This window comes from Sorex fumeus, unplaced genomic scaffold (genome assembly GCF_029834395.1).
Source record: "Sorex fumeus unplaced genomic scaffold, SorFum_2.1 ptg000169l, whole genome shotgun sequence".
NCBI lineage: Eukaryota > Metazoa > Chordata > Mammalia > Eulipotyphla > Soricidae > Sorex > Sorex fumeus.
This window is the reverse complement of record NW_026606226.1, coordinates 11,289,453-11,577,810: the sequence shown is the minus strand read 5'-3', so window position 1 is coordinate 11,577,810 and position 288,358 is coordinate 11,289,453.

Sequence of the window (288,358 nt, the reverse complement as noted above, 5' to 3'; positions counted from 1 at the left end):
GAGCATCGCCCGGTATGACCCAAAAAGCAAAAAAAAAAAAAACCCAAAGCAGGGGCTGGGGAAATGGTACAGCAGGTACTTGCTTTGCTCACAGCTGACCTGGGTTCATGTGGTCCCCTGAGCCTCACCAGAAGTGATTCCTGAGTACAGAGCAGGATTAAGTCCTGAGCACTGGTAGGTGTGGTCCAAAACCAAAATAAGACAAAAAATATGAAAAACCAGAAATATACCCACAAATCCACAATTAAGTGTGTGGAGGCGCTCATCACGTACGTTTGGTGGCCATGAACTATTTTCCCATCCTGGCTGCAGCCGCTGCCACCAACATGCATAAAAGAAGGCTGCCAAGCTGATTGGTGATCAGTTGCCGTTTATTCCAATCTCTGGCCCGTCGTTTATTCCATTCTCCCCACCTTTTCCAATATCACTGAGTGACCCATTCCAGCCTCACACTGTACCTCATTCCACAAACAATCACCTTAAATTTACTTCTTAATCTTTCTAGTGATTTTGTATGAACACAGTAAGAGATATCTTAAGCAAATAGGGTGGATCTCTTGGGGACATCTCACTATAGATCCCAGTCTACAGTCCTTAGGCCAGATTAGTCCTTCCTAATCTCTGCAGGGTCCTTGTCCAGTCACTTCTCTTTGTATTTGTCCTTACAAAAGTTAGGTGCTCTTAACTTATTGCAAGTTTTATGATGCTGGGCCTGTTTCAATGCTAGGGTACCTTACAGCCTGCCCTAGGTCCATCCAAGTCCCTTTGTCAGGACCCTGATTTTGGAGTGCTAGGAACTAAGGGCAATGGAGTAAGAAATGCCAAGTAAATATGACAGATGCCCAGGAGTAAATATTCGGAGTCAATTAACTCACAAGTTATAAAAGCATAGTATTAACTATCTTCCTGTGTCTACTCAAAAAGGGATTTGCTCTAAAGTAAACTATGTAAAGGACATAAGAGAAAGAGAAAAGCAATATTTCATTTACAACTACAAAATCCAGATCTCAAAAGAACCTGACTTTACAAGACACAGGTTCTGATTAGGGGATATGAATGATTAACGGATGGGGGAAATAGAGCACAAAGGAAAAGTTAAAGATGAATGCTGGGGACATGGGAGTGCTTTGCGAGCATTGTGGTGGGTGTTACTCAGTAAACCTAAGCTCCTTGCCTTGGAGGAGAAAAGGGTGGAGGAGAAAGGTCAAACCAATGTTGTCCTACAGAGAAATATTTCTTAACACAGAAATTACAATTTCTAAAAAAAAACTACAATCAACACTAGATTTTAGAATGATTTTAAGAAGCTTCTTCCTTGAGATCAGAATAATGGTGTCTGGTATCCCACTTCAATTCACCATGGCAATGGTCACTATAGTTTGTATAATGAAAAAAAAAGTGAATTAAAATTAAGTATCAGAAGAGAAAACCAAATTGGTCATGGTAGGTGAAAAACATGTATTAGGCACTTTATTTTTTGGTTTTTGGACCACATTGGTAATGTAGTGCTCAGGGCCTACACATGGCTCTGTGCTCAGGGATCACTCCCAGGGGTGCTTGGGGACCATATGTGGTGGTACGGATGGAGCAGAGTCAGCTCTGAGGAAGGCAAAAACCTTCACCCCTCTTCTTCCTCTCTGGCCTTGCACTGGACACTTTAAAATCATCTTTGAATTAGAATTAAGAGGATCTTGGTGACTGAGGCATCTTCTCTGCAAGCCTGAGACTGTGTGTCTGATGCCCATTGCCACCACATGTGTGGGCATGGCCCCGCAATTCTGCTGCTATTGTGCCTGGCGGCCCTGCTCTCTTGAAATCTCTGGCACTGCAGGTGATCTCTGGACACTCCGGAAGCAAGTGTGCACAATGGTCCCCATCCAACAGTACATCCCCTGTGAGCACCACAACTCTAAAGATACGTAACTGCTCAGGAAACAGCCATCTGAGTGCCACAATAAAGCGCGTGACTCCCCCCATCTCCCTGGTCTTCAGGGTGCCTGGCAGTCATGCCCATGAACTCTCTCTTGGCGCCATATATGTTCACTAATGACCATGACCCAGAGAGACTCACAAATAAATCTCAGAAGAGAACCTCAAGCTGCATAGGTGCCTCCTAACCCCCAAATCACTATCCAGTTAAAATTTTAACTCCAGCTCTATCACCCTATTAAAAATGTTAGAATTCCTGGAGCAATATCTCATCCCTACACCACTGATGTACCAAGAGTAGCACATCACATTTGATAGAGTGTAAAGTAGAAGGCAACCGATTTCATCCCAATAAAAACAAACAAACAAACAAACAAACAAACAAAACATTAGCACACAAAAGCTCAACCTGAAGCAACAGGTTAGTAATTTCTTATACAAGGGTGTAATGGCTCTAGCGTGAGATACAATGTTCTTTACACACTTTCCTCCAAGGAAAATTTCTTGGATCATTTTTAGCGCATTATTCATAATAAGAAATACAAAATAAATTACTTAGGGCCTGCTATTGGGGCAGGCTTAGATGGTCGTTGGAAAATTCAAAAGAGTGGTCATGGGAAGATGTAATGGTGGTGGGATTGGTGTTCAAACATTGAGTGTAATAAATTATTGTGAATGACTTTAAAATATAAAATAAATAAAAAATTAAGTTTGCGACTTCCAGTGAGCACAATGCTGTGTGCTAGACACACAGGGAACCACTCTTTTGGGCACCAAGGTCAAATGTGCAAGTTGCAATTTGAATGTGCAATCCTTCCAACGCAAACATGGGTAGTACCCTCATAGCAACAACCTCAACAGAAAGAATGGATGGAATTGAAATGAAACAAAATGCACAAAGATATGAGGTTCACATGAAAAATACCCCTTGATTTTCCCTGCATCAGCAAAAATCAGTTAGAACATAAAATAGAAGCCCTACTATTTACAAGGGCACGAAAGAAGCATCAAAAAGTAATAAATGTAATAAAAGGTATCGAAGGCCTCTATTCATAAAACTCAGCATGATAGAGGGAAATTAAAGATGACCAAAATGAATGCAAGAATAAAGTGTTTATGGATTGGAAGAGACAATCTTGTAAAGATGTCAATTCATCCCAAACCGATCTATATTTCCAAAGACACTTCAATTAAAATATCAGCAGTGTTTCTCTCTTTATTTTAATGAAGATGTTTTTATTTTTTAAAAATGTACAGCTAATACATGGAATTTATATGGAAATACTTAAAGACCAGAGATAAAGTTGAAATACTTTGTACCAAGAGATATTGTTGGTATTTTTTTAAAAAACTAAAGAGGCAGTATTGGCACTATTGAAACAATATGTCCAAGGGAAGAGAAAAGGTTAGACCCAGGGGCTGGAGAGATCATATAGTTGATAAGGTGCTTGCCTGAAGGTGTGCTGGGGACAAAGCCAGTGCCTCACACATGCAAGGTATGGGTACTTGTCCTGCACCCTGGACAATCAGGTGAAGATATATACAATGTGTATGCTGTGTGTGTGTATTCTAAGCAGAAATAAGTGTAACACTCTCAAATATCAATAAGTAAAATACAAAATAAATCCAATAAATTGAGCAAATTATCAACCAAGGCCCTCCCGTTGATCATCGATTTGCTTGAGCGGACCCAGTAATGTCTCCATTGGAGACTTTGTTGTTACTGTGTCTGGCATATCGAATACTCTCGGTAGCTTGCCGGGCTCTCCGAGAGGGGCGGAGGAATCGAACTCGGGTCGGCCATGTTGGCTGCGTGCAAGGCAAATGCCCTACCCGCTGTGCTATTGCTCCAAGCTACCGAGAGTATTCGATATGCCAGACACAGTAACAACAAAGTCTCCAATGGAGATGTTACTGGGCCCGCTCAAGCAAATCGACAATCAACGGTAGGGCCTTTACCTTTTACCTTATCAACCAAAGTTCATAAACTAAATAGCCACATTGGAGATAGAGTAATAGTACAGTGGCTAAGGTAAACGCCTTGCATGTGGCTAACCTAGGTTCCATCCCTGGCATTTCATATAGTCTCCGGAGCCCATTAGAAGTGATCCCTGAGCACAGAGCCAGGAGTAAGCCCTGAGTATTATGCATGTGCGTCCCCATTCCATTCCCCCCACCAAAAAAAAGAAAGAAAAGAAATAGCCATATGACCTACAGAGCATTAGAAAAGCTGCTTCTTAGAAGGCTGGAGAGATAGTACAGGACTTAAGGCATTTGCCTTACATCCTGCCAACCCTGATTTGAATTCTTGATACAGCATATTGTCCCCCGAGTCCTGCCAGGGGTCACCCCTGAGAATAGTCAGGAACAGTCTTTGAACACTGCTGGCATGTATTCCCAAACTAAAACAAACAAAACCTCACAAATTGTCAAAGACTGCCACATTTCATTAGTTATTAAATGAATAGGGCCGGAGTGATAGCACAGCGGGTAGGGCATTTGCCTTGCACGGGGCCGACCCGGTCAGCCAAGGTTCGATTCCTCCCCCCCTCTTGGAGAGCCCAGCAAGCTACCAAGAGTATCTCGCCCGCATGGCACAGCCTGGCAAGCTACCCATGACATATCCGATATGCCAAACACAGTAACAACAAGTCTCATGATGGAGATGTTACTCGGTCCGCTCCAGCAAATCAATGAACAACAGGAAGACAGTGCAGTGGACAATGATTAAGTAAAAACAAACTAAGGCTCCAATCAGGTAAACATAGACACACCCCAGAAAATGGCTAATACTAAAAGCAAAGAGACACCTAGATAACAACCAGTGGGTGAGCCTAATGGAGTCTGACCACTCAGGCAAATGTAAACCAGCTCAGTCAATTTGCAAATGTTTGGCAGTCTTTACCAAATTAAGTTTATATTATAAACTTACTCTCTTACCCAGCCATTCCACATGCAAATTTATTCATTCCTCCAAAATGTATCCAAGGCCAAAGACTCACACTGAAGCCCTTTTCATAGAAACAACCTTCTCCATAAATAAACTAATACTTACTTGTGACATACACATAAAATAGAATATGATACCAAAGTGCAAATAAATAGACTGCAGCTCCATAGGTAATGATATAGATGCATCATATTGACATAATATTGAATGGAAGAAGCCAATTTAAAAAGCTTTAATTATATTCATGCAAAGGTCAAGAGCATGAAAACAATCTATGTTGAGGTGCATCAGAATAAGGTCACCTTTGTACCTGGAAAATACTGGTTCTCCTACGAGAAAATGTCTTAGTTATTTGTGATAGTTCCTAACTTGATGCATGTGGCCTTTACACAGAGACGCCCACAGAGGAAGCACCCACTACTTTGCACACTTAATATCTCTGCCCTTATATTTGTCATAATTCATCAACAGCATTAGCAAAGTTTAACATTGATGGCAATGGAAGACAGTCTTCAAAGGATTGAAGACAATAATGTCTGGTCTTCAGTTCTTCATGCAGCCAAACTAAAGATTGAGATTGAGGGCAGAATGAAAGCATTTTCAGACATAAAAGTCTCATTCAGATGCCATCTCTGTGTGCCAGTAAATCCAGGGAAAAGATAGGTAGCCAGAATTCACCCTAAGAAAATTTTAGGGGAAATATCAGGAAATTGCATAGATACACACGAAGTGGAAAAAGTCAACTTCAGACCTTCCTTATACCCATCCAGGAAGCCACTATGAATGGTTTCAGGGAGACATTCAAGGGAAGAAAGAAAGGATCAGTGAACTAGCAGGACTGGCAGGGAAATTTGGATAAACTGACATTCCATGAAGCGCTTATTTGAGATCTGAAAATGTTTGGAAAAAATATTCAAGGAAATGTAAGGGTGTGGGTGGACAAGTGTTAATGTCTTTGAAGCTATGACTTGTTTTACAAGAAAAGGGCTGTAGTGACAGTGTCTGCTAAGATGCCACAGCAAATGTCATTTTCACAGCCATAAAAACTAGTATAATGGACCTCCAAAGGAATTAATATTGAAATGGTATTGTTTTCCAAATGGAGGGAGTGGAAGGGAAATTTACTAGAATCACAACACTATGTAGTTTGTTGACAATGTCTAATATGATGAATAAGAAGACTGTAGCATAAACATAATAGATACATATTAATATGAAAAACAAGAGAAAAATCTTAGAGAGTTAAAATGAGTTTTCTTTAGGACATAGGAAATTGATGAGGCATGATAAAGATAGAGAACTGCAGGTTTTGTTGTTGCTATCATGGCAATCTTTAAGAACCTTTAGATCTTTTTAAAAATAGGTCCATGAGTTTGCTTAAATACATAATTAACAGTAAAGATAAAACAAAAATAATATTAATATACTGCATGGTTGACTTGCGTATGTGAAGAGATCACAGAGCACATATATGTCATGATAAGGGACAGGTGGGATAAACGTGTTTTTAAAAATTTAATTTATTTATTTTTTGCTTTTTGGGTCATACCCGGCGATACACAGGGGTTACTACTGGATTTGCATTCAGGAATCACTTCTAGTGGTGCTCAGGGGACCATATGGGATGCTGGGAATTGAACCCAGGTCGACTGTGTGCAAGGCAAACACCCTACCCACTGTACTATTGATCCAGCCCGCATAAACTTTTATTTCTTCACACTTGCACAGGATCCAGGTGAATCTGGTTACCTCTGGCCAATCTAACTAATTATAGCAACACTTCATAACTGGAGGTGTTATGGTCCTCTTAGGCCTCCAAGATAGTCCAAGGAGACCTCCAGTGAAAAACATGTACATACTATACATATTACTATATGAGATGAGGGGCCAAGTGGTACAACAGGGAGCAAGGGGAAGAAAGCAAGGTTAGAAAGGGGCCTCCAGGAGGAGAGCGGCTGAGAAACCCTGATCCAGAATAGCTTCAATGGTCATGTGGAAACCACATTTGTTCCTTTAAAATTGGAGAAACTGTCAGGTTATATGTAAGTATTGATAATTATTTGTACGTCTGAGATTTTATTTACCTAATTGCTTTCAAAAATTACCCTTCACATTCCTGCATACTAAGAGTAAATAGGACTCTTTTTTGAAGATAATAACATACATAAAATTATAATGATCATAGGCACTTCTTTGCCTAACAGCAACAAATTTTTGATAGAATCTAGTAATTATGGCTAAAACCTATATTTAATCAAGGAAATTCCATTTTATTCTTAAGAACGAGATAACAGGACTCATTAAGTGGTGCATCAGGGAAGAATATGATCTCTAATTGTGTTGATGATTAAATTATCAGTTAATAAATAAAATGTGGTAATAGCCTATTAAAAGGCTTAAAAATAGCTAGAGTATGTTATTTCAAGTATAATAGAATATATTTGTACACATAAATATTTTTATGTGTCAAATATCTCTATTGAATGAAGGGGAATCTTTGGGGTTCAAACCATTAATCATTAATTTGGACCTGAGAAATGCTAAAACATCTGAAGGAGAGACAGCAAAATGACTGATTAATGCAAACTTCAAGAGGCAACAGTCTCTCAACCTGAGCTTTTAACACTCATGAAGACCAGACTTTCATGCCATTATTTTTGATACCACGTGAATGCTGAGTAGAGAGCCTCTGTCTCCATATGCAGCCAGTGAGGAGGAGGTACTGCCCCTTCTCTTCTAAATTGCTGAGTCTCACTATTATCTAGGTCATGCTTTTCCTGGAGATAAGTTGCTGTTGATTTGGAGACCTGGGATGTTTGTAGAAGAATAAATCAACTAAAGTGCTTATCATCTGGGCATGAGTTTCTTTCTCTGTATTACGCATTGTACATGAACAACTTAAAAAAACCATAATGACCCTGAGTATCATGTCAAGTAGCACCAAATGGCATTGTGACAAATATATTCCAGCCAACATCTTCATCTTTCTAATTTTATCATCAAATGTATGAATCCGGTATATGTTCACATACATGCTTAAGGAGAATGAAAAAGATGGGGAAACTTGACCTTGGGTTCCGATTCTACCATTTATTGTCCATTTGACCATAGACAAGTCAGTAAAATCTTTAAGAAGCTGTAAAAAACACTAGCTAACCCACTAGCGTACAAGCATTGAAAAGTTTCCAAAGAAAGACTGTATCTCAAAACTGTTATAAAGAACAATCACTGCTTGATATTAGTTTATCTTCAATCTTCCACTAGGTCGTTCGTTTTTAGCTTTGATTTACCTTCTCCCTTCACATCAGACGTACACAGCGTTTAGAGCTGTCCCCCAAGGCTCATTACCATTGGAGGCCAAGTCAATATCGCTCCAGCCATGGGAGTCCAACCCCTATTTTCTATTCCCCATGTGTCTCTTCACACAATTTCTCTCACAATTATATTTTCTCATATACTTTCTTTTTCTTCTGATGGACTTATTTTCATCTACTTGTCTCTCATTCACTGCTAAAAATACTCCCTACTCCACCTAGGACTTTAATGCCTTTATCTCATTTCCCCTCTTACGTTTCCCAGCAGTACCATGAACAGACACACAAAAACCAAACTTGTGAAAGATTGGCTTGTGTTCAGTGAAAGCTTTACAGTGTGGTGCTTACAAAGAGCTCTGCATCTTTCTCAGGGACCCTCAAATGTCGAACCTGCTCCACTCATTTATCACTGGCCCGGCACTCACTGGTGGAGGTCACACAGGCCTATTTTATGTTCTAAACATACTCCAAACTCCGCGCCAGGCTGTTTTCACTCGGGGCGCCCCAGACTGGGGTGAGTGAGAGCCCTCCCCACCCCAAGGGACCCAGCCCCAACCGCCGCCACACTCCAGGTTGCTTTCCAGAGGCCCAGGCAGAGCCTCACACATGAATGAAGTCCCACGAAACCCAGGTAATGTGGAACTTTGTGACCTTTAGACTGGACTCTGGGCTCAACGGGATCTGGGAAAGAGATCCTCCCTCTGTCTGCTTCCCCCAGACTCTGGAAACCAAGGGGTTACCCCCATAAGACACTTCCTACCAATTTTCCATAATTACCACATCATATTTGATGGGGTTCAGACATTAGGCAACAAATTATATATATATATATATATATATATATATATATATATATATATATATGGCTGGAGCGATAGCACAGCGGGTAGGGCGTTTGCCTTACATGCGGCCAACATGGCTGACCTGAGTTCGATTCCTCCGCCCCTCTCGGAGAGCCTGGCAAGCTACCGAGAGTATTCGATATGCCAGACACAGTAACAACAAAGTCTCCAATGGAGATGTTACTGGGCCCACTCGAGCAAACCGACGATCAACGGGAGGGCCTTTACCTTTACCTTTACCATATATATATATATATATATACATATATATATACATATATATATATATATATATATATATATATATATCGGAGAGCCTGGCAAGCTACTGAGAGTATACCACCCACTCAGGCATAGCCTGGCAAGCTCCCCGTGGTGTATTCGACATGCCCAAAACAGTAATGATAACAAGTCTCATTGCCCTGACCCTGAAAGAGCCTCCAATCATTGGGAAAGACGATAAGATGATTAAGGAGTGGTTGCTAAAATCTCAGGGCTGGGAGGAATAGAGACGTTACTGGTGCCCACTCAAGTAATTCGACCATTAAAGGGATGACAGTGATACAGTGAAACATACTTTCATTCTAAATCTTCTCTCTCTTTCTCTCTCTCTCTCTCTCTCTCTCTCTCTCTCACACACACACACACACACACCATGCACACACATACACCACATGCACAAATCTCTTGATTTAGTTTCTCAGTTCCAGTCAAAGGAAAAAAGGTCACTATTTAGGTTTAAACTTCATTGCTAATGCTTTTGGAAGTCTCCTCTTTTAGCTCTTTCTGCTTGCCAGTCAAATTCATGGACTACCAAAGTATCTCTGGCATACTGGAATACAAGTTCTGCCAGTGCGTACCCTGTTCTCACACACATACGTGTGTGCATCATGTGTAGAAAAGTTTATGTTAAATGGACAAGACGGTATCAAATTTAACAAGCTACTTGCCTAAAAGTACTAGGACTCCTTTCTAGCCCCTAACTCACACTGCAAACTTGTGAGGTCAGTGAAAACTCATCTGTGCCTAACGGTCTCCTAGAGAGATCCCACAGCCATCTTCATAATCCATTCCAATGTTTAACAACTTTCGTCCCTCAAAAAATTATTTTTAAGACAAAAAAGGCAACCTACAGAGGGTGTGAATAATTCATCTGCTTCTGCATTTACATGCTTCACTATTTGGATGGATTCTCTGATTGTTAACTTTTCATCTTTTGTTGTTTTTAATTAATGCAGAAATTAATACAGGTGGTGTTGTCTGAGAAAAAAGTAGAGAATACTTATTTCAAAAGGCGGGTTCCCAGAGACACAGCAACAAGTCCCAGAAGACACCACAGAGCTGGAGATCTCTCCAGGCCCCATACTGAGACAACTTCACCAGGCCACCCCAGATGAAGCAGCTGCAGTCTCCCTGCCTACTCCAGATGGAATCTCAGCGACCAAGAGCATCCACAAGCAAGTCCCAGGTATGCGGGTTCCAGAACTAAATTTCCATGCCACAATGATGGTAGAGGTTCTGGGCTGTCTCTCCCTGGCTCCCCACCTGCTCCTCGGATGCCACACCCACAATGTGCCTCCAGGCGCCATCTTAGCACACCAACAGCCCTGGTCCAGAGATGCCCAAATGAGTCCAAAAATAGATTAGTGCCCTATAGAAATGTCTCTGGAACCCAAACATTTACAATCTAGGATTCCAGAAGCATGTGGCTGTGATACCCAAGATATTCAAAATGAACAATGGACACTAAATAATCTAGCATCTGCCCCTGCAGACAGGCTTGTAGAGTGGTGGGAAAATTTGAGCAAAACACAATGCCCCAAAGTAAAGAGGAATTATTGGGGAAATTTCCTGCTGCAAGGGATGGGGGGGAGATATTCTGGGGACACTGATGGTAGAAAAATGTGCACAGGTGGAGGGATGGGTGATCAATCATTGTATGGCTGAATCTCAAACATGAAAGCTTTGTAACTGTATCTCATGGTGATTCAATTTTAAAAAATGTAGAGTTCATGTCCATTTCAAAAGGCTTAATCAATGACTGAATAAATATAATTACTCCTACATTTAAAAAAAAAGAAAGGGAGTTCCAATATTAGACTTAACACCAGAGATGCTTCTTCCATTTTGAACATAAACTCTTCTTTGACTCCAACTCCTAGCTTAGCACTCAATTAACTAGAAGTGACACAGAAACACTCACATACCATGTTATTTTAAAACACATTTCACATTTTCTCAGTGTTTTGGGGGATGCTATGCCATGTGCGATACTATTTCCTTGCAGCAGGAAATATGTCAAGAACAAGTAGCAAAGGAAAACCAGGCTTCCTCATTCTACTTTAATTTTCCCTTCTGATTTGGATTGGGCATGAATAAGTCAAGTCAACTGCCATGGGATGGTAGGACTCAGTTAGTCTGCTATGATAATAGAAAAACACTGTTGTAAGAGTACCCATCTTGGGGAAAGAAACAAACATTATTAATACTAATTCTTCAAGACATTCAACCTCCAACATCTCCCAAGTGAATGTAAGTAAAAGGTTCCATCAATCCTGCTTTTTTAAATGCAATTATGGAGGACTCCTGAACGAAAAGAGTCCTAATGTGTGTTCTCACTAATTATACTCTTATAAAACCAGCAGACTCTCCCTTCCAAGGAAAATGGCTGTGTAAAACTTAGTATTAAGCTTGCCCATGTAAGACCCACTATGCTGTGAGCCAATACACCATCTATTTCTCATCTTACTCTTCTGGCTCTCTTACTAAAAAGATTCCAAGGCTGTCCAAACTAGGGCATTCTGAGCACTCAGTTCTTGGTACCTTGAAAAGGGGTGTTCTTGTTACCTTGGAAGGAGAGCTGCCCCCTTTCTCATTCAAGATTGTAACACTGTAGCGCTGTCCTCCAGTTGTTCATCTATTTGCTCCAGCAGGCACCAGTAACATCTCCTTTGTGAGACTTGTTGTTACTGTTTTGGGCATATCAAATACACCACAGGGAGCTTGCTAGGCTCTGCTGTGGGGGCGGGATACTCTAGGTAGCTTGCCCAGCTCTCTAAGAGAGACAGAGGAACCGAGCCCGAGTTGGTCACGGGCAAGGCAAATGCCCTACTACTAGTTGTGCTATCATTCCAGCCCATTCAAGATTAAAAAACAAAAGTAAAAGTAAAAGTAAAGGCCCTCCTGTTGATCATCGATTTGCTCGAGCGGGCCCAGTAACGTCTCCATTGGAGACTTTGTTGTTACTGTGTCTGGCATATCGAATACCTCATGGGGAACTTGCCAGGCTCTGCCGTGTGGGCGAGATACTCTTGGTAGCTTGCCGGGCTCTCCGAGAGAGGCTGAGGAATCGAACTCGGGTCAGCCATGTTGGCTGCATGCAAGGCAAATGCCCTACCGCTGTATCTTCCCAGCCTCAGCCTATTCAAGAAGCCAATAACACAAGGGGAACTTTAGGAAACATGATAGAACATAGCAAGGGGTCTCTGACTTTCTTTCCAAGGATGATGGAACTGAGTTAAGTCATGAATTCAGATTCCACAAAAAAGCACAAGAATCGGCTCTCCATGTGAAAATCAACTGAGCCAGACCAGTTTATGATTATATTGAGGTAGCTCTGCTATACTCTTGGTTATCTATCATGAAATTTTAATACCGAAATACTTTTCTTCTGATCCCCAAACAGCATGTGTTTGTTGAAACACAAACTTATCTGAACATTAGACTAAATAAACCACATAAAAAGGGTTTTTAAAAATGAGAATGCTATTGTTTTGCTTGGAAGCCAACTATAAATGACTCAGGAGTCACTTTGCACCCTTTCTGCTAGGACAGATCGTTAACTATCAACATCAATTAGGGAAAAGTTGCAATGGTAATTCTTTGTCACAGAACTAGAACTGGCTATGGTACAAATTCCTTTGGATGAAAATATCTGACAATCACTAAACTTGCTTGAGTCTGGCGCCTTAGACCACTCGGCCATCCTGACACTCTGGAGCGATAGCACAGCGGGTAGGGCGTTCGCCTTACAAGCGGCCAACATGGCCGACCCGAGTTCGATTCCTCCGCCCCTCTCGGAGAGCCCGGCAAGCTACCGAGAGTATTCGATATGCCAGACACAGTAACAACAAAGTCTCCAATGGAGACGTTACTGGGCCCGCTCGAGCAAATCGACGATCAACGGGAGGGCCTTTACCTTTACCTTTTACCACTAAACTTGCAAGATACTTCTGATGGTTCCAATGAAAGAACCTTCATGGCAAAGAGGAAAAGGCAGCAAGGAAAACCAAGGCTCTGATGTCCATTGCACACAGTCCATTCCTTTGATCATATTTTATGGTATTACCACTTACGTGACTTAGAAGTTCAGCCACTAATTAATGGTACAATCATAGCCATTGTATCATTATTGGGTAGAGCTACCGAGGCATCTCTAGGTATGTATGTTTGTACAAGTATGTGTATTATATCTTCACTTATATTTGAAAAGTGAATTGGGAGGTTGACTGATTTCTAATTGTAGACCAGGGTCTTACTGTTTTCTGTCCATATCGAAATATTAAGATTTTTATCTCTGGTATCAAATTATAAGTTGTATGACATTACATTTTAGAAAACAAATTAGATGTCCTTTTACTTCTAAAATTCCTAGCTTTAGAAGGATTTGTCATTGCCAAGGGCCAGTAACTGCTGTGTCTTGCATTCCTTTCTTTTTTAAAAGAGAATTTTCATCTCATCATATTAATAATTCTCCATACCTTATGTTAGGAGATTTTTATGGGACAGAAATGTACCTTGTTGACAGGCTGCTAGACTAAAAAGCATTCCTTAACCTGGGAGCGATATCCGACACTTGAAATAGGATGCAGATATTGGTCTTGTTTGGGGTTTGACCTTCTCTGGAGGATATATTTTCCATATATTGGGGGGGGGTCATGGATTCACATGTGCATTTGGAAGCTGTGGCAGAGACAAATGGCTGTCAACACATATTCATGCCTTGCTACTATTGTTGTTTCTTGCTTGAATTCTGGGAAGTGACTGTCATTCCAGAGAATATATTTTCCAGTCTGTTTTGCATTCTGTTGCGCCATGGAACTAGTTCATGCTGATGGGATATGAGCGCAGTGAAGGACGCCAATGTCAGTTTGAGGTGACCAGGTAAGCAAGCCATCTGTGCTCCCTCCTATTCCTTATCTCGATAGGTCAGTAAAAGATTCCAAGGCCTAGGAGAGTTAAGATTAAAAAAATCAAACCAACCTGAAAGGTTGTGGCGGGAAGGGTTGGGGGAACGGAAACATGAATAATTGTCATGAGGAGAGCTTTCACCAAGGAGCCACAACTGCTTTTAGTATCAACGTTCTTCCATCTTAATTCAAATCTGGAGGATGTGTTGGTAACAGCTGCTAACTCATACACTTTAACGCATATACTATACAACTTAGTCTGCAAGAGTCATTTTGATTATCCCCTGCCATGTCTCCTCATGTCTCCTACACTATGTCAAACTCTAAAAAATATCATAAATCTCATTCAATTAACAAACATTTTCTGCCAAATAGATGTGAAGTTTACTAATATGCCGACCCCTCCCCCTACCTTAAAAAAATAGGTTTTAACGATCTGGTCGAATTACAATTCTCATAATACCCTAACCCACTGAGGAATGAAGAGAAATTAAATTTCTTCCTCCTTCCCACCCATTCACAACAGGAATGACATTCTTGCGCCTCCCTCTATCAGAACAAAAAAATGCCATTTGATGAAACAGGGAGGCAATGACATCTGTTCCTCGATACTTACCATTTCTAATCTGCACAAATCCTGCTAAATCCTTTCAATGTCAACGGGATGGGGTTGATCCTCCATGTGGTTTTTCATTATTAGCAAATTAAGATGCCCTTTGGGATCTGATTCCATCATATAAGTCATTTAAATACTGTATGGAGAGCAGGTTTAACCTCAAGACTAATCTCTTTGTGTCTGTGTTAGAAATCACCAACGTGTGCTCTCAATCTCCTGAAATTCTCTGCAGGCCTGGCTTCCAAATGGGAAAATATATGTTTCTTGATCAGAGTCACATTGAAATCCAATTAGATAAAGTCTCACAGCCTCATGAGGGTAATGTCTTGCACTTTCAGATAAAAACTCAAGACGAGTTCGGAAACAGAAAATAAAAACATTTTTTAAGTCCATTCCCAGTTTGGGTAATTACTGCCAGCGCCGCTGTTCCTCTAAGTGTCTTCTTCTCCTCTGCTGGCTAGAGAAGTAATTCCTAAAGTTTCTAAGGCACCAATTTGAAATGAACTGAACTGTTGCTAATTCTCTTGATCTTAAGCAAGCTGAAATTAAGACTCGGCCCCCCTCATATTTTATTGCCATAATGCTATTACCCAGAGTTTGCAATTTCCATATCTCGGTTCAAAACATGTCTCCCACCGGATCGTAAAATAACTAATAATTCAATTTTGTCAACTCCCTGCCAGGTGAAGAGAACAGCTCTCTTCAGAACATTCACTCTCAAAGAAGTGAATAAAAGACATAGCGTCAAGGGAAACTCTCACTCACACCCCTGCTCACTCACACCGGGCTGTATTCTCATTGCTCCAGGTCAGCTGTACCAGAGTACATTTCAGGGGTTCTGGTCCAGTAGAATTGCAAAATAGATTTTGCCCTGAGCACTTTTTTCCATACATATGAAAAGAAATTGCAGGCACACATTTCTGACTCATTTACGCTGACATCATCAACATTCGGATTCTTGTTAAGCTTTCGGAAGTCCACCTAGACTAAGTTACCTTTTAATCAGCCTTTAAAGTACATTTTCCTTTTTTTTAAAAAAAAAAAAAAGAAACCCAAAAACCAGGAAGTCCTAGAGTGCTTACCACCTCATTTATTGTGCAAAGTAAGCATATTTGGAAAGCATAAGAATAATTTTGTATCAAATTCAGTGTCTAGGTTTTTTCCATAAAATGTATTTTCTCAAATGGATGAAGCCTGTGTCCTTATGGCTTCCATTTATCTTCCCATTCCTTTGGGCATTTCTAAAATACAGGAAATTCACCCTGGAGGTTCAAGACAGGTATTTCAATACACCAGATGCACAACACTGCAGCTCCTTCAAGCCCAATGTTTATATTTGGGTAGTTTGTCTAGTCCTATGCTGCTCTCCGCTCCCTTTGTGTTTGTGATGACCAGGGCTGCACATCTGATTTACTGCACACTCTAGGCCTCTGTGATGCCCAGGAGTCACCCAAGGGCCTTTTTCCTTTTTCTTTTAGCTTGACTCTTTGGGTGGTATTCAACATCACTTCCTTTTATCCACTCTCTCAGTCAAGGCACCACTTCTGGCTTCTGCCAAGAGGATGGTTCTAATAGTACCATTGTCTCCAGTGTTGGTGAGGCAGTAAGCTATGGCAGAAACAAGAAGAGATAAAATGAAAAAGTAAAATGACCCGTCACCGTGAGCATTTAGAGCTCCTGATCAATGAGCACTCCATTCCTGGTTATCAGAAGTAAGTTGTTTTCCTCCATCTTCATAGCACTGTAGCACAGTCCTCCCATTGTTCATCGATTTGCTTGAGCGGGCCCAGTAACATTGTGATACTTGTTGTCACTGTAGGGCTGGAGCGATAGCACAGCCCGTAGGGCGTTTGCCTTGCACGCAGCCAACATGGCCGACCCGAGTTCGATTCCTCCGCCCCTCTCCGAGAGCCCGGCAAGCTACCGAGAGTATCTCGCCCGCACGGCAGAGCCTGGCAAGTTACCCGTAAGGTATTCAATATGCCAAACACAGTAACAAGAAGTCTCACGAAGGAGACGTTTACTGGGCCCGATCGAGCAAATCGATGAACAACGGGAGGACCATGACCGTTGTTACTGTGTTTGGCATATCTTCATAGAAATACTTTTTTATCGTGAAGAAATATGTATTTTTAAAAATCTACATTGAAGTGCATCTGAACTAGGAATTATAAGACCTTGATTCCAGCCTAATTCCTTTCATTATTTTCTTAGTGGGATTGATTAGTAATAGGACATTAAATGAGTCTCCACTGCTCACTGGCACTGGGTAAATTCTCTTAAAATGTTGTGAAGTAAATCGTAGCATTACTCCCACTTTATAGATGTAAAAGCTAATGTTCAGAGAAATTATAGAAATGGTAAAGTTATGACTTAAATCTCAGCATTATGAGAGTGATTAATACTAACCTTTATTACCTGGAGAGATGGAATCTGAAATACAAAGCATTCAGTGCCTTGAACACAACTGACCTGTGTTCAATCCCTGGCACTACATGTACCTTCTGAGCCCAGATCCAGGAATAATCCCTGAACACTGCTGGGTGTGGCACCCCACAAAAATAATAAAAAGCTAAGTGCACTAACTTCTAATATTCTTACTCATGTTAGATGAGATGAAGGCATTACGCTAGTTACATTCCTTCCTGCACTCACTAAAGATCATATAACTACTGTGTTCAGTTCCAAAACAAAGGTGGGGATAATAAAAGACAAACAATACAGGTCTTTCTGATTATAATGCTTGCATTTAGATTATCATGGAAGATAATATGAAGGCTTATTTGATGACTCTAAATATTTGTCCTTCCATGTACAACTGGTTTTCTTTATGAAAACTTCTGACTATACTCATTCTTGCTGATTTCTTAATCTTAAACAATTATCATCTGGTTTTTTTATCCTACTTTCATTTACCAGCTGTATTTAAATCAGGCCACCTTAATAACTCTTAAAGTTTGTCATAGAATGAACATTGCAGGGCACATTAGAATGCCATGTGTACAAGTTACCAGAAATACTGTTTTGGAGTCATTTGCTGATGGGAATTTCTAGGACATTTAACATTGTTCTTTGTTCTCTTTTTCGTAGACTCTCTCTCTGTTATATTTTTATTTCAAATTTCATGTGATTGACCTTGCCCAATGACACCGTGACAAAATTCTATGTGGTCTACAAATGCTTAAATTCATTTATCCAATAAAAAATCCTTAGCAATTTTCTTTCAAGAGGTATTATGTCAGGTGATATAAAGACACCTTCCCCCTGCCCCCCCATACACACAATATCTGCAAAGTTTTAGGAAATATGAGATTAGTCAGAATAGATATATATGCAAATAAAGCTTTTAAAAAATGAGCTGCAGTGTAACACAGCCTAGACCACGGAAGACAAATAAATTTCTAAGTCAGAGCCTCATACCAACTGGAAAGAGTAGAATGGCCTTACTAAAGCGGTAGGGCATTTGCCTTACACGCAGCCAACATGGCCGACCCGAGTTCGATTCCTCCACCCCTCTCGGAGAGCCCGGCAAGCTACTGAGAGTATCTCGCCCGCACGGCAGAGCCTGGCAAGCTACCCGTGATGTACTCGATATGCCAAACACAGTAACAAGAAAGTCTCCGATGGAGACGTTACTGGGCCCGCTCGAGCAAATTGATGAACAACGGGAGGACAGTGACAGTGACAGTGACAGTACTAAAGAGTTACCATTTAAGTTGTGTGCTGAAGGATAAATAGACATTTTCTTGGTGGAAAAACAAGGACAAGAGAATTTTAGGTAGTGAGAACAGACTGTGAATAAGACTGATGTGGCAAGGAAACTGTTTGGCAGGGACATAACATTTATGGGTGTCTGGAGATGAGACTAAAATTATATGTTGGGGCACAGCTAATAGACTTCATGAAATAAATTGAATGCAGTAAGCAGTGGGAAGCTAAGAGAGGCTATTAAACAAAAAAAGTGCCACTGAAAAGGGCACCAGAATTTTCTAGTTTGGAGCATTATGTAAATAGTAGTGTTGCTACTTATCTAAATGAGTAGCTGCCATGAACCCCAGCAAGGCATCCTATTTTGCACCTCGATGTCCTCGATGTCCTAAAAACTTCAGACTTCTTCGTCAAGATCATGAACGATCGGTTTGAGGCCCTTCATTTTCCCAGAGCGAACAGATGCCATTGGGCTACACTAGCACGCGACAGGGACAAATGGAGACGTTACTGGCGCCCGCTCGAGCAAATCAACGACTAACGGGAAGTTAAGTGATTAAGTGATTAAGTGATGTCCTAAAAACCTGCCCTAAAATCTCCAGTAGTGGAGAACTGTACCATAAAGGGGGTAGAAGACAGGAGCAGAAGGATTTATACTGCCCACGGATTAAGAAAGATGTCACTGTCACTGTCCTCCCGTTGTTCATCGATTTGCTTGAGCAGGCCCAGTAACGTCTCCATCATGAGACTTTTTGTTACTGCGTTTTGGCATATCGAATACATCATGGGTAGCTTGCCAGGCTCTGCTGTGCGGGCGAGATACTCTCCATAACTTCCCGGGCTCTCCGAGAGGGGCAGAGGAATCGAACTCGGGTTGGCCATGTTGGCTGCTTCTAAGGCAAACGCCCTACCTCTGTGCTATGGCTCCAGCCTTGCAAAAAAGATAACATTGGAAAATATTCCCATACCTTCTAACCAGATTATTTACCCACAAATCTCAGGGAACCTCAGGAGGGTAGCACAAAACAGTAGAAGAGAGGATTTTAGAGAGCCTAGCCTCTTACTCAGCTAAACAATAGGGAAGCTCAAATGATCAGAATCCAGACTCTAAATTATAGATGCACAGAACAGAGACAGGTGTGGCAAGTATTCCTGTTTTCTAATCATAGCTTTTTGTGATTTCTGAGCAAATATTTGAGGCAATCTTTGGTCTACAGAGTCAGTCTTTGTGTTGGGATCAGGCCCACGTCCACCTTTCATATCTATATTATCTCTATATTTTTCAGAGCTTTACTCTGACTTCCTCCTTCATGTCTCCTTTTGGAAGCCTAATTTAAATATACCTATTTGTTCAAGTTTACTGGTTCAAGCTTAGACATATAAATCAATGACGGAGAAAGAATGCCTCTCTTTGGGTTTATTTAACTTTGTGAGATGAGTGTGCACTGAATTTGGTCTTTCTGTGAATCAGAGCTCCAGATATCGATCAAATGTTAATGTCTGACAGAGGGAAGTGAGACAGACCAAGCAAGGTTTTGTCTAATTATCATAGGAAACATGATTCTGCATTTAGTAGGACGGTTGGGAAGACTAAAATCATTGGCTTGAGTTGAGCGAAAGAAGTCTCAGCCAATGAATCAATATTTTGTCTAATATTTGTCATTTGTTTGGGGGCCACACCCATCAGTGCTCAGAAATAACCACTCACTCTGTGCTCAGGGCTCACCTCTGAAATTCTTTGGACATCATTAAAGGGTGCAAGGGATCGAACCCAAGTCTGCTACATGCAAGGAAAATGCCCTACGGTCTTGTACTATGACTCTGGTCCCTCATTATGTCACTTCTTAATACAATTTTTCATGTGGTTTACGTGGGTTCCATATTAATTAAATTTGAACTGCTGATGTTGTTGTAGTAACTGAACTAGAAGTAGTTCATGCTAACTAAAGGATTTGTTATCTCACATAATTATAAAACTGGAGACCATCAGGCATGGATGGGCCTAGAAGCGCAAACAATATCAATATGTTCATTGTTTTTTCTTTTCCACGGGCTGTGCTTCACTCTATATGTTGGATTTATTTTTAGGCTGGCTTTCTCCATACGGTTGGGAATATGGCTGCAAGACTATACCCGTCTTCCTTGGAATCCATAGGAAAGGGTCTGCTGCCTTCATGTGTCCAAATGAACCTCCTTGAAGAAGCGCAGTGATGAGAGGACATTGACTGTCTCTCAAGTCTGCACAATTCTCTGCCTAGGGTTCAATGCATTTGCCACAGCACTCAGGTTATGGGAGTGAGGACTATGGCAATGGTAAGAGCCTGGGCTGCCGTGCAATGGAAGTCTGGGAGTGGGAGTGATTAAAGGGGGCCTTTACCCTAGGAACAGCACACTATAGAAATACCATCTGTCTGGAACCTAAGCACACCTTCACTGGCAATATCTTACCTGGAGCTGCCAGTTTCTATATTTATGAGCGCCCTTCTGCTTATTATTTTTCAACACATTAGAAGAGGTGATTTCCGAGTTTTGAAATTTATTATCCTACTTGACCACTTCTGGTCTCAGGACTGTCCAGACTTCAGGACAGTTGGTGCCTTGAATATGCGGGCAGCCCTGTGGATGCTCCCGTTCTCTCCCCCTCAACCCCCTCTTCTCTGCCTGTTGGAGTCATTCTCGGCCAGGCTCCTTTTCCTGTGGCACACAGGACGTTTCCTGGCAGCCCCGCGTCTCTTTGCTATCCAAAAGGAAGAGAGACCATCTGTCTTCCAGAGCCATGGAACAGATTCTTCCAAGTCTCCGTGCTGGTAAAACGGTTGGGGTCACGTGTGTCCACCTGCACTCCTTGTTGCTGGCCATGGGCAGGATTGTGTCTGATTACACCACCATGCTTGTGGGGCACACATTCTTGGATAAAGAGCAGCGGGGCATCTTGACAGACACAGCAATATCCCAAAGAGGTGGAAGTTAGTTTCAAATGATGCAGGCACTAGGACAATTCAGTCTTCTCCACATGAGGAGAAATGAAGAGTTGCTTGGCCACGGCTGGATTCTGCGCCTCAGTGTCCCCTCAAAAAGTTTTCACCACCATTACTGAAGCCCCTCCGTGCCACTCTGCTCTTCTCTAACACTCCATAGCAGATTTATGTTATGTGGGAAGATGCATTTGCCCAGTAACTGAAAACAATCATATGGATGTATCTTAAAGAGTTTTTCAGATGAATGCTGCTTTCCAAGTGTGAAATGTTGTTATAAGAAAAACCCTGCAACTTGAAGCTAATTTATGCAGAGGGTAGGTGGGGGTGAAAAGAAGCACTACACAGCCATTTCTCAAACTGTCTTTTTCACAGCTTACATTAAAAGACCTTCCATAACTTCTCCATAAGGGAAAAAAAAATCCACCATAGAAGGAAACTCACGACTATTTTCTTTCCCAACAATATCGCTTTCCATCTTTCTGATTCTTCCAATGAACAGATCATGTGAAAGCATTAATGATTACACAATGCACGGGGTTAGTAAGGTAAGTGGAGCTCATAATTACCTCATTTACATTCTTTTATTCACTGAAACAGAATTCTTAATGACTTTTATGTGAAATGCAGGGTAATCAGCACAAATGAAGCTCTCTGGTGCAGGGGAGAGAAGTGAGCTGAGTTGCCAGATCTCAGCAGAAAATGCCTGATGAGCAGTCACACAAAAGAAGTCCAGGGAGACAAGTTTTGAAAGCCCAGACTACCAGGACCAGCTGAGATGGAAGGAAAGGGCTCAGATGCAGAAGGAGCCAGAAATCTCTACCTACCTCCCTGACTTTCCCTAGGAGAAATCACTCGGTCTTGGCTTCTGTATCCATGGAGAAAGAGAACTGGCCAGTGAATTATGGGAGATCTGAGTTTGAGTCCTGACTTCTGTGCTGAAATGTCTGATAAATGAAGTTTCACCCCCATCCCCATACCACAGACTGTCCACTTAGAAAACAAAAGGAACATATAGTAGAAGCACCTGTGAGAATTTCCTTAAAACTGCTTCACTGGGGGTGCTGCAGAGGTAGTTCAGCAGGTAAGGGTTTTGCCCAGCGTGTGGTTGACACTGGTTTAACCCATGCTCATCCCTAAGCAGAGAGTCTGGGAGAGTCCCAGAACACCGCCTCGTTTGGCTCCATCCCACTCTTCTCCCTTCCCAAAGAAAAACTTGGGCAACCAGAGCGTGCACTCAGTTGTTCTTGGGAAAGGGTTGCTGTACTTTGAACAAAACCTCTACATTGCCTTGGATGTGGTGCAATGGCAGGGCTCAGCACTGTGTACACTCCCAGAAATGATTAAAACAAACAATCAAAAACAAAAGATTTCAAAAAGAAAGAAAAACCCCACAAAATGCCCCAGAGAGCCTTAAGCAAACAATTAGCATGAAAAAAAAATGACACATGGGACCGGAGTGTCAGCACAGAGGGTAGGGCATTTGCCTTGCACGCGGCCAACCGGGGTTCGTTTCCCAGCATCCCATATGGTCCCCCGAGTACTTCCAGGAGTAATTCCTGAGTGCAGAGCCAGGAGTAACCCCTGAGCATCGCCGGGTGTGACCCAAAAATAATTAAAAAACCCACGAAAAAAATGACACATGTATAAGAACTGCCCTGTAGATTTTTAGACAATATTTGTGACTGTTCTGAGGAAATTCCAAAATGTGGACAGGATTGGGGGGGGGGGAGAGAGAATGAGAGATTACCAGATCTGAACTCCACAGAGATCCTAATTCACCAAAAATTTAAGGTACACGGGCTTTTTTGCCTGAACACTCCAGGCCCTCTTAAGATCAGGATGTCTCCAGCTCCCTGTACTTCCAGAAGCCTAGACAGCCACACCCATGTCCCACTGCTGCCACTGCCATGTAAGCTCATCTACCTGCCTTGTTCTCATAAATAAATGCTCATAAGTAGATTCTCATAAATAAATCTCAAAAGAGATCAACTAGCCACAAAAATTTCTCAGATACCCACTCCTGCCTGAGACCTCCAGGATGATGTTGGGAGGGAAGGACATGCCAGCACCCACCCTAACAAAGTCATGGCAGCCGCCCAGATGCCCTCAAAGCCACCACGATGCCTCCGAATGGACAGCCTAGTTAAATACTCTGGATTTTCTGGAGTGACACTTTCAAACTCTACAATACTAGCGTCCAAGTAGGAACACATAGATTGGGTGGGAAGGTATAGAGAAGTCAACTAATCAATAACAAAAACATTAACACAGAAGGCTTCACTTGCAACAACAGCTTTGCAAACCCTCAGACAAGGACCTAATGTCCCCTTGGTGAGAAACAATTTTAGCAAATTCTCTTCTACAGAAATATTTCTTGATCATCCCGTAGCCATTTATTGATAATAACCAATATAAAAGATATTATTGTGGGCCTGCTCTAGGGGCAGGTTTGAGGATCATTGGGAACATGGGAGACAATGGTAGAGAGAAGGCGACGGTGGTGGTGGGAGTGATGTTGGAACATTGAACACCTGTAACAAATCATCATGAACAACTTTGTAAACCACGATGCTTAATTAAAGTGGGCCGGGTGTAGCGGGAGGGGTGGGGAGGGGAGACGATTAAATAGTGCCTCTCTAACTGAAAGACAAAGGACAAATTGAGAGCTCTCAAGTGTGTGCCCATCCCAGTGGTTTCTGGTGGCAGTCTGAGCTGGCCAGTATGGAAGACAGGTTGGCAGTGAGGACCGCTGAGGATGTGTTATGGGGTGGGACAGATGGATCACCTTGAGTATGCACACCATGGCCTGTTTCTGTATTTCTCTTAAGGCGTTTGAAGCAGAGATCTTGTAATCCAGATTTTAATGTCACTGATGGCTTGGAGCTCAACCTATCCACCTCCTGCCAATGTTTATTGGAGTGTAAAAATGAATTTGTGATTTCCTGATCTTTTTTTTTCTTTTGTGGCATTTCATTACCATGTTAGAAGAGAGTGCCGTGTTGACAGGTAACTCCATATATGGGGGAGATACCACAGACTTCATGAACACAATGTTGATTTTTAAACAGTGGGTAATAACTTAAAATTATTCTAAGACACCTAAATTTGGGGCACTCTGAAGGTTGTGATTCAAACAAATTTTATTGAACACTTTGCTTTAGTTTACACTAACTTTATGCATTAATAAAACCTATCCTGACTTAATAAATAACCTCTGACAGTGTCTTTTGTTTGCTTTCCTCGAGGAGCTTTGAGAAGCAGCGTGAAGTGCCTTTTCTTCAAACTCCCAACCTCCCAGGTTTTCTATGAACGATGCGTGGGCTAGAATACGAGCATGCACTGTCACTGTGGCAAATGGCAACATTTGGATCCAGAGGATTAAATGCTAAGTTTTCCTCTCACCAGGTAAGTATCGGTGTCCCAGATTTCCAGCAAAGTTAGGCTCACATTTAGTGCAAGGTGAAATGGTGCTGGCCCCTTCCCATGACACTGTCACAGAGTTTCTATTTCATTATCAAAGTTTGCGTGAGTCACTGTTGTAGTTCTATCTTTCTCCTCTGATCATTATTTCCCTCCTACTTAAAACACCCTATTATACCTGCAGGGGTACATAATTTAACTAGAGAGTGTCCCCTGCTACTCCCTAACTTCCTCTTTCTATCAGGACTACAATCTAATAGCTTTGGTGCCCTGAAGCGGACAGAGATGAGACTTGGAAGTTGGGCTTGAAAGAGGTTAGGCTGTGGTCAGGGGCCACGCAGGCTCTGCCGCCGGCAATGGAATACCAATCAAGCAGAGACAATTCAGCCTTGCAGTACGCTGAGTCGCTGACCCACAGAGTTCGGCTGCTGCCTGCAAATTGGTTATAGCGAGAAATTCTTTTTCCCTCTTTAATGGCTACAAAACTTGCCTCGGAGGCAGACTTTCCTGCAGCTTCCTTTCTGCAGGAAATGCTAGTTCCTGTGAGACAGACACATGGGACAAACACCCCGAGGGCCTTCCTTGGAAGCAGGCATCCTAGAGCCACTGCAGCAACCTCTGGGTGCAGAACCAGGCACCCCAATTGTTACGGTTGAAGGTACAGTCTGTTACCTCCACTGTCATTGAGCCCAAACTCTCTGACCTTGGCCCACTGGATCAGCTAATTCTTTCATGTTCATTTCCATCCTATGGTGTCTATATCATTTTGCCATTTATTGTGTCTAGTGTGGATAACCCTTAGCAGTGTTTGGGGTTTCCTAGGATCTTCTGTCACAATTAGCCACTCCCGTGTCTATTCATGAACCCATCACCAGTCATGGATATTCGAGGCAGGCATGACCACTGCTATCAGTGACTCCCACTCTCTCTGAAGCTCCTTATCTCTACACAACACTCACCCCATCCCTAAAACACTACAGCTTCCTGGAACCTCCAGGCCACCAACAATGCAGGTTGAACTTGCCACCCAAGTGGGAGAATGTTCTGACCCATTTGGGGGTCACTCACTTCAAAAGATTCTGAACAATCTTCGCCCTTCATTGAACTTTGGAAGTCAGTGAAAGAGATCTTTATTATTTAAAAATCTCTCCCTATAGGACTGGAGAGATAGTACAGAGGTTATGGTGCTTGCCTTGCATGCAGCCAACCCCAGTTTGATCCCTGGCACCACATATGAACCTCTGAGTACCACCAGGATTGATTCCTGGACACAGAGCTAGGAGTAAGCCCTGAACATCACAAGGTGTGGCCCTACAGTCCCAAAATGATGTCCCATGCCCCAAATAATTGTTCCCTCAAGAACTCAGATACATACATAGCTTAATAAGCTGTTGGTGGGTGGTGGGTGGCCACAATGGTTACTGTTGGAATTCCCACTTCTCAGCCTACACTAAGATTCTGGTGCTTATTACCATAGGTATATTTTCTTAAAGAATTACTTCTTAGTATCCATACAAATGGATAATCCCCATGTCTTTTATACTCGCCCTTACAGCTAAATATATATAGGTACTTTCTAAACTCATCCTCCAGAATAACATAAAGTTTCGGGAACGAGAAGCATCTAGCAAAGCCAATACTAGAGGTAATGTACAGGGACGAACAGAGAAGGATTTGTCTTAAGTCATGTTGGGAAAGAGATCGACTCGGAGAGGTCATTCATTTCCTGAGCTGCCAGTAACTATCCTTCCCCTTGGGTGAAGATAAGAGGTTTATCCTCAGGAGAAACTGAAATAAGAAGGTTCAGTAACAGCAGGAAGGAGAAGCAGAGAAGTCTCCTTACCAGAATGAAAAGAGGAAGGATCTATAGCAAAGCCAAGGGAATCTTTCTCAACCTGCCACTGCTTGTCCCGTTCCTTTCTAATCCCAGGAAAAATAACAGCCAAGCCCAAATCTTTCTCAGGACTTGTAGAAAATTTTCCAATGAACTTTTTAATGACTCTCTTTTACTAAAATAGATTCTGTTAGGGGCTGGAGAAATAGTACAGTGGGTAGTGCGTTTGTCTTACACACAGCCAACCTGGGTTCAGTTCCCAGCATCCCATATGGTCCCCTGAGCACCCCCAGGAGTAGTAATTCCTGAGTACAAAGCCAGAAGTAACCCCTGTGCATTGTCGGGTGTGAGCCAAAAATAAAAATAAAATAAAATAGATTTTGTTTTCATTCATTCATTCATCATCCTGTTATTCGTCGATTGCCTCGAGCAGGCCCCAGTAACGTCTCTTTCATCCTAGCCCTGAGATTATATTCAAGGCTCTTTAGGAGAATGAGACCCATCATTGTTACTGGTATTTGGCATATTTGGTATGCCACGGGGAGTTTGCCAGACTCTGCCCTGTGGGCAGGCTACATTCGATAGCCTGCAAGTTTGTCCAAAGTAGGAATGAGATAATAAGATGTCATAAAAAGATGTCCTGATAAGATGTTGTGCAGCCGGATTTTGTTATTTCCAAATATTTAAGGAAAACCCTACCAGGAAAATCAGAAATCACAATAACAGAGAAAATAAATTTGAAAGATGCTGATTGTAGATGATAGGGGTAAAAAATGAAATAAATTATTATTATTATTTTGGAACAATAAGAATGCATGATAGCTACCATGAAAGAAGAGGATACCTGTGGGGGAAATCAAGAAGATATAGCAAGAACCAAATATTGAGTACTAGGGTTGGACAATAAAGGACACATCAAGAGGCAGCAAAAAGACAAAATTAATGAGAAAAGATATGAAATCTGGGATCAATGGAGCAGGTCAGACATACTATTGAAAGGGGCTTCAAAAAAAGAGCATACAGAAAGAACCATGATAAAAATATAAAATGGTAATAACTTACGATCAAAGGAATTGGAGATCAGAATTCTAGACTGAAATGATCCCCGAATCTTTTGACCTAGTGCTCTGTATTTACAAAAAATTCTGCTCAAAGTAACAACATCCAGAAATTTCAAGGAAAAATGGTGGAGTGGGGGGATGGAGGTAGCAGAACATTTTAGAGAGTAATCAAAAATGAAAAAAAAAAACAGCATTGGACTGCTCCCCAGCAAATAAAAAAAGTTAAAGATCAATGCAGAGACACCTCAGATTTCAAGGGAAAATATTGCTCTACCAAAACTATCCTGATTTTTTTAGGGCCATGTCTGTTTAGACATGTAAAATCATTTAAAAATTATATTCCAAACAACATTTATCAAAAAATATTTGGAGAACTGGAGTGTGTGTGTGTGTGTGTGTGTGTGTGTGTGTGTGTGTGTGTGTGTGTTGTGATTTCAGGACTGAACTGGATGTGCACACCTGATTCAGGGCTGCCCCAGGTAAGGACCAGATTATACCACAGGGAAAGAAGATAGTAAACCCGCACTATTCTGGGAGACAGCTAGAAAAGCCACAGATTTTCTGTCATTTTCAAAGTCTCTAATTACTGTCAACATCAAACATCTCATGAAAATCAACTTTAAAAAATACAGAATTCTGGAGGTCAGAGAGCTTGTACAGAGGTATTGGTGCCTGCCTTACATGCAGCGGATTCAGATTCCATCCCCAGCCTCCACAGTCTTCCAAGCATCACCGGATGCAGCCCTGGGGGACTCTGAGCACTGCAGAGTGGGCTGAGCAGCGTCCAGCATCCAGGGCAGGAGCAGCAGCACATCCTTGGGCCCAGACATGGAACTGTCAGGTCTGGTAGGCTAAGAATATCTGAGATGGTACCCTGAGCCCCATGAGGCCTATTTTGAGAGATATCTCCCTGCCAATATAGAAATCCTCAGAAAATATAAAGAGCAACAGTTGTACTAGTAGAAAAAAATTAAAACTCAAAAAATGAGGAAAAAATTAACAACTCTTTCTGTTGGGGGTCATTGAAGGGTGGTGGTATCATCAATGGTGCCAATGGTCCTTATCACACAGTCTAATTCTGGGCTTAGGGATCATTCATGGCCTTGCTCAAGGGACCCTATGGGGTCCTAAGGATCAAACCAGGGATAAAATTTCCACCTTTCCACCCTGTACTATCTCTCCAGCCACTAAATAACTATCTCAATTTTAAACATAGAATTCTTAAATAAGTGCAAGATGAGACACCATGGCAAATACCAGTTGAAAATTATAAAATAGCAACATGTCTAATAAATTTGCAGAATCTATATGATTAGCACTTTAAAACGCTACTGAAGGTAATAAACCAAGGCTTGTATAAACAGGAGTATATATCCTCTTACTGATTAAACAGAATTAACATTCAGAAGATTTCAATTCTTTCTACATTTACATAATTTTACTGGAATTCATTAAAAGTACTGATTGGTTATATATTTGTAAAACTAGTCAAGCTGATTAAAATTTAAATATAAAAAAGTAGTCAGAAAAGCTCAGGAATTTCTCTAAAACAGGAATTAAGATGTACCTGCCTAACAGACACAAAATCAACTTTTTTTGTGTGTGTTATCAAGACACAAATTGACCAATGAACAGAACAGACACCAATATGAATACATAGGAGATTTAGAGAATTTAAAAGGCCATATTTAAAGCAATGGAGGAAAGATGGAATATTGCTTTAGTCAGAGAAAATGAAAGTTTTCATGCACCCCACCACCATTTTCACAGTTATCATCTTACATTTGTATGGTACATTTATCACGATTAATGAACCAACATCACTGTTATTATTAAAGTCCGCACTCTCTTCTGATTTCTGATTTAGTTTTTACCTAATATCTTTTCTGCTCTAGGATTCTCCCAATACGCAATTACTCATCCCGACTCCATGGACTCTGCCTGGTAATGTCCGTTTTTCATCCTATCTTTACTTTTTTTTCAAAGTATCTTGACTGTGTTGAGTAGTCAGGTGGCTTGTGGACTGGACCTCAAGCTGAAGTTTTCTCTAGATTTCTTATTGGATTTGGGACTACGGGTTGGGGGAGGAAGATGACAGAAGGAAAGAGCCACTCTCACCACAGCAAATCAGATCCATCCCATCAGTATGACTGACAGTGACCTCCTGGAGAGAGGGGGTGGGTGCTTGGTAGGGTCCTCACCGCAAGGAAGCCCTGCCCCACACTCCTCTCTTGCTTCTTCACTCTGAAAATCACTCTCTGGGCCTGGATTAGAGAGTGGGGAGTTATGCTTCCCCATTGTGAAGGTGGAGAGTTCACAGAAATTAGAACTCTTCCACAGGGAGAATTTATGTCTTCTCCCATGTATTTTTTCAAGTTTAATTGGTTTTGAATTCGTTTTTAATGGTGTATATAAGATACACAACATGTTGATCTGATACATTTCCAGGCTACTCTTGGTAGCTTGCCAGGCTCTCCTAGAGGGACCGAGGAATTGAACCTGGGTTGGCCGCATGCAAGGCAAATGCCCTACTCACTATGCTATTGCTCCAATATCACAAGTGTCACATTTATGCTATTTATTAACATCTTTTCAATCACCTCCACCTTTGGAATGGGGCTAGAATTTATTGGTGCTGCTAATATTATTCAACACTTTCTTCACCTTTGTATGGGTATACCTGGATCTCTCTTTCTTCCTTCCTCCTGTGGAGTGATTTAGTCATAATGTCTTCAATGGCTCTTGTAACTTACAAAGCTGCTTACTGGAATTTTCTACTTTTATCTTCCAGATACTCTCGGCAAGCTACCGAGAGTATCCCGCCCGCACGACAGAGCCTGGCAAGCTCCCTGTGGCGTGTCTGATATGCCAAAAATAGTAACAACAAGTCTCACAATGGAGACATTAGTGGTGCCCGCTCTAGCAAATAGATGAACAATGGGAGGACAGTGCGACAGTGCTATCTTCCAGAAGGTACACTAAAAGTCAATGACCATTGCCCATTGACCCTGGACTTTTTGCTAAGTGCCCTTTCGTCTATCAGTCACTGACACACTCAGGAGCATGCAGAAACTTAGCTAAGAGTAAAACCAGGTATGTGTTTAGCACTCCAGATGGTGGGGTGACCCAGAATCCAGTCAGATTGCAGTGATACTATACTTTCAGAGCTCCACAAGTGACCTGACTAATGAGTGCAGTCCCAATGAACTGTGTCTCTTCGTTTCCTTCTGTTTGCCTTTTCCCATCTTCTATAGCCTCTTAGGAAACGGGGTGCCCCTCAGTACTCTGTGCTCTATGGAGAAACAGGAATACTGAGTTCTTCAGCTACCACATAATCATTTTTGTTCCTGAACCTGTGTCTCCTAAAACGGAAAACAAGAAGGAAAAATAGCTTCTTTGAGATGCTAATATCACTCTTTCCTTGTGCAGTTTTATTCAATCAGAATTTGAGAACAAAAAAGAACTCATGGATAATTTTTTCATGCTTGAGTCATCATCACTTGTGTGACAGGTGTTTGGGTTGTTGTTTACCTTGTTCCTGCTTGGCCACTGAGTTCACTTAGCTCCAGGTCAAAACCTATCTTGAGATATTGCTGCATATTCCCCAAATGTTATTGTTGTTTTCTTATTTGTTCTAATCTAAGCACTGGCTGGTAAAGTAATACACACAAGATTAATCCTGTATATATATATATATTCTTCTCAGTTTTAGAATCAATCATTTCTCCAAAAGTCCTATTTCTATTATTTGAAAATTATATTAGATAACAAGATTAACAATACCTCCTTCAGTTCAAGAGTTTCATATCTTTGGAATATAAAGTCTGCTTTCCTTCCTGGGATTCTTGAATCATCTGGGAGTGATATTTAAAATCTTGCATACATTTAAGTTCACACTTTGTAGCATAAAGTCAATAGAGTTGAACAAACACAATATTATGCACAATTATTATACAGAATACGTTCAATACCCTACAAAAATGTGTTTTATCTACTCAACCTTTCCTTTATTCCTTACTTAAGACTCTTGGAATCCACTACTTTCCTTAACTTTTCAATATTTTTGCCAATTCCAAATTACCAAATAAATTATATCTTGCAGTATGTAGACTTTGAACTAATATTTCACATCAATATAAATTCAAAGTCCATTCGTGTCTTTATATTCTTTAGCTTTCTTGATAATTCGTTTTATCAGTGAATGGTATTACTCTGGAAAATACATCACAGTTTATTCATACACTTTTTTTTTTGCTTTTTGGGTCACACCGGCGATGCTCAGGGGTTACTCCTGGCTCATGCACTCAGGAATTGCTCCTGGCGGTGCTCAAGGGACCATATGGGATGCTGGGAATCGAACCTGGGTCGGCCATGTTGGCTGCGTGCAAGGCAAACGCCCTACCCGCTGTGCCATCGCTCCAGCCCCTTATAGACCTTTTCAAGACTATCTTGGTTGTTTCTGATTTGGGGAAATTAAGAATGAAAATTCCGTTAACATTAATATGCAAATATTTGTTATAAATATTAAAATCAGCTGGGTAACCCAGAAAAGCAATTGATAGAGTGTGCAGTGATTATGTTTAGTTTTGTTTAAAAACTCCAGATTTCCATAGTGCTGTCATTTTTCAATTTCCTTCCCAAATGACAGTTCTATAGCTTTAACAGCTATCGGTATTGTCAGAATTTCTGTGTGTGTGTGTGTGTGTGTGTGTGTGTGTGTGTGTGCATATGTGTGTGTATGTAGTGGTATACCATTGTGGTTTTAATTTGCACTTCCTCAGTGACAAATGACACTGTCCATCTTTACATATACTTTTCACCATCAGCACATCTACTTTGATGAATTTTCTGTTCAGATCTTCTGCCCATTTTTTAATTGGCTTGTTTGAATTCTTATTGATTGTTAAGACTTCTTTGCCTTGCAAACTTTTTTCATCCAGACTGTGTCTTGTTCTTTTATTCTTTCAGCAATGTCTTTGCGGACAAAAATATTTAAATGTTAATCATAATCATCTTCTCAATATTTTAAAATGTGAGCCCTTTGGATTGACATCTAAAAACTAATCACACCTGAAACCAAATTGATATACTTTACCATTTTCATAGCTTTGCACTTAGTTTTATGATCAGTTTTTCTTTTAATTTCTGTGTAAGCTGTAAGTTCCATCACAGTTTTCTTTTTCTTTTTTGGCATTTGAACATGAAAATTTTATTTTTAATGCACTCTTGAAATACCTTATGGTTATGTTGAGATCATGCACATCTAAAGTTATATGTGATATAATTTTATTTATCTCTACCATGTTAAATGTTTCCTACTTTTTATATTAGTTTTTTATTTATTTCCCACTCTCGGTTCTTAACCTTTATGTTTTGGATGAGAATTTTTATGGGAGTCTCTTTTATATCCTCTCTGAACCTACCAAGTAACTACTTAAGAAATAAAGAGTTGTTTTAAGAGTTTCCGATATATAATTTTCATCTAAATTAACTTGTAAATAATATGATGCCTCTTATGTGTAGTATAATTGGAATATCCCTAATTTCTTCCTCCCATGTCTTGTGCGATGTCTACATTTATTCATTCAATAAGTCATTACTGATTTTACTTTATGCAGTCATATTTGTTTAATGTGGCAAATACACAAATAAAATTTACCATTTTGGAGTTTAGAGTTTAGTGAGATAATAATTTCATTCACATTATTGTGGAATAATCACCATCATAACACTCTTCCTCTTACAAAATCAAATTTTGATACCATTAAACAATCTCTCCCTTATTCTTCTCTTCACCACTGTACCTAGCAACCGCTATTATATTTTCTGTCTTTATGAATTTGACTACTGAACCCCAGGTAAGTGAATTCTGGCAATATGTGTCTTTTGTAATGGGCTTAACTTAGCATAATATTCTCAAAGTTTACTGATGCTCTAGAATGCTACAGAATTTCTGCCCTTTATAGACAGAATAACATTCCACTGCATGTATATACCACATTCTGTTATTCTTTTTTTTTCCTTAATGGATACTTGGATTGTTTCCACATTCTTGCTAGTGTGAATAATAGTGTGAATAAATTAATGTATGTATACAACTATTTCATTAAGAATTAAGAATTTGTTTTCAGTTCTTTTGGGTATATATGAGAAGCAGAAATCCTCAATCATGCGGTATTTTAATTTTGTTTTTAGAAATCACCATACTGTTTTTCACAGCAGCTGTACCATTTCCATTTCCATTAACAGTTTATAAGGCTTCCAATTTAATTGCATCCTTATCAACACTATATATATATATAAAGCATATATATATATATATGGCAGCATTCAGACGCTTGTTGATTTAATATATCTTCTTCAGTGATAGTTCTGTGGGGCAGGGCATTTGCACACAGCAAACCCTAGTTTGATCCCAGCACCACATATAGTCCCCTGAGCACCATCCAGAGTTGTATCCCTAAGCATACAACCAGGAGTAAACCCTGAACATAGCTGGATGTGGCCTAAAAACAAACTACACAGACACACAGACAGACAGACACATTCACACACACACACACACACACACACACACATCCTGCATTGATATGATGCCTTTTACATAGTCCCTGACTTTTTAATTTTAATCAGATTATTTGTGAGAGTTTGTACATTATTTAGTTTTAGATATATATATATATATATTCTGTATATTATTAGATGCTTGGTCTTCAAATATATTCTCCCATTCTATAAGTTTCCTCTGTACTGGGAGCAATGTTTCTTATTAAAAAAAGCTTTCCAAATTTTTTATTTGCCAATTTACATTCTTTAAAAACTCTATGCCTTTGGTATAGTATTTATGAAATTACTGGCTGATTTAATATCATTAAATTCTCATTTTCACTTAAGAGTTTTGATTTTTTAGGTCTTATTTTTAGGCTATATAATTTTACTTCGGACTGGAGCAATAGCACAGTGGGTAAGGCGTTTGCCTTGCACGCGGCCAACCTGGTCAGCCCAGGTTCGATTCCTCTGCCCCTCTCGGAGGGCCCAGCAAGCTATCGAGAGTATCTCACCCATACAACAAAGCCTGGCAAGCTACCTGTGATGTATTCAATATGCCAAACACAGTAACAAGTCTCACAATGGAGACGTTACTGGGCTCAAACAAATTGATAAACAACGGGAGGACAGTGCTACAGTACTATAATTTTACTTCATTTGTGCATCTGGTATGAGATATGAGGTTCAACTGCATTTCCGCATGAACATATCTGGTTTTCAAGGGTCAGTGTTGAGTACTTGGATCTTTCTGCATTGAATGGTTTAGCTACCCTAATGAAAAACCATTTGATAATGAAGATAATTTTTTCTTAGATTTTCTATCCTATTGCACTGGTCTATATCTTTGCCACTATTTTTCGTTATGCCAATATCATACCACCATGATTAAGGTAGCACTACAGGACAATTAAATGTAAGTCACCCAGGTTTTTTCTTCTTCCTTTTTTCAAGATTGTTCTAGACACATAAAATCTCTTGAGGTTTTGGATGAATATCAGGATAGTTTTTCCTATTTCTGCAAAAATATCATTGAGATTTTTACAGAATATACTGAATTCTTACATTGCTTTATATATCAAGTCCACTTAACAAAATTTATCTTTTTCAAATGTAGGCTATCTTTTAACTCATTTCTATCTTTAACTTCTTTTATTAATGTCATGGATTTTATTATATAAAATTATATAATAATTACTTGACCAAGATAATTTACTGCTATTCTATTTAATTATACTATGTAAACATAATTTTTGTGATTTCCTTTTCATATCATGAAATTTATGGTTTTTTATTTTTCAATTCTGATTACTTAGAAAAAGATATTATTACTAGTATTATGTAAAATGATGAATGAATGAGGCCCATTATTTTAAATTGCACTAACATATGCCTCAGAGACCTGGTCCCTATGAAAACAGGACAAGAATGCTATTCAGGTATCCCAAAGACGAATCAAAAGAGCTATGGTTTGGAATATCACATTTCACTCAAGTGAGAGAAGGAATCCGAGTTCCAACCTCCATCGATGATCAAGAATCAGGGATGCTGCCTAGTTTGCCAAGGTGTTGAAAATCAGATGGGCTGGACACTTAATGGAATTTAGAGATGGCCACTGGACTAGAGCTGTTACCTACTGGATTCCACAGGACATCAATAGGAGGTGTGACCGCCCACTTACTAGATGGTCAGATTTCTTCCTCAAAACCCTGAACAAGTGGTTTGAGGATCTTCATGTTCCTGGAGCGAGCAGATGACATTGGGCTACACTAGCACTCAACAGGGATGTTCTGTTACTGGCCTCTGCTCGAGCAAATCGAAGATTAACAGGATGACAAGTGATACAAATGATTATGTTAAATAGAAGTTGTGAGAGAAGACATCCTGAAGTTTCCTTAGAGGAAAAGATTTGTCTTTAACCATTAAGTACAAAGTTTGCTGTGAGTTTGTAGCATATGGTTTTATTATATGGAGGTAGACTTCCTTCCAATGCTTTTTTTTGAGAACTTTCATCATAAAAAGGTTCTGAATTTTCCCAATTGCTACTTCAATATCAATTAAGCCGAGCAGGAGATTACCCCCTTTGTTTTACTGAAGTCGTGCATTACATTGATCAATAGTCACTATTTCAGGAATAAATTCTGCTTGATCATGATAAAGAGCTTTCTTGACTTAAGATTACATCTCAATATTCCACTATAAGTTAGAAATAACAAGCGAAAATACATTTGTTACATCTTACCTTGTAAGTATTATAGTTGAGTCTATGCCAATTTAAGTGTGGTTAGAGAATTACAATAGAGCCAACAATAATAAAAACTTGATATAACACAAATTGTATGTTATAATAAAGTGTAAACTATGTTGTGCAATGTGTTGAACACTACAATGTGGACTATTAGACATAATAAGTTGTAGAGTGGTTAACTGTGAATTGTGCTTACTGCTACTACAGTAGTAACTTCTGCAGAGTGTCATGAGAGTATCACATCCTTTGAAAAAGACTTGATCACTTGATATCCCGTTACTCATCGATTTGCTTGAGCAGGCGCCAGTAACGTCTCCATTCGTCCCTGTCGCGTGCTAGTGTAGCCCAATGGCATCTGCTCGTTCTAGGAACATGAAGAGCCTCAAACCAATCATTCAGGGTCTTGACGAAGAAGTCTGACCATCTCATAGGTGGGCGGCCACACGATCTTTTGACGTCCTGTGGAATCCAGTCAGTAATGGCTCTAGTCCAGCGGTTGTCTCCAAATCTCATTACGTGTCCAGCCCATCTGATTTTTGACACCTTGACAAGCGAGACAGCATCCCTGATTCTTGAGCATTGACAGAGGTCGGAACTCCAGATTCTTTCTCTCATTTGAGTGAAGTTCCAAGCATAGCTCTTTCGATTCCTCTTTGGGAGACCTGAAGAGCGTTCTCATCCTGTTTTCGTAGGGCCCTGGTCTCTGGGGCATATGTTAATGCAGGAAGAATAGTGGAATCAAAGAGATGTGCCCTAAGCTGGAGCTTCTTCCCCCTCTTAGCTATTTGTTTGACACTCTTGAAGGCGTTCCAAGCCGCTCTCTTCCTCCTGCACAACTGAGGTGCCAGGTCATTTGTCATGTTGACTTCTCAACCTAGGTACACATAACTGTTGCATTCAGAGATGGTTGTTCCATTGAGAGCGAATGGGTCTCATTGAAAAAGACCAATATTCAAAATTCAAAGCACAATTTACCGAATGCTTGTTACCCTTGGGTTTTCGTAAAATTCAAAAACCTTAAGTTGGAACCCACTGTAAACCAGAAACTATTTATATTTATACAGACTCTTTCAATGCGTCAATGAGTTGTCTCTTATTAGTATTTTGTTGAGAAATTTTTACATCTTACATTGATGCCCGTATATTTGATGTAATTTGCATATTGTGGTGATTTGTACATTTTTACATAACTTTTGTATGTATGCATATAATTTTGCATATATATTTGCATTTTGTTTCTTAAAGTGATTTTGGTATTCAGGTAATGGTGGAAGATCCTTAAAACTAAGACAACGGTAGGGTTCTAGAAGCTTCTAGATCAGTGAACACCCAAAGAGACAGCAAGATAAGTAATCATTTCAGAGAAACTGGAAGCTCTCTACAGAGCTTCCCATGGCCCTGGCCTCAAACATTACTTCTGCCAGATGTTCATGTATTCTTTATAAATATACATATGTACATATATGTATATATTATTTTGTGAGCCTGGAGTGATAGCACAGCGGGTAGGGCATTTGCCTTGCACGCAGCCAACATGGCCGACCCAAGTTCGATTCCTCCACCCCTCTCGGAGAGCCCGGCAAGCTACCAAGAGTATCTCGCCCGCACGGCAGAGCCTGGGAAGCTACCCGTGATGTATTCGATATGCCAAACACAGTAACAAGTCTCACAATGTTACTGGGCCCGCTCGAGCAAATCGATGAACAATGGGAGGACAGTGACAGTGACATTGCTTTGTGTCATACCCAGCTGTGCTCAGGGGTGTCTCATAACTGTTCCGGTGATACTGGGGGTGGACTATATGTGGTATTAACATTGGACCTCATACAAGGGTCTTCACCTCAGTCCTCTATCTCCAGCTCTGTTTTTATTTTATCCTTTTGAAATAAACTGGTAAACATTAGCTGTTTTCCTGGGATTTGGAAGAGGTTCGATCATTTAATCAAACCCAAAGAGGAAGGTGCTGGAACTTCTGACCTCTAGCCGGTGACTGAGAAGCACAAAGAACAAACTGAACTTGTGAATATCACTGGCCAAGGGTCATCTTATAGGACTGAGCCCTCCTGCATTGGAGTCGGCTGCAATCTCCATAGACAGTGTCAGTACCATCTTTGAGTTCATGGATGGTATGCAGAAAACAGACATGCAGACACTCGCGTGCGCGCGCACACACACACACACACACACACACACACACACACACAGGAGTCTATTCAGGACTTCATCTTGGTAAATTTTGTACTCCTAAGAATTTGTCCATTTCATCTTGTTTACCAATTTTTTCTTGCTTACTTTTTACTCTCACAATCTTTTTTAGTTCTCTGTCAAGTCAGTAATAATACTCATGTTTTCTTTCCAGATTTTAGCATTTTGAGTTTTCTCTTTCTTCTTAATCTAAAAATTTATTAATTTTGTTGACATTCTGAAGAAGTAATTTTCAGTTCAAGTCATATTTTCGATCAATTATGATTAAGGAAAACATAATGTTCCATTTTGTCTTCACTTATTTCTATATGGCACTCTATTTATATCCATGTTTCTGATCTAAATTATTTTCCTCCTTCTTAAAGAACTTATTTTATCATATTGAAGGAAATGCTTCCTGGTGATTGGTTTTCATCAATTTTTTAGACAAAATATTTCACTGACACTTGAAATGAATTTTATTATATATTTAAATACAGGTTGCGTCTAGTAATTTCAAATTTCAAATACTTCAATACTCTTTATTTTTTTTTCTTATACAGTCCTTCACCACCTTTATCCCCCAAAAGTGAGACTTTTTGCTTTCACTCTGGTGACTTTTAAGATTTTTCTCTTTGTATCTGATTTTCTGTAACTTATATATATTATGTTCAGGTAATGGTGTGTGTGTGTGTGTTTCTGTACACGTGTGTTCATCCAGTTTAGTCTTCGCTGAGTTTAATGGATCTGTAATTTTGTATCATTAATTTTGAATTTCTCTGCCATTATACTAAATGCACATACATATATAATCTCTATATGTTCACTCTCTATTCTTCTATTTATTCTCTTTAGTGTGTGTGTGTGTGTGTGTGTGTGTCTGTGTGTGTGGAGGGGGGTAAGAGTCATTTTCCAAGCAGTGCTCAGAAGGCCCTGGGGTCTGAGTATGTGATTCTTTGTGATTCTCCATGTGATTCTTTGCCAATCAGGCCAGGTGGTTTAATGCAAGGATTCGAGGATGTAGAGCTACTCAGGCCATGCAGTGCCAGGTGGTCAGCAGCCTCCATGATGCTTGGGGGACCATATGATGTGGAGAATTGGAGTCAGCTACATGCAAGATATGCACATTAACTCCGACACTATCTCTGGCTCTTTAATCTACTTCTGGAATTCTAAGTGTTAATCTATCACACTTCTGACACTGTCACACAGTTTTCAGGTGCTTTGTTCCATTTATAGCTTGTGTTATTGTTTTCCATTCTTTTTCCTTATAATTTAGAAAGTTTCTGTGGATTTATAGTCTAGGTTATTAATTATTTTCTTATATGTGACTTATCAAACCTGCTGATGAATCTGCCATCGCTCACTCCTCCTGGAGTGTTTCTGATTACTCAAATCTCTTTTTGGCTCTTTTTAAATTTTCTGTCCCTTTGTTTTGACTGCCCACCTGCTCTTGCACATCATCTATTCATCTATCGTTTCCTGTAGCATACTGAACTTATTAACTGTACTATGACAAATAATTCCCATTGTGGCATCAGAGCTTAGTGTGGTTCTGATCATTTTCTCTTCCCAATGTGTGTGTGTGTTTCTGATATTTGGCATCGTATATCCGTTTATGCTGAAATAGAAACATATTTCAGGTTTCAGCAAATGAGGTAAACAGTATGGCGATTTATGTTTATCAGACAAAGAGTTGGGTTGTGTTTATAGTTTGCTGTAAAATTAAATACGAGGGGCTTCAATTTTCCTCTTTGGTGTTCTGGTTTTTGTCTTCTGTCTTGGTTTGGGGAGTTGACCAAGTCACTCTTCCTTGGGGAGTGTGTCTTGCAGCAAATGCATCTGTAGTCCACCATCACTGCCTCACAAACACATGAGTGAGTCAGTCAGGTGTGGGAGAGGAAATAGCTTTCCATGATGTGCTATTAAGCTTCAGTCTTGGGATGAGTCGTGACTTTCACAACCACTGGTCACTCTGCTCATCCTTGTCTGTCCTCTTCCTAGTATCTTTCTATAAAACCTTTGGATAAAGGTTTAGTATGTGGTCCCCTTCAGGAGAGAGGAAGGTTGGCAAGAATGATGGGATAAAGAATTATTCTTGGGGTTAGTATAGCAGGGAGAGCTTTGACCTTGTACGTGGCCAACCCAGGTTTAGTCCCCTGAATCCTGCACCACATACGGTTCCCCCCGAAGCCTCGCCAGGAGTGATCCCTGAGCACAAAGCCAGGACTAAGCCTAAGCAAAGTAAAGCAACCCTCAGCAACAGCAAAGAAATAGTCCCCCCGTCCCCACGGATAAATTCCTCTCCTCCACAGAGGCCTCTGTCAGGAAAGTGTCAGTGTGTTTCTCAAATATACACTTCCACACCTCCAGCTATATATGCTGGTTATTACTCAGGTCTTCACTATGAAAACTTGAAGAAAAATTTTAAGATACAGCTCATAAATAAAAAGGGCTCCCTGTAAAACTCTGGTCCCTAGAATGTCCATCCTAATGCTAGTCTACCCGCAATCTCAAGCAATTCATCACATTTTCCACTGCAATACTCCTGCTAATTATTGGGTCCAGTGACTTATTCTGCAGGTAAGTAGGTTTATGTATGTCTCTGGAGTCTCCTGCCTCCCCAGTTCTGGGATGGCAATTTGACCTTTTATCTAATAGGTCCAAGAAAAGTCATGGCTTGTCCAGCTTTTTCATGCAGTGAAGATGGGAATGATGACTTCCAAGATTTCTAAACGTTGAAATTGATGCTGGAAGTCTGATTGCACTTTTAACTTTTGCTCTTTGTCCAAGATCAGGAAATATTTTTTTGTTTCCTTCATTCTTTGGTTCTGATGGATTTGCTTTCCAATTTTGATTACTGCCTTAACAGTAACGAGTTCTGTTCTGCTCCGACTTTGCTAACAATGGCCAAACAGGATTGCAACCCTCTGCTGGAAAAATCACTAAAATAAAAAGCCATTTTTCCTCCTTCACCCATGCAGAGCAAAATAAGAGAAAGTCACGTCTACTTTCATTCCCCAAATATTGTGCTTGTGATTTTCTGCATCTTGAAATTTCCAATCAAATACACTGAATAAGTGAAGTTTTTCCTCTGAAAATAGGAATGGTTAATAATAAATAACCAAAGAGGCATAATTACCTGTCTATCAGTTGTTTATATGTCCCCTCTGATACCTACACTTAAAATCACTATTCCATTCATTGCAACTGTGTATAAAATTTTGTTAAAAATGATTTCAAGGAAAATTGCCAAGGATAATATTCATTGATTATGTATTTCTACATCAGTAATGTGGTGTGTATATATTTTGTCCTCATTGCTGACGTTAACAAGAAAATAAGCTCTGTGAGAACTATCTTACAATACTCTTGGCAGTGGCCAAGACCTAGGGGGGAGTAAAGTTCATGTTACCTCATGGATTCACAAAGAAATCAATAAACGAATGAAAGAAAGGATCAGCAGTCATAGATCTTCAAGGCCTTGGGTGCTATAATTTGCTTATTTGAGATAGTTTCCGAAGCTTCACACTGCACATGTGGTGTTGTTATAAGTATGTAATTTATTTAGTGTTGCAGCATGCCCTTTGTTATAAAGGTAAAGGCCCTCCCGTTGATCGTTGATTTGCTCGAGCGGGCCCAGTAACGTCTCCATTGGAGATTTTGTTGTTACTGTGTCTGGCATATCAAATACTCTCGGTAGCTTGCCGGGCTTTCCGAGAGGGGCAGAGGAATCGAACTCGGGTTGGCCATGTTGGCCGCTTGTAAGGCGAACGCCCTACCGCTGTGCTATCGCTCTATACTCTGGTTTCTCTTCAGATCGGATAAACCTTTCGCCCTTTGTTATAACTAAAGTAAATTAGCAAAAATTGCAATTTAAACAAACAAACCCATCTGAACTACAGATGAATAAAAGAGAACAAAATAATCTTGAAGTGCTGCTGGAGACAGCCTCAGGAGTCAAAGAGACAGCAAAACAGGAAAGGTATTTATCTTGCACACAAGGTCCACTGACCTAGGTTCACTCACCAGCACCCTAGATGATCCCTTGAACCCTTCCAGGGACGATCACTGAGCACAGAGCCAGGAATAAGCATTGAGCATCATCAGCTGTGACCTTCCCAAAACAAAAATAATATAAATTCAACACTATTGTAAGCAATGATACTTCAATAAAATATTTTCTAAAAAGAGACCAAAAAATGAAACATTAAAATGTTTTTTTAAAAACATAGGGCCAGAGAGAGTATACCTGGGTTAAAGTGCATGCTGTCTACCTTGATTTGATCCCAGACACCACATGGGCTCCCAAACATCACATCGCTATATGCAGCACTTCCCTGAACAGTGCTGGGGTGTTCCTGTAACTGCAACCCTGCACTGAAGCTCTGGTTGGCTGGCTGAGGACAGCCACGAGGGGGCCCTAGCCCCCTCAGTTCTGCTTGGGAACTCCCTCTAAAATCACTGTCAGTGTCACTGTCCTCCCGTTGTTCATCCATTTGCTCAAGCGGGCCCAGTAACATTGTGAGACTTGTTCCTGTGTTTGGCATATTGAATACATCATGGGTAGCTTGCCAGGCTTTGCCATGTGGGTGAGATACTCTCTCTCCCTCTAAAATAAAAGTTTAAATATGCAAGGTTATGGATGTATATGTACTCTGCTCCCAGATTTGTTAAATGCTAATATCCTTTTTTTCCCCCAGCAGTGCTCTGGCGCTACTCTTGATGCATTCTTGAAAGTCACCAGGCAGGGGTACGCAAGGGACCCTGTGACCACATGGTGCCAGGATCAAATCCAGTGCTCCAGCATGCACAGCACACAGTGCCTACCTGGGAGCCACCTCTCCAGCCCCTCAGCTCTCATCTGGGGACATTTTCATGTTGAAATAGTTTTCTACCCTTTTTAAAGTTAAAGCACCGTGATTTACAAAGTTATTCATAGTTCGGTTTTAAGCATATAATATTGTAGCACCAATTACACCACCAGGCTCAACCTCCCTCCACCAAAGTTCCCAGGTTCCCTTCCATGTTCCCCCCAACTCCCACCTCCAGCCAATGTTGACATTTTGGTAACATTTTGTATATTTAATCCATATGCCCATTCACATTTTCTAGACTTTTATATCTATTCCTCGGAGAAAACTAATCATTTACGAGTTCATATGAATAATTCTTATGCACAGATTATGTAACATTTTTGTTCCTAACATGTATAAGTTTTGCAAACACCCTTTCTTCTGACCTTTTTTGATATTCACATTTACAAATATGTGTATATTTAGTCACTACATTACTTGCTACTTAACAGACCTTCAATCAAACATACCACATTTATTCACTCTCCTATTGCTGGATATGGAGGTTATTTCCAATTATATCCTTTTTGGTATACATCCCTTTATGCAAATATACAAGTGTCTGATGCATATATACATTAGTGAGAATTTCTGGTTTTTAGGATATGTGTGGCTTCAGTTTGACTAGATATTGCCCAGTTTCTTTCAAAATACTCCATTAATTGAGCCAGAGTAACAATGCAGTAGGTAGGACACTTGCTTTGCAAGTGACCCACCTGGATTCGATCCCTGGTACCACATATGGTGCCCCGAATCTTACCAAGAGTAATCCCTGAGCACAGAGCCAAGAGTAAATCCTGAGAACTTCTGGTTATGGCCCAGAACAAGAATAAAAAAGTTAAAATACTTCATTAATTTATGCTTTTCTGTCATTAACCATATTTTTAAAAATTTCAAGTCTTTCACTGTTGAAGAATAAAATAGCATGACAAAGAGAGACAAGCGATACTAAATAAGTAAACTTATTAAAAAGAAAAATAATGTGGCAGCAATTGCAGGTTAATATTATTGAAATACTCACTACAGAAATGAAAACTATGTACAAAGGACAAGATAAAAATTGTGTAACTGAAAAAGACAACTGAAATAAAATTAACTAGATGGGCTCATTAGCAAAATGACTGGGACAATTAATAAAGATGAAGGTGGTGTAACAGATGTTTTTCTATATAATTCACAGAGATAAAAATATGCAAAATAGTTTGCCTACATTTGAATGAAAACCAACACTTTAGAATCATTACTGAGAATATTTTTTACCTGGTTCTGAACAAGTACCAGATTATGACATTGTTTTCCTTCTTATAATACCAGGATAATCAAAGTTACTGAATAAATGTTCCTTACTAGGTCATAGAACTAGGTGATATTGGAGATTGCCGATGAGGTATATACAAAGTTGTGAAAGAAAAGAGCTTTGGTGGGGGTGGGAGGTAAATTAAGCTCTCACAAGAGGTAGGTTGCTTGATTTGCATGCCACCAACCCAACTTTCATCCATGGCACCTCATATGGTCCCTTGTGCACCATCAGGAGTATGCCCTGGGCACAGTGCCAGGAGTATATTTTAAGCACAGCCAGGTGTGGCCCAACCCACACCCTGCCCCCTTAAATGTTTAATGTTTTGTTGAAATGTTTAATCTATCACTTATCTTACTGCTGGAAGAAGAATAGGATGATTAAAACACAATCAGCAAGAAGTAGTCTGATTCTGTTTCAACAGTACTCATCTGTTTTGAGCCAGGGCTGACGCGTTCCTGAGGCTTTCCTGCACTGGGGAGAGTCTGGCCTTCCAGAGGGAAATCCAAGTCATGTCTGAGTGCTTCCCAGACTTTAAAATGTCTCCCATTTTTGATGAAAAAGCAGTTCATGGGATTGGGGGAGCACTGTCCTGGTACTGGAGAAGACAATCTTCATTGTACACAGCGGCACAGAACAGACAAAGGGCTGCCTAAGAGAGAAATCATCAACAGGAAATATTACATGGGCACCAATTTTGTCAACTTTGGTCAGAACATTCAAAACTCTCTTGCAATTGGTTGAAAATACACAGGGAGGTAAAAAAAATGAAGAGCAATGCTAACATCTATAAAGATTAGTGTAATGTACAGCTTGAAGAACAGAGAGAGCGAATGCATTTCATTGTCAGATGAATGCCAAACGCTGACTTTTTTCTTGTTGTAGAACTAAAAGACGGCAGTCTCTGTCGTGTCATGATGAACTGTCATAGTTCTGAGTGTCACATCTTATTCTGATATTATTGAAACTTAATAAAACTGGGGCCGGAGCAATAGCACAGTGGGTAGGACACTTGCCTTGCATGTGGCTGACACAATTGATGTTCAATCTCTAGCACCCCATATGGTCCCCTGAGCCTACCAGCAGTAATCCCTGAGTGCAGAGTCAGGAGTAAGCCCCGAGCAGTTCCAGATGTGCCCCCCCCCCAAAATAACCAAAACATTAATAAAAATTTGAGCATTTCATCCTTTCCACTTTGATTATCATGGAAGTACCGAGGTCTCAGAGTGGATCTTTCGTTGTGAAGGAGTTTTGATTTTGATTCTTTTATTATTTTGTTTTGATCTTTTTGGGTCACACCCAGTGATGCTCAGGGGTTACTCTTGGCTCTGCACTGAGCAGTTACTCCTGGTGGTGCTTGGGGGACCATATGGGATGCTGGGAATCGAACCCAGGATGGCCGCACGCAACGTTGTACTAATGTTACAGCCCTCTGTGAAAGGGTTTTGTTGGATTCATTCCCATCAACTCATCTGCACCCTTTTCCTAATCACCAGGATTCCCATGAAAAAGTGTCACCCTCACTAAGTTCTTCTAGATCCAGTCTGCATCTATAATGCAGAGCCAGAGGCAGTGTCCCCAATGACCAGCTAATAGTCCCTGTAGCTCTCCACTTATATGTGACTTCCAATTTCACTTACACCACAATTTTTTTTCATTGTGCCACCTTATGCTTATTAGGCAATTTTCTCTTTATTGATTTTTGAAGAGGGCAGTTTGGGGGCCACAGCAGGCAGTGCTCAAGGGGCAACTCCCCAATCAGTGCTCAGGGAACCAGGTGGTGCTGAGGACCAAACCTGACAATCCTGCAAGAAAAAAGTACAAGAGAGTGTGGGAGAGGTAATACAGCGGGTATGGTGCTTGTCGTACATGTGGTCAACCTGGGCTTGATCCCCAAACCTCATATGATTCCCTGACCCTGCCACAATTGATGCATGAGCACAGAGCCAGGAGTACTTCCAAGTGAGGTCACTCAAACCAAAACAAAAGTATACTCCAGCGATTTGAGCTATTTCCCTGGTTTTCAACAATTAATTTTTGTATGATTACAAAAATTAATTACAAGGTGCTGTTTCTAGGAGACAAAGAAATAGGTGTTTCTTCCAGAAGACAAAAACAATGCAACCGAACACCCTAGGGGCTATGTGTAAACAAAATAACAGGATGGCAATGACCAATGTCTCAAAGGCTGAAGAAAGAGATATAGTGGTCACCAGTTATGTTATCTGTACAGTAATTTGTCCTAGTCATGTGATCTACTATCTGTGTAATCACTTCTAGTTCATAAGAAACTTAAACCATTTGGTGTGGACACATGCTCTCTGCTAACTTTTAGCTAAATGGATACAAGTATCCATAATGCATTATATAGAATGCATTATATCATAATGGTGTACAGTTCTGATATATTACAAAAAACGGTGTAAGGTACACACTATATAGGTGTTGCCTTGGCAAATCACCTCCTGTAAAAATGGCTTTTTTCAAACTTCGGTAATTTTTTTCCCATTGTTTAGGTGTATTTTTGTTGGTATATTTGTAATTTTAGTTTCATTTAGATTTTAATATATTCAAGATATTTACACTGATCATTAATATGTGAAGTCTTTTTTTCTAGTTGTCACTGTCTGTCACTGTCCTCCCGTTGTTCATCAATTTGTTCGAGTGAGCACCAGTAACGTCTCCATTGTGAGACTTTTTGTTACTGTTTTTGGCATATCGAATATATCACGGGTAGCTTGCCAGGCTTTGCTGTGAGGGCGGGATACTCTTGGTAGCTAGACGGGCTCTCTGAGAGGGACAGAGGAATCGAATCCAGGTTGGGAATCGAATCCACATGCAATGCAAATGCCCTACCCACTGTGCTATTGCTCCGGCCCATTTCTAGTTGTACTTAATGTGGTCATCATTCTCTCTAGTCTGTTATTTTCTGTCTTTCCCAACGATGATTTCATACCCTGGTTATTTTAATTTTGCTTTTCACATTTTGGTCTTTAATGAATATAAATTGTGTGTGTGAGGTAAAGATAGAATTTTGCATTGTGTTATTAAAAAAATGTTTAAATTGTTTTTGTTTGGGGCGAAGGTATCATTCCTGGTAGTGCTCAGGTAACTGTAGGGAGCACGAGGGATCAAATGCAGTCAGCCACCTGTAAGGCAAGTGCTTTTTCCACTATATTATCTCTCTAGCCCGAAGTTTTGATTTTTAAACAGGGTATTTTATCTGACTTGGCAAAATTTTGAATAATCCCTTTTCTCTTATTAATCTGTTTAATCGCCTCTTTCTTACACAAATTCCAATATATATAGAAACTGATCCTCATCTTTTCATTCTGTTCTCTTGATCTAAATGAATATTTATGAACCCAAATCACCATATTTTAGCTATTTATAGCTTCATCTTAAGATTGGAAGAGTGAATTCCATCTCCTTTTCTACTTCAAAATTGTCTTGGTAATTTCCAATTCTTTTAATTCATATGTAGTTTAGAAACAACCACGCCAAAATTATGGCTGGAATTATTTTAAATTGTGGTTTAATCTTATGTACCTTATCTGTTTATAACTATGGTTTATAGCTACTTTTGCTATTTTAATAAACATTACCAGAATTCTGTCATGGCTTCCCTTTGATAATTTTCAAAACATCTTTTAGCTTAGTGATATTGTGAATGATTGTCAAGTCTTAAAATTATATTTTCTAACTTTTTGTCTTCAATGTATAGGGATATCCTTAGTTTCAAATTTTATATAGCAATCTTATTAGATTATCTTAGTAATTGAAATATGCTATAAATTATCCTAGTTTATGAAAGTTAGAGTATAGTTAACTTAAAATGATAAATTTACCTTTCCTTTTTAAACAGCTTTCATGTCTTATTACATTGTAGATGATTTCCGATATGATGTAGGAAAGAGGTGTAATGTTTATACCTTATAACATTTTTTTCTGGTTTCCATGGGAATGCTTCTAATTTTTGAACATTAAATACATTGTTTGTGGTAAGTATTCATGTATTAATTTTATAAAATAAGCACGTTTTCTTTTCCCAATTTTAAAAAACATCCATTATGAACATTTATCATATTATTTTTCTGTTTCATGTAATCATGATTTTTTTTCTTCTCCAACCTCTAACGTGACCTACCACATTAGAATGCATTGTGGTAGGAGAAAAGGCAATGACTACAGATGAGAATCAACAGCTTTCTGTTTTCAAGTAGCCATATCTGAAGCTCCTCTAGCTGACATCATTATGTTTCACCTCTAACAAAATCATCAGGGGAAGCCCAGAGCTAAGGAAACAGTCCAAAGGAGACAGACCTGAGCCCTGTAAAATTCTGCCTGACTTGGTAATAAGCTTCTTGAAATTCAAAAGAAAAGCATATTCTGCCCCCCTCCCCCACAATTCCCAAGACTAATTCATAACTCGTAACTCCTAGCCCAAAATACCACTACCACCCCATACCCAGTAATTGAACTCAGGGTTTCACACTTACCAAAAAATTGTGTGTATATATATATATATATATATATATATATATATTTGGAGAGCCCGGCAAGCTACCGAGAGTATTCGATATGCCAGACACAGTAACAACAAAGTCTCCAATGGAGACGTTACTGGGCCCGCTTAAGCAAATCGACGATCAACGGGAGGGCCTTTACCTTTACCTTATATATATACATACATATATGTATGTATATATGTATGTGTGTATATATGTGTATATATATATATATATATATATATATATATAGTGGGATACTCTTGGTAGCTTGCTGGGCTCTCCAAGAGGGATAGAGGAATCAAACCCGGGTCAGCCATGTGCAAGACAAAAGCCATACCCACTGTGCTATCACTCCAGCCATATATATATATATATATATATGGGTTCTACAACTCTATTCCCCCATTGCTGACTTACCTTTATTTTTTTCATTTTGGGACACATATGGCAGCTTTGGGGGAACTATGCAATGCTGGGTGCTGGGGGTTGAATAGGGAAGCACAGGGCTTCACACATGCAAGGAATGTGCCCTGTCACTGAGTTAAGTCCCCATCCTCTCCCCTTCTATTTTTTGCACTTTGCCTTGAAGTCTGAAACCTTGAAGTGAGGAATAATTCTGTTAAGTCATGGGATCAAACAAAAGCGACTTGGAGCGAGCTACATTCGAGACACCATCCATACTGGTCCATTAAAATTTTAAAGAGAATGGATTGCTATTGAAGGGAGTTATTCAGTAAATGTCTTGAGACTCCTCATTCATTCACTTACAACAAGCTCTGTATGCCCGACCTGCTGTTTTCTGTATGCCCGACCTGCTGGGCATAATCGCAGACATGCTTCATGGGGCCCCCTCTGGACCACCTCTGTTTTTGCCTGGATCTATGCTTAGGAAGCATTCTCTGAGATTGAAGGCTGAACCAGTGAGGAGTGAGCAGACACCACAGGGTCATAAGAGGGCTGAGCCACCCCCACCCGCTAGCGTGCACAGAAATTTCTTCCCTGGGCAGAGAGAGACCCCTGGCTCTTAGCAGGCACCACCAGACCATCACAACAAAAATGAACCCAACAAAGGGATTGGGATGATGAGCAATTCAAGAACGAGGCTCCCCTGCGACCTGCAGAGGACAATCCAGCTGCTTTGTATTTGGTTTTTCACTGTGCCTAGTAACAGCACCAGCAAGAAGACTCAGCCTGCCAAAGAGCCATGTGACCTTTTTGAAGGGCCTTATCAAGAGAGAGCACAATTGCTGGGGCCATTCAGATCAGCCCAGGAGAGAGAAAGAAGAGGCCTAATCCTTGTCAGCTCAGACGCACTCCCCCACACTGCCACCCCTACCCCACCAGCATGTGTCCTAGACCCCCCATGTCCCCAATGTCACCTAGGCTCTAGGTGAACATGACAGAATCCAACGTTTCCGAGTCGCTGCAAAAATGTTCCCTCCTCCTACCTCATCTGTTCCTTTCCCTCCAGGGAAGATAATTACAGTCTTATTTATTTTTGCTGTTTTTTAATCTTGCTTTATAGGCTGTCAACTCAATATCAGTTCAATGTCAGTGGGAATTTTCAGTTCCTGTTTTGGTGCTGCTCTTCCCAGAGAGCCTAGAATTGGGTCTGACAGGTACTCGGTTAACATGTGCTGAAAGGACAGTGAATGGGAGAGCGTTTCTTGCACAGCAGAGGGCTTCGGGGACATAGAGATACTCGCTGACTTATGTAAATAAGAACATAGTCGTGACATCCTAAGCATCCTTGCCTATGTCTGGGCTAGAGAGTCAAATCAGAGAGCTTGGCTGCTGGTGTCGCTGTATATTTGCAACACTGAAGTGGAGCAAATCATCTTTGGGGAGGTGTGAAGGACAGAGCATAGAATTTCTTGTGATTTCCATTTCTCCTTACTTCTTTGGCGTGGCTAATTCCAGAAATATTCCTAAATCCAGAATGATGGGAACAGAGGAGTCTGGTCTGGAGACCTGAGTCGTCCCTGGGGCCAGGGTGAGAAGACGTGAGCACCTAACTAGACCTTATCTCTCACAAAGAGAAATTTTTAGGAACATCTTTGTCTATACCGTAATGTGGTATAGGCGAGGAGGCTACTAGGGAGCTCCCCTGACTCTCTCTCTCTCTCTCTCTCTCTCTCTCTCTCTCTCTCTCTCTCTCTCTCTCTCTCTCTCCCTCTGCCTGCGTTCAGTGGTCTCCGGGGCCCACCCAGGATGGCCAATCACATGGGATGGACAAAGGAGGAATTAAGGACCAAGCTGTTGATGATCAGTTCCCACTTATTCCATTCTCCCAATGGGCCTGTTCCAGTCTCACTGAGCCCCTCATTCTAGTCTCACACTGCCCCTTATTCCTATCCCCTCCTGTCTGTCCCGCTCATCTCTCCGTGCTCCACCTCACAGTCTGATCTCTCTCCCATCTCTCACCAACTCCCCAGCAAGGGAGGCAGCACAATCAACATATCAAAAGCCCTTCCTGATCACTGATCAGGCTCAAGGGAGGAAATTCCACCGAGGGGTATTTCTCCTCTGTCTAGTAACGTAATTAACATATTAACATCTTAATTCTACTTCTTAATATTAGTAATTTTGCATGAACACAGAAGAGATACGTTGACCTTGTAGGGTGGCTCTCCTGGGGACGTCTTGCTATAGATCTCAGACTACAGTGCTCAGGCCAGATTAATCTTTCCTAACCCTAGTAGGCTGGAGCAATAGCACAGCGGGTAGGGCGTTCGCCTTACAAGCGGCCAACACGGCCGACCCGAGTTCGATTCCTCCGCCCCTCTCGGAGAGCCCGGCAAGCGACCGAGAGTATTGGATATGCCAGACACAGTAACAACAAAGTCTCCAATGGAGACGTTACTGGGCCCGCTCGAGCAAATCGACGATCAACGGGAGGGCCTTTACCTTTACCTTTTTAACCCTAGTAGGGTCCTAATTTAGATGTTACTTTTTGGATCATGACCTAATTTGTCCATGAACGTGCTCTTAACTTACAGTTAAGTATTATGGCACTTTGGCCTGGTCCATTTCGATGCCAGGGTAGCTCACATCTTGACCTAGGTCCATCCAGTCCCTTGTTGGGGCCCTGATTTGGGGGGGTGCAAGGAAATAAGGGCAACTGAGGCCAAGTTGAGGGAACAAATGCCCACGAGTGAATATCATTTGGAGTCAATTAACTCCCATGTTACAAAAGCATAGCATTAACTGTCTTCCTGTGTCTATACAAAAAGGACATTGCTCTGAAGTAGCTACGCGGAGGACACTAGAAGAAGAGAAAAGCAATATTTCACTTACGAATACAAGTCCAGTGTGCTTAGAAGGATCTGACCTTACAAGTTAACAGAGTCTGATTAGGAGATAAATGTGATTGACTAGTTGGGGAAGTAGATCACAAAGAAAGAGGTTACAAATAAACAGAGGAATGGGAGCACTGTGATGGGAGTAACCCAATAAACCTACACTCCCTGTGGCAAGGCAGAAAGGACATACCAACATTATCCTATACCATAACTCACTTCTTAGGGCATTATAACTTTCTGAAGAGTTCAGATTGGTTTTGATTCTGTTTGAGGGCCACACCCAGCAGTGCTCAAGGGTAAAGTCTGGCTCTTTGCTCAGGGATCTCTCCCAGTAAGGCTCAGGGAGATCAAACCCAAGTCTGCCCTCTACAAGGCAAGTTGCACTAACCACTGTATTATGGCTCCAGCCCCAAGTTAGGATCGTTAAAGGACAACAGGCACAAGAGTCAACACTTTGTGAAGGGAGGAAAGGAAATTATAGAAAAGGAAAGAAAAGGCCCTCCCGTTGATCGTCGATTTGCTCGAGCGGGCCCAGTAACGTCTCCATTGGAGACTTTGTTGTTACTGTGTCTGGCATATCCAATACTCTCAGTAGCTTGCCGGGCTCTCCGAGAGGGGCGGAGGAATCGAACTCGGGTCGGCCATGTTGGCTGCATGCAAGGCAAACGCCCTACCCGCTGTGCTATCGCTCCAGCCCTTAAGTTATTATCATGTCCACCTACAGGAAGGCAAATGATACACAGTAGTAAGCGTTATCAATAACCATCCCCCCAGAATTTGAAGAAACGATTTTGTTTCCATGTTAAGTGTGTGTGTCTGTGCAATGATTATATAACACAGGTTCTGTACGCACAGCATGGGAATGTGTTCAAATATTCACTTATTTATTCATTCAACATTAACTGCCTTATTATCTGCTCGACAGCTTAACAGGGTAGAGATGGAGCAGTGCTACTTGTTCACTTACTTTGATATTATTGCCATCATAATGAATTGTAATTACTCTTCTTTTCTTCTAAATATCTTCAAGGAGGCAAGAAAGCACCTTTCTTGACTCTGATCAAAATGCTGAAGATAAAATTATAGGAAAGCACTTAGAAAATAATTGAAGGTTCTAAGCAGAAGCTACGTTCTGAGGTCATGCTGTTTCTCTAGGAAAAAAATGGGAAATAAGCAACATCAACTAGGACCCATGGGGAAAAGATTCACTTCCCAAAGTGCAGCAACTTAGAGCCTTTAGCTCAATGGTGAGATATCTTCTCCCAGAGTTTCTGTTAAGTGTATCACTGCCTGTGGTAAGCACATACGATTGGAAAGAGGAATATTTCTGTTGCCATCTTCAGGTAATTTGCTTCTTAAAATATTTCCCCAAATATTGCTTGATTATTTAAATGGGTTGAGAGTTTTACCAGAAGAGAAAGGTGTTTCAGGGGCACTGCAGCCCATTGAGAAATAGTGAGTAAAAAAGCTGAGTACAGCGGGATACTGAAGAAAAGGAAGAGCAGGGGAACAGACCAAGGGGTATGTGAGAGCTTGTTTTGCTGCAAAACAAGGGTGCTGAGTGAGAGGAGAACACAGTTCTTTTTTTTTGACATAGACCGGGATCAGCATGGTAAACATGACAATTAAATCATGTGCCTTTGTAATTATCATATTACACTAACAGAATAAGAAGGCGCCATACGTTAAGCCCCACACAAAGAAATGCAATCATACTTTAAACCCTCCTGTTGAAGTGACTACAGATTGCTAGGTGAGAATTTATACACTCGAAGCGTTTTCAGATTAGTGGCTATGTAGGAGAGACAAGTGCTTATTGTATATCCAAAGAAAGGGACTCTGGGGAAGAGAACTGAGCTAATTGGAGTTTAAATTTGATTTTAAAATCAGAATGCCTGACTGTTGACTTAGTTGGAACATGTCAAGGTAAATGGAACGAACGTTGCACCTCTGTGGAGCCAGTGTGCCTGCTTTCTGGAAGCCAGAAAGGAGATGCAAAATTTTCTGGGGAGAAGGCCCCTTCGTTTTTGAAATGCTGGAGCACTACTGCCAACCACAAATTTTTCCAGGCCCCAACCACTGACCTGAGCCCATCTCTCTACCTAAACCCGCAGCCAATATAACTGCTTTACATTCTCATGAAACTTATAGAGTTACTATGACATCATTGTGGAAAGAAATTAGCACAATCATAGAGTTCAAAGTCTCTTTAAGTGGCTTTGGTCATTGCTTTGATAATTCAAATAGATGATGAGGTCAACAGACAACCTCATGTGCCCATCAGACTGACAAGGTCCTTCCTGTATCCTCCCCCCACTCACGGTGTTTGAATAGAAATATAAAGGGTTTTAATGAGTTCATAAATAGTGGACGTCTACCTTTATGGTCTAGCACTCCTCTGAGTCATGCATTTAGGTTTGTATTTGGCATTGGAGGTAAAAGAACTGCAGAATGCTGATAGCAGCCACCATGAAGAATGAGATTTTGCTTAGCTAAGATGTGCCCAAAAGCACAAATCTGAGGGTCCACCAGCTGTATTCAAGCATCTGCTCCTAGCTCCCTGCTTCCACAAAATGCATCTTGTCATTGCTTTGATTTGGTTGGAACAAAGGAAACATTTCGGTGTTCAAATTTTAAGAGATTTCAGAAACTCATCTGAATGAATTGTGTTCATATCTACAAGGCATAGTGATCGAAAGCTTGCCGGGAATTAGTGTTCAAGTCTTTTATGAACGACACTTCCCCCCATAACGTCTTTGTACGTGGCAGTCTATGATCTGATTGGCGAGAACGGCATTTGAGCAATGGGAAACTGATTGTCAAGACAAAAATCTCATGCTGTTCTAAAAGTCACTGCAAGAGAAACAGATCCTCCTTCCAAAGGAGGGGTTTTGTTGTGACCTTTGTAATCAACAAATAATCATTCTCCCTCTTTGAGTCAGAACCTACTGCACAATAATGCTATATGGGAAAGCACCCCATGACTCACTGGATTGGAACAATGAACATTTATTGAGTTTCAGAGTCTTTGCTTTAGCAATGGAGCCAAGCCCAGCTGGGTGAATCCAACATTAGCAAAGTTCCCTTCAGACCCGCTGTGGGCTGTCATTGAGTGAGGTGACAAAGATGACCGAGCCCCGTGTCTCTTCCAGCAGGACAGATGGAGCATGCCCCATACTGTGGTGAGAGCAAGAGAAGTGGGCCCCAGCTACACACTCTCCTCAAATTCTGCATAGAGCCTATTTGCTGAGTTCATTGGCCAAAGCAAGCCAATATTGAAACTCAGAGAAATACGGGAGAGCACTAAAAGAGACAAATGACAGAGGAAAACATGGAGAGCTGAGGCAGATCCTGCAAGCCATAGACCTCACTCTAAGGAGGACTCTGTGGGACATCTGTCCTCATCATCACTCAGGTTCCTTCTTCTGGAGCACTGCTGTCCTGCCCGTGCCAATTCTCTGTCTCTGTCTCTGTCTCTGTCTCTCTCTGTCTCTCTCTCTCTATCTCCTCTTCTCCTCTGTCTCTCCCCTATCTCTCCTCTGTCTCTCCCCTATCTCTCCTCTCTCTCTGCCCCTCTCTGTGTGTCTCTCTCTGTCTCTCTCTGTCTCCTCTCTCTCTCTCTTCCCTAGAAATGACTTCTAAAAAACTTTTATTGATTGAGGTACTGTGATTTACACTACTATAATTGATGGTTCCTTGTGTTAGAAAATTCCAACACCAGAATCATCACTAGTGAAGTCACCTCTTTTTTAATAAAAAAAGATATTTTTCTGATTAATAAACAAGGTGAAATTCATTTGCCTTGCATGGTGAGGTCCCGGGTTCAATTCCTGGCATCACGTATGCAGGCACATGCGCGCGCACGCACACACACATAATATTTTGATGATTTTTTAAAAATTGTAAAAATTTATAACAAATCACTATCTAGAAGTCATGACCTCTTTTAATATGAACCTTTTCTGATTATTATGTATGCCATTTTTTAAATTATGGTCTATATATTCTTTCTTTGAAAACTGGAAAATGCAGTGCAGTACTCTCAAGGAAATGATCATTATCTATAATTCCAACCAAAAAAATAAGTGGTAGGGTGTTTGCCTTGCACGCAGCCAACATGGCCGACCCGAGTTCGATTCCTCCGCCCTTCTCAGAGAGCCCGACAAGCTACCGAGAGTATCTCGCCCGCACGGCAGAGCCTGGCAAGCTCCCCGTGACGTATTCGATATGCCAAACACGGTAACAAGTCTCACTATGAAGACATTACTAGGCCCGCTCGAGCAAATCGATGAACAATGGGAGGACCATAACCATGAACACTGGACACATTTCTGCCTTGTACTTTTCTCTTAAATATGTATTTATAATGCATATAATATGTATTTTATAAGATATTATATAAATTTATATGCAATATATCGTAACAGTTGTCCAGTTAATAATCTTTTTTAAAAAAAATGAAATATATCTTAGGTTATGATCTATCATTAGTTTAAATATTTAATCTATTTTATTTTTGTTTGGGGGTAAAACATGACAGTGTTCAGGGCTTACTCCTGGCTCTTTGCTCAATGATCACTCCTGGTGGGGCTTGGGGGACCATATAAGATGTCAAGGAGCGAACCTGGGTCGACCATATGCAAGGCAAATATTCTACCCACTGTATTATCTCTCAAGCCCCTGAATGGGTTATCTGAGACCCCCTACCTAACACAAGGCCCAGTGATTCAAACAAAAATGAAATAAAGATTTGAACAGAGACTATCTGTTGGTCTTTAAGACACTAGAAATTATCCTGATTTAAAACAATGCAGCTTTAAAAAATAGGCTGCGCTCAAGACTTAATATGTCTGTCTCAGTCCACATTCTTATTTCTTCAAAGACCAATTCCTGAAAGTAACATTATTAAGGATAAAAGGCATGAGTAGTTTTACTATTCTTTATCATACTCACTTGCATTCTTAAAGGGCTGTATCCACTTACGTATATGTTCAGGAATAAGCGTTGCTCTCACAGGAACTATGAGGGAGCACTAGGTCCTCACAAATAGTACTTCTTATAATCACACTCCCCCTGGGATCGTGCTCTGCCTCGGAATCTTAAAAGTTGTTCTCAGGCATTCTGTGTTTGATGTTGAACCAGGTCCAGTTATAGACAGAAGAGAAAAAGAGAGCAGCAGGCCCCCAGAGATCCCTCCTGGAGCTTACCCCTGGTCCCAGCACTCCCCTGGCCCAAAAGAAGGCCAGCAACAGGCCCACTGAGAAGATTCCTGAAGCTAACCGGTTTCCTCCCTCCTGCTGACCCACTTCCCACAATTTTCTGCTGCCCAGTCCTCTATGAACCACCAACCCCAGCCTGTCAGCCATTGGTTGTGAGGATAAGTCCACTATCTTCTCAAGACGCCAGGATATGAGTAAACCTATTACTTTTCACGCACCAACTTCTCATCTCTTGGATTTGAGCGTCAAGACATGAGCAGCTGAACTTGCGTTCGTATTAGAACTTGACATGCATGGTCACTTGATCACTTGACTTTCCGTTAGTCATCGATTTGCTCGAACAGGCACCAGTAACATCTCCATTTTTCCCTGTCACGTGCTAGTGTAGCCCAATGCATTCTGTTCGTTCTAGGAACACGAAGAGCCTCAAACCGATCGTTCAGGGTGACATGCATGGTATACATAATATTTACAGTAATTTCTTAATTTTATTTCTTACTTTAATTAGTAGCCTAGCAAAATGTTCACATATTTATGTTCTTCCTTTATTCTCTCTTCCTTGCTGTTCTAATGACTTCCTCATTGATTGATACGGGGTTTTCATCTATTTAGTGTACTAAGCCTTTTCTTCCATACATGTTGCAAATGTTTTCTCCCTTCATTATTTATAGTTTTGACATGAAGTAGTTTAAATTTTTTTATCTAGTCAAGTATATTGATTGCTTCCTTTGAAATATCTCTCATTAGTTTTAAGCAGAGACATTTTGCCTTGTCAAAGATGGGACAATTATTCATTTATATTCTCTTCCAATTTATTTCTTTTTAATAAGAGTCTTTAATATATCTAGATTTTATTTTGATGTTTCATTTCATGGGAAGATCTAAATTGATTTCCTTTTCCTCATAAACCTAGCCTATTTTCCTAGCACCATTTATTGACTAATTGGCCCCTCCAATTTTGATTTGTGTTGTTGCTTCTCTCTCATGCTGACCAGAAACATATATCCAAGGGTCTGCTGGGGGGAGCTCTGCCTATGGCTAGGTCTTAGTATTTGTCATATTCTGAGGCAGGGCTGATATATATATATATATATATATATATATATATATATACATACATACATACATACATATATAGTTTAACTTGAGAGAAAAAGGTAACATGATTTTTGTGATATAAAATCATTGGTCTCAGGATTCAGCAACTTTTTCTGACATGTAAAGGGCCCTGGGTTTGAATGGATTCTGGGCTCCACTTGGTCCTCCAAGCACCACCGGGGGGATTTCTGAACCATCTTCCCTGAGTGGCAGAATATTTTCCCCCAGGTCAATATATATAAATATATATATATATATATATATATATATATATATATATATATGTGGGGGGGTCAAATTCTAACTGCACAACACACTAAGCAGATTAGGCCTTTCCACTTTCCTGGGTGTTCAGCTCCTCATCTAGAATATTCTCTTGATATGCTATTGGGTCACGCAAGTGAGGTCAAACATGTGGTTTTTGCAGCACATAAAGAAGATTACCAATGTTAATTTTGACAAACAGCCTGGATCAAGTCTGGACTCAGATTTCAACACGAAGTCTGATGATTATGATTTTGAGCTCACAGGGCTTCAGAGAGAAGTGAAAATAACAAAAGGAAATGATCAGCTGGAACGCAGTTCAACCATTCTCTCAAGATGTGTCCTGGGTCCTCTTTGAAGAGAGTTTCCCATTTTTGGTCTATGTAACTGGAAATCAATGTTGTAAATACTGACAGGATGGGGATTAATTAATGAGGTCCTATGTAAATGTCATTAGATATGAGAGACAGTAAAACAATTAATGGGAACACTCTAGGAAGTGGTTTCAATAGGAGCACAGAAAGACTGTAAATATGCAGGCCTAGCCCTGAGAAAATATAATGCAGTAAAGACAGGAGTTGGCAAAGTGACTTCCTGTTCAAACCTGACAACTCAGCATTAACAGACATACAAGTATACACAGCAAAATGCAGCTTCTCAACCAACACAATTATCCAGAAACTTAAACTGGAGTTAATGAGTTTGGAGACTCAAAAAAAAAAAAAAACAAGGTTCATTTACGCTTCCCTGCAGATTTGACTTGAGAAAGAAGGAGTATTTCTTTTTCACAGTCTATAATGCTCTCTGAGGTCCAACCTTATTTTTTTTTCTTTTTTTATTAGTGAAAAACCATGAGGTACAGTTATAGGCTTACAAATTTTGTGCTTGGGTTTCAGTTATACAATGATCAAGTGCCCATCCCTCCACCAGTGCCCGTCATCCATCCCCACGGGTCCCAGCCTCCCTCCCCCACCCCTCATCCCTCCCCCGCCCATCCCATCCTGCCTCTGTGGCAGGGTATTCCCCCTTGTTCTCTCTCTCTCTTCTTTTGGGTACTGTGTTTTGCAAGAGAGGCTTTGAGTGGCAATCATGTTTGGTCTATCGACTACTTTTAGCATGCTTCTCCCACCCTGGGAGGGCCCTCACAACACCCTTCATTTGGTACTCTCTTCTCTATCTGAGCTTCCTTTTCACCTAGAGCGTGTGGCTGGCCCTCCATTCATGGAGCAAAATTCCTGGTACTAATCTCAGCCATTCCTGGGTGTTAATCTCCCTTTTTGTTGCTTTATGTTCCCCAGATGAATGCAATCTTTCTGTGTCTATCCCGCTCTTTCTGACTCATTTCGCTTAACATGATACTTTCCATGTAGTACCACTTGTATGTAAATTTCATAACTTCATCTTTTCTAACAGCTACATAGTACTCCATTGTGTAAATGTACCAAAGTTTCTTTAACCAGTCATCTGTTCTTGGGCACTCAGGTTTTTTTCCAGATTCTGGCTATTGTAAAGAGTGCTGCAATGAACAAACAATTGCAGATGTCACTTCAACTATACCTTTTTGCCTCTCTGGGATATATTCCCAGGAGTGCTATAGCTGGGTCAAATGGCTGATCAAATTCTAATTTTTTGAGAGTCGTCCATACTGTTTTCCAAAAGGGTTGGTGAGGTTCAACCTTAAAGAGGGGGAAAAAAGAACCACGTGTTTGATGGAGAGATGAATGCTTCCACAATTTCCCAGAGTTTCCCAGAATTAGCCCATGGCTAAAGTATAAAGGAGCAATTCCATCCTAGAGCTCAAGGATGAATTTGTGATCAATATAAAACTAATACTGACTCCTTGAGCTTTCCATAAATATTCAACCCATGAGTATTGAATTAAATAATCCATGAAGCCTCAAGATTTATTTGTGTGACCACTTATGGAGACCTGACACAATGCTATGACTCTTTTAGGATGATGAATATAGAGAGATCAATCAGACTTCATCTATGCCTCAAGGATCTAAAACTCAGTAAAGGAGGTGATGTGTGTCTAAAATGATGAGGTATGTGTGCAATGGTAACTATATTTATATGTAAAAAGTATATGATGTGAAATTATAACGTAAAAGTTATGGATGGCACTTGCATGATGTAGACAGGAAATGAACAGGCATGGGAAAGAGAGCCTGTGCTGAGGAACACTGGCGATGGGAAGCTGGGGAAAGTAGAATGCTCACAGGGACTAAAGTGAAGGCAAAGTAAAGGGAATCCAGGAAAGAAAAAAAAAACAAAGAAAACCAAACTTATTACTGACAGCTCAGTCAGTACTGTGCGACAGCTCAGTGAGTATTGTGAACCTCAGGAAATGGAATAGAGTTGGGAGCTAGAATCGCAGTTGAGAACTGCCTGGCCTCAGGACAGTGGACATTCTGCTTCTTCTTGCCCCTAGAGCATAAAAGCTAAGTGGCCCTACTGTGTTTCAAGTAAGTTCTAGTGCCTAGCACGGTGCTTGGAGAAGTGGGGTGGCTCAGTTAGTGCCCATTGCACTGAATTGGAGGCAAGAGAGCAATGACTGACAGTGCACTGTGCAGCGGAGCAAGGCAGAGAGCAGAGAGGAGGAGAAAAGGCTCTGGGTGGAGGTCCACCAGCTGCCATGATCTAACCGAGTCTAAATGTGGTCCATCACTTTCTTCCTCGGATCTACTGATGGGAAGCTGAAACTATTCCCTGTGATTTAGGAGATCAGCCCTTATCACCTCAGAACCTTATGGATTCTATTACATGAACAAACTTACTTCAGAGGGAGGTATAAAACATCTCAAGAACAACCAGAAGAGAGACTGGAGAAGAAAGCTAAGTTTCCCTCTAGGAGGAATGGTTAGAGAAAATGCAATATGGATCATATCATATTATTCAGCCACAAAGAAGGGAAAACTGCCATGTGCAACAATGTGGGTGGGCCATTTTTCTAAGCAAAACAAATCAGACAAAACCAAACTCTACATGATTTCACTGCTCGGTATGAAGTAGAGAAACACAAGTCCTAGAAGCCAGGACTGCACTGGCAGTTGCAGGTGGAGAGAGGGAGGGACGGGAACTGGGTCAAGGACAGACAGCACACACTTCCAGTTTGAAGTCTTGGGGATGCAGTAGGCAACAGACTGGGTAGAGTTAAACATGCTGCACTGAATATACGAAAGTTCCTTCAATTATTTCCATCAAAGACAGACGTTTCTACCTAGGCTACCATACATACTTTTCCCTGTCCTAAGTTAGACCCACATCTTTAGACTTCATTTTATAAGAAAAGTCAAGGGCTATTTTGATTTGGGATCAAACATCTCCCTGGCTTTCAGCTGAAAAACGCTCTAAGTATAGGCAGTTTTCTTACCAGCATAACAATATCCTTTTTGTCCTTTCTCTTCCTTCAGGCCAGCTTTTGACACGCTCTCTGTTGAGTGTACCTTTGTTCCAAAGCCTTTGAACATCCAATCAGTGGGCAATGGTCTCCTGGCCGCATCTGGTGCTTGCTCCAGTACACCCACCTCAATTTCCCACCAGTTCCTCTGTTCTTTCTTACTTAACTACCTCGTCAACTGTTCCCTGAGCTGGACCATTATTTATTATAAATACAGCCTAAAGCATCATTCAAGACACATAAAACACCAGTAATTATAATGAACACATGTTAAGCATATGCCACAAGGCTGCATTTTCTAAACTGTTACAGTAGCTAATAATTATTTAGCTAACACTCTTTGAGAGCTTACTATGCATCAGGTCCTGGGATGGCGGGCTTTGGTTTATTATTAGCAACCACTTTGACAATTAGGGATTTTCAGCTCCCTTAGATGGATAATAAATTTAAAACAAAGGCAACTCACAGAATTCATGCAATAGTACAAAACACCGCATGATAAAGCTGGAATTTGAACTTCCAGCTGATCCCAAAGCTGAAACCTTCTCAATTACAACATGCTCTGTCAGACGAATATTACGTAGCTTTGAAAAGAAACCTTGAGTTCCCACCCCCGATATATCTGCTGGGCCAGTGATCCTGACACTTGTGATTAGTTTTGAAGGGCAATTACTCTACCACTTGAGGCCTATGGAAATCAGATTGGAAGTGGTCAATGCTTAACCCCTCCCCCACACCCACCAGCCCTCTGGTAAGGGGAGAGTGGCTTAGAAACTCAGAACAAAGCATTTGAATAGGGTAGGGAGTCCAGTCCCACTAGGTTTATCCATGGGACTCTCAGCAGCCCAGCTCTAGCCTCCAAGTTCTACAATTCCTCTGAAAATGAATCTTTCCCACAGCTAGTAGCTCCTGAGCATTGCTCAGGCATGGGCCAATTGTGGCTTCAAGGGACCAGGACTGATTAAGACTGATGGGTGGGGGGACACCTATTTCCCTATACCAAACAGGGATCCATGGAGATAGAAGTGTTTCAACCTTGGGTTCACAGGTAAAAAAGAGTTGAAAACAACTGGTCTACCAGTGGTTACTAACTTTTGCTTGATAAGCTAGTGCCTGGATTGGTGCCAGAGCTCAAATGTAAAAAGGCAGAAAATCCCAATCTAGACCATATACTCAGTAGATGCTACTCCCTGAATGGTCCATGTTCACAAAGAACTCAGATCAGATTAGTATTTCTCAGTCAGGGGCCCTCTGGCTCACTGAGCTTCCAAGGAGGCCACAGATGAAAATCACATAATTGTATGTGTGTGTGTGTGTGTGTGTGTGTGTGTGTGGTGGGGAGGGAGGTGTGGTCCTGGCAGAAGACTAGGGGCTAGGACAAATAGATGTGGATAGGAGAGGGGTTCTTAAGATGGGTGGGATGGGCAGGGAACAACATCAGAAAGTAGTTGAGAAATACTGGATTAGCCTGGAGTTCTCAGAGTCTTGTCATATCTTGTGATTTAGGGGTGATGGGAGATAACTGGGTGGCCACTCACCATTTCATCTGCTCATCCTTACCAGTGCTCCCTCAAGTCCACGTGTTCAGCTGTCCAGGTGCAGCGGCCTGCATGGTTGAAGGCAAACATGAGGAGGAAGGTTAGCACAAGCAGCCAGGCAGATGCCATATGCAAGAAAGAATGGCTCGACAGCAGGTTCACTCTGTCAACAAGGGCAAGGGCAGACCTCTGCGCATCTGAGTTCCCCAAGGAACCCATCGTGACGGAGACACTGGAGCAGCTGTGAGGAGCCACCTCCCTGCCGCCAGACAGCTCTATCCGGCTGCTTCTCTGTAGAGAAATGAAAGCAGCCCAGGCAACAGGGGGAGTTTGAGACCAGATCATCTGGTGGGCCAAGGTCAACGAGGTCAGAGAGACATACCAAAGTGGTGGGCACAGGATGTTGATCCCTCTCATCTGGCACAAGAACATTGCCACCGAGTAATGTGGCAAACTTCACAGGAAATGAGGGAGCCTGCCTTTTGCTCCCACCAAATACAATTGTTTTGTTTATTTTGGTTTTGGGACCACACCCAACAGAGCTGAGGACTCAGGATCACTCCTGAAGGGGCTCAGGAGACAGTCTGGGGTGCAAGGGATCAAACCTATGTTGGCCACATGCAAGGCAAGCAGTCTACCCACTGTACTGCTGCTCTGACCCTCCCACCAAATATATTTATTTTCTATTAGAATCTACTTGAACAGGGGCCTTTGCTTCCAAAATTTTTATGGACCTCTAATGTCTTTTTAGAGGTGTAAAACAGAACTAGAGATTTCTTATCAAATTCTTAAAATTTAGAAGTGACCATATGCTAATATGTTTGACCAATAACTAAAAGGTGCACTTAGTTACAAAGTGAATCAGACTTGTGTGGAAAGAAAAAGAAAATGTGTCTCTAGTCAGGGAGTTGAGGAGAGAACAGAGTCCAAATGTCTTATTTTATTTAATAACAATGTAGTGGAACAATTTGAAAACTCAACCACTTATCTGACACCATAGACAAAAAAAATAATGAAAACTGAATCAAACACTTGGCTGTGAGACCTGAAATCATAAAATACATAAAAGCAAACATCAATGATCTCCTTGATATTGGCCTTTGAGACTTGTTTGGGGACTCTGACAGCAAGGAAAGTAAAACACACACAAGTGGGATTCCATCAAACCTAAGAGCTTCTGCACAGTGAGAGAAAATTGCCTCGGAGCAAAAAGACTCCTCAGACTGGGAAAAGATATTTGCACCTCATACCCCCAACAAGGGGTTAATAGCCCGACTACAACTAAGAGCTCAGCCACAGAAACAACCCCAATGGAATAGCTCAGCTTCTAGGAAATACCCGGATTTTCCATTTCTCAAGATCCTAGGACCAATATTCAGATTTTGATCTGTTCCCAAAAGAAAAATGAGAAAAGTAGTCCTTGGGTTTCTGCAGCTTTGTCCTCTGCCTGTGTGTTCTGGAATTGTCTGAGAATAAGGTTGGGGTGTGATGATATATATTTCTTACCACGCTTATGAAATATGGATTTTATAAATGGCAGAACCCAAGTGACACAGGCACTAGGAAACACCACACGGTATGTGGAAGTCAGGCAGCTGTTGAAGCATCAACATTCAAAGGATGGAATCAGGAGATTCTCGGGACTGGGTGTCTCTGATGTTGTTGGACTCTTCGTGGGTAAAAACAAAATGAGTCTTTCTCAGTCATTCTTCCTAAATTCTATGCAGATAACATAGTGCCCCATTCCATTCTGCTCTTTATTCTTTTTCCTCATGTGGCAGGGTTCCACGAGAGATGCGAAGATGCTGACTACAGGGTCAGCCCCATAAAATAGACGAAGGGGGGGGTGTGTGAGAGTCCAAGAATAGCGCAAGTCGCCTCTCACCCTCCTTTCTGTGGCACCACGGCCGAAGACATGAGACAGTTATTTATCACTAACCCGTTTCCTCATCTAAAATTGGGAGTGGGACTTTTTAACCCTGTAGCCAGGGGTTAAAGGATGCCGCACACATGCAGGGCATCAGCCACAACTCAGCACGCATGAGGCCTTGATGAATTTTAGCTCCTTTCCCTTCCTCCCCTGAGCGTCTACAAGTCATCGTTCTTACTGTGTAAGGCCAATTATAAATAAATCACAGCCCTTCAAAGTGTTAGAACTGGAAGGAACCCTAGAAGCCATCTATAGAGTCTGATCCCTTCTCTGAACAAAGGAACCAGAAGTGGCAATGTCAGGGGCAGACACGTGGAAGGAGCCTAGATTCAGGAAAGAAACCCAGGAGGTTCCTTCAGAGCATTCCTGTAGGTGAGCATTCTGACCCACAGGACCACACTTTTTCCTAAAAAAAAAATAAATAAAAAACCCGAGTGCCAGAGACACTGGGGCTTGGGTATCTGAAAAAAACTGGTGGGATCCCTCTTTTTTTTTTTTTTAATTTTTATTAGTGAAACACCATGAAGTACAGTTGTAGACTTACAAGTTTTTGTGCTTGGGTTTCAGTTATACAATGACCGAGTACCAATCCCTCCACCAGTACCCATTCTCCACCACCAATGATCCCAGTATCCTTCCCACCCACACCCTTCCTCCCATCCCACCCTGCCTCTGTGGCAGGGCATTCTCTTTTGTTCTCTCTCTCCTTTTGGGTGTTGTGGTTTGCAAAAGAGGCATTGAGTGGCAATCATGTTTGGTCTATAGTCTACTTTCAGCATGCATCTCCCATCCTGGGAGGGTCCTCCCAACACCCTTTACCTGGTGCTCCCTTCTCTATATGAGCTGCCTTTTCTCCTAGCATGTGCGGCTGGCCTTCAAGCCATGGACTGAACCTCCTGGTACTTATCTCGACTATCCTTGGATGTTAGTCTCCTATTTTGTTCCGCAGATGAATGCAATCTTTCTATGTCTGTCCCTCTCTTTCTGACTCATTTCACTTAGCATGCTACTTTCCATGTAGTACCACTTGTATGTAAATTTCATGATTTTATATTTTCTAACATCTGCATAGTACTCCATTGTGTAGATGTACCAAAGTTTCTTTAACCAGTCATCTGTTCTCGAGCACTCGGTTTTTTTCCAGATTTGAGCTATTGTGCACAGTGCAGCAATGAACATACAAGTGCAGATGTCATTTTGACTATTTTTTTTGCCTCTCCCGGATATTTACCGAGCGGGCCCAGTAACGTCTCCATTGGAGACTTTGTTGTTACTGTGTCTGGCATATCGAATACTCTCGGTAGCTTGCCGGGCTCTCCGAGAGAGGCGGAGGAATCGAACTCCGGTCGGCCATGTTGCCGCGTGCAAGGCAAACGCCCTACCCGCTGTGCTATCGCTCCAGCCCGGATATATTCCCAGGAGTGGTATTTCTGGGTCAAGTGGGAGCTCAATTTCTAATTTTTTGAGAATCGTCCATACTGTTTTCCAAAAGGGCTGAACCAGTCAGCATTCCCACCAGCAGTGAAGAAGAGTCCCTTTCTCGCCACTTCTGTGCCAACATCAGTTCTTTTGTTCTTTTGGATGTGGGGCGGGGGCTCCCTCTTTTCATTTCCTTTCCCATCCACCAATTAGACAAAGGTGGATGTAAAGTTTCCTGATGTCTGGTTACCAATGCCAATGGTGGGCTCAAACCTCAGTGTTTCCCCTCTGCTAATGAGCTGTTTGTGATACCCAGACTTCTTTCTCCTCTGAACTATATCCCAAGAGGAAAAGAAACTCCAGCTTGGCAGAAAAGAGAAAAAAAATAATGGAAAGTTTGGGTTCTATGTACCCCTTGAGCTGACGGGGAAATTAGTTCTCCCTGCCCTGATGCCAAGCCGACCTCTTGCCAGGAATCTTTTGAAGTTTCTGCATTCAGCTGACTACAGACAATTTCAAAACGATTTTTTTCAAGGTCAAGACAATGACAATGGCAGCTGAAAACAGGGAGAGAAAGAAGCCTGCCCACAAAGACCTGAGCTGTGCAGGGGGAAGTCTGTGCTTCCTGGCCCAGGGGATGGACCTGGCATGGCCACTTTCCCTGACCCAGGAGGCACTCATTGGGAAATGTCCAGAGCCACTTAGAGAACCACCTTCATTCACTATGTTTTCTTTAGCCCAAGAACGGAGTCCCTCAGACAATTGGCCATTCACATCATTGCTCCCCACCCAGGTAGGGTCCCCCCAGCTGCCTTGGTTGCGTCTAGTCATGCATATGGTTTTCAGCCTGGCCTCTCCCAAGACACCTTATAGACAACAGCACTTGGCAACTCGGTTGTTCGCTTCCCTCCTGGGGTTACATTACTTTTTCCTTCATGCCTCCACTTCTTCCTAAATGGTACCACTGGAGATTGGCAGAGGGCTGGAATGATTTGTTGGCTTTCCTTAGGCAGTAAATGCCTCTTCTGACTACTGCAGAGTGATGCCAGAGTCAGTGCTTTCCCAAATTGCATTTTTGTGCCGCGTGAAACATAATCTTGAGAGGAAACAACAACGACAAAACCGACGGAATTCAAAGTAGCGCGCAAACCACAACGGGTAAGATGTACATGCATGGAGACAGAGACCAGGGAGCTCAAATCACAGACAAGCACGCTTGTCTTCTTGGGAAAAGGATGGGATTCAGGCTACTTTTTCTTCTCGCCTGTGTTACTGTTTATAAATGTTCTTATTTTTAAAACTGCAGGAGCCAGAGAGTTAATACAAGGGATATGGCACTTGCCCTGCATGTGGCAGATATGATTCAATCCCCAGGACCACATATGATTCCCTGACCCCTACCAGGTGAGATCCCCTGAGAAGAAAGCCCTGAACACTACTGGGTGTGGCCCGAAACCAAAAGATAAAAATAAGGACAGGAAAGATAGTACGAGTGGGTAGGGTGCTTCCCCAGGTTCTATTCCCACTGTCCCATATGGTCCCCTAACCTGCCAGGAGTAATTCCTGAGTGCAAAGTCAGGAGAAACCTCTGAGCATCATTGGGTATGGCCTCTAAACAAACAGGTAATTTTTAAAAAAAAATAAGAAAAGTAAAAGTCCAAAGCATTCTGGGATTTGTTGTTAGTAAGTAACACAACCTGGGATATCTATCTAGTAGCTTGGCCTTAGTGCAAAATGGTTCACCCAGACATAGAATAGACTCTTTGCTTTCCTGATGAAGCAAATTCTGATCCAAATTCCACAAAAAAAAGGAACAAAGAGGGAGCTAATTATTAAATGACAGAACTCCAAGAGCAATTAGGCCAATATTGATGAGTCATCAAGGAGTTTTCCAAAGCTCCTTTAAACTCTGGCAGACCCCATTGTTTACCACTGGCTACCCTGGATGGAGGCTGAAGAACCAATTCCACTTAGAAGCTTATTCAGTCCTGAAGAATGTGGTACCCGGACCACTGACCCTTTGCCTCAAAGGATGAGCAGAAATAGGAGGCCTGACGGCACAATGGCTCTAGCAAAACAAAACAAAAACAACCACCAGAAATAACTTCCTTTGATTCTCTCTTGCTTCCTTCTTTCTCTGCATCGGCTTCTTTTTGATGAACAGGTCTGAGGGCTCAGAGGCTCACTTGTTCTGCTGCAGAAAAACTAAATTGGCCCTGCTCATTCTACTTGATCCTCCTTGAGCTAGGCTTTGCTTTAGACTGCCCCTTAACCCGAGGGAACAGGCCACGTTCCAAGGAACATCCTTAAACCGGCTAGTCAATGACTAAAAGCTGTGCTCTCACCCCAATTTCCACTCTTGCCACTTTTAAACTGAACAGTTAGACCCCTTAGCGACTGAAGTGACATATGGAGGCATCCATCAGTGCTGCCTTCAGAGCCGGGGTGGCATGGACAAGAGACTTCATTTATAAAAGAAGCAAGACGACCTGTTTCTATATTAGTTGCACCAGCTATGTCTTCTCCGCCCAAACTTAAACTCTCGAGTGGACAGTTTCCCCAAACTCCAAATTTCTGTAAATTCCTTCCTAGTGATGAAGCTACAGGATGGAGTGCTGGTCCTTTGCGGAGCTTGAGACAAGAGATATAACCAAAAAACTGTCTTTTCTTCCTTTAACTTTTCATCTCGCTTGTCTCAAAGCATTTAGAAATACCAGTTTAAAAGCTGTCTGCCACCCGAGGCTGGAGTGATAACACAGCCGGTAGGGCGTTTGCCTTGCACACGGCCAACCCGGATTTGATTCCCAGCATCCCATATGGTCCCCCAAGCACTGCCAGGAGTAATTCCTGAGTGCATGAGCCAGGGGTAAGCCCCGTGCATCGCTGGGTGTGACCCCTCCAAAAAAATCTATCTGTCTCCCTATCTTCACTGCAGTACTGTTTGCCAGATCTGGTAGGTGGAAACGAGTTCAAGGCACAATGATGGTTGAGTGGATAGGGAAGATGTGGGATACATCCACAATGAAATACAGCACCACACACACACACACACACACACATACACACACAGACACGCACACACATAAAGATGAGAAATTACTATCTGCAATGTGGATGGACTTTGAGGTGATAATGCTGTTGTTATTATGGTTTATGCTTAGTGAAACAAAAACTATATGACTTCACAACTGCATCAAATGTATAAAGAAATAAATCAAATGAACAAACAAAACAGCACAACAAATGTTGGAGTCTGACAACAGAACAGTGATTAATTATCATGGGGGAAAGGGAAGGGGTGGATCAAATGGGTAAAGAGAAGTTAACGGCATGATGGTGGATGAAAACTAGGCATTTGATAATAATCACAATGTAGCATCAATATGTATCAAAATAGCAGGCTTCAGCCTAAACGCTAGGAAAAATTATAAACCAATGCTAACTTAAAACAGAGTAAATGATGATGATGATGATGATGAGGATGATGATGATATTACTAACAATAATAACAATCTGGTCAAAATTCTAAGGCACTTAAAGTACAAACATGTTGACTTATGTGCATCAACAATGTGAAAAGGATTTCATTATCTATCTATCCATCCACTCCTGTATTCCCCTTTCATTTGGAGAGAGAAGAGAACATTCAAGATCTATTCTTTTAGCAAATTCGTCTCAAAATAGGTGTTACATACATAGTTGCCAAGTTACATACCACACTTATATGAACACAACAGAAAGTGTATACTCTTTCAGTAACTTATTTATCTCTACCCCCAATTAAATCACCACATGCGTGCGTGCACACGCGCATACACACACACACACACACACACACATTTCACATGGAAGGGAGAGTTACCAAGTTTTACCTTGGCTTATTTCAGTTGGCACAGTACCCTCCAAAATCACCCAAATAAATGGTATGAAAGAAATTCTTTCTTTTCCAAAAAGGTGGAGGTATATCCATTGTATACACTACACTTTCTTCATCCACTTGCCCATCTGACAAACACCACAGATGTTTACCTCTCTTGTCTATTGTCAATAATGCTGCGATGTATACAATAGTGAGGATCTCTCTTTAAGGTCATGATGACTATTTTCCTTTAGACAGACATTCTGAAATGGAACTCCTGGATCAGCGGTTATTCCATTTCATATTTTTAAAGAAATCTCCATACTATTGTCCAGAGCGTCTCTATCAGTTTGCCGAGTAACCTTTATACACAGTATACACAGCTGGAGACTGTCTATTTGATATGTGATAACTCTGAAAACAGTAAGAGCAATCAAATAGACATCCCAGATGGACAGTAAGGGAGTTATTTCCTGGAGCCTTAGGGATAGCACAGAAGTTTAGGTACTTGCCTTGCATGCAGCTGATCAGTTCTGATCACCAGCTCCGTCTGGCCCCCAAGCACCATGAGAACCAAACCCTGAGCACAGAGATAGGAGCATGATACTAGTTGCCAGTAATGCTGGCCGTGCTCCCCCAGTACAAAGGGAATGGTTTCCCAAAGAAATTAAGAGCTACCGGTGGATAGTGAGGATGGAGACAGTCCTTCCAATGGACGGAACAGGAAGTGTAGGTGAACAGGAAGTGTGGTTGAACAGGAAGTATGGAGAGCACCAAGTGCCTCTGTCACTGCTCAAGTGTACCCAGTAACATCTCCATTTTTGAGACTTGTTGTTACTGTGTTTGGCATATTGAATACGTCAGGGGAGCTTGCCAGGCTTTGCCATGTGGGCAAGATACTCTCAGTAGCTTGCCATGCTCTCCGAGAAGGGCAGAGGAATCGAACCCGGCTCAGCCAGGCTGGCTGCTCACAAGGCAAATCCTCTACCGCTGTGCTATCGCTCCAGCCCAAGTGCCTCAGTGACTGCTAAATATCCGTAGTCATTGTGGTGCAGGGCTATTTCTGTTCTTCGAATTTACTCTAAGGGTAAGGCAAGGAAAGAGACTGACTGCAAAAGAACAAGGGTTTAAGAAACATTTTCATACTGGGATGTGTTCATCTAGCGGAGGTTTGCTTTTTGGAAAGCTCCCCACAGCCCAGGGACAGAGAATGCACACAACTGAAAGGACAACAGAGTCAGGCAGGCCCACTAAAGACTAGGAGAATAATTCTGGTGGAAGGTATCACAGTCTGAAAGAGGGGGCATGTAGACCAGGACTTAGGGAAGCCTGACACTATGCCAGCATCTTTGTGAAGCTAGTGCTACCAAGTTATGTGGACAAATGATGATGCATTTCACTTCAAAGAAGAGATCAGTGGTACCCACATGAGCTCTGTTTGATGGGAGTGGACAGATACAGTCAAGGGAAACTCCAAACATACCTTCTACTTATTTTGATGCTAATAGCTATCAACTTTGGTCCAGTACCATATCACATTTGGCTTCAATATGAAAACTTCATTTTGAGGGAAAAAATATGTTTTGGGATCCATGGATTTTCCTTTTTTGACCAAAACATGATAAAAAAAAACTGAACTTGAGGAGCTTTCCAGAAAAGGGAAATTTTCCATTGAAAGGGTTCCCTAGGTCCTGTGATTCCCTGGTTTCAGTACCACAAACCATTTTATTCTCAATCGCACAATGGCTGAAATTTGAATTCACTATGTTCCCAAAGAAAGACACTTAGACTTCAAAATTCAGAGTGCCAACATTCTCCCTGCAATGCACCGAGATTAGAGGTAAATTGTTTTTAAAACTGCACACTTCCAATATTGAGCCCTGTGCCTATTATTCACAGATCTGCACTACAGATCTAGTCTCTTTTTTCTTGTTGTTACAAGATCACAGCCAGGGATGGTGTAACATAGCTACAGGCTTCTGATGTTGTGCTACATTAAGTGGACTGTAGGGACATGAGCTGATACACTTACTGCTCCAGTAAAGCGTAAAGATGAATCAAAAACTTCAATAAGAAAAAGCCCAGATCTACCTTCCCTATTTGCCTTTCAGTCTATAAAGGATTTAAGTCCAGGAAAAGAACATATTTTGCAGGGATCTTTTCCTTTTTCTTTAAAGGAATGAAAACAAATGTCAAGGCTTTCGGTAAGAGTTTCAAAAGGACCCCTTCTTCTTTTATCTCTTTTTTTTGGTGGGGTTGGGAATTGGGGAGGTTCTCAAGGGGTTACACGCTTGGATTCACACCCAGCAATAAGTAAGCATTTGATGGATGGTTGAGTGCTATGGCCTCCAGGGCCATAACCAGCAGTGGTCAGGGGGCCATATGGTACTGGGGATCTAACTCAGTGCAAAGTATGCACTCTAGCCCTTTGAGTCATCTCCCCATGTATCTCCTTTAGCAAGATGACTTCACTTACGGGGAAGAACCTATTGTAGGGCAGAGATGTGAACAGAGCATCTGGGCCCAGAATCACTGTGTAAATAATAACAGGAACATCTGGTACTAAGGCAATTGCTTTTTCTCCAGGTGGAACTTTGATCTGGTTCCAAGGAAGGAAGTAACACCTATATGAGTACCGCTCCTGTTTCTGAACAAATTACCAATACTATACTAAGGCACAGCGCACAGGTATGTGAACTCAACATGGCTAGTAGCCCAACTCTCAGGGCCCCATTTGCAAGCTCAGCTTTCCCTTTCAATAAAAACAGCTCATTCCTATTTCCCTAGGTCATCCTGTACATTCCTGGAGTTTTGATTTGTCTATTATTATAATGTTCCGAGCATAAGTGCAGAGTGAAAGATTTGAGGTCAAGTGGAGATTTTATATTTGTCCCCATGCCCAATGCCCTAGGATTTAAATTTAAAATTTATTTAAAGCTGGCCCAGAGAGATATGGAAGCCACAGTGGTCATAAGCCAAACAGAAGGAGAGAAAGCAGCCCCGTTTGCTCGGTTCAACTTGCATGGATACAGAGAACATGAGGTTAAAGATGGCAAAAGTCTCTAGCTCAACGGAATTCAACAAGTGTGACTGACATTGGCAGATGGTTGGGACTGAGCCAGTGACAAGTAGAACAATTAACAGCATCTGAATATAAAACGCAAGTGTGCTGCCGGAAAAGTACACAAATCCAAAATTGGTGAATATTTGCTAGACAATCACCGGTTTATTATTCTAAACTTTGCCTAGGAAGTGTTAGCATGCATGAGTGATACTGATTTTCTCCTCCAGTGAATACAAACCCCCCATGGAACCCCTACTCTATTACTTCTGTTCACTGCTCTAACAGTGGTAACCAGATGCAAGCCTGGCGCGTAGTAGGCCATCACCCTGACTGTGTGCATGGATAACTCTGACAATGAGAAGAAGGACCTACAATTTCATTGGTACAATCGTTTATCACAATGCCAATTTAAAAAGCAATTTTCTAACAAGCTTAAAGTAATCCACTCAACTCTCAAATAATTTTCTTTTCACTTCCTTGGCCTACCAACCTTTTAGTGAAAAACTTGAAACACCCTAGAATGAATGCCCTTAATCACGTAGTTCACTCATATGCCTGATCTTGCCCCTCTGTTTTCTTTGCAAAGTGGTCTCTTGTTTTTCAAGCCCAGAAGAGTAGGCCCATGCTAATTAACCCAGTCAATATTCATATCCAAACATTTTGCTTCAGCACACACACTCCTGCACAAACAGGGAAGAAACTGCATTAGGTTTTGCATCTCCGACTCATTTTTGCTTGCAAGGCCACTGTAGAGGCAAGCTTCACATACAACTCTAGACATGCCCACTGATTTCTTCCCAGTTGACAGTGGAGGACATCTCCCTCCCTGACCTCCACCCCCACACATGTAAGAGGGCAAAGTAAAGTGTCCAAAGAGATACATTATCAGGGCAATGAAACGCCACCATGAGCTCTCCTTTCACCAAAAGATTTTAGAACACCGGCAAAGCACAAAGGGACTGTTGCAAGAATGGGCACCGAAAATAGTGAAGACCCTTCCCTAGATAAAGTCTCAATATGTAATCACTATAATCTTACATGAATTAGGAGGAGTGGAAAGTAAGAGAGGACATAATCTATGAGAGTCCTTCTCAATTCTTATTATTCTTGGCATGAATAGCAGCCCTTCACAGGTGAAGGTAGCACTGGGCAAAGCCAGAAGAGAATTTCTTTGCAGAGATTTCCATTTTCCCCTACCACTAAGGTTGAAAGGTAGTCAAAGAGCAGGTTCAGTTGAATTTTGCAACACTCTCTCCTGCAGGAAAGTGCAAGGAGAGATTGGGGGCGGGGGCGGGGGAAGAAAAGGAGAAGCAAGACAAAGAAATCATTCCTTAATGAAATTCTACAGTGAACATCAATAACGCAAACTGTCCCTTTCTTCACCTACTCATTTCAGTAAGGTATTAACTTCACACCTACAGAGGTCATCTAAATGGGAATGTGATTAAGTAGTTGAAATCATTTTAGTTTAATAGCTATTAAACCCTGGAAGTTTATTTTAAAACAGATCTGCATTGGGAAATTAAAACACACATTATTTAGCAAATGTGAAAAGGTCTAGATAATATTCAGGGTTATAAATAAGTCCATTAAACTCACAGGGCTTTGAATCTTAAATTTTGCATGTTTTGACACAAGTACACTGTGATTTGTAACTCATCTTAACAATGGGGGAGGTTTTCTACTTGAGAGGTACAAAGACAAACACAAACTGATAAAACATAGGACGGTATATCATTACCAAAGGTCTAAGAGAACAGCAAATGCTTCACTTTGTCAATATGATAAATACAAGGGACCGTTGTTTGTGAAATACTTGTGTGTATATAATCATATCAATTATGTTAATTAAATTACAACTGAGGTTAGCCCAAGATAATGTTAATATGAGCCACAAAGCTTCAAATTCAGCATTTTAGTACATATATATGTATATTACATATGATCACCCATTTCTTTCTTAGGTTATTAATCATTTTCCATTTCCAATACAAAATGACCTCAAGCTGTTTGGTTGAGGAAATGTAATTGCTATTATTCTGATTGTTATTGATAATAAATAAGACTAATCATGAAACTTCTCTGCTGGGAGTTAGGATTCTTGGTTTTAGAAACAGCTTTGCCATCAGCTAGAATTGGTACCTGGCAGGAGTAATGTCACCTCCCTGCACTTCTTCATTTGCACAACAAAGGAGTCCACTTAGCCAGACTCAAAGGTCCCTGCCAGCCTGAAGGGTTCATATGTCTGTGATCTATGCCTCTCACCAGTTAGGCTAATTTAAAAAGGCAATGCCAATTTTTGATCTGTTTTCTTCTTTACCATTATAATTATTATTGATCTTCCAGAAATACTCTGTTCAAAGCCTCCGGGGGCATTTGTAAAATGGAGACACTAGTGCTATGAGAAAAGAAAATGGACAGAAGTTTCTGTCCTGATAAATATTTCATTCCATTCTCTAGTCAAAAGCACGGTGATGCATTTCAGGAGTCTAGGAGCCTACCCACAGACTGGGGGTGCTCAAACCCCAGAAGATTCAGGGATTAGTTTGACACTAGCTTTCTGAATCCCAGGGGCGGCTTTGATTCTCACTGGGAGGAATCTTCTCTGTGAAGGAATCGACTGGGAAGAAGGCCATTTCAATGCAACCGGGTGTGAGCTGAACCTTGAACTAGCCTAGTTTCCTGGCCCAAAGGGCCTCCCTGCTCCCACTGCCCACGGAGCAGGGAGAGTGTGGCGTGGAAAGATTTTGGCTCTTTCTACTGCACAGTTCTTCACAGCTTGACTGGCAAAGCTCTGGATAGCAACACCACCCACCACTTTCTCTTGCTGCCTCCTGTTCCCATCAACCCTTGCTTCCTTTCCCCTGCTGAGATGGAGAGAGGCAAATTTGGACTCCAAGGCCAGCAGTGCAGAAAGCGAGGGTGAGCCAAAGCTGCAGGGAGAGTTTAATTACGTCAGTCTCCAAAGATCCTAGGCCACCACGCTGAACAGGGAAAGGCCCTCTCCAGCCGCACCTCCACGGGGATCACCCACAGATCCGAGGCCTCTAATTATTCTGAATGTTTATGTGAAGGACCCATGAGGAGATGCAGCTGATTGCTCAACTGATCATTACAGAGTGATTAAGTTTGACATTTCTGCAGAATGAGGTGAGAACCTGCTGGCTCTGGTAGGCCCAAAAGATGATGCATCTCTATGAAGTTCAACACCCCAACACTCACCTGGGAAGCAAAATTAAGGCATATTAGAAAATATTCCCCAATTTTATTTTTAAAAAATATTTTTAAAATAATTTTATGAAAAGAAATTCACTTTTTAAAAGTGAAACATTAAGGAAACATTGACCCTTGGTCATAGAAATGAGAAAGAAATTTGCTGGTAATTGTGAATATATGGAAAATGTGAAGTGAGAGAAAGGGTGATACAAATTCAACAGAGAATGTGCACTTCTCCAGAGGGGAAAAAGGCCGATATCCCCAAATTTTAAAGAGACATTTTATGCTAATGGGCTATTAAACATTTAATGCTCTGTTAACAAATGGTTATTTCTCCACTAAGCACCATCATGACCTGTGCACACTTGATAAACATTCCTGCCGTCCTTGAGATGAACCACGTACTGGAAGGGCTAAAAATAGGTGCCATGTGGGGAAGAGAGGGTGACTCGCATCTAGAATTCAGTTGACATTATTCAGCTCAGACACTGATCCCTGAAATCAGACACAGAGAATGGCTCCAATAACCTTTCAGCAAGCCAGAACATTCTGGAAGTGACTCAGTCCCATTCTAGTGAGGGAGCAGATGTGGAAAGATGTTGCTTCACTTCCCACAGGGAAAAACACAGAACCAACATGTCTTTGAGACTTCCAACAAGTTCTGTCTCCCTTTCCTGCTTTCCCTCCAACAAGAACCTGCTTCCCCTGAGACAAGTACGAAGATCAGCCATCCTCGAATGCCACTTGAATAGGTGTCTAACTGGCCTTCTGTTAAAAACAACACAGAAACAATGCTCAGAAAGATTAAGTTGGGGCTGGAGCGATAGCACAGCGGGTAGGGCGTTTGCCTTGCACGCAGCCAACATGGCCGACCTAGGTTCAATCCCCAGCATCCCATATGGTCCCCGAGCACCACCAGGAGTCATTCCTGAGTGCATGAGCCAGGAGTAACCTCTGAGCATTGCTGGCTGTGACCCAAAAAAGCAAAAAAAAAAAAAAAAAGAAAAGAAAGATTGAGTGTCATCTGATACAGATCCACACATTGAACAATGTGACTGGAGCCAGGTCTGAATCCCAAGGAACTGCCCTTGCCTGCTTCCCTTTTCACCTCCTCCCCAAGCTCTTTCCATCTCTTCAACTCTATAAGCAGTCCCTCCTCCTTGAAGTTGGCCTTGAAGTTCCAGTAACAAACCTCACACCTTTCTCCCTTTTCATAGTGGCTCCTGGACCCTCCTGATTACAGGCTAGACACCTGTACACCTGATTTGCTTGAGTTTAAACAGTCACTCACTCACTCACTTCAAATGATGGAGGTAGAGCTGGCGTCATCACTGTTTCGTTAAAACTGTTCATGTGTTTTGTTGTCCCTTGTCATCAGTTAAGTCAGTTACCAGGGGTCCTTTTCCAGGGTGCAGTTGTCATGCTGAGGCATTGGTGCAGGAAGTCAGACAAAAGTCATTTCTAAACCCTTGATGTTTCTTTTCCTGTCCTCCCCTCCTACCCTCTCTCCCCAGATCAAGGCAGGGAACCCAACAGAGGATTCTAAAGTATTAGCTATCCAACTTATATTAAAGGGCAAGAGTCAAACTGAGACTCTATTCCCTTATAGCTGGACTCACCATCCACCGACCAAAATTTATGAGTCCAGTGTAGACATGCCACTTCGAGAAGCTCATCTCATCACCTCTGTGCTCAGTCCTGGTTTCTTCCAGTCTATTGTCCTGACTTGGAGAAATAAAGTGACTTCTCACAAGCCCATTTCTTATGTCACAGAGCAAGGATGCTCCAGCTATGCAAATGTTTCCATGAACTGCAGGCCAGATAGTTGAGGAAAATGAGAGAAGAAAATAAAAAAGTGCAGGACAGTTAGGCTGAATGTTGTTATGGTAAAATGGCTAGATGCAACTTTGAGAAACAAGAAAAAAAAAAAAACAAGAGAAAACCATTTATCTTAGCTGTGGCCTTATCCACAACTTCCTCTCATATTTTTCTTGTATTCTCCCCAGATATATTCTAATGGCTTCAAGATTTCATCAAAATTCTTTTGTAGTGTAAAGCATGCCCTATTAATGTGGCTTATTTATTTATTTTGGCACCTATTGCCTTTTTCTGGCATTTCCACCTTAGGTTTGATCTTCTGGTACACCTACTCACTATGCTGTTTGGGATCTCGTAATCATTTTTCATCCCATTCCCTTGGTCTCATCATGCCGCCATCTTTCTTTGACAGCTTAGGGTCAACACTTTCACAGCTTCTTATCCAGCAGACTCATAGAGGAATCTTGTCTCTCTGGTTCTTTCCTTGAACTTCCAGGTTGAGCCAGCTGAGAATGCTTTCCAACTGCTCCTGGGCCATCTTCCTCTTTGGCCACAAGGGCTGTGTCTCTGTCATCTCATGGCATGACCCTGGATACGCTGGTTATGGGATGACGGTCGCTGACACAGAATGCATGAAGAATAGGCATTTCTCTCGGAAGATAAAATCAGAAAGACTCCATGTGTTTTGAACTTTGTACAAAACAGAGGTCAAGAAACTTAAAAGATGCAGATATTTCCCCTGCTTAACATTTAGCGTCAGTAATCTTGAGTGTAAGAAAAGCTTCAGAAACCATCACTGGAGAGGAATCATTACGATGGAGAGAAATCGTTATGATAGAGGCTGTATTAAGGGAGAATATCCTGGGCAAATGAAATATACTATTTGTCAACCGTATACATAACCAGGTCAGTGGACATGATGGTATAATATTTATCTTATATGCTGATGTTTAAATTACTCACAATTCATTCATTCATTCATTCATCATCCTGTTAATCGTCGATTGCCTCGAGCAGGCCCCAGTAACGTCTCTTTCATCCTAGCCCTGAGATTATATTCAAGGCTTTTTAGGAGAATGAGACCCATCATTGGTACTGGTATTTGGCATATTTGGTGCGCCACGGGGAGTTTGCCAGACTCTGCCCTGTGGGCAGGCTATATTCAATAGCCTGCAAGTTTGTCCACATATACTAAAATTACTCACAATAGATCAATTTATTTCTCCACTTTTTTTTGACCATGATGCTAGCTCCCTTCCAACCTCATTTCCTTTCTTTGGTCCCACTGTCCAGACTAGCTGGCTCTCAAGTCTTGTGTCAATGGCCCCCAACTGACACAATTTTCACTTGTGGCCCCATTAGAATATTCTTGGAGTCCAAAGGGGGCAATACACACGACCCACTTGAGAAACACTGTATCAGCTGAGGGACAATATTTCTCTTTATAATTTCCACCCAATACTCGCAGGCTACTGAGTTTTTCTAATAATACAAATCCTTGGGCTTTATATACTGAAGGCTGTTACACAATTTGTAACGTATTTATTCATTACTATTTTGTATGTTTGGTCCCCCAAATCAAAGTATGATTTTGACATATTTGATAAATCAAGTTATTTTAACTTTGATAATCAAATACCTGACATCTCGTGATACAGTAAATAAAATTGATTTTCTTTAGAAGCCCAGTGTGGATTTCCCCAAAGGCATACGAGTCCCTCCCTCCAGAGTCTATTTTATAATCTGTAATTAATTAATCTCTTGGAAAATTGAAATGTTGTTCTTGTCCTGGAGATAAAGATATTATTGGTACTTGCAGCATTTGTTGACTTTGCTCTGCAGGATTTCTCTCCATCATAACGATTCCTCTCCAGTGAAGGTTTCTGAACCATTTCTGACACTTGAAGTTACTCAAGCTAAATGTTAAGTAGGGCAAAGATCTGTGTCTTCGTAGTTTCTTGGCCCCTTTTCCATACAAGGTTCTAAACACATCGAGTCTTTCTGATTTTATCTCCCAAGAGAAATGTCTATTTATTCTTCATGTGTCAGCGACCGTGGTCAGCATTTCATTGTCTGCATCATCCCGTAACTCTCCACAATTCTGAACATTGTTTGACATTAAGCAGTAGATATCAATATAGTCCTTTCCTCTTTGTCTTATTTTATAATGCAAATTAGCTCACTCACCTATAGAGAGACATCTGTAAAATGCAGAAATATTATTGTCTATTAAATGATGCTTCCCCAGCCCAGTGAAATATGTTGGAGCACCAAATATCTATTTCCCCGGTGAAATATGTTGGAGCACCAAGTAACACAATCTAGAGGCAAAGTAATCAGCTGAACACCTTAAGATTTCAAACATAAAAGTACCGGCCTGTAGGTCCATTTATTTCATCCTCCCCACAGGCTTCCTTTCAGAACTGCTTATAGGTGGTTTTCCCAGTCTTGAGGTCTTTGACCTTGGCTTCATGCTCACAATTGCCACCCATCTTTATTCTCCCCTGGGTTAAGCTAAAGATGCCAATCATTTTTTTCTTTTAAATAGTTTATATTTATTAGGCTTGTTTTTAAATTACTTGCTTTTGAGAATTTTTTAAAACTCTCTACAATTCCATGTTACCAGATTTTCAGGATTTGTAATAATCTGCACCCAACCCCATAATTCCTTTATTTATTTGTTTCTGAGTCCACATCCAGCCATGTTCAAGGCTGCCTCCTATCGATGCACTCAGGGATCACTCCTAGAGGGGCTCAAAGGACTATATTGGGTACCAGGAATGGAAGCCAAGTTGACCTTGTGCAAGGCAAGTGTGTTACCCATTGTGCTATCTCTCCAGCTCCCCACCCCCACATAATTCCTTTAGAAAGATATTTTAGAGTGGGTTTTTTCAGAATATCAGAAACGCATAGAGAACAATCTTGTAGAAATTGCTCCACCCACAGAGTAGCTAGGGTCACATTAGGTATTATCCTCAAGACTGTAAGGAATGAACAGGACTCAGGATTACCAGGTTAAGATTAGGGGAATTGATTGTGATGGCCAAACTACAGAGTGGTCCAGGGTAACATGAATCCAGTCTGTTTTATGCGAAGCCATTTCTCTTTCCCGCATATTCAGCTGTTTCCCTAGTTGCCTTTGCTTCTGGTTCCAAAAACTAGGAATGGTGCATGGGGAAGAAGTTGCAGGTTTTGTGTGTGTGTGTGTGTGTGTGTGTAATATATATATATATATATATATATATATATATATATAGAGAGAGAGAGAGAGAGAGAGAGAGAGAGCACATGTGCACATGTGCATGTACATCTGCACATGTTCATTCCATTATCCCAGGACTTCAGCATGTAGGTGACTACACTGACCTCCCTGAACCCCATGACTCTGGGAGAGGCTCCTCTGGCCAGCTGGCATCACAGGCCGCTTATCTGGCTCCCTCTCAGCCATGTGACCAGGAAGACCTGAGCTGGGCCCATCTGAATGGACACATAGCAGACAGGATCCCTGGGGAGAAAAATTTCTCCACCATCAACTGAAACATTTTGCTGCTTGAACTGTTGCCAGTTTTTATAACAATTTCCATCTTAAGTTGGCTCAATACATATTTAATGAATTCTTCTATAAAACCTTTAACAGCCCTCAATTCATTTCAAGTGGCAAATGACTCAGCAGTTGGAAATGATGAGCTAAACTTAGACTCTATATTCATTACCTAAGATGAAAAAAGCAATTAAAAAAAAGGTCCCTCCTCCTTGGGCTCACATCCGCCCCCCCACATGACACCCACACCCTTAGTGCTTGCCAATCCTTAGCTCAAGGGTGCGTTTGTACAAGAGATGGTTGGGAGTTTTTCTTGACAAAGAGTTGTGATGCACATTAGGATTGCAAACTACATAATATTTGAGTCATTAGGGATGATCAAGCCCTAATGATCTCTTATTATGCATTTCATGTACTTTTTCGCTTAACAGACGCTATTGGCTGTTTACTATTAGTGAAGTCTCTAAGTGCTATGGAAACTGCAGTGGCAAAGTAGGCCTGGTCAGTGGCCTCAGTATGCTTCCGTGGGCAATGGAGCAGCATCTCCCCAAATACACGAGCATGCACATGAACACACGCAGACACACACGTGAACACACACATGGGATAGATAGGTAGTACTAGGTAACTGAGCCCTCCCCCGCCCCAAACACGGTCGTGCATACAAACGCACACATGAGCGCGCGCACACACACACACACACACACACACACTCCTATCTCCAACTCCCTTAGACATAATCAATCACATCTCCGAGATGTCCCCTGCCCCTCCAGCCTCATGGTACTCATTCCCTTCAGCCTGCTGGCACAGCATGCTTCTCCTCAAGCCTTTGTCCTTGCTGCCTTCTCCTTCTGAAATGTTCCCTGTTAAATAGCTCCATGAGTCAGGACATCATCTACTTTTCCATTAAGAAGTTACATGGTAAGTAGCCACTTTGTTTAAAATAGCCCTCCAAACATTCCCTTTTTCCCTTCCCTGCTCCTTTTATTTCCTACCTATAACTTATCTCATTCTGTCTTAATTGTTCAGCTAGATGGTATTTCTGGCCTCCTCTATATAATTAATATGTAAAATCCACAGAGCAGAAGTTGTACCTGTATTTCCACTGTAGAGGAAAGGTGCCCCCCAACATCACAGCTCCCCCTAACCATCTATTTCTGAGTGGTGGGATGAATGATTGAGTAGAAGGGTGGACACCAACAGATATATACCTGCTCATGGCCTGATCAGTCTACAAAGCCAGACCATACCCAAAGGTGACCACCACTGTGCAGAGAAGAGGAATTCTCAGTCTTCAGATAATTATCAATCTCTTATAAAACAAAGTAGGTCTAGAGTTTCACCCTGTCTTCCTTCCCTTGTCTTAACTGGAGAATACCTTCTCTGCTCAGCCTGAGAAAAAGATGAATGAGTTAATTCTTACAAAGTCCAGGCAACATTTTTCACAGCATATGTTGTAAATGTGGCTTCAAATTTGCATATGTTTACGTATTATGCCCCCCCTCAAAAAAAACCCACAATGGTCCCTTGGTCCCACATTTTGCGTAAAATAAATGAAAGCAAATAGTGACTCCGGTGGCAAATACTTATTATAATCAAATCTTACTGAAACAAAAACATCTTCCCACAGAGTAGAGGAAAGAATTCCCTCCCCGCAAGAAATTCATGACACCATAGCTTTTAGGAGAGGCAACTCAAAACATCATCCCTCAACTTCATAGGTGACCCCAAGTTTGACAGTCACAGCGACTTCTACTACTTGCCGCATCCTATTCATAGGCTCACATATTCTCCTTGCTTCTAAGGCACTGACACAGAAAGGCATCCCTACTGTTTATTTTATATTTAAAGAATCGGGTTATAAAAGAAAAATGAAGACACAAAGATCGAGACATGGAGTCCAGTTAACGAGAGCCTGCCTTTCTGCACCATGGTGTGGGAGCTGTTGTGAAGTTAATTGGTGGGAGAAAGACCCTAATCAATGATGACAAGAGGCTCTCAGTGCTCCAGGAGGAGCTCAGCTCCTAGCGGTTTTAATAAGTCTCCTGTAAGATGAAATTTCTGAAACGCTTCTCCACAATTTGGACTCACACATGTCCTCGCTAATGGCTCACCCAATCAAGTGGACCTGGCACCTGGTAAATGTCACTCCACCTGTCACTCTACCCTGTCCCAGGCCCAAGATGAGATGGCATTTGAGTGCATTCCGGGGGAGCTCTGCATCCCGGGTAGATGAGGCTGCTGTTCTGTTTGTTATTCCTTTCACCTGGTCTGTGGGGGCCAGGGCACCTGGTGAGCCTGCACACCTGCCGATCGTCCCCTTCAGCAAACACCAAGATGGTTCTGTAATGAACCATCCGCTCATTTACTGGCATCAGAACTTTCGAATCGCCCTGGTGATGTGCCCTCCACTTAGAAGCTTCACAAGATCTGCACAGTATTTCAGCTCCAAGCCTCTCAGAGATGCCTGGCCATGTGCCAGCGATGAGGCAGACGCTTTGGAGCACAGTTGGTTCAGCGTCGGAGCGAGTACACAACAGTCAGAGGAAGACCAACTGTAGCGGGTGTTTATTTGATACCCTCTCCAGAATCACACCCACGGATCTCTTCTGCCTAATCAGAATGACATAAGTACTGTGCAGCAGCCTTGCTTGTGACTGAAATAAGGAGAAGGACAGAAGGAGTAGGCTGGAGGAAAGGGGCTTGGTATGGAGCTAGGATTCGGCCTCGTGGTCACTGGCTTCCTTGCACATCCCTGACTCGCTCAGCTGTGCAAGCCAACAGCCTCTTCAACACGCTCCCCACCTCCGCTCTGGAAATGTATCATTCCCTGTTCCCCAGGCCTCTGTGGGTATGAGATTATCTCCACTCCCACTCTGGTGGATTATTTCCTGGAAGGTTGCCCTTCCAGGAAAGAATCAAATGCCCACGTCAGTGATCAGGATGCCACCCCTCTGCCTTGGCTGGACCCTCAGTCTGAATCTGGGAGTCCTTCCATCCCTAGGGGAAGCTCAAGTCCTCCTCCTCCCCCAGTGAAAGGGTGGCTTCTTTTCCTGTGATTGCAATACAATCCACAATAACCCTGAAGAGAGGGAGAGGCAGAAGCATAAGGAGTAACTCTTTAGATCTTGTGAAACTTAAGAACGACGTTATTTTGTTGGTGTTTAAACTTTTAAGCTCCAGAGGTGAAGGATGAGCATTCCAAACAAGAACATGTATAGATTTAAATTAAATAGCATGTTAGACCTTCACAGGAAGGCAGCAGCCAATAGGGCCAGCGATCCCTTTGGGGAAGAGGCTCTGGGTCTCTCCAAGCCCAGAAGCCACAGTCCCTGGCTCCAGGGAGGAAAAGAGGACTAAAGTGGCAGAGCTCAATGGGACAAATCCCTAGTTAGTCTCATTTCTCCTTATGCCACCTGCAAATGAGTAAAGAAGTCAACAGATGGCTGAGGTCTATATTTGTAGGCTAGAATTATAGGGCAAAAAAAAAAAAAGAAATATAATCTTGTCATCAGCTCCTCAACTTGGAGGAAATTTCTTTGCCTGCTCATGGATAAGGGGCAGGGTGGGGGGGGGAGAGAGAGAGAAAGAGAGAGAGAGAGAGAGAGAGAGAGAGAGAGAGAGAGAGAGACGGACAGATGGACAGGCAGACAGAAAGAAAGACAGGCTTGATGGACAGAAGAGCTCATGTTTTCAGGAGGAGAAGCAAGCAGTGCTCCGTCCTGGTTCCTGATATGGTTTTACAGACCCTGCAGGACTAATTCAACCCACCAGTGGCCACTGTGAGGCAAAGGGACTTCTGACCACTGACAAAAGTGCATATTGCAACCTAGCAACCACACAGCTCTTCTTCAAAGTGGCCTCAATAGGCAGATGGGAGCTTTCTCTGACGGGTCTGCACTAGGCTCAATGAACACGTTACTATTCAGAATTCATTCCTGGGTGTTTAGCAGTGGCCTCTCCAATTATATATTTTTAACAAGCACAAACTACTATTTTTAGCCTTCTAGGAAATAAACATCTATATTTATTTAGTCCAATAGGGGTTTATTTTATATGGCAAGCAGCAGAGAAGTTGTTCCTGGGGGGCGGGGGGGGGGCGCAGGGGAGCCATTTTTGTTTATAGATGTCACACGAAGTCTTTACTTTGCTGGTCGATCCCATTGTATTGATTGGTAATAACTATTTGATGTACCCACGGTTGAATAAAACCACAAACAATGAGGAGGGGGCCCAGAGAGGAAATTATGTTTTTAAACTCATTGAAACTGCTACTTTATGAGGACAAGGCTGGTTGCTTGGAGAGACTTATTTTTGTTTGTTTGTTTGGGAACTTTTTGGAGGAAGGAAGAAGGGTTAGACCCCACCTGCCAATGCTCAGGGGATACTCCCAGCTTGCTGCTCAGGAGACCATATGGTGTTGGGGAGTAAATCTGGGTCCCTGAATGCAAAGTCTGCACTCAAGTCCTTTGCACCACGCCCCCCCCCCCCCCGCCCCTAGATAACAGATCACGGATCACAATTCACGGTCCTCCTATTGTTCATCGATTTGCTCTAGTGGGCCCAGTAACTGTCTCCATCATGAGACTTGTTGTTACTGTGTTTGTCATATCGAGTATGTCACGGGTAGCTTGCCAGGCTCTCCGAGAGGGGTGGAGGAATCAAACTCGAGTTGGTCATGTTGGTTGCGTGCAAGGCAAATGCCCTACCGCTGTGCTATCGCCCCTAGATAACAAGAAAGAATAATAATAATTCAGTTGAAGACAGTGCACTTGCAAACCTTGAACTCTATTTTGTTTTCATAGGTAAAGGGGTCAAGAGACTAAGGGGTCAGCATGTTGGATGTGCCATGTCACTTTTAAGATGTGGTAGGGAAGCCAAACCATTTACCTGAACAAACATCATCAGCTGTTCCAGTGTGGATGTTTTTCTCTTAGGCTGCAGGGAACATAATGGGTTCATATATGATTGGGAACAATGTAAAAGGAAAGTTCATTACAACACATTAAAAATGAATGCAGTTCTCAATCAATTCCCATTAGTGAAAGTGTAGATATTGCACATGTCTTGGAGGATTTTATGATAAATTCATGCTGACCCTATGAGTAATGGTGGTTAGCTTATGTCTCCTTGCTTAATACAAAGGGGCAGGAGACGGCATCTCGTACTTTCTTATTAAATGAAATATTAAAAAGACGTCATCTTGTTTCTCATGGCCATGCCCTGATTATGTCCAGACAAATTAGTTAAGTATACAACTTGCAGGAAACACAAGTGACAGATAAATGAGATGTACGGGGAAGTGCCGATTGAAAATCATCCATGGACTCCATACTGGGTGGCAATTTCACACGCCACCATCTGCGCATCCCAAGGTATAAGGAGTCCATCTTCACAGGCTTTTAAGTCAGTGCCACGCTGTGCTTTCTGTCAGTCCTGCGTGTGTCTGCTTCCCATCCAAAGGCCTACGGCTTGTTCCCTGGAGGTGAATGGAAAGAGAGCCATGCCATCTTCTCCCATGTGTCCTTTTTCTGCACCACTTTATTTAAGTCTTTCCCTTGAAACTAATCCAGGACTGCATGGGATACTGTATTTATTATCTGGTCATGAATATTCTCGGGCGGAGCAATAGCCCAGCGAGTAGGGAATTTGCCTTGCATGCGGCTAACCTGGGTTTGATTCCTCCGCCCCTCTCTGAGAGCCCGGCAAGCTACCAAAAGTATCCCGCCCACACGGCAGAGCCTGACAAGCTCCCCATGGCATATTCGATAGGCCAAACACAATAACAAATAACAAAGAGTCTCACAATGGAGATGTTACTGGTGTCCGCTCGGGCAAATCAATGAACAACAGGAGGACAGTGATAGTGACAGTGAATGAATATTCTCATGTTTGGCTCTCTGTACACACACACACACACACACACACACACACACACACACACACCAAAATGCTGACAATTTATCATTCTTTCAAAACGCACTCAAATCTCTTACTCTGCACATACTGTGTTGAAGTAACACTATGCACAGGGCAGAGGAGGATCTGGATTAGTTGTTCTGTACTGTGGACAATGACAAAGGCACCTCTACACACAATTTGAAGAGAGCATGATAAATACCCCCCAGTGAAGCGATTAACATGCTATGGGACCAGACCAGGAGGTTTCTAAACCATGGCAGGTGGACCAGAGAAGGTCCCCAGGGAAGGAATTTCTAATTAAGGTGTCAAGGATAATGAGAACTTACCTAGGTAAAAAGGATGAGGCTTGGCTTCCTTTAATCTGCAGAAGGAGCAAGAGGATCAGCACAGAGCCAAGAAGTCACATACGAAGCACCATTTTTCCTTAAATTTCAAAAAAGTAAACATTTTCAAATCACAAAATATAACCGCATAGTTACCAAGAAGCTGGCACTGAGGACTCTGAGGTGGGGGCACCCAAGAGATGAGGAAAGAGTTTGTGAACAAGGTCAAGTTTACCTGTTTTCCCAGTAGCAAAGGAAGTAACACTAGTCATTTGCATATGAGAAGGATGACTCTGGTCACTGGCTGTGTGCAGATGAATTGGGAGGAGTGAGCCTAGAGGCTGGCATTTAGGTTACATTGGCCCACCTGGACACAAGAGAAAACTCTCTCAAATTTGACGAAAGCTTATGATGTGTTAGACACTGGAATCAATATTACCATTACTTCTGGTTTGTGCATAGTGAAGTCAAGGCTCAGAATGAGTGAGTCATTTGCCCAATTTAAAAAAAAGATAACAAGAGAAGTGATGAAATTTGTTTATATGTGGATGGACATGGAGAGTATCACGCTGAGTGAAATGAGTCAGAAGAAGAGGGGCAGATATAGAATGACTGTATTCATTTGTGGGATACAAAAACAAATAGTATAATACTAATATCTAAGGCCAGTAACGTCTCCATTGGAGACTTTGTTGTTACTGTGTCTGGCATTTCCAATACTCTCAGTAGCTTGCCGGGCTCTCCGAGAGGGGCGGAGGAATCGAACTCGGGTCGGCCATGTTGGCCGCTTGTAAGGCGAACGCCCTACACGCTGTGCTATCGCTCCAGCGGTTTACCAGGAGGACTGAAAGCTTGCCGCAAGAGTGTTTGAGGGGAGGAATATTTGTGATAAGCTTTCAGTATCTGTATTGCAAACCATAAGGCCCAAAAGGAAATAGAGAAGAGAGAGAAAGAGAGAGAAGAGAATGAGACAGTAAGAGAGAGAGAGAGAGAGAGAAGTGCCCACCGTAGAGGCAGGCGAAGGGGGTGCAGTGGGAGGGAACCTGGGGCCATTGTTGGTGGGAAATGTACACTGGTGAAGGGAAGGATGCTGGAACATTCTATGACTAAAACCCAATCATGAGCAACTTTGTAACTGTGTGTCTCACTGTGATTCAATTAAAAAGTAAATTAAAAATTTTTAAAAGACAAAAGATAATCAGGAACATATCCAAAAAGTTAACTCAGAACACACATTTTTTTTTCTTAATCACTACCCTGCACTATGTGGAACAGGGTCGTATCAGGAAAACAGAAGCCAGTTTTAAAGGAAGCAGAGACAAGTCAGTTCCAGTCAGAGCCAAGTATTTCATCATCAAGCCTAACTGAGCAACTGGAATCCAGAAAACAATTGCCAGTGGAAATGGACCCTTGTCTCAGGAAGGAGGGAGAGGAGCAGGCCAGGATCAGAGGTCACTGCACAGATCCAAGCAAGAGGCCAGACACAGGCCACGCAGAGGGAGCCTTTCAAAACAGAAAACCAAAACAAAAAAAATGTGAAGTCCAAAGGACAAAAGAGAAGATCAGAAAGGATGCAGGAACCCAGAGTTTTCTGGCAAAAAAGGGGCAGAGCCCAAACTCAGACAACAGATGGGAAATAGCAGAGGTCAGGCAGGTGTGGACCGCTTGCTGTGAGGTTTGTTATCTAAATCTGGGTCTTTTTGCCTTCCCGGCTTCAGAGGAAGAAGGAAAACCTGTGATCCAGAGATGGGGGAGACCATGAAGGGGAGGTCTTCAGGGGGAAGTGCAAGGATGCAGTATAAATGGCAGTTGCTAGTGAACACCTCTGCATTGCAGAAACCCCACAAAGGTTTGTGGTATAAATAAAGAATGGATCAGTCAAGTATTCTCTTCTATCCATGTTTAAAAAGTTTGGGAGGGAGCTGAATATCCAAGGTAGATAATCTTTTCTAACACCGCAAAATAATGGACGTCCTTTTCCATGATTAAGATTTCCCGTTTCTGGTTTTGTTTGTTTGTTTGTTTTTCTAGCTTAACCCTACATTTCTGATTCATCTATCAGTATTATGGACTTTTTTTTTCTTTTTGGGTCACACCCAGCTATGCTCAGGGGTTACTCCTGGCTCTGCACTCCTGGGGATGCTTGGGGGACCATATAAGACCCTGGGGATCGAACCCGGGTTGGCTGCTTGCAAGGCAAATGTCCTCCTCGCTGTGCTATCACTCCAACCCCGCTACTGTGGACTTTTAAAATAAGATCTGTATTGTGAGGTTATCAAAAGAAAAGCATGGCTAATAGAGAAAGCAGAGCTAACTCAGGGCGTTTCCTCCACCACTGACCAGTCTCAGTCCCTTAGTGTGAAGGTCCGAGGCAGGGGTCTAAGGTCAGTGCCAGGGCCCAGTTGCTTTCTAGCACCAGTGTCCTTTGTAGGTGGTCAATGAATCTCGGGAGCTCCTGGGCACCCCTGAGATGTTGACATAGGTTGAATGCACCAGAGGCACCTGGGTGTGAGCAGTTTGCAGGGACCATTGAGGCAGGCCAACAGGTTCTGCTGCGGTTGCAGAGCTGGGAGGCCCCAGACTGATGCAGAGGCAGAAACTAATGCCAACTTTTCAACTCCAATCAGCCCAGTCAGCTCCCTCACTGCTCTGCAGGCTCTGAAGAGGGTGTGGTGTGGAACCTGCCTCACAGTGCGGACCCAGAAAGCTCTACAATGCCACCACAGGAGGTCAGTCATCGGGGAGCCAAAGTCCCTGCCACTGAGATTCCAGATTCGTCCACTTGAACACTTGTTGGGAGTCTTGGTTGGGAGATTTGAACAGGCTCTCTGGAGTGCCAGCCCAGACAGGCGGTTCTTCCTACTCCATGACCAGGTGTCTGTCAGTACGGAGGGAGGGTGTCCCCTGATTCTGGTGGTATCTGAACAGAGGGAAGAAGACTGACATCCAAACCTAACTGGAAATGGACCGAGAGTTTGAAATAAACCCTATACTGACTATCCAAAAGGCCAACTGATAGTTTTACAAACTCACAGCCACAAATCGTGTGAAAAAATTCATTGCTGAAAAAATAGTTTTTAACAAATGGTGCTGGAACTTGTATATCTTTGTGCAAAAAAAAAAAAAGAAAAAGAAAAAGCAAAAGAAAAGAAAAGAGAACTTGGAGCCTCCTGTCACTCAATACAAAAAAAATTAACATGATCACAGACTTAAACATGAAAGCTAGAACAATTTTTGAAAAGAAGTTTAACCGGAAATCCTGGAGTCTCTATATTAAATAAAGATTTCTGAGATAAAACATCACAAAAGAGAGGAAAATGAGAATTGATAAACTAGGTCTTATTAAAATTCAAAAACCTTTTGTACTTCAAAAACACTATTAAGAAAAATAAAAAGACAAACAACAGATTGGGAGAAAAATATTTGCAAAGCATAAATCTGATAAAGTGTAAGCATCAGGAATTTTGAAAATAAAAAAAATACTTCCAGCCCCCTTATGAAAAGACAAACAACCCCATCCAAAACCCACCCATCACAAATAAAAGGTGTCGGTGTGAGGGAATATAAACGGATATTGTCTCAGTGAGAGTATGCATGGCCCTACAGTACGTGAGAAAGATACTCATCAACCAAGACTCCGTTTTTTACCCACTAGGAGAGTTACTGAGACCGCAACTTGAATTGGGGAGAATATGGAGAGGTAGGACCCCTCAGACCACGTGGGAGGGGACAAAACAGATTGTAGCCACTTTGGCAAACAGTCAAAGTGTTTAGTGTTTCTCTGAGGGTTAAGCAAAAAAAAAAAAAAACAGAACAGAACAAAACAAAACAAAATAAAAAAAAAAACTTCCAATAACTCAGCAATGAAAATCAAGGAATTCAGACAGAAGAACTGAAAACAGTATTAGTAAGTGTGGTCAGTAGCTTATAGACAGACAAGATGTGTTGTATCCACATGAAATACTATTTAGCACTAAAAAGCAAGGAACATATGGACAGGGGCTAGAACATCAGATAAAGGACAAACACGCAATAATTCCTGTTTCCTTTACAGGAATGTCCACCCAAGGCCAATTTAAAGAGACTGAAAGCTGGTGTGTTGTTGGAGGGTGGATATGGATTAAGATTAGTTGCAAATGGAAAAAGGATGAAAAAGATCTTACAGAAGGAGGGATGAAGTTATTCTAAATTGGACCTTTTCTGACCATTAAACCACCTAGCAAAGTTACTCAGAACTCTTTTCCTTTGACACACGAAATGGGTATTTTTATATGGAAATAGACTTCAATAAGGGTAAATTAAAGAACTAATTTCTCTGCTCAGGAAATGTGCGTTTCTTCTCTCTCTCTTTCTCTTCGTGTGTGTGTGTGTGTGTGTGTGTGTGTGTGTGTTTTGTAGCCACACCAGGCTTGCTCAGGACTTATTCCTGACCTTGCACTTCGGAGTCGCTCCTAGTGGGGCTTTGGAACCCTGGACAGCTGCAAGCACAGGAAGAGCGCTACCCACTGGGCAATCTCTATGGCCCCTGTACTCACTCTCTCAGAGAACTGGGGGAGGGGAACACCCAAGTGCTTCCACCTTTTTAATTTACGTTCTCCTTATAAAAACGTTGCTTCTTCCTTTCAAAAGAAAAAAAAAACACAACAACCACCTAAATTAAAATCCAAGTGATCAGTCCTTTCTCACGCTTCACAAACTTAATGTGTTTGCTCCACGTTGAAGACAGGAGGGTTCTGAGCAAGCAAGTGGGATGTCGCCTCTTGTTGAACAGCCTGTCTTCTCACCTTCCTCCCCGCGCTTGCGACAGCACAGATGCTCCGCACACGGCCCAGCTGGCCGAGTTCAATGTCGCTGCCTTTGCTGAGAGCTTGGGCGAGGCTGCTGGCCTCAGCATGTTAGCAATCCTGATTTGCTGGCTCGGATAGAGACATTTTTGCCTCCAGCCAAAAGTCTGCGAATAGTTAATAAGAATAATGAGCAGTAGCAGAGAATTAATGGCCTCTTTATTATGAGAGATGGAGTCCAGTGCTCAGTGTTCTTGAATAGGGGGGAAAAATGTTTTATGGGCAAAATTAACTCGAGAGACCTTATTTGGCCAATTTTAAGGTAATGGGTTTTGGCTTCTGAATGTCAGTGAACACGGAAAGGCAGATCCCAGGTGAGGTCTGAGCCACTCCGAGGCTGCTTCCTCCGCGGTGGGAAGGTGAGGCCACCTCACCAGCTGCAGCCGCCGCACACAGAAGAGAACCACAAGAGTTTCCTGCAAAGGAATAAGTGAGGCAGCCGGTCTCCACACCTGCAGGATCGTTTCACAATCTCTCCATGTATCTGGGAAGCTAAAGCTATCCGGAAATGCTTGTCAAACTCATCTGTGGTCCTGGGATATTCCTGGGTGGCCCTTACTGGCCTCACTGCAATCACCTGTGTACTGAACACATGGGCCAGATTCCGCTAGCTGAGTCCTCAGTGAAACAGAACTGGGGCACCCGTGGGAAAGAGTTTTAGAGCCCTGCATTGAAGGGTTGTATGTATGTAACTGCATGCATCCGCACTATACCACATAAAGGTCCAAGGAGAATATTTATTGAGTTCTACTGTAGCTTTTGCTATACTTAAGCTGCTGAAACAAACAAAAAGGCAAAAGAACAAGAATCACACCAAGCCACGATAAAACATACGGTGAAACAGAAAAAGCAGCATCAGAGGATCAAAGTCGTTGCTAATGCTGGCTGAGCCAACAAGGACGGGCCTCAATGCCCAGGGCCTCCCAAGAGAAGGGACCTGTGATAACCCTCCTCACTAGCTTCCTCCTGATGCATCACCCATGTATACTCCTGCCCATCAGGGCTCACACCCTTGAATGCATTATTCAGCTATGGTCCTCCCCACTCACATACACTCCTTGCATTACACAAGTATACTCCAACCCATCAATGCTCACTCCCTCCGATGCATTACCCAGGTATGCTCATGCTTATCAATGCCTACTCCCTCTGATGCTTCACCAAGTATATCCCAACCCAGCAAAGCTAACTCCCTCTGACACATTACCCAGGAATGCTCCTACTCATCACATTCCCTTGGATGTATTACCCACATATACTCCTGCCCATCAGTGCTTAATGCCTCTGACACATTACTAAGATATGCTCATGCCCCGCTGCTCTCATTCCCCCTGATGCATTACTCAGGTATGAGTACTCCAGTCCATGCTGCACTCAGTACCAACCTTATTGAAGAACTCACCAAAATTCTCTTCACATCTCTACTTCCTTTAAAATCTGACTTTAAAAACACTAGACGTGGGGCCAAAGAGATAGTACAGCAAGTAGGATGTTTGCTTTGCATATGGCTAACCCGGGTTTGATATCTGGCATCCCATATGGTCCCCCCAAGCACTTCCAGGGGTCAATCCTGAGTGCAGAGCCAGGAGTAACCTCTGAGCATTGCTGGATATGACCCAGATATTTTTTAAAGAAAAAATAAAATAAAAACATTAGATTTGTACCATCAACTACCTACAGAATGAAGTTGCGGCTTCAAAAACAATGCACCCAACCAGCATACTGCTGAGGAAGAGAAGGAAGAGAAGATGCCCTGACCTACCCAGACATTTGTAGGGCACTGCAGGGAGATACTCTCTACCTTCAGAAAGGGAAGTGAGGGGCAACCCCAGCTCATGTGTCAAAACAGCACAGAGAGAGGGCATCAGGGGAGATATGATCAGAGAAAAACAATCAGGGCATGTGCAGAAGGGATTTCAGGGAGGATTCCAGAAGAATCAAAGAACATAAGCAAACACGACAGGATAAAAGAAATTCAGAAGCAGGAGGCAGCTACCAAAGGTCCAGTTTCGCTGGCTGGCCACACACCTTCAGGGGGTGTTGAGAGAGAGTTCCAGGAGGAGATAAGTAGAGTTGCCCTAGTTATTCCTTAAAGATCCCTGAATAGTAGGACAGGGAGAGTATTGTAGGGTGGCAGAACGGATTGCGGGAGGAGGAGTGGAAGACAGGAGCTGGGCTGGACAGCTCATTGAGTTCAGGAAGCTTGTGTTGGTGGCCAAACTAAGGTAATAAAAAAATTAATTGAATCACCATGAGATACACAGTTACAAAGTTGTTCATGATTGAGTTTCAGTGACAGCGTTCCAAGAACCATCCCTTCACCAGTGTACATTTCCCACCACCACTGTCCCCAGTTTTCCTCCCACTCAACCAATCCCTTGCCTGCCTCTATGACAGGCACTTTTCTTCTCTATCTTTCTCTCACTTTCTCTTGTCTTTCCCTCTTTCTGGGCACCACGGTTTGCAATACAACTACTGCGATAGCACAGCGGTAGGGCGTTTGCCTTGCACGCAGCCAACATGGCTGACCCGAGTTCGATTCCTCAGCCCCTCTCGGAGAGCCCGGCAAGCTACCGAGAGTATCTCGCCCACTCGGCAAAGCCTGGCAAGCTACCCGTGACGTTCTCGATATGCCAAACACAGTAACAAGTCTCATGATGGAGACGTTACTGGGCCCGCTCGAGCTAATCGATGAATAACGGGAGGACCGTGACGTGACCGTATTATCCCTTTATTTCCTTTCAGCACTCAGTTCTTATCCAGAGTGATAATTTCCAACTTCCATTGACATAGTGATGACTAAAGGTAATTTGGAATGAAGCTAGAATCAAGACCTATTTAGAAGCCACTGCAGCATCTCGGACCAAAGAGAATATCCTGGGTTCAACATCATGTCAGAGGCGGGAAAGAGGTTAGATATGGGGTTTGCTTTGAATGGCCTGGAAGAAATCCTGAGGCTGTGCTAAGATTATGCTCTGGCCCACAGCACTGCCCTTTCTTCCTTGGCAATGGGCTGCTTCCCTCCTCTCTTCTCTGAGAAAAATGGGAGGCATGCTTCCAGGCTCAAATCTTTTCCCCCTGCCAAAGGTGCAAACGTGCCGCAGGAAAGAAGATCTGAAAATCTTCTGGAGTGGGCACCTGGCAAACTGACTTCCACCTGTGGGGCAGCCATCCTGGCAAGCTCAGTTCCCAAGACCCAACCAAGAGTTTGGATAAACAGTCACTGAATGAAGGAATGAAGCCGTGGCTTCCAGGTACCTCAGTGCTCCTTTAGGTGAATTCACCACAGCAGCTTTATCTCCTTGAAAAGAAAGATTACGCTCAGAATTGAAATAGCTTCTGTATCCTCCCCTTTTTTGCCTATCTTTGAATGCCCCCACCGACACCCCAACAATGAATGCCAACAACTAACATTTGCTATACCTTTTCTGGACTCCAGCCAATGCAATCAGCAGATGCATTAGTTCATCCTCATGAAATAAGATTTTGCTCCACACCTGCAACTATCTTTCATGTGACAGAGCTCAACCCGGCCTGGACAACTTACCTGGAGAGTCCTCTCAGAGAAAAATGCCAAGAAAGAAATAAGGGGCCGGAAAGGCAAATACAGTAGATAAGACACTTGCTTCACAGTTGACCCGGGTTTGATCCCCAGCTCCCTATTAAGTTTCCCCAAGCATGGCCAGGCCAGGAGTGACCCCTAAGTGCAGAGGCAGGAGTAAGCCCTCACCACCACCTGATGGATGTGACTCCAAAACCAAACCAAAGAAAGAAATGAATTGTCATTTTAAAAGTTCCCTCTGCTGGAGGAAGAGGAGATAAACAGGAAGCCCTGGGGAGCGGCCCCCCACCCTCCCCGCACCCTGGGGGATCCGAGTAGTCAGACATTTAAAAGAGCAATCTAGGGAATATCCCAACCACAGAGTCAACCACTGAAAACAAGAGAACCGAATTTCAGCAGCCAAACTTAAAAATGTTTGGTGGCAGATGGGGATGAGAGGCAGAGACTGGGCTGGAGATGGAATGTGGAAAACCTGGTGGAAGGAAGAAGATACCAGTGGTGGGCTGGGTGCTGGAACATAGTTATGTCCAAACCCCAACTATGGATAACTTGGTAAATCAATCAGCATCAATGATTTTTTTTTTGAAAGAGATACGTCTTGCTTCTGCCTTGCCTTGAGCATGCTTTTTTTTTTGCGATTTTTATATATTTTTGTTTTCATAAAATAGTTCACAATAGTTCATTATTATTGAATTATTGTGAACTATGGCTGGAGCGATAGCACAGCGGGTAGGGCGTTCGCCTTACAAGCGGTCAACATGGCCGACCCGAGTTCGATTCCTCCGCCCCTCTCGGAGAGCCCGGCAAGCTACCGAGAGTATCTCACCTGCACGGCAGAGCCTGGCAAGCTCCCCGTGACGTATTCGATATGCCAGACACAGTAACAACAAAGTCTCCAATGGAGACTTACTGGGCCCGCTCGAGCAAATCGACGATCAACGGGAGGGCCTTTATTTATTACTATTATATAATAGTTCACTGCAGATAGTATTCAAACATCCACCCCTCCAGCGAGCATCTTCCCACCACAATAAGAGGGAAGTGTGTGAAGGTTTTTGTATTTCGTTCTGGAGCCATTTAAGCCCGTATATGAGAGAATATGAGCAAGTACGTTAAAACCAAACAAATGTGTGAAACTTTAGGTATTTCAGGAACTGGTCTATAAGAGGTCACGCGGCCACGAATGAAATATTGCATCACTCTCTTCTTGGAGCTTTGCTTTATAGTCTCTGGATCTTGGTCATTCATGGGATTACATGGCACTGGGGGCAGTTTGTGGGTGTGGCTGCCAAGCTACTGGAAAACTGAGGAGCTGGGTGGAGGAAGCCCCCCAGTCCCGATCTGAGCAGACTTGGAGATCTCAGTCATGGGTTCTGCATACCTGGGTTCCTCTGCCGGTTCCTTCATGAGCGAGGCTTCTCTGAGTGTGTGGAGAGTGGCCTTCAGAATGGCTGTGGCTGGGTTCTGGAGGTTTTTGGCTGCTTGGGGCAGAGAGGGGAAACTCAATCTGGCCCCCTCCGAGGGGCCCCGGTGAAAGCAGCCTGGCGCGGGGTTCAGGCCATTCTGTGTGCTTTGCGCATTCTTGCCATAACTGGAGGCTGCATATGGACCTAACTGTGGTGCTCACAGGGTCTTATTTTTATCTGCAGTGCGTGTCAGGAGCTACACATGAGGTGGCAGTGCTCAGACACTTGGCTACAATGTTGCTCACTCACGTTTGCTCTATCTGAGCTATGGGGCTTTGCACACTCTTGTGACGTTCTTTGCTGACGTGTGCGCCTTAGAGGCCCACCTGGCTGGGGGAATGGCAGGAAATCAGTTGCAGTTGCAGTGCTGAGGATCCAGGGCTGCCAGGCTCATACCTGGTGCATGTGGAATGCCGGGGATTCAGACTCATGACCAAGCGTGTAAAGTAGGTGCTCTGAAACACTGTGTTTGTAAAGAACTGCCTAGTTACCCCTATCACAAAGAATTCTTGCCCCGCCACAAAACACAGCAATCGGCCCTATTTCCCTCCCCCTCTAGACAGCAGTCACAATCACGACCATCACCATCCTGTTGTTCATTGATTGCCTTGAGCCGGCCCCAGTAACGTCTCCTTCGTCCTAGCCCTGAGATTTTTTAAAAAGTGCCACATTCAAGGCTCTTTCAGGGTTAGGAGAATGAGACCCATCATTGTTACTGGTATTTGGCATATTGGGTACGCCATGGGGAGTTTGCCAGACTCTGCCGTGTGGGCAGGTTACATTCGGTAGCCTGCCAGTTTGTCCAAAGTAGGAGTGAGATTCGCGGCTGCGTGCTTCCGGGAGCTGGGTTTTATAGTCTCTGAGTCTTGGCCATTGATGGAATTACACGGCACCAGGGGGCCAGTTGGTGGGTGTCACCCCTGCCTACTGGAATTTGGAGGATCCAGGTGGAGGATGCTCAGCCCCGATCCGAGTAGGCTTGGAGATCTCAGCCCCTGGACTCGCATGCCTTTGTTCCTCTGCCGGTACCTTCATGCATGTGGAGAGTGGTCTCAGCATGGTGGTGGCTGGTTCTGGAGGTCTTCGGCTGCCCAAGCCCTGGTCGGGGTGGGGAGGGAAACTCAACACGCTCCCCTCCAAGGGGCCCCGGTGAGGACAGCCTGGCGCGGGGGCAGGAGACTCTGCAGTCACAGCCTCCTAGAAATGGATTTGTGCAGTGGCAGTGAGTATGGGCCTGGAGGGAAACAAATGCCAGAGAAAAGCAGCAAGACATTCTGGGCTACCAGGAACAGTAGGTTGGCATCAGACCATGGGTTTTTCAGAGCCAAGTGGAAGGTGCCACGGAGGTCACGGGCTTTGAAGAAAACTCAGAGATAATCAATTTGATCACACTGGCTGACACAGAGGTATTTGTCAAAATGTCAGGGTTATGGATAGTGCCAATATATTTGCTTTTCAATGCATTCGTCTTTTTTTTTTAAAAAAAAACCTGCATCTTATGCCACACTGGACCAGACACATATCTGCCATCTCCCCATTCAGGTCTTAAATTGGGAAATTAGCCTATGCTATTTTTCTCTGTGGTACATCCAAAGGCAGACAGACTTTCTTCCATATTCAGGAAAAAAAAATGTGTTTCCTGGGTTGAGTGTCTCTCTTTGGAAGGTTGAAGGAATACATAGCAGTAAGTAAATACCCTGTCCATTCCTCTCTGCTAAACCTGAAATTCAGCTGAAATGGGTCTCTTTGGGATAAGACCAGCACGTATCAGAGTCTGGGACCACTTCCAAGGCCAAGATCAGGGACACCTCTGTTCCCTGCTGATGTGAACCCAAGCAATTTCACTTTCCTCCTTCTGCAGCTTTTTTAAAAAGTCGGATGCACAGGGAGTAGTGGTGGGGTCATTTCCAGGAGGTGGCTGGAGGCCCCACAGAGGTGACTGACCCACGGGCATTTTCTTTCCTGCCAGTGACCTGCGCAGTTCATTGGCCTAACTCAGAAATTATTTCAGAGAGAAACGTTAAAAGTATAATCATCTCCTATGAAACAGCCCAGTAGGCATTACTACTGTTGCATTAAAGTGAGATTTTCCTATAAGACACAGTGAAAAAAGAACAATCTGTTGCACCTCAAGTGAATTATTAGGACAGCGAGAGAGAATGTTCTTAAAAAGGACTGTGTGGGAGAATTCTTCAAACAGAGAGTGGCGAGCTGGAAACGAATGAGAAGCGGAAGCCGCACATGGCCTTCACCATTAATTATTTTGGTTTCTGTAAATTGCAAGGACGAGCTCTTGTTTTCCTCCCTGGGAAGAGAGAAGCTAAATAAGGAACGTTCTCGACTGGCTTTCCACTCTTCCCTGACTTTGTTTTCTTTCTGTGGCTGGGGCAGGAGCAAAAGTGTTCCCCCTTGCTCCTCCTGCTCTGCCCACAGGAAGCCGCATCTGCCCGGGGAATGTGTGACGTGCAGAGAATTGAAGGTTTCCTTGGCTGATAACATTAGGGAACATTTCAAAGCGTCACTTTGCTTCATTTTGGAAAGAATGGCCTGAGCCAGCCACGGATCTGGCTTTCTCTTCTGGCCACCTCCTTAACATCCAGACTCTCGTTGTCTTCAGCCGCGGATGCCTCTCATTGACGCAATTCACAGTGACACAAACACACGTCTTACAAGCTCTGGGTCCTGTCACCAGGGCTTCATGTAACACTCGTTCCATCTATTCAAATGCTTGGCAGTCGTTATAATTTCTGGATCTTGCTGTTCTGTTTTTGATTTGAAATCAGGGCCAAACCCGGCATGGCTCAGAGGGTCCAGGGTCGCTCCCAGTCATGCTTGGTGACCGCCAGGGACATGGCTATAATGGACAAGGGGAGACGCAGTGCTATGGTCTGGACAGATGTTCTCATGTATGCTAGAGATGTGCCCTATTCCCTGGGCTACCCGGTCCCACATTTCTCTGTTTCAAAGAAGGGGAGATGGAAGTGTAGTGACATGGAGGGGTGTGCACCAAGTGAGAGAGGACCATGGTGAGGCAATGCTCTACCTATTGCTGACTGATGCACTCACAACAGACTGAGCAGAAGGCGCTGACTTTGGTCCTTGCTTCCCTCCTCCCTCTCATCCCCACCCAGGGCCCTGCCTGGGTTCCAATGCACTGAACTCAGTATTTTGTCCCTCCCAGGAGGCAGCAGCAACCACGGAGCCGCCATTCTGGGAGGGCGTGACTGTTTTTCTCTTGTGCTGAGTGTGGCTTGGCATGTCCACGCAGCCTGTCCGTGGGATAAGATGCCCATGCCCTGATTCAAGGGCACCAGTGTCAGAGTGAAGAAGCCACAGACTCGCCAAGATGCTGAGAACTGGCCCAGTGTGGCAGCTCTGACTACAGCCAATTGGTTCCCAGTTATGGCAGGGGTACAGAGCAAGCCACTGGGCTCAGTTTGCCCGTCCATACAATGGAGCTTCCTGCTTTCATTTGATCTGATGTCTAGATGAGAGGCTATGAGAATACGAGAGTGTGAAAGCAGCTTGGAACAAGGAGCACTCTTGCACCTCAGAAGCACCTGACATGCATTCAATAGCATGACTGGGACCATCTCTGGGGCAGGCAGGGAGGACACAGTGATAAAGCTCTCCGGCCAGCAGCGACTCTGTGCTGAACACAGACTGGTCTGAGGGAGCAGGGCAATTGCCATTGCTGGCCACACTTCAAGGTGCCATTTATCTATCTCAGCTCGGTGTGTGGCAGCTACTGAGCCGACTAGATAAACTGTTAGAGAGCCCTAGGCTATTAGTGGATTTAGCCCGAAAGGCAGAAGACAAAAACAAAATCTGTGTGCAGAGTAGCTCAAAAAGCACAGAGATGAACCAGTGCCACCTGCATTTCTGAGTGCAGGAGTGGGGTGCTTCCTGCCACCCTGCAAACAGCATGTATGAAAATGCCTTTGCTCAAAGGTAGACAGCAGGGAAATGACAGCTGCTCCACAAGCCAGCTGAAATCATAGGCGTATGAGAGAGAGAGAGAGAGAGAGAGAGAGAGAGAGAGAGAGAGAGCGCTAAGGAGGGGCAGAGAGATGAAGGAAGAGTGGGAGAGAGGGAGGAAAAGGCGGGTCAGAGGGAGAAGGAAAGGAAGAGAGAAGGGCACTAGAGGGAGCTGGAGAGAGAAGGAGGATGAGAGATGGGGAAGGAGGAGAGAGAGGAGGGAGGAGACAGGGGGAGGGAGAGAGGGAAGGTGAGAAATAGGGAAGGAAGAAGAGAGGGGGAGAGGAGAGAAGAGGGAAGGAGAGAGATGGGGAGGGAGAGGGAGGAGGGTGAAGGGGATGGAGAAAGGGAAGGTGAGAGATGGAGAAAAAGGAGGAAGAGAAGGAAAGAGGAGAGAGGGAAAGAGAGAGGTGGGGAGAGGGGGGAGGAAAAAGAAGGGGACAGAGGGAGGGAAGGAGAGGGATGAGAAGGGGAGAAGGAAGAGAGAAGGGAGGGAAAAGCAATGCTCAAGCACAGGGGAAACCATCCGCATTGTCTAGCGAACAAATCCTCCTTTGTCAAAACCCCACCAACCCCCATCCTCCGGGCTTGATGCTTTTGTATCCCAGCTCTGGTGTATTCTGACTTCTTATTAGTTCAAGTTATTCGACCTCTTACAAGTCATAAATATTGTGATATTGACAAGAACAGTGCACCTAATTATAAGCCTGGAGCAGCCCTTCCTAGACAGATCAGAGGTCCTCGGACTTCTACAACTCACCTAGGTGGTTTCTAAACTTCCCTGATGTCCTTCCGACATGCCTAATAATAGGGTTGACGCATGTGACAAGGACAATGTCACAACCATGATACTGCCCCACTGCCACGATGATGACATTGGAGGCTGCACAGGATTCTTTTATTTATGCTTTTTCTTTCTTTCTTTCTTTTGGTTTGGGGGCTATGCCTAGTGATGCTACACCGTGTGATGCTGGGGATAGAACTGGGACCTCCAGCATGCGACACTTACCCTCAGCCCCCTGAGCACTCTCACCTGTCAGTCCCCTCAGTATTTTTTTTTTTGCTTTTTGGGTCACACCCGGCAATGCTCAGGGGTTACTCCTGGCTCATGCACTCAGGAATTGCTCCTGGCGGTGCTCGGGGGACCATATGGGATGCTGGGAATCGAACCTGTGTCAGCCATGTTGGCTGCGTGCAAGGCAAACGCCCTACCCACTGTGCTATTGCTCCAGCCCCTCCCCTCAGTATTTATTTATTTTTTTTGCTTTTTGGGTCACACCTGGTGATGCACAGGGGTTACTCCTGGCTTTGCACTCAGGAATCACCCCTGGCAGGGCTCAGGGAACCATATGGGATGCTGGGAATCAAACCTGGGTCGGCTGCGTGCAAGGAAAACGCCCTACCCGCTGTGCTATTGCTCCCTAAGTATTTTTTAAGTCTGTTCAGACAATTCCAGTGTGTAGCTAACTTGCCCCCTGTCTCTCCAAGTTCTGCCCTCTACTTGGATTTTTGCTAAAGTCTGTGTCCTCTTGGAAATTTCCTCCTGCTGACACCTGATAGAATCTGCCAAGTCCAGACCGGGCCTGGAGATGTTGGCAGCTGTTAACTCAGCCAAGTTCTCCTCTCCTGAATTACAAGGCACAGGTTTCTGTGACTGAGACAGAGCTGGGAGAGGCTTTTCCCAGGGTCCCACGGTTTGAAAGCAGTGGGTTTTCCAGACTGGCCGACATGTCATACAAGTAGAACTGAGCATGGCTGCAACGCACCTGCCTCTGGCCCAGGCTAGTGCCAGCAACGGGAACTGAGCTCACAAGTTCCGCTCCTGAGAGCAGCATCAATCCAACAGGGTATGTGTTACCATCCACAAAGGGCAGGGGAGGCTGCCAAGGGGGAGCTTATCTCTAAATCATAGCAGAGGTAAGTAAATTTCTCCAGAATCTAAATGGTCATCCTTTGAGAAAGTGACCCGTGGGGACAGATTTATTCCCCCTGCATTTGGAAGCCACCAGAATCCGCTGCGACTCCAACGGGAAACCATGTCGCACCCCGGTGCGGCCAGGGCAGAGGATGGCGGCTCCTTCGATTTCTGGGAGAAGGGAATCATCTTCCCTTTCCTGCTTTCCCATAAAAAGGAAACCTTGAGGACTGCAAGTATGATCTATTTCCATTTTAAAAAATGCCATCCGAGTCACCTCCCGTGCCCCAGTTAGGCGCACTGGAAATTTACAGTCACCCAGCCAGAGAGCTCAGGCTGTGACAAGTTGTGCTTGGGTGAAAATGAAGAGCTTCTACCACAGGTTTTCCTGCTTTATGGCAAGAAACAAGGGATCAAAGAGAAAGACCATGGAATTTTTATGTCAACTCACTCCAGCCCTTCTTATTCCTGTCATTATAGCCAAGTCAAAAAAAACCAACCTTGGTCAAAGCCGCTTTATTTTTTATTATGCACTGCTCCACAAAGGAACTCAGATGGTGTATGTTAGGTTACACTGGTGCTGGGAGGGTGGTAATTATTGTCTGGATTCCACAGGTAAGGGCAGTTGATGGATAGAGCATCAGAGAAATGTGCAGGGTTACAAGGTGAATAAATAATGGAACTGAGCTAGCAGCCAGAGCAGATGTGTGCCTCGCAGAGCCTCTGCACTGTTCATTCTCCTGAGTTATTGCAGGTGCCTGGGTATCTCTTTGGGACCCGGGGACCACTGGAGAAATAATAGATATCACACCAAAGAGGGGGAGAAAAAGTAGTAGCTACCATGCAATTTCTCCAAGACCTGGAATCAATTTACTTTGCATAGTATGGGTAGTTGTGAAGAACAGATTTTTTTTTGAAATAAAGAAACCTGAAACTTGGCCAAAGGGAAATCATTTGAGGTGGATTAGGACACTGTGTACTTTTTAGATGTACTTCTTGGTTGAAAATTTAGATTTAATTGTGTGTGATCGCTTAATTAAGACTGTCTCTCTCTAGGCTTGAAACTTCCATTAGAGCAGGGATTGGATTTGCTCTTTTGCTTGCCATTTTACCCCATGTCTAGCACCGTGTCTGGCACTCAATAAGCATAATTGGATGGTTGAATGAATGGGCTAATGAGCGCAGCAGAGTTCTAGCAAAGTAGATAAGAAAAAAAAAACTTGGGTTTTCTTCTGAAGTGCAGAATCTACAGGAGAAGAATTAGATGAGGTAGGTGGAGCAGTACCTCTGGTTTGTCTCTGGGTTTGGGAATAGAATCAGACCAGATCAGAATCAGCTCATTACTGCGGCTGGTAGCTCATCATGGGCAATCAAAATAAGTCAGTGTCAAGAGTGTAAAGTATGAGATTAATACCCAAGAATACCTGAGATCAGCACCAGGAGGATTACTCCATAACTTAGAGGCCAGCCGGGTATCCTAGAGGAAAGGGCAGTTCAGATAGAGAAGGGAGCACCAAATAAAGGATGTTTGGAGGATCCTCCCAGGAGGGGAGATGCATGTCGAAAGTAGACTATGGACTGAACATGTTTGCCACTTAATGCCTCTTTTGCAGACCACAACACCCAAAAGGAGAGAGAGAACACAGGGGATTGCCCTGCCACAGAGACGGGGGGGATGGGGGGATGGGGGTGGGAGGGATATTATCCATGGTGGTGGAAAATGGGCACTGGTGGAGGGATGGGTATCTGATCATTGTATAATTGAAACCAAAGCACAAAAAATTGTAAATCTACAACTTTAAAAAAAATAAAATAAAATAAAGGGAAAAAAAAATAAAAAAAAAATAAAAAAAAACAGCAAAAAAAAAAAGAGTGAAAGGGGAGGAAAGGAGGGACATAAAGTTTGCCTCTAAAATTAGTGGCATCCTTGGTGGTCACAATGAGGAAGAAAGTTAGACACAGAATCATCTTTTCTCAAAAAGGTAACTCCAAGTGCTAGTAGGGTAGGGACCCTCACGATTCCTTGGGAGGGATTGTTCCTTTGATTCCTGGATGTCTCTCCTTAAGACAGAAGCTAGGTTTGTTGGAAGAATGTAGAGAGTGGGGGGAGGGGCTGGGCAGTTGGAGTGGGGGCTTCAACCTCAATCCTGGCCTTGTGCATAAGGGCACAAGTAACTAAATGGAGTCAAGTGACTTTGCTTCTAACTCCAGCTTCTGTGTTTTGTAAGTTTGTTTATTTTTTGGTCTTCCTTAGTTTTAATTGTACTCTTAAAAAAAGTCACTGCTAGGTCAAGTTGACATATGTCACATCTCCAAATGGTAAATGGTCTGTAATGAGGTTGATAATTGCTGTGTACTCAGCTCCACTGATTTCCTGTAAAAAAATATTACTTGCTAACAGCAATAGAATGTTCCCGAAGGTCTTTGGGCTTATTTCTATTGAACACTTGAGTTTCAAGTTTGCTGCTCTTCTCAGGTAGAAATTTTTGCTTCTGTAGAGGATTAATGATTTACTGATAAAGCCTTAATTATCAGTAGATTTGTGTGTGTGTGTGTGTGTGTGTGTGTGTGTGTGTGTGTGTGTGTGTGTGTTTTCTATTCTGAAAACATTTGGGGAGGGGGAACTGATTTTCCAAATATAAGTGGCAGGTCAAGAGGTGTCTTGTCTTCAGCTTGTCCAGGCATGCTAATTCCAATAGGGAGATTAATGACCTCCTAGATTCTCTCAAGCTGCACCTCACCGACCATGTCTGGCCGTCCTCAGAGGCTTATTTTCCTGGTGTGGGTCAGTATCCCGCTGCTTTGCTCTAGGTCCCCCCATTCCACAACTCTATCTCCAGACGCAATCTGGGGACTCTCTGATGCTGAAAACTAATCAACTCCATTGTAGCTATTCTAAATAGATGTGTTGAGTAATCTGAGGAAGAATAGAGGGAGACCTCCAAAGCCACATCAAATCAGGCTCATCCTTGGGTAGAGGTACTGGCATGAAACAGTTTGCCACGAGCAAATACACCAGTTGCAACTATAGATGCAGAACTGAACAGAAGTCAGAGGGAGGCACGGGTATCAGACAGTTCCAACTGGCCATAACTGCAGTGCCAAATTCCAGCTTTTCAAGTCTCCCTCAAAGGCAGGTTCCAATACTTCATCAATGCTTCATTTTGAAATCTCCTTGAAAGTCATTAAGGAGTGTAATGCTGACTGGCATTCCAGTCCAGCTCAAAGTCCAGTTTACCACATTATCACCAGGAAGACTTCTCCAGTTGATTTGATTCGGCTTGTTTTAGACAAGAGTCAGTTCTGGCTTATTTATTGTTGTTGGATTATTTTTCCTCTCTTTTTTTTCCTGCTCATAGCTAAAGTTCTTTAACTATACACACTCAACTCTTTGTAGAAGCTCTCCAGAAAACATCCTGTATGTCTTTTTTTAAAACAGCCCTTTAGTGTTTTAAACTCTGACATGAAATATGATGGAATAAAATGTGAATTTTATTGGATGGAACCATTTTCAATTGGAGCCCTTTAAAACATATACATATATGTATGTCACTGTCACTGTCACTGTCCTCCCATTGTTCAACAATTTTCTCGAGCGGGCCCAGCAACGTCTCCAGTGGGAGACTTGTTGTTACTGTGTTTGGTATATCGGATACGTCACAGGTATGTACACGTTTGTATTTAATTCACATGATCTAGGGAGAGCAGGAACCAGAAGCCATCATTACTGATGGGAGGAAAATCTTTCCCAGTGATGTCCTTGTTCCCACTTAGATGCAAAGTCAAGGGCTACCGTAAATACAGAAGTGATCTTAGGGTGAAGTGATCTTAGTCCGTCTGAGAAGCAGTTCATGAATAGAAAAGAGAACTTTGCAAGTGCAGGGAAGTCTATCTCTCAGCTTGTGAATACTGGCGCACATTTCCTGATACCACACGTTGGTGCCCCTTTGCCTAATTAAACAAGCTCAGATCAACGAGCATGCAAAGCAGGAAAGAGACCTGTCCTCAGGAAGCAAATGCAGCCCAGCTGCAAAACAGCCCACTGGGCTCGTACCAACGTGTTCCAGTTTGGCACAACTGTGCGTTTTCATTTGTTACACTGATGACTGACCTTGTACTGCTCTGTGTTCAATTATGTATTGCCTGTTCTCATTATAGACCTTCAAACGACCGCAAAAATATATTCATTTAATGCTTTTTCTGTTCTTTTAAAAATTTCATCACTCAGAAAGGAGGAAGAAAATGGTTTGCACATTAGTACTGGGGATAGACTCAGATTCATTCGATGTACTTAAATTGCTCTGATAATTGCAGCAAAGAAACTCTTTCACTTGAAATAACTGCACAGCAGCTAGGAAAAATATATTTGGGGTCTTAAGTATTCAGATATTTGGCATATCCTAACAGTCTCGATTTGGAGCTCAATAGTAACATAATATAAACATTTGGGCAGGGTGATGGGGGAGAGAAAGAGACCAGGGTGGGAATTTTTTAAAATGATGGAAAAAATAAACAGATTTAGATGAGAATCTTCCACACACTAAAATGGGAGGGTGATTTTATTCATGGAAGATTGAATAAAAGATTTGGGAGACTCTTATTCATGAAAGAGGTGATTTCTGAAGTTTGTTCCTCTTACATTAGTTGGTGCTTTATCGTTCTTATTTGGGGGAGGGCTGAGTATTTTTGGAAAAAAGGGCCAGGGCTTCGATGCAAGGGTCCAGAAATGGGGACTCCAGGGCCAGCAGTGCTTGAGGGGGCATATGATGCCAGGGATCAATTCAGGGTCGACTGGGAACGCGCCTCTTTCCTTACTACCTACCTGATGTCTGGAAGTTACTTTTATATTTAAAGTCAGGATTAAGCTAAGTGAAAATAATAAATAAAATATACATGACAAGTGATGCATAGGTCAACGTTTTTTTTCCTCTGCCAAGGAAGGACAAGGAGGCCACTCCTGGTATTGTCTGTGTTGAATTACTGTCTTGTCAGCAGGCTCGGACTATAGGATCAAAGGACATGGTATTCAGTCATCACTATATCTCCTTTTCTGATGCCTGAAAGTTATTGAGGTCAACAATGAACTTAAATGCTAATGCCTCTGAGAGAGGTCACCCAGTTACTTATATTCTTCCTCAGGGATGAGGCAATGATCTCAATGCCTAACCTGAGAAATAATAAATAGGAGAGGACTGGGCAGGGGGAAGGTCTTTCCTGGGTGGGAAATAGTAAAAAGTGTCACAGAGAAGGAGAAATAGCTTATGGTACACAGAGTTTCCATAGAGAGAGAAAGAAAGGTTGTTTCTACTTTGTATTTGCACACCCACCTATTCTGGTGATGGGTAAGGAAAGAACAAAGGGATCTACTTGACGTTCAGATGCCCTGCTTGAGTTTTATGTGGGGACTAATGGACGAAGGACTAATTTGTTAGGTGCTGGGACACTGCAAGGTAAGAAATAAAGAACAAAGACCAAGGGGCAGTATGAAGATACACAACTGACAAGTTACATGGTTCTAAGCCATTGTTCGAATTTTCTACCACCATAAAGGGGCTAGTGCAAAGTCTGAGTGTGAGGCTTAAGTGTAGAGCTCTTGACAAAAAATCCACAGGATCATAAAGGGAGCACCTTTGCCTGAAACCATGCCCACATTTTCTTCCTGCTGTTGCCAAGCCTGGCCAATGAGGACCCCTGGGCATAAGCCACCTCTGCTTGAGCTTCCCACCCACTGGTTGTTCCAGTCTCTCCATACTTGGGGTATGGACCTGTGTCTTTTATAATGAAGCCAACCACCTTCCACCCCGAACCTGATCATCAAATAATTTATCTTTATTAATAAGGCAAGATGAACCCCATTCATCATTTTTTGATTTTCAAACAAACAGTACTGTCACTATGAGAACATCACATTATTATGACTCATTACAGGAAACATCAATTCAAAGCAACAGGCAGAATATGAAACAATTTAGACACGCAACCGTTTGTTTCAGTGACACAGTGACAGGACCATCTATTTGTGTTCCTAATTCTTTTCACCAGTTGAGTGCAGTGCAGCAGTAGGGAGCCCACAGACAGGGTCTCACTGCACCGGATATTCTCCCCTTGCTCTCTGTCATCTCTTGTATTCACCCAAGAAATGCCATGAATATCTAACACACAGCCAGGTGCTGAGCTCTGTGAGGGAAATGTGTGGGTTGAGTGGAGGGAAATGGTTCCCGAGCTATAACATCTGCTTGCCCACGGCTTCTTGAGACTGAGTCTCTGTAAACTTACCTTTGATCCAAAGTTCCAAGAACACTGTGAGGATCAAGACAGGGAATTTCCTCATGACTCCCCATCACTGAGACAAGCGCATTTTCCAAAGCACTTCCAAAACAACATGGCCTTTTTGCATCTCCTCTCCTGTCTTTAAGTGACTGTTTCTGTATTCAGTTATGCTTAGGCTCCCCCATTTTCAACTTCACAGAGCAATTGCTTCCAGCACTGCCCAATGGGGGTTCTTCTTGATCCCCTTCTCTGCAAGGTGAAACCCTTTCTGGGGTGTGCAAGCAAATAAGGAAACTTCACTGGAAGGCCAAGGCTGATCTGGAGCTGCCTTTTCAGAGAAAGTCCTCATTATAAAGGCATCCAATAACCTACTTTGAAATATAAAATAGGCTTTCAGGCTGCAGATGAAAAACATGGCATTTAAGATTTGTCTTGAACACTTCCTTTCAAAGGCAGCTTAATGAATTCCAGAATTTAGAAGGAGTCAGGGAAGTATCCTCTTGCTTATTCTTGGTTCCCTTAAGAAATTAATGCACCTATGATTTATGGGGGCCACTCCAAAGCATGATGTATCAAAGATTCATTTGCTTGGCGTATCGGGTGGCAATTTATTTCTAGAACTATCTTCAGGACTGGATGATGTATGGGCATTAACCCCCCCCCCCAAGGAACAAATGGCACCTTCAAATTAGGATAATTCAAAGAGTGTTTACTGCAAAAACAAGACTGCTGAGAAGGGTGCAGAGGTGTGAGGGCACCCCAAGGACAGGCAGAAGCCCTGAATTGTGGGGCTGGAGGAGTCACCAGCCCTGAATTTCAAGGGATCAGGGTAGGAAAATGAAACTAGAAGCTGCAAAGAGAAAGAACTCGCCAGGGAACTGCCCAGACAGCAAAAGTGTGATTGTCTGGGAGGACAGATTTGGAAAGGACCAGAGACACCATTTTCCCCTCCATCTCTGGCTGAGGTCCCTTGGCTAAATATTTTCAAACCTAAAGGCCCAAAAGGTTTTTCAATGTTTCTGTTCTAGTTCAGGCTTCTGGGGTGGTGTGAGAGTGTGGATCCAGAGGTAGGAGCACGGGAAATATCTGCACGGAAGGGAATATATCACCTCACCCTCATCTCCTCCACAGTCCTCCAAGGGTCCCTCTGCTCTAGGGAAGACATAAATTTCAGGGTGCTCAGGAGCATGGAGGTTTAGTATACCCCATCACTGTGAAAACAACTGACCCCTCTCCATCACAGGAACCATATTCCATGATTCAACTCACAATAGAGAGGAAATATCTACTGGATTGTGGGGGTTTCAGGGACTGTGGTAGTTCTGTCAGGACACAGACATTTCTCTTCTCATCAGTCCCTAAAAATGCAAGTTGACAACTATTTACATTGCTTTGGGGTTGCGTTAGGTCTAATGAGTCATGCAGAGGAGAGATCGGACCTCTGGGAACACTGGGCAACCAAGTCGAGGGACTTGGCAATTTATAAATATGGATCAGGAGGTCCAGAAACTCACCCCCTTATGATCCAAAAAGATGACTTCAGGGTCCCCTTCAGCTCTCCAAAGAGCCCTGGCTTAGCTAATAAATGACATGGTCATCCTCCTGTTTTAATTCTTCACCCCAGAGAGTTTGTCCTCCAACAGCCAACAACAAAGAATTGCAGAACCAGGCCATGTAAATCCCATGCAGAAACCTCTGCCCTGGACTCACGCATCTTTCACAATAATGAAGAATGTCTCAGTGTAGCATGGAGCTCTGCCTCCATCTCTCTGCTCTTGTTCCTCCAGCTCTGCAGGCTGCCACTGCCTCAGGCCATGCTGGACACCTTAAATCCCCTTGCCTGAATTAAGGGTGCCCACCTCAGCTCTCTGCATGGGATATTCTCACTCTGCAGACAGTTCTACTCCAAGAAAACCTTCTAACTCACATCATCGTTGCAATTCTTTTAAAATATCACCTAACAGGACAAAGCCTGAGCAATAGTATACCATGTAGGCACTTGCCTTGCATGCTGCTGACCAATGTTCAATTCCCTTAGCACCCTTATCTGCTTCCCTAAGCCCAATAGGAGTGACCCATAAGCATTGACTCACGAGTAAGCTATGAGCACTACCAGGTGTGGCCCCAAAACAAAATCATCAAACAGGACTGAAAAGAGAGCACAAGGGCTGAAGTGTACATGCACGTGGCCAACCCTAGTGGGATTCCTGTCAGCACACAGTCTCCAAAGAATCGCAGGGTGCAGTTATGGAAGCCCTGGAGAACTAGTGAGTAACCCCTAGCATTGAGGGCCCGAGGAGTACCACATTCTCAGACCTCACATTGAACCACCAGTCCACATGACCAAGAACCACTGGGAGGAGCCTCTGAGCCCCGGAGAATAGCTTGGGAGGCTTTGCCCCAAAGTTAAATGAATATAACTTACCAAAGAAATCTTCCTAAGTTCTCTACTCTGATGCTCTCAAATATCTTCCTTTCATCCTGCTTTTTCTTCTTGATATATACTATCATATATATCATGTGTGTTTGTGACTTATTGTCTCCATTAGAAAATGAGGTTCCTAAGAATAGTAGGGTTTTTTTTTTGGTCTTTTTAAATTTAATTTCAGTACCTAGAGTTTAGCAAGATGCCTGGTGAAATTAAAACCAAATGATGGTTATAGGCAGAGAAGAGAGAACTGAGCTTCAATCTGCCGATAACAATGACTTGAGTACCATTGACATAGCTGAAAAGATGAAGATTATATGTAGTAGAATTGTAAGCCATAATGCAAAACAAGGGTGATTATTCATACTGTTCTTGTCACTGTCATCAGCACATAGACTAGACAGACTCAATTACATCTCAAGATCTTTCATTCATATGTATTTTCTGTTAGGATCATTATGTATTGGCATTTGTTTTTCTTAAATGTACTAAAAGTGTTGCTGATAAATCCTTTTACAGCACAAATAAGCATTTCATTAATTAAAATATTCATGAGTCATCTTGAGAATACAGGATTTTGTATTTAATTCAGGACCAGCGAGTCTAAGTGAATTACATCAAACCACACATCGCACCAATGATGAATATCATACTAAATATAAATCCACAGGAAATATGGATACACGGGAAAGAGGACCAAGGGCCCCAAGAGATAGTACAAGGGTAGGGTTAAGGCATTTGCCTTGTGGTGTGGCCAACCCCAAATACACCCCCAGCACCATATACAGTCCCCTGAGTACTGTCAGGAGTGTGCCCTGAGCACTGAGTCAGGAATGGACACTGAGAACCTCCAAGTGTAGCTCAACCCCCATATCCCCCAATAAATATTAGTAGTACTGGGCTGGAGAGATGGTAAGGGGTTAAGAAGTTGCCTTCATGCGGCTGACCCCAGTTGGATCCTTGGCACAACATGTTTCCCAAGCGCTGTAGTACAGATTCCTGAACATAAAGAAAGTACTAACCCCTGACCACTCCCCTCCAAAAAAAAAAAAACAAGAAAAAGAGAAAGGATCATACTTAAAAAAAAACTGCTAAGGGTTAAAATGAGATAAATATTTGCTTTAAGAGAACTGACATAGTAGTGGCTCTGTATTGGCCCAGGAGCCCTCAGGAAAAGGTGAACTGTAGGAAAACACTCTTTTGTCCTTCCTCAGGTAGCTTAGGTTTGTCAGGTCACACCCATCTATGGACACTGAACTTGTATTGTAAGCAATGTCCTTTCTGTATGGACACAGGAAGACAGTTAATATTATGCTTTGTAACTTGGGAGCTGATTGACTCCAAATAATATTTACTCCTGGACATCTGATTTCTTGACTCAGTTGCCCTTAGTTCCTAGCACCCCAAAAGCAGGGTCCCAACACGGGACTGAATGGACTCAGGGCAAGCAGTGAGCTACCCTGGCATCGAAATGGGCCAGGCCAAAGAGCCACAATTCTCAACTATAAGTTGAGGGCATGATCATGGACAAATGCTGTCATGATCCAAAAGTAAGTAACGACGAGACTAGGACCCTGCTGGAGCTAGGAAAATTAACCTGGCCTGAGGACTGCGGAATGTATAGTGAGATGTTCTCAGGAAGAACCAAACTAAATTTATATCTCTTACTGTGCTCATACAGAATGACATTGCTAGAAATATTAGAAGTAGATTTATTACAACTATTTAAGTAGATTACTAACTGAGGGAGGAACACACCCTTGTTGGGATCCCATCCTTGAGCGGATCTCCTAGTAATCTGAAGTAATCTCTGTAGATGAGATTTTATCCTTGAGTTAATCTCCTGGAGGAGTGGTCTTACCTCTCTTTGTTGATTCGTCAGTATTCAACCCACCTTTATGTCACCGCCTTATGTGACTGCTATATAAACTAAGACGTAAGCTCGGAGAGGGGAGTCAGAAGTGAGAGAGCTTGGGCTCCAGAGATCCAGAGTCAGAGCCAGAAGGAGAGAGGTTCCAAGATTGGGGCCCAGGAGAGAAGGAGGCAGAGAAAGACAGGAGTGAAGAGGATTGGAATAAACTACTATTATTATAGACCGGCCTGGCCCTCGTTTCTTCTTCCGTCTGCCCTTGGCAACAGCCGTTCTGATCCAGACCACACACAGCGGCTCAAGAGCACCAAACGCGGGTGGTGAGACAGTGCTATCCAGTGAGCCCGTGAACACATAACCTTCGGTGTGATAAGATTTTACAGTGAACCAAGAGGAGGCAGCCTAGCAAGAAAATCTGTATGAATTCAAGTGTACAGTTGTTTTGGTCCCCAGCCTCCCCAACCGAGGGACGAAGAGACAGGGAACACAAAATTGATGGTCAAAATGGTCCATTAAATTCCAGAACTGAATAGCCTTTATACAGAATTTGAGGGGGTTTTAGGTACAGGACTGCACATAGGTGTGATTGATCATTTACAGAGGTAAAGTGTTTCAATGGAGGCAATTCTCTTGGGGGAATTAACTCAAGGAAGTGCTCTGTCTCCCTGAGTCTGTACTGAGATATTCACTCAGGAGCGACAGCCTTTTATATTGCTTTTCTCTTTCCCTTGCTGCTAGTACATATTAGACAATTAAGTTTACTTCTTACTGATATTTGCAGTTATTTGGATAAGCACAGTAAGACATATAATTCCAAAACTTAGTTCTCTGGGCACTGGGGGCAGAGCCCCTTGGGCCTTTAGCGTAAATCCCAGACTAAGTCGTCAGGATGGTTTAGCTTGTCCTACCCCATGGAATCCTGTCATCTAGGTCATCAGGGCTTGCATCAAGACCTTTCTCTATGCCATCTAGACTGTCCCATTTCAATGTCATGGTAGTTTTGCTGCTTGTCCCAGCTCCATCCAGAGGAACTTTGGTGGGACCCACCTTTTTGAGGTGTTAGGAACTATGGTCAATCAGGCAACTGAGATTTAAGTCAAATAAGTATGTCGGATGCCCAGAAGTAAATATTTTTTCAGAGTCAATCAACCCCCAAATATTTGGGGCATAGCATTAATGGTCTTTCTGTGTTTAAGCAAAGAACATTGCTTAAGTATGAAATATGTTATAGAGGAAAAATGTAAAATATGAAAATGTTAAATAGGGGAAAGAGAAAAGCAAGTAATCCACTACAGATACAAAGTTCAGAGTCACCACAAGGATTGACTTTGCAAGTAAGCAAGCCTGACTTGGAGATTTAGTAGCTAATAATCAGAGGTAAAGCACAAAGGAAAGATAAAAGATAAACCTGAGAAATTAGGAGTTCCCATAAGGCACTGTAAGCTTCTCTGGTGGGAGGAAAAGGGGCAATTCACTGATGAAGCCTAAAATACTTAGAGTTAATATCCAAAAACCTTCACCTGCCATAAGGCTGATAATCCAGTAACATGATGTAAGAGTGTGTCTCTGACAAGTTAAGACAATTCTGTGCTCAAAGATAACTCTTGAACTATAGCATGACTAAGCTTGTGACAAGGCAAGGATCCATAATAATTGTTGCCTCCCACAGCTTTCTGGTGGTCTCATCTTCTAGTCCTCTGTCCTAATGGAAGTTACCAACAGAGTTCACAAATGAACAGAGAAAAGAGAAAACACAGATGGACAGTGGCAAGTCTAGGTCCATGGACCCTGCAAATAATTTTAGCATTTCCATAAACGAGTATTCTGGAACGCAGCACATTTCCAAAACTTGTCCTTATATCTGATGCAACCAGGTGGGCTTTCACAGAGATCAGGGTCTCTAAAACAATCATGTGCTCCCCTCTGTGTGTATGTGTATTTGTGTGTGTGTGCACATGCAAGTGCATGCATGTGCATGCATACAATGACACAGATCAAACCCAGGGCCGTATTTACATTTGAGCTACATCTCTGGCTCTTATTTTCATTTCCAGAGTTTTAGAACCAATAAGACATTTTCTTGCTAGGGTTTAAGCCAAGTTCATGACCAGGCGCATGCATCTAAAGCAATTTAAAAGAATCAGAGCTAACGCAATTGAATTTAGAACCAATTTGTTTTCATTCTCTTAGGGAGAGAGAAGTCAACTACTACATTTCCCACACCAGACTCTAATGCTGTCTAAGGACCCCCACTTCCCCTTCTCTCATTGAATTCCTGAAATCTTACTGCTTCATTCTGAGTCACAAACAGAGGCTCAGTGGCAGCAGAGAATACATGGAAGTCAGAAAATCCCCTCCGTACAGAAAGCTGACTAGCTTTGCCTTTGTAATGTGAGACTCTGGGAAGGTAGCATTTATATATGAACAGCTCACGCTATTAAAATGTTTCATTATAGGAGCTGTGGTGATAGTACAGCAGGTAGGGTTTTTGTCTTACACTCAGCTGACCCAGATTCAATCCTCAGCATCCCATATGGTCCCCCTGAACACTGCCAGGAGAAATTCCTAAGTGCAGACCCAGAAGTAACCCCTGAGCATCACTGGGTGGTGTGACACACACACACAAAAATTTACATTATACGCTCTGAAAGGGATGGTTGAGTATAAAATATTGGTTGAGAGATCAACTCTAATCTCCAAGATTCACATTTTCTTCCCCAGCACCAAACTCATGGTTCACTTTTAACAATAAAAAGTCAATAGCCTCATGCTTCTCAGAAACACATTAAGTTTAATAAATATGTGCTAGCACCAAGTGGTTCATGCTTACTGAAGAGTAGCAGAAAGAGTATGATAGAATCTGTGAACTTTAGACAATTTAAATTTTCTATGAAAGACAGAAAGTATAAACATGGTAAATTTCCATAAAAAAACACCTGTTAATATGTGCAAATAATCGGTTGCACAATAAACTTGAAATTAAGAAAACTTCTCTGCCCTCTAGCCATTTCCTTCTCAAACCTTGACTGCCATTCAGAAATGCAACAGACTGGATGACTGGACACCGGCTGACTTCGTAGAGCAGAAGCTGCCTGTTCAATGTTCCCAGGTAAGTCATGCATACGTTAACATTTAAGGAGCAAGGGGCGAGCCTGCGACAATAACCTCTCTGAGACCTGTCAGAATATGTTCAGGCTCCACGAAGTAAGCAGGATCATCTCTTTGAAATGCGCATCTTGTTTCTCTTTCTCCAGCTTTAGACTCGGAGGGTGCTGTCCTCACTCCAGGTCCACTGTGTAGAGCTGAACTTAATCACCATGCCTCACCAGGGACCCCATCTCTCCCATTACCCAGTGCCTACCTTCCATTCCAATTCTCAGGCATCATTACATCGTCACACCATCTTGCTTTTAGAGTCAAATCATCCCATACAGTGGGCTTACACCCTGATCCTCTGTTAGCATTCCAAATTCCTACTGGTCTCCTAAAGGCGTGATCCATGCCAGGCTGTCCATGAAAATTCCCAAGGTCTCCTCAGGCAGAACTGATAGTTCTCTCTTCTGGGGTCCTGAGACCCTTTGTTCCCAACTCAGTTGTCCCACTTACTTCAAAGGTCTGTCCTCAGTGGGATCTGCGGGAAAACTTGACTAGTGGTTTCATTCAAGCAGCTGAACAATGGGGCCACTGAATTCCATAATATCTAAAATATAGATAACAATTAGAACTTGGTTCTCAAGGTTGTGAGAAGAGATTTGACAGCTGTACCAGCAAAATGAATGCAAATTTTAAGGTGGTTACCTAAAATAGTTTGTTTAGTCTTAAGGAAAAATCTTCTCATATCACAGAAAGAATATATGGCTTAAATATATATATTTTTAGAAGGGTCATATTTGGCAGTTCTCAGGGGCTATTCCTGACTCAGTGCTCAGGAATGGTTCCTAATTCTGTACTCAGGAGTGATCCCTGTCTGTGCCTAGGGCACTCAAACTGCGGTCAGCTGCAGGAAAGACCAGCACAGTGCCTGTACTCTCTCCAGCCCACCAGGCTTCCGGCTCTGTAAGACTGTCCATCTTTGTCACCTTTGAGTTCCATGCTTTGGTTAACTAAACTCCCCATGTTGAATTCCATAATATCTAAAATATGGATAACAATTAGAACTTGGTGCTCAAAGTTGTGAGAACTGAGAGATTATCGATGAGAAAGATTATTAATGAGATAACTAGAAAGTACTGCATATACAAAACAAATTCTTTTTCATGTATTGATTCTCTCAACAAACTTTGAATACTTACTTCTTCCTGAAAGTTGTGATGGATATCAGAGCTATCTACGTTTTTCTGATGAGATAATATCAGCCCAAATAACAAAATGCCTGCAAGGAGCTAAAACACTAAAGCAAATGCCTGGGCCAGAGCACATGTGTCACTGTTCACATCTCCTGAAGCATAAGCAATTTTTGGAGAAGACACCACAGAGAAGGCGCCCTGTCAATTACGTGTCCCACCGCCCTCCAATTACCCTGATTCAGGGTAAAATGATGAAAATCCTAAATTAGAATGCTTTATAATTATCAGCTTGTACCATGTCTAGACAGATACAACTGCAAAAATCAGACAATTCTGGATTCGGAACGTTTGCAGCTCCTCCGAGGAAGAGTTTGTCTCCCTCTTCACCCAGATGCCTCTGTGCCTCTCCCAAGAGACCCCCAACCCCTGAAGTTTCCGAAGCAACTTGCGCTTTACCCCCCAGCCCCCGCCTCACACTGACTCGAGCCAGCTCCCTATTTCCAAACCCTGCAATACTTGACTCTGATCCTGTGTGTGTGCCCATGACCTCCATGATTAGAATGTGCTGGGGCTCCATCCCTAGTGTATTCATTCCTTCAAGCCCTGGGATGCCTCATTCTCCTCCTGAGTCACTTCAAGTTCTGGACCAGAGATGGAGAAACTGTGAATGTTCTGATGGGGTCACCCAGCAAGTCACTAGAGGTAGCAAGGGGACAGGGCTGGAATCTCCATCTCTGAAGCACAAGGGGTCCTGCTCCTACTCTGACCCTGAATGCATCCACTTCTGACTCTGAGAACATGAAGCCCCCACCCAGGCAACCCCACTTGTTTTTATTATTTTGGAGAGCCCAGCAAGCTACCAATAGTATCTCGCCTGCACGGCAAAGCCTGGCAAGCTACCCGTGACGTATTCGATATGCCAAACACAGTAACAACAAGTCTCATGATGGATACGTTACTGGGCCCGCTCGAGCAAATCGATGAACAACAGAACAGTGCTACATTGCTATGATAAATTTATCAAAATGTAGCCCATAATACATAGCATGATGTGTTTATTATCTATAACTTGGATTGGAGTTACTTATTTAATTTTTTAATTTTATTTATTTATTTTTACAAACTTTCATGCTTGGGTTTCAGTTATACAATGATCGAGTACCCATCCCTCCACCAGTTCCCATTCTCCACCACCACTGATCCCAGTAGTCCTCCCACCCTCCCACCCCATTCTCCCCCCCACCCCACCCCGCCTATGTGGCAGGGCATTCCCTTTTGCTCATTCTTTCCTTTAGGGTGTTGTAGTTTGCAATAGAGGTATTGAATGGCCATAGTGTTCGGTCCATAGTCTACTTTCAGCACGCATCTCCCATCTTGAGCAAGTCCTCCAAACATCCTTTTCTTCGTGGTCCCTTCTCTATCTGAGCTACCGTTTTCCCAGCATGGGCTGCTGGCTTCTAAGCCATGGAGCAGACCTCTTGGTATTTATCTCAACTGCTCTTGGGTGTTCGGCTCCCATTCTGTTACTTTATATTCCCCAGACGAGTTCAGTCTTCCTATGTCTGTCCCTCTCCTTCTGAGGCCACCCCACTTTCTCACTCACTTCCTCCCTCTTTTCTTATCAAGAAAATGAAGCTGCTATGCTATGAGATCTGATGAAACGTTTTTCACATTCACCGACAGCTTCAGCAATGCCTGCCTTTTTCCATGACAGAGCTCAGACTTCCCAGACTAGGTTTCTTCCAGAGTAAAACCAACCACATTTGGAGCCAAAATTCCTGGGCACCCCAGCCCCGCCTCTATCCTACTACTCGGGGAAAATAATACAGTCTATTTTGCAGACCCTGTCACTACTCTGCCACATAACATCCTATTATTCTTCTGGAATGGAAGATTAAGTTTCTCAGCGTGTCGGACTGAAGGTCCAATATCACCAAATACATAACCATTTGCTTGCAATTCCCCTGGGGAAAGTTATTACCAACAACTTAGTCTCTGATAAATGACGATGTTTCTAAGGTAGTGGTTTCTATCCAGGTTCCTAAATACACATCATTTACATTTACCCAGACAGCCATGTGTCGCATAAACAGGCATTGATTATTTAAAAACACGCTCCTTTCCGGCTGCGCGATGGCTGTGCAACTCTGGAATTGCTGAATCGCTGTTTTGCATCACACATAGAAGTATATTTAATGATCAATACCATCCCCGTTACCTTCTTAAAGAATGTTTGCCGTGTTGCTGTGAAAGCAGAGTGGTCACCTGCAAGCCACAAACACACCTATGGACACAGGCGAGTGTTTCCTGAGCCTGCAAGCCAGGGTTATCCTTTCACACAAGGGGCGTTTCCAATCCAGGAGAACAAAGCTTCCCTCACCAAAGTGGACAGTTCACACACCTTTCTTTCTCCCTGGGCACTACCAGCCTTTGTTCCCAGACTTTACCCGTCTCCACCCTGACCCCGACATTTAATTTTACTTGCAATAGGACTGGCCATGGCATACCCAGGTGGAAAATCATTTCCGGGTGGGTCTGTGTATGACAGGATGATCTTAGCAGCTGAGTGGCTGGATTCAATACCACAGGTTGGTCTTTCTGGTATGAACGAAGATAGTCGAAATCAGGGGTTCCTACACTTCTATGGCTAACTGCCCCTTCCCAGAACCTCCCTGGAAATTGACCTCCGTTAAGGGAGTACACAGGGTGTGTTCCCCAACTGCCCTTAGGGCATCCACTTCTTCCCTGAGTGACCCCAGAATCCTCACCCATGGAAGGGAAAATCACCCACTTTGAGCAGCACTGATCTCTAAAGCACAGTAACAGGAGGGGGAAAGAGGGCTCTGGCCCTTTCTTTCCGCCTCATTGCTTAGCTGGGATAGCTTCTGTCACTATCTCCTGCCCATGCACTGAGTTGATGCCATCTGAATGCCTGGCTCTCATGTTGAAGAACAGAGACTAAATCTGTCACTGGCTTTCCTAGGTCTCGAATTTCTAGACAACAGACTTGGGGCTTCTCTCCCCCTCACCTCTTCTTTCTGTATATGTATATATGCAATAGATACAATGTGAATATATTGCATAGTTGCTGGAGCGATAGCACAGCGGTAGGGCATTTGCCTTGCATGTGGCTAATATGGCCGACCCGAGTTCAATTCCTCTGCCCCTCTTGGAGAGCCCGGCAAGCTACCGAGAGTATCTCGCCTGCAGGGCAGAGCCTGGCAAGCTACCTGTGACGTATTCGATATGCCAAACACAGTAACAACAAGTCTCATGATGGAGACGTTACTGGGCCCGCTCGAGCAAATCGATGAACAATGGGAGGACCGTTATTGACTGTTATATTGCATAGATCATAGGATTTTATGTGTGTGTGTGTGTGTGTGTGTGTAATATGACATGCAATAATCTGATTCTGACAAACACACCTTAACTGGAAAGCTAGGGCAGGGACAAAGGGGCTTTCTCTCTCTGCAACATCTATGTTCCTTCACGCCCTGCACATTCTATGATAACCCCTGGGCTCCTGTAACCACATCCTCCAGAGCTGATTGTTTGCCTCACACAGTCCTCTGTCCAGTTTTTTCTTTGTCAATCTATTCTAATGTGTGACCCTTGAAGTGTAATTTGTCTCCAGGGGTCCCTAATTTAACACACACAGAATGGATGATACCGCCCTGGCCCACGAGCAGTGGAGGCTGCCTGGCACATGGACTTACAGAGAGCTTACCGCATAGATGAGGTGAAAATTTGAGGAAAATAAAGAAACATAATGGGAGACTAACACCCAAGGATAGTAGAGATAAGTGCCAGGAGGATCGCTCCATGGCTTGGAAGCTGGCCTCACATGCTGGGGGAAAAGGCAGCTCAGATAGAGAAGGGACCACCAAGTAAAGGATACTTGGAGTGCTCACGAAGGATGGGAGATATATGCTGAAAGTAGACTATGGAGCAAACATGATGGCCACTTGAGTGAAAGGGAATGTGCCTTCCACAGAAGCGGGGTGGGGATGGGTGGGGGGGGATGAGGTAGATGCAGGAGGGTTACTGGGAACATTAGCGGTGGAGAACAGGCACTGGTAGAGGGATGGGTATTCGAACATTGTATGACTGAAACCTAATCATGAAAGTGTGTAAATCTGTAACTGTATCTCATGGTCATCATCCTGTTATTCGTCGATTGCCTCGAGCAGGCCCCAGTAACGTTTCTTTCATCCTAGCCCTGAGATTATATTCAAGGCTCTTTAGGAGAATGAGACCCATCATTGTTACTGGTATTTGGCATATTTGGTAGGCCACGGGGAGTTTGCCAGACTCTGCCCTGTGGGCAGGCTACATTCGATAGCCTGCAAGTTTGTCCAAAGTAGGAATGAGATGATAAGATGTCATAAAAAGATGTCCTGATAAGATGTCGCACGGTCACGCGGTTCCGGGAGCTGGATTTTGTAGTCTCTGAGTCTTGGCCGTTGATGGGATTACATGGCACCAAGGGGCCAGGTGGTGGGTGTGACCCCCGCCTACTGGAATTTGGAGGATCTGGGTGGAGGATGCTCAACTCCAATCCGAGTAGGCTTGGAGAACTCGGCCCCGGAACCCGCGTGGCTTTGTCTCTCTGCCAGTACCTTCATGTGTGCGGAGAGTGGTCTCAGCATGGTGGTGGCTGGTCCTGGGCGTCTTCAGCTGCCTGAGCCCTGGTCGGGGCGGGGAGGAAAGCTCAACCTGCTCCCCTCCAAGGGACCGCAGCGAGGAACAGCCAGGCACGAGGGCAGAAGACTGCACTGTTCTCGTCCGGGACCTGGATATTATAGTCTTTGAGTCTTGGGCGTTGATGGGATTACATGGCGCCAAGGGGCCAGGTGGTGGGTGTGACTCCCGCCTACTGGAATTTGGAGGATCTGGGTGGAGGATGCTCGACTCCAATCCGAGTAGGCTTGGAGATCTCGGCCCCGGAACCCGCGTGGCTTTGTCCCTCTGCCAGTACCTTCATGTGTGTGGAGAGTGGTCTCAGCATGGTGGTGGCTGGTCCTGGGGGTCTTCGGCTGCCGGAGCCCTGGTCAGGGCGGGGAGGAAAGCTCAACCCGCTCCCCTCCAAGGGTCCCTGGCGAGGAACAGCCAGGCGCAGGGGCAGAAGACTGCACTGTTCTCGTCCGGGAGCTGGATTTTAAAAATATCATGGTCATTCATTAAAATTTAAATGATAAAGAAAAAGCCAGCCACTCCCTGGCACGGCACACTGAGTTGTGAATGAGTCTGTGTGTGAAGTTCTTTACCTAATCGAGTCCTCTCTTCTCTGGGCGCGATCCTCCTGTCTGCCTCAGTTCATCCAGGCCCTGCAAGGCACCCTCTGTCATCACCCACGCACCACGGATGGCCAGTGGGTGCACAGAGAAAGAAGCCGCTGTGCCTGGCTCCTGCTGCCCACATCTTCCATGTTCAGTCCAGGACCTCTCTCCTGGGAGGGCAGAGCATGCAGAACTCTGCACTTGTGTTGAACACGTGGATGCATGAAGGAAGTGATGCACCTGCCCTGCTAAGAACCAGCATGCTCCTGAGCTCAGGGAAGGAGCGGCGAGGCGGGGGGTGGAGGGGTGGGGGGAGGGTGGAATAAGACTAAGAAATGAGGACTAGGAGTTTTCTCCCATTCCCATTTGAGGAACAAGGGCCCAATTATTCTGAACACCTGTCTCAGTAGGAGCAATCTAAGAGGTTTCTGGAAAAAGAAATAGAACGCCCATGAGATCCAGCCATCCTACCTCTATCCCCCCCAAACACAAACACATTAGTTTGAAAGGATATATGCATACTTACGTTCATCATCACACTTAGCGTAACAGCCAAGATTTGGAAGCAACCCAAATGGCCAGAAATGAATGCAATAGATGCAGCTCGAAGAAAGAAGAAAATCACGCAATGTGTAGCAACGTGGCTGTTACTCGTGGGCATCACGCAGAGTCGAGTCAATCAGAAGGAAAGGAACAGATACAGGATGTCTCTCACCTGCAGGACTTCAAGATGCCCTGAGAGGTAGCAATAAAGGACTTTCAAAGGCAACCAACCAGGAGAACTCAACACAACTGAGCTGAGGGGATGAGAGGGGAAGGGAGCATTGAGGTGGGTACCCCAATGAGAGAGAGAGGTGGGTACCCTAGTGAGAGGTGTGGTGCATATGCAGCCACCACTAAAAATACTATAAATCACAGAGTCTCTCAGTAAAAAAGTACAATATGGGGTTTCTGGCACATTGTGCTGACAAAATAGAACATGATATTATGCTCCCAGTTTGAGGGGCAAACGGTTCCTACTTTCCAATTTAGCAAGCCCCCCCACCCCCCCCCCCCCAGCCCCATTCTCTATTTCCCTGCTTCTATCCCAGACTTACCCTGTGGCCATGGAAGACTCAGTCACTCATTTCCAGGGCTTTCCATGAGTCCCACCTGCCACCACCTTCTCAAGAGGGGGACTTGGGTGCAGAGCTGCACAGGACTTTAACATTATTAGAGCTTTGACCATGCTTCTAATGCAGGGGTGGGGGGTATCCACAGTTTGCAAAAATCAGATCCAGGCTGTAAGACTCCCAAGAGAGAAGTTTAGAGGATGCTGCCAGGTCACTTTCATTTAAAGAGCTGGCAGACGTCGATCTGACTTAATTGTCATTGTATTTTTCTCTGCAAAATCCTCTCCTCCTGACCCCCTTTCCCAATCAGCATTTGATGTCTGCTTTGCAGGCCTCCTGCAAAAGGTTCCTTCGACAGGAAGCCCCTCCCTGAGGCTGCCAGGGCAGGAAAGAAGCTGGAAGAATCAGACTCAGTTTTAGCTCTTTGGAGGGAGCTGATTCTTTCTACAATAGCAAATGGGTCATTATAAACTCAGCATAATGAAGCAGTAATTACCTAAGAGGTGATGGATTTGGGGAGATTTTTGAAGCTAAATGATTTGCAATGTATATAGTATTGCAGCAATTAAGCTAAAGTGATCACAGAAATGATGTGCTTGACTCGGGCTCACCCCTCCTTCCTTCCCTCCCTTCTTCCTTTCCTTTGTTCCATCCCTCGTTTCCTTATTCCTTCTTCCCTCTATTTCTTCCTCTGTTCCTTTCTTCATTCCTTCATCCCCACTGTCCCTCCCTTCATCCATCCGTCCCTCCTCCTTTTTCTTTATTCCTTCCTCCCTCTATCCCCTTATCTATCCCTTTCTTCATTCTTTTCTTCCTTCCATCCTCCCTCCCTTCCTCTCTCCTTCCCTTTTTGGGGTTCCCACCAAATATTTTATTGGAAATCTAAATTTCAAGGTACACTGAAAGGTTTTGGTGAGGACTCTAACGTCTGGGTAGTGTCATTAGAACTGGATCACACACACACACACACACACACACAGGAGTGCGCGCGTGCGCACGCGCACACACACATGTTACATACTGCTTTGCTTTTAAGGTCTGCATGTTCTAAGGCAGCCATGTAGCTCTGCACCCTCAACCCTCGTCACCCATCTGCAAGTCAGAGGACTCTTCCGTGGCACCAGTCACTTGGCAGAGGCGGTCTGAGAGTTGTCAGAAATCTCTGTTGGTCACAGCATACTTTATATACTTTCTGCTCAGCCCCAATCTATAAAATGTGGCTCATTCTTCAAAACCAGAGACAGAGCAATTAGGGCAGCTCATTGGGGCCCGGAAACCACTCGGTGGACTTCATCTGTCATTAGAAGAGTGGAAAACGCTAACAGTTGGACAGTGAGTACGAATCTATCAGAGGGCACTGGGGACCAGTGGGAGGCATGCATTTGATTCCTTACATCAACTGTTTTCTGGAAAACATTTTGTTCTATCAAGAAAAACCTCTTTCTCATCTTTTAGAGAAACAGATACAGAAGATGAGATGAAAGCAGCTTAATTCTAAAAACAGTTCTGTTTGGGGCCAAAGGTTGCATACCCAGTGCCCCACCACCCCTGCTTCTTCACTCTCAGCAGTCTCTCATTTTACATCTGGTTTCCCTCTCTAGGCTGCCCTCCCAGTGGGACAGGCTTCTAGTGCATTTGCTAACACCAAGCCCTTCTACTACTTATAACCTCCGTCAGGTCTTGTCGTCATTCATACCAACAGAGTCAACACCTCTCTCCCCTCAAAAAAAGTGCCTCAGCTAAAATCCACCATGATGGATGGATGGATGAATGGATGGATGGATGGATGGATGGATGGATAATAAGAATCTGTGTTTGTCAAAATGGGTCATACCACTCCCTGGGTACTGGAACAATTGAGGGGACAATAGTAGTAGCTCAGGTGCAATTGGGGGAATGTAAACAAGATAGATTTCCAGTACTATTCTATTTTTTCTTTTGAAGAGGGAAGTAGGAAAATAAGTCTGCAAAGTTCTGTGATAGATAAACTAATAAATAGATACATACACAGATGCACAGGTAGATGCATAGATTATGTCTGAATTTATATTAAATTGCCTGCCATTGTATAAGGACATCCAAGTCAGGAATTTTGGGTTGAAAATCTAGGAAGCAAACTCAAGGTGCCTTGAGATCAAAGTGTAGACATTATTAGCACTCTCAGCCATGAGAGGGCAGCATCAGAGATGATTCCAGAGAGTCTGGATACAGGGGCTCAGACACAAGGGAGCTTCTTCATCCTTCTCTTTTTTCCTACCCCTCATCACTCTCATCTGTTCCTGGCCGTCTGTGCCACAAGGCAGGGAATGATCATCCGCTTTCATTCTCTTGACAATACATCAGGATTGTACCAGGAATACACTAATGATTGAAAAAATAAGACTTCTGCCATAAGACACTGTGTCCTAATGCCTATCAAGTACTATTTAAGAGCTACCGTTTCAGAATCAGCACACACACACACACACACACATACACACAGGCACGCGTGCGCACAGCTGAGAAACACACATTTTTTGGACCTGTATTCAACATCCGAGGGCTAGAGCAATAGCACAGCAGTAGGGCATTTGCCTTGCACACAGCCAGCCCAGCCAAGCCAGGTTCGATCCCTCCTCCCCTCTCTGAGAGACCGGCAAGCTACTGAGAATCTTGCCCACACAGCAAAGCCTGGCAAGCTAGCCATGACGTAGTCAATATGCCAACCACAGTAACAACAAGTCTCAAAATAGAGACGTTACTGGGCCCACTCGAGCAAATCGATGAACAACGGGAGGACAGTGACAGTGAGTGACATTGAGAACCTATATAGAATATTGGTGCCTACCCTTCAGGAGGACAGTGACAGTGACAGTGACAGTTCAATATCCTAGAAAATGGATGTTTTCATCCTAGAAAGCCAAGTAGTGCCAGGCCAGATCCCTAAGGCAGACACTAGCAGGAGAATAAAGCCCTTTGCACTTCATTGCACCAGCTAGTGAAGCTAGGAGAAGCATTTCTTCTAAACAGGGAAAACTCTGACTTACAAGACATTGACTTAAATAGGACCATGTCTGCACAGGTAGAACTGGTCCCCTAGTCCCCCATCCTGTCCTGAGGAATGAAGCGCCCTGGCTACTGCTGTCACCTCTGCCATGCTGAGCACTGACCTGAGAGAAGTTTGACCTCTGTGACTGTTTCCTTGGGGTAGGTTTTGGATCACTGCTCGACTGTGAGCATGATGTCATGTTCTGTTCTCTCCGCATTAACAGCTATTTTGGTCTGTGACGCCAATCCAAAATGTGCAGAAGATACGAAGTAGCCAGAGGTTGTTGAACGAAGAAAAAAGAGTGGGAATTGGTGACTGGGAAAAGGGTGCTTAATTGAGAGGCTAGGAGATTTGGGCAGGTGGGAAGAGCTGAGGGCCAAAGGAGCTGCCTGGGGCCGAGTGGACAGCAGCCCTCATGACCCTCTGCTGTGGGAGATATCTCTGATGTCTCAGGATATCTCCAAGAGAGCAGAATCATATGGGATAGAGTTCCAGAAAGAGGACTGCCTGCCGGGGTGGGGTATGACCACAGTGTTTTCAGAGTCAGGGTGTGGAACGGCCAGTGACAGATTCAGTCAGGTTCCTTGAAGTCCGGTTTCTGCCATTTGTCCCTGGGAGGAAACAAATGAGCCTCTCTGCTCGACAGCTCCCAGAACTGTAAAATAAAGCTAGTAATAGTGCCACTCTTTAAGTCCTACCTCTGAATGAGGTCATTCTGTCTCTATCCCTTTTCTTCTGACGGACATTGATGCCTGACATCCAGAGGTACACTGGTGAGGGGTGTGTGTTAAAATTTTGTGCATGAGAAACCATTCTGCATAGTATTGGAAACCACAGGATCTCAATCAATAAGAAAGTGTAAAACAAATAAAACTTTTGGAGCACTGCTTGACTGTGAGCATGATGTCATGTTCGACTTTCATTTTCGACATGATGTCATGTGCCACTTTCGACCCCTCATGGAACTGGGCCTTTCCTGTGAGAACAATAGACAGGTATTTGGGGCTGGAGTGATAGCACAGCGGGTAGGGCGTTTGCCTTGCACGTGGCTGACCCAGGTTTGATTCCCAGCATCCCATATGGTCCTCTGAGCACCGCCAGGAGTAATACCTGAATGCAGAGCCAGGAGTAACCTCTGTGCATTGCCGGGTGTGACCCAAAAAGCAAAAAAAAAAAAAAACCAAACAAACAAAAAAAAACCCAAAACCACAGGTATTTCCCCAAAGCAAGTCACACCCTGTCTGTCAATGTGCCCCATAGAACAAGGGGAATATCGAAGAATTTGGGAGGGGAGTTTGCAATTGCAAAAGGAAACCCCAAATCCTCCCCAGGCCTCAGAATACCAGAATCAGCAGGCACAAGCAGCCTCTGAAAGACAAAAGTAAAACCTGGAACTAATAGTCATTCCAGAACATTCTCCATGATCTGTCACTTTGGGGCCACCACTTCTCCTTAACTTTACCTGTCTCCTTCCATCTTCCTGTCCAGAAACAACTGCTTGTCACAGTCCAGCAAAATGATTTCCCCGCATGCCATACGGGGCTCGTGAAATACTGTGGGACTCTCCGAAAGGAAAGGCACTAAGGAAGGTATTATTACTCCGCACAAATTTTAAAACATCATCTTGACAAGGTAACGGGATTGGATCCATTTTCAATTTCTTGGCAGTCTCAACACCCCTAGGGTTTTCAGTTTTCCCATTATCCACAGTGTTAGACAGGTGAGCTCAGACGTGAGGGGCAGCCTTGGAGCCTCGCCTGGGTCTAGAATGAGGAGTGATATCACTATCAGCAGCAGGGAGAGAGCCGGCAGTGGGAGCCAAGCTCATTACCTCTTAGTATGCAGTGTCAACTGTCAGGGTTAAAAATAGTCCACTCTGATGTCTTTAATGGAATAAGCCTTCGCCAGGGCAATAATGGAAAACAAATTGTCTGGGACTTGAATACAATTGAGTGGCTGCAATCTGCATCCTCACTTTCATGTTGTTGAAATGGATTTGATAAATATCAGCAGAATCACGCTAACCGTGGGCTCCTCCCGGCTGCTGTGACTGACAGCTGTCAAATGCACTGACAGATCAGGCTGTCTTGGAGGAGAAACATGACTCACAGACCTCATTACAGGTGGGAGGATGGTATGAACAGACCATTCTGCTGTTGGGGTGTCTCTTCTCTAAAATGCCAGTGGGGAGGACACACTTGTAAAAATGACACGGCCGATCCTTTCGCCACATCTATCGGCAACTCTCTGACCCACTGAGCCCCTGTCCAGCTCACAGCGGGGTCTTCACGTGCAACCATGTCCAACTTGGGCGGCCATTTCTAGAGAGGAGCTCCACATCGATGGACTTATTTATTGCACGTCTGCGGCCTTATTTGCGCTATTAATCTCCCCGCTCACTATATCTGCCTATTGATTTTTGTGGCTGCTGTTTGCAGGCTGAGGCAATGAGTCAGAATTTAGGAATGACACACAATTAGATTTCACCTGCCTAGAAGGATTCCTGGACATCCTGGGTTCTCTTTCAATTTGACTTTTTCTCTTCATCTCTAGGCCCAAGTATTCGAGGAGATTTATCACAGATGGTAGATGAACGTTCCATTTTGGTAGGAGAAGGGGAACAGGAGAATGGGAAGAGGAGAGAAAGAAGAGGTGAGACATTCATTCCACTCTTGTTTTAGTCCGGGGAGAATGCAGAAAGCATACAACTGATTTGCGGGGGTGGGGAGGGGGTGGGGAGGGGGTAGACACCTGGTGGTGCTCAGGACTTACTGCTCTTACTGCTGCCTCTGTACTGAGGGATCACTCCTGGCAGGGCCCAGAGAACCCAGGTGCCAGAGTATTGAAGCCGGATTGGCTGCGTGTGAGACAAGTGGCTCACCCACTGTACTATTATTATCCAGCCCCCTGCGTTTTTTTTTTTATCGAAAACCTCATTTAAAGGGTTAACATGCAGACCATTTTTGTTTTGAAAGATCTGAATTCTGTGGTTTTGTAGCTGCTGGTCCTCAGTGCAGATTGCTTTGCCCCTGGGGATGACTGTCAAGAAGCCCCTGTGGATGGACACTAGCCACTCAGCTCTCAGATCTGTCAATCTTTGACAGCAACTTGATGTGAAAAAATCAGGAGGCTGGGATGGGAGATGTGTGCTGAAAGTAGATAAAGGACCAAGCATGATGGCCTCCCAGTAACTGTATTGTAAACCATGATGCCCCAAAGTGGAGACCGAGTAAGAAGAAAATTGTCTGTCTTAGAGGTAATGGGTGGGGTGGGGCTGGGTTGGTAGGAGGGAAACTGGGGACATTGGTGGTGGGAAATGTACACTGGTAGAGGGATGGGTGTTCAATCATTGTATGACTGAAACTCAGTCATGAAATCTCTGTAACTGTGTCCCACAGTGATTCATAATAAAAAAAATGAAAATGAAAAATGAAAAATATTAGGAGGCAAAAAAGTCTGCAAAGCAACAACATGATCCTCTGTTTCTACCTTCTCTTCAAGAATGCTTGTTTCTGAGTGGGCATGTGAAGGTCAGAATCTACCTCCATTCTCTTTTAAATACATGCTAAGAATTTGACTTCTTGGAACTCTGAAGAATGTGCTTCTAGGAACCCATGAAGATCATACATTTTTATAACTCAGTGATGGTTATTAAAAAAAAAGAAGTCAATTTGATTCCATTTCAGTTTTCTTAAAAGCTTAGTTGTTTCAAAAGCTTAATTGAAATGAGGGTCAGTCTTATTTTTGACCCAAACATATTTTCCGTGGCTCTTCTGGGATGATTTCCAACTAAACTGCCTTCTTTTTAAACAAACTACTTTGCAGTAATATCATAAATAGTTCTCCATCTTTTATTATTAGGAACTAATAATAAAACCCACATTTACTGATTTTTTTATTCTGAAAATATCACCTCGTACTTTATTTGAATTTAATCTACTAACTATACTAGAGAAGGAAGAATCTATTATTATACAATTTACAGAGAGAAGGCAATTAAAGATAAAGCCATTATTTGATACCAAAGAACAACCCACTAGTTAATGGCAAGGAGGAAACTTGAACCTTTGATTCTGGACTCCCAAATTATTATATTCATTATATAAGGAGGCTTATAAATACTGGCACAGGGTCTAAGGGGGCATATATTACAACTGGAAGTAGAGGCATGTTTGTATATCTGCATAGCGTATGTTATTCTCCCTCGGGGGGATAGGACAAGCACCAGTGAAATGGATAATGTTGCTACTTTTTTTTCCAATTATTGAGGGAAAATTGCATTCCTCGAGCCAGAAGGCCAGTTACTAGAAAGAGCTGTCCAATCTTCCATGTACCTGCAACCCCTTTTCCATATGAGCATGCAAATGGAGATCATTTTCCTGTTTTTTTTTTCTTTTGAAAACTGAGATTAAAACTCTGGAGTTGGCTCTATGCTAACTGTTGGGTTAATGAGCTTCTTGGAGCAATTGCTGTGAGTCTCCAAACTATTTCCCCCTCAGAGCCCTCAAAACTGAAGAAGGAAAGCAAATAAAAATTGATAGACCCTGTTCTGGAGGCATTTCTCATCTGAATCAGAGGCCATGTAACAAGTGGAAAGAATCACAGTCAACCACCTCTGAACTCTTATTTTCTTTAGTCGTAAAAGTGGAATAATGAAAAGGGTGGGAATAATAATGTATAATGTATTTATTCCATGTCCCATGCAATTGGTCAGCTATATCTACATACAATTTTCCAGCATTCTGGAGGCTGCTTTTAGGTGTTTTCCTAATAGAAGCCCAAACTGGCATTTGTCCCGTCCTTAAGAGAATGATGAACTATGCCCACACCTTCCTTTATGAATCGACATAAGATCATATTCCCAGCACAATATCTGAACAACTCAGTTGCTATTATTGACTTTCTTTTTCTCTTCCTTTTAAAAGTTAATATTTCCTTCGTGGAGGAAGCATACTTGTGTATGCATGGTGAACAATGAAACTTTGTCAAATGAGTGAATGAAGGTCATGTCTTCTGTGTCAGAAATAGGCATTCACATTTGAGTACCTGAGTGAATATGCCAGATCTTGAAGGCAAAAATATGAATAACAATTGTTCCAAAGGCTGTTGAGAGAAGAGAAAATAATCAGAGAAAGGAAGGAATACCCACAAGGGAGAAACAAGAAACTGTGTCAGTTTTCCTGCTTCTGACTCTCCTTAATTATTCTCTCTCTCTCTCTGTTTTTCCTTTTTTTTTTTTGTACTGACCGGGTGATGTTTTTAGAAACAAAGTTGAAGATATCCAAACACCATGCTGTGCAGGTGGCAATGCTTTCGAAGATGAAAGGGGGAACTTCGGCAGCTATCAGTTAAATCTGTAACAAGTCTAAAATATGAATCATTAAGAACATTATGTTTCTGTGACTTTGGCTGTTGTGAATTTTGAATAGAAGCGATTTTTTTCTTGACCCTTCAGGAGATAAGCCTGCAAACTGATGGCAGGGGAGGAGACAGAAGATGTTTCTAGAATACTTAATCGTCTATTTACTCAAGGTGAATTAGTTAGGTAGTCTTTCACCCCCTGTGTTATTCCCTCTGTGTAGACTTCTCTCTTCAATTTGTTGTTTGGAATGATCAGAGCCTCTCACCACTCACTGTCTTAAAAAACAACACATCAAGGCACACTTCCAACAGCAACTGCTTCCTGGGCTCAAGAAAGAGCACAGCAAGCAGGGCGCTTGTCCTGCACACAGCTCGCTCATGTTAAAACCCTAGTGCCCCATGTGGTCCCCCAAGCTCTATCAGGAGTGATTCTTTAGTGCAGAGCCAGGTTTAGCTCCAAGCACTGCTTGGTGTGGCCCCTCAAAAAAGTATAAATCAACTGCTTCAAAATGATTCCTAAGAGTCCAGAATCTCAAACAGCTAAGATCCTAAACAGAGAATAAACTCAACAAACCCTGGTAAAGCATTTTTTAATAATGCCAGGGATTGATCCCGGGACTTCATACATGCAAAGCATGTGCTCTCTTGTCATTCTTGTTGGAGGTACACCTAGTAGCACAGTCCTAAGACCACTCCCTCCCACAGTCTGGGGTTGGGGAGCCTGTGGCTCTGGGGCTCAAGCCTAGCATCTCACATAACCACAGCATGTACCACAACCCTTGAGTTAAATCCTCAGCCCTTTCTCCTTTTTGAAGGAGGACATTGGAGGATATTGGTTCTTTCTCCTGAATCCTGTAGCCCATGACAAGCTAAAGCAACATTTTTAAACTGACGGGTAGTAATTGTTCATGCAAGTGGAAAAACCGTTGATGGAAGAGAGCTTAATCTGTTAGACAGGAAGTTTGAGAAACATCTTGACAAAAAAGAATACAAAGTGGAACAGAAGCCTGACCCCATGTGAAGAGTGCAAGTTTGCCAAGGAGGAAGGGTGAAGCATTTTGTTTCTTAATTGGCATAAGAAGCCCACCCCCCACAAAATATTCAGTCCTTCCACAAACTTCCCAGAGCCAACACTGAGGTCCCCTGGGTGGAAGTTGTCTAAAGAATTAGGATGAAGTTTGTCAGTCAAGAGAAATCACAAGTCAACCAAATATGGAACCACAGACAACACTTTTCAAGGTTGGCCATCTGACAAGCTAGATCCTTTAGGTGATATGTATGGCTGCCAATACAGGCTCCTATTATCTCTTCCTGGGGAAATACTTTCTTCTTGGTCTCCAGGCTACAGTATGAAAGACCTTCCCTGAAGATCTCAGTTAGTGGGAAACTCCCTTTCTTCTGCCCTGTTATCACTCAGTATATTCAACCCACCCTCTGGACACCGTGCAATGCTTGCAGGAGTGCTGGACCCTGAGCACATGACAATCAAGAAGCCAGGCTCAGCTCAAGAATCTTGGTCCCAGTGCTCATTCTTTCAGCTCACCAGACAGCATCGACAACACAGGCTTGTAGTTGAAACCGACACAAGGTTCTGCACTCCCCTTACTCAGGCCCTGGAATACTGATCAAGTACCGGTTGGAGCTGAAACTGAAGAAAGATTAGAAATTCCAATGAGAGAGAAGGGCAGGGAAAGCAATCTAGGGAATGGAAATAGCTTGGGTAGAGGTAGAAGGGTGGAGGGACGCATAAGTAAATCCTGGCGGTTGAAGTGTGTGTAGGGACAACTGAGGGAAACAGAGAGCAGCATAACCAAATATGCAGGAGGCAAATAAGAAAAGCCAGGACCAGGTTCCAAAGGAGTTAAATGTTCATCCTACTAGCTGTGAGGTAAGCACCTCTGGCGAGATCCAAGGGGGGAGGGGGTTAGGGAGGAGGCAAAGGGGCCCTATGGCCTATTGTATGAGAGAGACTGTGGTGATATATAAGAAGGTTTAGGGGGAGTCCGAGCCTCTAGATGAGTTTGGAGGTAGTACAGAAAAGAAAGACAAAGAGAATTTACATCACATGGGTGGCGGGGGGTGGGGGGGCAGGGTGAGGACAGCAGAGAAGAAGAAACTGATTCCATTGATGAGTTTATGCCTCTCGAGTAATGTAGCATATTTTTCTTCTTGACCTGCTCTTAGGTTGTTATGGCCATCTGAATGCTTGCTAACTATGCCCTCCTTGAAATTGCAGGAGTCTTGCCCGTCCTTCACACCCTACCGAGGTCACCAGTTGCCCCCCACGAGCGGCTCTCCGGCATGGCCACAGCCCCAGAAGCACAAGGACTTAATGCAGAAGCCAGCAGCCAGGAGAAGAAAAGTGAACAGACTATGCGTTAATCCAGGCCATCATGTCTGCCCAGAGGGGAAAGGGTGTTGCTCCCTTCCGCCCTGTCCTCTCTGGAAAGAAATATGGTGGCCACATGGGAGCCTGGTGGAGAGCAGGTATGAGCCAGGGGTGGGGGTGCGACTGAAACCTCATGGGATGTGCGGGCGTTTCGGCCCGTCCTTCACGCCCTACCGAGGTCACCAGTTGCCCCCCACGAGCACCTCTCCGGCACGGCCATGATTCCAGAGCACAGAAACCAATCTCTTAGTTATCTGACTCTCAGTAAAAATACTTCCAGGGTTAATAAGTAAAATAGCCGAAATCCAAAACCACGCGGCTGCTATTGCGGCCTCGCGACATCATTTAATTCTTGAACCCAGCTGTAGAAAGCAAATCATTTCACAATGCTTTTTCAGCATGGCTGATTTGGGGGGGGGGGGGTTAACTCTAAATAATAATGGTGCAACTTTTATCGAAATAATGAAGCTAGTCAAAGTAGATAGAGTGTTAACTAGAATTCATCTGCCCCACAGGCATTGGGGGGTTGGGGGGTGGGGGTTTATTGGGGTTCTTCGTGGTGAAAAATAAGTATTGGTAAAGGGAAATGTGATTGATATTTGCATGACCGAGACCTAAACCTGAAAGCTTTGTAACTTTTCCCACAGCGATTAAATAAATAAATAAATAAATAAAAGAAATTGCAGGAGTCTTAAGGTAATAGTTGATCATGTTTATCTTTTTCTTCTTGAAGGGTTGACTGCAGTCTACGGAAATGAGCTAAAATTCCATGTATTGTATGTTGAAATATCTCAGATAACTCCATACCACATACATAAATAGAGATGGAATCCTGCTTTAATGTCACTCAGTGGCCATGTCAACAAAATCCATGTGATCTGATTTCATATCTTAGAAACAAAAACTGAAATCCTTTTGCAAAGTCTGTAAACCCAAACCAATTCAATGCAAAGGCTGTAAACTCAAACCAATCATCTGACTCTGTCTATAAAATACTTTTTCTGATGAATGAAATGTAGGATCACTAACTCTAAACCAACTCCCCACCCCATTTCGGTACTGTGTTCCTATCCGAAATCTAGATTGGAGCCTGAACGTGTATGCATACTCAAGGGGATAAAGTTTAAAGACTCAGAATTGGGTCACTTCCCCTCACTGTCATTAGCCAGGAATGAGTGAGGCCTTGCTGGGAATTCAATGTAGAAGAGTCTCAAAATTGAAATCAGATTGTGTGCAGTCTGTCCTGAGGGAGACATATTCTAAATTGGACAGGTTGTGTCTCTGAGGTTGCTTGAGGGACATGCAAATGGTGTTATTTTTATAAGAACGCAATGTAATTAATCTATCTAAATAGCTAGTGGAAGGCCACCATAGGCCACTAGTAGATAGCATATAGTTATGTTAATTATAAACAAGATAAAAATAATCAAGGTTTATAGATATCTGCACTTCCATGGGGCACATACACTGTGGTATCAGGAGTCCTATTCTGCTAGCTGCTTCACTGAACACAAGTGGAACTTACCTAAAAATTAGCCACAATTTCCTGCCTAAGCAGGGACTTGCTAACGAACAACAAACATGGTTTTGGACAAATACTTTACAACTTACATACTCAAGGGGTGTTTTTCTCTCCAAGACCATCAAAATTGGAAGTTGTGCACGTATTCAAAGACACTGCTATTGCTCAGCCAGAGGTGGTCCACCCCCTGGGCCCTATTCTTGAATGTGAGACAAAAAGCAGGTAGAGGACAGGGGAGATCAGGTTCATTACTTCCATTTGCTTACATCTCACAGGGCTCTGCATCCTATTTTGACTCTCCAGGTAAGAAATTAGATGCTAAGTCGAGCAGGTAAGAGTCACATAGATCCTTCGTGGGAATAGGTCATAGGTCAACAAATCATGTGACTAAAACATTACAATGAGTATGTAAGAGGATGAAAAAAATCTATTAAATCTCACATGACAATAACCAAACTCTGGGCACAGTGAATCCCATCAATACCTCAAGACTGACAGTGTGTCTGTGGTATTTATAATTCTACCATGGCACCCTGCATATTCTCAGACACCGTTGGTATATGGAAGTCGACATTGAATTGTTATTGCCACAGCTTGTTGTTTTCCTTTGGTCACTAATGTCTCTTTCTGTCCAAGTTGCCTTCAATATCTTCTCTCCCCTCAGGTGAGAGGTCCCTCTTCCAAACCAGAAAGTTCTTTAAACGGGCGCACTGGGAGAGGCAGGGGTGCATTTACTTACAGAATGAAATTTTGTAAGACATAATGTAGTGTGAACTGTACAATTGCCTAGCTAGAAATCTAATGGAGGTATAAATGGGATTCTGTAATAAGATATTCATAAATAATCTATGAAATGGAATCCTGAAAATGGAAAGATTCTGATGATTTACATGTGCTTTATAAATATATCAAATATTATGATTCAAGAAATTGGAATGAGGTTTCAGTAATGTGTCTTATTCAGCTTCATCTACTCACCCAAATTAGTTATCAAGTCTCTACTGACTGCCTTCTCAAGCAATCCACCACAGAACAGGGTGCTTGGGGATTTCTCTTTGCCTGAAGGAATGTAAGGTTTAGTTAGGCCAAAATATCTGCTCCTTATGCAGTCCATCCTGACATGTCATTAACTTGCAAATGGCCAAGAAAGTCCATTGCTCGTTTTATCCACCATTATTAAAATGAGAAAATAGGGTGGGTGGGGAGGAATTAAATGTAAGTCTAAAAATGTCAAGAGACAGAACCATTGCAGGTGGGTTTTATTGATACAATTTCATTAGCAATGAAGTGTAAGACAGTTGATCCCACAAGCTCAGTTTCAGTAATGTGAATAACAAAAAATAAACAAAAATGGGTGGCATGAGATAGGTGTAAGTAGGTCATCTTCCCCAAGGAATGCACTTCAGTCTCCCAAGTCTGGCTGACAGTAATTAGGACTATCCAAAGTACTGGATCAAATGCACATATGATTGATGATTAGAAATTCTTGACAAGAGTGAAGACACACAGAGGTCGGGACTCAAGAGGAATCCTAACTCTATTTTTCTTATTCTTTAGTCAGGTCAACTGTTGTGCAAAACTTAGTTGCCTACAGAAATCCAAAGGTATTCCATAATCGTAACATTCAAAGCCAATGTATAATTGTGCTTCCTGCTGAAATATAGAGAGCAGAGCATCTCCACTAGGTGGGGGTCATAGGGTATCCTGTTGACTCTCAGAATAGTCTAAGCATTCTTAGGAGGGGGCACAGGTAAAAAAAACTGCCTAAAAGGTGGAGGCTGGCATATTATGGGATAACTAGCAGGACGGGCGGTAAAGAACAGGAAAGAAAGAGGTTGAGAAACACCGATGAAGAGACACAATTACATTTAATTCTCACAATGAATTTGTGACATGGGTGAGGCAACTGAGGCCTAGAAAAATAATCATGCAAAGTCATTATAATAAATAGCAGAGCCAAGAGCTCTGAATGAGATTTTCTTGATGACACAATGTTCTTGCATTGTCTCAAGTCATCTACCTCCTACATGGCGGAATCATTATCTGTTAAGATGTTGAATAAGGGGGCTGAAATGATCGTGAAGGTAGGGTGCTTGCCCTGCATGTGACTGACCTGGGATTGATCCCCAGCATCCCAGGTAGTCTCCCAAGCACCACCAAAAGTAATCTCTGAGCAGAGAACCTTGAGGAAGACTTGAACACTGCCAGGTGTGGCCAAAAAGAGAAAAAGAAATAAGATCTTGGAATAAGAACACCAATATTGTGTTATTATTTTTACAAGCTACTGTGATCTAATAATTACTATGTGGTGATTTATGCCATGTATGTCATTTTTCCACCTATTTGTCATCATTGATTTTCCAAGTACACAAATAATATTTTACTAAAGCAATTATACCCTGCCTAAAATGCCCTTGTCATGCAAACCCCATTGCTTCACTGCTTCTCCTGCCATGACCTCAGAGCATGCGCAAAGCCCACATTCCCAAACCCGGAAAACCCCAATAACTGTTATCAAGAACCTCATTGGGCACCATTCATGCATGCCAGAGTTAGCTGCATTATCACAGGATAGAACTACTGGAATAGGGATAAGGAAGAATTGAAGAAAATTGAAGAAAAGTCCAATCTGCCTCACACACTTAGGATTTTGGTCTGTTGGTACTCAATTTCAAATGTTTTATTATTATTTTTTAGTTGCTTGTTTGAGATCACACCCAATGATGCTCAAGGGTTACTTCTGACTCAGCACTCGGAATTACTCCTGGCAGTGCATGCAGGACCATATGGGATACCTGAGATCAAACCCAGGTCAGCTGCATACAAGGCAAGTGCTGTACCACTGTACTATCTTCTACTGCCCCAATTTCAAATATTCTTTATAGAAGAAAAAGGAAGCCTCACAGTTAATTACCTATGACCTGCTCTATATTCCCTTGAACATCTTCTCTTTGGGCAACTGCTGTCTTAGTGTGTCCCTCAGTCAAGGGTCAACAAGCACTATTTTTTTTTTTTGCTTATTGGGTCACACCTGGCGATGCTCAGGGGTTACTCCTGGCTTTCTGCTCAGGAATTACTCCTGGTAGTGCTCAGGGGACCATATGGGTTGCTGGGAATCGAACCCGGGTCGGCCGCGTGCAAAGCAAACACCCTACCCGCTGTGCTATCACTCCAGCCCCAACAGGCACTTCTTATAGGAAACCTTTTCAATATCTTAGGGCATGTCAGCTATTCTTCTTGGATGACATAATTCATCACTCCCCACCCAATCCCTGGTTGGAGATGCTATGAGGACCCTCTGAGATCCTCCAACAGGGCTACTTGATTCCCCTACTGCTAAAAAATGCTTTCAAAATGGCTTGACCTGACCCTTTACAAAGTACATCCTTGCCAGAAGTCTCATCTACTACCAGACACAGAATCCCATTGCCAAGTAAATAACATCAATCTCTCCTCCCCCTGACCAAAACTAGGTATCCAAGATCCACAAGCTACTAAGAACAGCCAAGAAACACCATGAGCTTCATCGCAGATCAACTTCTTTCCCTATTTAGACTTTCTTAAATAGACTCCAAAACCCTCCCCCAAAGAAGTCATGCATGCTAGTCTCTACCTTGTTGACCATCTGCCTTCCAGAAAAACCAAACTCTTACACCCATGTGAACAGAATTTCCTTAATAACCTTCTCTCTCTAGGATAACATCCTCAGATATAGGACTACGAGAAGAGAAACACAAAGGAGAAGGCTGGTGATGTCAAGCTGACAGCCTCTTAGCAAAGCAGCACTTCCACCACCACCCCCTTTACCCTCAAGGCATCACCCTTTTAAAACGCAGGAATGCACAGGAATCACTTCAAGGGTTTTCATTTACAGTTAAGCTACCCATGCCAACTCTCTGCCCATGCCAGGTAAAGACAATCCTACAAGGAAAACCTGGAGGGCTAGAGCAATAGCACAGCGGTAGGGCGTTTGCCTTGCACGCAGCCAACATGGCCGACCCGAGTTCGATTCCTCTGCCCCTCTCGGAGAGCCCGGCAAGCTACCGAGAGTATCTCGCCCGCACGGCAGAGCCTGGCAAGCTCCCTGTGACGTATTCAATATACCAAACACAGTAACAACAAAGTCTCCAATGGAGACGTTACTGGGCCCGCTCGAGCAAATTGATGATCAACGGGAGGGCCTTTACCTTTTACCTTTACAAGGAAAACCTAATGTTCATGGGAACAAAGGAGCTGAAAAGGCCAAAGGTGCTATCAGCACCCTCTCTGGTTGGGTTTCCTGGGCAAAGCACCATCTTTTTCCTTCCTACTCCCCTCTTCTCTGAGCTTCAGTCTAATTCTTGGCCTATGACAGTCACAAGAGTGTGACTGGTCAGCATGACACCAGCAATGGACCCTGCCACACGTCCCAGCATCCTCTTATTTGCAAGAACTAGGTTCTTCCTTGGGAGCAAAGGACTGAAAGAAGGAAAAAATTTAGTATACCAATACCAGGCATAGAAAAAGCCAGAGATGATAACATCCAGCGTGTAGGCAACCTTCTATATTGCTGGATAAAATTCATTACTTTTCTGCCCACAGCTCAATTTTCCTTATTCCAGTGGTAAGAAAGCATAATACCTGCTGTCACTGCTGATTTGGAAAACCGTATCAAGTTATTTCATACGAATAAAAACACTGTTCCTTCGTAAGGTAACAACAGCTAAATGCCAGGTCATGCCTAATGCAATGCATTTATTTTAAGTGGTGGCCAATTTGAAGTCATCTAACCGTTTTTAGACGAAGTAAACCAAGATCTAGCATTCTACCCAAGGCCAGAGCAGCCCAAGGGCAGAGATCTTTAATTAGTGAAGAGTGGAGAGAGAAAACTAATTAATGCAGTACAGATGAGAACCATGGAATTTCATAAACCACAAAGTACCTCTCTCTCTGACCAGGCTAGGGACAGGAGCCGTGGTGGGACACGGAAGGACAGGTCATGGTCATGGTTCTAACTAGAAGAATTCAAGCTGCTTCGCAGAAATGAAAAGTTCAGTGTCTATGGGTTCGCGAATGGATTCTTCATTCATTTCTCTAAATTAAGGAGCAAGTTTTTAAGTAACATCACCCCGACTGCACCTTCTGTGTTTGGTTCCCTTGCTGTCACCATTCTCCATCTCTGGAATGTGGATACCCCACATGAAGAGCAAAGCGAGGCTTGAGGTTGGGCTGGTGGCTCTCAGCACACTGAGCGGGGAAATAGACCCAGGTGCGCAGATAAATCAGAGCTGCTGAAACACAAATCCCAGGGTTTTAACTCCATGGGGTCTAAGCGGAGGCCAGAAAAATGGTCATTTCTATCAATTTCCCAGCAGTGGCTGTTGCTGCTGCCGCAAAGCACCAGGAATGCAAAGAAAGAGTGGAAATTCTGGGGCTGGAGCAATAGCACAGCGGGTAGGGTGTTTGCCTTGCACGCGGCCGACCCGGGTTCGATTCCCAGCAGCCCATATGGTCCCCCGGGCACCGCCAGGAGTGATTTCTGAGTTCAAAGCCAGGAGTGACCCTTGAACATTGCCGGGTGTGACTCAAAAAGAAAAAAAAAAGAGTGGAAATTTTCTCAGAGAAGCGAAGAAGATGACAGCTAAAGTTGAGGAGGTGCAGGGTGAGGGGAGAGAGGGAGAAATTATTTTTCCTAATAAAATACTCTGATAGGGAATCAGAGAGATAGTCCAGCGGGTCGTGTGTTTGCCTTGCATTCACCCTCTCTGGCTTCAGTTCCTGAGACCACACACAGGGTGACCTGAGCACTGCCAGGAGTGGTCTCTGAGCACAGAGTCAGGAGTCACCCCTAAGTACCACAGGATCCAGCCCCCAAACAAAACAAACACAAACCCGATAGAGAGGAGAAAACCGAGAGTGGCAAAGGGCCCTGGCCGCTCAGCGGAAGGAGACCCCTTAACTGAGGAGGTTAAGGAATGCCTGATTTCTAGTGTCATGAGGGCGAGGTCTCAGCACACTGGGGCAGGGAGGCAGGGAGGCCAGGTGGGAGAAGCGGTCCATGGTGGCACTGTCAGTGCTTCTCAGAAGCCCAAGTGGACAGCCGGTTAGAGGGCGCAAGAGAAAGGAAATTAAGCAATCACGCTTTTTCTCTAAGGAAAACGAGTGGGTGCCCACGCAATGCACCAGAGTAGAGAATAAAAGGAAACCGGTGAGGAAAGTCACCAAAAATCAAAGAAAACTGACCCCTCCTCTCCCACTACAAATCGACCCGGGAAAAGGAAGCAAACAGTAAGTGGTACAAAGTAATTCCATTGCTTTGCAAAGTTCTTTAAGTTTTAATAACAGCAGAAAGATTTCTTTTTAAAATATGGATTTCATCTCGCCTCTGTGCCTTTAAGGGAGCATAACTTATTTATACTTTTCTCCTTTCTTCTAATTTACTGGCTCCTTCCATCTCGGCTGCTCTCCCTTTCAACTAGAACAATGAGGTTTTGCAGATGGATCTGTAGGACTCGCTGCGTCTTCTGTTCTCTCCATGACTCCTCATTATAAGGTTATTTTCTTGTGTTTTGAAATAGAAATGCCGCCTTTGATGCCACTGCTTAAGTTCCTTTGCTTATTCTTTTTTCTGAAGCAAGGATCCCCTCCCCAATACGCAGCCTTGTCACCTTGGCACAATGTGGTAAATAAACGCTCTAAATAAATACTTTCTACTCTGCCTTCAGGTACAACTTTTCCCTTTGGCATGCAAATAGTATAATTGGGCCAGAAAACAGCCAATGGCCCCCCTGTGGAGGGTTTCCAGGAGGGCGGGAAAGAGGGTGCCTTGTGTTTAGGGGTTCTGGGGCAGGGTCCCTTGGCAATTTCCCAGAGAGCCTGGGGAGTTCAGGAACTGCATGCTAGGGACAGAGTTCCGGAAACAGTCATTCTTTTTGTGGCTCTTCTTACAGCTTTTCCTAGCCCTGGAGAATGATCTCCACTGCTCCTTTCCCCTATGCTGGGTGTTCCCTAGAGGTCCTTCTCCAGCCTGTGTCCTCAGGATGGGGGGGGTCCCCCTGTCTTTCTACAGGCTTCTCCCTGTCTGCTGCTCTCCTACTTCTGCTGATATGCAAGCTGATGGACCTGCTATCAAGTGGCTGCTGGTGGCTTCCTGACATGCCAGGATGCTGCCCGCTGACAGTCAGGGGCAGGCAGGGTGTGGAGATGCAGCCCTGGGAGGGAAGGGCTGCTGCCAGTTGCTGGCATGAGTGACTTCATTAAAAGCTGGAACTCTGAGCTGGGACTTGCCACTTGCCTCCTTCAAGAGCACGAACCGCCCGCTGTCTTTGCTTTCCAAAAGGTCTGCCTGGATGCCTCTGGGCTGTGAAGTCTAGTGTGTCTCTCCAGCTGACAGGTGGAGAAGGACGTGAGAAGGAAGGGCCTGGGAGCTGGAAGCATCAGAATCTTCACACGTCAGTGAAGCTGCGGTCCAGAAAGCAAGATGCCAGCCCTCCTGGTGCCAGGATCTGTGCCCAATTCCGAGAAAGAGCAGAGCAAACAGGCCTCAGCCAGGCTCTTATGGAGACAGTGCCATAGTTGGAGCCATTAACATCGACACCCCAGGCTTGACCATCCCTAGGGGATATGCCACCCGGCGCCACACTGCTCAGCTCAAACCAACCTCCCCTGACCCCCTTCCCGCCTCACCCCTGCCCTTCAGTGATTTCTATCTCTGACCCTGAGGTCTGCTATATGCAATTTCTCTCTACCTCACCTCCAAGAGTCCTCTCTTTCCTCCAGATCAAAATTCAGAATGGCAAGAGAAAGTATTCCTGTTTGGCTGGGACAATTCCTGATTTCCAGGAACCCCAAATCCCAGAAAAAAATCAGTAAAGCTGTTTGTTCATCAGTTTTCATGAGCCTAAAATCATTTCCCCCAAATGACAGTTGTGTTGAGATTGAGTAATGATGTAATTCACTCTGTAAGATGGACAGTTCAGCATGAGATGGGAATTCAGAGGTAGGCTGAAGGTGTCCTATGCAAGATGGCCCCAATTCAATGCTCCCATTCCTGCCCTCCCCTCCCCGCTGAAGGATAGAAGGTAAAGTTAAGTGTTTAGTTAATACATGGGTATGTGCATCCAATTCCCATTCATATGAGAACATTTTCATTAACCTGAAAAGCAGTGTCAGAGCCTCTAGCCCACAAGTGTGCCTTTGTCTTCCCATCATCAGCCAGACCTGGTTTACCTCCATGGATTTGACTATTCTGAACATTTCAGATAAAGGGAACAAAACTGCCTGTGGCTTTCAGTCCTAGACGCCACTCACTCTGTGTGACAGTTTCAAGATTTCCCTCAGTTGTCACATACATCAGCACCCACGCCTTTCTCTGGCCAGTTAGCATCCACTGTCAGAATGTCCACTGAATTCCCGGTAGGAATAACCCACATCTTGCTGATTCATATGCTGAATATCTGCTTAGATGAGTTTGTGGATCCATTCACAGATATTGAATTGTTTTCAATTTCTTGTATCCCATGAATAATGCGGTTATAAATTTTCATAGCTGAAGTATTGATGCTAGTGTATTCATTTCTCTTGGGAATATATTTAGAAGTAGAATTGCAATGTCACTGATAATATCGTTAATCTGTTTGTTTGTTTGGGGGCCACATACGGCTGTATCCAGGGTTTACTACTCCTGGCTCAGAACTCAGAGGTTGTTCTTGGCAGTTCTACAGGGACCACACAATGCCAGGAATCAAACCCAGGTTTCCAGAATACAAAGTATGTGCTCCAGCCGATTGAGCTATCTCACTGGCCATGTTTAAGCTTTTGAGAAACTTCCAAAATATTTTCCAAAGTGACTGCATTCATTTACAATCCTGCCAACAATGAGAAGTTCTGGTTTCTCAACAACTTCTTCAGCACTTGTCTTTTAAACTTTTGTTTTACTTTTAGCAATTCTAGTGGTTTTGAATTGCCTTTCCTCAATGACTTACAATGTTGAGTATTTTTATGCGTTTAGCAGACATTTGTATTCTCTTTGGAAATGTGTCTATTTAGATTACTTGCCCATTTTTTTCAATCGGATTGCTTACATTTAGTCAAAACGTTTTAACATGCTTATTCCTACAATCCCTCATCAGATATGTAATTGGAAAATAGTCTCTCATCCTCTGTGCTGTCTTTGTTTTTCTGAGTGTGCCCTTTGAAGAAAGATAGTTTTCCTCTTAAGTTTGGTACTATGATTTACTTATTTATTTATTTATTTATTTATTTATTCATTGGTAGTTGTGGTTGTTTAGGGTTCTGTCCTTTGTGATGTGATATCTAAGAATGCCTAATATATCACTCACAAATTTTATTCCAAGAGTATCAGAGATTTACCTCTTCTATTGAATTCTACTGATGCATTTTGAATTGCTTTATAGCAGATGGTAGGGGTCCAAGCTAATCCTATATGTTTGATCCTTATCCAGTTGTCCCAGATCCACAGCTGAAAAGACTGTTCTTTCCCACTTAATAATCTTGGCATCATTGATATCGCAATATTTGACTATGGATATAAGGATTTATTTCTAGACTCCCAATTGCATGGGACAGATCTATGTGTCCCTTGCTATCCTGGTACCACCCCATCTTGATTACTTTAGCTTTGTAGTATCAGGCAAAGTCAGGATGTGTGAGTTTGTTCCTTTTTAGAAACAGTTTGGATCCTCTGTGTTCATTGAATTTTCATGCGAATTTGAGAATCTGTTTGCTGCCTTCTACATAAATGCAGCTGAAATTTTATTGGAGGTTGTGCTGTGACTTAGTATGAAAATGATCTTTATTTCCACATTATTGAGCCATCCAATTCATGACCATAGGATAACTACATTTATTCTATGGTTTTTAATTTAAACAACTTTGGAGTTTTCAGAGTAGAAGTTTCACACTCCTTTTCTCGGATTTATTCCTATTTGATTCCGTGTGATAATATAAACTGTTTTAATTATTTTTGAATTATTCATTGATTGTGCATACTAATGCAGCTGATTTTATAGATCTTGCATCCATTTTATTATTGATCGTCTTTATCATGTTTAATGCTTTTGCTATGGGGTTTGGGGGGGGGGTGTTTATTTATTTATTTATTTTTAGTTTTGTGTCATGCCTGGAAGAGAACAACGCAGAGTCTCCTGCCCCCACGCCTGGCTGTCCTCACCCGGGCCCCTTGGAGGGGGCGGGTCAAGTTTCCCTTTCCGCCCCAAGCAGAGCCCCGGCAGCTGATGACCTCTGGAACCCAGACACAGCCATGCTAAGACACTCAGACAAGCCTCATGCATGAAGGAACCGGCAGAGGACCCCAGGTGTGCGGGACCCGGGGCTGAGATCGCCAAGCCTGCTCGGATCAGGACTGGGCCTCCTCCACCCAGATCCCCCACCTTCCAGTAGCTAGACAGTTACACCCACCAACTGCCGTGTAATCCCATCAACAGCCAAGATTCAGAAACTATATAAAACCAAGATCCCAGAATTGTCTAGTTTTCACTCTCAGAGAAACCGGCAGGCTACCAAAAGTTCCCTCCCCGCATATATGCCTGATTTGGAACTCCTGTTAAGGTGATTAGAGGCTTCCCCAAAAGCTTCCATCCCTCTCAGAGACCTGGCAAGCTACTGAGAGTATCCCGCCCGCTCAGCAGAGCCTGGCAAGCTACCTGTGGTGTACTTGATATGCCAAAAACAGTAACAGTGTGATGGTTCTCATTCCCCTGACCCTGAAAGAGCCCCCAATATGCCATCAGGTTACACTAGCACATGACAGGGATGAATGGAGACGTTAATGACACCCACTCAAGCAAATCGATGAACAATGGAATGACTGTGACAGTGACAGTAATAGTCATGTCCAGTGGTGCTCATAGCTCCTGGCTCTGTACTCAGGGATCACCCCTAGAACTGCCTGGGAGACTATCTGAGAGTGACCAGAACCCCAGTCAGCCTCATGTAAGGCTGTTGTACTATTTACCCAGCCTCCTCTTTTTTTGTAATTTCCTTAGTATGACCTACATATACAAGCCTGTCATTTGTGAATAAAGCCTTACTTAATCATTTTGAACCTTGATATCAATTACTTCTTTATATTGTCTAATCATCCCATCCAGCATGTCCAGAACAAATTTTACTTCTCAGGTAACAATGTCATCTCTATAGTTGAGGAAAGTATTTAAAGTTTTGCTATTGAGCTATCAAGCTTATGTTAGCTGGGGATATTTCATAGCTATCCTTTATCAGAACAAATGAATCACTTGTAATTTTTAGCTTGTTCAGTGCTTTAGCAAGAAATGTAAGATTCTGCCAATTTTTATGTACACGTGGCTTTGGTTTTTTACTCTATTAATATGGGAAATTAAAATTATTGATTTTGCATCTGATTAGTCATTTGTATTTCATTTGGTCATGGTAATCTTTTTTACTATGCTGTTGGATTCAATTTGCTATTATTTTTCTGGGATTTTTGTCTTCGTAATTTTTTTTGTTTGTTTTTTTGGTTTTGGTCTTTGGACCACACCTGGCAATGCATAGGGATTACTCTTGAATCTGCACTCAGGAATTATTCCTGTAGGTGGTCAATGGATTGGTCATGGGATGCCTGTGATGGAACCCTGTTGCACTGTGGCTCCAACTAAGAGCCACTCGTGTCCTTAAAGGGCTAAGAGTCTCTTTTGTTATTTTCCCTATCTTCACCTGGTTTGGGAATCAGGATACTAATGACTTCAGAGAATGTACTGTAAAGTTTTCTCATGTCTTTTATTTTTTTTTTGTAAGAGTTTTTAAAGCATTTATTTAAAATTTTTTAAATTTGTTGGCATACAAATATTATTTTCTAATTCTTGTTTTCTGTGAGATCAATACAAAAGATCTCTCTATTTCTAATGAAATTCCTGATTTTTGTAACTTGAACCCTCTATCTTTTATTTTGTCTAACAATGCTTTGTTTGGGTCAATCATTTTAAAGAAAAACATTTTACTTCATTATTTTTATTATTTTCCATTTAATTTATTTTCAGTATACAATATATGATTCCATTTCTTTATCTTGCTTGCATTGGATTTATTCTTTCTCTAGAATCTTAGGGTAAGAGATCTTTCTTCTTATTGTATATAGGCATTTATTATTATGAACTACCCTTGAAGTACTCTGTTGGTTGCATCTTTAAACTGACTGTATCTTGTGCTTTCATTTCCATCCATCTTATAGAGGTTGGAGCAATTGCACATCAGGTATGATGCTTCCTGGTACGCAGGCCACCCCAGTTCGATACCCAACATTCCATATAGTTCCCTGAGCACCACCAGGATTGATGCCTGAGCACAGCGCCAGGAGTAACTCCTGAACATCACCTACATCTCCCAAAAACATAAAACAATAATATTAAACTGTTTTCTAGTTTCTCTTTGATTTCTTGTCTCCTTGGTTATTTGACAGCATCAAATTTAATTTCTATATATTTATGAATCTCCAATTTTTTCCTTTGATTTTGATCCGCTGTGGTCATAAGATATAATTTGTGTAACATAAATTTTAAATAATAGTCTATGCTAAATATTTTTGTGTGAATTGAGAAAATTGTTTAATTTGCTCCGGTTAAGTGGAAAGTTCTACAGATATTTGTTAAGTTCAGATTTTTATTCCATTTTTTTCATCTATTTTTGAGAATGATATATGAATGTCTCTGAATGCTATTTTTGAAATGCATTTCTCCTTGGATTTATTTCTAGTTTCCTATATTTGGTTACTCTGTTATCTGTTTATACTTCTCATGTCTTTTTGATGACTAGCCTTTAATTATTGCAAAATGCTCTTTATTTATAGTTAGAACTTTTGTTTTTAAAGTCTATTTTTTCATATTGGTATCGTCACTGCAATTTTATCCTGATTATTATTTGAGATACCTTGTACCATTTCTATATTTTCTGCCTACTTCTGACTCCCCAGATTTGATTTGCCTTTGATTTGGAGATGACCGCTGGACTAGAGCCGTTACCGAATGGATTCCATGGGAGGTCAAAAGAACGCCTGGTTGCCTACCTACGAGATGGTCAGACTTCTTCATCAAGACCCTGAATGAACAGTTTGGTGCTCTTCATGTTCCTGGAGTGAGCATATGCCATTGGGCTACACTAGCATGGAACAGGGACGAATGGAGACATGACTGGTGCCCACTTCAGCAAATTAATGAGCAACGGGATGACAAGTGACAAGTGACAAGTGACTTTCGCCTTTGACTACAAAGTATGTCAATGGTAGACACATATAGTTAGAGTTTTGTAAATCATTCAGACTTTTGATTAAATAACTAAGTCAATTTAAATTAAATTATCGATAAGGTAGGCCATGCCCATCTTTTACTCATGCGTTTATCATGTGTTTCTCTATTCCACTTTCTTCATGGATATTTGAATTATTGTCTAGTTTCCTATTATTTCTATCTGATGAACATCTTTTTAACATTTTACTTCCTTTGCTTGGGGGGGGGGTCTTCCAAGCAATACTCAGGTAAACTTGGGGCTACTTCCAGAGATTCTCAGAAAACTAGGACATTCGGTTGATGCAAGGTTCAGCAATGTGGTGCTGCTCGGGCCCTGCAGTTCTGGGGAGCACCAGGGTCAACCAAGCGGAGTTCAGGAACACACCCAGCATTGCCAAGGCCCATGCAGTGCCACGGATCAAACTTGGGCTTGTAACATGCCAGATATATGCTCTAACCCTTTACTATCTCCCTAGCCCTGACAGACACCTTGAGTACTTCTTGTAAGGCAGGTATTTAGCAATAAACCCTCAATTTTTGTTTATCATAAAATGTCTTGTTTTAAACTTCATTTATGAAAGATAGTTTTGCTGGATATAGAATTCATAATTAAAATATTTTGTTTTCCTTAGTCTTGCTTCACTTTCTGGACTTTGGTTTCTGTGGTTTCAGATATATTTTGAAAATTAGAAAATTTAAATCGCATAATGTTGTAACTCTAGAAATAAAGTCCATCCTTGCTTCAAGGCCTGATGTCCTTGATGCTGCTATTATTGCTCCTGTTGTTTGTTTAGTGGATATTTATTTGGGAATAATTTTGTTAAACCTGTGTTCTTTGTCATAGTCAGTCTCTGAAGTTCCTGCTGTCAACTTACTGTGCCATTAATAAATAAAATTTTCATAATTTTTTTTTAATCAGCACACAGTCCAACTCTTGTTGGACACATAACTCAATTGTTTTTCAGAGAGTTTATTTTCCCTTAGCCTTATCTATAGCTGCTACTTTGATACTGGAGGTGCGATCAGTTCAGAGATTAAGGTCAGTGTAAAGTGGGAGATCAGGACTTACATATATATATATATATATATATATATATATATATATATATGGTGCCACACGCATGCCACCTTCTACATTCCCAGAAATATATTAGAGCTTCCCAAAAACTCCATTTAACATATTGTTGCTTGTACTTTTCTGTTTATATTATGTTAAGGCCCTTTTTTCCCCAACTTGAATTTCAGCCTCGGGCAGCTACAGTGTTAAGTGACTACCACTGACAGTTCTGCACAAGCACTCCAGGCTAAAGTTGTTCACCTAGAGTGAGCTCTGAGTCGACAAGGTCAAATCAAGAAAGTTGCTAGGAATGGAGATTTTGATGATGCTTTCTAAAGGGTCAGATAAATAGTAATGATTCTCTGGACAGGCATCTAAACAGCTTCAAATACATTCTGCTTCTCCTGTGGGTGCTATGCTTCACAGCTACTATAGTCTCAAATCTGGGACTTGTTGTTGGGGGTGGGGTATGTTTAAGAGAAAGTTGGGTCATAAGTGTTGGTGCTCAGGGCTTACTCCTTGCTCTGTGCTCAGAGATCATGCCTGGCACTGTATGTATATAGCATTAAGGATCAAATTCAAGTCGGATGCATGCATGGAAAGTGCCTAATCCTTTTCTTGTCTCTCTAGCCCCAAGAATGTTGGAATTTAAGGTTACTATAGAGTGGTAAAAATAAGTGAGAAAACAGGCAAGCTACACTCACAATGCTAAGAGCTGAGAGTCACCAGTGTTTCTTGAATAAAACTACCCAAATTGTGCAAGCTTAGCTTATTTTTCAGTTCTGAATATTTAAGTTTGATTATTTTTTCCAAAGTATTCACTGCTGTAATGGAGGAGAGGTCCTTAGTTCACCATTATGAAAATGCTTCTGGTTATAAATTCTTATAATACTGTGCATCTCCTTAAAAACTAAAACCATCATAAAGTACCACTTTAAGTTCTTTTTTATAACCATAATACTGTTATACCTTTATATACAGTTTGATTACTGTCTCTTAACCTCATTAAATCTAAGTGCGGAGAGAATAGTCTGTATCTACTTTGGTTACCAAAATATTCTCAGCACTTTGTATCATACTGATAAATGGTGGGAATTCAATAATATTTGATGAATAAATACAAAACTCTCAGGAGAGCACAGAAGTTGGATCTGCTGGGGAAGGTTCTGAAAAGCTCCCATTTTAGACCTATTGCAATAGAAGTATATTAGGATAAAAGGTCCAAAGCAATTATCTTGGAACTAACATGTCAGCAAGAAGACTATGACCTTCTTCTTCCTAGACAAGCTCTAACTATCAAAAGTAAAGATGAAATGGGACTCTATTCCCTTGACTTCATGCTCTTAAAGAACTCTAAAATTTATAAAGTTTATGAAGTTCCTCTGTTAGAACACCTAAAAATGATGACCACTGTTAAATTGTTAAGGAGAGGTCTATTCTCCAAACCCCCAGCTTTGTGGGGCAGATGCAATGGTGGTCTGCATCAGGACTTTGATGTGAGTTAAGAGTTCCCTGCAGACAATGGTTCTGCAGAGAGCTGACTTGATACAGGCCACCCAAGTGTAGCCTGTTTCAGTGTGGGATCACTTTCTGGGAACTCTTCATGCTTACTCTGCCTTTCCCCACTATCATTTCGTGGTGTCTACTCATTGACAAGATTTTAGAAGAGTAACCAAAAAAAAAACCTTGCAAAGAAGATGATAACAAAGAATACCATTAATAGACTCACTTCCCCCCTTGTTTAAAGTAAAGTGTGTAGAATAAACTGGATCTGGGCAATCATCTGAGTTTCCTGATACAGAGGAGTACAGACCAGACTGCTTATTAAATGCAACCCAACAATTCAGAACAGGTGTTCAAACAATACCTATGCTGAAGAGTATGCGTTGAATAAGAGTGGAACTCTATCTGGGGACCAGAACAAAAAGTTTCCATGTTAAAGGAGTAAAACTGTGCATGGGTTGATGCCTTGGCATGGATTATATGGAAATGCAGCCACATGGTCTGTGAGCCTATGGTGAGACGTGCTGGAAATGAAGGCAGCCCTGGCCACAGGGAAATAGGGCAGCCTCGCTTTATTTCACTTGCAAGAAAATTATTTCCATCAAATGCATAAGAATTCCACTCACTGTGCAGATCCACAAATATCTCAGTGTTGAATAAGGTGTTTTCTTTTTCTAGGTAACCTGTCGTATTTTTATTGCTTATAATGAAGACTGCATATTCAGCGTTTCAAAAAGAAGATGCATATTTGTCATGAGGATGTGTTGAAAGAATGGAAAGTAAAAGGAATAAATACAGGGAGTGCTCAAATGTTTTTAAATATGTACTTAGACCGCTTCTCTCCGTTAGCCGGGAAGAGAGGGGAGTACCTGATACAGCATTTCAGGGAGCACAGAGCTACCTCATAGAGCCAGATTTCTACCCGAATCCCTTTTTACACACCCTTTATGAGTTCTACAAAATCACCCAAAGCAGTGGTGACTCATATAATTCTACAGCCCAGTGGTATGAAATAAATGTTATATAGTGTGACAAGGAAAATACCATGTCCCTAAAAATCATTACAGGTCTCTATGCTGCAATGGAATCTTTAAAATATAAATTAGACCTGACCCAAGGATGTCCCTATGATAATGTCATTCTTGTCACATGTCTCATAGAAAGGTTGCTGGAATTTGGAGGAAGCATTTTATTTCTCTTTTCAAACTGTTTTTTGTGGTACTGTTTAGACACATTTTAATTATATGTACTTAAGTATGATTTATGAGGTCATGCTAATCTAGTTGATTTTATCATTTGTCCTTAATTATATCTAAAGCCAGAATGAGGTTATATTTGATGAATCTAATAGGCAGGATTAAATGCAAATGGAGAAGTCTTTGAAAGCCTCAAGTAACCATATTAAAGGGCACCCGTAATTCTTATGTAAATAAGTTTTTAAATTATTCAAACTATTCCTCAAAATGTTTATAATGGATAAGAAATACATTTCTTTTAAGTAAGAATCCATGCCAACCTCTAATTGGACTGAGACAAAGCAGATAATTTGTTGAAGAGTAATTTTTAGCTGGGTTCTTCAAAATAATTTTTATTTACAGTCATTTGGGGAAGGGAGATAAACAACATGGGTTGCTACGGGAAGCTATTCTCCTTGGGCAAGGGGTCATCACAGGTTTTTTACGAAGAGAAAAGAAGAAAAGGCTTTATTTCCTAAGGGTTTTTTTTTTCTTGCTCTTACAGTGAGAGGGGGAAAAATGTGGTAGAAACAAAAATTGCCTTTTCTGCTCCTTATTCACTCTGTGAATGAACCAGAAAGTCTCTGGGTAATGATGTTACAAAGATACCCAAGCCTTATGACAACTTTTCTGAGCATTGTTTAAATTTCTGTTCCAAGGTGGTACTGTTTACTTTCCTGTTTGCGCTTGCCCTGCCCACACAGAATGGAGCCTGAATTACAGTTAAGGGCTGCATTTTATAATTAGATTACCCAAGTACTTTGTGCATAGCTAAGCACTCAGAAGTGGATTGATATTAATCCTGTCTTAATCCATCCTAACTTTAAAATGGAAAGGATGACTATTTGCAATGGGAGTAGAAGATAATCCCAGCTCTCTACTATCTTGGCATATACTGTATAATACTTTTCATTTGGAAGATGAATCTGAGCCAGATATCCACTCTTGTACATTCAACAAACAGGTCTCCTCACCATAATACAAGTCCTCAGAGGGTGGTTTCTTTGCTTTTCTTGTTCAAGACTGCCTAATTCTCCAGTTCTGTGTGTGCAAATACGAAATGCCCAAATGGTAAATGAATGGATCCCACTGTCCCAGTTTACAGTTGATGGAAGTGTGAGCATAGAGCCAGGAGAAGCAAATGCACATCTATTCCAACAATCTTTTAAAACTTTACAAAACAGAATCAAAGAAGATTAAATCCTGACGGAGGTTAAATTCCAAAGATCCTTCATTTAAAAAAAGAATTTTTGAGAGAACTCAGAAATAAGGGGTGTCAAAATGAGAACAAAAAATATGTAGGTGAAAATAACTCCATTACAAACATACAGAAAATATGTGGCAAAGAAGTACATAGGCACCCTATTTAAATCCAAACAGATGCCTCTAAAATAATTGCAAGGATGGATTTACCATAAAAGTAGATATTATATTATGGTGAGAGTTTCTTTCTTTCTTTCTTTCTTTCCTTCCTTTCCCTCTCTCTTTCTTTCTTTCTTTCTTTCTTTCTTTCTTTCTTTCTTTCTTTCCTTTTTTTTCTTATTGGTTTTTTGGGTCACACCTGGTGATTGATGTTCAGGGGTTACTCCTGGCTCTGCACACAGAAATTCCTCCTGCTGGTGCTCAGGGGACCATATGGGATGCTGGAGATCAAACCTCAGTTGGCCCCGTGCAAGGCAAATGCCCAACCTGCTTTACTTTTGGCCCCTTTTGGTGAGAGTTTTCTTGTCTCTGACAGAAGAATGCTTTAAGGAACATATTACTTGTCTGCCACAGAGGCGGGGGAGGGGGGATGGGAGGTATGCTGGGGAGATTGGTGGTGGGAATGTGCACTGGTGGAGGGATGGGTGTTTGATCATTGTGTGATTGTAACCCAAACACAAAAGCTTGTAACTATCTCACAATGATTCAATAAAATAATAATTTAAAAAATTTTAAAAAAGGAACATATTACACTCAACTGCTCTCTTAGGTTAGAGACCATCCCTCTGATAAAGGAACATCTTGCTAAAGTCTAGCTTTTCCATAGTCCTGCCCAGTGAGGAGGTAATCTTGAGGCTAAGTTTAGTCAAGAAAATTTTCCAGAAATATAGAAGATTCAATTCCTCATTCATGTCCAAACCCAGACACATCTAATTACTAAATTAGGGAACCAGGGCAAATAGGAAAATGTATGGGTGCTCACTGGTACCATTTTTGGAACCTACCAGGAATCTACTCTTGGATCTGGCAATCTAAAGCCCATTTGACCTCTGCTTGCTTGAGACCATTGATGTCAACATCCAGTGCCAACCCTCAGCACTGAGAATGATTTACGGAAAAGCTTAGGATTTAGTATTTGTTCTCCTGGGTATTTTTTGAAGGAGAGCTGGTAAAGTATGACATTTTGGCTTCTGATTCCAGTGGAACTACATTTAAATCTCAATGTTTCTCCACTGCACCTGAGTTCACATTGATGAACCCAGTCTCTCCATTTGCCAAGAGACCCACTGCAGTGACTTGTCTAACCCAAGGCCAAAACCTGAAAAAATCTGTAGATACACAAAATTCCCCCACAGTCTTGCTCCCAGGGGGGAAAAAAAAACCCAGAGGGGCTGATGCTCTATAAGGAGGTAGCAGCCAACCATGGTCTCTTCTGTCTCCCACTCATTTCTTCTGGGACATCAACATGGGTAAGGTCAAACAGACTGTATGAAACATGTTCCCCCTACAAATATCTGATGAGAGTGGTCATAATAAAAATGAGGAAAATACAGGACTGGTGTAGTAAATACAGTAGCACGGTAGCACTCTCATCCCGCTGTTCATCGATTTGCTCAAGTGGATACCAAAAACGTCTCCATTGTGAGACTTGTTGTTACAGTTTTTGGCATTTCAAATACATCATGGGTAGCTTGCCAGGCTCTGCCATGTGGGCAGGATATTCTCGGTAGCTTGCCAGGCTCTCTGAGAGGGACAGAGAAATCGAACCCGAGTTGGACGCATGCAAGGCAAACGCCTTACCTGCTGTGCTATTGCTCCAGTCCAGTATATATAGTATTAAGTATAAAATCTATGCTTAATATAGTATAGAGGATACTTAAATATAGCATTAAGTATAACAATATACCTTATCATTTATTATTTTAACAATAATAATGTTGTTATTATATAACTTATCATCAGTTATCACAGAAGAATGAGGAAACTCGGTATCTAAAGATGGGGGTAAATAAAATTAAAGAAATCAATGATCTCTTAATTTTTTATCTATGTATACATTCATATTTAATATGCCATCTATTTATTTATTTATAGACACATGTAAATATGCATTATTAACATAATCAAATAATTCGTATCCACCTAATCAGGAAATTCAGGTAATTTTCTAAAATAAAAACAGTCTTTCAGTGGCAAATTTCAACCAAGATGTAAGTACCATCCTCAGCACTTAAGAGACTTTGTATTAAGCTTATTAAGTCCGTGAGAAAGAAGTTTTCAGTCAAGTAGAAAGTGTTCTAGAGATGACCGCAACCATCTTTTATAATGAAAAATAGATTTGAGGTACCTAATACACATATAACATAAACCAGGATGATTATGAGTTTTAACAAGAGAGAGAGGATGTCATTACTACCGAGGAAAGAAGAAAAATTGATTTAATCAAGAGACCAGGCCAGCCTCCTCCAACTTCACATGGCCATGGACCCAGACTAGAGGAGAGGCTGAGGGGGTGGGCCAGAGACGGCCAGAGATTTCCTTCCTTTTATTAGTTGGTTTTTCCTTCCGGAGAGAATAAAAGGAGGAAAAAACTTGCTGAACACTGACATCAGGAATTATCATAACACTTTACATACACAAGCACTTTCTGTTCTCACAACAACCCAATAAAAGGAGAGATCACAGAGGTCAGCAAACTTTAGTCCTTGAGTTCAAATATCTGCCTATATTATTAAGAACTCTAAGCTCGGGAGAGCTTTTTACTCTTAAACGGTTACAGATTGCATGGTTATGTAAGTATCTATACATGACCCTCCCTGACTTCCTGTCTGCAAAGTCTAACATATTTATTATCTGATCCTTAAGAGAAAAGTTTAGCAAGTCCTGAGCTTTATCTTCACCCTTCCACTGCAGATGGGAAAATTAAGATCATCAGTTTTCTCCTTCATCCAAATATTAGGATGAGGATTAGAACTCAAACCCGTTCACTGCATGTGTGTGATCTTCCCTCCTCGAGGGCCCTGGGTCAGAGGTAATCTATCTTTGACTTTTACTAAGAGGGAAAGATTCTGTAAAATCATGATGTCCACTGGGCAACTTAATGTCAGAACCTAAATCAGAGCCACGGACAGAAAAGTTCAACTTTGCTAAACAGAACCACCAGCTTTAAGCAAGAACCCAAAACCTTGAAAGCGAGATATGTGGGATGGGCATCAAATTAGAACTTCTGTAGAACACCCTAGGACAAGGACTATATATAGCCAATATAGAATATTCTGGATGCCATACTTAATCTCAAGGACTCAGAGGAAAATTTCCTTGGTGGTCTAATTAACAAAAAGCAGTTCAATAAAGAAAAATCTGCAGGAAGAGAAACCAAAGAAGCATGGTCTTTTGAGTGAAGGTTGGGGGGGGGATGAGGAGGGGCTATAAGCCCCAGATATACTCAGGCTTATTCCTGTCTCTGTGCTTAAGGATCATTTTTCGCAGAGCTTGGGGAACCATATGCAGTTCTGGGTATCAAACCTGGGTCAGCCCTGTGCACAAGTGCCCAGCCTGCTCTATTACCTCTTTGGATCCAAAACGCATGTTATAGGTATCTCATAAACCCTCATATCAGAGCCAGTATATACTCCAATTAAGCAACCAGAGAGTAGTTGGGAGACTGTCGGCAGAGTTGGTTTCCTGTCCACACTATCCTCCATGTGCTGGGTTTCTACTCCTGTGCATACCTCTGCTCTGCCTCAAGATACTATGATTATCCTTCAAGGTTTAGTGGGTCCAAAATAGAGAAGAGTCCAGTAATCAGGAAACCCTTTGAGACAACCTCTAAAGAGTTGTACTTCCAAAGACCACAACGCTGACCTATACCCTAGATAGTTACAGAAGCTGGTACAGACAGGTGAGAGAAGGACCAGAGTAAGAACTTATGTCCACCTACCAAAAAGGCGGACACCCCGGCCACTGATTTCCATGCTATGGGCTACAGTCATTCAGCCCAATCAGACTATTCCCGAGGGACATGTCCCTTAAGTGAAAGTGAGTGGGCAAATGTGGAGTGAGTACAGAGGAGTGAGGAGAGGAGAGTAAGCACCTCCAAAGGTAGAATCAGGCAAAATTTTGTCTGTGAAAAAAACATGAAATATTCCCAACCCACCCACCCCCCACTCCTTCACCTCGTTTTGGGCATATAGATGGCTTGGAATGTGCTTAGTCCACTGAAGTGATATCCTTCCATTATTTCTGTTCTATTAAACACCTCCTAGCAAGGTCACAAGGCATCCATGGCATCCTCCCCTCTTTATGAAGTTCTGGTGAATGAAATAGTACAGAAACGAGTCCAAGCTGAAATTCCCTTCTGTCTGAGCATGTTCCAAAGCTAACAAAGCACTGGTCTCCTCTGGAACAACGGTCTGTTTCCCAGACACAGCAGTCAGACGCCTGCTTTCACCAACACGGTAAGGAGTTGCTTTGATTTGCACCGGCCCTAACTGCTCTGGCAGGAGTTTTTCTCTGAACTACACTTTTCAGAAAGGAAAAAAGGACAGCAAAAGAAAAATCATGACTTACTCTTTTAACCTATTTTTATGTTTTTTTCCTTTGGAAAAATAAAAATTAAAAAACAGAAAAGGAGATCAATAAAATGCTGTAAGCTGAAAATGATCGATCCATCTCCAACACTTCAGTTGGCATCAAAAGAAATTTATGATGGAGTCAAAAATATATTAAAAAAATAAAAATAAGATGAGGGTGAAATTCCTAGATAGTTGAGGGAAATTAAAGTTCTATATATTTTCTTACAAAGAAAATGCAATATTCTGGCAGAAGAAGCTTAAAGTGGATTTTTGTTTATTTGTTTGCTGGAGTTTTCCTTGCTCCCTTTGTAGCTTGGAGTGCCTGCTAGTACCTGGGACTTCCTGGGTCTGTAATAATGACAACTCAAATGGGAACAAAGAGGATTAGTTGTGGAGCAACACAGAATATAACAGAATTCTCTCTACACAAAAGAATCTTTTTTAAAAAATTGGGGGGGTGCAGGGGAGCTGTCACACCTTGTGGTCTCAGGACTGACTGCTGGCTCTGTACTCAGGGATCCCTCCTGGAACTCAATACCCAAGGGACCATCTGTGGTGCTGGGAATCAAAATTTGATTGGTCTGGTGTGATGCAAGTACCCTATACTATGTCTCTGGATCCTTTCAACAAAGTCTAAACCAAACTAAATTTTATATTGCCTGAAATGACCTTCAGGTCATTAAGAGAATACTTTCCCGCTCATTAGTCTAGTTTCCCTCTTTTGAATAACTAACCCCACTTGTAATGACAAAAAGACCAGAATGCGATAGAAGACATGTCCCTTAAAGAGAGCCCACTTTTGGGTGGTTCTGGAAGAAGCGAACGCCAGCTCTCATGACTAGTGTCCCTTGTGGGTTTTTTTTATCCTCCACATTCCTCCTGGGTGTCAGCATCAAGGAAAGTGGCAGAAGCACATTTTAGTCATCTCCTTTGGGGCTCTTAGAACAGCTGAGGATCTTGGGGTTGAGGAAGCCCTTCGTCTGAGCGATGCTGGGGGCATGCATACTGTTGACCAAATTTCAGAACTTTTGATGAAACCTGCAGCTTCTGTGACTTGGCTGCTACAGTCACAGTCACTCCTCTCAAAGCTATTTCAGTCACTTTGGTTTGGTTGAAACCTACAAACCCAGCCAACCTCTTTACAAAAATGACCAGCAGAGAGACATCCAGAAACGTGGCTGTTTGCTGAGCTGTACAGACCTCAGTAGGAAACTGAAAGTTAAACTTTCAGGTTCCATGCACTCCTTTCCCTTATCTTTTTATTCTGATCTCCAGAGGAGTGATTGACTTGCAGAAAGCTGTTCATACTTACCGTGCAATGCAGTGAATAAGCTTGGGCTATACTCAGGAAACAGGAAACCATCACCACCAAAGCCACTGATGCAGCTGACACCTCAAGTCTCCTCCTGCTCTGATCCCCTTAAGAGCATCACCTCAGCATCACCACCGTCACTTATCACGGTTACCATCATCATCATCATCATCATCACCACCAACACTGTGCGTTAAGAACATTGAACAATTTAACGTAAGAGACCTACTGACTTAGCAATTGGCCATTTTTGCACCCTAGCAATCAAAAAAGTCCACAGAGCATTTAATTTTTTTCTACTGACCACAAATTTCATTCATATTTTGGAAAAGAGAGGGAAGATGAACTGGAGGTGAAGTCCAATGCTATTCAATGGCAATATACCACTTAGCCTTCCCCCACAAAACTCCAGAGCACATTGGTTAGTGTACTGATATAGAAGTAAGTGAGTGCATACACACAACATGTGCTCATATGTGCGCGCGTGTGCGCGCACGCACACACACACACACACACACAAACACATTCAGGGACAGAGTTTTGCCTTCCACCTTGTTTGGAAATTGCCCTTTGGTCTGACTGCAGCACCTTGTGACAGCTGGTGAATCGGCAGCCTTTATTTAAGAAGAGCTCCACTGGGACCCCTCCATCTCCCTCTCTGGGGAAAGTCAGTCAGGCGGGTTCCATCTGCTCCCACTGATTTCCAAGCACTATGGATCTGGGCTTGACAGAGGGGCTGCAAATGCCTGAGCACCATTTTCCTGACTCGTATGCTCATTTCCTTCCTTGGCGCTCTCCCCCACCCTCTTGTCTCTCATGTTTCAACATTTCTTTCAATGAAACATTTCCTAAGGACTTTATTTTCCCACCACCCAATCCATCAACCTACTTTCAATCTGCACCCAACCTCCACCATCCTCCCTGTTACAAAACCTCCCAGCAGAGGCTAAATCCACCACCAGAACATAGTGGTTAACAGACTTGAGAGCCTGCAGTTGTCCCCTCTGTTTTGGGTGTCACTAATCTCACTCCCCTAGAGTTCCAGTCCTTATTCCCCACAGCACACTGCCTATTTAGCTTGGCAACAGCATCCCCATGAAAGAGCATTCCATCCCTCCTGTTACCATCGAGCCCTTTTACTCCTTAACAGCAAAACTCTCAAAAGAGTGGCAGCTGGTACCACTTTAACTTCTTCCAGCACAGTTTAGACCGGTTCTGTTGGATTCTCAAGAGTCAACCCATACCATTCCGACTCTCGCCGATGTCACCAACTCATGTTCCATTGCCAGTTCTCATCTTCCTGGGCCTCGCAGCAGCTTTGGGCAGGGGATTTCTTCCTTCTCATCACACTGTCTGCATGTAGCTTCCAGCTCTTTTCACCCCAGGTTTCCATCCCGCCTCACTGGCCACATTCCTTTGTGTTCCTACATCCTGCATCTCTTATAAATTTTAAAGGTATTGGCATTTCTCCTCTATCCCTGTCTCTCTGTCCTAGACTCTTGGCAATATCAAATATCCCCAATACATGCTGCTACCTCCAGTTTTTCCCAAGAGCTCTTACATACCCCATTCTTCAATACATGATTTTCAAAAATATATCTCTGAACCAGCCTATAATTGCTTCTACCACTAGATTTTCTACTTCAGTAAAGTTTCTAATTTGTTTGGTTGTTTTGGGGGCCACAACCAGTGATGCTCTGGGGTTACTCCTTGCTCTGCACTCCAGACTTACTCCTGGTGGTGCTCAGGGGACCATATGGGATGCCAGAGATCAAACTCGGGTAGGTCACTTGCAAGGCAAGGGCCCAATCCACTGTACTGTTGCTCTGGCCCTGCTATTTCAGTAAATCCTTTAACTGTTCTTCCAATTCCTTCAGAAATAACGGGGTTTATCCTTAGGCTTCTGGCATGCTCTAAACTATGGGTATGCTCTGATGATTCAACCTTGAAGAAACGTCCTTCAACTTCAACTTCAACTAGACTACATCTTTCACCACTATCTATGGAGAACCAGCACCATGTCCCAACCGATTACTATCTGGGCTTCCAAACTGCTTGTTTGTTTTTTTATTTCCACAAGGCAATATAAAGGAATGTTAGCAAGAAATCCTACAATAGCTCTTTCCTTCCACTTGAACTGTGATCCAAACTCCTCAAATGATGCTTTCCAAGACTGCCTGATTTTTGCATTTCCTAAGCCCTTTGACTTAGGAATCTTCATCCATGCCTCAAATCTTACCGTGTTTGAGAGAGTTCATCTCAAACTTGCCTTATTCAGAGAAAAATACCGTACTCTGTTTTTCTCTCTACTCACTTATCAACCCTGCTATGTGTTTGTATCCTATTATATTTTTCTTTATAATACTTATAAGTCTAAAATTATGCTATGTGTTTATATCCATTTCTAATTAAAAATAATCACTTCAGGGAATAGAATCTTCTCTTTCTCTCCCTAGAGCCCAGAATGAAACTTAGCACTAACCACGCGTTCAGTGAGAAGCTGGTGGGGGAATGGGTGTGTCAATGAATATCAGTATGCTGAGTTGTGTGGTAGGTTATTTAATGTGATGTGTCCAAGTTGAGGATGAAGCTGCCCATACAGTATGCTGACTCAGTGTCAGTGCCCAGATCCTCAATAAGCCAGGAACACAGGCTTCTTCAGAAGGGGAAAAAATTTTTCTAATAAATACCTCTGTACTCTACCCAGTGATAATTATTTTTGGTATGTGAATACTAATATTATTTTTGTTTTCATAGTATATTATCCCTTGTATCAGTATCATACCAAGATCACTACCAATCTAACACAACTTTCTGGGAGATCTTTTTAAAAAAAAATAAAGTTTAATTTTTTTTAATTTTGGGGAGTGCTGGGCCATACCTGGTAGTTACTAGGGACAACTCCTGGTTCTGTGCCCAGGAACTGCTTCTGATGCAACTCAGGGCACCAGGCTACACAAGGCAAGCACCTTAATCCCTGTATTCTGTCTAGGTGCTTACCTTGTAGCATTAATGATCTTTAAAAAGTAAAGGAGAGATAGTAACAGTGGGTAGGACATGGCATTTTCCTTGCAGTCAGCCAACCCAGGTTTGATCCCTGGCACTCCATATGATCACCTGAGCCTACCAGGAATGATTCCTGTATGCAGAGCCATCAGTAAGCTCTGAGCTCTGTCAGAAGTATGACTGAAACAAAAGACACTTAAAGATAACCCAGGTTCATACACATTCATGTTTGCTAGAAAGTGGCTGAAGTCTCCCAAAGCTTCTTCGAGACCCTGAGGTACCTGACCACGTACGTCATCCTTTGTTCTCACAAAAAATCTGCTATATGGGCCCTTCCTCCTTGTTACTCTCAAAAATCCCACAGCAGCCTCTGCCACTTCTTATCCTTTTAAACATGTATAAGCATCACATATTCCATCCAAAATTATATACTCTGGAAAGCAGGGGCTATATGACCGCACATGCAATGAGCAGCCTCTCTCAACAGACCATTAGAAAAGGAATGAATACATTGACAAAGAAAGAGACACTGAAAGGAGATGAAAGTGGCTGATATTTTGTAAGAGGTAGGACTCTGTAAACAACCAATTTAACATTTTTGCCCTAGATGCTGCCGACTGGGGTGTAACTCACAGCAGCTCAGGACCAATGGACTCTTCAGCTTCAAAGGGTCAGCCTTGGGACCACAAGTCCTTGTGCATGCCTGTGTGTATGTGGCTAGTGTGGGGTACCCTGAACGGAGATCCTTCAGCTTCCATCCTATTTGGGATCCAGGAGACAGAATCTGAATGTTTTAAGAACTGTGTTCCTGGGGCCAGAGAGATAGTACACTGGGTAGGGATCTTGCCTTGTATGTGGCCAACCTAGATTCCATACCGGGACCACATAGGGTCCCACAGACCCACCAGAGTGACCCCTGAGCACAGAGCCAGATGTGGTCTTAAAACACAAAACTTTTTTTCTTCTTCTTCTTCCTCCTCCTCCTCCTCCTCCTCCTCCTCCTTCTTCTTCTTCTTATTATTATTATTAATTTACTATTTTCAGTACTGTGCTGGGGGGCAGAGTGATAGTACAGCATGTAGACTATTTACTTTGCACACAGCTAACCCAAGTTCAATCCCTGGTACTCCATATGATCGCTCAGGCCCCACCAGGAGTTATCCCCGAGCACAGAGACAAGAGTAAGCCCTGAGCACTAAAACTAAAAATATTAATAAAGACTAAAATAAAAATATTAAAAAGAAATTTAAAAGTTTAAAAGGACTTGTGCTTCCTGACACACAGATGAGGTCTGAAGAAGGTTTCCATCTGCTCATTGCCTAAGTTGCCTCATCTCTTCTGCAAAAGTTGGCTAACAGAGCCATGAATGGGGAGAGCAGCAGATGGAACTGTGGCTCCAGCCAGCTCCCAAGGTCCTCGTTACTGCAATCCTCTGACAGGAGAACCCCCAGGCATCCAAATCAGCCCACCAGCATCTTCGACCACCACACCCGCTTAAAGAGCTGCACGACCTCTGGTGATTTAATACAAGTGTCTGAGTAACTGATGGCAAAGGAATGATGACGCCAATGCAAAGTCAGGCCAATCCCCACACTGAGAATTCAGACACTGGACAGAGGGGGTTCAGGCTTCCCAGAAAGAGTCACAGCCCCGCATGCTGCAAACTGCACTCTGGAGTACCTCATCATTTTCTTCCATTTCGTGAAACCTATTTCTAGACAACAGATTCATGTGGGGAGTTACAGTCAGACAACAGATTCATGTGGGGAGTTACAGTCTGACACCAACAGAGATGAGCTGGACTTTCATGGGGGAAGGATTCCCCCACACCCACAGTCTGATGCAGGCAAAGACACCGAAGGGGTGTTTTCCGGGGCTCTTTTCTAGAATTCCCTCACATATTTTGTGTGACCCGCAATGTTTCAGCCTTTACTGCTACTGCCTTACATGATTCTTTTAAAACAGGTAATAAAGGGAAAGCCATTGAGCTATTACTTTTACTTGGAAATTGAAGGTGAAAACCCTGAACTGAAATTGAGGGACCAATTTACAAGATGAAATGACCCTTAACAGGCAAGTCAGCTAACGGGTCCCTCTGGAAATTCCTGTCCTTGAGAAGGGAAACTCAGGGCTGCGTCCCTCACCTCCGTCCCAGTGTCTGATGAAGGCTCTCCTTCTGCCGTCCCTGGGGACTGGCACCGCTGAGATCATCAGGACCCTTAGACCGGGGGGAGGGGACGTGCCCGCAACTCGACTGCAGGCAGCGAAGTCTCTGCCCTTTGGAAGGATTAATGATAAGTCGTTCACAAAGGACTTCAGATCCCAAATTCATCTTCAGGGTAGGTGAGCTTTCCCACGTGGCCGGCCCAGACGCAGTGCCGCAGCGCCCTGCTCTTGGCACGGGGCAAGCCGTGTGGACCAAAGCGGGTCCTTCAAAGTCACCTTTTCCCCACCTGAGCTGACTCCAGTATGGTGTTCGTGAACAAGGCATAAAAGTGCGTAGGTTCCGCTGGGCACCAAGCCAGGCACAATGTGCAGGACTTGGGGGGACTACTCCTGGGGAGTCTTAAACCAGGCTGACACCTCAACACAAAATCCAGATGATGCGGTGCTGTTGATGTTCAAGGACCTTCAGGCCTGCATCTGGTGGTGCTCTGGAGACCAGGAGGTGCTGGGGGACTGAACCCAGGTCAGCTGCATGCATGCCATGTGCCTTAACTCCTGGACTATCTCTCCTGTCTCCAAACCTCTGTTTTCCAGGGCCGGGACCTCAATGCTATTCCTCCTGTGGAGGAGCTTCCTAACAGGCTCTTCCTAGGCAGCACTGGAACTTGTCACTGTTTAATAGGTTTGAAAAATGCAAGGCTGGCCATCCAGATGCCAGCGGAACGTTTTCTGACCAATTTGCCTGCGGTTGCAGCAGGGGCCACATGCCACCTGGGGGGCTCTGTGTAATGATGCGTGCTGAGCATGAATGACAGAGAGAAAGAGGCTGCACCACGCCAGGCTGATCTGATCGGGAGGATTACAATAGCTTTTCTAAAGTGCATTTGATCCTTCCTGTACATGCATGCATCCCTGTGTGCATCTAATGTGTCATTTTCTTTTAGAGCCCTGCCTCCCAAATCTTAAAAAAATAAAATAAAATAACTGGCAGCGTCTTGGAATCCAGGAAACTGGGTTGACTCCCGCAAATGAGGTTTAAAATGACAATAGTCAAATATAACAAAAAAGAATGTAGGTTGGAGGCTTAAAATGACAATAATCATATACAAAAAAAAATAAAATGACTGTGGGTCTCTTTTTTTATGTAAAAGAAAAGTAACAATAAGGCACAAATTAGCTCACTAAACTTAAGACATTAAAATTGACCTTAATGGAAATTTTAGAGTAGCGCCAGAGTCTCTTAGGAATTTACCCTTCTCTCTCTAGCTCAGTTAGTGAACTGAGAAAGCCAGGCTTGCTTCGATTCAGAAAGCCTCAAGATTGGGCAGCTGCTCACTGGCTCTTTGCATTTCCACTGGGATGTTTTCCAGATGTGGATTTGTCCTGAGGGTGAGTCACGGCTGCTCCAGCGTTGCAGGCACTGGTCACCTCAGAGCCACCCTCAGCTCTCCCGGGATGCTGTTGCCTGTTTTTCCTAGGATTCACCCCAAAGGAGGTCCCCTCCCATCCCCACCACTGCACTCCTCTCTCCCAGGCAATCTTCAGTATTCGGGGGACTTCGGGGAGTATTCTCCCCTCTTTCCAGAGTGCCCTGGTCTATTTTTATTTCTTTCTTCCTTGGACTGACCCACCTCTCCTGAGAAGGAGTCTGGCCTTTCGTACCAGCTTCTATAGAAGCAGGATAGAGTCTTGAATCGGTCCATCCATGGCCTTGAATAACTCATTCGTGTAAATGCCTTTCCTAGGTATTTGTATTTCAAGCTTTTTAACCTTAATTATAGAAACTGGCAATAGAATTAAAAGCTATTTCCCTTTTAACGGAATGCCATGCATCAGCAAGCCATAAAGACTTAGAAGAAATTGATTTTTTTTTTTTAGAGAGGGGGGTGCGCCCAGCAATGTTCAGGACTTACTTCTGGCTCAGTGCACAGGAATTACTCCTGGTTGTGCTCAGAGGACCACGTGGGATGTTGGAGATTCAACCCGGGTCATCTGCAATCAAGACAAGAAACCTAAGCACTGTACTATCTCTCCAGGCCTAGGAAATTTATCTTAGCCCTAAAATCAGACATCAATATTTTTCATAGGCAAAGAATGTCTAAACATTCATGTATAAGAGATTTTTAGTGCTGTGAGTGTGAGAATTTGGAGGGTGGGGAGATGAACCCTCCCCATGCCTTTCCGGATATTCCAAAGTTTTCATACAAGAACTTCCTATGACCACTTGCAGCTGACTTTGGCACAAAGCGATGCGAGTTGAGTCCATAGCCTCTCCCTCCTGTAGACCAGCACACCAACCCAACCAGGCACCAGCTCAACCCAAGACAGCTGAGAGGTCAGTGTGCTACTAACTGTCCTTCACCAAACATCCTTAGAGACACTGCACTGGGGGACACAATTCCTGAAAAGAGGAACTCAGGAGTCTGTTTCAGTAAGATGCTTGGGTACTTATCACACACAATTTGAGAGTTGCTTCTTTGTACCCTGTTCCAATTCCCCCATCCCTCCACTCCCCCCCCCAGCACCCACCACCTCCTTCTTTGCCTGTGTCACCTCTTTCTGAGCATTTTTTCTTTACTCTGCAATAAAATTCACAGATATCCACCACACAAAGCCCTTTCGATTCTCTCTGCTTCTTGTCCTTTCCAAATTTAGGGAAACTGAAATAAGGGGGGAGGAGAAAGGGAAGAAGAGAAAGGAAAACAACAGAGAAACAGAGATCAGAAGAAAATCAAACAAAAAATTTGTTTTTTAAAAAAAAACCCAAATCAGATTCTTTGCAAATTACAAGACCTTATCATCAGGGGTTCAAATAGTCTAGCTGTTGACTATCCAAAGAGTCTTTGATCTATGTAAAAGAAATAAACAATCTTATTTATTGAAAGCTATCATTGTCATCTTTTTCCATTCTCTCTCACCACCACCCATCTTAATTTGATTCTGTCTTGACAACCAAGAAATACTGCTTCAAACTCTCTCAGAAATGTACTCACTTCCCAATAATTCCAGTTTCATTTTCATCTCCCATAAAGTATGAATCTTGAGTTTCAGGTTTACTTGATTAGAAGACCAACTCTATTCATGAATGTTCAAGCTTCAGAGATATAGTCAATACAACATGGTTTTCTGTACATAACTTTTTGAAAAAAAATGAATAAATAATAGGGATGTTGTTCATGACTTGCTTCTAATCAGGGAAAATTTACTTGTGCTACCTTAGTAACCAGAGTGTCAATCATTCTCTCCCTGTGCCAAATCCCGTTAGATTTCACATCAAGCATAATTTTAGAAATAGAATTGTTTCATATTCTATTTAACTTCTAGAATTGGTTAAGAAGAAAAATGCTTGAACACTTTCTTAAAGAAAGCAATGCATCTTTTCTTTGTGAATACATTGAACTCAAGCATTTATAAAGTGTGCTTTGAAACAGACCCTTGTTTTCACTTTTTTTATGTTTCCTTTTTTACATAGCTCAATACTAAGGTATAGTTTGCATATGCTAATTTTTCACCGTCAACATTAAATTGCATACATAATATCTAAAATAGTTCATTATATGGACCAATTTTCTTCATTTTTTTAACTCTCATTTCTTGAGCTGAAGTGATAGTACCCAGGTAGGGCACCTGCCTTGCATGTGACCAGCCTGGGTTTGGTCCCCAGCACCCTATATGATCCCTCTCAAGCCCAACCAGGACTAATCCCTGAGCACAGAACCAGGAGTAAACCCTGAGCACCACTGGGTATGGTTCCAACACACACACATGCACACACACACGTACACGCACGCACACACACAAAATCCAGATTTTTATTTCTCTAATTTATTTTGGGCATTAGTGAAGTATGATAAACATTTTTCTAGAATAGATTAGTATGAAAAAGAATTTCTGGTTCAACAGCTAAAAAGTTTTAAAATATCCTATTCTTTAACCAACACGTTTTACACAGAATATTTTATTAATTAATCACTAAAAAATGGGAAAATGAGTAACTTCAACCTAAACAGCAATAGAAATACTTCTATTCGCTGACACACAATAGTGGTAAAAGAATTATATTAAATTGGGGAACTGTATTTATTCTATTACAGAACTCATTTCTTTTTATTTTAATATTTTATTTTGCTACTTCTAATTTTCTGAATCAGGTGTTAGTTATGTAATTTAATTCATTAAACACTGCATCCTTCTAATGATTAATAAACTACATTTATTCCTAAACAATTAGTGTGAGAGAATTTTTTTAAATGACCATTTGGAATACCTGCACATGCTCAGGCATTTTTTGATGTGATTTATACATTGTGTATTCCTTCTATTAATTCCTTATTACCTAATATGTTTTAGAAAGTGACTTGGATTTTTTTACTTCTTTAGGATATCTTTCCTGTAATAAGCTTTAAAATTTTATATACATACATTATCCAATATCTTTTATTAAGCTGTGTTATTTTAGCCTAATGTTTATAACCACCCCTATTTCAAAGGTTTTATTTATTAAGTCTCCTTCTGGTTATATCATCTATCTCTCCATGCACACTCCTCCATATAAATATGCATACATATCTTTGATGTACTTAAACTTTATTTGGAGATAAATATGAGAGAGGCTTCACTGCATTTTTTAAATAGACAGTTAAAAGGCCCAACAGTGTCTACACTCTAACTCCCAACTGATTAACGATGTTCTGCTCTCATCTCGTCCTTCTCACATACAGAATTATTTTTAAGATTCTCTTCTGTGACAAATCCCATATTTGTTAATCCATACATCAATAATAGACCTTTAATTTAATAAGAATAGAGTAAATATCTCTTCTTTTACTTACAAATTGTGTAGAGATTCTGCCAACACTATTTTCCATTCTCTTTTAAAAAAAACTATTTGTTTATCTTTGGGAGCCTCCCAAGAGATGCTCAGGGGTTCTGGGGGCCACGGTTCGGTATTAGAGCCTTAGAATACAAGACTGGGCTGGAGTGATAGCACAGCGGTAGGGCAATGCATGCAGCCAACATGGCTGACTCGAGTTCAATTCCTCCGCCCCTCTCGGAGAGCCCGGCAAGCTACCGAGAGTATCTCGCCCGTCCAGCAGAGCCTGGCAAGCTACCCGTGACATATTCGATATGCCAAACACAGTAACAACAACGTCTCACAATGGAGACATTACTGGGCCCGCTCGAGAAAATCAATGAACAACGGGAGGACAGTGCCACAGAATACAAGATTACTTGTGTCCAGTGATTCCCAGGCCCTGTGATTCCCAGGACCCCCTGGGCCACACCTAATGGTGCTGAGGACTTGGTAGGGGCCGGAATGGAAGCTCCAGAATCCCATCAGCCACTGTCTGGGGCCATGTGTTGCCAAGAATCATATGCCCTGTGCTACCTCTACAGCAAGCCCAACTCATTTCTTCTCTTATAAACTCAGTCTCTGTACTCTGCCTGTTTTTCCTATTCTTTATTTAACATTTTTCCTCTGTTGTTTTTCACCTTTCCCAGAGGACTTTTAAAAAAATTTCATTAAAGAACTGTGATTTGAAAAAGTATTCATACTTGAGTTTTAGATACACAATACTGCAGCATTAATCCTATCACCAGTGTCAACTTCCCTCCACCAATGATCCCAGGTTCCCTCCCATATCTGTTTCCTCTCCACCCCCCACCCTACCCCGCCTGCCCTCTTGACAGGCAACTTTCCAAGTTTGGTTGTTAAAGTTTGGGTCTCTTGATTTCAGTGCTGGTGACTCTGTGGTTTGGATATTCGACTCTATCATTTCTCAACACACCTTTATACTTTCAGTCCCCTGACCTGACCCTATGTCTCTTCTCTCTTCTCCTCCACTCTTTCTTTTCTCCTCCTCCCTACACTTTGGACTCAAGGTTAATCTGGGCATCCCCCACCTTATAACATTGCATTCCCTTATCCAGTTATTCTAAATGCACATATAATTGATATCATTCTGTGTTTATTCTTCTATTTGCTTACTTTATTTAACAAGATGTCTTCCTGTTTCATTCCTGTTGCTAGAATTACATGATTTCATCATTCCTTACAGCTGTGTTGTATTCCATTGTATATATATACCACATCTTCATGATCTACTTATCTGTCGTTGGGCATCTAGATTTATTCCAAATCTTAGCTATTGTACTAAGTGCTGCAATGAATAATGGTGTGCAAATGTTCTTTTGAATGAAAATTTTTTACTCTGGGGATAGATATATAAAAGTAGAATTGCTGGGATATAAAATAGGGGTGGAAGGAATCTTCCTCACATTGGTAATATATATACATATATATAAACGCATAATCAATATTAATCTTAATGGTGAAAGCCTAAAGCATTCAAACTAAAATCAGACACACGACAAGGATGTCCACTATCCTCACTCCTATTCAACATTTACTAGGAGTCTTTGCAAGCAATCAAGAAAGAAAAGAAAATCAAAGGGATACAAATTAAAAAAGAAGAAGTCAAATTATCTCTATAGATGACATGATGATATATACTGAAGATATACTGAAGACATGATGATATATACTGATATATACAAAGTGGCTGCTACAAAGTCAACATTCAAAAATTAGTTGCATTCCTGTATACAAAGGCCCTCCCGTTGATTGTCGATTTGCTCGAGCAGGCCCAGTAACGTCTCCATTGGAGACTTTTGTTGTTACTGTGTTTGGCATATCAAATACTCTCGGTAGCTTGCCGGGCTCTCCGAGAGGGGCAGAGGAATCGAACTCGGGTCGGCCATGTTGGCCGCTTGTAAGGCGAACTCCCTACCCAGCTGGAGCAATAGCACAGCGGGTAGGGCATCTGCCTTGTACGCAGCCAACATGGCCGACCCGAGTTCGATTCCTCCGCCCCTCTCGGAGAGCCGGGCAAGCTACTGAGAGTATTCAGTATGCCAGACGCAGTAACAACAAAGTCTCCAATGGAGACGTTACTGGGCCCGCTCGAGCAAATCCTGTATACAAATAATAAATCAAAGGTGAAAGATATCAAAGAGTCTATCTCATTGAAAATAGTGTTCCAAAATATCAAGTACTTAGGAATCTACTTAACAGAGCAGGTGGAATATCTATACCACAAAACTTCAAAACACTGGAGAAAGAAATTGAATATCTTGGGAAATGGAAAAACATTCCATGCTTATGGATTAGAAGAATAAATAAGACCATCTTACCTTAACTACTATATAGGTTCAATGCAATCCCTATCTCAATTCAGACGACATTCTTCAAGGACTCATAACAGTCCATTATAAAGTTTATGTGGAATCCACAAAGGCCCTGCATTGCCAAAACCATAATGGAAAACAAGAAACTGAGAAGCATCTCTCTACTTAACTTGAATCTGTACTATAAAGTCACAGTAATCAAAAACAGTATGGTGCTAAAATAAAGCCTCTCTAACCAAATGGGTCATAATAGAAAATACATAATATAAACCCCCATATATACAGTCAGGTCATTTTTGACAATGGAGCTGAGAGCATGAAATGAAATAAAGAGCTTTTTAAACAAATGGCGTTGGGATAATTGTATAACCAAATGCAAGCTAAATCCATTTCTCACACCTTACACAAAAGTCAACTTAAATTGTATCAAAAACCTTGAGATCAGACCTGAATCTATAAAGTATACTGATGAAAATACAGGCAGTATTCTTCAAGACTTTAACCTCAAAGGAGTCTTTAATAATACGATGCCATTGGCAAAGCTGCTGATGTAGATGAATGAAACTAAATGAATGTAGATATATCAAAGATAAAGGTTTATGTATGGCAAAATAAATATGGGCAAAAACTAAACGACAACAGAATGAATGGAAGATATATTCACACTCAACACATCAGAATAAAGTGTTGGTATCCAGGATCTATAAAATACTCACAATGATAACAATAACAACAAAAGTTTAAAAGCCCTATCAAAAAATTGGGAGAGGAAATGAAGAAACACTGGTCTAAGGAAGACCAACAGATAACAAATAGGCACATGAAAAAAATGTTCATCAATTATTACTAGGTGAATTCAAATAAAGATGACAATGAGATACCATCTTACACCAGTGGGAATGGCACATATCAAAAATACTGGGAACAATCTCTGTTGGCTGGGAGGCCCTCATCCACTGTATGTGGGAACGTTGTCTGATCCAAACCCTATGAAAAACAGTATGGAGAGTATTCAATATTTCTCCTCTTAAATCTTTTAGAAAATTAGCTCTTGTCTCTCAAGAATGGGTATACCATATCATATTAGATGGGATGAAAAGTAGAAGGAAACCAATCTTGATTAAGAAAATATTAACACACAAGGCTTAACCTGTAACATCTCAGCGATGACTTATACAAGGGTTCAGTTGCTCCAGGGTGATATACAACAATCTTCACACACTTTCTTTGATCATTTTAAGCAAATTATTCATAACAACAATATAAAATATTTAGGGTCTACTATTGGAGCAGATTTGGGTGGTGGTTGGGAAATTTGGAAATAATGGTAGCGGAGAGGTGTAAATGTGGCTGGATTGGTGTTGGAATACTGAATGTAATAAATCATTGTGAACAACTTTATAAAAATAAAATTTAAAAAAAATGGGCAGACTTTGCCTTATTTCTGTTGTTTCTACACCTCATTGCTGATTTTCCTCCTGAAAAAATAGGCTATTTCCTTAATCAATTGAGGAAACAATTAGGCACTAGTCATTTTCTAGGTGCTAGGTATACTGGATAAAACCAGACAAAAATTCATTTTTTAAAAAATTTTTATTAGTGAGGGGCTGGAGAGATAGCACAGCGAGTAGGGTGTTTGCCTTGCATACGGCCAACCTGGGTTTGATTCCCAGCATCCCATATGGTCCCCTGAGCACCGCCAGGAATAACTCCTGAGTGCAGAGCCTGGAGTAACCCCTGTGCATTGCTGGGCATGACCCAAAAAGCAAAAAAAAAAATATTAGTGAAACACCATAGACTTACAAATTTTTGTGCTTGGGTTTCAGTTATACAATGATCAAGTACCCATCCCTCCACCAGTGCCCATTCTCCACCACCACTGATCCCAGTATCCCTCCCACCCCCATTCCCCCATCCCACCCTGCCTCTGTGGCAGGGCGTTCCCTTTTGTTCTCTCTCTCCTTTTGGGTGCTGTGGTTTGCAGAAGAGGCATTGAGTGGCAGTCATGTTCGGTCTATAGTCTACTTTCAGCATGCTTCTCCCATCCTGGGAGGATCCTCCCAACACCCTTTATTGGGAGACAAAAATTCTTGCCTTCAGGAACTTGTATTTTGTAAGAGATTGACTGAAACAGGATAGACACAGTTGAAAAATGTACAACTGTTAAGTCCAATGGGAAAAAAACACAAGGAAAGTCAGACAGGAGCCTGTGAGTAGGCGACAGGGAGCGCCATTCTTGAAGGGGAGGAAGAACACACAGAAGCAAAGCAGCCACTGGAAGAGACTAGAAGGAAGCGTTCCTCGGAAATGAACAGGAAGCCCTCCAGTTTCCCAGGGAGAACTTAACGGTGCTGCTCTTTATAACTCAAAACAATAGAGGTAGATTCTGGTGTGTCTTTAAATGAGAGAGTTGCCACAGCCACTCATTCCAACTCAAAGAAGTCGGGAGGTGAGACTAGTTCTAGAGAACACATTTGGTAAAGGGCTGTCTTTGCATAAGGCATCGTCATTCTGTCCTCCCTTCCATTTCAAACTGTAGGCTACTATCTCTGGATTTCCATGGGTTTTTAAGTGGTAACTGCCAGAGATCAATTTGTCAATGCTATGCCACCAATACTTCACGATCCATCTCTGCCAACTGATTGTGATGCAACTCAATCTCAGGAAACAAGAAAAGTAACATCTACAATAATTTAACCTTATACTTTCAATAATGAGAGAGAGGAAAAAACATGAAAATTATTGTAAGAAAAGAAATAATAAAACTTAGAGCATAAAGACTTGAGAAGGGTACAAGGGTAGGGCACCAGAATACGATTCCCCAAGCTGGACCAGAAGGAATTTCTGAGCACAAAACCAAGAGAAATCCATGACCACAGCCAGGTATGGCCTAAAAAACCAAAGGGGGGGGGAAATAGAGCAGAAATCACAAAGCCAGTGCAAAAGATCCATGAAATGAAAAACCAATAATTTAAAAAGATAAACAAATCAGGCAGAACTTAATTACACTAGGAATTAGAGAGGTCAAATAAACATGATCAAGTACCCATCCCTTGACACACACCAAAAAAAAAAAAGTTACAAAGAGATTACAAAATACAAAAGATAAAAAGGCAATATTGAGACCATTTATATGGCAACCAGATATGGCAACAAATCAGACCTCTTAGATAAAATGGAGAAGGTCTTAGCAACTTAGAACAGTCCAAAACTGGATCAGAAGAGGCAGAAGAGATGAACGGGAAGGACACTGAAATAGTCATCAAAAGACTCCTCGAAACAAAAGCTCAGGACCAGATGGTTTCACTAGCAAAGTCTAACAAACTTTCGAAGAACAATCAGTCTCTAGGCTTCTCAAACTCTTCCAAAACACTGAAAAGGAGGGAATGCTTCCAAACATATTATGAAGTCAATGTCATCTGATTCCAAACCCAGACAAAGCATGTCACAAAAATGAAAACCACAGAGCAGTATCTCTGATAGACTGAGATGTGAATATCCTCAACAAAATATTAGCAAAGAAAAATCAACAACCCATTAAGAGAATCAAACATCAGTGAGTAGTATTTATGCCAGAGCTTGATGCGTGCACACCAATTAAATGTGAAGCGCCCCAGCAACAAAAGGAAGAACAAGAATCACTTGCATTATTTCAGCTGATGTAGAAAAGGCATTTAACAAGATTCACCATCCATTTATTACGAAGCCCTCAATAAAATTATAATGGAATGACAATAGCTCAACATAACAAAAATATGTATGATAAACCTCCTGTGAACATAATAATGGTGAAAAATGGAAAACCTTTTATCTAATGTCAGAGTTAAGATTTGCATGCACACCCTCATGCTACTATTCATATATGTGAGTACTCTTTTATTTCTTTCGGCAATGGTTTATAGGTTTTTGCACACAGGTCTTTCTCTTCCTTGGAGAAATTTGCTCCTAGATACTTTAATTTAAATCACACACATATTTTTATTGTAGCACTATAAAAAATAAATGAGTATTGTGCCTGAGAGACATCACAAAGGTTAAGGTACTTGCCTTGCTCGCAGTCACCCCCAATTTGATCCTTGGCACTGCAGATGGTCCCCTGAGCACCACCACCAGGAGTGAGCTCTAAACACAGTGCCAGGAATAAGCCCTCAGCACTGCCAGTCGGGGTCTGAAAATAGATAAATGAAAATAACCAAGTATTGGATGATTAGGTTTAGTCTGTTGACAGAGGACTGTATAAAGGTGATATGGTATAAAATATACAATGGAATACAGTCCACTATTTTTTCAGAAGGAAAATCCTGTCATTTGCAAGATTAGGTAAGAACACAGAGAGTATAATATTTAGTAAAATAATTTAAAGAGTAGGATTTCACTCATACGTGGAAGATAAGTGAAACTGATAAACCAAACAAAATACTCATTCCACTATCTGGTTGTCTAGAGAGAACCAGAATCTCTGGTGGTGGTCACCAGGAGGGAAGGTGGAAGGAAGGTGGTCAATCAGGAGAAAGGGTCAACTTCCAGTGAAGAAGGGAAACAAATTATTTGGTGGTGAACTTAAGTTAGTGCATACAGATGTTGGACTATAAAGCTGAGGCCTATGCCAGAGCCATGCCAGGCCAATAGCGTCCACAAATGACTTCCTCTGTGGAAGTCATTTGATGGATAACTGCATATCCTAGGAGTGCCCATTGCTGCTTTTCCCCCAGCCAAAACTGAATTCTGGAGCAATGGGTGCCTTTGTGCCTTACATGTGGAAGACTCCACGCTTGCTCTCAATCCAGAATGTCCCCCCTCCAGCACTGCAGGGTGTAACCTCAGTGGCCCCCAATAATTCCAGAACCAAGCACTGAACTGAACGTCAGGCTCACACAACTGGGCTGAGGATAATCAGGAGAAGCACTGGTTATCCCCTGAGTCTCTTCAACATGAAATTCTGAGCGACTCAATTTAACATAGTTCATGATAAACTAGGGCTAGAGCGATAGCACAGCGGTAGGGCGTTTGCCTTGCACGCAGCCAAATGGCCGACCCAAGCTCGATTCCTCCGCCCCTCTCGGAGAGCCCGGCAAGCTACCGAGAGTATCTTGCCCACACGGCAGAGCCTGACAAGCTATCCGTGATGTATTCGGTATGCCAAACACAGTAACAACAAAGTCTCCAATGGAGACGTTACTGGGCCCCCTCAAGCAAATCGATGATCAACGGGAGGGCCTTTACTTTACTTTACTTTTATGATAAACTTACATTCATAAAATGACTGAGAAATACTCAGTTTCGTAATAGTCATTGTAATAGCTATTTAGAACTAAACTTGTTTTTATGGTTTATGGGAGAGTATGGTTTTGAGGGCATACCCGGAAACGCTCAGGGGTCACTCTTGCTCTGCACTCAGAATTACTCCTGGCAGTACTCAGGGACTATATGGGATGTTGGGGATCAAACCCATGTTGGCCTCATGCAAGACAAACATCCTACCCACTATACTATTGCTCTGGCCCAGACTTGAACCTTTATATTAATTAAACTGTTCTCATTTAGAGGACCTTTATATTCATTAACTTCCTCTCATTTAGAGAGAACAAATAGCTTAGACATTTATTGAGAAAATGTGCACATTTATCTTTGCACACCACGGAGAGTTTGACTAGGTAAACAAATCCCCGGATTCCCACCACTGATGGCGAATATCTTGAGATCCATGCAGACCTAAGTGTCGAGCTCTTTCACCATTTTTCCTGCAAAAATACACCATTAAAAACCCAGGCAAGAGTGTCTTTTATTCGAAGAAAAGAAAACGATTCCGTTCAAATGAAATCTTAGGTTCTTTTCTATAGACAGGGGACTTTCTCCCATTTGATTATGTTCTCTCTGTCAATTTTTATGGTTTCCTTTATTATCAAAGCTTCTAATATTTACCTTACCTTTCCTCCTGATTCTTGCAAGTGAGACTATCTTACTATCTTCTACTATTGTCCCCCCGCCCACACTTTTGCCCTTTAACTCTGCATTTTCAGACGGATTCCAGTTAGGATTTTACCTATCTGATCTACTTGTCATTCAATATAGTCCTACTATTTTCTCATTATTTCTTTTCCAATCTTCTGTCTCATCAGCTTGTGAGTCTGTAATGAAATCTTAGCATTCTCCCTTACTAAACCTTCCTTTCATGTTCCAGGAATTAAAAAATTCTACTTTTCTTCAAATTTAAGTTGGGACTTACTTTTTACCCATTGTAGTTCATTGAGAAATGATGCTTTCCAGCATACTCTTCTTTGGGGTTTTCTGAGCTGTGTATTGATTCCAATGATGCTGTGGTGATTTCCCCAAATAGCATATTTTAATTTCTAGAGATTTAATTTCTACTGTTCATACATTCTAAAGAGGGGAACCATCTATCCAGACCTTCCAAGACACTTGGGGGAAGAATAGCTGAGATCAGCACCAGGAGGATTATTCCATAGCTTAGTGGCCAGCTGGGCATTCTAGAGGAAAGGGCAGCTCAGATAGAGAAGGGAGCACCAAATAAAGGGTGTTTGGAGGATCCTCCCAGGAGGGGAGATGCATGTTGAAAGTAGACTATGGACTGAACATGTTTGCCACTCAAAGCCTCTTTTGCAGACCACAACACCCAAAAGGATAGAGAGAACACAGGGGTTTGCCCTGCCACAGAGGCAGGGGGGGTTGGGGGGATGGGGGTGGGGGGATATTATCCATGGTGGTGGAAAATGGGCACTGGTGGAGGGATGGGTATCTGATCATTGTATAATTGAAACCCAAGCACAAAAAATTGTAAATCGACAACTGTACCTCATGGTGTTTCACTAATAAAAATAAACTAATTAATTTTTTAAAAAAGACACTTGGGGGAGTTGGGGAGAGATTAGCTCTTCTCAGTGACCTCTCAGAGGTCATTCTCCAGAGACTATTTGATACAGATGGGAAAGTTAGACACTATAAAATCTCTTAATAAATTATTATACGTATAATCCTTTATTTGTCTTCTGTTTCTGCCACACAATCTTCCAAATTAGACAAGCAAATGTTTATGTAGCACTGTGTTGTGCAAAATATGAGAAAAGTCACTCTTCCCAGTAGGCACTGCCCTGAGAACTATTTATCTCACTGTCCTTGATTTGCACCCTCTCTCTTAAATGATAAAGGATTTTAATTACAAATACCACTGCCAGCACGAAGCCCCAATGCCAACACTGCAAAAGGAGGAGTACCAGCCACTGGCTTTCCACTGTCTGTCACATCCCATGCATTGGAGACTGTAGCTTGCTTGCCTTTCCTTGGTGCAATTCCCAGGTCCTGGATTTAGAGGTACAAAGAAAGGTAAGTCCCATAATTCTTCCACTTTCTCATGTGCCATCTGGTCTGTGTTAGATCGGAATGTTGTGTTGGCTTGAAGTGTGTGAGCATCTGCCTGGATCAAGCTCCATCAATAAGGCAGTTAATACAAAAATGTCTAAGCAGTGACAATCTGTTTTCACTGTTAGTTTACAATTCAGTTGTCATTAACTTTATAAATTTCCAAGAAATTATTTTTACATTAAAATAAATCTCAAGGAGCTATATTAGGCATAACACATTAATTTGAAAACAAAATAGATTAATAATAGAAGAGTTTTTTTTTAAAAAAAGGCATTGATATTTTTTATTAAATACTGAGTTTGCAAAGTTTGAAATTTTCAACAAAATCAAATGACTAACATTTCCTGTTACTCACATACCAGTTCATGAAAATCACTGAAACCCATCATAAGCTTGGTATGAAGGCTCATACTTGATCCTAAGTCCACTGGAAATAAGATTTTTCAAAATGTGGCCGAGATATCCCTGACTGGCTTTGAAAATCATCTAGGAGGGGTGTTTATCCATGTCTGCTGATTGTGAGAATTAATGTGTATGTTATTGAAAGCAGTGTTATAATCCCCATTAATTCTGGTGGCACTTTTTTTTTAAGTAGCAAAGGAGAGCAGGTGGAGTAAGTGTTCCATGGACTACAAATTGAAAATCACTACTTAAAGGGCATAATGGAATATGTGAGTTGTGTATTAATGGTGGGGTATGGCAGAAAAGGATTTTCTTAGAAACAAAGTCGGGAAGTGGGAAGAAAATCACAGATTCAGAAGTGTCTCCTCAGTTCTATTTATGCAGAAAGAAGAGAATGTAGCTTCTCTTGCCAACAGTGGATATGCTAGGGGTGGTTACAACGGAGCTCCTGGGACGTACAGGGCAAAACTCCGGGTCCCTGGGAAGCATCTCAGGAGGGTGGACAGCAATAGTGACCCTTGCCCCAAATGAGCAGGAATTCACAGAATTACAAGATGAAACGGCTAGAGAGGCATTTTCTAGGAAAAAGGAGGCCATGCTTTCAGAGATGTTGAATGCTCAGTGAGTGAGCTGGTAAAATCACTGTGTGCTTGCTGGTGAGGATTCTCACACACCACATGAAATAAAGAAGGGTTGAAGGAGCAGAAATCTGCAAAACAACTCCCTGTTTATCACTGGCAGAATAGATTTTAAAAGGTGACTAAGGTACCAAGGGAACAATGCTCTAGAGTAGGAAGAGGAACCGAGTTTTTGAGGTGTTTTTTTTTTTGATGCCAGAGGCCATTAGGCTATTTATGGCATCATTCCAGGGCCATGGGGAGCCAAGAGGAAGTATCTCTGTCTCTCTTCAAGTATCAGGGCAAGACCACATGAATCGTTCGTATAGCCCACCAGCCAAATGTGTCTCACCGCTATGCAAGAGTAGTAAAGTAAGTAAAGTAAAGGCCCTCCCGTTGATCATCGATTTGCTCGAGTGGGCCCAGTAACGTCTCCATTGGAGACTTTGTTGTTACTGCATATCGAATACGTCACAGGGAGCTTGCCAGGCTCTGCCATGCAGGCGAGATACTCTCGGTAGCTTGCCGGGCTCTCCGAGAGGGGTGGAGGAATCGAACTCGGGTCGGCCATGTTGGCTGCGTGCAAGGCAAACGCCCTACCACTGTGCTACATGGCAAGCCTCTGACAATGTTGAATGAAACAAACCAGTTGTTCAAGTGTCACAGGCTACGTCTGCCTCCATGGAACCATTTGAAAGCATACTGCTGGAACTGGAGAAAAACCCAATGACACATACTTTGTAAGCACAAGGACCCAAGTTTGATCCCTAGCATCACTGGGTGTGGCCCTCAATGCTCAGCAGTACTGAGCATTGGGTCTCAGCACTGAGTCATGCAGCCTGGTTGGCCAAGTACTGGCACAGGGAGTGGCCCCTGGTTACCCCACTGTAGCACTGTCCTCCCGTTGTTCATCGATTTGCTCGAGCGGGCAGCAGTAATGTCTCACAACAAATTGTGAGACTTGTTACTGTTTTTGGCATATCAAATATGTTATGGGAAGCTAGCCAGGCTTTGCCGTGCGGGCGAGATACTCTCGGTAGCTTGCTGGGCTCTCTGAGAGGGGCAGAGGAATTGAACCCAGATCGGCCGTGTACAAGGCAAACACCCTACCCTCTGTGCTATTGCTCCAGCCCAAATACGTTTTTAAGAAGCTCTCCCACCCACTCCTAGGCCCCATCAACTAAAAATATCCTGTCAAATAATTTTCTGACTAGAAATATATGTTTGGAAAATATCTAATCATATTTTATATATTTACATTATTATTATATATAGGTATAGATACCTATACCTATGATATGAAGATACGCCTATACCTATATCTATATCTATACCTATATAAGTGGAACGCCTTCAAGATTGTCGAAGAGCTATATAGGTATATATCTATACCTATGTACATGGAATGCCTTCAAGATAGTCGAAGAAGTTGTTAAGAGTATGAAGAACCTCCAGCTCCGGGCACATCTTTTCAACTTCACTGTTCTTCCTGCACCTCAGAGACCTGTGCCCTAGGAAAACAGGATAAGAACCCTATTGGGGTCTCTCAAAGAGGAATCAAAAGAGCTATGCTTGGAGTATAACCCTTCACTCTAGTGAGAGAAGGAATCTGGAGTTCCAACCTCCATCAATGATCGAGGATCAGGGACACTGCCTCGTTTGCCAAGGCTTCAAAAATCAGATGGGCCGGACACTCAGCGCGATTTGGAGATGACCGCTGGACTAGAGCCATTACGATAGGATTCCAGGGGATATCAGAAGAACACCTGGCCACCTTATGAGATGGTCGTGATGTAGGCAGGTAGACAGGGAAGGCCCCCTCCAGAGGCAATGATAAAAGCAGCCCTGCAGAAAATAGAAAAACAGGAACTAAGGCTTAATAAGACCCTCACCTGGCTCCAGCAACAGACCCAAAGAAGCTCCTGCGGGAACAAAAGGCCAGGAAAGGAATTTCAAAGAAGACCATCACCACTCCCATCCTCCCTGGTAACCTCCTTAGCAACGGACTTTTACCTGGGAAGAAGCCCCACATGGGGGCAGGTTGGAGAAACCCTATAAAGGCCACCTTGAACAAAGGAAGGGCGCACATATGCTGCCTGTGCCCATGTGCTGCTCGTGCCCACATGGCCGAGCACATGTGGGCTGAGCACATGTGTCGCCCGCATCTCCCCTCTTGAGATGTGTACTTTCATGCTTTCGTGTCTAATGCTAGGATGTGTGTAGGGGCTCTCTCTCCATCCTTGGAGAAGCCTGTGTTCTCTCTTGAGTACGTTACTCTCTCTCTCTCCCCCTCCACATCTTAAAAATTGTCCAAATAAAATCTGTTTACTTCACTGCTTGTCTACTCCTGAAATTCCTTTCTGTGAAGCGAGACAAGAACCCAGTAACCCTGGGTCCTGGGTGGCAGAGGCGGGTGGGAAGAAAGTGACCATTTTCCTACTCCCCGCTTCACATAAGTCACCCGTGGGGCCCACCAACATCAGTCAGACTTCTTTGTCAAGACCTTAAACAAATGGTTTGATGCTCTTCATGTACTGGGAGTGAGCAGACGCCATTGGACTACACTAGCACGCGACAGGGACGAATGGAGATGTTACTGGCACCTGCTTGAGAAAATCGATGAGCAACAGGATGACAAGTCATACGGGTGATAGGTATCTTTGTTTTTAAGCACAAATCTATATATGAACACAAATGTATAGGAAGAATAAAGTCAAATTTCATGAGACTGGTTATCTTGAGAGGGTCCATGTTGGGGCGTCGGGTTTTTGTGTGCTTTGGCTGGCTTGCAGCGTTGCTTTCTGTGGGGCTGCTTGGCTGCTTTGCACCTGGGGGAGAGGGGGCTTGCAGGGTGAGCGGGGCATGACTTCTTTCTACAGGATTCGGGTGTATTTGCTGTCCCTGAAATGTGTTGTCTCGGTAGAGCACCCTGCAGATTTGGGTAGAGGCTAGCTCAGGATGCTGGTGGTTGGGGGAGGTTGCCCTTTCCTGGAGTGTGTTGTCTCGCTGGAGCACCCTGCAGACTTGGGTGACACAAGGCGGGGATGGTCAGGGGAGATTACCTAGGGCTTGATGATTCCAGCTATAACCTTGCTTGTGCTGACGGTCGATGTACGTGGGTGCTGATCTTTGAATCTGTGGGCTGAGGAGTGAGGTACTTTTGAATGGATTGGTTAAGAAGGTATGTGTTGTTGCAGGTCTATTGGCTGTGGAGTGCGCGGGCTTTGCTGTGGCGGCCAGTGAAGGCCTATGTGGGATCCCCTTTGGGGAGGTTCGGGGCTCTCAGCCACTGCCCGTTTTTGGGGTATGCTGCGGAGCCCCAGCATGCTGGTCTAAATAAACCCCGTTTTTACTCCTGCAGGAATTGTGTCTATCTGGTCTCTCCGCGCCTCCCAGGGTCAGGGAACTCCCGATCCCAACATTTGGAGGTTCCACCGAGATCACCGAGGACCCTGCCCCAGGGACGCAGGATTGAGCCGCGGGGTAAGTTAAGGCGCCTCTTTCTCTCTCTTTGTTTCTCCGGTACCGTTTTACTCTAGTTACCGATCGGTGACACAAGCACAGTGGTGTGCAAGCACAGTGACAGTGGTGTGCAGCACACTGTTGTGTGTGCGAGCCTTGTGTCTGACAGACGTGTCGGGAATAGACACGGGCCGCAGCCCTGGGGGACGCCCCGGAGGTGGATGAGGGCCAGGGACGCCTGGAGGCCTCTTTTGTGGTAGCCTCGGAGAGGCTACATCTGGTGTGTCAATCGGCCGCTCTATTACTTCTCTATTCTTCTTTCCTCTCCAAAAGGCCTTGCGCTTGCGTCATTCTTTTTTTGTAGGTTGGATCACGCTCGTCCTTTTTCTCTACCGAGACACCGTCTTTGGAACCATGGGACAATCTCCGTCCACTCCTCTCACTCACTCTCTCCCACTGGTCAGAGGTCTGCTCTCGTGCTCAGAATCCTTTTCTGATTGTTAAAAAGCCTAAATGGCAGACCTTTTGCTCTGCAGGATGGCCGACGTTCCAGATTGGTTGGCCCCCCCCCGAGGGATCGTTCCACTCGCCGCTTATCTTCCAGGTCAAGGGAGTCATCTACCAGCCTGCTCCCCGGGGGTACCCGGACCAGGAGCCTTAGGCAGGAGTGCCAGGCCGGGGGGAGAAGGGGCCCCCACTTACTCTGCTCCTCCTCTGCCCCTGAACCCCGAACTCTCTATTGCCACTCCCGGGCCAGCACTGGCCTTTCCCTACTTCTGATCTCTTCACTTGGAAGAACTAAACCCTCTGGAGGTGAAAAATCATGTGCATGCCCTTTGGGCATATTTGGGAGTCCCAGGGTGACTGGTGAGTGTGGTGCACACCCGTGTGAAAGAGTGGACCGGTCCGAGCGAGTGCCTAAGTGTGATCTGTGCGTGTATCCATAGTGTGTGTATTTATTATCTTTCTCCTAATTCTGTTTATTAAGATTGTTTAATACGGGTCAGAATTGATCACTTCTCTGAGATCCACAGGAAAGCTCAGGATCTGGGCTTGATGATCAAGAAAGGTAAATTTGACACTTATTGTTCATCAGAATGACCTTCCTTCGGTGTGGATTGGCCCCCACGAGGTTCCTTCTCTCCAAACCTTGTGGCTCAGATAAAGGAGGTAATCTGTGGAAGATCTGCTGTGAAGTTCTCCTCCAGGCAAGCATCTGAATAGTCTCTGCAAAGAGGCACCCCTCCTTTGTCTGTCTTGCGTCACCATCCACTATTGGGGGGATGGGAGGAAAGCCCACTAGTGAGAAGATTCTGGGAAACTAAGGCAGATCAATTTACAGGCAGAAAATCCTTTTCCCCACCCAGTCTCAGCTAGAGGTCAATTCAAATGCTAATGAAGGCAGTCCAGATGTAAGGCAGAAAGAAAAAAAAAGGGGTAAAAGGCAGGTAAGAAGCCTAAGAAAAGCAGCAAGCCAGCAAAAGCAGGGAAGATGTAGCAAGCTGAGAGAAGGCAGAACTGTTTTTTTAAGGAGCAGAGTTTTTAAGACCACAGCACTAAGTTCGGCTCAGGCACACAGCTGTGGGTCTGCCCAAAGCCAGGCCCACCCAGGTAGAGATGAGCCTCTGAATAAAGGCCAATTTAAGGGAGGTTAGAGTCCCCTTAGGAGAGGCAAAAGTGATAGACCTGGAGAAAAGTTTTGCCAAGGAACCATCCCTTTTCATAGATTATTGCTTGCAATTAGGAAATCATCTGAGGAGCTTCCAACTAGGTAGTTTTAGATAAGGAGATCTTATTGACCTCTGTAACACCATGTGGCCTGAGTATAGTGGGGAAAGATAGCCAGTGAATGGCAGTTTGCATTACCAGATCATTTTGCAGTCAGATCTTTGCAGGTAACAAAAGAAATAGGAGAGTATCAAAGCAGAGGAGGCAGGAAAATGCAAGATCTTATGATTAACTGTTTGACATCAGAAACAAAGAAGCCTATCCCCATGTCTGATAGGAAGGTACTAGTTCCCTGCCTCAGAATTAGCCTTGGCAAAAATATGGTAACATCTTTGTCATAGTTTATTTTGCCGGCTTATATCAACAAAAGCGCTTTCTTGACCCATTTTTAACAAGTGGGAGACTGACTAGTTAGGCTGGGAAATGAGGAGCAGAGTTCCCAATCAGCCGCCCTGGGAACTGTCCCTTCCTTTCTCAGTCCATCAGTTTCTCCCTGCCATTTTTTTGAAGGGTCAGATTGATCGATCAACTACAGATATGTGCACATGTACGTGTGGTGTTTTCGTCAGTTCACTGTCTGTCTGTCTGTGTCCGTCTGTCTGTGTCTGACTGTCTGTCTGTCTGTGTGTCTGTGTGGAACACTTGAGTGTTGGAACCAGGCTGAAATCAGAAGTAGAAATTTTAGAGAAGTTAGTGACATGCAACCCAGTGATTTAAGAAATGCAGTTGTTTTAGGAACCTGTTAGACAAGGGTTAATCCTTATCAGAAGGTTGAGCCTACAGAGAAAGCAGAATTCTCAATCTAAATTTCTTGTTAGAAGAACATTGATTATATTATTAACAGTTGAAATCCTTTTTGAACTTAAGAATCTTGTACTGTCTAGAAGAGCTATGGAACTAGAGCCTGAAACTAAAGTGAAATAAGAGTTCAGAGAAAGCAAGAACTTGTCTTACAAGCCTCAGCTAACTTTTATGAAAAATCTGTAAGAGGCAGTTTCCCTTTTCTCACAGAACCTAGCAGGTCTTAGATACGGAGATCTCAGGTGCTAGCCAGGCCTGATCTTTGGGTTGCAGATTCCCAGCTCTAGGCAGGCTAGTCTTTGGCACAAGAGTGGAGAGAGGATTGGAATAAACTGCAACTAAGATCAAGCAGCCTGGCCATAAGGTTTCCTTCCTTTTCCTGCCCATCTCCATCTACCTCCCTGGAGTGGGGGAAACTACAGAACGCTGGCGGTGGGAAAGATAGATTGTTGCCATCCTTTTTGTGCTCACACAACAATTCAAATGTTTTCTTATGCTGATATCAAAGTTTGGTCAAAAAAAAATCCAAAGGGCTTTTTCTGTGTCTGAAAGCATGTTTGTATTTCTGTGGAATTGTTAAAAAGTATCTGGTGTAGAAAGCTCATGATTTTAAATAATTAAGGTACAAGAACTATTGAAATTAAGCCAAAGAAGGTTTTATCATGTTTTATAAAAATTGATTGTTTATAGGTCTTATGCTGTTATGTTAATGTACATATTTGTATCTGCATTGGATTAGAATATTTGACCTAGAAAGAGTTAAAATAACTATGACACATTAAAACTGGTTTAAAAGTAATGGTTTAGTTTAATCATGAGTTTCTAGAGTTATAAAATTGGTTACAAAGTTTGTCCTACCAGTGCTCTATCTGATCTCTGAGACTCTTGGTAACTAAAATTTCTAGGGCTACTTAGTAATAAGTTGTATTGAATTAGTCTCAGATGTCAGCCTGACAATTTGAAGCCATAGCATTGCTTGTCTAGTGCTTGAAAGTGCATGCTATTATTTTGATAATTTTATTTTATGCCAAGGTTTGTCTCCAGGTATCAACCTAGCCCTGACCTGAGATGCTTTCTGTTTCATGGTAATATATGAGTGTTTTAATCTTTTTGTATTTGTGTTTTCCTCTAAATCAGAATTTTAAGATGTCTCCTGGTTAGTTTCTAATGTAAAGTGATCTTTTGCCCAGTGGATATACCTTGTAAAAGCTTTAATTGTGAGCATTTTTAAGCATTTTGAATATCTATGGAACTGATCTAATGCTTTTGAAATAGTACTGCAGAGTACGGTTTTGTCATGTTAAGTGAGATGGTTGGTAACTTGTGTCTAAATTTGGGAGATCACATTGTACATTGTACTTCTATAGATGTATGCCATAAGTCAGAAAGATAATGGATGGAGATATCGTCAGTGGGAAGAAAGGAAAGGAATTCTGTTAAAGTGAAATTGATTTTTAAATGAATGAAAGTTACAGAATGTATGTAAAGGAATGTGTAGAAGGTTTGAGGTTGTTCTAAAGAAAAGGAACTGGTCAAACTGTTATAAGAAACGCTTTAAATCACATGCAGAATTCTTCTAGCACCTTTGTGGTAAGATCTATGGTAAAGATGATTGATGGATTATCTGGACTCCTGTTACAGTGCTCTTAAGATCATTGAATTTTTCAAAAGTTGCAGAAATCAAGGGTTTTGACATGGGATTAAAAACATGTTAAACGGTATGCTTTATCTCTACAGATTTTAGCTTCTCTGACTAGGACCCACAGCAAACAGGTGTATTACATCTCTGTGAGTAAAGTGAAATACTTGCTTTTCTCTTCTTTTGTACCTTCAGTATGTTTTTTTGATGTTTCATGGCACTATGTTGGTTTGCATAAATCCAGATAAGTCTTTCCTCTCTGTAATAGGGTCTACCCCTCATGCAGACAGGAAAAACCAGCCATGGGACCCCAAAGCCCTCTTCCAGGGAAACAGTCAGGGGATCTGTCTAAATGACAGGAGCAGGGATTTAACAGGTACTGTTTCAAGAACCCTACAAACCTCAGAGCGACCCTAGAGGCAGGCTGGCTCGAGAAAAGACTGGAAACCATCACTGCTATGGAGAATGAGGAATCTAGGACTCTGCAATGACTAACTCAGTCTGGGCCTACTCTCAGCGTCAAGGAAAAACCTGGAAACCAGGATTTCTCCCAGCCCTGAAGAAGGGATGGGATGGATTCCTTTCTGCCAGGACATCTCTGTGGAAAACGAGGACCAAAGCCACAACCCAAGGGCTCGAGACATCGCGGGACATCTTCTGGCCAGGCCTGGGTAGCTCTGACGTGCCAGATAAGATTAATGAAGATTAATGCCACTATTGTTGTGTCTCCTGTCTTTAGCTGATCCCCAGAACTTCTCAGTAAATAATTGGGTATCCCAAATGGAGAGTTCTCTAATCTTACTGTGTTTATGCAAAAGAACAAGCCAGGTTTGTTAAACTATCTTGCAACGTTTTAAAATGAAGGTGGAGAGAAAACCATGTTTCTGTAACTTGCTTTTTGTAAGAATCAGATTCTAATTCTACAGAGGTGATTGAATAAATGTATTCTAATCTTGATCTAAAAGGTACCCCCTTTGGGGAAATTTAGATAAAACTTAGTTTACTGTCTGTAGGTAAAACAGCCTAATCTGTAAAGGGAACTCAATATTATACATGCTGTCACTAGTCTGATACGAGCATTGAAAGCCAGAGCTTTACTAGGGTGAAGCTCATCTCAAAGTGCAGAATTGCTTTCCCCCGGTCTGAATTGGCCAAAGTGTCGAGAAAGGCATCTAAACTGGTTAAATTAGAGTAGATTAATATCTAGTTCTAAAATGCTGTGAATTTTCTTTCTATACTTTATTGCATCTCATTTTCTGTGAACAGTCATTTGGAGAGAACAAGAATATTATCAGCTCTTAATTTCTGTTGCATCATGGGATTAACAACTCCTGAACCAATGCAATGGAATATTATTAAAGGGTTATGTTTTAACACTAGTGAGAACCATCTTCCATGGGGAGGAACTGAACAGCAAGTAAGATAGAAGTAATTCAGAACTGTGCTTTCTGTGCCATTAATGAACCTAGTGGAAATCCTGAGCCTTCTCTCCTAACACCTGTTCAGCATCAAGGAACTTAGAGGTGAATCGGCAGCTTGACCTTATACAAATGATCAAATGTTCATATGTTCAAGGTATAAATATATGTTGGTTCTCATTGATAGCTTCAGTATATGGGCAGAAGCTTTTCCAGTCTGTACTGAGAAAGCCAGAGAATGGCTTGGTGTTTCTGTGACCATTAGAAAAATCTGAACACAGGAAGTTATATTATCAACCAAACCTGTTTGTAGAGTTAATCCTTTTCATTGTTTTAATGATAGAGATGGGTATGGCATTATGTTGCTTTGGTTTCTGTTGCTTTAACTCTTTTTAAGACCTCATCGAGAAATCTCTCACATCCCTGTTCGAGATAGTCTCCCAAAACCTGAGAGGACTCGACCTTCGACCTGTTGTTCCTCAAGAACAGAGGGCTTTGCTCTGATCTGGTGGAGGGATGCTGTTTCTACGCAGACCACACTGAGGTTGTCAGAGACTCTATAGCCAAGCTACGGGAAGGCCTTGAACGACGTCGGAGAAGCCTGGGAGAATTGGTTTGAGTCTTGAAGATCCTCCTAATTCGGGGCAACAATACCGGACTCTACCCACTGAGGGAAGCTACTCTTAACCACGGGTCCTTGAATTAGGCCCCGACCCCCCCCACGATCTCTAGGATTAGAGATGCTCATGAAAAGAAGTGGGGAATGAGAGGGTCCATGTTGGGGCGTCGGGTTTTTGTGTGCTTTGGCTGGCTTGCAGCGTTGCTTTCTGTGGGGCTGCTTGGCTGCTTTGCACCTGGGGGAGAGGGGGCTTGCAGGGTGAGCGGGGCATGACTTCTTTCTACAGGATTCGGGTGTATTTGCTGTCCCTGAAATGTGTTGTCTCGGTAGAGCACCCTGCAGATTTGGGTAGAGGCTAGCTCAGGATGCTGGTGGTTGGGGGAGGTTGCCCTTTCCTGGAGTGTGTTGTCTCGCTGGAGCACCCTGCAGACTTGGGTGACACAAGGCGGGGATGGTCAGGGGAGATTACCTAGGGCTTGATGATTCCAGCTATAACCTTGCTTGTGCTGACGGTCGATGTACGTGGGTGCTGATCTTTGAATCTGTGGGCTGAGGAGTGAGGTACTTTTGAATGGATTGGTTAAGAAGGTATGTGTTGTTGCAGGTCTATTGGCTGTGGAGTGCGCGGGCTTTGCTGTGGCGGCCAGTGAAGGCCTATGTGGGATCCCCTTTGGGGAGGTTCGGGGCTCTCAGCCACTGCCCGTTTTTGGGGTATGCTGCGGAGCCCCAGCATGCTGGTCTAAATAAACCCCGTTTTTACTCCTGCAGGAATTGTGTCTATCTGGTCTCTCCGCGCCTCCCAGGGTCAGGGAACTCCCGATCCCAACAATCTCAAGTTTTTCTCTAAGAGGAAATGAGGAAACCAGGAGGCAGGGAAATTCTGAAAGTGCTGATTCAATTCTATATCTTAGGCGAACAGTCACCTTGGTGCCAGCACAGCGGGTAGGGCGTTCGCCTTACAAGCGGTCAACATGGCCGACCCGAGTTCAATTCCTCTGCCCCTCTCGGAGAGCCGGCAAGCTACTGAGAGTATTGAATATGCCAGACACAGTAACAACAAAGTCTCCAATGGAGACGTTACTGGGCCTGCTCGAGCAAATCGACGATCAACGGGAGGGCCTTTACCTTTACCTTTACCTTTATTCTGTTCATATATACAAAAACACTTATTGTACCTACTAAAAATGTGATACAATAAAAATCGTTCTTGGCCTCAAGTTAATTATCTACCAAGATTAACCTTGCTGTTTCTAGGGAAAAGGAACTTATGAATTTCTAGTTTTAATTATATTGGAAGTCTTAATTGTTTTTTTTTTAAATAAACACAAACTTAAATGACCAGAAATTTAGTTTGGAAGTTTAAGACTTTTTTTTCCCCAAAAAACCTGTTCTTGTTCAACAAGAATTAAAGAAGTGAAGGAAAAGTCACCAGGTGTCAAGTACTCAAAAGGCTGGTTGGCCGAGAAGTCAGCCTTCCTTGATTGGGCCACAGACTCAATGCTTTGGTCACTGAGGAGAGATTTCACCTTTCCATTTAAGGGACAAAGCAAATGTAAATCCATCCTCTGTCACAATACACCTGGCATTAAATTTAGCAAGAGAAAATTGCACTGAGAGCTGAATTTTAGGTTTAACTCTGTGACACTCACTTTCTTGTATGGAATTGATCAGCTCAAACCGAGAGCTCAGGACGGAGAAAATGACACAGTTCGCTGTTGCCTTGTTCTACATGTTAATGGTGCCAGAGCTCACTCTGACACTAATTTCACAGTCACAGGAGCCTCTGATTGTCTGCAGAAACCAGCATTCTTTGCCGGCTTCCCTGGGAGCCAGGCGGCAATGGGACAGAGTCCACTTAGTATTAATCATTGCCATTTCCCAGCGAACTGTGTGCAGTAAAAACGGCTATCCTCAGAGTGAAGGAAAAGCATGACTGGGCAGAAAAGGTGAAACTCTGTACCTTGTCTTGGCCCTCTGCTTTGGTGGATGTCCTTCCTAATACTGGATCATGACCGTCTCACCCTCTCCTTTAATATCACTACAGTCAGAGGATTATGCAGATGAAATTTCCCATCTTCCCTCCTCTAAAGAATTCATGTTGACGCGAAAGGAATTTATGTCATGGAGGGTCCAGGTTCTCTCAGACCTGTGACAAAGGTAGAGAGCCCCAAAATCTCCTTTTATTGATCATGGTATCTCTAAAGGGCGCAATACAGTGATGTCATCAAAAGACATTACAGAAAGAACATTGAGGCAGGCATGGCATGTGTTGTTTCCTTGCATCTGCAGGCCAGTAATTTTGGCCTCTGGGAAGAAGGTACAAAACCAAAATCAGAAACCTTTCTTAGGCTACAAGCACTTGGATTTGCATCCCAAAGACCTGAAATCTACATCCCAAAGACTGAGCCCACCTGAAATCTACATCCCAAAGACTGAGCCCACCTGAAATCTGCATCCCAAAGACTAGACTGGACCAGAGCCTGGAATCTACACCTCAAAGATCAGGCTGGGCTTCGGTGAGAAAAGGAAAAACTGACTCTTTCAATGTACTGAAATTTATGAAATTATTTACTGAAGGCAGTTTAAAGGAGAAAGATGTTCAGCCTCATCCAAACCTGTCGGGACACTCAAGAAATCTCGTCCATTTTTATGGGTCCCTGTATTCCTGCCTGTTGTACAGTACAGTCTACATGGGCTCACCCTGATGGCTCAGTCCAGCCCCAATATTTCTTTTTCTCCATGTTTACAAAATATTCTTGCTGGTACAGTAGGCCTGATGGGATACACCTAGAGTTGATTCCTAGACTGAAGTCAAACATGTATCACGCACATTTGCTGGAGCACTTGGTCATCCATGCTGCAATGCTTGCCATTATCACTAGCCTGAGCTGTCATCAGCCAACTTGGCCATTCTGTTTTCTCACTTCGAAGCGGTCTCTCTGCTCTCAACTTCACCAATACTTTTGCCTCTACTGAGAACAGTCTCAGAGTAATGCCCACTTTGGCTGTGAACTAAAATGCATTTGGAACAGAGAGCTCAAGTCAGTAGGAGAAAGAGAGAGAAAGAAACAGAAAGAGTGAGATCCAGGGGAACAAAATGGCCGAGAGAGAGAGAGAGAGAGAGAGAGAGAGAGAGAGAGAGAGAGAGAGAGAGAGAGAGAATGGGATAGTTTTGAGCTGAATGCAAAGGGTACATCCTGTAGAAAATAAAGATAAAAAAATGGTCCTCCTTTCATGAGTTCAGTGTCTACTTTTATTTCTTTTTTATTTTCCCGTGGATGTCACAACTGTATTCTTTGCATTTTTTCTTTTGAGTTGACTATTTTTCAACTGAATGTCTAAGGACTTTATAAGAATCGGAAATGGCCCTCTGTCCTGTGCATGTCTTTCCATTTCCCCTGTGTCCTTTGCTCCAGGGAGCTGTTTTCCATGGGTGTAAGTAACAGTGGGCTTTTCCACTCTGGATCAACTTTGAAAGTGCTTCATTTGCTGTTTTCTCCAGTTCCCCCAACTGGTGCCATTGCCTCAGGTCTCTCTAAGTGCTGTGCCAATAAGGCATGTTCTGGCGTGCTTGTCTGTTGTGTCTTTCAAGATGTCCTTCGCAGATACTGGACTCATGATCAGTAGTCAGTTTAAGTGAGTTTAAGTGAGTAGCTGATTTGGAACTGAGAGTGTTGTCAGAATACCAAGTGAGAGATGCATTAGGCTTCACAATGGACTTCGCATTGGAACTCATTAGAGGCTGAGGACCAAGCTTGGAGAAATGGATACAACTGTATCACATTCTTGGTGCTTTCATCCCCGTTTTATTTTTCTTGCAAGACAAAAAAAAAAATAAAATTCATGAGGACAGTTTTTCTTCCACCTTTCTGCAAATGTATCTCTCTAAAAACATAGGTAATTATTGTTCACAATCAGTTTCTGGGCAATGTTAATTCATACAGATGTAGGAGGCAGATTTCCGACAGTGCACAGAATGGGTTCGGTTAGTTATCAAGCCTTATGGGTTATATTTCTATTTAATCCCCAAGCAAAACTTTCAATACTACCAGCTTTTCTAGACTTGTAAAGTCTAGAATGCAAAAGCCCTTGTTGAGAGCTTTCAAATGTATCCTATGAAAGGTACTGGACAAAGATTACTTGAAAAGGGGGTTGCAAATGAAGTTTCATGAGTTATTTCTGTAAAAATGTTTCATATGTATTGGTATAAGGCAGAGTCTCCTGCCCCCGGAGCCTGGCTTCACTGGGGCCCCTTGGAGAGGGCAGGCTGAGTTTCCCTCTCGGCCTCCAGCAGAGCCCCGACAGCTGAAGACCTCCCGGACCCAGCCAAAGCCATGCTGAGACCACACTCCACACGCTTGGACGAGCCCCACGCATGAAGGAACTGGCAGAGGAACCCAGTGTGCGGGTCCCGGGGCTGAGATCTCCAAACCTGCTCAGTTCGGGACTGGGGCTCCTCCACCCAGATCCCCCACCTTCCAGTAGCTAGACAGTTACACCCACCAACTGCCATGTAACCCCATCAATGGCTGGGATCCAGAGACTATAAAACCAAGCTCCTGGAAGACCTCTTATTCTCTAGTTCTCACTCTCAGAGAACCCAGCAGGCTACTGAGAGTATCATGCCCACACATATGCCTGTCTGGGAACAGCAGTAAAGGTGATTAGAGGCTGCCAAAAAGCCTCCATCCCTCTCGGAGAGCCCAGCAACCTACCGAGAGTATCCCGCCCACTCGACAGAGCCTGGCAAGCTACCCATGGCATACTCAATATGCCAAAAATATAACAATGATAGTCCTCATTCCCCTGACCTTGAAAGAGCCCCCAATATGTCATTGGGCTACACTAGCATGTGACAGGGACGAATGGAGACGTTACTGGGCCCGCTCGAGCAAATAGATAAACAACAGGATGATAGGCACAACAGGGTGATTGACAATGAATAGGCTTTGAACAGTGGGATGCATTATGATTGGCAGAGAATAAGTAAAAGGCACAACTCCTTTGATAGTGATGTATTGGTACAAAGTATAAATTTTTAACATGCTTGTGTACCAGTTTAACTGGATTCTTCAATATCCTTTTGAGATTGCCTTTTTCCCCCCTTACACAAACAAGATGATGAAAGCTCAGGTTTGTTAAAGAACATGTTCTATTCTCTTGCATATTTATGGAGCATATACTATCAGAAGAACAAAAGTTAAACCTCATGAGTTAGAGGCCAAATCCAGAGAGCAAAAAAGACCTCATCACTGCCAAGTGTGGTACATAGTAGTTATGTAAGCTACTCTGGTGGGCGGCCGGGTATAGAGTAACTTTTATGAGAAATATAAACACCCCATGACAATGAGAATGGAAGGGGAAATTCAGAATAATGTGATGAACCAGCAAAGAACATTAGACAGGAATTTTACTTCTCTGAGCCTCAGATTTGTAGCATGGAACTGCAGTTAGGAATCAACAAAAAAGTCCGGAGCCCACCTAGAAGTGTTTACAATCCGCTGCTTCCACAAATCACTTTGGTGGCCTCTGCCAAGTTGCTAAACCCTTCTCTTCCATGTTTCCTTGTTAAATAGGTAACACAGTAGCCCGTCACTGGAATCAGTGAGCATTTGCAAGGTAAATCTCTCAAATACCTACTGCTTTCTAAATGTGCACTGTATGCTAGTTGCCACCATCATCCCATACTAATAATAGTGTGTTTGGAAGCTCAAAAACAGACTTGATTGACAATGAATAGGTTTTGAACAGTGGGATGCATTATGATTGGCAGAGAATAAGTAAAAGGCACAACTCCTTGAAATGCAGGATATGTTTGATGAAACCAAATGATCATCCTTCTTAAGACATATGAGACTGGTGGGTTACTAACAGGCTGTTTAGTTGAGATGATTATGAATTAAACCGAAGCTAATAAATCTGTGACTAATTTGCTAGACAGCTGGGGACCTCTAAAATAAATTCTCCTCAATGATATGTCCAATTTTCAGTTTTATCAGGCTGACTGATAGAAAATAGTATATGCTTGTGTTTAGTTTGACTTTTCTTGACTATAACGCAATCAGTTCTTGCTTTGTTCTTTGGGGGCCATAACCAGGGGTATTCAGAGCTTATTACTGGCTCCATATTCAGGGATCACTCCTAACTAAGCTTCCGGGACTCAATAGGATGCAGGGAGCATTGTCTTCCCATTGTTCATCAATTTGCTCAAGCATGCCTCCATTGTGAGACTTGTTGTTACTGTTTGGGGCATATTGAATATGCCATGGGGAGCTTGCCAGGCTCTGCCCTGTGGGTGGGATACTCTCGGTAGCTTGTCGGTTCTCCAAGAAGGACAGAGGAATTGAACCCCGGTTGGCCGCGTACAAGGCAAATTTTTTTTTGCTTTTTTTTGGGGGGGGGTCACACCCGGCAATGCACAGGGGTTACTCCTGGCTCTGCACTCAGGAGATACTCCTCGAAGTACTCAGGGGACCATATGGGATGCTGGGAATCAAACCCGGGTCAGCCGTGTGCAGAGCAAACGCCCTACCCGCTGTGCTATCTCTCCAGCCCCTGAATATTTTTTTGACACACAAACTGCTATTATCCCTGAAATAAATGGTTTCTAGTGTCCAAATAGGAGTCTCAACCTATATTTCTTGAATTAAAAATGTGATTGGATGAGCATTCACCGTGAACTTCATGATGTTTCATTTCTCATAGGTGTCAAGTCTTTTGACAGAAAAGCTGAAAATGAGACCACATGCTCAGGGGCTGGGCTAAAAGTGATGCGTGTTTCCATCTGGACCATTCTGTAGGGCAGTTGGGAGGGGGAAGAGAACCTTCTCTTCTGTGTAGGTATCCATTTCTAAAGATACATGAAAGCCTGGCCCTATCCAGAAACGAAGACCATAAGAGCAGATACCAAGCACCTCACAATGGAAGGAGTAGTGAATTAGCAAACTGTTGATTTCAGTAAGAGCTGGTCCAGGATAGCAATACCAACTTGAGAGTCCTTATGAGAGAGTTTCGCCTTGTCTTAGTGTTGATAAACAGGCAACAATGAAGATGTGACTGTAAATGCTGGAGGATGAAGTCTGTTGTGCTATATTTTATTTGGAGGAAGGCGCCCCCTAGCAGTGCCGGGGCCTATCGACAGGGCTATATCTGACAGGCCTGGGAAGCCATGTGGTGCTGGGAATCAAACAGAAGGGGTATTTTTTTTTTCTTTTTGGGTCACACCCGGCAATGCACAGGGGTTACTCCTGGCTCTGCACTCAGGAGTTACTCCCGGCAGTGCTCAGGGGACCATATGGGATGCTGGGAATCGAACCCGGGTCAGCCACGTGCAAGGCAAACGCCCTACCCGCTGTGCTATTGCTCCAGCCCCAGAATTTCCACTCTTTCTTTGCAGTCATGACGAGGCATGTGCTCAACCCCTCTGAGCTATCTAGCTGAGGTCCTGGAACCTGCTTTTAGAGATAGGTTTTTATTATTATTTAGATACAGTGAAACCAAGACATCAGAATGCAGCTGCTATAGAAAAGATGGTGTGTTAACATTCACAGAATCCAAGAGAAGGGGCCAGAGCCTGAAGAACAGGGATGGGTAAGGTGGCAGAGAAACATATTTGTTTGAGGGTTCTACAGCTGGATGAGGAGGCAGAGTCTGCAGGCTGAGGACCCAGTAGTTTGAATCACACTAACGGGCACTGTGGCATAGACATGATCCCTTAATGGTCTAGTCCCTGGCTCTGGAGTTATTAGGAGATTGGTCATAAATGAGATGCTGGCGCAAGGGAAGGAGTGGTGTCTGGGCCCTGGATTGGTCAATTTGTTTGAAGGATGTGCTCACAGATGATAACCCCTTCCTCCTGATTGGCTTGGGCTGTTTACTATCTCCCTGATTGGTTATCTTTACAATGAGCCATCTGGACTCTCCAAGGGCCAGCAAGTCCAGAAGTCAAAGCATCACAGATGACAAATATGGCAAACGATCGAGCTAGATTTCCATTTCAGAGCATCATTTGCTCGTCCATTTAGAATGAAGTCAGTGGAATTGAAATACTACCAATGAGTGAAAATTCAACGTGCAATAGGTTATGATCTAATTACCACTTTGAACACAAACCAAAACAGCCTGAATATCAGAGTCATAACAAAAAAGGCCTATTTTTTCTCACATTTGTACTAAAAAGAGAGAAAAAGTTAAAAGTCTCGGAGAGCCAAAGGTCAGAACTAGAGAGATGGTGAAAATTATCTGGCAATGGAGCACAGTCTTCCATTGGAAAGTTGTGGAGACAAGAAGAATGTCCCCAAAGAAAACCGTGTCAGGAGACATAAAGAAGTCTCCATCAGAGGACAGGCTTGGGTCTTGACCTGGAGTTCTGCGATAGTTGGACCTTTAAGCCAACTCACCTCCAGAGTCCCATTAACTCAAGAGTAAGCTGCTCAACCAACTTTATGCTTAAAAAGCCTCTGAAATAAAAGGAAAAGGCAAAAAAGAAAAGAAAATTTGAACACCGAAGGATTAAAATTTAGAGCACCTATCTAAGATGTTAATTTTAGTGAACTTCTGAGATATGGAAAAAGCTTGGAAACCTTTATGCACACTTCCTGGCCAAACTGGATGAGCAAAGGAGGAAACCCACAAACTCCACACTGGCATCGGAAGCTGCTGAGATGGAGGGGCCAGAGCAGACTATCCTTCAGGGGAAAATTATCAAGTTAGAATAAGATTCAATTTTTTAAAAACTTTTAAATACTTTTATTTTATTTTTTAAATTTTTATTAGTGAAACACCATGAGGTACAGTTGTAGACTTACAAATTTTTGTGCTTGGGTTTCAATTATACAATGATTGAGTACCCATCCCTCCACCAGTGCCCATTCCCCACCTCCAGTGCTCCCAGCATCCCTCCCCCCCGAACCCCATCCCACCCCATCCCTGTGGCAGGGCATGCCCTTTTGTTCTCTCTCTCCTTTTGGGTGCCAGGGTTTGCAAAAGAGGCATTGAGTGGCAATCATGTTCCATCTATAGTCTACTTTCAGCATGCATCTCTCATCCTGGGAGGATCCTCCCAACACCCTTTACTTGGTGCTCCCCTCTCTATCTGAGCTGAATTTAAGTCAGAGCAATGCCTCCATCAGTGTTTTGCTTAATGCTCTACTCATCTCAACCCTTCCTCCAAGCATCTTCATCAATCCAAAGTTTGATTCATGGGCTGGGAGTATTGTATATAAGAAACACGTTTAAAAATGATTACGTGCCAATGCACCCTCATTTATATAAAACACAGACTGAAGAAATTCTGAACTGTGACAACATGCTTTCATGATTCTGAGAACATCTGCCATGTTAACATTTCTACTTTATACTGCATTATTATCTTTTAGGATTAGTCTCATTAAATCACACATCTATCTTCCTACCTAAACGGCCACAACTTAATAAGCAAAATATGTAATTTTATCCTAATTCGTCTCATAATTAGAGTGAACTGGAACCATTTCTCTGGAATAATTGTCTGTTAGTGTCGTAAAGATCAAGCAGTTCTACTCTACACAGTTTTTGACTTGCTTAACCTCAGGAGGAAAAAGAATATATCTCTAACTATCATCACTTTGCTTCAAAAATCAGGAATTGGAGTCTATGCTATAGGACAGTCCACTCTCTCCATCTCTTGCCTCATGTTAGGTGTGCCCCGCAAAGCATGCTGTCCATGGGAGGTACACAATAAATATGCCGTTCAAGTGAAATTGCTGCAACCACTGCCTCATCCGGCAGATCTCAAGAGTGAGTGGGGGCAGGAGACCAGACTGAAGCGAGGGTGGGAATTGTTCTCTTTGTGACCACCCCCCAGCAGACCACTTTGGTCAAGACAAAAGAAAGGAGGGCAGAGTAGAGAACTGGGGATAGGTCTGACTTCTGTGCCTGTAAGGACATAGAGCAACAGAGACAGGACAGGGTCCTTCAGAAGGGAGAGTCCATCTGTCGTTCCTCTAAATGGAAAGTGCCACCTTTTCCAAGGCTCCCTTTACCTCTTTGGGGACTTAGATCAACAGAAATGCAGAAGAAACGAGCCTGGCTTCTTCTTTTCTTTTCCAACACTTTGTCTTTCTGGTCATTGTGGAAATTAGGCTCATCGATTTTTCTAGCTTGACTCCCGGTCAAGCTTCTGAACAATGATATAAAGTGTAACCATATAATGAGTAACCATTCCACCATGATATTCCACAATTCCCTCCTGGTTTTTATTTCCTTTCAACATCATTTTATAAAGGAAAACGCAGAGAGAAGCCAGAATCTTTTTTTCTTGGGGTGGAAGGGCTAAGGGGAGATTCCCAGAACAGTGCTCAGGGGGCCATGTGGTTGGTGCTAGGGACTGAACCTAGGCCTCCTGAATGCAAAGCAGGGGCTCACCTCGTTGAGCTCACCTTCGGCGCTACATTTTTTTTTCTTAACTCTGAGCCTTCATCCTCAAATTTCTCAATCAGCATCAGTCTGCTGTTACACAGCAATTTATGATACTACACCCCAAAACCCCGAGGTAACCACTGTTCTCAGCAGATTCTTTCAAGGATGTTAGGCTTTGAGTACTCCAGTTGATGACCATGATCCCACATTTGTGATATATCTTTATATGTCACATTGTATTCAAGTGACACAGTTTACAAATTTTGTTGTTTTTTGGGATCATATATGGTGGTGCTCAGGGCTTTCTTCTGGCTGTGCACACAGAGATCATTACTGCTGGGGCTCCAGGGACTGTATGGGTGCTGGGGATCAAATTTGGGCCAATCATGTGTAAGGCAAGTACCTTACCTATTGTACTATTGCTCCAACCCCCAGATTACAAATATTCAATGGGAGAAAATGCAGGGGAATATCCCAATTAAAAATGACAAATTGCTGGACTGGAGTGATAGTACAAAGGGTAGGGTGCTTGTCTTGCATATGGCCGGCCCAGGTTCAATCCCTGGCACCCCATATGGTCCCCCAAGGGCCACCAGAATTGATTCCTCAGTGCAGAGATAGCAGTAACCCCTGAGCATCTCCAAGTATGGCCCCAAAACAAAACAAAAAATATCAACTGTCCTGGAGTTGGTTGCATTAATCTGACATAGAAATACAATAATAAATTTGGATAATATATGCAAAGAAAAAAGAGATCATTTTTTGCCCCCAGAATGGTCTGAATGGTCTTATAATTAAGAGTCTTGTAACAGGAGCATGAGAAATAGGATAGGAGTTAAGGTCCATGATTTGCATCTCACTTCCAGTATGTTCCTCAGCATCAGCAAGGTAAGCCCCAGACCGGAGCAGCCCTAGCATCATGGCAGGCCCAAGGAGCATTGCACCTTGGGGATCTTAGATTTAACCTCCAACCCAGGTGGCTGAAAATTTCTGGAACCCCCCCCCCATGCATAGGCCTCCTGTACACAAATTGTGAAGCTTTACCCCCCAAAAAAACAAGAATCCAGTAATGGGGCTCAAATGTTCACCACCTAAGATGCCATCACAAAAGTACGAAGAAGAAAAATATTAAGATGGACAAAATGACTTAATTGTCAAAGCCAAATATTGATAGAGAAAGTAATAGAAGCTATATATAGGACGAAAGCCAGGTGACAACCAAATTGCCTTAAATTGAAGAAAAGGGCTTAAGGAGGCAAACAGAAGATATTTTCACATAATCTCTGCTGTTTACAAAGATTTGTTGTTTGCTCTCTTTTCTATTTCTTCACATCCAGAAATTTCTCCCCAAACTACTGGCACTGGCAGGCAATTATTGGCTCATGACATGAGGAATGATTAGAGTTATGACCCTATCACAATGCATGTTATGAATTGGAATGAACCATAATTTTTCCAAGCCGCCTAGGTTTCTTAGCCTAGAAGACTCTTTATCAACAGTTGAAATTATGAAATTATTAGCAAGTACAGTGGGGTTTCCAAATACATTGGACATATCAGCAACCTGCAAAACATTATGGAACTTCAAATGGAGTTCATCTCTCATGCAATGCATTTTTAAATATATTTTCTCAATCAACACAAATTTATATTTGAATAGGCAGCAATAGTGTAGATATATGTACTAAGGAAGCACCAACCCTTACATGATTTTATTTCAGCTTTATAGACCATGTAAGGTGGATGCTTAAATCACCGCTTTATATACAATAAAGATGTACCCCAAAAAAAGAAAGAAAAGATGCTTTATAAACCAAAAAAAAGAAAAGATGCAACGATAATGAATGTTGGCCAAAGAATACAGAATACAGGTGCCATCTTTACAGCATACAGTCGAAGAGAAGGGCCACATGGAGGGCGGGATCCACAGCTCCCGGAGAAAAAGAAAAAAACAGGTTCCAAAAAGAGCCGAGATCATCGGGAAGTCCCAGATGGGGTAGGTACCGCATCCCGCCTCCCCCAGATGGAACCCCGGTGACCAGAAGCCTCTACAAGCACAGCTGGAGTATGCGGGAACTAGGACTTTTCCTCAAAACCGCACGGCCGCGTAAGTGATCAATGGGAAGTAAACCACCCAATGTTTCTCCCTGAAAATCAGAGTTAAGTTTGGAGCACGGCCACATCCCCAGAAACACAAGGACTTAATGCAGAACCCAGCAACTTGGAGCAGAAAAGTGAACGGACTATGCGTTGATCCAGGCCATCATGTCTGCCCGGAGGGGAAAGGGTGTTGCCCCATTCACCCTCTCTTCTCTGGAAAGAAGGATGGCGGCTGCATGGGAGCCTTGTGGACAGCAGGTATGAGCCGGGGTGTGGGGGTGACTAAAACCTCATGGGAAGAGGGGCATTCCGGTCCGTCTTTCACGCCCTACCAAGGTCACCAGTTGCCCCCCACGAGCGGCTCTCCAGCACGGCCACAGCCCCAGAAGCACAAGGACTTAATGCAGAACCCGGCAGCTTGGAGCAGAAAAGTGAACGGACTATGCGTTAATCCAGGCCATCATGTCTGTCCGGAGTGAAAAGGGTGTTGCCCCATTTGCCCTTTCCTCCCTGGAAAGAAAGATGGCGGCCGCATGGGAGCCTTGTGGACAGCAGGTATGAGCCGGGGGTGTGGGGGCGACTAAAACCTCATGGGAAGGGGGGCGTTTCGGTCCACCCTTCACGCCCTACCGAGGCCGCCAGTTGCCCCCCACGAGCGGCTCTCCAGCACGGCCACGACTCCAGAACACAGAAACCAATTTCTTAACTATCTGACTTTCAGTAGAAATACTTCCAGGGTCAATAAGTAAAATAGCAGAAATCCAAAACCAACATTTAATTCTTGAACCCAGCTGTAGAAAGCAAATCACGTCACAATGCTTTTTCAGCATGTCTGATTTGGGGGGGGGGGGGGTAAACTCTAAATAATAGTGGTGAATCTTTTATTGAAACAATGAATCTAATCAAAGCAGATAGAGTGTTAACTAGAATTCATCTGCCTCACAGGGACTGGGAGGGGTGGGGGGTGGGGTTTTATTGGGGTTCTTCATGGTAAAAAATAAGTATTGGTAAAGGGAAATGTGTTTGATATTTGCATGACTGAGACCTAAACCTGAAAGCTTTGTAACCTTTCCCACAGTGATTCAATAAATAAATAAATTAAAAAAATAGAATACAGAATACAGAGGCAGTTGTCATACTACTGGGATTCAAGTTGAAGTATCTGTTTGCAAGTCCTATTCTACCAAGGGGAGAAGAGAGAACATGCTTGATGATTTGAAGAAAGGTTCAATATCCTGGCAGCTTGTTGAGTGGCCATACAACAAGCAGGCACTAGTTGGGAAGGAATTGAACCTCCATACAGAGTTGGTGCAGTTTCTCATTCCACAGTGAAAAGGACTAGCACTCTAAAGCAATCACTTATTAAAGACACAAGGCAAGTCACAGCCTCAGTAAGTCTCTGTTTTCTCCTCTGTAGAGATAACAAGATTCACTGCATAATTTAATAATCAACTTCATGGGGAGGATACAATATGCCCGGCTGACATGGGGATAAGGGACATGGAGAACTAGCATGGTGCAGTGAGCAATCAATCATTACAATTCAACAGCAATTCTATTGATCCACGTGCCCAAGGCACCAGTGCCAACGTGGCACATAATTGGTGAGTGACCGAGAATCAAAGCCTGAGTTTGTCTGTGTGTTCATCCCTCACATTTCACATAGGTGCAATGGAAAAGTGGCCATTAATTGTCCTTGACCTAGTCCGAATGGCTGGAAAGTCAAGAAGGTGAGACGCTGAAGTGTCTGTAGTGGAATAGGCACAGTCCCAAATCAAGATATGTCACCAACTTAAAAAAAAATAGAGCTGGTAGTTTTTAAAGAGAAGGAAGAAACGTTTCAGGGCAGAGGATCTGGAAGAGGAGAGGGATTGACACATTCACGGATGCTCGGTGACACAAGCTCTATTTAGCCCCTCTGCCTCCCGTGCCAGTTGATGAAGACTGAGCGCGTTCTCCCAAGTTGTGCTAGAGAAGCACAGCTGTCGTGTTTGGGAACTTGAGTAAGAAACGTATGCTTCCTGCCAAGCCTTGACTGGGTACAAGCTCAGAGCTGCACAAAAACAGAATGGCTTTAAAAATGATTGGAAAGCTTCCCTCCTACTGACAGATGGAAAGCATCAGAGCTTGGGGGGTGGGGTCTGGGACACACGTATGTAGCTGTGTGTGCCCAGCCCCAAACGTGTATGCTTGCATTAGGCAAGAAGGCTGTTGAGAGCACACTAAAACGTTCGTAAAAGCTTTCTTGGTTTATTTTCTGCAGTGGGTTTTCTCAGAAACCTATTTCCCTTAAGGAATAATCGTCACAATAATTTTCCTGTAGATCTGGATGGCTGAAGATAAAGGATTTTTCCCCCAGCCTCGGGGTGTGTGTATGTTTGTGTGTGCACACGCATGTGTAGAACCTGTTTCAAAAGCTTAACACCCCCACACGCCCCCACATGCAAACACAGATTGCTGGCCACCTGCCATCACCAACTCGTAAAATAGTATACCCACTCAGCTTTTATAACAGAAAATGGATCTCTGTGCTCAATTCAAAATGATATTCAGGAATTTACCGGGAAAAAAAGATGAAAAATAAGGGTGACTTTTCCCCCCAGATTCTGCCATTATTTGGATATTTTAATCTTCCCTCCCGTGCGAGATGATTAGACCAGTCAAGGTAACTATGGCAACACTCAATCCAGAGTGGATGTGCTGCCTGAAGTTTAGCCAAGAGACAACTGCATCTTTCAGCAATTGTAGGAGCGACTGATGGACATTTCTTCGGTGTCTGATGCTTCATGAGACCACTGTGATTATGGGCTATTTTGAGGGACAGTCATCTACTTTGCTGGTACCTGAAAGCTAACTTAAAGGACACACACATTGGTGATATCAGCATCAGAAACTATAAATACACACACATATGAGTTAATCCTTGATGGCTTATCTATAAATTCCTGGCTGCCTATTTATTGGATTCCAGATCACCAATATATACCAAGAGAGCATTACATACATCTAATAAGCCCTTTAAAAGTTGAACCCAGGTTTGGAGGTGCGTCTAAGCCTGTCTATTTGACCATAGTTCTTTTGCATGCAAGATGAATCATATCCCTAGCTTAAGTGGAATAGTTTCTCTAGTCTACTGTAAACTAAAAGGAGGAAGAATAAATGTGCATGGTGTTGTCAAGGAATCGTTCAGATTCTAAGACTTGGACCCAATCCCTACAGCACCTATGAAAAAGAAGAGGGAAAGTTATTCTTTACAAATGATTTGTTGACACCAAACAGGAAGGAAGATTTCTGTATGGAAAGTGGGGAAGACAGAGCTTTGCCAGGCAGGCTTAGAACAGAAATCTCTGGAAGCATGCAGAGACAAAGCCCAGTAAGTGGTCTTCTGAGGCTGCACATTTTTTTTTTTTGCTTTTGCTTTTTGGGTTACACCCGGTGATGCTCAGGGGTTACTCCTGGCTCTTCACTAAGAAATTACTTCTGGTGGTGCTTGGAGGACCATATGGGATGCCGAAGATCGAACCCGGGTTAGCCATGTGGAAAGCAAATGCCCTACTCACCGTACTACCGCTCTGGCTCCAAGGCTGCACGTTTTGGACCCTGCCTTCTCCATCAATTATTACATCAAGGTAGTGTCCAGGGTCCTCCTCATCTGCCCAGCAGAAAAGTGGGCAAATGACCTCTTCGTGAAAAGTACATATTCTGGAGCCATTCTAACTTTAAAACATGATATTCAACCTTTAACATAAAGTTCTGAGACATGTAAATAGACAGGATCAAAACATTGATCTACACATTTTTTTAATGTAAAACAGAAGCAACTCCACGAGCTAGTGAGATATAGCAGGCAGCAGAAAGGGCCTTCAAATACTTTCATTTTATATAAGAGAAAAATAGTTGAGTACATATGTTAAAAGATGAGAACTAAAATAGACAAAAACTGTAAAAATTAAAAATTGATTTATATAGTGAAAATTCAATTAGATGGTTAGAGAATACTCTGTATTTAGTAGGGCATTAATGGCTGTAGGCAGGGAAAAAATGGTAGAGTAAATTTGATGGTTTCGTATTTCTTTCCATGTGTCTGCATTCTCGGTAAGCTGTTCTGGCAGGAAGCATTTTGGTTCACATTGATAATTTCTGTATATACAGTATAAAGTATAAACTATAATGTTTGAATACATTTAAGTTTAGAAATAGAGACACAAAGAAAAATGTCTATTGATTACAAGATAATGATCAGTCTCAGACACTGACCAAAACAGCTGGGTTGTTGCCTCACATAGATTGCCTTATAATGCTCAATTGATATGTTTCAAGTAATTGGAAAAATAAAATCAAAATAAGCTTCCAAAAAATCAGAGTCACTGTCACTGTCTTCCCAGTGTTCATCGATTTGCTCGAGCGGGCCCAGTAACATCTACATTGTGAGACTTGTTGTTACTGTGTTTGACATATCGAATACTTAACGGGTAGCTTGCCAGGCTGTGCTGTGCAGGCGAGATACTTTCGGTAGCTTGCCGGGCTCTCCGAGAGGGGCAAAGGAATCGAACCTGGGCCGACCAGGTCGGCCACGTGCAAGGCAAATGCCCAACCCTCTGTGCTATCGCTCCAGCCCACAGAAAGAGTAATAAAAATAAATGCAGAAGTTAATAACAACTCATAAAAGTAGAAAGCAGAAGTACTAAGGACAAAAACTAATAAGGCAAAGAATTCTATTCAGTTAAAAATAACATCAAATATAAAAATAAAATGGAATTCTATACAAGTTTCTGTCACAAAACAGGGTGTTCCTAAGGTATCATAAGCAACAACAAACAAACAAAACCCTTTATGTCAATGTATTTGTAAACTGAAATTCCCCGAGAAAAAATAATTGATTAAAAATGACACATGGGAGCTGGAGCAATAGCACAGCTAGTAGAGTGTTTGCCTTGCACGCGGCTGACTTGGGTTCGATTCCCAGCATCCCATATGGTTACCACCACGAGTAATTCCTGAGTGATTCAGAGTCAGGTGTAACCCCTGTGCATCGCCGGATGTGACCCAAAAAGCCAAAAAAAAAAAAAAAGGACGGTAGAGAAAACACAAAATCTAAATAGTCCCATGAATAGAGAAACTGAATCACTGCTGATGCAAAGAAACTTTCCAACTCAAATTTCTTATAAGTTCCAACAAACGTTTAAATAAGAAAAGCTGAAACTTTATACAAAATTTATATTCATAAACAGATAAAAATGTGATTGCAATAAATTTTTAATCAAAACCTGTAAAAATATGCATTCCCTGCCTTTATCTACACCTACCCTATGATTTATTCCAGTCAACAATCTTTAGCGATTGTAATTTGTTTTGTAAATGAGTTTCTCTCAAGATACATGGGGGAGAAAGTCTCATTCCACTCTGTGGGTCTGTAACGTGGCTTCAGTCAGGACCACCCTAGTGGCCACTGATGCATGAAAAACAGCCTCAGACAACAGAGAAAGGAATGGGTGTGTCCATGTGCCAATAAATCATTATTGACAAAACAAAAAGTGGGACAGATTTGGTCTCTAAACTATAGTTTTCTAGTCGTAACAATACATTAAAAAAAAAAAAGGTTGAAAAGACAACTCAGGGTTCAGGGATCCAGGCCTTGCCTATGCAGGGACCACAGTCAATCCTGGTAGGGCAAGAACCCTCATCCCAGCACTGCTAGCAGTAACCCTGGTGGCCCCCAACACTGCTGGGCCTGAGTATCTCACATCCTCAAGACTGAGTGTTGGATCATCTGTCAGGTAGGTTGGTTATCAAGAGGACTGATCACTGTGATGCCCCCTTTCCAAAATAAATAAATTGAATATCATCTTACTAGACTCAGATAAAAGATTTATTCAAGTTAAAAAGTTCAGTAAGGGGGACCAGGTAAGCAGCTAGTGCAAAAGAGCAAGAGCTTCGTATGTGTGAGGCCCTGATTTGATCCCAGGCACCCCAAGTCCCTCAGACCAGCACCAATAATGTGGTCCCCCAGGAAAATTTTCAATAAACAGCAAGAGGCAGGGCTTCCAGAAATAACAAAGAAACTCAACGGGCATTTCCCAGGGGGACGGGGCAAAGAGCAGTAAGTGAAGATTACTAGAGAAAACAAAGCTGTCACTTAAAATCTTTAGAATTGTTCTAACAGCAGCAAATGGAAAACCAATCATGCAAGAAAACCTGCAAGAGAAATCTCAGAAAGAACTGTGGGGTCAGTGTCCACTGTGGGGTCAGTGTCCTCTGAGCCTGGCCCACTCCTTGCTCCATCTCCCAAGGGTGCTTACCCTGCCCTACTCAGGCAGGTAGGCCACAGAGATGGGGCTCCTTCTCCCCAGCTCCTTGCATGGTGCTATGGTTTTGCAATAGGAGAAAGAGGAGGTAATGGTGTCCCCTGTACCCCAGCCCTCATGAAAGCATCTCTTCTCCATCTCCATGGCCAAGGCCAATGGGACCAGCCACCTTTCCTCAGCCCTACCCCGACTCAGAGCAGAAGCTTGAAGTGCTACAGGCCAAGGATTTAGGGGACTTAGGTCAACCCGCAAAAGCTGGCTGAGGAGAGGAAGTACCATGTCAGGAGGGCCACTCTGAGAAGATGGGGAGCTGCCACTGGCCCAGCAGATCCCATTCTGGATGAAAGGTGGAAGGATGCATTTCTGGAGAGCACAGGTCCATCCCACAACCTTAAGAGCACTGAGGATGGGGTTCTGTCCACAGGAGAAGGCAATCTATTGGGGTTAAGGGCTCTGTACAGAGCAAGCACAGCACCATGTCCACAAGCATTCCAGCAGTCATGCCAATGGTGGTGGAAAACATGAAGAGCTGATAGCTCGGGACCAGCCAAATGACAGAAGACTCAGAAGTGCCACAGAACAAATCACAGAAACGACAATTGAGAAGAGCCCTCTTGGCACCTGAGTCAACCCCAGGAGCCAGGCAAGCTGTTCTCCTCACTCTGAGCAGGAGCAGGGGCTGGGAGGGGGGAAGGATAGGTTAAAACAACACCCACCGCCCACCACCACCACCATGCACAGACCTGCCAATGAAGAGTGGGTGTGTCACTGATATAGGAGCTTAAAAAACGAACTTCAGATGCCAAGGGCCAGACTCGAGGGAGACTCCCAGGAAGTCAACTACTGAAATAAAATGGCATGTGTCCCAGTCAGATGGAGAGGCCGGGTGAGTCTCCCACTGGGAATCTCTGAAACTCGTGTATCAGAACCAAGGACAGGGGCTGGAGCTATAGTACAGAGGGAAGGGCACTTGCCTTACATGTAGCCCACCTGGGTTTGATCTCCAAGCATCACATAGGATTCTGAGTACTGCTGGGACTGACTCCTTAGCACAGAGCCAAGAATACATCTGAGAAATGCCAGGTGTGGTGTCCCCACCAAATGAAACACAAATGAAAAACCAAAGGCATTCCCTGAACTGTGGCTAGACCCGTGTCTTGCACACACATTGAGCAGGAAATGGAAAGCATGAAACCACCTAGAAGATCTTAAGTACAACCTCTAAACAGGAAGTGAGCCAGAAGCCACTTTCTCATAGTCTATACTGATCAGAGACCTCAAGGCAGCATGGAGGCAGGGGCAAGGGGAATAGAATGAATAAAATTTCCCCTGTCAATTCACAACAGCAATCAAAGAATGGCCTAACAACCAAATTAGTAATAATGTACCCAAGGAAGGGTGGTGAGAATTCATACACATAATCCACACTATGTGTATACAATATACATATGTATGTATATACACACATGCAGTTTTTAAGAGGAAATTAAAAAGGCCCAGGGAGATAGAAGAGGGGTTATCAGTTCATACTTTGCACATTCCTGACCTTGGGTTTGTAAATAACATTTTAGAAGCAGCACGCACCAAAGACACAATACCTGGAAGAAATAATAGTGCTGACTCGATAAGAGTTGGGAAGAATACCTTGTAAAAGACTTTTCAAAAGAATAAGAAGGCAAGCCACAGACTGGGAGAAAATATTCACAAAAAGGATGTCTGATAAAGGATTCTCAACTCCACGATGCAAAAAAAAAGCTACCTCTGAAAAGTTAAAAAAAAAAAGGTTGTCTCTCACTCACTCTCTTCTCTCTCTCTCTCTCTGTTTCTCTCTCTCTGTCACACACACACACACACACACACACACACACACACACACAAATGCCAATGGCAAATAATCATATGGAAATATGCAATCCCCAAAGGCAATGCAGAGAGCATGTGAAGAAGACGAACATCATCCTTGTTTGTGGTCTAATTATGTCAGTGCCCTGACATCAAATTGGCATAATTAATTGGTTAGAAGCATATCACCAGGTCCAGTCCAGTAGGCATGAGGACAGGCGATTAAGATTAGTCAAAGGGGTGAATTTCAGGAAGCAAGGATCCTGATGGCTGTGTTAGACATCTGCTGACTACAGAAAGTTTTACCTTTGGAATCAGAGAAAGTTAATAATCATAGCTACCACTTCCAACAAACATTTTCGGCAGATGATGTCAATCAAAACTGTTCACAAATAAATGACTTAAGGATGGATCAGGAGGAACAAATATCTACTTATCTGCATGAAATGTATGGGCATTCAGAAAGCACTTAGGTATTTACAGATGAAGCACCACAATAAGAAATAAAAACACAACCACTCAATATAAAATCAGTAGGAAGAACTGAATGTATTTCTACATAGGAGGTTGAAAGGGAAATTTCAAAACAATATTAAATGGATCAACAATAAATATGTACTCAAGAACGTATCTAGGTGGAGAAAAATCTCTAGCGAAAAGTACCAAACTTTATGAAGGGATTTCAAAGTGAACCTAGATAAATAAGACATACACCTTGTTCACGGATGAATATTTGAAAGCAGCTATATTTCCCACCTTTCCTCAACAATCTTTGTTTTGGGCTGGAGCAATAGCACAGCGGGTAGGGCGTTTGCCTTGCACGCGGCCGACCTGGGTTCGATTCCCAGCAACCCATATGGTCCCCTGAGCACCGCCAGGGGTGATTCCTGAGCGCAGAGCCAGGAGTAACCCCTGTGCATCGCCGGGTGTGACCCAAAAAGCAAAAAAAAAAAATCTTTGTTTTACCTTTCCCACAATACAGAACACTTTTTCAGATATCAGAGCTGAGTACAAATTCATATTAATTAAGACATTGCAAATGGAGACAAATAAACCAGTGAAACAGAACATCCAGGAGTCAAACCTAGTACATTAAGACAATTCCTTTCAGAAAGGGTCATCATTCAAAATAAAAACACACTCTTTATAATAAAGCTTTCAAAAGAAATAAAGCAAGAAGGGAGGGAAGGAAAACAGCCTGAAGAAGAGTGAAGGAGAGGAGGCATGAAGAAATTAAAGTCCTATTAGAAAAATCAGATAAAAATAACTTTTGGAACTGGAGAGATAGTATAGTGGTAGGGTGCTTGCCTTGCATGCAACCAACCTGGGCCCGATTCCCAATATAGCATGTGATCCTCTAAGCTCCCCTAGAAGTGATCCTTAAACACAGAGGTAGTAGTAAACCCTGAGTATCCCTAGTTGTGGCAAAGAAAAAATCTTGCATTGATTTTGGGAAATACATGAGAATATTATCTGATATCAAATATTCATAGCTTATGATTATTCTTCCTTTGTCAAAAATAGTAATGAAATGTATTAATAATATTATTATTCTGTTTTTTGGGTCACACCCAGCAGTGATTAGGGCTTACTTCTGACTCTGTGGTCAGGGATCACTCCTGACAGGGTTCAGGGAAATATATGGGGAGCTAGGGACTGAACTCAGGTTTTCCACATGTGAGGCAAGCGCCCCACCCACTGGACTATATGGCTTCAGCCACTGAAATGTATTGATTTTATATATACCCCCAGATTACTTCCAGGTGAATTAAAAGAACTAATCCTTAAAAAAAATATTGCAGATATCTTAAGTGATGATATAGGAGAATATTTTCATTATTTCTGAAGAGGAAACAATTTGCTGATTAAAAGAGAAGCAGCAATCAATGACAAATTACATTATGTTAAAAATGGTTCATCAGAAGACTCCATAAGGTGAAGAAGTAATATACAAAGTGAGAGAATATCCTTGCAGCGAAGACAACAAAGGGCATGTATACAGAAGAGAGAAAACAAAACTGCACTAACATTCACAAAAGTTGGAAACAGACTCATCAAAAATGCAGAAATCCAACTGACGAAGAAGTCAAGGGAAATGTGCCTAATCTCATCGTTAACGTGGAAATGCTGATTAACAACGTATCAAAATCCTACCACATTGACAAAGACTGAACCAGTTTTAGGAGACATACGTCGGACTGTATGATGGAAGCCAGACTCAAAACAGTACACATCAGATTGTTCAGATCTCAGGATGGGAAAGGAAGTCACACACGGAGAGATTTATTACTTTATTGAGCCGATACTGGTTTAAAAAGCATAAACTTTCATGTGTTAGGGGTCTAATATTACCACAACCTACCACCAAAACACATCCCTCCACCAGTGTGTAGGGGAAGCAAGCATGGCTGGAGTGAGATTTTCAGAGGAGCTGGCGATGACTATCACCAAATTCAGAAGACTTAAAGGCGCGGGACTCTGCTCAAGGAGGAGCAAATTGGGAGAAGTGCTAGCAACGTTCTATTTTTTACTTATTTCTTTGTTCAAGAAATAAAGGCAGGGATTAGTTGTATAATTATGTGTTAAACTACGCACACGCTGTAGTTTTCTCTTCTGGGGTTATATTATACCTTGGAAGGAAAAAAAATGCTTAGAGACATAAAATTGACTCAGACATGGAAGTTCAAGATAGGGAGGATACAGCAAGGAGGAAAAACAAGGAATAGTTCCAGAGTTCTAGCAAGTCATACTTTAGCTGGTGCTGGTTACACAATTCCTCTATTTAAAAAAGAACAGAACTTTATTAGGCAAGTTTGGACCATACCTGGCAGTGCTTAGGAGCTATTCCAGGCTCTGTGCTCAGGGATCACTTCTAGGCAGTTGTATTGGCACTAGACTGCAATGCTGGGAAATTCTGGGTCTGCACGTAAAGAATGTCTCAATGTCTCAATGTCTCCAGCCCATTGGGCCATCTCTCTGGCCCACAAGTATTCATTTTAATATTGTAAGTTGCAATTTCCATATACTCTCTCTCTCTCTCTCTCTCTCTCTCTCTCTCTCTCTCTCTGTGTGTTTGTCTATAGCCAGACACAATTTATTTATATCTAAGGATCTGATAAACATTAAGCCCTTGTCTTAGAAAAATATAGCCACTGGTATGAACTGCCACTCAAACATAATTCAACGCAGTAAAAAGGCAAGCTAATTCTGGGATCAGGGGTCAGCAAAGTACAGTCTTGCTGTACTTTTGTGGTCACAATTGTGGGCTGCTGAGAATGGTTGCATTTCATGAATGATTTTTTACACTGGATGTCTCAGGGAAAAAAAAATAAAACAAATGAATGAATAACAGGAAGCGATGCGTGAAGGTAACAGGACATTTCCGCTCTTCTATAAATAAAGTTTTATTGTAACACCGGCACTTGGTTTGTTTACAGACTGTCTGCTTTCTCTGCAACTGCAGTCTGGAGGAGCTGCTACAGGGACCATATGGCCCTCAAGCCTGCGATATTTACTATGTGGCCTTTTACAGGAGGTTTGCTAACTGCTCTCAAAAGCTTTCAGTGTCTCTTTGGCAGGCCAGGTTGTTCTGTGCTACTCTGGGGGGTCTTCTCCCCCTGGGCTCAGCGGCCTAAACAGGCGGCTGCTGAGGCTGGCGGTTCTTACCAACAGGGCTCCTCAGCATGCGAAATGGCTAACAAAACGTTCTGAGCCCCATTTCCCATCTGAACTCCCTCTCGCACTCTCTACCTGCCCCCGTCACCAGAGACAGAAGGAGTGTAAGACAGAGAGCTCAGGAATACTGCTTTCTCAGGGGACACTGTTTTCAGGGATTTGGGGCCATGCCAAGAAGGGAAAAAAGCTTCGAGGTTGGAAATGCAACTCTATTACTAAGCCATAGGGAGCTGGCAAGCTTTTGTATGAGTTGAGGTTACTTATTCCTTATAACATGGGACTCCTAGTACACCGAGAATTTCATGAGAATAAGGGATGATTTGGGCAAAAAAAAAATCCCTGAAAAACAGGAGTCATCCAATTAATAGAAGCTATTAGTATTCATAATAATCAATTCAGCCGTTATCAGGGCAGAGGACAAAAGTAAAATGCAAACTAGTCTCTGTGGTATTGCTGGAGCTCCACTCTATGTCCTTAAAGATCTCAGGTGCCAGGGAATGGTGCAAGAGTATAATTAATTAATTCAAGAAGACAGGGCAGGGGAGTCTCTCATCAGCTCCTCTCTCATCCTAAGTGATTCACGGCTCAGCTCCATTCCGGTGTAAATTCAGTTTTATAGGGTCTCTCTTGGGGCGCTTATGCATCTCTTACTTGCATATCTCAACTCTCTTTACAGTTCCAACATGATCATCGTTGCATCTGGGGCACTAAGTTTCAGCACCAAGGTCTGAGCGAGTTAAACAAGAAAATAAAAAAGACGTCTTGGCTGGCAGCCGAAGTTACACAGGATGGTGCACACTGATGAGGACAGAAAGGAGGTCCTGTCCCCCTCTGATGGTGGAATGCAAGGAGATCTCTGCTTACTCCTGTTGGAACGCTCACCATGAGGTTCAAACACGGACATCACAGAGGCAGAAGGCCTGGCAACCACGGGAGATGGAATTCACTAGGCTCTCCATGGAAGGCGGTATCAGATTCCATTATTAATAGATCGAAACATAACATAGAAAATTATCTCATGGGGTTAATTCTCTGATATCTATGTTAGAAGCCTTGTTTAAAAGGATTAGACTTCTGAAAATAAAATTTTAAACGTGTTGCAAAGCAAGCAAGCTGACTTTATGGAAAAGAAAATTGGGCTGCCCATTGTGGGGACAGAGGCTGGTCCTCCTGCCTGAGCAGCCTTGCTGTGTGCCCCCCAGAAGCACAGGTAGTTGGTGGGGGATGCTGCATGGTGTTCTCCAACCACATGACCAAAAGCTGAGCTGGGAAGGGGAACCTGGACAGAGTCTGAATGTGGGATGTTTCTGCCTCTCTTCATCCTGGAGAAACTGAGAAGCATCCTTCTCCAGAGTCAAGAAACATTGGAGGTAGACAGTCTAGGGGACCAGACTCATCAATTGCATGTGGCTGACCTGGATTTGAGCACCGGTACCACATGGGCTCCCAGGCATGGCCTGGTGCAGTGCTGGGGGTCCCTGCACCCCTCCTAGAGTAGCCCTGGGGTCGTGGCGACACAGGATAAATGCAACAGATGCACCTCCATGGACCTGAGTATCAACTGAATGGTCGGTTGGCTGAGATGACCAGGAATGACCACTCCCCAGCACTGCCTGGGGTCTACCCCGCCCCTAACAAAAAGAAAAGGGCTCTTTAAGGTCCTGACTGTCTGTGCTCAGAAATGACCATCGTCAGCACTATTCCAACCAATGCTCACCGGGACCTCAGCACGTGTGCCTCACCCATTGGCTCCGTCTCATGGACCCTTCATCCCGCCTCACCCTTGCACAGTCTCTGTGCTCCTGATGCCCCTTGGAGAAAGTGAGGCCCGTGGGATCTGGGTGTCACCCCCTGCACTCATGAGCACCCCACACAGGATCTCTCCACCCCACGTGTCCTCACCCCCAGGTCTGTGATATTTGCTTATACCCATTTCTGACCCCATGCCGCTCTGGGATCTCCTCCTGAGTTCACCCTGGTGAAAAACTGCTGAGACAGTATGGGGGGGATGCTTGTTTTGCATAAGCTCAACTCCGGTTTGATCCGTGGCACCCACGTGGTCCCCCAAGCATTGTCAGGGGCAGCATGGGAGGCCCAGCTGATCCTGACCCCATAAGGCTGAGCAGCATTTGATCCTTGGGCCCTCACATTGAACTACCTTGTTAGCTGAGAACCTCTAGGAGGGGGCCTGGACCTCTTGAGCATCACTTGGGAGCTGTTAACCCAAATTGAATGAATTTGATACCTGGTACATAAATCACCCAGCACAGCATCACAAACTAAGACGCAAGACGCATGGTTTGGGACCAGAAGCCTGTGTTGGCCCATATCCCGCTCAGGGAGAAGGTAGGATGGCCTGTGGGTTAGGATGCTTCCTCCATAAGAGGCACAGCAGCTGCTGGTGGGCAGCAGACAGTTGGTCCTGAGCTTGGTTTGACTGTTCCCAGAGTGCAGGAGCTCTAAGGCCATGCTCTGTCTCCCCCGCACACTGCAAGCCTCAGCTTCACAGGTGATGGCATCCACCCAAAGCCATCATCCCCCAGCTGCTCACTCTGGGGCATCATCTTCTGGCTTCGGGAGTATCTGCTGTACCTTCCCAGGCCCTCTGCATCTCCTCTGGAGCCCAGGGGAGTTTTCTCCTGGCACCTGGGGTAGTTTGGGCACAGTTCATGGAGAAGGGGTGCAGGGCACAGTCCTCCAAGGTGGGCTTGTTAGTCCTGGCATCGGCCTCCCCTAGTGTTCCTAAAGACTATTTAAAGGGATGAAGCACAGAGGCCCCAGAAAGCCAGCTCATAGACCCCTGCACCCCAGGGTACTGGGTATTGATTGTACTCCCATGAAGTCTTCTGTTGGCATCAGAGGAACCCTTGGGCTCTCCATGATTGCACCCAGAGAAAGAGCAATTCGGTCTCCGTTCTGCTCTTCAAAGCTTTCTGACTTCTCCCAAAAGTGCGGATCCAAATGACAGAGCTCATGTGTCCCCATAACTACGACTTCTGGGAACCAGGATGGCTTCCTTCCCCTTTTTTGATGGAGATGACAGATATCCCTTTATTCCCCCAAGGCAACACAAATGCTAGTTCTTAAAGATCTCAGTGTGTCACTGGCCATAACTGTGCTATTCACAATAGTTGCGGCCTGGAAGCACCCCCCAAGCACCTGGCAACAGGTGAGCAGATGAAGCTCCTGTGTGACCTACACACCACAGAATACCAGCCAGCAAGGCAATGAGAGAGGATGCTGGCACTTTGCTACAACATGGATGGAACCATGAGGGGGGAATTTGGTCAGAGGAAGCAAGACACAGAGCAGAGAGAGAGACAGGCAGGGTAGAGGAAGCCAAGCAAGCAAATGAGCAGTGAAAACACTGGAAACAAACCCATAGACTCTGACCACAGAATTGAGGTGGCTTAAAGGGCAGAACTGGGGAGGGGCAGGGAGAGGGACCATGGAAGGAGAGCAGACCCTTGGGAGTGGCATGGCATGGCAGCATTGCCCCCACCCCCAAGATAAACATTTGCACTCTGGAACACGAATCATCCCACAGGAAACAGTAAGTTAGGAAGCATGACTCTTCTGTAGCGGGGTAGGGGGGTATCCTCAACACCCTTCTCAAGGGGCCCTGTGGCCAACACCCTACAGAACACCCCAAGGAGAGGGTGAGAATTACCATAAAACATACTTTCTGCTCCTGGCACGTCTTTTCCTTGAATATGCGTGGAGTACTCATGAGCAAACAAGACATTCCTCAAACACAAAGAAGAACAATGTCTCCTTGATGAGTTCATTTGGGGGCTCACCTGTTTTATCTAACTATGGCTTTTTGGAGTGGGTCGCTGGCATCTCTGAAGCTAAGCAAGCAGAGGCCAACACCCCATCACAGGTCTCATATTTGTGTGATTTAACTGAAAATCCAGAATTCGGGCGCCATGCCCTCCAGCCAAGTGAGGTCCCATGGTGGTCCTTCTGCTTCTGTCTGTGTCTTGAGGCTGGAGCAAATCCCTCCTTCCCATTTTCTCCCTTCAAAGAGTGCACAGAAGCCCCGAGAGAGGGAGACAAGTCCCCTTCCAAAGTCCCTGGGGAAACCTGCCACCATGTCATCCCAGCCACATAACAGTCTGGAGCGGTTCCTCCCATAACTCACTCAGTGTGCAGGAGCTGGACAAGAGATACATAATTTATACAGGCAATTACACATCAATTGGTTATTAAAAGTGCCCTCATTGAGATGTTCCGTATTGAGGACACTGAGATAAATCTGGTTCCCCAGGTAACCAGCACGTTCACAGACAGAAAGCGAATTTTGTGATTTGGGACTGGCATCCCTTCTCTTGACCCTGCTATTCTTCTCTGCCTACTGCAGGGCGTCTGCCTGCGCGTGGGTGGGAAAAGACAGTGGCAGCAGGGAGAAAGCGGGTGTAGAGACTCGCCTGGATCTTTCCTTGGAGCTTCTGCCTCCTGGGAAAAATAATTATTTTCCTAATTAATTAAACATTCGCCCATAAATTCATTCATTCATTCATCAATCCACCCAATCCCAGAATAATTCTGATGCAGAAGAAGCCCTGGGCAAGAAAGAGGCCAAAGAAGGCTTAGTAGTCAAAAGACAAGAGCTAAGTGATAGTACAGTGGGCAGGGCATTTGCCTTGCACGTAACATACCTGGGTTCGATCCCCAGCTTCCCCATATGGTCCCCCAGCAGCATCAGGAGCAATTCCTGAGTGCAGAGCCATGAATAAACCCTGAGCATCGCTAGGTGTGACCTTCTCAATAAAAGATAAGAGTTTCTCTCCTGCTTTGAAGATAGCATGGATGCAAGGGAGGCTCAGAAATGCTCTCTGAGCACTGTGGGAAGTGGAGAGATGGAGGGACAGACCGATAACAAGGCTATGGAAGGAGCCATTTTGACCCCCCCACGGCAGTTGGGAAAGTCTCCAGGAGGTTGATCAGGGAGGGCCCAGATGGAATAAACAGGGACTCGCCAGATGGGGCGTGACGAAACTGCCTAGAAAGTGGGGCAAGAGTGTGCAAAGGGAGAGTGTCCATCTCACGGAGGCCAGGCGTTCTAGCTGGAAGCAAGCACCCTCCACAAAATCCACACAGTCACCTTTACCCAGAGTGGAGAAAGTTTGGGGGTGTTACTGGTAACAGTGGAGCACTGGTCCCCAATAGCTCCTGTTTGTTTACTTCAATACAAAATCGTTGACTTGGGAAGCCTAGGGTTGGACCCATGAACCTGGGTTTTAAAAGCTCTCCTGGCAATTCTCTTGGAAACGGGGTGCAAGCAGCCTGTTCTGATCGAGGTGGCCTCCTTCCTTCCTGGCTTCGCCTTTTCCAGCCTGGGCAGGAGCCGGGAGGTTTCAGTGAGTCATTAACTCTCAGGATGCTCGCTTAATGTCATCTAGTCAACGGTATCCCCAGAAGAGCCTAATGTTTTTCCAGTGGTGTTTAAGAGCTGGGAAGATGCCCAGATACTCTGACAGCCCTCTGGCACCAGCACCCAGGAGCTTCCTAGAAATGTAGCAGCAGCAAGCCCAGAGCCAGGCAGTCCAGAGCCCTGAGAGCAGAGCGGTTCTGTCTACCTTGGAATCTAAACCGGTAGTCCTGAGGAGCAAGAGAGAAAGCCTATTGGCTTGAGTGGGTCGGGCTGGAGGGGGCTGAGCCTCCCCACGCACAGCATCAAACACTGATCAAATTGAATAATCCTCATTCGACAACCGATGCACAACATGAATAATGGCTTCAGATAGAACTTGTAAGGCACGAGCCAGATACGGGTAGCATTCACAATCCAGAGGAAGGAGAGGACTCCAACCCCAGGAAGAAAAATAACTCTCACAGTTTGCTCATCAAATGATGGCATTCTTCTAGTTGCTCCAGTCATGTAGGTTAATGGCATACAAAGCAATTCTGAGTGATGATCTATTCCCTTTAAATACTCAGAATTCACAAACACAATCCAGCCTACCCCAGGAGTGTCACTGAGAAAATGCCGCACTTTATAACTACTTCATCCTCTCAGTTATTGTCTAGGAAAGTAAGAAGAGACCAGTTAACACCAGTTCACTGACTAACAGCAAGTCGGAGGCTTGGGGTGTGCATTCTCTTATTTCAGTCTTTCCCAGACCCCAAGACAGGGTCTTGCTGATCTTTCATTAGTAAGACAAGAATTAAGTTTCCAAACGTATGCACCCCTGACCCAGGGGTCACTACCAGAGGGTCAGTGAAAGATGTGGAACCACCTGGCCCACATCTCTTTCCTACCAATATGGTGTTTCCACCAAGGGCTCAGTTGAGTCCTTGGGCTGGAAGAGGCCCTGCTATTCTCTGCATCAATTCTGTGACTCCAATGCTACGGAAAATAAAGTACGGGTTCTAGAATACATTATTGACTTGAGGGGAAACTTTCTGCAAATATATATTCACTTGTTTGCTACAATAAATATCATACAATCTGCCTGGCTTTAGATCACTGTTCTTCAACATTATTACAGCTGCAGGTAGGCACGTGTCCTGCATACCTGGTCTGTAAATTGACAGTTAGAATCACTGAGGCTGACCAGTGGTTCTTAACCCTTTCTTCACCCACCAATACCACTCCATGAACTGGTTGACTGAAAATAACTACTCTAGCTGCTCTGTGTTATAGTAAAATATAAATATTTTAAAATTCTGTCTTCGTGGAGTGCATAGTTTAGTAGAGGGAGACTAACAAAATACAAGGAACACTATAAACCAGAAAATCACTCAGTAAGTTAGACCATCCATTATGGGGGTAGGGGGGAATTCAAGAATGTCAATTCCATAAATGTCCATCACAATTTTTTTTATCAGCTTTATTTAACCAGAACTGGAACAGTAGATTGATTCAATTCCAAGAGAAATGGAAGATTCAAGCCATTTCAGTTAACCTGTTATACCTTCCTCAAATAAATGTGCATTCCTCATGTCTGAAAAATAAAAATAGCTCATGGACTTTCTAATTATCTCTAAGAGCGTTTATATGGGAAATAACTTACACACATCCCCAACACACACACACACACACACATACGTGCGCACACACACACACGTGCGCACACACACACACACACACACACACACACAATGAGGATGTGAGAATTCAAGAGCGGGTGGGGGCCAGATGCAGACCATTCCTTCCCTGTCCTCTTGCCCTGACAGTTCAAGAGGAACAGTACCTCATCCCGTGTAAAAGTGGGGGAAACCTCACTTCAGAGCACTCAGCCAGTAGAGGGCACTCGTCCAAGAAATCCTGGGCATTTAGTGAAAGCCAAGACTATCGATTTCCCAGAAACTCTGTAACTCTGGAGTTAACAGCTTTGAAAAGAGCACTTGTCACTGAGCTACCACTTAAATTTTAAGTCCTGCCTGAATGTCCCTCCAGTCCCCATACATAGCTTTAATGGGGAAGGGGCATTTGCCTAGAAAAGCCAATCAGACCCTTAGTAGCCGAAGGCAGCGCCGATCAGGGAGATTCCCACCTGAGGGGAGTCCAGGGGCCTTGCTGTCCCTCAGAATTCTTCCTAAGCAGACACTAGGGGTGTTTGCTTCTGGGGTCTGGAGAGAGGGCAGTCCTTCTCTAGCACAGACTTTGGAGGACTCGGGTCCACCCCTCCTCCAGCTGGTCTTCTCTCCAGGGTGCGTCTCTAGGGACACAGAAAGAAGAAGCACTCTGAGAGGACACCACATGGAAAGGGCAAAGATAGGTGGACGCCCCCCTCTAACCCCTGAGGGGCTCCTGTGCTGCAAAGGACTGACTTAGCAGGAGACAGGAAATGGAATAATTGCAACTTCACTCCCACTGCCTGCCCTATGGGCATTCTCTCAGGATGGGGCAGCCAGATGTCTGTGAAGCTTGGGCTCCCTGTGACAGTGTCCCTTTCATCTTTCTGGGTGCCGGTGGGGGCTTCCTCCGTGGAAGAACAGACTCTCATGCCTGTTGCTGCTGCTGCCAGGGTGCGGGCCTCAGGGGGCTACCCCAGCCCCTACTGTCTCCCAGAGCTGAAGTGCTCTTCCTCTGACACTGTCTTGTGTGGGCAGCCTCTGGGCATCCAACAGTTCCACACTGAAAAATACTTCCTCCCTCATGGTCATCACAAACCCTGTCCTTCCCCCCCCCCCCCCCCCGCCCTCCCGCCAGCACGTTTAGCCTTTCCTGTTCCCCAAAGGTCTCTTCTGATTACTGACCTTCCTGTGGCCTTACCCCACCCTACCCCCAACTCTTCCTTCTTCCCCCCACCCACCTCTCTGACTCTCCAATGTACACGCCAGTGTCATGGTCTTGCTCTCCCTTCCTTCCTTACTGAGTTCTAGCAAATCCTAAAGGGACAGGCGAGGCCACAAGACCACGGAAAGGACCCAAGTTCAGGTGCTGCAGTCAGAGAAAATCCAAGCCTGGTGAGTATTCTGCATAGAAAGGAACTGCATCATCCTTACCGAGGGTAACTGTGTATAGAAGGGGGTGCAGGGGGGCCAGGGGACACCATCACAAATGTCAGGATGCGTCCCTGTGTCCTCAATTAGCACTCAGTTCACAGGTTTCAAGTGACTCTTTTGACATTTCTCTTTTTCTTCTGTTAGAGTAAAGCCAGCAGGTCATTCACAGATTCTCCCAGGACAATGGTCAGGGAAATCTTCACACCCGCTGGCCTGCCTGCACTGAAACAGATGCAAAGCTAGACAAAGCCTGGCTCCATCTTCTTAAATCTCCCCTCTGTCACGATCCCCTTCCTCCATCCCAGGACCCCAGGATAACACTTAGGAGAACCCTGGGGACGCCTAAAGGATCCATGAGTCTGATTTATGGTCTCTGGGGTGTCCCGCCTGAGTATCCCTTTAAAAAAAAGTTTTTTATTTTGGGACTGAAGTGATAGCACAGCAGGTAGGGCGTTTGCCTTGCACACGACTGACCCAGGTTCTATTCCCAGCATCCCATATCGTCCCCTGAGCGCCGCCAGGAGTAATTCCTGAGTGCAGAGCCAGGAGTAACCCCTGAGCTTCACCGGGTATGACCCACAAAGAAAAAAAAGAAAAGGTTTTTATTGTAATGAATCATTGTGAGATACATTTACAGATATACAGAGTTTCATGATTGCGTTTCAGTCAAACAATGTCCAAGCGCCTACCCCTCCACCAGTGCCCATTCCCCACCCCCAATGTTCCCAGTATCCCTCCCCCACCCCCACCCCTTCCCACATCCAGCCTCTGTGGCAGGCACATTCCATCCTACTCTGTCAATTTCGGGTGTTATGGTTCATAATACAGGTAACAAGCATCCACCATGTTTGGTCCATAGTCTACTTTCAACATGCATCTACTATCCCAAGCGATCCCTCCCACCATCATTTATTTAGTGAACACCCCTTTTTTTCTCATCTCTGAGCTGTGGGTTCATCTGCGCCCTCTTTCTTCAAGGCTGCCCTCCAACTCTGCTGGATAAATAAAAGCTCCAGCCAGAGAGGTGCTTTCTTGACCTTCATGCCTGGGCACCTAGCAGGAAATCCGCTATTAAGTACTGCCCTTAAATCATCCTCAGTGCGGCCTTTCTGGCCAAGCCTCACCCCACGCTGTAATTATTTCTCCTACCTGAAAGGTTCCTCACACCATCACCATCTTCACTGGCTCTCTCCCCGCTCCAGGGCTGTACTTTCTGCCAGAGACACACTGCACTTGAGGGTACAGTGGCATTGCATATTTTAAAATAAAGACTCCACAGTTAATTCAGGGGTGACAGAACCTTGGTGGGGGGGGAAACATAAACAGCCCATATATTTTCCAGGGAAAACTACTGCTATGCAAATCTGCTGTGGTTCTGGGAAAAAGAAACCCTTTGCTCCCTATTTGCCCAGTAGTTTAGGGAGCGGTTTTCCCCATTACTCTGCTTAACTTTTGCATCCTGGACAAACCTGACCACCCGGTAAGTATACTGAGAGAGTCGGAGAGGATGACGGAGTAGAAGGTCAAGATGATGGAGGTGATGGAGCCCCAACTAGTGTCAAATTCTTGAACCCTTTTGCGAAACAAAAATATAGTCTCCTATTTCCATTTTTTGTTTAGATTTAATATCAGTAAAATGAGAAGCTCGAGATGGCAAGAGCAGAGCCATCAGCATGGAAGCCTTTTCCCTGTGGGGTGTTGGGTGACTGCGCAAACAGACCTGAGGAAGCCGGCCTTGGGGTTCCATGGAGATGGGGCCAGGACTCAGATTCAAACCCTGGAGGTCCAGGCCTGAAGCTGGCTCAGCAGGAGGGCCCTTACCTTGCATGTGTGCGGTCTGGGGTTTGCTGGCCTAGCAATGCTCTGGACTAACTCCTGGCTCAGTGCTCAGGATCACTGCTGGCAGTGCTCAGAAAAATCACCTACAGGGCCGGGGATTGAATCGGGGTTGAGCACATGCAAGGCAAGTGCCTGAATCTCTGTACAATCTTCGAGTCCCTTAATTCATGTGTAAGCAGATCATTTGGAAAGGGGAAATGAAGAAAAACAAAATGACAGAGAGAGAGAGAGAAGAGAGAGAGAGAGAGAGAGAGAGAGAGAGAGAGAGAGAGAGAGAGAGAGAAGAAAAGAAGCCCTGGAAACCCCTTGCTGTGCAGATGGTTCCAGAACTCTGCTCCTACTCTATTATCAGCAGACTTCACTCCAGGGATGATACACTCTGCAATTTGTATGGCAAAGACACGTTTTTTGAAACCAAACTGGTTATTATTGCGGGGGCTCCTGCCTCAAGGAACGGTCTGAATGTTTTTCTCCCTGAAATCTGAACGTATTCATCAAACTGCGTCGCGCTCCTGGACTTGCAATTAATCACGGCTTGTTTCAAGCTTTGTTAATTAATACCAAGGCCAGGGACCCAGTGGAGGCTCCAAATCTAATCTGAGGAGCTGGAAAATTATTATAATCTGCAAGAGGAAGAGCTGATGGATTTCAAATCGCCTGTTTTCTAAATGCCTATCCAAAACAAATGTTTTGTTTTGTTTTGTTTTGCATTGCTGAGACCTTAGTGATGAAAAAGCCCTGTGGCCCTCCAAATAGCCTGATGTTGCTGGTGTGAGGGGACACCTGGCCAGCAGAGGGCGTGGAACTGAGTGAGAAACATCCTGTTGGCAAAGCCAGGCAGACTTAATGATTTAAGGATACAAAAAGCAAACCACACGCAGACCCCCAGGCAGCCCCTGGCAACAACTGAATCAATACTGGAGCTGAATGCCCGGCAGATTCCGGTCTGCAAAAACCGGCAGGAAACATTTTATGTCTCTTTTTCTCCCCCCGGAGCTACACAGTGGCAAGAAGTCCTGGGTCTGATTCTCATCCAGGAAGGGATTGGGTGATGGGAACAGAAAGCTCTTCCAAAGAAACCCAGAGGTGGTGCATCTGGAACGAGGCTGCGGTTCATCTCAGGAGACAGCGGCTGCTCTGGTCTCTCTCTCTTTGTTTTCCTGGGCTGTCTTCCTGTCTAATCTGCAGCACGGCCAGAAAATCCCCACTGCGGATAAACAATCGTTTGTTTTTTTTTTTCACACCCACACCTCTGCAGCCACTCGGCCCCACCGTGATTTAGACATCGCCCTGGCCAAGGCGTTATGCGTTCCTCTGGGTGTTGAAAAAATCTGGGCTTTGAAAGGAACTTTTAGAGAAGGGCTTTTCCGCCTTCCCAAGCCAACAGTGGAGTGAGCAGGCTGGAGCACCGTGGCTTTTGGAAGCCCGTTGCTCCCTGGTTATCTATCATTGGAACCCCACCAAACTGTTGCAGAGGATAAAATTTAGTGCAGACTTCAGCACACAGAGTGTGAAGAAACAAAGGCAGGGATTAGAAGGCGGAGCCAAGAGGAATCCTGGAGCACAGAGCCAGGAGTGAGCCCTGAGCACCACCAGGATTGCCCCCTCCCCCAAATAAAAACTCATAGGACCCTGGAATTATTCCTGCTCAACCCTCATGCACAAAGGTGTGGCATGCATTCACCTTTGCCCTGACTTGTTAGCCACAAGGACGTATGTTCTCTACTCTTCAGGCAAAGATCCTTAGCCTCCATCGTGTTAGAGAACATACAGGTATGTAAGTGGAAAGACATGGGTCCCTACCTCCATGATAGATGTCAGCGGCCCCAGAGTCTCGTCATTATCTTTTTCAGCAGCTGGTGTTGGACACGTTACCTCAGTGAATCACTGAGGTGAGAAAGTCGAGGTCAGTCTAGGTCTGGTCTTAGTGTATTAAAGGAAACTAAAGCCCTGGCAGGGCAAATTACTTGTCCAAAGTCACACAATTAATGATCAGATTCATTGCGCCTATTTCCAAGCTGCAAAGTACAGGGACCAGTTCCTGCTCTTTGGAGTTGTGTTCTCGGCAAGAAATCACATTAGTGAGGTGTGAACGTGAAGGGTAGAGGTTGGGGAGGAACAACGAACTCTTAGGCCAGTGTGTGAGTTGGTGCAACATGCACCCCGGTGGTCCCCCAAGTCAACCAATCAGCAAGGCAGCGTACAAGTGAACAGGGTATTTGTTATACAGAGGCAACAGCCCCAGGTGCTGGGGCCAGGGAGCCCCAATTTCTGCGCACACACAATCCCCCTTTTGTTGGGACCTAGGGAAACAATTGAGAAGTTTAGCTCTGGGTGAGAACAGTCTAGCGACTTCCCTCAGACACTTGCTCAATCATCAAGCCTTTGCTTCCCAGACAGGAGTGAAAATCCGCCTTCTGAATTTGGGCATCTGGAATTCCCAAACAGAAAGCCACCGGCTCTCGCCTTGTCATAGCTTCCCCAGGGCCAAGCCAAACCTGGGATCTGTTTAGAGTCACACTTTGCAGGGCAAATGCCGGGAGACCTGGGACTGTGTGCAAGTAAGGTCCCCTATCTGTCCCCACCAGGTCACCAACAGACACCACCCCCCCCCACACACACACCCAATGTCTCAGCCCTGCTTCCATAAATCTGCCCTCAATGGCTAGTCGCTGGCCCACAACCTACACGGGCTTGTCTCTGGAGATACGAAATGCAGCTGAACCCACGGGTGAGAGAAGAGGGAAGCCGGGAGAGCGGCAGGTGGGCAGAGGTGGCCCAGACGTGGGCAAAGGGTTCCCCGGAACAGCTGGACAGGGCCGGCGCCTCTTCACCCTGGCTGGCTCCCTCCAGACCCAAAGGCTGCAGGCAAACCCCACCTTCCCACCTATACTCCTTTATACCCACAGCCTCATGCTGTGTCAGGAGCAAAGGCAGCTGCCCGAGTGAAGAAGCAAGTCAGAAGAGAAAGGAGAACAGAAGAAGGAGTTTGAAAGAACACAGTCAAGATTCCCAAGCATAGTAACTCTCAGTAGCCATCCTCTTTGTCCTTGGAGCCCCAAGCCTCCATCCGCCCAAACAAAGAAGCAGGTAGAATAGAAAGGCTGGAGCCTGAGGGCGTGGACTGCGCTGGGGCTAGGGCCAGGTGGCACTTGCCTGCTGGATCCCTGGCTCGGTGTATCCCCTCCACTTGTCCCCAGCACTGTCAACCCTGAACCCTCAAGGTATGCTCCCCCCACCCCCGCCATGCCAGTTTTTAATAGTGAATTTCAGCGACCAAAAACATAATTGCTTAATGGACCAGAACTCCTGGTTTGCACATGGGAGACCTGAATTCTATCTCAGGCTCTGCCTGATTTTCGAGCACCCCAGGAATGACCCCTAAGCACCCAGAGAGGTGTAACCTATGCACAACAACCACCAGGTAGAACCCAATGCCTCCCCCCACTGAAATTTTTTTAATTAAAACAACGAATGCTATTTCTTTGCAAAGAATTCTGATGCCTAACTGAGAATCGAAGCATGAGGAAAGCAGCTCTGGGAGGAAGCTTTTGTCCTGTGACAACCACAGACGGCTGTGGAAAGAGACAGGAAACATCATCTCTGCCTTCCAGAAGCTTCCACTCCAAAGAAAAGTTTGCAGTGTGCATCTTTATGACTTAATTATTGTTTCTACAATAAAGATCTTGTACATTATGATTTCCTTTGAAGCAGACGGGAGAAGTCTGGGCTTGGGACCAGAAGATATTGGTCTGCATTTCAGCCTTTCTGTGGACTAACCAGGAAGCAAACGCAGACCACGCACTCTCCTAAATGTCTGACTTAGATGAATTCCTGAGAGACAAACCAATCAACGTGACTTATTTTAACTTTTAGTGTAATCCACAGTATCGCTATTAGCATTCATACCTTCATCATCCTCATCCTCATCCTCATCCTCATCATCTGGTTGAGGACCACACCCAACAGTGCTCAGGGGGCTGCTCTTATCTCTGCACTTAGGGTACCATGTGGCTCCAGGGATTAAACCTGGGCCTCTCGCATGCAGCTTAGTCCCAGGAACTCTCTTCCTCCATCACACTGACTGAGCACAGGTGAAAACACGGAGCAATCGCTTCACAGTAGGTTCTTTGTCAAAAGCATTTTCACAGTGAATTGCTTGTTTTTCTTTTTTCATATCCTGGTTCTTTCTTTAATGCCATGACTTTCCCCTCCTCCTCTTCTTCTTGTATTTGACACCTGACTGTGGTGGCCGCCAGAGATCTCATGGCAGGAGGTGTGGCTCCCTCGGCCCTGGTGCTCAGTGGGGTTTGCAGTCCTAGGAGTAGGGTGCTCACATACATGCTCACCAGATATCATACCCTCTGCTGTGATGCTCATTAGTGGGGCACCCATTTTTTTTTCTTTTTGGGTCATACCCAGCAATGCACAGGGGTTACTCCTGGTTCTGAGCTCAGGAATTACTCCTGGTGTTGCCTGGGGATATATCGGCTGCTGGGGATCAAACCTGGGTTGGCCACATGCAAGGCAAATGCCCTTCCTGCTGTGATATTGCTCCAGCTCCTTTTTAAAAAATTTTATTTTTATAAAGATCGAGCGGGCCCAGTAACGTCTCCATTGGAGACTTTGTTGTTACTGTGTCTGGCATATCAAATACGTCACGGGAGCTTGCCAGGCTCTACCGTGTGGGCGAGATACTCTCCGTAGCTTGCCGGGCTCTCCGAGAGGGGCGGAGGAATCGAACTCGGGTCGGCCATGTTGGCCGCTTGTAAGGCGAACGCCCTACCCGCTGTGCGATAGTTCACAATATTTGATTACATTTAATATGTGAACATCAATCACCCCACCATTACACCTTCCCACCACCATGTTTTGGATGTTTCCATTCTGAGCTCCAACTCCTGCCCCCAAAGCAGAACCAAAATAATTTATTTTGTATTGTTTGTTGTGAATAAACTGCTGAAAATGATCCAAAAAGGTTTCCTTAGAGGAAAGTGAGTGAAGATTGTTGTATTTCACCCAAGGGCCACTAAGCCCTTCTATAAGAGAATACTAATACGTTGCTAAAGGTTGAGTCTTTAGTATTTGTGTGTGTGTGTCTGTAAATATATATTTCCCCCTAAGATTTGTTGTCTTCTACTTTAAAAACCATCAAATGTGGTGTGCTACTCTTGGAATATTGGTGGTGTGAGGTATGAGATGTTGCACGGCCATGCCATTAATCCTTTTTTTTTCCTTTTTTAAATTGTTTTTCCAATATCTCAGCACCAATACCACCACCATTGCACCTTCTTACCACCATTATTTCCGATTTTCCCAGTCACCTCTTAAGCCTGCCCCCATGGCAGGCCCTCAATAATTTATTTTATATTTCTTATTATAAATAATTTGCTAAAAGAATGATCAGAAAATATTTCCATAGAATGAAGTTACTGAAGATCACTGTATCTCATCATGGAGCCATTACATGGCACCCCTTTTTGGGGTGCTCACACAGCCCTGGTTGTAATGTGGCCAGAAACAAGTTGTCGTGCCAAGGATTTCAGCCAATAGAACTTCCAGGCTCAAATAATAGAACAGCCAGGTTGGCACTCTGCACATGTGGGACTCCAGGGATTTGAACTCCTGACCGTATGCTTGTAAGGCAGGTGCTCAAGTCTCTGCGCTATTAATTGTCTGCCACTCCTGTCCACCCCTCGACACACACACACACACACACACACACACACACACACACACACAGTGTTTTTATTCCAGATACCCAGACTCCTTGGCTCTTGAGAGAAAAAAAAGAATTAGTGCAATCAGAATTAATTGTCCACAAGACTTCCTGGGGGAGGAGGGGACTTGGGTATGGAAGAGGAAAGGGGGGTGGGTCAGAGCATAAGGAGGTGGCACAGGACAGGGTGGCATGGCGTGACTGGCTCCACATGGGAGGCTGATGAGGGCTTTAAAGTTTTCACACATGGGCAGGCATCCATCCAATTCAGCAGCACCTTTGCCTGCCGTAGAGACACTGCCCTGGGCTCCAGGAATGGTGCCTGGTCCAGCAGTCTGCACGTGTCTGATCAGGCCCACCGAGGCACAGAGAGAGGTTCAGCTGCATGGATGAGTGGCACAGAGACCCCTGTATGAGCATTCCATGGTGGATAACCCAGGAAGGCCGACTGGGCAGGGAGCTTAGCACTATGACAGCCCAGGGTCTAGGAATTCTCCCCAGCCTGGCTGAGAGGAAGGTAATCATCAAAAATCCTGATTAGCTTGCCCTGAAGGAAGCGGAGACTTGGGGCGTGCTGCCTCCAGGCAAGTTCTCTGAGGCTCTTACAGGTTGAGCTTTTTGATGAGGCAAAGGGCCGAGCCTAGTACTCCTTCTCTCTCACTTTCAACATAGGACTTAAGGCAATTTTACTGGAAAAGGAACAAAGTTTCATGCTCCTGCCTCCATTGTTATGTACATCTCATTCCTCTTACTGGTCTAAACCAGCAGCTCTCAACTAGGGGCCAGATGTCACCTGTACTGGGTCCCCAGGATATGCCAAAGGACCCAAAGCAAGTGAAGATCTTGTAAATGGAGGGTAGAGCACAAGTGTAAGGGGTCCAAGTGGTAGTATAGAGAGTGTGGGGGAGGAAGGAAGGAAGGAAGGAAGGAAGGAAGGAAGGAAGGAAGGAAGGAAAGGAGGGAGGGAGGGAGGGAGGGAGGGAGGGAGGAAGGGAGGGAGGAAAGGAGGGAGGAAAGGAAGGAAGAAAGGTCAGACCAGAAAATGGCAGGAAGGAAGGAAGGAAGGAAGGAAGGAAGGAAGGAAGGAAGGAAGGAAGGAAGGAAGGAAAGAAGGAAGGTCAAAGCAGAAAATGGCAGGAAAGGAGTTGAGAAACAGTCTGTCCAGTAACGAATAGCTGAAACCACAGTAAAATAGTGGGTGAGAACAAACACTGATGAGGCCTTGATAGAAGGTAGACAATAAAATGGACTAGAGGTAAGGAATGGGAAAGGGAAAAAACTGGATTTCACAAGTGACTAGGAAACACAACTCAGTTTTTTTTTCTTTTTTTATTAGTGAAACACCATGAGGTACAGTTATAGGCTTACAAATTTTGTGCTTGGGTTTCAGTTATACAATGATCAAGTGCCCATCCCTCCACCAGTGCCCGTCATCCATCACCACGGGTCCCAGAATCCACCCACCCCCCATCCCCCCTGTCCCATCCTGCCTCTGTGGCAGGGCATTCCCCCTTGTTCTCTCTCTCTTCTTTTGGGTACTGTGTTTTGCAAGAGAGGCATTGAGTGGCAATCATGTTTGGTCTATAGACTACTTTTAGCATGCTTCTCCCACCCTGGGAGGGTCCTCACAACACCCTTCATTTGGTGCTCTCTTCTCTATCTGAGCTTCCTTTTCACCTAGAATGTGTGGCTGGCCTTCCATTCATGGAGCAAAATTCCTGGTACTAATCTCAGCCATTCCTGGGTGTTAGTCTCCCTTTTTGTTGCTTTATGTTCCCCAGATGAATGCAATCTTTCTGTGTCTATCCCGCTCTTTCTGACTCATTTCGCTTAACATGATACTTTCCATGTAGTGCCACTTGTATGTAAATTTCATAACTTCATCTTTTCTAACAGCTACATAGTACTCCATTGTGTAAATGTACCAAAGTTTCTTTAACCAGCCATCTGCTCTTGGGCACTCAGGTTTTTTCCAGATTCTGGCTATGAAACACAACTCAGTTTGCAAACTGTCCAATAAATAGTCATTCCTCCTGCCCATCAACACCAAAAGCTTGCCAGTGGGTGCCAAACATCGAGGAGGGGGCAACTGCCAAGAGCATTTGGTGGCATTAACGATTATTTTTATCACTCATTTAGACACAAAACTTGTTCTCTAACTTGCCACATTCTTCATATAATCATAAAAAACTGGAGGCAAACAAAGAACCACGCCTCTCTTATCCTCCCAAAGAAATGGTTAGGCGGTTGCTAATAAGTCTAAGGAGCCTAGAAAAGGGCGATTTTTTTATTTCACTACTTGATAGGAGAGAATTAATTTTTCATGTTTCATTATGTCCTTTTATATTAATGTTCCTATTTCCTCTGTTGTGATTTTATCTTTTTTTAATGGCAGGATTGCCTTATGGCTACCTCGTTATGCAAGAGCAGAGTTTGCCACAGAAATGCTTGTGGCAAAGTACTGAGGGTGAAGCTTTCCTTTGGACAAGACTATTCTCTGTTCCCCAGAGTATTCCCGCCCCGAACAGGGCCCAGGCTCTGGGAATTTGCATATTCATCACATGCTAATAACTTCCTAACGGAATCCTGTGCTTCCCGTCTGTTTCTCTTCTGATCTCTGCTGCAAATTATTTCCAAAGTTACCTCTCTGGAAACCTCCCCAAACTCCTTTATGCCTATAGAAAAAAAAAATTTAACCTCAGCGAGGGGCTCTTGACAAAATAATTATTTAATCTTCAAGTGGGAGAAAGAATAGAGAGAAGATTGAAGCAGAGTTAAATTTAAGTTTTCATTTTTCTAGTGTTGGAACTTCTTTTTTTTTCCCTTAGTAAGTCTCTGGAATAAAAGACCATAATAAGTAAAACATGCCCCTGACTATTTTCATTTTTCATCAGCTCAAAGGCCGTTCATTGAGGACCCAACGCTGTGCTTATATGAACTGGAGACACCAGAGGTAAAACAGATGCCATGGCTTGATGGAATGCACAGTCAGTTGGAGAAAAGACACAAATAAGCAGATAAGCAGATAAGCCAAGAGTAAATAATCACAAACCCCAAACTGAGGGCCCAGAATCCACCTGAAGGCCAAGAACCAGGTGCTACCAATGTAACTAGGTCCTGAGCCAAGTGGATGCAGGTGGCGGAAAGCAACGCTCACACATCTGAATGCTTTGGATTTCTCTTCTACACAATCAGCTGGAAGTTGCCCCGGCCAAGTCTGATCCTGTTCATTTTCATTTCTCAATCTTAATTAATTGCTAGTTTTATTCCCTCTCCCATCCTACTTCCCTTCATTGTTAACGAAGTTGCTGTGGGAGCTGGAGCGATAGTAGAGCCGGTAAGGCGCTTGTCTAGCACACTGGGGACCTGGGTTCGATTCCCAGCACCCCATGTGGTCCCTTGTGCCTGCCAGGAGTGACAGAGCACACATCCAGGAGTAAATCCCTGAGTACCATCAGGTGTGGCCCCAAATAATCCAACAACAACAACAACAACAGGCTGTTGTGATGAGAGTGTTGCACACTCCAGCACCACTGTTTTGAGCCTGTTCAGTTGTAGTGCTCTCCAGGGGTTACACAAAAGGGTGAAGGGCTCACACTTGGCCTCAGTGCTCCCCTAAGGCTTGTACTCCTTCTGTGGTGGCAAATTAACATATATGCACACCCAGGGGCACTCTGAGTGGATGTACACAAGTTGTGGTACTTGCCAGGGGTTGGTGCTAGGATCACACCAGAGGTCATGGCGAATCCTGGCTGTGGGGCATGTACACTTTTACAGTCACATGGGGACTGACTGGTGGGGCGAACGGGGGAGGTCACACCTCTTTTTAAAAATTGAATCACCATGAGATATCCAGCTACAAAGCTGCTCCTAATAGATTTTTCAGTCATACAATGTTCCAACACACATCCCTCCACTAGTGTACATTTCCCACCACCAATACCCCCAGTTTCCCTCCAGCTATTCCCAATTCTCCCACCCCAGCCTGTCTCTATGGCAAGCACTTTCCTTCTTTCTCTTTCTCTCTCCTTTTGGGTATTATGATTTGCAATCCAGGTACTGAGAGGTGATCCTGTTTGTTCCTTTATCTTCCTTTACCTACTTTCAACTTTCAGTGATCATTTCCAGCTATCTTTGTCATGGTGGACCCTTCTCTATCATAACTGACTTCTCCCCTCAACTGTTAAAGCAGGCCTCTAACTGTGGACCAACCCTACTGGCCCTTGTTTCTACTGTCCTTGGGTATTAGTCTCACATTATGGTTTTTTGGGTATATACCTCACCAATGAGTGCAATCATCCTATGTGTCTCCCTCTTCTTCTGACTCATTTCACTCAGCATGATACTCTCTCCATGTCCACCCATTTATAAGTGAATTTCAGAACTTCCTAACAGTTTTTCTAACAGCTGCATAGTATTCCATTGTGTAGGTGACTGGTTAAAGAAACACCACCTTTGGAAATGCTTTACACACCTAACTGGCGCAGCCAGAAACTGCTTTTGGCACTGGAATTGGAAGACAGCAGGGCTGGCAGGATCATGCAGAATATATGCGAGATGCCAGTGGCTTGAATTCATAGCCACACACCTGCAAAGCAAGTGCTCTAGGATCTTTACTATTCCTCTCAGTAATGCAGCGTCTGGTTCTTTGCATCAGAGCTGTACATTGTGAAGCGTGTATGTTGGTGGGAAAAATTCTTGAAAATGTAGCACTGTCCTCCCATTGTTCACCAATTTGCTCGAGCGGGCCCAGTAACGTCTCCATTGTGAGACTTGTTGTTACTGTGTTTGGCATATCGAATACATCATGGGTAGCATGCCAGGCTTTGCTGTGCGGGCGAAATATTCTCAGTAGTTTGCCGGGCTCTCTGAGAGGGGTGGAGGAATCGAACCGGCTCGGCCTGGCCAGCGGCTTGCAAGGCAAATGCCCTACTGCCGTGCTATTGCTAGCTAAATCAGTCCTCTGTGTAAAAAGGTGGGAAAACCACTGGTCTACTATGGTAGTAATGAGTGCTGATCCATTAAACACATCTGGGCATGGGGAGGAAAAGCATTACTACAGGCCTGGACCAGAGTTTGGAGAACCCCAAACGCTGGTTCTTAGCCAGACAAACGGTTTTCCTTCTGCAGTCGGATATCTCTGTCTCTGACCAGCTTCTGCAAACCCTCTTTCTGCCACTGGGGCTCCAGTATTCTTCGCTTTCAGTCACCCTCCACAAAGTGAAAAATGCCCCTGGTTCCTGCCTGCAATCCCAGTCCAGTCTCCAGTATGAGCTGGTGGAATCTGGAGTTGTTCAAACAAACTCAGCTTGCAGTTTTCCCTTAGGTGAAACCTTGAACCTTTAATGACCTAAACCAAAGGAATTACCATTCATGTATATGGAACCCTTTCATCTTTCAGTCTTCCTGAGCAGTGCTCAGGGTCCTCCCCCGTGATGCTGGACCAGTCACACCAGAGGTCAATGTGAGGGCCCCAGGCTCTGCTCCGGGTTGGGGACCCTCCCGGGCCATACCCACTGGTCCTGTATGGGGATCCTGCAGTCAGGGGCACCAGAGACCCCTGTGCTATCTCTCTACTCTTTTGGAACTTATTTTGTGCACGCCCAGCTCATTTCCCCAAGTAACCCACTGAATGCTACTGAGGAACACAAACGATTTAAAGAACATTGGAGGGCAGCAAAGGCAGGAGAGTGGCGTGCAAATAGGAAAAGGGGAGGTAACAGCGCTTCTCGCTCACCAGGTTTGGAGACAGGAGCACGCAGGGCTTAGGGCTGGTACGTGGGCCGCAGGACTGTGCCATGCCGTGGTTTCTGTGGACTCCCAAGTGGTGCTCAGGGACTGTCCTTTCTGTCCCATGGTTTTGCAACCTCCCAGGTGGCGTTCCGGGACCAGCTCTGCAGCGGTTCAGTGCTAGCGTGCCTGAGGTTGCAGAGCTGCTCTGACCCTGTGGGGCCGGGTCTCCCCAGGCCACCCTGGAGTGGCAGTTCTTGGAGTCTCCAGGGCTGCACCCACGAAGCTCTCGGCGTCCATGTGGTGCTTGGAAACCAACCTGGTTCCCCTATTCCACCTCCAGGCCTGTTAAGTCCAGGGTCAGGGTGACACGACACCTTAAGGAGATCTCTCGGGGCTTTTCTGGGATTTCCAGACACCTTGCCGGGGAACTATCCTTACCAGAGACGAAGTACAGATGCTTCGGCCAGTTGGAAGCCACTGGGCAGTGTGTGCAGAGCAGGATTCGAGGGGCGTGCCGGCAGCTCTGCATCTGCTCCTGCGTGGTGCGAACTCCACGGTCCAGTTTTGCTTTCTGACTGTCGTAAATGTGCAACCCCCTTCCCGCCTCTGGTTCTTCTTCCAGAGCCTTAACCAGTGTAGATATAGGTCTGTCCTGGTAGCAAAGCCCTGGGAAGCAAAGTTTCCTGGGGGGTGCATGTACATGAATCTATCAGAATCTGTGCAAACTTGCCTGCGTACTGATGAAACACCCCACTCCAGGCTTCTTCGGACCTCCGTGGCGCTAAGACGGGACAGATGCAAATTGATGTCTGGCATCAACCTCGGGAAAGAAGACCTCCTAAGTACCCTGCACGGCCTCCTTTGTCAGGCCACTGGACACAGCGCTGCCTCATGGACCCTGTCCTCTGGGCCATGCTGGAGATAGGAGGTCATGGCCAAAGTCCTCTTGTGCTAGGATTGGGGCATTGCTCATCTCCTGGACTCTCTGGTGATTTGATGGAATGATCACAGGAGACGTAAATGGTTTAAACAAGGCCAGAGTTAGTTTACTTTTAAAAGAGTGCAGCAGGCCAGGGAGATAGTAGAGTAGGAAGGGTGCTTGCCTTGCACATGAGTGACCAGGGTTCAATTCCCCACATCCCATATGGGCCCTCACGCCCTGCAGGGAATGATCTCTGAACGCAGTCAGGAGTTGAGCACTGCAACGAGTGAACCCTGAGCACAGTCAGAAGTAAGTCCTAAGCACAGCTGGGTATGGTCCAAAACCAAACCAAAATATTCCATTAAGCCACTTTTGAGTTCTTTAATTTGACAGTTGGAGATGCTGAAGGTCCAAGGATTCCTGTGGTTTTTCTGGAGTGCCTCAGTGGTCCCTGATAAAAGGAACAATAAATGCACCATGGAAAAGAGCCTGGGACCATTTGTGGGCAAAGGTCAATGCAACTGTGCTAGAAGAGGGCTCCTTTATCCCCTGCTAGGGCTGTTGGGTAGTCACAGCAGTTATTTAACTCCTTCTGACTGTTCTTCTGCTCTCCTATCTGAAGAACAGAGAACATGATGGCTGGTTTACAAACTTGATGGAAGGATTCTAGAGGAAATGCCCCAGGTTCACCCCTCAGCACAATGTCAGGAGCCTGCTATGGAGAACATATATGTTTAACTGGGAGTAAGGCTATATAGCTCTTGTTCATGCTATTGGCTGAGCTATACTTTACAGAACAAATGAGCTACTTTTATCTTCAGTGTCCTGGGTCAGTTCGAGTTGATGAGTGCCAGAGGGTCTCACTCAAGTCCAAAAACATGCCCACCAATGCTGATATTCTTGCCAGCCAGGCAGCAGCCACTGACCCAAAACACCCATAGCACTCTCCTCCCAAGACTCTACCAAAGACTCTTACCTCATAATCTCAAGTCTTTGTTGCAAGGATTTTTTTTAAACTTTAGTTAGCCCTCGCTCTTCTGCTATCTCTCTGAAATAGCTACCAGTCCCCTACTTGACAAATTAATATTTCCCCATGCCCTCAAAAAAAAATCACTGGAAAGTTCCATATCCCATCATGAAACTTTTCAAATGAAATACTATCAATCTAACTCTAATTATTTTATCTCACTACCCTACATTCACTCTCAAAATGCATTAGACATTATTTTGTGGACACGGTGGGGACTGTCCCCTCTCACCCTTCGCAGAAACTCTGCTTTCTCTAAAGGCCTTAGCTCACCTCCGTCTTTTTTCCCTCTAGATCCACATCATCAACCTGTAAGGTTCAACTTGACTTCTTCCAGAAGCTTAGCCTGTCTGCTTTTTCAGGCATTTGTGAATTAAATAATAAAGACAATGTGGAGAGCACATCAACTAACCCCAGTCTAGCACCAGAACACGACATGCACAAGTATTCACTTGAGGGCAAAGGGCTACTTGAGAGTATTTCAAGTCAGCATATTCTTCATACATTATTTTCCCTTCCAGGTGTTTCCAGAGTTGGAAGCTATAAAATGGACCAGCAGTAATCCAGACCCAAACAATGGAAGAAGCTTTACTTAACATAATATATGAGGCCCTAGGAGATGGCTTAGGGGTCAAGGGCACATCTTGCACGTGCACGAATGCCTAGCAGCGAGCCCCAAACTCCACAACCTAGCTGAGAGTGGCCACATGGGCCACACTTCTGGATGCAGCCCTAGAAGCCTGAAGCACCACCAGGACAGCATCGAGTACCCAGCACTGCAGGGCTGCGAGCAGCACGCAACTGCGGGCCCTTGCACTGAACCCCCAAGGGGTTGGCAGAGAATCGAGAATCCCGGGTCACCACCAGGGAGGCCGCAAAACCACTGGATGGTGTAGTCCTGATATGCAGCCTGGGGGTACATCAGGACAGCACAGCCAGGGAGATCCAGTGGGAGGTCACAACCCACCAAATAGCTTGGCTTTACTTAATGCAACACCTGGGAGGTCACAAATCCACCAGATAGCATGGCCCTAACGCATCACCTAGAAAGCCACAAAACCACTGGATGGTGTGGTCCTGATATACAGCCTGGGAGGTCACAAAACCACCTCATTGCGTGGCCCTGATGCACCACCTGGGAGGTCACAAAACCAACGACAGCGAGGCCCTGAGCATCGCCTGGGAAGACACGAAGCAACAGGATGGCGCTGCCCCTTGCTGCTGCACTGTGTGCGAGCGCCAGTCTCCAGTCTAGCGAGAGACGCTGTCTCGCCTTTCTTCTGCTCGATCATACTCTGCACCGCGTTCCTGCTTTTACTGCGTCTGAATGCTCCTTTATGTGCACCTTGACTTCCTGACTTGTAGGTTTTTAGGGTGGGAGTGAAAGGGGGTCCTAAGAACACTCAACTCTTTTTTTAATACTTAGGAGTAGGGAGAGGGCTAAGGGGTCAGGGACACATGTCCCGAGTTTGCGCCCAGCACTAAATGGTTCTGAGCACCACTGGGTGTAAGCCCTAGAGGCCACTGCTGGGTTGGAGCAGTGAATCTCCTGCTATACCCCTCCAGCCAAATACTGCTGGAACTAACGCACTACTTGAGAACTGTCTCTACCCCACCCCCAAATATTCTCCGATAAATTAATGCTAATTGGATCTTCCCCAGAGGCCACTCAGACCTCAGAAAACTGAATTCGCCTTTCAAATTGTAGAGCAAACCTCTGTAAGCAAGAGCTTGGCCATTTTCCAGTGCAGAAAACCACTGTGCCTGGTCATCTGACACATATTCCAGATAGTAGATTGGATAGTAGATTCAGTATGGTCACAGAACCTGCGAGCATGCCAGCTGTCCCACTCCTGAGCTGCTGCTCCTGGGGCACCTGCACATCTTTTGTACAGCTTCTACATTTCCGGAAGTCAGGGCTCACATCTGATGTTCATGGGTTTTCAGAGTCCACTCAAATTACCTGCAAATGCAGGTCCTGTGATGTTTTCTGAGTGAAGAGCACAAATCAAGAGATTGTTTTGGCCGCCGCAGTCCCCAAGGCTCTGGGCTTTGGTATGTGTGGGGAAAACACACAAATACCAGTTTGAGCTGTGAGCGTAAAGGAGAGTATTGGGCTGTGCAAGCCAGGTGGTTCTTGTCACCCTGATTTGTCTGGGGTTGCCTGTTCCTTGCCAGGGTGCCTGTGGTATTCAGTTTCAGGAAAGGACATCTGAGTGTGCAGCCATCAGCATATGCAAACAGTTCATTAAAGATGCAGCTCAAGACTGGGAGGTGATGTCGCTGTTAGAATGAGGGTTCTGGATGACCACAAAACTTTGCAACCGTTATGATGGCTCTGGCAGCCTGCTGAAGTAGTCCTGGGCTCCCAGTGGGTTTAATGAGTGTTTTGGATTTATCTGTAGGAGTATGTTATTATGTTGGCCTCGTAGAAGCAACTGACAGTTTGGGATGCCAGTTAATAACCTTGGCATAGACTACAGAATGAGAATATTGGACGTGAAAATGACTGGCTGAGTTTTCCTTCCTTCACTCCTTTCTTCCTTTACTCCTTCTCTCTCCCTCCCTTCCTTCTTTCGTCCCTTCCTTAACTCCTTCATTCGTCCCTCCCCTCACTCCTCTTTTCCTTCCCATTGCTTCTTTCTGACTTACCTTTTATTAAGGGGTGGTAATGCATCGTTACCTTCCATTGGTTTGACCTCCATTGCTCTGTAGCCCAATAATGCCATCCATCATACAGAATCCTGAATATAAGCAGTTCAATATTTATGAAGTATTTCAGTGTTTTGATGTTTGCCATGTAGTAGGTGAGCTCATATGTTTCAAGTTACTATCACTATGTTGTAGGCGGGAGTATAAAAGGAGGCTCCCAGAACCATGTCACTGGACTCCAAGTCAGGCTGTGGGGTGGGTGAGAGCCCTCCCCATCCCAAGGAACCCGGCCCTGGCAGTCGACCTCCACTGCCCAATCACCACCACGCTCCAGGCTGATTTCCGGATTATACATTATAAGACAGTTCCTACTCATTTATGCCTCTCGAAAAGCCTGGCAAGCTACCGAGAGTATCCCGCCCACACGGGCAGAGCCTGGCAAGCTCCCTGTGGCATATTCAATATGCCAGATACAGTATCGACAATAGGTCTTATTGCCCTGACCCTGAAGAGACTCCAATCGTTGGGAAAAGACAATAAGAAGAGGCTGCTAAAATCTCAGGGCTGGGAGGAATAGAGACGTTACTGGTGCCCGCTCGAGCAATTCAATGATCAATGGGATCACAGTGATGCAGTGATACAGTGATGTGGCAGGCATTGCTCTAAGAATTCAACATGTTCTGCTTGGACCTTTGCCTCCACTTTCCTCAGGAACAACTTTTCTCTCATTTCTTTTGCGATTCTGTCTCCACAAGAGAGTTCTGCTTTGTCATGCTAAGCCTTTGGGACTTCTTCAGGTTCAGAATGAGGACAGCAGGTAGAATGGAAGGACAGAGAGTACCTAGGTGAAGACTGGGGAGCAGTCTCCTGTGGCAAGCAGTGATGGCAGCAGCTGGAGAAGAGGGAGCCTCCGGGGGTTAGGGAACAGTGCTCTGTCTGTGTGGCCCTTTGTGTTAATAAATTGGGCCATGGTCTATGTGTTCCTTCTAAAGGTCTTAAATTATTTTGAAATTGCCTTTTTGGGTGGTTGGAGTTTGATCTTTTGAACACTAAAATGTATGACTTGATGATAAATTCTGCTAGGGATCCATTTTCATAATGTGATCATGAATGCCCAGATCCAGAGAAACCAACTCAGGTCATGTTTGATTCCCTCAGATCAATGCATTTTCCCAACCAGGACACCCATGATGATGGACCAACTTGGGGCTGAGGTGCAGAGGGTGGGGGTGTAATTTGTGGTCCTGATGCTGGTCCTTCAGAAAAAATAGTATCTTTAAGTTCCCAGTGTATTCCAAAAGGTCTTCCTTGCTCAATCTTTACCTACATTTTTTGGCTCCCATTCTTGGTATTTAAAAAAACTTAAACCTATGTCATATTCCTGGGTACTTTGGAGGGATTAAAATAGGAAAAAAACAAGACTGAAGGCCAGAAATCAGCTTTAATCTCCTTAGAAGTCAAGATTTCAGATTTCAGATTTCAGACCACCGAAGGTGCAGAGAAACCCTAGATCTCTGATAAGACCTTGTCATCTCTGCTCACATATTCTGTGAATAGTTACTGAAATCATACTCCTGAGAAAGGTGAAGGTGAGGGACCAGGTACTCTGTGACATTTATTCCTCCCAAGTTATGTGGCAAGTTGCATGGCATCCCCATGGCAAAGGAGAAGAAAATGGGTCTAAAATGGAGCAGCTATTCAGCAAGAGAGTCTGATTCCAGACCAGACTTCTCAGTCATTCTTGCTGAAATGACAGAGCAGGGTCATAGCTGTCCCCATGTTCCTGAGGTGTTCTACTGGAGGCCATGAGGACTGAAAGAAAAATGCAGTACCCCTGGTTTATATATTACCCTGAACTCAAACTGAAAACAAGAGAGCATTAAACTGTGCTCAGATCCCTACTTAGCCTGGGGTTCTGTTGTCTGCCTAGATCCTCCACCCATTTGTGATACATGGCCTGGCTTTCTTTTCTCTTTCTCTCTCTCTCTCTCTCTTTCTCTCTCTCTTTCTCTCTCTTTCTTTCTTTCTTTCTTTCTTTCTTTCTTTCTTTCTTTCTTTCTTTTTTTCTTTGTCACATCTGGCAATGCTCAGAGATTACTCCTGCTTCTGCATTCAGGAAGTACTCCTGGCAGTGCTCCAGGGACTGTATAGGATGCCAAGGATAGAACCCAGATTGGCCATGTGTAAGGCAAATGCCCTACCCATTGTACTATCTTTGCAGCCCTGGTCTGGTTTTCTGATTCCCTTCTTCAAAAGTCATCTTGCCTGTGAACAAGATCCACGAGTCCTAGCTCGGGTGTTTGGGTTCTTTTTCATTTGATCTCCTTTTGTTTTCAACCACAGAGCGTTATAAGTTGCAGACAGCAGGGTTTGCTGAAATGGTAGGCTGAGAACAAATTGGACTTGTTCCTACCTTCCAGATCAATCTGTGGTTCTGCAGAAATGGCGCTGGCCAGCACCTGCAAGTCACAGTCCCTTCAATGAGCTTTTGGACCTTTTTTTTTTTTTACCCTTGGTAGGGAAACAAAAAAGAAAAAGGAGAGAAAGGGGAAAATGCAGCTCCTTTCTGCCAAGAAAGATCAGTCACTCTGGTCTCTGCAGAATCAAAATGAGGTTCATGGCTCTGAGCGCTGGCATGGGCCCCTGCACAAGCATCTCAGCGCACCAACCACCGCCATTGACAGACATCACATTTGCTGAGCTCTGGGCTTTCAGGACGCCATGTGTGATCATTTTACTAATATCGTTAATGCACAGCAGTGCTATATTTTGAGAGTTGCCATCAAGCTGATAGACCATGGTGCCCATACCTTTCCTTCTCTCTATTGTATGCTTTCATTTATATTACAGAATATGTTCGTTGAGCACATCATACTATGGCAGCTCACAGAATTTAAGGGACATGTATTATCTATAGCTGCTCACAACTGTTGGCATTAAAATGCTAGTTCCTGCTGTGCCACAGGACTCTTTCCTCGTAGATTTATCAGAAGTCAGGTTAGTTACTGAATCATTTCTTTCTGGCCTCAGCTCTCCCAACGCATTCCAGAAGTTGAGAGTCTAGCCAGCCCACAAAGTCCAAAGGAGCCATTAGGGCATAAATCTTCATACAGAAAGCATCACTGAAATCAATAGGATTTGACAGGTGCTATCATATATCAAAGAATGCAGAAAACAGGAAAGAAGTAGCCGTCACCCTCTTGCTTCTCTACCATAGTTCATCCACCTGCCAGTCAAGCTAGTCTGGGAGTCAGGAAATGTTCTTGCCTTATTCCTGGAGTGACCATATATTATGGATTTTCTGGGACACTCCCAATTTCCAATATCCTGTTCTGATTTCCCCTGAAGTATACTTGGACTTGTCAGACCTGGTGTCCTGATTTTTGGAGGGAAGGGAGGTGTTGAGTAAATATGTTCTTTGCTCTTGTTTCTCAGCCTGCCCATCCATAGGGAAATGGAACTTGGTAACCTTTCCTGTGTTTCTTAAGCCTTGAGGGGCCTCCAAATGTCTTATCTGCAAATATTGGACAAAAGAAGGGGCTGGCCAGGTCTTTTCTATATAGCCTTTTAAAAACAAACCAAGACAAGACTATGCCATGTTTCTAAGTTCTCTCTTCGACAGAGCCATAACATGTAATGCTGATGCAGTGGCATTTTTCAGGTTGAAGTGGGTGACCCACCCAGACAGACCCACCTCTGAAAGGGTGCCTTTAATCACCCTCACAGATCCAGGTGGGCCAGTTATATAGGTGCAGAACCACTGCCCTGGTTGGTCCCAACTGCCAGTCTCGGGATGGTTTGCAGAACAAGTGGGAATCCACAGACGACAAAAAGGTTGAGGAATGCTGTTCTAAAGCACCCGCCCCCATACACACACGGAGAGTATCATGCTGAGTGAAATGAGTCAGAAGGAGAAGGACAGACATAGAATGATTGCACTCACTTGTGGAATATAAAAAAATACATATTACGAGACTAAAGCCCAAGGATAGTAGAAACAGGGCCAGGAGGATTAGTCTGTGGTTAGAAGCCTTCCTCAAGTTCTGGGGGAGAAGGCATTAGGGATAGAAAAGGGACCATTATGACAAAGGTATTTGGAAATGATCACTCTGAATAGGAACTGTGTGTTGGAAGTAGGTAAAGTAAAGGCCCTCCCGTTGATCATCGATTTGCTCGAGCGGGCCCAGTAACGTCTCCATTGGAGACTTTGTTGTTACTGTGTCTGGCATATCGAATACGTCACGGGGAGTTTGCCAGGCCCTGCCATGCGGGCGAGGTACTCTCGGTGGCTTGCCGGGCTCTCCGAGAGGGGCAGAGGAATCGAACTCGGGTTGGCCATGTTGGCTGCATGCAAGGCAAACGCCCTACCGCTGTGCTATCGCTCCTGGAACAAACATGATAACCTCTCAGTATCTGTGTCGCAGACCATAGTGCCCAGAAAGGGGTGGGGGGGAGAGAGAGAGAGAGAGAGAGAGAGAGAGAGAGAGAGAGAGAGAGAAGGAAAGTACCTGCCATAGAGCCTTAGAGGCAGGCTGGGGGCTGGCAGGAAGAAAACGAGTCATTGATGGTGGGAAATGGACACTGGTGGAGGGATGGGTATTGGATCATTGCATGACTTAAAACCTGATAATGAACAGCGTTGTAACTGTGTATCTCATGGCAATTTAATTTTAAAAAATTCAAACAAACAAAACAAACACTGTCCTCCCATTGTTCATTGATTTGCTCAAGTGGGCCCAGCAACGTCTCCATTTTGAGACTTGTTACTGTGTTTGGCATATCGAATATGTCATGGGTAGCTTGCCAGGCTTTGCTGTGCGGGTGAGATACTCTTGGTAGCTTGCCGGGCTCTCCGAGAGGAGCAGAGGAATCAAATCCAGCTCGGCCAGGCTGGCTGAGCACAAGGCAAATGCCTTACCGCTGTGCTACTGCTCCAGCCCCTTTTAAAATTAAAAAAAAAATTTTTAAGCAGGGACCCCCCACCACCACTGGAAATTTCCACTTCTGGAACATGCATGTGGAAATCTATGTGGATCATCTCTAAGCTTAAGTGGTGAATGCTGGGGGACCCTGAATCATGTGCTAAGATCTTAGAACAGGGTGGATGGGCAAGAAGAGAACCAGAGAGACATGGAGGTCCATATCCTCTGATGGTCATTCATGACCAAGTGACCTGGCACTTATCTGGGGGCCCAAAGGCAGTAGGATCAATGGGGAAATTTGGTGGCATGAGTAGACTTGAGTTCTGTGCTTCATTCAGCCGTGGAATTACGTATCAAGGCATGCAGCCCACCTGGATGTTCCTTTAGAGAAGAATTGTTCCTTGTCCCTAGGTGACCGAACGCTCACCATGTTCAGTAAATGAGAATATTGTGGACCAGAGTGATAGTACAGTGGGTAATGCTCTTGCCTGGGTTTGGTCTGGTTTTAATCCCCAGCACCCCACATGATCCCTTGAGCTCCGCTAGGAGTGACTTATTAGCACAGAGCCAGGAGTAAGTCCTGAGTACCACTGGATGTGAACCCTCAGGAATGTGGGGATTGCATGAGGGGTTGTAAAATGTATTTCTTGTATTTGGAATTCAGCCTCATTTCTGAAGCTAAAGAGGGGGGAATAGAGCCTGTTCCTTTCTCATTTTCAGTCCAACCCAGCTCTCAGTTCTGTTCCATTATGTTGTACATCCTGATTGCCCTTGCCTGAGGTTCAAGAGATATAAACAGCAGTTTCACAGGGGAAAAAATTGTTATTCTTTCATGTTGGCTAGAAAGGCAAAGAGAAAAAAGCGACAGGTTCTGAGTTAGATAAACTTGCCTCACATCCCTGCTCTCCACTTGGAGAACCTTGGAATTAGGTGAATGGATGTGAAGGTCCTATTGGCCGTGTTCCTCTCCAAGAAGACAATTTATTAATATTAGGTCGGGTCAGTATTCACAACAGAACCAAGAGCCTTAGCTCATTTACACATCAGTGGGGAATACTTATATGACCCAGGTTTAATTGTCGCATGTTTTAGTCAATGATAGTTGGTTCTAACTGTCCAGTTAATCCAATGCCCATTAGAATTCACAAGTTCAATAACCTTGGATTGACTCAATTCAAACAGACTCTCCAGTTCTATTAATAAGATGCACATTTGCCAAATAGTATTAAATAATAGACACTGGTGTTTCTACCACCAACAAAAAAAATTCCTCGAACAATTCTTATTCTTGCTAATGAATGACAGAGTCAAACAAGTGGAAGCTTAGAAATTGGGTGAGTGAAGGATTTTTTTTTTCTGCATGGCATCTACCAACACACTGAGCTTCAGGTCCTTCCCCAAATTCCTCACAGTTAAGGGTGAAGATTTAGATGTAATATTCACTGTTCATGTGTGTGGGAAAGAAAAGGAAAAGAAGGAAAGAAGGAAGGAAGGAAAGAAAGGAAGAAAGAGAAGAAAGAAAGAAAGAAAGAAAGAAAGAAAGAAAGAAAGAAAGAAAGAAAGAGAACAACAAAACCCTTGCAAAGATCTGTGGGTTCTTGTGACTTCTTAGTTGGCAATGAAACTGCAGAACTAGAAGAGATGTAGCCCTGCACTTCTCAAATGAGAACACGCACTTGAGTCACGTAGGGGCCTTGTGGAAGGAGATTAGGATTCAGTATTGCCTGGGAGGCCCACGAGACTGTTTCTGACCTGTTCTCAGGGGCTACTCCTGTCATAAACTATAAACTACACTTTGGGAGCAGTGTCCTAAGTGTCTGCCAGCATTCACACTTGGAGGCACTAGAATTTGTTACCATTTCTGTGTGTTATTTTCATCTGTGGGATATGTATCCAGAATCTCTAGGCTTGAACGCAAGGTCTTACACTTACCATTAATGTAACCTTAAACTCAGGTAAGCACTTGGCTTTTCTGTGTCTCCCTCCTTTACCTTCTGCTGTTTCTTATAAGGATCATGAGAGTTCATATGGGCAGGAGTCACATAGCACCCCAAGAAGCAGGTGGGGCTCAATAAATGCTACCACTCCCTCCATGGTAGGCTTAAAAACTCCAAGGAGATAGCAGGAAGTGTCTTGAAGCCACTGGTATCGAGGGATATTTATTTGTGCTTCTTTATTCAGAAAATGATTTAAGGCATCTGGTTGTTAATTGCTTTCTTCAAGTATCCATGTCCATAACAGCTGGCGTGCATGTCAATATATAAATAGACTAAAAAACAGCTAGAAATGTCGAGATTATCAAAGTATGGCATGCCGCAGGTAACAAAAAGCTTAATATGGTTATCTGGCCAGTCTCAAATTTTGTTCATTTATGGCAGTGATCAAAGTATTATTCACTTACACTATTTAGCACATTTAAAAAAATGTTTTGCATTCTTTAGTTTCTAATAGAAGTTAGGATTTGAGATGGGTTTCTGGATACACCACATAGCAGGTTGTGTGTATTTTCTGTAACCGTCACTTAATTTTGTTTTTGCTGTCAAGATCATGGGACAAATATTAGGAAGAGTTAATAAAGTACTTAACAGTAAAGAACCGCAGAGTGTTGAGTTCTGGACAGAAAAGTTAAAGGACTAGGATAAATACCTTATTGGGTGACTGTTTGTGGGGTGGCAGAATTGAGGCAGTTTCAGGAAGTTCAGACAATGGACAGGTTTTCTGTGTAAGCAACATGCTATAACTGGTTTCCCTGAGCAAACAGATAATGTCTTTGAGTCCAAGCCGCAGCCCAGAGGACACTAAATCCTATACCAGTCTCCTAGTGACAGGGAGATCATTTCATTTCTTGATCTCCCAAGTGCCAAAGCGGGGTTGAAGATGCCCATTCACTTCAGCAAAGATTTGGCACAGACTCCTCCTGGCCTGTAAATCGTTGCAAACGATGCTCACCAAGAAATGTATATGACAAAGGTTTCTTTATACACACCAAGGCCTGGATTGGAATGTAAGTAAATGCCAGAGAAAATTGATGACAAATATCACAAGAAAACATGTTTATTCTTGGAACGAGGGAGAGGGGGCATCCTGCAGAAAGGTGAGGGCTAGTTGAGCCCATTGACTGCATGAATGTGTATGATGTGAAAAAAAGTGATGTGTGGGGAGGGGGCAGGGGGATATTGGCAAGGGTCTGTACATCTCAGTGCTAGACTTAAACACCACATTCGGTCAACGCTGTTACCTTTGCATAGATTCATCAAGAAGAAACAGTGGGCTCAGCCAGAAGGCAAGGATCTTGTCAGAAACACCAAATCAAATGAGATATGGTGGCCTGGCTGGCCAGCAACCAGCCAGCCAGTGGGAGAGGCTGACCTGTAAAATGACACTCTGTTGGGATGGTGGTCTGCTGGATGATGGAGTCTTGGCTGGACTTCTGATCCGGTCACACATAGTGCAGCTGCAGGCGCACAGGAAGGTGGGCCCAGGTCAGTCTGACTCAGGAGAGGGAGCAGGAATTTGGAAGATGGGGCTTGAATGGTTCAACCGGGTTTGCTGCAGGGAATGAGGTTAAAGTGTGAGAAAACCCGGGACTAGCCACGTTTCGGTCCCACCCTCTGAAGCCTCTGCTGTGTGGAGGAGGAGGAGGTTTAGTTATAAGAAAACTTCCGTGGTATAAGAGAAGCTGCCAGACCTCTGACACTTCCAGGTACCTTTTGCTCCAGTTTCTGTCTCATCATCCCCAGTCGGAGAATTTCCAGGTCTGACTCCGAACCCCCTCACCCCCACCCCCACCCCTCAACCCCTCTTTGTGGCCTATTGTTCGTTCGTTAAAAGAATGATTAGGTCAAGGAAGTTCAAGAGCTACTGCATTGCGTTCAGGGAAACCTTTTCTTCATATGAAACCATCTCGCTCTTCAGTCTAGTCTTCCTTTACTCTGCCACTGTGCAGCAGGAAGTCTCACGGTGCTCTGACATCCCCAGGACTTCTCTGCTCCCCTCTGCTCTCCCTCAGCTCAGGGCCCTACCCAGCCTCACTTCTCCCCAAAACAGCTCTGGGCACTTGTGAGTGCACACCTCAGGCCTCTGGTCAAACTTCACAACACTGAAATTTGCACTGGAGAGTAAAGCCAGAGGTGCCTTTCCAAGGACACACATGTTCACACATATGCACACATACATCCACACATGTGCACACACACACACATACATGCACACACACTGTGTTCTGCTAATGCCAGCATTTTAAAAAAAATTTTATTAGTGAATTTGCGTGTCATTTGCCGGGGCCCATTGGAGGGGAGCGGGTTGAGCTTTCCTCCTCGACCAGGGCACCGGCAGCCAAATACCTCCAGGACCAGCCATCACCATGCTGAGACCACTCTCCCCACACATGAAGGTACTAGCAGAGAGACAAAGTCACGCGGGTTCCGGGGCCGAGATCTCCAAGCCTACTCGGATTTGGGCCAGGCATCCTCCACCCAGATCCTCCAAATTCCAGTAGGCGGGGGTCACACCCACCAACTGGCCCCCTGGCGCCGTGTAATCCCATCAGCGGCCAAGACTCAGAGACTATAAAATCCAGCTCCCGGAACCGTGCAGCCGCATTCGCGTCCGCTCGACATCTTATTATGACATCTCATTCCTACTTTGACAAACTGGCAGGCTACCAAATGTAGCCTGCCCACATGGCAGAGTCTGGCAAACTCCCTGTGGCGTACCAAATATGCCAAAAACCAGTAACAATGATGGGTCTCATTCTCCTAAAGAGCCTTGAATATAATATCAGGGCTAGGATGAAGGAGACGTTACTGGGGCCTGTTCAAGGCAATCGACGAATAACAGGATGATTTGTGATTTTGTTATTAGTGAAACACCATGAGGTACAGTTGAAGACTTATAAATTTTTGTGCTTGGGTTTCAGTCATACAATGCTCGAGTACCCATCCCTCCACCAGTGCCCATTCTCCACCACCACTGATCCCAGTATCCCTCCCACCCCCCATCCACCCCAACCCACCCTGCCTCTGTAATGCCAGCATTTTTCATCAAAGAGATGGAAGCATGGCCTTGGCGCCAGGGAGTTTGGTGGGATAGGTGGTGTTCACGATCTCTTCAAAGCAGTTATCAACTCAGGGGCCACCAGCAGGGCTGTCCCAGCTGCGTTTATGGAGACAGGGGTGAGCAATGATGCTGACTGCAGAGCTGGGGATTGTGGGTACCAGAACAGCATCTAGGGAAGAGACCTTGGGTTCTTCAGCTTCTGAGGCCATCAGGACTCTTGATCCATGATCCTCTGTACAGTCAGGAAGAGGAAGAGGTCAGACAAAAGAGGCAAGGAAGCAGGCAGGCTAGGAAAGTATCTGATGGAAGGAGGCGTTCAGGGAGAGTCAGAAGTTGTCTCTCTACTTTGAAAGAGCTTAGTTTTTTGATAGAGGGAGAAGGAGGCAGAGGGAGAGGAGCGAGAGGAGGATAAGGAGGAGGGAGAAAGGAAGAGGGAGAGAATGAGGAGAAGTAAGAGGAAGAGAGAGGAAGAGGAGAAAAAGGGAACAGAGTTGGGAGGGAAGAGAGGAAGAGGCAGAGAGATGGGGAGAGAGAGAAGAGTGAGACGAAGAGAGAGGAAGAGGAGAGAATTTGGGCAGAGGAGGTAGGGGAGATAGAAGGAGAAAGAAGGTGGAAAGGGGCGGGGAAAAGGAGAAGAGAGAGCAAGTGAGAGGAAGAGGAGGGGAGGAGAGGAAGAGAAGGGACGCCCCCACCCAAATTGGTTTTCCTCAACAGTTCAGGTCAGTTTCAACTAGGTCACAAGGATATGTGTGTATCTTCAGAATAAAGTCTTTAATCGGCTGATGGATATGAAAAAATAAATTACTGTGGCAAAATGTAATAAACGTTAAAGGGAAAATGATGAGGGTAATATAACTACATTGATTTAACTAGGATGATATAGAGGAATTGTCTCTTTTATAGGTTTCTGGATGTCTATTAGTGGCTCTGTATTAAGGAATGGGGCTGTTCTCTTGATATACTTAAGACCTGTCAGGGATTCCTATTTCACAGTCCACTGCTCCAATTCAGAAAGTGTGTTCCAGCCCTTGGTGACCCCATCCCAGGTGCGCTGGAGGGTGACCAGCTGCCAGAGGTTTGCGTTGAAGCAGCGAGAGGGAAGCAGCTGTAATATTCAGGACTGGGCTGCACAGATGGGCTGGTCCCCCCCAACCCCCCTGCACCCTCCCCACCACCTTGGAGAGGGCACCATCATGGTCATCAGCCCTGGCGGGAGCTCCTTCCACCCTGACCTCTGCGGGGAGGTCTTCCAGGTAGGTGGACCTGGTAATTGAGGGCCCTGAGGGAGCAGGCATCCTGCCAGGCTTGGGGCCAGGTGTCCCTGGAGGGAGGGCACCTTTGCAGGACAACACCAAGACCATCTGCGTCACCTCTTTGCCGTGAGGATAGCACACCGGGGCAACCCCACGGGCCCAGCTACTGGAGTCTGAACTCCTATCAAGAAAGGAAGGAGGAATGCCATCATTCTGGTCACTTCCCGGACCCCACTGTGCTGGGAACTTTCCAGGGTTCACTCCGGTGAGACTGGCTGACCTGCTCTGTGACTGTCATGGTGTATGGATGCCTCTGGGAGAGCAGAAACCTCCGGGCCTCACAGTCAGGCCAGGGGAAGCAGTTTGCCACTCCACATCCAGGCTCTCTAGCAGATACTTTTCTTGCACCTTCAGCTTCTGGACACAAAGAGTCTCTGGCTGGCCCCTGGCTGTGCTTCAGTGGCAGAGGCCAGGACCGCTCTAAGCTGAGCTCAGCAGTCTTTGCTCTGGGTCCCAGTGCTCTTCTCAGCCAAGTTAGGAGCATTGCCCTCCTGGACAGGGCTTTGCCACCAGGAATCCTGGGGCCAGACCCCATCCGTTGGTGGGTGCACCCCCAAATGTATGTCCAGCCCTGCTGGGCTGTATCCAGATAGGATGCGGCCTGAATGGAAGAATTTCAGATGGGCTCTGTCACGTACTGTATAGTCCTTTCTGGACTCACCAGCTGCCCTCTCCCTGCTTCTCGGGCCTTCCTTGCTGCCCTTCTGGGAGCCAGGCTTGGAGTCTGACAACGAAGCCCTTTCCCCAGTGCTCATCACTCAATTCCGCATCTTTCATATTCATGGGGGCCATGATTTATTAAATTCCCATTATCTGTCGGGCACTGGATTTTGTAAAATTTATTTCAAAACATCCATCACTTCATCTTCTGCCACATAACTCGTGTCCCAGTAGAGCGATATGGAACTAAGCTCAGAAATGTTCCCTCAGTGGTCCCAGATCGTTGTCCATTAGGACATATCTTACCTTTCCTCTGGCGACCAAACCGGGATTCCAAACCAGGCGGCTCCAACTCCAGGCTTGGGAACGGTCTCCCCACTGAGCCACAGGGACCCTGGTCTGCCTCTCAGGGATGCTACCACTCTAAACTGTTTAGAGTGTAAGTCTGTCTCTGCCAAAGCAGTTGTCAGGGGCAACTTCATAAGGCTTATTAGGCGTGGAAGCATAGTGTCCTGTGAAAATCAGTCCTATAGCTTCAGGTCTGAGAGGCAGGCTGGGGGCGAGGAAGGGAGAAAATGGTTCAACCTCTTCCTGAGACAGGACTATTCTAGAAAATTCTTCTGTAGTTGCATGCATTCGCAGCGGGCCTTGCTGACCGTGTCCAGCCCAGGTGGGTGTAGTTGGGGCGGATATGGCAGCTTCTCTGCATCTTAAGCTGCTCTGAAAACGGATCCTTCCTGTGTGAGCACAGGAATTTGGAAGAAGCCTTGCAGGTGATTCTGGCTCTGTGAGGGGTGGGAGGGAGCTCCAGGATCGAGTTTCTTGGTTTCTGTGTCACATGACTTGCACATTTGTTGGTGTGTATGCTGACATGGTCTCTTTGCCCTCTTTGCCCAGAGGGTGCTCCAGCATCCTTGTCTACAGCATCTGGCTTGCTCTGGAGTGAGGTGCTGGCAGAGAGCGGGATGGGAATCTGTCTCCCAGGACCCCATGAAGAGGAATCTGTGTCTCTGTGTGGGTGTCGTGTGACTAGACCACTCCCAGTACCGCATATTGATGGTAACCAGTGTGATGCAGTCCCAGGAGGCTGGCAACTGAGTGGTCTGGCACTTCACTCAACTGCCTTCTGAGCACCGTGTTCACTTCTCAGAGGTTCCAAAGAATTCCTGTGAAGGGTCTGTCTGCTCTTTGTAGTTGACCATGCAGTGGGTGATATTGGGGAAACCAGAGAGTCAGGAAGCGCAGACCAAACTGTCAGCAAATAGCATGTCAGGGCCCCTTAGAGCAGGTAATAAAAGTCCAACTAGCCATCACGGAAGCCAGATAGAAGCAGGGCCTAGTTGATAATCCCACAAGCTTGAGAGCCAGGTCGCCTGGACTAAGAAACATGATGTCATCACTGAGCTCTTGCTGTTCTGTGTATCTGGGCCTTGGTCCCTTAGTCTCAAATTTAGATTCTCAAGAGTGCCACCTTCTAGGATTGTTGAGCTCTCTAAACCAGCTGCCGTTTGCATAGGGCCTTGACAGATGTCAAGCAAATAGTATGCTTTCAATAAATAGTTAGCCTAGCTTGGAGTTTAGGTCCTCTTATTAACCATTGTCATCCATTGGAACATGTTTTTCTTTAATTGTTTTAAAAATAAATTCTTTATAGAAGTCGATTTTGTTAGTTGTTTTTATTAATTTCTTTTATTGAATCACTGTGAGATACAGTGGCAAAGCTTCATGATTGAGTTTCAGGCATATAATGATCGAACACCCGTCCCTCTACCAGTGTACATTTTCCACCATCAATGTCCCCAGTATCCCTCCCACCACCCCCATCCCACCCCCTGCCGGGGAAATGGCAGGCACTTTCCTTTTTACTCTCTCTCTCTCTCTTCTCTCTCTCTCTCTCTCTCTCTCTCTCCCCTTCAGGGCATTATGGTTTGCAATACAGATACCAGGGCCATAAGGGCCATTGTCTTTGGTCCTTTTTCTACTTCCAGCCTATCTCCCTCCAGAGTGATCCCCCAACCATCATTGACTTACTGTTTGGTCCCTTCTCTTTCCCAGCTGCCTTCTCCTCCAGCACATGAGGCAGCTTCCAACCGTGGAGCAATCCCCCTAGCTCTTGTCTCTACTATCCTTATACTAGTTATTTTATATTCCACAAATAAGTACAGTCATTCTATTTTTTTAATATATAAAAATGGGTTAGAGCAGACCATTATGTTTGTGGGGGGAAATGTGCATTTCTATTTGGAAGCATGTTTAAGTTGCTTGGTGTCACACTCTGGTGGTAGCGTGCTGAATTTAGTTTTTCAGGAAGAGAGCATCTCCTGTCTCTTGCTTTGAAGTTGAAACTGCAGAATCTTGGGGGCTTCATCTCTATGCATGGCCAAATGGCCATTGTCCGAACCACATCTTCCTGCAAGAAAGAGAAAGAGAGCGACACAGCAATTCCTGGCTCGTTAGAAATCTGAGGAGGTCAGAAAGGAATTGGGCTGATCAAGTCTTCGGCTTGGCCAAGCACGTCTGTATTTGGATCAGTTTAGCAGTGTCCGGGAGAAACTCTCGTCCTAAGTCTTTTCCAAAATAAACAAGGCCCTTGGACCGGGCAGCAACAAGGTATTTGGTGTCACTTGTCGAAACCAAAAGGGAAGCTTTCCTGGCTTCTCTGCCACGTCTTTAGCAGATGAAGAGCTACAGGGCTGAGAAAGCAGGGAGTCGGCAGCCACGCTCTGCAGAGTGCTCCCAGCCAGTCCCAGGCCTCTGCATTAATAGATTTTCCACTCCAGTGTTCTGACTTGAGAGACTCAAGTTAAGCCGATGAAAGGAAAGTAGCAATCACCACTCAGGCATGTTCTTGGGGACAGCTATTGCTCTCCGAGCCTTTATTTTCTTTTAAGATTCTTAGTCGTCATTTACTTCTACCTTGCTGGAGAGTGAATAAAGATTTTGACAACACGAGTAAACGCTCCCAGGATTGAGGAGGGTTCCCCCCCCCACCCAACCAACCAGTTCAGATCAGAGCCAAATTGTGGAATGAATTGGATTGCTCATTGCATGCAGGACAGACTCCAAGCCCTGATATACTGCCCCTGAAAACATCCTAGAGGTGACCCACAGAGACTCCAGTATCTCTAGGTTCAAGTGTGACTTCCACTTAACCTCTGAAAAACTGATTTTTCAGGTAAGATGCAGAAAACAAATCACCTGACTTTTCACAGAATAACATATCTCCCCTCCGCCCCCAAGTCAAACTAGCTCAGAAACCCCAAACACAGGGTTGTAGGAGTAGAGGGGTCTGGGGCTCTCCAGAGGGGACAGTGGCAGCCTTGTCATGCCTAGTGGGAGTCTTGCTCCCACAGGCCAGCTGAGACCCACCTCCACTCACCCTGGTGCCACCTGGTCCCTGCAGTTCCACCACCTCCCAGCAGATGATAACTCCTTGCTTCCTTGACCTCAAAGCCAGATTCTCTCTTTTTATGTTGGTCTACCTTATTTTTTCCAACATTTTAAATTTAAGCACTATGGAGCGATAGCACAACGGCAGGGCGTTTGCTGACCGAGTTCAATTCCTCCACCCCTCTCAGAGAGCCTGGCAAGCTACTGAGAGTATCGCGCCCACACGGCAAAGCCTGGCAAGCTACCCATGAAGTATTAGATATGCCAAACACAGTAACAAGTCTCACAATGTTACTGGGCCCACTCGAGCAAATTGATGAACAGCGGGAAGATAGTGACAGTGACAGTGATGATTTACAAAGCTATTCGTAGTTGATAAGCACCTTTCTAAGTTTGGTTGTTAAAGTTAGGGTCTCTTGATTTCAGTGTTGTTGACGTTATGATTTGGATTTTTGGCTCTATAATTTCTTAACACCACCTTTGTACCTGGCTCCCATGTGTTGGGCCCTGCTAGTTCTCATATGTCTCTTCATTCCCTCCACTCATTCTTGTGTTTCCTCCCTATATTCTGGAGCCACAGATGATCAGGGCATCACCCCCTTTAAAACATTGCATTCCCTCTTTCCGTTATTCAAAATACCACATTTAAGTGATATCATCCCGTGTTTGTCCTTGTTCTGGCTTATGCCATTTAACATGGTAACTTCCAGTTCCATGTTGCTGCCAATTGCATGATTTTATCATTCCTTACAGCTGTGCAGTATTCCTATATATCACATCTTCAGGATCCAGTTATCTGTCACTAGACATCTCGATTGATTCCAAATCTTAGCTAGTGTATTGATAACTGCAAAGAATAGTGGTGTGTATACATTCTTTTGGATGACTGGTTTTCTCTCCTGGGAATAGATTCCCAAAAGTGGAATGGCTGGATCCATAAGAGAGCTCAATTCTGAGTTTAATGATTACCCTCTATATTCTTTTTCATACTGGTGGGACCATACAACATTCCCACCAGCAGTGGATGAGGGTTCCTTTTTTACACCACGTCCACACCAACAGAGATTGCTCCCAGTATTTTTGATGTGTGCCATTCTCTCTAAGACCAGAGTCTCAATAGTGCCACTTCTCAGGATTATTGAGCTCTTAAAGTGAGCTTTCAAAGTGAGTTTGTTTGGACAAACTTGCAGGCTATCGAATGTAGCCTGCCCACAGGGCAGAGTCTGGCAAACTCCCCGTGGCGTACCAAATATGCCAAATACCAGCTGGAGCGATAGCATAGCGGGTAGGGCGTTCGCCTTACAAGCGGCCAACATGGCCGACCCGAGTTCGATTCCTCCGCCCCTCTCGGAGAGCCCGGCAAGCTACTGAGAGTATTCGATATGCCAGACACAGTAACAACAAAGTCTCCAATGGAGACTTTACTGGGCCCGCTCTAGCAAATCGACGATCAACGGGAGGGCCTTTACCTTTACCTTTACCAGTAACAATGATGGGTCTCATTCTCCTAAAGAGCCTTGAATATAATCTCAGGGCTAGGATGAAAGAGACGTTACTGGGGCCTGCTCGAGGCAATCGACGAATAACAGGGTGATGAAAATGAAATGAAAAGTGAGCTGCCACTTGCAAAGTGCCTTGATGAATGTCAAGCAAATAGCAAATGAGCCTTCCTCCCACAGTATCTGGTGCCAGTCCTTCCCTTCCTCCTTTCTAACTGAACAGACGGGTGACTTCTCCACACATGGACCAAATTGTTAACCAGATACTGTGTTCCTGAATGAGGTGTATAAATCACACCCAGTGAGGATACAGTTAGGAGACACAGTTCTAGAGTCACAGGATAAGAAGACTGGAAACACTCATAAAAAATGACCTAATGAAAACTTTCTAAGCCACATTATATATATAAAAAAAAAACTTGCACCGTGACTCCCTCCCACATCATCCATACTGTCATCTAGTCCCTGGGCACTTCCAGTGCGGCAGAAACGTGGACTCAACAGGACTACATTTTTTTGCAGATGTCTGAGTGTTTATACATTATTTTCCAAAATGCACCTTCTTAGGTGTTCTGCGTGGTGCTCTGAGATTTCTCCTCTTATCACCACACAGAATTAAAAGGGAAACTTTCTCCTAATTAGCCTTTCAAATACTTAATTTTTTGTGTGGGTCAAGGATTAAACCCAGGGCCTCATGCTTGCAAGTCAAATGCTCTCCTGCCCATTTACATGTGCTCCAGTTTTGCTTTCCAAGATGTTAAAGGTGATGCTCTACTCTCTTCCCTTCTACAAAGGTCCCCAGTTTTTATAACCATTTCTCACTCTGAAAAGAATATGTGGTTTTAGTCGAAATAACATCCCTAAACTTCCTATTATCTTCATTTAAATGTACTGTACTTAGTGACGGACTGTGTAAAACATTGCACACTTACAATCTTAAAAACAAAACATGTTCCAAGTATAGTTGGGTATGAAGAGGGCTACTTCCTTCCTTTCCTAAGAACCCCTTAATAATTGGGGGCAGACTACCTTCTGCCTTTTTATTCTGATTGCATTTGTGACGTCTGATATCTCTAAGTGTGTCATTATTTGTTTCATCTGTTCCTAGCAAACCGTATCTCACCCATCATGGACACATAAGATTTTATTTTTGTGCTAAATGTAAGACCTTAAGCTCCCTGTCTGTTCAGTGTTATCTTGTTAGAAGTGATGCGCCGATATCATTTACTTAAATCGCTTTGGATCCCGAATCTGTCCTTGCAAATGCATCCCATAACTATCTAATGGGAGGCATCCCCAGATTCGATGTTTATCCAAGTCACTGATAAAATATTGAACAGAATAAAACCATTTAATTCTCTGCTGAAGCCTTTATCCTCTAGGAGTTGAGCTACCTCATAATAAAAGTACATTTGCAGAGATGATAGCATCTTTTAGAGTCACCCAAGAAGAGGTCCTGTTTTTTTTATTGCAAAAATAAGCTAATTACCTTTTTTTGCAGTTTCTCTAACACTCTCCAGGGTCTCTTGAAGATTTATAATCAGAAAGAAAGTAAGAATCTTCATTCTGTACATCTCTCGTTTGCTTAGGGTATCATATAGGTTTATGTGCTCTTAAAGTTATTGAATCTACCATTCACAGCCCTGAGATCACTGGGCTTTTTTCTTTAATTCTACAAAGGTCATTGTTTTTGACAAAGAAAACCTGGGAATTAAAAGATCAGTGAATTTCCAGTGTGAGAGCATAATAGAAATTGTCATGAGGTTTAAGCCCTAGACCTGTCTCATTGCAAACCTTTTTGTCTCCACAAAAGATGCCATGGGTCTCCAATCATCTTGCAACTGAGCCTAACCCCTAGCTACACCTGCTCATAATTTCATCATTAGCACTTCTCTTGTTTCTCTCATTTGTGCAAAGAGCACCTTGTGCATTCACACTGAGAATAAATGTCCCTCAGTTTTCCCTTAACCGAGTCCCTGCCATTTCATCTTGTGTCTCGTACATCTCTCCTTAATCTAAAAAGTTTTTTTTTTAACAACTTCATTCTAAAAATCTGAAACATCCTGAGTCAGTCTGCCGTTTGTTCTCTGGACATTGGGACAGCCCACCAAATTCCTCCCTGTGGCAAAACACATCTCTTCTTGCTGTCTTGTATTCTGCCACAATGGAACCATTTTCCTGGCCCTGTATGCTAGAGAAAAGTATTCAGAAAGAGATCGGACAGTGGGTAGGATGCGAAATTATCTTGTGTGCAGCAGACCTGGGTTCGATCCCTGGACCCTGCTTATGGTCTCCTGAGTCCCTCCAAGAGTGATCCCTGACCACAGAGCCAGGAGTCAGCCCTGAGCACAGCCCCAAACAAAAAGAAACTGAAAAGAAATGTATCTTGCACCTGAAGTGATTAAAGTGAGGTGAGTAGGCAGACTCCTGGGTGCTACTCCAGCCTTCCTCTCTACACACTTTGGCTACCCCTGAAGTGCATGGTATAGAATCAGGCATGTGTGGAGCTTCTGCACAGCACAGATCTTTCATCCCTCCAGCTCCAGGGGGCAATTGTCAAGCTGCACCTCAGTCCCGATTGATCTTCACCACACAGAAACTGGTCCCCAGTGGTTTCTGAGAGAGCCCGATCTCTTTGCAGGAAAAGGAAAATCAATTCTTATCTCTGTCCAGATTTTTTTCCTTCCAGTCCATCATCTGGCCCCATGGAGAAGAGTTTCAGGAAGGAGATGAGTGGGAAAACAAAATAAAGATACAAAGAAAGAGCTTGGACTTCTCCAAAGTGGAGGCAGCCAAGTTGCCTGTCCTGAGTAGAGCTTTTGGCGAATCCCAAAACGGAGAATGCTCACCATAAAGTAAAAGTGAGAAAGTTCCTTCTCAGAACACATGTGGGCAACCCTGAGATTAGGGAAATTCACAGCTTGATCTCTGTGATGTTAATCTACCACTGACCCAAACTGCAGCCCCTGGTCTGTTGCTAATGTGTTGCTGCATGGGGGAGTATGGGAACCTTGATGGCTTTAGCTTGGCTTTTGTTCCTGCAAGTGGAGCCACTTTTCTCAGAGGCCCAGTCACACACTGGGCCTGAAACTCTTCATTTCAACGTTTTCCAGACCTCTTGGGTGGGTCCTAGGTTCCAGGCAGAGTCTTTCCACAGCCCACATTTCCAGGGCCCCCTTTCTCTGCCTGCAGCACACACGTAGATGGCCTGCATATAGTCCCACAAAGATAGATGGAGAGAAAATATATAAAAATTGGAAAAGAAAAAGATAGATGGAGACTTTATTCTCCTTGATTTGGGGGCCTTAGTGCCCTTCCTGGTGATGCATGGCCAGCAGGGATGGAGCATCCAGGGCTCTGGTGATGGAGTGATGATGTTGTTCCAGACCAGTGGCAGTGTGGGACAGCAGCCATGCTTCCCCCCGCCCCCCGCCTGCCCCCCCACTTTACGCTCATCATTTCTCACATTCATGAAGGTTCTAATCTTTGTTTCTTGCATTTGCAGGCAAGTCTGTGATAAAACTACTCCTCTCCTCCCTGCAAAGTGCCTGTTTGGAGGTGCTTTCAGTCAGAATACTTTGGCCATGTATCTCCACACAGTCTGGCTCCAGGGGCTTTTGTGACATTTGCGTTTCATTGGCAGAGGTTAGAACTTCCTTTCTCCTTAATGATCCACCCACTGTACAATCAGGTCAGACCCCAGAGGCTGTGAGCACTGTGTCCAGCACCTCCCTTCCCTTCTTTATTCTCTTCCTATGCACTGTTTTTCCAAGAGCACCCTGGAATGTTCCTGAGGGGAAACCTGCTTATGTGAGAATATTCTAGAGTATTCCAGAGTTGAAGCTTACTCTAGTGGGCATGTTCTAGAGTGTTCTCGAGAGGAAGTCTGTTCCCGTGAAGGTGATTATTATGGAGTGTTCTGGAGAAGCCTGCTTCTATGAATATGTTCAAAATTTTTCTAGAGGGAGAAGTTTGCTCCTATGAGCATATTCTTAGAGTGTTCTGGAGGGGAGACCTATTCCTATGAGTATGTTCTGGAGAATTCTAGAGGGAGAGATAGCTCGGTATATGGCAGTCTCAGAAATGTGACAAGAGAAGAAGGTGCTTTCCTGAGGCCTCATGGGACCAGGAGCCACCTGGCTCTTCTAGAAATGGCTGGTTTAGGAATCAGAGCTGCCCCACGATAGTTGGGTCAGGTTTCAGGATCATGCAAAGAACAGGGCCAGGCAGGAGGGGCCTGCTGGTGTAGGGACAGCAGCCATGGCAAATCATTTGCTTTGATTTGCTTTGGCAAATCATCATTGCAAACATGCAAATACAGAGCTCTTCAGGGTGCAGGAGAAACAGCGCATGTTTCACAGCCGTGATTTCACAGCCTTCCTCTTGGCGAGAACGTCCCTTAGCAGTTCATTAGCAGGCATGGAGCATCCTTGGCCAGGAGCTGTCCACACACAGCTTGGCCTGGACTGACCCGTTCATTACTAGCCTGTGAGTGCATCACTTGTCACCACTGTCACCCCCAGGATCATCTTGACAAGGCTCAGTCCTCAGCACACCCGTCCTGTGTCCAGCCCAGGACACAAGTCATTGTCAGGGCCTGCAATGGCCGTTGTGCAGAGACACTCAGGAAGATCTGGGTGTGCATCTGGTTCTTAAAGAGCCACCCAGCGACTTCTCCTCAGAGCCCCCAGGAACCCTGGGCACCCTGATGCGTACACATTAGCACTGGCAGCCTTTTCTGAGCAGGTGCCAGCAGGCAGCCTTCGATACCGCCACAATGCTATTCCTTTGCCACTTGGATCAATACCACAGATTCCATTAAGCTGTGCCTGGCACCCTGCTTTCTACCTCACCTAGGTGACCTCCTTTCTGCACTTCTGGTTTCCAGTCTCGCAGGCACTGTGTGATTGAGTGAGCACTTGTGCCGAATTAGAGAGCGTTTAGGCAACTCTGCCCCCCTCTCACTGTGTGAGGTGGGAATCGAAGCAGGTGGCACTATAGATCCAAGGCAGGCCCAAATGTAGGCTACCACTCCCTTTAATAAGAGCCACCACTAATGACAGCCACTGCATATAATGCTTGTATCCCTTTTTGGTGACAGAGACATTGAATCCTTCTAGCTTATCCTCTGGAGTATCTTCACTCTTCTACTCTGGTCTGTACTTCTTCCTTTCTCCTTCTTTCGTTCCCTCCTCCCGCTTCCCTCCCTCTTTCTTTTTTCTCTCCTTCCTTCCTTCGTTCCTTCATTCCTTTGTTTCTTTGTTCCTTCATTCCTTCATTTCTTCGTTCCTTCGTTCATTCGTTCCTTCCTTCCTCCCTCCTCTCTTCCCTTTTTTCTCTTTTTCATTCTTTTTCCTTCCACCCTTTCTGCATCTCTCTCTCCTTCCCTTCCTTCCTTCCTTTCTTTTATTTTAGCTTTTTGAGCAACACCCTGCCATGCTCAGGGGACACTCCTGGCTCTGCACTCCATCCTTCCTTCTTTCTTTCCTTCCTTCTTTCCTTCCTTCCTCTCATGGGTCTACTTGAGGACTAGTCAGTGAGCCACAATAGCTTCTAATCCTTTATCTAAAACTAAGACCCATTCCTCCAGAAACATTCATTGCATACCTTCAGCATTTGCATGGAATTAAGGATTAATAGCTATGGTGTATTTCAGGGCCTTCTTTTCTTTTAATTAGTGAACACCATGAGGTACAGTTGTAGACTTAGAAACTTTCATGCTTGGGTTTCAGTTATACAATGATCAAGTATTCTATCCCTCCACCAGTGCCCATTCTCCACCACTAAGGAGCAAGTAGCCCTCCCATCCCCCCCACCACGCTCCACCTCTGTGGCAGGGCACTCCTTTTTGCTCTCTCTTTCCTACAGGGTGTTGTGGTTTGCAATATAGGTATTGAGTGGCCATTGTGTCCGGTCTATAGTCTACTATCAGCATGCATCTTGCATCCCGAGTGAGTCCTCCAAACACCCTTTACCTGGTGTTCCCTGCTCTATCTGAGTTGCCTTTTCCCCCAGCATGTACTTCCAGCTTCCAAGCATGGAGCAGACCTCCTGGCACTTATCTCAACTATTCTTGGGTGTTTGTCTCCCATTCTGTTACTTTATATTCCCCAGATGAGCGCAAATTTCATGACTTCATCATTTCTAACTGCTGCATAGTATTCCATTGTGTAGATGTACCAAAGTTTCTTTAACCAGCCATCTATTCTCAGGCACTCGTGTTTTTTCCAGATTTTGGCTATTGTGAACAGTGCAGCAATGAACATACAAGTGCAGATGTCATTTCGACTATACTTTTTTGCCTCTCCGGGATATATTCCCAGGAGTGTTGTTGCTGGGTCAAATGGAAGTTCAATTTCTAATTTTTTGAGAATCTTCCATACTGTTTTCCAAAAAGGCTTAACCAGTCGGCAATTCCACCAGCAGTGAAGGAGGGTCCCTTTCTCCCCACATCTGCGCCAACATCAGTTGCTTCTGTTCTTGTGGATGTGGGCCAGTCTCTGCGGTGTGAAGTGATATCTCATTGTTGTTTTGATCTGCATCTCCCTGATGATTAGTGATATAGAGGATTTTCTCATGTACCTTTTAGCCATTCAGACTTCTTCTTTGACAAAGTTTCTGTTCATTTTATGACCCCATTTTTTGATGGAGTTGGATGTTTTCTTCTTGTGGAGTTCAACCAGTACTTTATATATCCTTGCTATCAACCCATTGTAGGATGGGTATTGGGTGAATATCCTTTCCCATTCTGTAGATTGTCTTTGTATTTTGGTCACTGTATCTTTTTCGGTGCAGAAGCTTCTTAGTTTAATATAGTCCCAATTGTTTATCTCTGTTTCCACTTGGTTTGTCAGTGGCATGTCATCTTTGAAGATACCGTTAGCCTCAATATCGTGGAGGGTCTTGCCGACCTTGTCTTTAATGTACCTTATGGATTCTGGTATGATGTTTAGATCTTTAATCCATTTTGATCTGACTTTTGTGCATGGTGTTAAGTCGAGGTCTAAGCCCCTTTTTTTTGCCTGTGGTTGTCCAGTTATGCCAGCACCATTTGTTGAAGAGGCTTTCCTTGCTCCACTTCACATTTCTTACTCCCTTATCAAAGATTAGATGTTCATACATTTGGGATTGTGTGTAGGGATATTCCACCCTGTTCCATTGGTCTGAAGCTCTGCCTTTGTTCCATACCATGCTGTTTTAATTATTATCACTTTGTAGTAGAATTTGAGGTTGGAGAGGGTAATGCCTCCCAGTGTCTTTCCCCCAAGAATTTCTTTAGCTATTCGTGAGCGTTTGTTGTTCCATATGAATTTTAGGAGTGCTTGATCCATTTCTCTGAAGAATTTCATGTGTATCCATATAGGGATCACATTGAATCTGTATAGGGCCTTGGGGAGTATTGTCATTTTGATAATGTTAATTCTTTCTATCCATGAGCAGGGGATATATTCCCATTTCCTCATGTCCTCTTTTATTTTGTGGAGTAACGTTTTGTAGTTTTCATTCTAGAGGTCCTTTACCTCCTTAGTTAGGCTGATTCTGAGGTACTTGATTTTCTGGGTCAAGATTGTGAACGGGATTGCTTTTTTCATGTATCTTTCCTCTGTCTCATTATTTGCGTATAAGAAGGCTATGGATTTTTGGGTATTGATTTTACAACCTGCAACTTTACTGTATAAGTCTATTGTTTCTAGAAGTCTCTTGGTAGAGGTTTTAGGATTCTCAAGATATAGTATCATATCATTTGCGAATAGTGAGAGCTTGATTTCTTCCTTTGCTATCTGGATGCCCTTAATATCTTTTTCTTGTCTAACTGCTATTGCAAGTACTTCCAATACTATATTGAACAGAAGTGGTAAAAGTGGGCATCCTTGTCTTGTCCCTGATCTTAGAGGTAAGGCCCTTAGTTTTCCCCTTTGAGGATAAATGCTTGCCATGGGTTTGTCGTACATGGTTTTGACTATCTTGAGGAAAGTTCCTTCGAAACCCATTTTGGTGAGAGTTTTCATCATAAATGGATGTTGGATCTTGTCAAATGCTTTCTCTGCATCTATTGATATGATTATATGGTTTTATCTTTATTTTTGTTGATATGATGGATTATGTTGATTTCCAAATGTCAAACCATCCTTGCATCCCTGGTTTGAATCCCACTTGGTGGTAGTGTATGATCTTTTTATGAGTTGTAGGATTCTATTTGCTAATATTTTGTTGAGGATCTTCATATCCGTGGTCATCAGAAATATTGGCCTGTAATTTTCTTTGTTAGTGGTGTCTTTGTTTGCTTTTGGTATTAGGGAGATATGTGCCTCATAGAAACTGTTTGGGAGAGTTCCATTTTTTTTTTTCAATTTCCTTTAAAGGCTTGGGGAGAACTGAAAAACAGGTCTTTTTAAATGTTTGGAAGAATTTGCTAGTGAATCCATCTGGGCCTGGGCTTTTGTTTTGGGGAAGACTTTTGTTTATGGTTTTGATTGGCTTGATATGAATGGGTCTATTCAGGTATTCCAAGTCTCGTTGGCTCAGTCTTCGGAGATTGTAGGAATCCAGGAATCTATCCATTTATTCTAGGTTCTCTTGTTTCCTGGCTTACAGATTCTTAAAGTAGTCTCTGTTGATCTTTTGAATTTCATTGGTTTCTGTTATGATGTCCCCCTTTTCATTTCTGATTCGGTTTATTAGGGTTTTTCTCTCTCTATTTCTTTGTGAGTCTTGCTAGTGGCTTATCAGTCTTGTTTATTTTCTCAAAGAACCAGCTTGTGGTGTCATTGTCCTTCTGGATTGTTTTTTGGGTTTCCATGTTGTTAATTTCTGCTCTAAGTTTTATTATTTCTTTCGTTCAGCTGGGTTTGTGTTCCTTTTGTTGGTCTTTTTCTAAGATCTTTAGCTGTGAAGTCAAGTTATCTATGTAAGCCCTTTCTTCCTTCTTGAGGAATGTTTGCACAGCTATAAATTTTCCTCTTACCATAGCTTTTGCTGCATCTCATAGGTTCTGGTAGCTCATGTCTTCATTATCATTTGTTTCCAGGTATCTTTTGATATATTCCTTGACTTCCTTCCTGACTCACTCATTGTTCAACATTGAGTTGTTTAATTTCCAGGTGTCTGTTTTGGTTCTCTGCATCTGTGTGTGATTAGCTTTTATCTTCAGCTCAACATGGTCTGAAAAGATAGTTGATACAATTTCCACCTTCCTGATTCTATTGAGGTATGTTTTGTGACCCAGCACGTGGTCTATTTTAGAAAATGTTCTGTGTGCACTGGAAAAGATTGTGTATTCTTTCTTTTCGGGGTATAAAGCCCTGTATAGGTCTGTTAGCCATCTCTCTTCTATTTCTTCCTTCAAAGCCAGTATTTCCTTTCTGATTTTTGTTCTTGTTGATCTATCCAGAGGTGATAAGGCGATGTTGAAGTCTTGACTACTATTGTATTGCTGGCAATGTCCTCCTTAAAATCTGTTAGGAGTTGCTTTAAGGATTTAGCTGGTCCCTCATTAGGTGCATATACATTTATGAGTGTGATTTCTTCCTGTTGTACGTATCCCTTGATAAATAGAAAATGGCCTTCACTGCCCCTTCTAATCTTTTTCAACCTGAAATCTATGTGGTCATATACTAGTATGTCGACCCCAGCTTTTTTGAGGGAGCTGTTTGTTTGAAGGATTGTTTTCATCTTTTAACTTTGAGTCTGTGTTTGCTCTGACTGTTCAGATGAGTTTCTTGTAGGCAGCGGAATGTTGGTTTCAGTTTCTGGATCCATTTTGCCACTCTGTGTCTCTTGATTGGTGCATTTAGACCATTGATGCTGAGAGAGATCATTGTCATGGGGTTTTGTTCCATCTTTCTGTAAGGGTTTGTTGTGTTTATGGGAGTTTTCCTTCTTGTCTTACAGGAGCCCTTTTAGTTCTTCTTTTAGGTTTGGTTTTGAGTCTATGAAGTTCCTGAGCTGTTGTTTATAAAATAGTGTATTGTTCAATCAATTTTGAGTGAGAGTTTAGCTGGATAAAGTATTCTTGGTGAGGCATTCATTTCATTGAGATTTTTCACTATATCCCACCATTGTCTTCAGGCTAGGAGGGTTTCCTCTGATAGGTCTGCTGTGAATCTTAGAGGTGCTCCTTTGTATGTGATTTCTTTCTTTGACCTTGCTGCTTGCAGTATTGTGTCTCTATCCACAGCATCCATCATTCTGACTATGATATGCCTGGGAGTGTTTTTATTAGGGTCTCTTTTAGCTGGCACCCTTCTGGCTCCTTGGATCTGGTTGTCTGCATTCTCTTATTCTGGGAAGTTTTCAGCAATGATTTCTTTATTTTTTTGTAGGAATACTGCAATTCATTCAGCCAATGATTAGCTGATTGAATTGGGCATGAACTCCACCTTAATTTTTTTTAAATTTTATTTATTTACTTTTTTCTTTTTATATTTATTTATTGAATCACTGTGGGACAAGTTACTAAGCTTTCAGGTTTAAGTCTCGGTGGTACAACGATCAAACACCTTTCCCTTCACCAGCACTCGTTTTTTCACCACCAAGAACCCCAGTATACCCTCCCACCCCTCCCAATGCCTGTGAGGCAGATAAGTTCTACTTAACTCTTCTCTACATTGATTACATTCATTATTTCGACAAAAGATGCACCATTATTGTTTAGAATTCCCCTCCAACAATCAGAATTGCTGAAAAGGCATTGTCAAATACTTTGTTTTCTATAGCTGGTTATGAGAATCATATAATGTCACGTGGCACGATTTTGGATTTCTGCAAAGAGCCAGGTAACTACGAGATTGGTTTCTGTGTGTCTGGTGTTATGGCTTGCTGGAGAGCTGCTCTTGTGGGTAACTCGTGACCTCGGTAGGGCTTGAAGGACGAGCTGGTACCATCCCCCTTCCCATGAGACTGCAGTTGCCCCGTGACCGCTGGCTCATACCTGGCTTTCCAATAAGCTCTGAGGTGGCGGCCACCTTGCTGCTGAGGGTGAAAAAGGCAGAAGGGAGCAACACCCTTTCCCTCCTGGGGAGGCATGGCGCTGAGTTTAATGCATGGTCCATTCACTTTTCTGCTGCAAGCTGCCAGGCTCTGGATTAAGTCCTTTTGCCTCTGGAGCCATGGTCGTGCCAGAGAGCTGCTCGTGGGGGGCAACTCGTGACCTTGGTAGGGTGTGAAGGATGAGCTGGTACTGCCCCCTGTCCCATGAGACTGCAGTTACCCCGTCACCGCTGGCTTATACCTGGCTTTCCAATAAGCTCTGAGGCAGCGACCACCTTGTATGCAGTCTAGATGCATTTCTGCCAAAAGCTGCTGGGTTTCGAGATTTGTTTCTGAGTTTCTGGGATCATGGCCATTAATTAGTTTGATCAGGAGCCAGAGAAGCCATTTGTAGGCAGCGACTCTGGGTCTCGCTGGGATGGGGAGGAAAGGGCCGGTTCCACCCCTATCTGGTGAGGCCCCGCATGCCTCGTCATTGCAGGCCCAAACCTGACTTTCCAGTGTCCTCTGGAGGATGGCAGTCATCAGGCTGCCAGGGGGAAGAGGCCAAGGCACGAAACCTATTCCCACCTGGAGTGGCCCAGCACCAGTAACCTACTGCAGGAACAGGATGCATTTCTGCCAAAAGCCTTTGGATTCCGAGATTCATTTCTGAGTCTCTGGGATCATGGCCAATAAGCAGTTCGATCAGAAACCAGAGAGTCCATGCCTCCAATTATATAGCTGAGCCGGAGGTGGTTTGTGGGTGTGTCTCCCACATATCTAACTTTTGGCCGTTTACTTTCTTGGTAAACTTTGCCTCAAGTTTTTGGGGTCTGGCCAAAGGCACAGCAGCAATTTTGGGGTATCTGCAAGTCTGATGTTGCCATTAGGCTGCTGATGCACTCACCTCACAGGTACAGATTCAATGATTTCTTTAACTGTGGCTTTTCCATTGGAGATGCCTCCCTGTCCTTCTGGTACACTGATGAGTCTAATGCTGTTCCTCTTGGAGTCATCCCCTAGTTCTCTGATTTGCCTTAGAGCCATTTCGAGGTCTTTTCCCATTGTTTGTTGTTTCCTGTACTATTTCTGTTGCTCATCTTTAAGCTCACTAATTCTGTCTTCAGCTGTAGTCATTCTACTACTGAGGGCACACACTGAGTTTTTAATTTCATCTACCGATTCATTTATTTGTGCCACTTCTTTTTGTAGACTTCTTTTCTTTTCTTTTCTTTTCTTTTTTGCTTTTTGGGTCACACCCAGCAATGCACAGGGGTTACTGCTTGCTCTGCACTCAGGAATTACTTCTGGCGGTGCTCAGGAGTAAATGGAATTGAATATGGAATTGAATATGGAATTGAACCCGGGTCGGCCACATGCAAGGCAAATGTCCTACCCGCTGTGCTATTGCTCCAGCCCCTGTAGCTATCTTATTTCTGCTCTCATTTCTTTCTGTATTTTCTCAACTATCCGATCCACTGTTTCTATCGTTTCTTCCTTTGAAGTCTGGATGTCTGCTCCATTGATCCTTCGAGTTCCTTGAACATCCTCAGCATTTCATCTTGGAATTCTTTATCAGAGAGATCATATTTGTGGGTATCCCCTGTTGAGGATTCGGGACTCTTTTCTTCATCTTCTCCTCGTAGTGGAGATTTGCACTGTATCATCATGCTGTTGTGGTTGTATAGAGGAAAAACCTTTAAGTTCACTAGCACTGTTCCCTCTTATTGGGGGAAAGGATTCTGAATAAGGCCGGTCGATGGTTGTCACCTTTCTCCCCTTCTAGAATCTGTCCTTCCTCTCAGACACTATTCTGTGGCTTATGATAGGCATCTAGTGTAGCATCGGAGGAGGTGCTCTTTTATATTTGGCTTGTACAGCTTCTTGCATACACTGGTCTTTTGTTGGAATTGCAGTAGGCCGGTGGATTATTGTCACATTGTGTTTGAGGCGGCCAGGAGTTATTCCACAGAATTAGGTGATAAAGGTGGGAATGTCAGTGGAGACTGCTGGAGTGGGAAATATAACTGCGGAGACTTGAGTGGCCGCCACCCTCACTGAAAGACACGCCCACTATGAAGAAGTCACGCCCCCTACAGTGGAGGCCACACCCCCAGTCGGTCTGGATGCTACTTCATAGATCTGGGCCCAAGGGCCTGTGCAGAGGAAAGGCGGGGGCTGGGTGGGCATGTGGCAGAACTCTGGCGGGTGCCCTCAGTTAGCTGCAGGCGATCGGGAGCATGGGGTGGGTCAGGATAGGGGTGCACAGACGGACCCACCTGTGCAGAGGAAAGGCAGGAACTGTCTACTTTTGGTATCAGTGGGCCCTGGTTTCTAAGGGTGTCCAGTGGGACATTGTAGTCTTGCCCCAATGTGGGTAGGTCCTATCACTGTAGAAAGAAAGGGATATAAACCTTGCATCTTTGCCAGCTTACAACAGTAATATTTAAGTTTGTCTTCAGTAACACCTACATTTCCTATGTGCGCATCACACGCTTTACCACCATCATCAATTATATATAAAATATAAAAGGTAAAGGTAAAGGCCCTCCCGTTGTTCATCAACTTGCTCGAGCAGGCCCAGTAACCTCTCCATTGGAGATTTTGTTGTTACTGTGTTTGGCATATCGAATACATCACGGGTGGCTTGCCAGGCTCTGCCGTGTGGGCGAGATACTCTTGGTAGCTTGCCGGGCTCTCCGAGAGGGGCAGAGGAATCGAACTCGGGTCGGCCATGTTGGCTGCGTGTAAGGCAAACGCCCTACCACTTAAGATGGTGTCCCTCTGCCGGGGACACTTCCTCTTAACCTCCTGCTTCAGCACAGGACTGACCCCAGCTTTTTATCTCATCTTTTATCTCTTAGACAATGTCATACAAATCGACCGACATAGTAAAATTCAGTGGGTGACTGAATTCACCCAGCAGAATGCCTTTTACCTTTTCCAAGGGAAAAATATAATAAAGGAGAGGGAGAGTTGTTTTACGAGCTTGTCGCCTTAGCAGGACATCTGGGGAAATGAGAATCTAAAGAGGGCTTTGGAGGCTTCTCTTCAAGGAGTCGCTGGGGACACAGAGAGGAGAATGCTGCTGGGGGCCACATCCTGGGAGACTGGGAGACACCTGGTGCCAGGGATCGAGCTCAGGGCACATCATGCTCTTCCGCAACGGCTTCCTTGAGAAGTAGCCATTGTAGGGCATATGCCAACACCTTCCCTTCTGGCTCCTGTGTCATGGTTTTGTTTCTGTGTGTGCTGAGTTCAGTCCCCAGGGGGTGGGAGATTCTTTCAGTTTGCTTGCTTTCTTCTTCTTCTTTTTTTAATTTTATTGAATCATCGTGAGATAGTTACAAACTTTCATGTTTGACCTCTGTCTAATGCCAGGCACGAAAGTCAAATCAAAGTAGATTAAAGACCTCAATATCAGACATGAATCCATAAGGTACATAGAGGAAAATGTAGGCAGAACTCTCCACGACACTGAAGCCAAAAGCATCTTTAAGGATAAAACAGCACTGACCATGCAAGTGGAAGCAAACATAAACAAATGGGACTACATCAAACTTAGAAGCTTCTACACTTCAAAAGAAACAGTGACCAAAATACAGAAAGAGTCCACAGAGTGGGAAAGAACATTTACCTAATACCCATCTGATAAGGGATTAATATCCAGGACATACAAGACACTAGCAGAATTGTACAAGGAAAAAACCTCCAACCCCATCAAAAAATGGAGAGAAGAAATGAACAGAAGTTTCCTCAAAAAAGAAATACAAATGGCCAAAAGGCACATGAAAAATTGCTCCACATCGTTGGTCATCAGGAAGATGTAAATCTTTCGGTTTTATTAAGCATCTCAATCTTGCTCACTTGCCCTGTGTGCCTGGAATAAGACTGGAGACTCCCACCCCGCTATTAGAGAACCTCTGCACATTTTTACAATGGGATCCTGCACGCCTCCTGTGGCACAGGAAGTTCTAGCTCCAGCGGATTAGTTGAGGAAAGTGAGAGATCAACTGCCGCTAAAGGCACAGGCAAGTGACAGGACCCACATTCTCTTGAGCTTGGGGTGAGGATCCTCTCCTGGCTTTTCAGAATCCCTTGGGCATCTTCGAACTTTGGCTTTGGATGGAAAGAAGGTGGAAGGGTCGCCATGAGAAAGACAGTCCGCCAGTGGTAGCCTGCACTGAGTCCCTACCCCAGCTTTCCCTGCCTGGCCCTCTTCTCCCTGCCCAGACTCCCCCCCCCACACACACACACACATACACACACTGCAGCTCTGCTCAGGCAGCAGCTGGGGCCAGAGCCTTAGCAGATAGAAAAGTGAGCACAGACATTTCCTGAAGGGTCTGAGGGATCTAAAGAGGGGGTTATTCTCCTCTCCATGGATCAAGGGGGAGTACTCTCCTTGGTCCTCTTTACTTCAAAGAGGATAGTTGAGTCAATTATTCAGCTCATGGCTTGGGGTCCTGGCTGTCACGCCCATGAACTTCCTTCCTCTGGGTGAAATTTCAGTGCATAAACAGTCTTGAACCTGAGACTCAGCAGTGAATCCTGGAAGACCACATCTCTCAGGAGATCTCTCCAGATCCCATACTAAGCCAATTCCACCAGGACACCTCAGATGAAGCAGGTGTTAACTCTCTGCCCGCTCCAAATGAACTCCCAGTGGCCACGAGCTTCCAGAATCAAAACCCAGATACACAGGTTCAGGGATTAAGACTCCAGGCCACATGGCAGCAGGAGAGAAGGGCTGGCTCTTCCCATCTCCCCACCCGCTTGGGGTCCTGGCTGTCATGCAGGGTCATCTCAATGCATCAACGGCCTTGATCCAAAGACTCCCAAATAAATCTCAAAATGGATTAGCTCCCTACAGAGATGTCTCTGGACCCCTTATTACTTAATCACTTAACTTCCCGTTAGTCGTCGATTTGCTCGAGCGGGCGCCAGTAATGTCTCTATTTGTCCCTGTCGCGTGCTAGTGTAGCCCAATGGCATCTGTTCGCTCCGGGAACATGAAGGGCCTCAAACCGATCGTTCATGATCTTGACGAAGAAGTCTGACCATCTGGAAGGTGGGCGGCCACGCGGTCTTTTGACATCCCGTAGAATCCAGTTGGTAACAGCTCTAGTCCAGCAGTCGTCTTTAAATCTCATTACGTGACCAGCCCACCTGATTTTTGACACCTTGGCAAATGAGACAGCGTCCCTGATTCTTGATCGTTGACGGATGTCAGAACTCCGGATTCGTTCTCTCATTTGAGTGAAACGTGATATTCCAAGCATAGCTCTTTCTATTCTTCTTTGGGAGACCTGAATAGCGTTCTCATCTTGTTTGCTTAGGGCCCAGGTCTCTGAGGCATATGTTAATGCAGGAAGAACAGTGGAATCAAAGAGATGTGCCCGGAGCCGGAGGTTCTTCGCCTCTTAGCTATTTCTTCGACGTTCCAAGCCGCTCTCTTCCTCCTGCGCAGCTCTGGTGCCAGGTCATTTGTCATGTTGACCTCTCGACCTAGGTACACATAGCTGTTGCATTCGGAGATGGTCGTTCCGTTGAGAGCGAATGGGGCGTCAGGAACGAGGCTGTTTCTCATAAACATTGTCTTCATAAGATTCAGCTGTAGTCCTACCTTTCCACACTCACAGTCAAAGTCGGCCAGCATTTGTGCCGCTTGGATGATGTTTGGTGTTATTAAAACAATGTCATCAGCAAAGCAGAGGTGGTGTAGTTGCCGACCATCTATCTTCACTCCCATTGCTTCCCATTCCAGTCGTCGCATGACGTTCTCGAGGGTGGCACTGAAGAGTTTCGGTGAAATGGTATCACCCTGCCGCACCCCTCTCTTGACATCAACGATCACTTCTGGACCCCAATCACTTACAATTTTAGTAGTCCAGAAGCACACACCGCTTTTGCAGCCACCTCTCATGATATTCATAATAAGCAATAGAAAATGAATTATCTTGCATCTGCCTGTGGCAGGCAGGCTTGAATGGTGGTGGGAAAATTCAAAATAATGGTGGTGGGAAGGTGTAGTGGTGGTGGGATTGGTGTTGAAATATTGAATGGAATCAATCAATGTGAACAACCTTATAAAAATAAAATTTAAAAAAATTATTCAGCTCATTTACGCCCTCATTGGGACATAGTGGATGCTCCTTGTGCTTTCCCCGCAGTCAGAGTTTGGGACCCAGCAAGACTGTAAGCCTGGGAATCCTGGTGCTCGGGGATAAAACACATTCCACCCTCTTCACCTCCTGGCTTGAAGGTTGACATTCAACTCCCCTTAGGGTCTAGGAAATTGCCTCTTTTGCCTGAGTTAAATGAAATCTAATGAAACAAATCCAGGTCAGGGGCACTCACTCTCGACCCCGTCAGCTCCTGCATTGCTGGCAGCTCCCCTCGCAATAATTAAACGGAAAGTCACAGGCAGGCAACAGTGAAATCCATTGCTAATCTTGCCCCACATCAGCCTATCCTCCTAAACGTTCCGTAATTAAGGTTTCTAAACGCTCTGCATTCCCTCTGCACACAGCCGACCAAAACGAAGTTGACAGCTTTCGGGGTGCCCGGCAGCTGGAGGTGGAAGGTCTACTCTGGGTATTTCTCATCCAGAACATGAAAGCACACAGAGAAGATCTAATAAGTGGTCATGCATGGGAAGGAGGAGATGGGGGTGGGGGTGGGGGGTAGAACCAAAAGGAGGCCTTTTCTGTGGAGGATTTCTCTTTAAGGATTCCGAAGGCGTATCGCTGGCTTTATCACTGCTTCTCCAGCACACCAGGGAGTGAATGGAACAGCTGTCACATTTAAACACACACAGTGGTAATCCTCCACCCGCACAATGCCAGGACAGAACAGAAAATCTATCAACACTTACAATGCATTCTATTTATTTAGCAACTTCTCCCCTTAGCCCAAAGTTCCATCTGTGGACTTGAACCAGGGGCCGTGGGACACTGGAGGCTTTTTGTGGTTTGGCATCTTCTGAAGGGAGGGGGAGGGGATGTGGTCGGATGGGCTAGGTGAGTGTTTGGAGATGTGAGAACGGTCACACTGGGATTCCAGAGTGTCCAGAGCTTCTGTGCCGAAGTGACCCTCCGTTTCTGTGCCAGGAGGCAAGGGGAATGGGAGCAGCATGCCAAGTGGCCCTTTCATCAGCCTCCTTCCCAAACTCCCCCAGATCATCACACTAACAACCAAGGCCCAGGGATGGGAACAGGGGATAGAGTAGATGACAGGCTTTGAGTTAGAACCCAGCTCCTCCCATTTGCCAAATGGGATCACAGTGTCTTGTTTTGAAATCTTTGGTCACAAAAGTGTGAGATTTCTGGTGTACCCCAACCATATGTGTGAACCCCAGACCAGCATGTGAACCCCGGGGAAGACTGTATCCCAAGTGGGTCTGGGGACCATATGTGTAACCCCACAGAACTCATTTACTTTTTTTTTTCTTTTTGGGTATTCCTAGCTCTGCACTCAGGAATTACTCCTGGCGGTGCTCAGGGGACCATATGGGATGCTGGGAATCGAACCAGAGTTGGCTGCGTGCACGGCAAACGCCCTACCCGCTATACTATCACTCCAGCCCTGCTCATTTACTTTTAATAATTGGCAGTTGCTGTTTCATTGAATGGGGCATTAAGAATGCAAATCAAAACTTTTGGCTTCAGTTTTTTCCTATGGTCTTTATGGTTTAAGTCTGACTTATATTTTGGGAGATACTTTCTAGTTAGTTGGGAAATCTGGTGCCATGCAAAGAAAATCATTTAAGGACAAATTGTGCTTCGGATATAAATACATTGTTTACTCATATGTAATTTATTGGATAAAATCAGTTCTGTTCTCAGGGTGGTAGCTGCTAACCTAAACGTAAAAAATATTTATTGCATGCAAAAATATTTCTTAGCTAGCCTCTTTTAGGCAGGAATGTTTTATCTGAATAGATGTTCATTTACACATCCTCATCATCATTTAAACAGTTACTCCGCCTCGGTTGGGAAGAAAGAAGAGACTTCTGGAGTGTGAGTGATAAAGTAAGAAGAAATGTACGTGACCCTGGCCAGCCCCACAACGTGTGGGAGCGACATCATGGCCAGTGTGAGGCCACATCAACACAGGTACAACAGCCTGGGAAGGAGAGGGGACATATAATATGCAATAAGGACATCATTTAATCACTTAACTTCCCGTTAGTCGTCGATTTGCTCGAGCGGGCGCCAGTAACGTCTCCATTTGTCCCTGTCGCGTGCTAGTGTAGCCCAATGGCGTCTGTTCGCTCTGGGAACATGAAGAGCCTCAAACCAATCGTTCATGATCTTGACGAAGAAGTCTGACCATCTGGTAGGTGGGCGGCCACGTGGTTTTTTGACATCCCATGGAATCCAGTCAGTAACAGCTCTAGTCCAGCGGTTGTCTTTAAATCTCATTACGTGACCAGCCCATCTGATTTTTGACACCTTGGCAAATGAGACAGCAAATAAGGACATAAAAATATTAAATAAGGCAAATAAGGACATAAAAAATATTTTAAAAAAGAAGACCGAGTTGGCTTCTTTGTCCCTGGGCCGGTGTCTAGTGAGCTCACTCGCATCTGGAGGCCTTTGACCGAGCAGAGCTGCCTCAGTGGGACGTCACCATACTCGGCTGATAGAATACTAAGCGGAGTCTCTGGTCCAGCTCACCTCAGGAGGACCTCCACATGTTCCCTTGTTCGCTATGGCACATCAAACCCAGGTCTCTTAAAGTGTTTCATTGGCAACCCCATTTTGTCCAAGAAGTGTTTATGTAGCCCCATAAAGTTGGTGTCTGTATGGGGTATATGTATAAAATATACAACATTTGATTTTTTACAAGTCAAATCAAATCTTGACTCCTAATTATATAAAGATGTTTTTTGATCCACACCCAGTGGTGCTCAGTGGTTACTCCTGACTCTGGGCTCAGGGATCACTCCTGGCAATGCTTGGGAGACCACATGGGGTACCAGAAACAGAACCTGGGTTGACTGTGTGTGAGGCAAGAACTATAATCACTGTCTATCTATAATCACTAACTATATCTCTCCAGCCCCCAAGAGATTCATTTTCAAGCACTTAGAAAAATAGTTCCGTACGCCCAGTTGCAGTCTCTCCCACAGTGAGCTTAAGCTCCACAATAAGGATGCACAGAGTAGGGACAGGGAAGGACCTAAAACCAAGTGTGGGTTTCTCTAGAAAGAAATCTATGTCCTGAAATCCCAGGCAGCTCTGAATTGTGACCCACCTCCAGTACTCAGCCGGGGTTGGGCAGGAGAGAGAGAGAGAGAGAGAGAGAGAGAGAGAGAGAGAGAGAGAGAGAGAGAGAGAGAGACCAAGACTCAGCTGGTGTGTGTGTGTGTGTGTGTGTGTGTGTGTGTGTGTGTGTGTAACCCAAGGCTTAACTGCTGTGTATGTGTGTATGGGTGTATGTGACCCAAGACTCAACTGGTGTGTTTGCGTGTGTGTGTGTGTGTGTGTGTGTGTGTGTGTGTGTGTGTGCACATGCGCATAAGTAAGCATGTACACGTGCTGGTGGAAATGAGAATGGGACAGGAAGATGCTGGCCCTGAGGGTCACAAGTAGAAAACCATGAGTCAGGTCACGGGGTATATGTATAGAAGAGATGAGAGAAGAAAAATAGTAAATGAAGAAGGTGAAAAGGTCTGTTTGGGTCCATCGCGTCTGGATCTGACCTGAGTTTCAGAGAACAAGGGTCCAAGTCAGGAGAGATGCAGGGGTTGATGAACAAGGAGCTGACACGGGAGGAACAGAGAAAACATGAGCCACTGAGATCAGCCTATCAACAGCCTTTTCAAGGTGTGTCTACTTAATTCAATTAAAGGCAAAGACTTTTTTTTCCCAATAATGCATTTTTACCTCCTTGGTGGGAGATTTTGTGCCAGTCACGTAGATAGCAGACGGGTGAGTGACACACTCTCATCTTCTAGACATTTCTCTCTGGAATCAGAAATGGAATTGGAATAAGTCATTGTGCGGCTGATCTGGATGGGGACAGATGAAGCTTTGCATCTTGATTCTGATACATTCGAAGTGTGACTTCCAGCCAGGCAACCTCTGTTTCTCCACCTTAGACTTTACAGAATTGTTCAGAAATGTCAAGGATGCCAGAGGTGGACAGAGGTCTCCCTACTGGCCCAGCTCAGATGTGTCAGCTGCCCCTGCCACCCAGAGCTACTCAGAAGACAGGAAAAGGACGTCAAGCTGGGAATGGGGTGTGGGTGGAGATCCTGTCAGCTGGAACTTGGCTCAGATGGAAGGAAATCCCAGATAAGCAGCCTGGGAGTCCTGCAGGGGCAGAAACATGACTGGGCGGTAAGGGGTAAAAAGTGGGCTTTATTGGTTTAACAAGGATGTGAGACTTGGGCTCTAGGAGGAAAAAGGAAGTCATTTCTGGCTTCCTGGGGGAGCCCTGGTCGCCTTCCTCCTGGCTTTCTTCTCCTTCATCCTTTCCGCTGCACCAACACAACATCAGGTATGGACTGAGGAGGTGGACTCCATGGGCCATGGGGGAGCTCCCTCCCAGGGTGCCATCCCAGCACATGGCTTGAACTGCAGTGCTAGAATTCAAGTACTGTAGCTTGAACAGCAAGCGACCACCCTTTCCCTGCTTCTTGAGAAAGAGGAGAGAGAGAGAGAAAGTTCGAGGGCCTCTGGATCCCGTGTCCTGGAGCCTATATTCAGAGCCTGGGAGTGGGAGACGTGTCATTTGCAGCTCTAGGAACTGCTGTTCTCTTTTTCCTGGGAGCCATATAGCCTAAATTGCAATTAGAAAGTCCTGGGGTAGGTAGAAAGGGGGTTAGAGGGGGGTTTCCGGATCAGTCTTTGTCTGGGTGTTTGTGGGTGGAGTGAGGTGGAGCAGAAGGAAGGGGCCAGTGGGTAGGACCTGCTGTGACTTAGAGGTCTCAGGTCTGGTACTTAGGGGCGTGGGACAATCTGAGAAGGTACAAGCCCACCCACTAGGGGTCCTGCAGCAGGGGAGGTCCTGCTGCCAGCCATGGGTGCACCCTGAGGCTGACTTCTGTGGAGGTCTGGTGTGCAGGTGGAGGCCAGGCTTGGTCTGCAAGATTCAGGCGGCTCATCCTTGTCCTCTTCCCCCACTGCCGTCCTTCCCCCCCAGCCCCTTTGGGACTGCAGAGCACACTGTAATCCTCAACTCCTCTGTTTTGAAATGTCCCTGCAATGGCTATAATAATCATCTTACAAACAACCTAGAACAAGCTCTAATTGCTTCTAATGTCGTATTACGGCTGGGATCTGGGGAGAGCAGAGGCATGCTGGCTGTCACGGCCGGGCTCTGATTATAGGGTACCTCCGGGAGCCTTTTCAGGGAGGAAACTGCAATGAGCCTATTGTTTTGCCTTCTCTTTTGGTGAGCCTGGTTCCGTGGAGTCCTCCCCAGGCCCAACAGGGAGAGAACCTGGAGCCAGGCACAGGGCCCAGAGCGCCCAGGCAGAATGACAAAAGGCACCGAAGAAGGTGCCGCCACATCTGCTCCCTGTGCTCAGCTCCCGCTGGGGACAGAAACCAACTCCTTTGAACTCTAAAGTCACCCTTAACTCTCAGTGTCCTCCTGGGCCAAGGTGCCCACGCACTGCACTCCTGAGACACTCTGAGCTCATGAGGGCACAGTGGGTAGGTAACCAAATCCCAGGGGCAGCACTCTTGCCGAGAGGCATCAAGGTATGATACTTGTCCACAGATGACACACTTGTTCTGGAGCTGCTTGTAGACAGGCTCTGGTGTGTGTGTGTGTGTGTGTGTGTGTGTGTGTGTGTGTGTGTGTGTGTGTACAGTGCATGCACAGTGAGGTTGGGACTCCAAGGAGCTCAATGTCCCTCTCTGGACATCCCGCATCAGACAATATGCTTAGGCTAGTATGCTGAGATGCCCCTTTCCCGTCCTGAAGGTCGACCCCCATTACCACTGAAGAAGACAAATCGGGAGAAGAGGAATCTCCTGTGCAACTCGCATGGCATGTGAGCTGGTCTGTTCAGAGCTGCACCTCACACTTGGATGCCAAGCCCTGTGCTCCCAGAAAGTTGGCCCAGGCAGCCTGGCCCACTCACCCAATTCCCGCCTCATCAGCTGTCAGCACAGATGGGGGAACCCAGGTTCCTCACCCGGGTGTGCAGACAGGAAGCTTGGCGGGCAGATCAGCTGCGGGGTTAGCCGGTGCCCTGTAGCTTCCTGATTCCCATCAAAGGGGATCTCTGATCCCCTGAAAAATGCAACTGAAATTCTCCAGCTCAGGGCTGGAGATGGAACAGGGGTGAGGTTGCATACCTGGTGGGTGGCCCTGGAGGTCCCCAGCTCTGCCAGTGTTATTTCCAGCAGTACAAAACTCGAGCAGCACCAAATCCTCTGGCCCCTGCATGGAACTGTGGGCCTGACTGGCCAAGTGCTGCCAGGAGGTACCCCAGACCTCCTGAGTACCATTTGGGAGACTTCCCGAAAAGTCTTTAGGTTCTCAACATCGAAACAGTTCTCTGCAGAGTTCTGGTCCTGCTCTGCTAACTCAGTAGATCCAAATCTGAGGGCTGTGACTGCCCACTCAGAATGCCTCCAGGAGGACCCTGTCTCCAGGAGGATTCTGGCCCACGAGACAAGTGATGACTATTCCCTGCCCACAACCTGGACTCGGTTGCCCAGGCTGATGCATACCAGGCTTCCTTCCGTTTAGAAAAGCCATCATCTCCTCTGCTGTTCACACCACCCTAGCCTTTCCCTGACCACGCTGCAGATATTAGCCCCTTAAGACCCTATTGTCAAATAAAGTGTCACACCCCCAGAAGGGAGTCATCAAACCAGCATTCCGTTGCGTGAGCTGCCACTTGGTCCTACAGCGTACTCTAACATGGTGGGGCAGTGTGCTTGCCATCGAGATTCTTTCATAGCAGTGACCATGAAAGGGAGTGAAGGCAAGCACCGAGCTCTGTATTTGATCCATTTAGTTCACATTGTTTACCCTCTGCCTGCTGTGTGCCAGGCAGATATTTGTCAAGTGTTGGGACAGGGGCTGGATACCAAGGAATATGAACACTATGTTTAAATAACAAAAGATTTATCATCCATCTAATGGAACCAACGAAGTCCTATTGGGGTGCAGAGAACATTTGAAAATGAGATTGATATGGTTAATACAATACTAGGGAGGACAGTTGTGTCAACTGGATGACATGCAGAATCTCAGTTTGCTGCAAATAATAGATACATGCTAATAAAAATGAGAACAAACAAGACCCTAACTCATCCATAGCAGCTGACACTTCCCATGATGCCCCGCAGAATTGCCGTGTGCAGTTACCCAGGCCAGAGTCCCTCCTTTCATTTGTCAGGGTGGATCTGAGCCAGCGCTGCATCTGATTCAGATAATCAAGCTAACGCGTCAAAACAATTGTCTCGTGGAGATGGGGACTAGCAACAGACTTGCTTCTGCTTTCTTAGTTTCCTTTTAGCAGATTGATGGTGAAAGTTGTCTGTGGATCCCGGATGCTTTGCTTCCTTTCTGTTCTGCTTTCCCAGAAAGAGGCTGTCGGCTGTCGCCCCATGCCCAGCCAGGGATCTCTGTGTCAGTGGCACGGAGGGGACGGGTCGTGGGTGGGAGGCGGTGTCAGGGACGTGTGTGATGCCAGGTGTCTGAGCTGCACGAGAGCAATTTGGCAAACAATCCAGGGCAGCATGAAGAACAGTTCTCTTAGAGATGAGTTCATGCTGTCAGGGCTGGAAAGGAAAGCCATCTTGCGGAAGAACCGAATGAACAAACGCTGCCAAGTCAGGTTGAGGCGTTTTGACACGGGAGCCGCGTGGGCTCCAGCAAGCTATTACCATAGGAAGCGTCCCCCACACGGGCGTGTGTTTGTTATAAATCACTCTGACTCTCTCCCTTTCTCTCGCGGTTAATACATTTCCTTTCAGCAAAGATTATTTGCTGTGCATTACCAGCAGTGTTTAGCTGTTAACATTTGTGTCTGTAGTTAGCATTTTTATGCAGCTAATATTTTCATTCAGGAACATTCACCCAGCGTCAGTTTTATTCACATCATATTTGCCAGGAATGGTTTCTTCCGTAAGCATTTGTTTCTATCTTTAAGATTTCTATTTGCTAGGTTTTTAGTTTTTGTCCCGTTAAGACTGTCAGTTTCAGCAAACAATACAAGATGCTTTTGATCATGTAGGGCAAAGAGGGCAGTCAGTGGTTGCTTCTCAAATGTACCATGTACCTGAGCCTCAATCTTTGTTATCTTTAAAGTGGGGATAATAAATGTATCATGAAAATCAATGGGCTTAAGGCAGGAACTAATCTTAAGGACTGAATTACAACCTATGTCCTGGTTATTGGGCAGGAATGGGGGAAAGAATAAAGGACCAAACCCCCCTACTTGTTTAAAAAAAAAAGAAAAGGCAATTATTCTGGAAAAGACAGGCTGTCCTCCTACCCAGGTAGATTCTTTGCACCAAAGACAGTTTTCACCAAAGGTTCTTAAACTGTCTGTCGGGCCTGATGCCATATGTCAGATTCATTCAGTTGGGGTGCCAAAAAAGCCAAAGCCAAAGCCAAAGGCCCTCCCGTTTTTCGTCGATTTGCTCAAGCGGGCCCAGTAACGTCTCCATTGGAGACTTTGTTGTTACTGTGTCTGGCATATCGAATACGTCACAGGGAGCTTGCCAGGCTCTGCCGTGCGGGCGAGATACTCTCGGTAGCTTGCTGGGCTCTCCGAGAGGGGCGGAGGAATCGAACTCGGGTCGGCCATGTTGGCTGCGTGCAAGGCGAACGCCCTACTGCTGTGCTTGGCAGTTGGGGTGTGGATCTAAAAAAAAAAAGCATCTCTAGAGAGTTCTCACTGACTGCCACTGACTGCCCCTGCCCTGGGTGCATTACTAAGAGGCATTGACTTGAAGTCATAGAGATCAGCCTGCCCCAGAGGGACATATGTTGCCTCCTTTCATCTTCTGCCTTTAAAGTGACTCCAATCTCTGGAACTTTTAATTCCCCAGAGAAAAGAGGAAGGTGCACGGCCAGAGCTGGGTGCAGGAATGGAGATCTGAGCGGGACAGGCAGTAGCCTAGGACACGAGGGCACGATTCAGGAAAATGGCAGCAGATATATTTGGTGAAAGTGAGAAACTCCATTTTGTTTTATACCCTCCTGTGATAGCTTGACTTTAAAAATTACTTGTAGCCATGGAGAGCCTATCACCAGTGATCCATACCTGCTGCTTCTCTCTAATGTCTAATCCATCTCGCCACGTGATGTCATAAGACAAAGCATTAACAAACACACACACATAAAACTATGGCTCTCTGGCCCAGCTCCTGATCATTTCACCGTAACCAACCCCTGCTCGGCCTCTCTCCTTTAACTTTAAGGTATTCCTGCTCCCTATGGGAGTCCAATTGTGAGTTTCATTTCTCTGAATAAGAGGACCTGTCTAGTTTTAAGATGAGTTGCTTCTGTACCAGGACAAAATCTCAGAGTTTCACAGAGGCAACTGCTGGGCTGCCCGCCAGAATCCAGGATGCTTAGAGTGTAGGCATGCTTAGCCGGAGGTGGGCGGATGGGGTTGGCTTCTTGCAGGGAGAAACTTGGCGCTCCCATAGAGAAGACTTTATCACATCACAGATTTCCCAGTTACCTCAGTGAACTGCTCCCCACCCCACCCCCCACCATCCTTTATTGGAGACTCCTGGCAAAAGTAGGACATGGAAGGATCCCAGAGTCACATGGGAGCCATCAAAGTCCAGACAACTCGGGAAATGATGGGCTGACAGATGGGAGTAGAGCAAAGTCCTTCTGCCTTGTGACTTGAAGCCTGAGGGATACCTCTCGCCAAGTCCAGGAGACCAAGAGGGGATGCTGAGAGCTGGTAGCCAGCTGCCTTTCTAAAGGGCGCATTTTGGCACTATGACAAGTGCAATTACAGAACTGACCCTGGGCTCGAAATGACATTAGGAAGCTGTCAGCCTCCAATTAGATGCTGGCAGACAAGGCTTAGATTTGGCTTATTAAAAGAAACTCCCACCTCCCCATGCCCACTGTCTCCATCTTCCCCCCACCCTCCTCTAGCTCTGGCCATGTCTCCATGGCCATTTGGTAGGGCTCCAACAAAAATGTCCACCCTCCCCAAAGTCAGAGCTCAGGGGACTGCCCGCCTCTCTTCTGCCCAGCATCCACTGCCCAGGAGGAAAGTAGGGGCACTCTCTGAGCAGCCCCCACGCCACTATTCCAAGGCTCTTCCCGGGAGGTTAATGAAACTGGTGTGAAGCTCCAGCACACGGCCGGTCCCTTGGGTTTCTCCCTTGTGTCTGTTTTGCATTTCTCGGTAGGTTGACATCACTCAGCTGTCAAAATCATTTCCTCGCGACTGTTAGGGCATCTGGGACGAAGTCTCTGAGTATGTGAGTTCTGTCCCTCAGAAAAAAATAGCATGCTTTGTGGGAGGGGCTGGGGAAAATGTGGTCTCTAGCCAGAGCTCGTGAATGAGGGAGGGTGGTTAGCTGGTGCTGAGGAGAGCAACTCGAGTCCAGGAAAGCCCTTCTGTTCAGGTTTCACATACT